General features: G+C 44.9%; 2 protein-coding genes, 1 long non-coding RNA gene and 3 pseudogenes across 4 annotated transcripts; 3 read left to right on the forward strand and 3 right to left on the reverse strand.

Moving 5' to 3' along the window:
- Positions 1-5565: 5565 nt before the first annotated feature.
- LOC136656689 (5S ribosomal RNA) lies at positions 5566-5683 on the reverse strand (annotated as a pseudogene).
- A 26459-nt stretch (positions 5684-32142) lies between these two features.
- On the forward strand, positions 32143-104095 carry ENPEP (glutamyl aminopeptidase). Of its 2 annotated transcripts, XM_066631682.1 has the most exons (20): positions 32143-32803; positions 47295-47436; positions 49146-49277; positions 58814-58934; positions 61409-61563; positions 62467-62580; positions 65636-65770; positions 70115-70180; positions 76744-76809; positions 80367-80518; positions 81690-81769; positions 84999-85132; positions 85245-85300; positions 89854-90004; positions 92767-92840; positions 94683-94784; positions 94928-95098; positions 95933-96073; positions 97583-97664; positions 102603-104095. In XM_066631682.1, exons 1-20 carry the CDS (start codon positions 32163-32165, stop codon positions 102741-102743), a joined length of 2856 nt encoding a protein of 951 aa, XP_066487779.1. In that variant the 5' UTR covers positions 32143-32162; the 3' UTR covers positions 102744-104095. The 2 variants fall into 2 exon arrangements, with proteins under 2 accessions (XP_066487779.1, XP_066487780.1); XM_066631683.1 differs by lacking the exons at positions 89854-90004; positions 92767-92840.
- LOC136655333 (uncharacterized) lies at positions 98484-140245 on the reverse strand. Its single transcript, XR_010794647.1, has 3 exons — positions 140163-140245; positions 118385-118524; positions 98484-98645 (listed from the first exon to the last, which is right to left on the reverse strand). It is a non-coding gene; the product is annotated as an uncharacterized lncRNA (long non-coding RNA).
- On the forward strand, positions 113235-113354 carry LOC136656417 (5S ribosomal RNA; annotated as a pseudogene).
- A 4719-nt stretch (positions 140246-144964) lies between the features above and the next one.
- Positions 144965-153294, reverse strand: PITX2 (paired like homeodomain 2). The gene is made up of 3 exons (XM_066632361.1): positions 153045-153294; positions 150248-150453; positions 144965-145529 (listed from the first exon to the last, which is right to left on the reverse strand). Exons 1-3 carry the CDS (start codon positions 153292-153294, stop codon positions 144966-144968), a joined length of 1020 nt encoding a protein of 339 aa, XP_066488458.1. The 3' UTR covers position 144965.
- A 49143-nt stretch (positions 153295-202437) lies between these two features.
- Positions 202438-202554, forward strand: LOC136656221 (5S ribosomal RNA; annotated as a pseudogene).
- Positions 202555-288358: the final 85804 nt, after the last annotated feature.

Below are 288358 nucleotides of genomic sequence, written 5' to 3' on the forward strand. Positions count from 1 at the left end.
ACAGAGAAGAAGCATGTGGCAGGTGTAATAAGAAATAATAAGAGTAGGTGTAAATGGACAATTTTCACTATGGAGAGAGGTGAAAAGTGGTGTGCCCCAGGGATTGGTCTTGGGATCAGTGCTTTTCTTTATGTTCATAAATGACATGGAGTTGGGAATTACTAGTGAGGCAGCCAAGTTTGCAGATGACTCTGTACTTTTCTAGATGATGAAATACAGAATGGATTGTGAAGAGGTCCAGAAGGATCTCTCCCAACTGAAAGAATACACAGCAAAATGGCAGATCCACTTCAATGAAAATAAGTGTAAAGTGATGCACATCCCTTTACTTGTTAAGGGCAATTTAAAACTTAAATGGCAAGAAATCAACATTTCACATATATGTTCGGAGATGGACATTCTGATATAAAGTTTCTTGAAGAACTGGAGTATCTCTTTCATCCAGTCAGGGAAATGGTAACTTTTATTCAGTTTTGGATTTTTAGATGTAAAGTTTTGTGTTCTTTAAAAAGGGCAAAATAGTAAGTGCATTTTGGAAACAAATAACACTTGAAAATGATAATCTGTGCAGAGAGAGGTATTTGTTAATTTTATTGTATGAGTTACTTATCAATACAAAGCATATTAGCAGCACAATCCTATGCATTTTTACTCAGAAGTAAGTTCCACTGTGTTCAGTAGGGCTTACTCCCAGGAAAATGTGCATAGGATTGCTGCCTAAAATAAATTAAAACTATAAACTATAAAACCACCATGAATGCCAGGGAGTGTGGCTATAATGGTGATTGGGCAGCAGTGCCCCCTCCAAGAAGCGACTTGTTTAACCCCTGATGCACATAGCATATCTACTATGTCAGTTTGTGACCAACCAACAATTGGGTCAAAACCCACTGGTGGGTCCCAGACCCACAGTTTGGGAACAGCAGGATTACCTAATTGGATGAGGGGAACCCACCTGGTCACTTCATCCCACAAATTTACCTAGTCAGGCAGTTTGGCTGCCAAATTGAGGGGCATGTGTCTATAGGAGGCTTGGCTATGCCAGACATTGAGCGACTAACAGCACAATCCTAACTTGCGCTGGAACTGGCAGGCCAGGAGGCCTGCGCTGTATCCAGCACAAGATAGGGGCCCAAAGTGGATCAGTCACAAAGTGGATCAGTAAAGGGAAACTCTTCCCCTTACTCCCAGGTAAGCCACCACAGCCCCAATGGGTCTCCTCGGACATGCACCACCCCAGGAGGTAGCATAAGTCCAAAGAAAGTGGAACAGCTTGGAGCTGCTCTGCGTTGCTCAGGAATGGGGGCTAGGATCTGACATATCTGCCAGGTTGCAGCCCTACCTCCTGCTCCCCACCTGCTCACCCCCGGAATGCCTCCCTCCAACCTCCTCCCGCCTCCTGCCTGCCTCCTCCCTGTCCTCCCCAGACCATTGCGTGGGCCGAGCTTGGCCGATGCAAGTCTCCCCTGTCAGTGGAGGGGCACATGTCCCTGTGCGGGCCCAGCTGACTCTTGAGGAGGTGCAAATGTGCCTTACAGCACATTTGCAACCCTCCTGGGCTGGCTCAAGGGACTTGTGGCGTCCCAAGGCGCAGTTTGGATTGCGCCCTCAGGCTACAATCCTATCCACAGTTACTTGGGAGTAAGCCCCATTGACTACAATGGGATTTGCTTCTGAGTAGATATGGACAGGCTTGTAATATACATCAAGCCACATGGGTGGTTGGGAATAGTGTTTCAAACAAAGACTACTATGGGACCGTGTCCCAGGCACTTGCAGGATGCTGAGTCATCACAGACGCCTTTAAGGGATTAGAAGAGTCCAAAAATAAGGAAACCTAGGAAAAAACAAAGGGAAGAAAACATGGCATCCATCACACATGCTCATTGCGATGGAGTGTAATTACTCAATAGGAAGGGACACCCATTTGCTCTCTCAAAGCTACTCTCTTCTTGTTGTTACTTCACATTGTCCAAAGTCCTGGCACTGAAAACAAGCTTCATGGCTCAGTTCATAAATTCCATGATTCAGCTCTAGTAGATTCTGTTTTGGGCACTGGCATTGACATGTCCCTCCTGAACACATAGAAGAAAGCCCGGCATTTGAACATGATGTTCTGCTCAATACAGGGGGATAGGACCATGCTGACTGTCATTTGTCCTGCACTCTAAGAACATACCCAAATGTACACTGTGAGAACAATGCATGATTGTGTCTTCACCTTTCAAGCTCTGTGAAATGAATGGGAGCTGAATCAGTCTGAATGGAGGCAATTCTTTTCATAGATACACTCTACCACAGATTGTAGCTATTGCAGCTACAGCACGCAGATAAGGCTGGATTCTAAAAAAAGAGAATCCTGTCTTGATATGCGAGTGGTTTCCCATCTGTATCCTTCTAAATTCTGATCATAACATTGTCTTCTAGCACTTACCAATGTTTTACTAATGACAGAGCTCATATTTTTATTGCTCAGATTTCCTTGTCACACAGTTAGTCACAATCCCCCACACCCAAAGAGAATCAGTATGGCAGAAGCATCAACAGGTGGATAAAAACAACAATGTTTACGTTGAATTACTCATGGACATGCGTAGCAATTTCTTACGTGCCAAGAAAATTAAAAACCATTTATTCATTTGATATATTAGAGGGCCTTTGAAAAACTTTTGAGGAATTGAGAATCCTTGGCTGGCATGACAAAGCACATTCACACTATGAGACGTTATCAAGGAAAGGCATATGCTGTGCTTTGGCGTTGGTTCTTGTGCACTGAACTGTGGGGGAGGCAGTGCTGTGCAGGAGAGACAGGCAGAATGGTAGGCTTGTCAATGTGTTGTAGTTCTGCTGCTGCTGTATAGGCTTGTCATAGCACCCTGCTGACTGAAGGTATCCCACAGGTTGGCCATCTGTGGTCTTGGTACTGTTTAAAGTCATTCTGACATTGAAATTGTCAGTAGGAGCCTGTTCACGCTTTAGCTACTAAAGAAAAAACAGTTCCTCCTGATTCAGCTCTCAGCTCAAAAAAAATAAAAAAAGGCTGATGTGCAACTAGTCACATGAGAACATGAATGGATGTATATCTGAATGTCCTACAGAGCGTGCATCTCATTCAAAACAAGATTGTATGGTTAGACTCCTCACTCTCTGGGATGTGGATTCTGAATATTCATCTGACTTAGACAAGCAGTTCCTAATTAGCAAGTGACATGTGCCATTATGTTAGTGCTTCATTTAAATAACACTTGGCAATGCAGCTCACTGTATGGTCTCTTGTGGGCCAGAAACCAAGGACAAGCATTTAGCAGCATATGTAGAGAAACTCCACCCTTCCCCCCCCCCAACATTAGGCAACAGGCCCACAAAGGCCATGAAGTAGGGCTCCAAACCTCATTTCCCCACTGCTACCCAACAGCAGTGGGAAAAGCTGCTTGAAGTCCTCCTTCTTGGCATGCTGCCCAGTATTTGAAATGGAGAGGAGGTGGAGCCTGCCACTCTTTCCACCTCCACACTTCCTCTTCTACTCCAACAGCTCAGAGCACTTCAGGAAAGAGGCAGCAGTTGGCAATGCCACGCACCGGTCCAGTCCCTTAATAACCTACCAACTCAGGTCACCTGGAGTTTAAAATCAGTTTAAAAAACTAACAGTCCTTTAAAAACAGTCCTCTAAAAACAGTCCTGTTTAAAACTGAACAGCCTCCTTAATGAGAGAGGGGGGGGGCAGCTGGCTGACAATCCATCAATCCTTCTCTCTCCAGGTGACCCCCCCCTTCCCCCTGAGCACCTGAAAGAAAGTTGATCCCTTTGCATTGGTGAAGCAAGGGGCTGAGTGAACTGCCTTTGTAAGCTCTTGGAGGAGGACTGATTGATGGATTGTCTTCTTAATGACTCTTATCTTACATCACAAAGGTCAACAAGGCTATTTTTAAATCACCACAGCAAAGAAACTTTGTTTTTTAAATTGATTTGCTATAGTGCATTTTTTGCCATCCAGTGCTTGGAAGGGAACCCACAAGAATAATGAGGCTCAACCTGTACTTGAGAGGGAAGGTGCTCCACCAGCACTAACTCAGCACCGGGCTAGCATCAGCGGAGCACTGGCGCTAGGGCCCGCAGCATACCTTATGGCATGTTTGTGACAGTGCACAACAGCGGTGAGCTGGCATATGAAGACTAGGATTGGGTCCTAAGTCCCACTGAACTAAATAGGGCTTACTCAAGAGTAGATATACCTAGGCTTGTACTATAACAGCCCAATCTTCTCAAACCACACCCCCCAACCAATGCAGCTGTGCCACTGGTCCATGCACTGCATTCTGTAGGGGGAGAGGAGTCCTGGGGGGTCTCCTCTGTGTAAGGGAATTTTCTTCCCTTGCCTGTGGGTAAGCCTGCCCTGCTGTGATGGGTCTACTTGGCAATTTAGCTGGCACAAGTCCAAGTGAACCTGGGAAGGCAGAGCAAGGTCAGAAAGGAGAATAGGATATGGAGGTGCCACTGCCACCAATACTGCCCCCTTTCTGCCCTCAATATACTCTCCTCCTCACCCCAGTCTCCATCCTGCTGCCCCCCTCCCCATCCCACTTCATGCACCTCATCTCCTGTCCACCCCCTACACTGACTGACCAGAACCAGGACTCATGGCAAGCCACTTTTGCCCAGCTGTGCAAAAGTGCATGTTGCCATTTGCAATAACCATAAAGCACACACTACCACAGGCATGATGGTTCCAGCGGTGCAGCAAGGCCATAAGATTGGGCTGTAGTACTGCTCATGCAAAATGAGTGTCCCAACGTTACTACGACTGTCACTACATCATTGGAATTCCCTCAGTCTTGGTGAGAACTTGAGGAGGTTCAACAAATGATTAAATCCCGAAACATCTGGCTATGTGAAGGATGCTACGCTATTCTATTTGTTTTCAATTCTTGAACACTTTCTGTACTTGTAGTTTTGCCAACTGAATAGATCTATGACTGTAGGGACCTTCAGTAGCCTGGGGTGTGCTTTAAAAATTTATCTCAACTGTGCCAACAGTCAAGTCTTTTCTAGATAATGAGATCCTGCAATGGGACAAAATAAGTATGTCTGCTTATTAATGGGATGTGAGAAAGGCCAAATCTGAATACATCTGACAATTTTTTACAAAGCAGAGGGTTTTTTGTTTTGCATAATAGAGTTCAAGCACCTCAGTTTCCCCGTTACCAATGCAAATGTTACATTTGTACATCCCAGTGAATACTTTTCCACTGCAGAGTAAACAGACTTGACAGCTCGCATCTGACAGGCGTTGCAGAGATTATAATTATGCAAATGCCATAAAACACTGAAGAAAGTCAATTTCTTTAGCATTTGTGCAGGGAATACTCATATTTAATTATAACACCAGAAGTGCTAACATGAGAGATAGAAAGACCACAAAATGCTGATGATGACCTTGTTCTGCAAGGGAAAATAATAATGCAACAATTGAGTCAAAACAGCTGTTTTTACCTTTATACCTTCTGAGTTCAGCTCACTGAAGTTCCTGGTGGTTGGCAACCTTCAGTCTCGAAAGACTATGGTATAAGCCTACAGCACCTGGTATTCCCAGGCAGTCTCCCATCCAAGTACTAACCAGGCCTGACCCTGCTTAGCTTCTGAGATCAGACAAGATCAGGCATGTGCAGGGTAACAAGAGGGAGGCAAAACAGTAAGTTTCTTCTGGTGTACCTGGTGTACCTGTACACAGCTGGGCACTTGTGTAAAGCACCCTCTCCCCCATGGCTTCTGAACCAGTTCCCACTGCAAAAGCATCTCCGCTTTGCTCTCGCCTTCCCTAATAGCTTGGAAGCCAAGGTGGAGGGGCCACTTTACACAGGTGCCCCAATACTTGAAGAAACTTAGCATCCCCCCCTTCCAGGAATACAAATAGTCCAGCTTTGTCCCATTCCTGGCTATATAAAGTACCACTAAATTCATATTACAGCACAAAAGATGATCCAAACCTTGACTAGCCCAGTTCTTGTTTATGCATAAATCTTCAACACTTGATTACAGCAGAATCCAAAGACGATTCACAAATGAGCATAGAAAGCATTCCATATCAGCCCTCCAAAACCATGGTTAGAGGTGTTTGCTTCTGGTTAAATAGGATTAGAGCCTAACAGCCCAATCCTATTCATGTCTACTCAGAAATAAGTTCCATTGTGTTCAATGAGATTTACTCCCAAGTAAGTGAGGATAGGGTTGCAGCCTAAGTCTTACTGAATACAATGGGCTTCCTTTTGCGTAAAATAAACATAATTTTCAAACACCTCTAATCATGGTTTTCAGTTAAATAAATTCACACAGTCAGGTCTGTTCATGCATGTGTAATCATCACTTGATGGCTGCTGCAACACAAAATGAGAAGCATGTGTGATTGGGCCATGATGGGTTCATAACAAACACAGCTTTCATATCATCATACATAATCTGAAATATCTTTTTCAGTGGAGTCAGTTCACACTTTCGGCCAGTAATACAAGTAAGATCAGAAGAGCCAAAATATGCACTGTATTGGAATTGCGGAAGATCTGGCAAGGAGGTAGGTGTGGTATCAGCAGTGGCCCCTTTATGGGTAAGGCCTGGGCTTCCAGGGAGTGTGCTGCACAGCTGCAGCCACTTGAAGGCAATAAGGCCCTCAGGCATAAAAGCACCTGATGAAGGGAGCGTTTGGTGTGGGCAGCAGAAGGAGAAAAACTTGAGGAAGGACAGACTGGATTAATGGACTTCAGAAGCTGCTGGAGAAGAAACTACTGGAGACACTAAGACTGGCTGCTGTGCCCAAGACCTGTGAGGACCAAGGGGCTGCTGTAGTGGTGGGAAGCTGCTGGCAGGAAGGAGGACCTCTGTAGGTTAAACAGGTGAGCTACCCTGGTGGTGGGGTCCAGCAGTACTGCAGGGCAGAAACAGGGTCATTCTTAGGTAAAAAAAAAAGGTGCTAATTAGCTAAATGTGGGCATAATTCTCCAGGCAAAGCTTGGATTGGGTTTTGGCAGAATATGCATCCAAAAGTGTAGCTAGCACTCTTGCAGCAGAGATATGTAGATGCTGGTGTGAATTGTCCCAAGGTTTTGTAAAATGTGCTGCCAATCCAACTCAATTTTGTAATTGGTTTTAAAGACTTTTAAAAAAACAAAACAGCTGTTTAAGTACATTAAAAGATGTGTGCATATCATATTGGAAAGGGGGGAAAGTTGACAATTTAAATTGGGAATGAAATTGAGAGACTAGAAGCCACTTGAAACCTGATTTAAGAAGCCTGCAGTTCTAACACATACTGTGCATTTATTATGACTAAACTGCAATTGAAGATACAGAGACACTCAAAAGCACAAAATATCAAAAAAGCCATTAGTGTTTGTGAATGGGCACTGACTAATGATGACTACAATTGATGCATGGAGTGCTATTCATTACCTGCAGCGAAAAGTGAGCTGAAGTCTTAAATATCTTCCAACACTGATGCTTAAAACATTGCTGAAAATAAAAAATTTAAAAATAAAAAAGTTAAAACAGTGCTGATGCCAGGTTGCTGGTTGTAACTATACAGAATGTGGAGCAGAAACATAACAGGTTTACCTCCCAGATGGAGAGAAATCTCTCTCCCCCCCAAAAAAAACTTTTCAGCCAACAATCATAGAGTTCTACAGGCTGGGACCATGATAATGGATCATATTCCTGGTTTGGATGCAACGCCACCTGCAGGACCTTGGAAGGTAGTGTATTGTCCAGACACCTGAGAACTTTTACCTGCCCACTATGATCCTTGCAGGAGGTGTGGTCCTTAATACTATTTCCTACTGTCCTTTCTCCACACACTTCTCTTCCACACCATTGTGGGAGCAGGAGAATGTGATCTGCCTGGGCTTTGTGCCCACCAGGCCACCCCACACACACACATCCATATAAGGAGTTGACTGTTTCAAAGTAGTAGGATCCTCTGATACTTTAGAAGATGTATACACAACTATGAAACTGTGAGTAAAGTATTTCTTTTGAAATCTTAACCAGCCTCTGTTCCAGTGTATGTTTTTTTGATAGCAACAGCCTAGCTGGGTTGAAAAGGGGTCTTTCTTTCTGCTCTCCCCTTTCCCAACAATTAATGTTCCATATTAGAGTCTCTAAGGCAGTGTTTCTCAAACTGTGGGTCAGGACCCAGTAGGTGAATCTCGAGCCAATTTCAGGTGGGTCCCCATTCATTTCAATGTGCATTTTGGTTTTAATGTATTGGACTTGATGCTACCATGGTATGTGATGGCATTTGGTGAAATGCTACAGATCTGTTCTTTTAACAAGCAACTATGTATATGGTTTTAACAATGATAGTCAGTGGGGCTTACTCCGGGTTAAGTGTAGATAGGATTGCAGCCTTTGGGATGTTTGGGGAATTTTTTTTCTAAGCAAATCAGCAACTGCTTGGGAGGGTTAGGAGGTACTTTATTTTAAATAATTTTTAAAACCTATCCTTGTTATACACTTTTAAGTTATCTTGCACTGGCCCAATCCTATTTTGTGCTGGAACAAGCAGGCCTGCGCTGTATCCAGTGCAAGTTTGAGGCTGTCTGAGGCTTGGCCCAAGGCAAGGGGAAACTTTCCCTTACCCCAGAGAGAGCCACAGCAGTCCCAATGGGGCAGCCCCAATGAGGCTAAATTGGTGGCACAAATCTGAGCAGCTCGAGACTGCTTTGGGCCACCTGGGAATGGGGCTAGGATCCGGCATAAGTGCCGGATCATGGCCCTCCCTCCTTCTCCCCACCCACCTGCCCCTGGGAATGCCTGCCACCCACTTCCCCCTGAAACCTTTCTGTCTCCTGCCCCGCCAGTCTCCCATGCCAGCCGAGTTCAGCCAGTGCAAACTCACCCTTCCTGTGGCCCACATCAGTGCAATGAGGCTGGTGCATGTTTGTGCACTAGCCTATCTCCCCTTATGCTGGCATTACGATACTTTCATGATGACAATGGGCTAGCACAAGGGACTTGTGTCAGCCCATCTGCCGATCTAGATTCTGTCCTTACTTACTTAATTTGTTTTGAATTTGTTGCATAGGAGCGTTAAAAATATTTCCTGCTTAATGATGTCACTTCTGACCATGACATCTCTTCCAGGTTAATGACACCACTTCCTGACTGTCATTCTAAAAAGTGAGTCCCAGTGCTGAAAGGTTTGAGAACAGCTGCTCTAATGACTTGAAAGTTTGAACAGTGCAAATGACTTGACTAAATTGAAGAGCTTGACTAAGAGAACTGCTTGACTTAATGGCTTGACTTAACTGGAGAGCATTACTAAAATTAAAAGTCTAGGGGCACAGTGACATTAAGTGATTTGGATAGGGCAGTGGTTTTCAAACCCTCCAGGAAAGTTTGAGCCACTGAAAGTTCTTGGGGGGGGGGGGAGGCAGCAGGTCAAAGGGGGCTGCAGGGGCTTGGGAGCACTTACCCAAGCCTCCTGCAGCCTCCCCAGGGTGCAGGGAGCCCGTTGCAAACCTTTGTTAGAGCTCCCTACAGCAGTGAATGTAAAAGCGGAGCGATCGCGCCCTGCCTCTGCTAAAGCGGAAGTAGAGCACGATTGCTCCACTTTCACTGCTGCGGGGAGCCCTAACAAAGGTTCGCATCGGGCTCCCTGCACCCTGGGGAGGCTTGGGTAAGTGCACCCAAGCCCCTGCACCCCCCTGAGCAGTGCGATCCTGGGGTTTGCCCCTGCCCCTTAAGGGGGCAGAGGCCAGGGCCCACAGGCTGGGGAGTCATGATGCCCCAGTTTGGAAAGCCCTGGGTTAGGGGAATACAGTCAATACTGGTAGAACAGTTATAATCAAGGAGGAAAATAATTCAGCATTCTTATGAAATCCTCATTCATCGCTATAGCAAGCCTGTGTTGATTGAACTTCCCCCGCTCCCTTGTTTTCCCTTAAATGTTTTCCTCAATGAAAGCCTCAGCATAAGATTCAGCTAGGAGGGGGGTTGGGAGACACTTTGAAATCAGCACCACCAGAAAGAAGACCAAGTAAACAGGTGATTTTGTGTCTTCCCTGTCTTCTTTGTCTGGTTTCCTCAAGATCAAGAGGTCCGAGGTAGTCCACCTACTGGGATACTCCAGCTGACTGCCCCCACCGAACCACATCAAAGAGCAGCTTGGGATGCCCAGGTGATTGTAAGGCATCCAATTGGAGGACCAATGACATCAAATGACAGGTTCCTTAGAGTCCCATCCTGTTGTCCCCCTGCCCTGCAATAGTAGGCAGGCATGCCAAAACAGGCAGCGATGGATGCTATGGAGGGGGCAATTGGGAGACGTGGGAGAGGCAAGGGAATTTTCTCTTATTCCTCTATAAACCCTTCAATCCATACAGTTTTCCTCCGACCTGCACCAGCTATATATACTCCCAGGTAAGTGTGGATAGGATTGCGCCCTTAGATGCATTGGGGAATGATTTTGCTTTTAAGTTTGCCTGAAATCATCTGCTTGTATTCTTGCTCAGATCGGCACCTGGGTATTGGCAACATCCCAGCCACTTTCCAATTTGGCTTGTTTTGTTTCCTTCTTTCCTAAAATGCCCTGTTTTGCCCTGATGTGAGAACAATCAAGCAAGATTCCCAACATTCCAAAAGCAGGTAACTCTAGGCCAGGGGTGTCCAAAATTTTTGGCAGGAGGGCCACATCATCTCTCTGACACTGTGTTGGGGGCTGGGGGAAAAATAAATTTACATCTAAAATTTGAATACATTTACATAAGTTTACATAAATGAATATATTAAAGATGAACTTATATGAATGGATGAAGGTCTTGCAATAGCTCAAGGCCTATAAAAGGCCTTGCAAAAAGCAAGGCTGGCCTTTCCTTTGCTGCTCCTACTGCATCACAGATGTGAAACAGCAAGCAGTGGAGGGAGCCTTCATCCCACAGCTCACATGAGAGGTCAAGCAGTCGCTTTCACATTGAGAGCAGTTGAATGAGGCCAGTGTGGGCTCCAACAAATCTCCGGAGGGCCAGAGGCTCATTAGAGACTGGGGGTTCCCTGAGGGCTGCATTGAGAGACTTTGAGGGCCACAAGTGGCCCCAGGGCTGGGGTTTGGGCACCCCTGCTCTAGGCCATTGAGTAAAGGGCAAGAAGAAGGGCAGAGAGAAGAGAGGGTTAAACCTCTTTCTGGGGTGAGTTTTTATAAATCACCTACTTGGCAGATGGATACATGACCACCCCTTTTCTTTTCTCAGACTTACATCAGCAAAATGTTTGGCATAGCCTAGGTCTGACCAATAGGCGATTGGGCAGGCTATTGAGGGGTAAGTAGAAATATTTTGATCTTCTACTGGTTGCCTGATTCCCCCCAGCACCATTGGATGCAGCGCACACTCTGTCACTGAGGCTGCATCAGCACTAATGGCAGGGGATAGAATTGGACAGTTAGCATATTGCACTTTGAGCCTTTCTAGCAGAAAACAGAAACAGCACCAGGAACATATCTAGCATGTAAAACCAATTAGAGAGTGATATACATTCCTTTGTTTCTTTACTATGAATTAAGCTGGCCAGTTATGTTTGTATGTTCACTGCACTAATGTCACTTCACTGTTGCATATGTAACAGCACTCAATAATTTAATGCAAGGATGGGCAGAATGTTGATTGTTTTCAACCAGGACACTGCAGGCTGGATCGCAGTGCACCAGCACACAGTTCTGACTCATCAACCAGCAGCTCTCCTGCCAAATTTTTGTTTATTTTTTCCAGTGTTCATTTTGCCCAGGCATGTACTTCATATACATATGATCTAGGTAGAAGTGGGTCTAAAAGGCATGTGCATGACTCTGTGTGTGCACAAATGCTTATTTATCCAAAGTATCAGGTCTACAAAGTTTTTAAATTGCTCTAACTCTTGTTTATCCCCTAGGTCAGTGATTTTCAACCTTTTTCATCTCGTGGCACACTGACAAGGAAGGCACTAAAATGGCCAAGGCCCACCATCAGCTTTTTGACAATTGACAAGGCACACTGTGCTGTCAATGGGGGCTCACATCCTCCAATGATTCTATTGATAAATGACCCTCTCCCAAAGTCCCACGGCACAGCTGGGGACTATTCATGGCACACCAGTGTGCCACGGCACAGTGGTTGAAAATGGCTGCTCTAGGTCTTCCATTCCCTGCCAAGAAATTCAACCAGAATAGCTTGGAAGGAACACTGTGATGAGCTTGCAGTTAGCAGGAAGGCAGGCAAACAATTGGGGAAGTTGAAAATCACCAGGATGTCCTTAATAAGTTTAGAAACATTCTTTCAGGACAGGAAAATATTCTGACACGTTAAGTGAATTCTTCAGAAACATATTGGCCCACATCCCAGTGAAGCACACGTCCTCTTTTCTGGAATTCTTTTTCTAGACAGCCACATCCTAAGCCACACCTTGATTTGGGAACTAAGGAACTATTGTCTGACCAAAGGAAACAAAAGCCCTGTTGTGAATGCGGAATTCCCAGGGCACACATCAAGCGACTTGCTGAACTGGTATTTCAAGCAGATGGTCCAGTTCTTGCTTTGCTTGCTATTGGTTGGCAGCTGGCTGATGCATTCCTTACTGATCTTCAGAGTCACTAACTATTCAGAGTTTTTGATGACTCGTGGTTTTAACTATCATCATCCTTTAGCGACTCAGCACTTCCTGCTAAATCTCTTCCGTGGCTTTTTTTTTAAAAACTGAAGATCTAGAAATTGATATGGCACCATTACAATCAATTGCTTTATATTTTCTGCCTATTCCAAGCAATCTGCACTTTTGCAAGAAATAAAACTGCCGTTCTGCACCTCTCTGAAAAATTCAGTTTGAAAGGGCAGGCATGTCCATCACTGATTTTTCCATCATTGGTGCTATTTTCAGGCTACATATGGCTCCATTCCCTTTGGGAGATTTGCTTCCCTTCCTGATTGAAGTAGTATACCATTTCTTATTTCAAACTGAAACAAAGAAAATGTAATTAAGGGCCAAGAAACAGAAAAGTAAAACGTTAGGACAGAAGCTTCCCTACTTAAGAGCATTCAATGCACAAATTTGGAAGACACAAGCACATCTGGTTGGGGCTTTCATTACCCCAAGTATCATGAGACTGGACTGGCAGATTGGGGGAGGGGGCTGCCAGGTGTGGGGGAGTGTTAATGGAGGAAAAGTGGGAATGCCTCTGAATGGAGGCAACAGAGTAACAAAGCATGTTGGTAATGGCAGTACCTTCATGGTAATATGGGAGAGAGCTGGAAAAACAATTAAACACATGAGTGCTTTTACATGCATTTGGATGTCCTTTAGCAGGAACAAGAATCCCTTTCTGCAGCTTGCTTCCACAAAACTTTGCAGCCACTAAAATACACACGAGGATACTCTCAAACTTCTAACCATAAAAGCAGAAAAGCACAAGGTGCATTAAATTAGCTGATCTTACAGGGCTACTTCAAGGGTGTCATTCCTAGTAGGAAAAGCAGAGTAGCTTCTCCATTCTCCTCCTCTTTTTTTTTCTCTTCACTATCTTTGTCTGGCCACCCCCAGCAAGCCCTGCTAGCCTGCTTTTCAAGGTAAGCCCACACAATATAGAGTAGTGTACTATTATTGTAAAGACATCTCTTTTTTCATATTTCACAGCATGTTTACTACCAATAATAGTGATGTCTGACTTAAGAACAAACACGTTACAAACAGATCCCCAGAGACTTAAAAGACTCCGTCAGGCTTTTCAGCCCAACACAAAGGATAGACTACTGCGGAGCAGGCATTTCAACCATTCCTGCGGAATTTTCAAAAGAGGTGTCATGCAATTTAACCTATGGACTTCAGTTTGGGGAACTTGACGATTACATATCAGTAATCTTAGCTAATCTGTTAATACACATAATTCAGATTTTATAGACAGTAGTAAAACTTACTATACCCAACTTATCACACTTTATTTCCCTCTTTGGATTCCAGTACTGTACATGTGAAAACTTCAGGAACCTTGATGACATTTATCTATAATCTTTTTTAGCAACACGAAGTACAATTTCAGTATGAGATCCATGTCCATTTAACATCTGCCTGCTAATGTACAATGAAAGCTGTTATTGTTTAAGACTTTAAAATGTCACTGGAAAATGATATGCAATCAGCTGACTAAAAACATGCAAGATGTTCTTTAATTGGACCATAAAAGACTGTTCCCTACTGTGCTTCCCTTCCCCTGCTAGGCCACTGCCCTGAGACAATGGGGTAGGATCTTGATCTTGGACGACTGAAAAGTAAAGTAAGAAAGTGTTTTAGCTTAGCAGTAAGAATAATACTTATATGTACAATCTCAATTAGGAGAAATAGAAGGACATCAGACCAAGGAGTGGAGGTGGATTGAGATCAGGAAGGGTGTAGTGTTGGAGGTGTGCAGCTGATACCTTGTCCCCCTTGCTGGTCTCCATCTGCCTTCCTCGGTCTACTCAGACCTTTACCAGCAGAATCACTGGTGCAGGTCCTAGTAGACTCAACGATGTGGTGTGGGGCTACCCCTGGGTAAGAAAATAAATGTCCCCATACTTGGAAGAGACTTCAAGGACTGCTCTGGTGACATGGCTGCATCGTCGGAGGGGGGGATTTAGGTAGGATTCAGCATTGTCACATCTAGTTTGATCCTAATGCTGATCCTATGATGAAGATGATGATGATATTTATACACCTCTTTTCAACAAAAAGTAATTCTCAAAGTTGTTTACAGAGGAAAATAAAATAAAATGAATGAAGGAATGATAACCTGTCCCCAGTGGACCACAATCTAAAAAAAGACACCAGCAACGGTCACTAGAAAAGATGCCATGCAGAGGAACAGCTGGCCCCCGCTAAATATAAAAGGATACCATGTTATAAGGTGCCCCTTTGCCCAGTTAGCATTATTACTGAAATGAATAATTTTAGTCCTTCCCTGAACACTGTGCATCATTGTAATCTGATAAAATAAGCACTATAGCAGAGGATAACCTATGTGAGATTACCTGTAGGGCAATCCATATATGCCCTTTGGTGTCATTATTTTCCTTAAATGTAAAGTTTTAGCGGCATGTCTCAAAAGCCTGTTTGCTCCTAATGCACCATGTATCATGTTCCTTATTTTAACTGCTGTGCTGTGGAATTAGAGTTGGCATAGTTTAGAGGCAGACACACAGCGGAAGGTGGCAGTGGAAGTGATCCAAATGATTGGTCAGTGTACCAAGAACTCAGCTGTTTGCTAAAATGAGGCTGCATCTCCATCTGCCAATTTTGATCCTGTTTGAGGCACAATATTGAATTTCTGGTGGATTACCAAAGACATACAACAACGCCTTTGGACAACTACTCAGTGGGTAGAGGCTGATATTGCTTCACTAGCATCAATGTGGACAATCAAGTTTCAGTCCTTATAAAGTCATTGTGCGGACTTTCTCAAACTTCTCCAAGAAGGGTCTAGTTGGACATCTATTTAATTGTGCGACTAGCCCTAACCAGGGGTTTGGTTTATTTATAAATAGGAAGTAGGAGGGCCACAGAATTGCAGAGCTATGGGGTTGTTTGTAGTTTGTTCCTGCCACAGTCTTAGGCTGCAATCCTATCCATACTTATTTGGGAATAAGCCCCATTTACTATAATGGGACTTGTGTCTGAGTAGAAATGCATTGGCTTGGGCTCTTACTATTGGTTGCTGTGATAACTAAGGGTGCAAACCTAACCAACTTTCCAGCACTGAAGTAAGGGCAATGCAGCTCTGAGGTAAGGGAACAAATATTCCCTTGAGGAAAGTTGAGGAGGCCTTGAGGAGGATGCAGCACACTGGCACAGCTGTGTCAGTGCTAGAAAGTTGGTTAGGATTTGGGTCTAAAGCTTATACATCAAAATGAAAAAATACAGTACTGGAGGTGTTAAAAATAATTCAACAACTTGGAACCACTTCCAACTACCACTTGAATCAAGTACTGCTTGAATCAGCACATCGGGGCACTCCCATGAAATTCTTGTGCTGTCCTTTAGAGTGTGGGTTGCCATCCTGCAGTAGAGGAGAATGCAACACAGTGTATGGCAAGAAGAGGTTGTCCTGGGACAAAAATGGACTGAACTTAAAAGGACAGAAATGAAAAGAGGAGTTCTGCAGAGCAAGCACACTCCAAGATAGACTGCACACATTTCCTACGTAATTTACTGGTAAATATTTCAATGTCTGCCTTATTTTCCCCCTTGACTTCCAATTCCCCCATTCTCATGCTTAATTTCCCTCTCTCAGAATCCTCTTAAAGTCATACCTTGATCTGCACCTGTGACAACTGATAAAATATTGGCACCCCTGTGAAAGTCAGTGGATTAGCAAGAGTATGAACTGGGCAAACTGTATTAAAAGATTAGAGGTGCTAAAGTTTACTAAAGCACATGGAGTAAGCAACTGGAACTGGTCTTAGCAGTCTGTTTTCACAATCCCCAGCATATAAACACTGTCCCTGTGGACCTCCATTTATTTACTTGGCAACATTATATACAAGATACGTACGTCCTCTGTAAGGACTATGGCACTTTTCTGATTATTTCACATTTTATGCATGATGGACAGGGTTGCCTTCAGGTTTCCTCAGCAAACTGCCCTCTGTGGCCTCCCTCCTATCTGGGTGAGTCCTGAGGGAGTCACTCTACATTATCACACAAAGACAATGGACACAGAGGTGGTCTCAGGGATCAGCAGTTGTCCAATGATGCCAGTTCCTGATGGCATCACTGACAGTGAAAGTATTTGAAGTGCTGAGGCATTGAAACATTCTCTTTTGCTAATTTACCCTAAAATGCAGGTCTAATGTCTGGGGCCAAACTAAATCCATGAAATAACCAGGGCTGGCCCACCCAAAAGACCGAGTGAAACAGCTGCTTTGAGAGGCAGGCTGGGAGACTCGTCAAGCCGGGGGTGGTTTCCCGCACGCCACCCCCGCTCACTTCACTTGGTGGTGAGAGCAAGGGAGAAGAAGATCAGAGCAGTGGCGGCCCACCTCTTCTTCCAAAACCACTGCCACCAGCCAACAATTCTGGTGGCAGGGCTGGAGAACAATGTAGGAAGCTGCTGAGATCTATTCTGATTGCTCCCACTCCAGGGAAGTAATAGAAACAGGATTGCTCCACCACCACCTTCTTGTCCACTCAGTGACCTCTTCAAAATAAGGACTTCTTCTGCTCCCACCACATTTTCAAGAAGCAGCCCCCAAAGTAAGTAGTGGATGAGGTGAGAGGAACATGGTGGTTGTAGATCATTCCAGCACACCTGTCCTTCTTGCCTGCCCAGCCTCTTCTTCAATATGGTATTGACAGCAGAGGTGGGTTGGTACAGGGCAAAAACCAAACTGCTCTTTTGGGCACCACTTCACCAAAGGCCAGGCCTGTAAATAGCCTAGGAGTATCCCAGGAAAGTACAGTTATGAACCAATCTTAACCTTCCCCCCGCTGGTGCAGCCACGCTGAAAATGGGCATGCTGTCTCCAGCATAGGAGCAAATCAGGAGACTTGGGAAGGGAAAGGGATTTAAATCCCCTTATGCCATCTATAAGCTTCCTGCTTTACAATAGGTCTTCTTGAATTTGCACCAGCTCTTTGGCTGTTTAGCTGGTGTAGGTATGAGGGAAGAAAGGAAGTGGGTTGGCTGCCAGAAAGGAAGATAGGATTCAGCATGTTCCATCACCACTTGAGCCACCCCCTCCTGCAGTCTCCCTGCCCCATTACTCCCCCTCCCCACCCAGTTTCACCCCCCTCCTCGCCCCTGTCATTGCATTAGCTGCTCAGGCAGGTCCAGGGAGGTCCGCTGATGGATAGCGAGCACTGCTGTCTCTTGAGGCAGTTTTCCCAAAGTGGCCACTGAAACAGAGCTCTGTGTTTCATCAGCAGCCATTTTACAACAGTGGAACTCTTCCGCTGTCACAAATGGCTGCACATGACAGCCCAATCCTGGATGTCAGTTTACACTGTTTTCAGATTCGCAGCATATTAATCTGCCTTAATGGGGTTACCACTGCTGCAAAGGTGTGGCAATAATTCAGTAAAAGCTATGCTCCGTACATTGCATTATACATAATTTTGTCTGGATCATGTCATATGTATTTTGGAAGCATTCTCTCTCTCTCAGTGGATTCCCACTCTCTTTGGCTCAGCTTCCTAAATGAACAGAAATACCTGTGAAATATAATGAGACCTCAGAAGCAAGCATAAGGGCCCATGCAATACATTTTTATTCACTTGCACTCAGGGAAGATTAGCCATATGAAGTACAACCAGAGAAGCAGTAGCCCTGGCCTGCTACTAAGGTACTGGTGATGCAACCATATCCACTGGTGGACTGGAGCAGTGGCTTCATAGGGTTTGCATCACCCGATGTGGGAGACCAGCATTTCACGCCATGATGGACCTCCTCCCATGCAATGGGTTTGGCAGTGCGTGGTGGGTGTGGGCGATGGTGGGCCTGGTGATGTACCATCACCCTGCCCCACTGGTTTTTTGGCCATGAGCTTTGATGGAATGGAGTTATCTCACTCCGGATTTTTTCATTGCATTCTGCTGTAAAGTACACATTGAATGGTATGTAATATGATGCTATTATTCCTACAAACCATGATTTTGGTCACTAGTGGTGTCACCCCCCCCATGTTGTCACCTGGTGCAGCCCGCATCCCCCTCACCCCCCCTAGTGACACCACTGGGCTGGAGGTATGGCAGGGAGTGCTACTTGTTTGCAACTGTTCAAGGAAGTGAGTGCCTGGTCAGCCAAGTGAGCTTGGCTGCCCCACTTGGCCATTGTGGCACCCTGGCTTTCTCAGCCAGAAAGCTGAGAAATTGAGTGAGGGCCTGGCCCACCTACGTTTTCATTACACATAGTTTAATATACATGCTATCAATTATAGCACAGTCTTATCTCAGTATTTGCTAAAAGAAGCTATAAACCCATCGCCACAACTGCCTTCTCACCCTTGCCCCCTCTCTGTTTGCCTTCTATTGTCAGGCAAAAGCTTTCCGTGTTAAGAAGACTTTTGACCCTTAGAGTTTTATTAGCCTCTCTATCTATTATAAACTGAACTGTGTGTCATCTGTATTTGTCTCCTGCTTTTAAAGCTTTAATAGTTTTCTTTTGTTTAATCTTGCCCAACCAAAAAGTGTACTTTCCTAATCTAGTGCTGGGGTTGTATGTACCCCAAAGTAAGTTCCAGAAACAACAACTTTGGTGGATTGCCTTGAGCATGACACCTGCAAAAACAACAACAAAAAAAAAAACCCCAAAATCTACTCATGGTTATCTCCCTTGTACAGGAATAAAATAACACCACAAATGTGCTAGTAATAGTAATATTTTTTTGTTCATGCCAAAATGAAACAGACAAGTGCACATTAGCTTGTATTTCATATTCAGTGCAGTTAGGGTAAAAATGAAGCCCAAACCTAAAGCATATACAGCAATTTTTAAAAATATTACCAGGGATGAAGATGTGGAGAAGATTGAAAACAAAAATTTATTGATTTTTTTTTCATTTCTCCAGATCAATTTGATGGTCCTATCTGGGCGTGAGTTAATAAAGTTTATAATAGTTTGATGTGTTTATTTAATTGTATTGTTAAAAATTGCTGTGCTTCATCATCAAATAACTCCGTTACTAATTTGCTTTCTCAGCTTTCCAGGTATTTTTCTTAAAAAAAACTTTGGTCAAACACAACAGATAAATGACTTTGGAATACAATAACAAGGATGTCTTTTGTGTTATTTAATATCCAACTGTGCAAAGCACTGCAGTCAATGTGGTTGAAGTGTGGCACATGCCATTCTTCTTGTGTAGCTCCACATGAGTCCTGGAATACCTAAAGCAAAACCTCAATAGACGAACAAGGTTTAGAACAGATCAATGAGCTATATAGCTTAGTTTCCTTTTTCCAGCTAAGACTCTTGGCAGTTGTTTAAGATAAAAAATGAATGCATTTTCCCAAACTGTGAGCTCCACATACTGGTTTTGCACTGCAAGTGCTTTGTGTTCTTTAAGAAAATCATGTGTTTCAAATGTGTGTATATGGCAAAGATCTGCTACCACTATCACAGCCAATCAACCAGTAGTTGAGCTTTCTTATTTCGACCACAGTAAACACTTTAGGAACACCATTCCCTAAATATAACAATATCTTGACTTTCATTCACCTGACTTTTGTTGCTTTGCTCTTTCAGCCATTTTCAAATATAACCACATTTTTGCAAGCTAAATTAAGTCTATGACATTTATCGACTTTTGACTTTTGTCCCTGCTCTGGTCCCTAACCAGACGCAAGCACAAGGTATTGCAATGAAGGTGTGCATTGCATGGCAGCTGCGATTGGGACAATGAGAAGTCGGACCCTACTTGCTGAGCTGGAGTGCAGGCTGCTGGCCCCTTGCTGTACCTGTTGGCAGAGAGGGGCCAATGCTTTAATAAGGAAAACAGGAAAACATACATGGGCAAAGAGAGAGGACCACTGAAACTCAAGGTTTTCCCCATCGGTCTCTCTCCTATCATTTGTTCCTCCTCTCAGTAGATCTTCCTGAAGAGGACTGGGCAGGCTTAGCTGTTGGTTCCTTCCTACATTCTCCTGATGTGTTCTCCTAGCTGTGGAATTCTGAATTTCTTGAGGAAGAGTTTTATGCTGCCCTAAAGGGGAGGAGGAAGGCTGCGTTGATTATGAAGGGGATGGGCCTTGTCTGCTTCAGTTTCCTCCTCCTTCTCTCCATCCTGCTCCAGTCCTTCTGGCATCCTTGTCCAGCTCTGCCAATTATGCTCCTGTCTCACCATGCTTCACTCTTTGTCAGGCACTCCCCTTTACTTACAACAAGGCTTTGTTCCTGAGTTTTAGGGATTGGGCCTCTACCAACATGACCAGGACAATCCTGTCCATATTAGATGGCCTCAACGATCCCCTCCCATTAACATAGCTATAGGGAAGGCAAAAAGGTAAGTACTGCAGGTGGCGCAATGTGCCTTGTAACTCATTAGCGCCTCCCACTCATTATCAGAGCAATTCCGGGTAGTGGCAGTAACACGCAGGAGATGCTGTTTATTTCGATGAACACTTGTTCACTTGCTGGCTCTGATGGCATGGGAGCAGCTGCTTAAACTGCATGTTGAGGTGCCTGCAGTACTGTCGTTTTGCCCCCCCTCTATCTACGCTACTGTCCCCTCCTAGTTTTAGTTTTGAAATTGTTACCTTGATGGCAGGAGGTATGATGCACTTGCTCCTTTCCAGCTGCAAACAACTCCCAACTTTGCCAAAGTATACACAAGAAATCTTTTTTTAATAACACGTGAAGGAACTCAGTGTTCTTAACACCATTTTCAGGAACTTTTCTTGCCTGGGAAAAAGGAACTAACATGACAGATTCATTTCTTAACAGTGTGGTATTTGATATGTGGTAGTGATGTAATTTCATAAAGTTTTACCACATCCCTAGTATAGAAACAAAGACATTGCAGTGATTAACAGTACAACTTTTTTTTGGGGGGGGGGATGCTTTACTACTGCTGCTGCTGCTGCTGCTGCTGCTGCTATAATAATAATAATAATAATAATAATAATAATAATTAAAAAATTAAAATTAAAATTAAAATTTAAAATTATTTTAAAAATTAAATATTTTTAATTAAAATATTAAAAAACAAACAAAAACAGGCACCTGTATGTCACGTCTAGTTGTGTCTTAAATAGGTAGTCAGAAGGAAATAAAGGAAGAATACTCTCCTGGGGTGTGGTGGCTTCCTGGATGATGAGCATTAGACAGAATTAATTGTAGATAAATCTTCCAAGCCTTGTTATATGAAATCACATATCTGGGATGATGCGTAGAAACAGTTAGCGGCCAGCTGACAGCAAGTCTCTTATCAGCACAGAAAAGAAGATAGTATTGCAGAAAATACAGGTTCTATCAAGTCCAGTCTTAGAAGCTGCCAGGTCCAATTGGAAATTGCAAAAATTGGAGCTGCAGGGCTCTCACAGAGCAGACATCAACTACGGGCATAGACATCAGACTAGTTTAAGTAGGTAGATGTGAGGCTGATCTCTCTCTCTCTCTCTCTCTCTCTCTCTCTCTCTCACACACACACACACACACACACACACACACACACACACACACACCCACACCCCTTAGGAGTATTTGAATTAATGAGTTGATGACCAAATTGTGTACGCGGAATAGTTATGGAATCAATCAAACCTTTAAGTGAGTTAGAATGCACCCAATCCAAAGCCATTGAAGGGGGCACAGCACTTTGCCACCCTAGCGAGCAAAGGCATGCGGCTCCTGGTTGTTGAGCCAGTTGTAATTGGCTAAAGGAGGGGCATGGGCAGAGGTTTGTGGGAAATGCTCTGCTTGTGCTAATCCATATGGGAGAAGATAAGGTGCTTAACCACCTACCTGCTTTTTTGCAGTATGGGATGAGCTGATCACTTTGGGGTTGAGTAGGAATTTTTTGGGCTTTCACCAGATTTACCAAGGTAGAGAATTTTTTTTTCCTACTTCATACTGTGATGCCAGTGAGTTTTTGTAAGTCACAGCAGGAAAAGACATGAAGTCATGGAAGATGAGGATAGGGTTGGTGGCCACCCTACCTGTATTAAAGGCGAGAAGAAGGCTAGACTAGCTAGATGGCTGCAGGGCATTTCACATCTTCAAAGGCTGTTTGGCTTGAAGAGTGGGAATTGGAAATGAGGTGGGTTTGTCCCTTGGAGAATAATGGTGTGGGACCATAGAATTGATGGCTTGCTCCTCTTGCCAAGTGATGGGATTGACCTGGTTGGAGAGAAAAATGAATGGGAACATCCAGGAGCCTGGGTAGAAGCAAGCCTGCACTGCGTTTCATAGGGGTTAATAGCCTGGAACCTTGCTGCAATTGTATGTTAATAATATTGTGGCCCATTTTTGCCAAAATTATCGCCTTGCATCTTTATTGGGGCAAAGTGTTTTGCTCTTCTAGCTCTGTTATGTCTTTGATTCAGATACTCCAAATTTTTCTTATCCTTGTTATATGAAAATGCTGGGAATCAAAGCTTGGACTATGTATGCATAGAATGGTTTGCATAACTCCAAAGAGTAAGAATGAATGAGGAGCCCATTCCTTGATCTATGTATCCTTTCATGAGCTTAGATAGATTCCAAAAGATGGAACCAACTGGTCTCTTGTCATAATTCCACTGAGTTTCTTGACATTCTGTTGGGGAAGAAAGTGCTCTAGTTTCAATTGTGTCCACTCTGGTTTGTCCTACTCCTTTTCCCCCCAGTGTTTATTCCTGTATCTCTGAGTCTTTCCAGAGTTGTTTTTGCTGCCTGTCATCATGAATCAGAGGAACCGCTTCAGTTTATTTCTACCTCCTTGCAGCCCGGATGAGTTTTGCATTCCAGCATTACCAGTAAGGATAATAATTGCTCACTGTGGGAAGGGAGGAAGAGAGAAAAATATTATTTTGAAGGTTGTTGTAACTCTGAGTTTAAACCTCGGGAGCATTTATGTTCAAGGGAGCAACATGGTAAATGCAAAGCTGGTACTGTATTATTACACATATACATATAAAGAGCACTTTGTATCTTTCAGTCTGGGCCTTGGTGGTTAATCTGAGGAGATGGCAAGATGCACAGTTTCCATGTCATTGTAACTGGGGCACAAAATCACAGGACTTGCTCTGGGCACAGATATATTCAGGGCTGTTGAGAGTTGACAATGGGCTCAGGGCAAGATGCCTGAATACCCCCCCTGCTAAATTTTACTACAAAATGGGGATCTGTAGTTTGTTTAAAAAAACAAAAACCTGAGAGCTGGTTTTTTCTATACAGGAAACATGGGAGGCAGCCAAAGGAGAAAAGTGGGTAGTTCATATGTATGAACTGGCCAGGCAGCACAATCCTAACTTGTGTTGGAACAGGCAGATTGTCAGGCCTGCGCTGAATCCAGTGCAAGTCTGGGGCTGTCTGAGGTTCAGCCCAAGGTAAGGGGAAACCCTTTCCCTTACCCTGGGGAGAGCTGCAGCAGCCCCAGTGGGTCTACTCAAATCTGTGCCACCTGCTGAGGTGGTGCAAATCCAAGCAGCCTGTTTTTGCTCTGGTCCACCTGGGAATAGGGCTAGGATCTGGCATAACTGCCGCAACCTGGCCTCACCTCCCGGTTCCCGCCTGCCTGCCCCTGAGAACGCCGGCTGCCTGTCCTCCCCCTGCCCCCAAACGCCTCCCTTCTGCCTCCCGCCACCCAGGAATGGGGCTAGAATCTGGCATAACTGCTGGATCCTGGCCCTGCCTCCTGCTGCCCACCTGCCCGCCCCCAGGAACACTGCAGCACGTCTTCCCTCAACCCAAAACACCTCCCTCCTCCCCACGCTCCCCACGCTCCCCCAGATCTCTGTGCCAGCCAAGCTTGGCCAGCGTGAACTCACCTCTTCCCAGTGCCCACATCAGTGCAGGGAGGCCAGTGCACATCTGCCTATCTCCCCTTAGAGTGGTGCGAAAGTGCTTTACAGGGGATTGGGATTGCACACTTAGGGCACAATCCTAACCTGGTCTACTCAGAAGTAAGTCCTATTTTGTTCAATGGGGCTTACTCTCAGGAAAGTGTGGTTAGGATTGCAGCCTTAGTTTATGAAGGGATTGCCCAGATGGCAACAAAATAGTAGAGCTCAAATCATGGGAGGATGTCTGAGGAAAGGCAAGAAGCACCATAGGAAGCTGGCCAAATTGACATTCTACACTACTGAGAGATTCCCTGTCTGTTACGAGAAATGACTGGACCACTGGAAGGGGCCAAGTGAGACAGCAGAGAAGGAATAATATCTTGGGGAGCCAATCAGTTTTGGAACCATGACAGAGAGCAAAGTGCCAAAGTTCCCTTGCTCCCCATGTGGTTTCACCCCATTTTATACCTATCATGCACTATTTAAAACAAAACACTAGGCCAACTAATATGTGCTTTGCAGGGATGGGAACTCGAGTCAGGTGACTCAAGTCCAAGTCGCAAAAATCAGCATTTTCACTGACTCATGTACACTCGAGTCACGTGCGTGGAAGACTCAGAAAAACGCTCAAATCCTCTGACTTGGTGCTCGGTCCTCACACATGCAGACTCAAGTCTGTCTGTGTCTGGGTGTGCTTGTTTACTGTTTTTGTGGCGTGGAAGGCCTCATGGGGCTGTCATTCAGACTGGGTGCGCAGCTGGAAAGTTCCAGCCAGGAGACAGGGAAGGGTTAATGTTTGTTATAGCATCAGGCGGGAGGATGGGAGGTAGAAGCAGGTTCTCTTGCCCATCTCTAAGGGAACCAATGGACATTGGAAGAAGGATGGGTGGTTTTTTTCTTTGGATGAGGGAGGGCAGGAGATGGAGCCCAGCAGGGTTTTTGCCTTAGGATTGTCTGGAGAAGCCCAGGGAAAACGGAGGTAGGGAAGCGGGGGGGGGGGGAGGTTTGTAGAGACCATACTCACATGGCTGCTGTGTGCTCTGTTGTTACTTGGGGAGAAGAAGCCCCATTGAATGACTGACTACAGTGGGACTACTTCTGAGTAAAGCTGAAAAGGATTGGGTCATCCCAGTAAGCCTCACAGCTGCTGCGCATGACCCTCCTCCCTCTTGCCTCTTCTGTCCCTGCTCTCACACAGTCTGTCCCACCCCCTCCCATCTTGTTTACAGATAGGGCAACAGGAGAGTGTTTAAAGAGACCTCTGACACACACACACAATCCGGCAGCAGCCCTATTTTTTTCGGCGTTTTTTAAAACGGCTGGCGTTTTAAAGGGAACGACTTGTGACTCGAGTCTTTTTGAGTCATGAAAATGCTGTGGGTGACTCAGAAAATGCCCCCTTTAGGGCTCATTTTTGACTCAAGCCACTAGTGGTGGAGATTTGTGACTCGACTTGAGTCAAGCTGTGCTGGATTTGGCCATCCCTGGCCCATTATAAAATGTGGTTTTTGCCCTGAATGTTAACATGTGCATACAGTACTTGTAAATCATTTCAATGATTTTCCACTTGCAAATTAGCAATGATCTTTTTTTCAAACAAAATTTGATGAGTGCTAATTAATTACCCACAAAGGAGCCTGTGTAAAACCCACACAGTATGAAATACACAATGATCATCTCACCAAGACCTGCTGTAGTCTAAAGGTTAGAAAGATGAGTTGAAGATGTGAACCAGGAAGTCCCTGATCCAAGTTTCATCTCAACAATAACCTCAATGTAAAGATAATAAAACAGTCTAACAGGGCTAGTGCAATTATTATGGAAGGCCAAAGTACATGATTGCCTTGGGCTGCAATCCTAGATACCAGTAGCGTAGCTAATGATCGTGTAGCCCGGTGCCAAGCTCAAAATGTTGCCCTGGAAGTGATGTTACAACTGGAAGTGATGTCACGTCTGGGCTTTTTCAAAAGTGAAAAGGCATCTATGCTATCTGGGGTAAAAGAAGATTTGTGCCCCCCCCCCAACAAAATCAAATTAATTAAGTAAATAAATAAAAAGTGTGCCCCTGAAAGGTTTGAGACACTGTATTGGGGTGAAGAGGGTTGGTTATTCTGTTGTTAAATATAAGAGGGACACCTCTTAAACAACAATCACTCGTAGGTCAGTTTTGAGTTAAGAAAATCTACTTTTTGTTCCATAAGGCAATTGTGTTTTCATTTTCTGGTTAATTAGTCATAACTTTTGATAGAATACATATATTCCAATGGGGTTTGTTTCATTGCATGCTACTTTAAATTACCTTTCCAATGATATATAACATGATGATATTAATCATATATACCAAGATTTTCACAATTTTGGTCACTAGTGTTAAGCTCAGCTTGTTGCCCCCCTAAAGCTTGATGCCCAGTGCAACTGCTGTCCCCTGCACCCCCTTAGCTAAGCCACTGCTAGATACACTTCCCGTGAAGTAAGCCTCACTGAGTTTAATGAAGCTTAATTCAGAGTAGACATGCCTAGGATTGCACTGCAAATAGGCATGCTAAAAGTATCTCTTTCACACAAAGCAGCCACACTCTGTGTGTGTGTGAGAGAGAGAAAGAGAGAGAGAGTGTGTGCAATCCTGATTCAGATTGTAGAGTGCAGGGAGGGTGAAGTTATCCTGGTGAATATTGCCCTCTGTCCAGACTGAATACAGAAAAAAAAAACAATTTAGAGGCAAATAGTTAGAATGGATTTTGGACAACTAACAGAGCAATCCTAATTATGAGTTAAGCTGGCTCAACTCCCTTGTGCCAGCCTAGGAGAGTTACAAATGTGCCTCTTCTAGAGCAAGCAACGCCAGCACATGGAGTTGCGCTGGAGCACGGAGACTGAATCCAGCCTCTGTGGTGGCTTGCGCACGAGTTTTGCCGCAGCCGAGCTTGGCTGACGCAAGGCTCTGGGGTGGGTGGGGAGGAGGTGGGGAGGAGGTGGGAGGGAGGCATTCTGGGATGGGGGAGGGTGGTCCCATGGGCGGGCAGGTGGGGAGCAGGAGGCAGGGCTGGAATTCAGGCAGGGCTGTTATGCCAGATCCCAACCCCTATTCCCGAGCAGGGAGGAGTGACCTCAAGCTGCTCCTCTCTCCTCAGACTTGTGCCACCTCAGGAGGTGGCGCAGGTCGGAGGAGACCAATAGGGGCTGCAGTGGCTTACCCAGGGGTAAGGGGAAGAGTTTCCCTTACTTTCAGCTGAGCAACTGTGGAACCCTATCTCGTGCTGGATACAACGCAAGCCTCCTGGCTTGCCTGTTCCAGCGCAAGATAGGATTGCGCCCTACGTGGTGCAAAGGGAGAGAGTTAACCTCACTGTGTCCCAATCAGGATTGCCCTGATTGGGACACAGTAAATATTTTTTTTTGTGAAAGAAGATGTTCACCTAAATGTGTCGGCCATACCTGTAGTTTGGCTCTGAGATAATGCACGTGAAACTCTTTGCTCTCTCCTAAGTGCTAATTTATTAGAAATTCAGAGACTTGTCTCTCAGCTCTGGACGAGCAAAGTACAGTCAGTTTCTAACTTCAGAAGAATTCATACCATTTTCTTTCTTCCTACAAGTTCAGACTCCATCTAAATTGCAAATTCTGTGCGATGTGGCTCTTTCATTTGACTAGGGCAGTGTTAATTAGGTCTGCATTGTAAATGTGTGTGTGTGGTTTTTTTCACATCCAAATTTGCCAAGGAGAGTAGATTTTGCATTGAGTCAGTAGACATGTGATGTAAAAATGATGCTGACTTTGATCCTCTGTTGATATACTCAGTCAGCTGGATCACTAATACGATTACGGTTATTAGCAGCATAGGTAGCTATTTCTACTCAGTGGGAAAAGCTTGTCTCAGTCTCTTTTCTTTGTAGTGCATGGAAAACTTGGACAGTGATACATTTCTTTTTCCTCTTGCGTAATCCTAGAAATTGGGACCATCCAGTGAAATCAGTTGGTACTAGATTCAGGGCAGGTAAAAGAAAGTACTTCACACAACACCTAATTTATGGGATTTGCTGCCACAAGATGTGGCAGGGATTTTCAACCAGTGTACCGTAAATGGTCGATAGGTGTGTTGCGGGAGTTTGAAGAAGGGTCATTTAGGGCCATTGGGGATGTGAGCCCCCCACCAGCAGCATGGTGTGCCTTGTCAATTGTTTAAAAAAAGAAAACATGATGGTGTGTCTTGATAAATTTGCTTCCTTGTTGTGAGATGAAAAAGGTTGAAAATCACTGGGACATGGGGATGGCCATGATTCTGGTGATTTTGAAAGGGAATTAGACACATTTCTGAATGGCATCATTTAATGGCTACTAGTCAAGATGGCTATGTGAGTCCTCCTGTTATATACCAGTAAATACAAGCTGCTGGGGGAGCAATGATAAGAGAGATCTCTTGCCTTCAAGCCCTGCTTGTGGAATTTCCAGAGGCATCTGATAGGCTACCACGGAATGCAAGATCTTGGATAAGATGGACTCTTGATCTGATCTGCCTGGGCTTTTCTTATCTCCCAGACAATGATCTAGAGCAGTGTTTTTCAAACTGTGGGTTGGGACCCACTAGGTGGGTCGCGAGCCAATTTCAGGTGAGTCTCCATTCATTTCTATATTTTATTTTTAATATATTAGACTACATGCTACCATGGTATGTGACTGCGATTGGGGAAATTTACAGACCCGTACTTTTAACAAGCTACTATGTATATTCCTTTAACAATGATAGTAAATGGAACTTACTCCTGGGTAAGTGTGGGTAGGATTGCAGCCTAGGATTCCGAAAACTTTTCCTGCTTGTTGATGTCACATCTGGTCATGACATCATTTCTGGTGGGTCCTGACAGATTCTCATTCTACAAAGTAGGCCTGGAGTTAAATGTGTGAGAACCACTGATCTAGAGACATGTATGCAGCTACCCAGAGCCCAATCCTGAGCTTGTTGCGCCAGTGTACAACTGGCATACTGCAGGCACTGGGTGTCGCAAATGTGCCATACTCCGTGCCGCACTCAGCGACACTCTGTGCTGGGTCAGTGCTGGTACCGGCCCAGCACCAATCTGCACTAAGCCCAGCACCAGCTGCGTGCTACCCATAGCAAGGCAAGAGCTCCAGGCAGCAGTAAGGTTTGTTGGGGCAGAGGGAAGGTGTTCTGGGTTGTGGGGAGTGTTGGGTTGGGGGGAGGAAGCCGGGTAGGTAGGGGCAGGACCGGTGTAGCTCTGCTCTGCTGGATCCAGAACTCTATGTTGGACCTTCAGGCCCAAGACAGAATCTCTCAGTTCTTCAGGATTGGGCTGCCCCAGTCCTTTTTCCTCTTCTTTCCACATCTACCCCTGCACTGTTTGCCATGAACAGAGGTGACAATTTTTCATTCCATACACTCAGCAGACTTAAGAGGAAGTTGATGAAAAAAATGTTTTGCGGTTAATTCACAATAGCTTTGTTTAAAAAATACTTAATAAAGAAGTATTTTAATAAAATATTTATTAAGCAAGCAGTCTATAACACAAAAGTAAGAAAAGGAAAGTCAAAAGAGAGCCAGAAATGTACATCCTGGTTCACTTAGTTCAGTGAGATGACAGATACTTACCCTTGAATAGTTTGTTTTTCTCTCATCATTAGATTGCAATAACATCAAGAAGAAAAACCAGATGTTACGAAACTTCTTTGATTCTGTCTTTCATGCATCTAACAAGTGTCTCTGTGCCCGATCAGGACTTCCCACACTTCATCAATTCAATCTCTGTATGTGAGCAGGACATGAACTCTCCATTCAGCAGGCCACTAATAGGCTAAAAAGCAGCTTCTTGAGTGGATGATCATGGTTTTGGACACGAAAAAGGATCTGTTTAGTTCATTTTCTGTGGTCCGCTGCAGGATATCCATATTTTGTTAGCTCCCATACTTTTTGCTTCAGGACATTACCACTATGCAAGAAGGAATGGGTAGCTAACTACCCAAATCAGTGGTTCTTAGATATTAAGTACTGGGACCCAATTTCTCAGTATCAATTTGTGTGAAACCTTCACTCAGATAACATCTGCTGATCTACATGCCCGATCTTGTCTGATCTCGGAAGCTAAGCAGGGTCAGGCCTGGTTAGTACTTGGATGGGAGACCGCCTGGGAATACCGGGTGCTGTAGGCTTATACCATAGTCTTTCGAGACTGAAGGTTGCCAACCATCTACATGTGTGTGTCCATCACTGTGCAGAGTCTTAACATGAGACTATCTACATTTCTGTGGGATTAAGTGCTCCTTTCTGTAGCTCTGGGAATGGTGCAGATTCTTCCATAGAAATAGTCTCCATTTGGTAACGCACAAAGCAGCATTCAGTTACAAATATCCATGTGTTGTAGCCTAAAGCTATAATGCAATCCATGTACCTCTTTGGTGTAAAAGGTTATAAATGCTTTCCAAAGCCAGTGGTTCCCAAGCTTTTTGGCCCTGGGAACCACTTTTTAAAATGTCACTCTTTTGGGATCCACCTAGCCTCTTAGGGCACAATCCTAACCAGGTCTACTCAGAAGTAAGTCCTATTTTTTTCAATGGGGCTTACTCTCAGGAAAGTGTGGTTAGGATTGCAGCCTTAGCCATACAGAAATGACATGCAGTTAAATGCATATGTAAGGGCAGTGGGGGAGAAAGTACATATATATCTCCAGGATTTTCACTGCATGAAATGTGGAACCCGATTACTATGCATGATTATTGGACAAATCTTATTATGTTCTATCCACACTTGTGAGTAGTTTCCACTGAATTCAGTGGGATTCACCCCTGGACAATATAAGACTGTTTTAAAAACATGGGGTATTTTACATAATACTATAGCATACAAGATAAATAGCTTCCACAGATTGCTTTGTACCACCCAGTTCCCTGGGTGTCGGAAATGTTCATCCCTGGCTGTCTGTCTGCTCTGTATGCAAATCAGAATGAAGTCTTAAAGATGTTTGCAGTCTGAAGTTAAAAAAAAAAAGTTTTTTTTTCAGGCCGTTCTTTCTACATATAACCACATGGAATAACAGAGTGTGGCAAAAATAAAAAACTTCAGGCATGACTCAGGCAGGGGAAAGTCTAACAGACTTGTGGTTTTCAGAGGAAAAAAACAAAAAACATACATGGAGGTTTTCTTGAACAAATCTTGCAAAGCTGGAAGTTCAAGGAAATCCTTGAACAGAAGAAACAGGCAGGGAAAGCAAGAGGTAGTGACAAAGGGTGAGGATTTCAAGTAGTTACACCTCTCCGTCTATGTTCTCTCTTTCGGAAAGCTGCTGACTGAGCCTTGGCATGTCATCATCTCCAACTGCTGATTAACACAGTGCTGTTTTATATTTAACTCTGACCAGAGCAGGAGGAGTAGGGTGTGGGAGTGCACTGCTTATAAGGCGAGTGGCAGCAGTTACAATGTTCTTCTGTGTTAATTTTCTCTGCCTCCCTTCCTAGCTACATTCTTTAAAGCCGGTCTCTTTCCTTTGGTTAAATCAAGTGTTATTTTTAATTGAGTGTCTAGTGGTGAAGTGGCTTGGGGGGGGGGGGGAGAGAGAGAGAGAGAGAGAGACTATTAAATATAAACGGAGCTGGCTGAGCTATTACTAAAAAAAAACCCAAAACACAAAACTACTGCATTTTGTTTAATAAGCCTTTGGATGTTTAATGATTAGCTTTGTTCCAGGGGAGCTGTGATGCAAGGAATGGATTTTGAAGACAAGTCTTCCAAAAAGTACTGCATGAAGAGCAAGCATGTGGCCATCATCTGTGGTGTGGTCATTGCTGTAGGTTTAATTTTGGGACTCGGACTGGGACTGGGATTAAGACCGCAGGCCTGCAGCCCTCCAGAAGAACATGAGCCAACTGTCCAGGTGCCAACCATCCAGGTGTCAACCGTCCCCATGCCAGAAGAGAGAAATCCTTGCCCTGCCCAAAATGATGAAAGTGGAAACTGGAAAAATTTCAGATTGCCGACGTACATTAATCCAACTCATTACGACTTGGAGCTAATGCCTGAAATGGAAGAGGATCGTTACACTGGAACAGTGACTATCTCCATCCAGTTGGTCCAGCCAACCAGGCACTTGTGGCTTCACCTCCGAGAGACTGTGATCACAGAGATGCCCCTGCTCAAGAAGTCCTCAGGCCAATCAATTGCTCTGAAGCAGTGCTTTGAGTACAAGCCACAGGAATATGTGGTGGTGGAGGCAGAAGAAGACCTGGGTCCTACTAACACAACCGATTTCTATCTTCTGACCATGAAGTTCCAAGGCCATTTAAATGGTTCCCTTGTTGGATTTTACAGAACAACCTACAAGGAGAACGGAAAGACCAAGTAAATTTCTTTTTTCCCCCCAAAATGTTTGTACTTCTCTGTTACTCTTTTCTCAGAGTTTCTCTCTGCCTCTCCTGTGCTCTCTTCTTCCTTCTCTCTATCATCATAAAACTGTGTGCTTTCAAATGAATTTAGTGAATACTAAGAAATGATGGCACCTGGGTGGTAGGTAGATCATCCATTATTTTCATAATGGATTTTCTGAAACATGCTGACCTCTGCTTACCAATTAACCCCAAAATTACATCATTCAAAGGTCATAAAATCAGCACTGGGGCTGCATTTTTGTGATGCAAAATTAGCCTTATAAATCTGTTCTTTGAACTAATTATATTGTTAGCCGTCAGAAGGTTGAACAGTAAAATATGCCAAAGCAATGAAGAAACTGAATTCCTTCTGAAATGATGGGCTAGCGTCTGATCTTGATCTGAAAGCCTAGATTAAATACATTTATTTGGGAGAAACAAGTGGAATTCACTTTACTGTTGTACCATTTAACTTCCACTTTATCTTTAAAAAACAAACTCAGATGGCCTACAAAATATGTCCTAGTTCTCTTTTCTTTTAGTAGTTTCTTGCAGGATATCTCCATGTGTGATGATTGAACTACCTTTCTTCTGTTCTTTTCCCCCTCTCTATTTCCTTTGATTCTTTGAAATCAGCACCATTGCAGAAAGACTGCATGACCAAGCAGACAGGTCATTTTGTGGATCTGTTGTCTTCTGCATAGCTCCTGAACTTTGGGCATAATAGTGGTGATCTTTGTGATTGTGATTAATTACCAAAGAAACTAATGTGAAGGCAAATTAGGGTTGGGAGCTGGGAGAAATTTGCTTATCAGAGATTGCACCTTTATGCAGAATCATAATCCCCTCCTAATTAATTTTAAGTTCTTTTTTGTGTGCGCGTGCAGCAAATGTATCTAGTTAATTCCAAAGAAGATATTAGCACCTATATTATTTCAGAAGACACTCTTCCACAAAGCTTTTATATTGTCTATGGTGCTTCACAATTGCAGAATAATGCTCTCCTCTCAATAAATCTACCACTCCAGTTCTCTTTGCTTGGAAAGAAGGGCCAGTTTCGCTGCCACTTCTTTCTGGGAAAGTAAACTTAGTAGTGCAGCCTAAATGTTGGTATCAACCTAGACCAGGGGTGTCCAAAGTTTTTGGCAGGAGGGCCACATCATCTCTCTGACACTGTGTCGGGGGGTGGGGAAAAAAGAAGTAATTTACATTTCAAATTTGAATAAATTTACATAAATGATTATATTAGAGATGGAACTTAAATGAATGAATGTAAGTCTTGCAATAGCTCAAGGCCTATAAAAGGCCGTACACAAAGCAAGGCCAGCCTTTCCTTTGCTGCTGCTGCTGCATCACAGATGTGAAACAGCAAGCAGTGGAGGGAGCCCTTGTCCCACAGCTCATGCGAGAGGTAGAACAGTTGGCTGTCACACTGAGAGCAGTTGCGTTGGGTCACCACGGACTCCAGAAAGTCTCCAGAGGGCCAGAGGCTCATTGGAGACTGGGGACTCCCTGAGGGCTGGATTGGGAGTTCTTGAGGGCCGCAAGTGGCCCCAGAGCTGGGGTTTGGACACTCCTGACCTAGACTAAGTTTGCAATTTTATATGCCTGTAAGACCCACTTTATGGGACTTAATTCTGAGTAGATAGGCATAGGATTACACTGCAAGTTAATCAATGATAGCTGTCACAGGCCTAATCATTTGTTGATGTGTCTGGATGGAATCTTGACCTTCTCTTCCTTCTCAGACTTGAATTATATGTAGGCAATCCTAAAGCCTGGAGAATGAGTGTAATTTGATGTAGTTTTGCTCTTTGGTTTTGGTCTATCGAAATTCTGAGAGTATTCACCAAAAACTAACCCAAGGCACTTCCCAAGTCCCTGTTTACGGAGGTATAGGTCTCGTCTTATGCTCTGATTGCATGAGTGAGAGCAGTGAGGCGGGGCTGAAATCTGGTTGTTGTAGCACTTGACAACAACAGTGACAACAGTGACCAGGATGTGACAGGCAGGACACCAACTAGCAACCCTCTCAGTGCAAATGGGTTGAGTAGCTGGTACCAGGCAATAAAGGGAGCATACAGGAAGTGGGGGATGGAAGAAAGGAGAAGGAAGTAAGTGAATGAGGGCAAGCACAGAGTTAGGAAAGAAGAAGAGCAGAGACATAGGAGAACTGGTGAGAGAGGTGAAGATGATAAAGGAAGCAAGGCAAGACACAGAATGGGAGAGGAGGAGAAAGAGATGGAGGAACAAATTGGGAGGCAGCACAAAGAGCAGAGGGAAGGAGGAAGCCAGAGCCATGAGGGAGACCTCTAGAGATGTTGACTATAGTGCTTTCATCCTAGTAGCAGAGAAAGGGGGGAGTCCCCGCCTAGAGAGGCACTGCTGGCCTCTCTAGAGCCAGGGCCGAATACTTGTCTTCTCCCTTCCCCCCAACTGGATGGGTACAGTTGAGGGTGAAGAAACCCATCAGGGTCAGGCAACCATCCTGATTTCTGTTGGGGTGTCCACCCCCCATTTCTATGATTTGACTGCCAGGAAATAATGATCTCAAAGCATCACCTATCAGCTCATTTCTGCCCAGGCTTGACACCATGTCACGTAATGACCCTCTCAAGGCAGAACTACCCCTTTGGGGCAAGAAGAGACTTCAATAGTTACAGGAGGTAAGACATATATATGATAGATGCTTCAAAATAATGATGATTCTCCTTATAACACCTTTAAATATACATTTGGCAGCTCTGTTTTACTGACAGAAAAAGAGAAAAGAGAGTAATACTGACTCATAAGGAGTATGTGCACATATTTAAAATGGCTTAAGTCAGTGTTTCTCAATGTTTGTCCTCCACAGTACCACTTCACATGGTCCACATTGGAAATACCACTGGAAGTAACTAGTGATGACATCATTGATGGTTACTTCTGGTTTGGGAGGCCAGATGTGACATGCCAAAGACCAGTGAGAGGCTCAGGGTGGACGGGAGGGGTTTTTCCAGCATGCAAAAGCATGCTTTGGAGCTGTGCCTGCTGAGCTTCCTACTGCTGTTTGTCATGTGGTGCTGCCGGTCTCACTGCTGGACTGCAGGTGTCCAGGAGTCCTGCAAGTACCATCAGACACCATCTCAAGTAGTGGGTGGTACCTGTACCACTGGTTGAGAAACACTGGTTTAAGTTATTTCTTCCCCTTTTGAAACTAAGGGTTGCTGAAAGAGAATTCTCATTGCCCATACCAAACTACACCTCCCAGAATTCTCTTAAACCATTTTAAATAATAATAGTAATAATAATACAGGTATTTATATACTGCCTTTCTTGTTCTTTATCCAAGACTTTATTCAAGGCGGTTTACATAGGCAGGCTATTAGGGATTTTTACAATTGAAAGACGGTTCTATCTTTCAAGAACCGCAACATTTCAGATGTTTCTTTCTGATCTGGTTTCACATTCTGGCCTCCATCCTCCCACGCTCAGAGCAGATGGAATAACTCGGCTGAGCTTATCAGCTGCTTCAAGGTCGCACGGTGCAGTGGCCTCGAACTGGCGACCTGTGGATGTTTTCTTCAGGCAAATGGAGGCTCTACCCTCTAGACCAGACCTCTTGCCCATAGGACAGGAGTGTACATATCTGTGTACATATCTCCTGCCCATATCTGTGTACATAGGACACAGTAAACTCCCTTTGAGTCTGTAGTACTCTCTTTTTCTGTCAATAAAATGGAAGTAATGGGGAAGTAATAACGGTAAAACTGGCATAAGACTGAAATAAATTGTAATGTAAATGTGATGGATATCCATGACTATTATGGAGATCAGATGATAGTACTTTTGCGCTTGTAAGTTCACTCTTGTGATTTGTATACCCGTTCCTCTACCAGTGTAAGTGGAATGGAACTAAGCAAGGGAAGGAGAAGAGCAGAAAGGAGGAATAATTCAGGGACACAAAGGAAAGACAGATTGGGAGAACAATGATCAGGATGTGACTCAGCAGAACTGCGAAGAGAACAGGATAGACACAGGAGGTTAAGCAGATGGTTAATTTAAAAAGGGGGGGGGGTTGTTTGCCATAACTCGTGACTGAGTCTGAATTAGTAGCAAGTGCCTTTTGAAATGCTCCCCATCTATGCCTTCAATCTAACTGCTGTTTATTGAGTGAAGATCCTATTCAGCAGTACTAAGTGAGCCCAGCAGTGACAGAGACCAAGGGGTAGGTCACTATTTTAATTAGCAGCTGCACTGTTTGTTGCCAGTTTCTTCTTGGACTTATACCAAACCACAATCCTGGTCCACAATCCATGTTCCTGCATGAATTGAGAATTACCAGAGTGTATTACAGACGGTATCCCTGTTCAATAGGAAATCTGTTGAGGAGGTGGCAGCTATGTATACAGAGGATGGGGGTGAAGAACAAGCTAGCCGTTGTTTGATCTATGACTGGAGTGTATATTCAAGATAGTTTAACATAAATAAGTTCCTACCCAGCACTCTTTGGAGTGTTCTACTCCTTGGTAGAACACCCTGTCATACCCACAATCAGGAAGATTCAAGGGCGTGAAAAAGCAGTGTTTTCCAATGTTTTTAGTACATGCTAACCTATTACGTGAAGCATGTAGCAATTTCATATTAATAATAAAGGGGGCTACAAAAGGGTGATCTTAACGTAGAGACCGAGAGAGACATCTTGTCAGAAGAATTGAACAAGAAGCCCAGCAGAAACACATGCAGATTAAAATATTCAATACCTGAAAGATTAACAAAAAATCTGCACAGAAACATTTATCAAATGCCTGTCTGAACAAAACAGTTTTGAACATTCTGAAGCTCTTGGTCAGGTTTCTACCAAGGGCCCAACAAGATGAAATGCTAAACATGTAATTAACTCGCATATGTTTTTTCCCTTTAAAACAGCAGCTGGAGGGGCGCAATCAGGAACTGAACCAGATAGTGTGGGTGGACAGGATTTCTACGCTTTGCCCTTTACTTTTTAGTGTTCCGTGGGAAATATTGCCTCCCTGAAGCACTGTTTGCCTTCCAAGATGCCACTTGCTACAATGACACTTTAGGGGGCAAAGAGCTCCTTTGTGGGAGATTTATGGCAGGAACCTGGCATGGTGGCAAAGGGCCACTTTGAATGACACTTTGCTGACTGAACTGTCCCCATTGATTAGAAGACACGGGTGCTTGTCATGTGCACATCCTGGTTACTTCTGTTGCTTCCAGCGATTGTGTGGATGATTTGCTCAAATTGCCCTCTACACATGCTAAGCAGAGTGGTATTAGCAACACATGTAAATTCAGGTGAATCCTCATCACACTCAATTAGACAAAGTCACCCAAAGGCGAAAGGAGTGGGCAGGATAAGAGCATGCCACAAGCACAAACTTCTTTCATCGCATGGGGCCAGTTCAGATCTCCCCCCCCCCAAAAAAAAAAATCATTTGAACTGGTCTAAAGAGATAAAACCCCCCGCCCCGTCTTCCTCTGGATCACATTTCCTGCAGCTATTATTTTAAATGGGGGGGGGGGGAATTAGAGACAATGACACCTTTAATGTTGTATCTAGTTTGGCCCAGAGAGGAGACGCCAGAACAGCTGAATCTGCTTAGCACATAGTAATCATGTCTTCAGCAAAGAAACCCTAGCTGATCAGAGGCTTGGTCTACACATGTATCAGAATGAGGTGGAAGAATCCTGAGCTTCCACTGCAGGAGTAGAATCAACCTTACAAGTTCCTTGCAAGTTGAATGGTAGCACAATAAGTAATGCAGTGACCTAGAAACTTTCGCACCATTTTGCTACTTTTTAAAAAAAAAATTTGCAGCAGGAAGATTTTTATGAAAAGGAGCATTTATTTATTTATTTATTTATTTATTCATTCATACACACACACACACACACACACACACACACACACACACACACACACACACACACACACACATACATACCCATTGTATGGATCACCTGCAATCTGAACCGGTGTCACCCACTCTACCACCCTGGCATTTTTCCATCTCAGTCTGCTGCATACCTAGAACCAGTCTGATCCTCTGTGGATCCGTGAAGGTGATTACAGGAATTCACTCTATCAGCAGGAAAGCTAACCAATTCAAAGTTTGACAGATTAATACCATCATGCTGATCACTGTGAAAAAGATACTGGAAGCCAGCGCAGACTTTGGAGCGAGTTTGGCTCGGGTACACATCTAGCTGATAAGAAGGTGCTTGAGATTATTGCTTAAATACTTTCATCTCAAGGCTGGTTCAGTCATTACTGTCAAGACAGAGAAATACCTGTAGCTTAAATTGTGCTTCCTTCCAATTCAAATATTGCAATGCTTGTGTAATTATCAACCTTTACGAATGAAGCATGTAGCCAAAAGAAATGGTTGATTGACCCCCATTCTGTCAATGAGTTCTGCTTTCATACACATTGCTAGACATATTTTTTTGACCCAAGGCTAGTGCTCTCCCAAGACCAACCTAATTTCTCTGAAATAATTAAATATGGTTAGAAAAAATTGATGAGCAATCTATTTCATAGCGCTCCACTTCTATGGAGAATTTGAATCCAAAATTAGATTGTGTTCTGTGCTGACAATTTTATTGAAAATATATGTGCTTGGCCAAAAAAAGAGAGAAAAGGTAATTTATCACAGCTTCAGTCATGTTTTATTTTGGGAACAGCAGCTGGATACAGTCATAGGAGCATGCTAATACTCTGAGGGCGCAATCCTAACCCCTTATGTCAGTGCTTTCCAGCACTGGCAGAGTGGTGCCAATGGGGCATGTGCTGCATCCTGCAGTTGGGTGGCACTCATGGAGGCTTCCTCAAAGTAAGGGAATGTTTGTTCCCTTACCTCAGAGCTGCATTGCCCTTATGTCAGTGCTGGAAAGCACTGACATAAGGGGTTAGGATTGTGCCCTGAGTGTATTTACCCACATCTCATTGCTGGTTCTCATTTTTAAGGCCTAGATTTTATAGTGCAAACTACAGGGGCTGGATAGGTCTTGAAGAAAAGAGAGAGCTTTCAGTTAACATCACCTAATATATTTTGAAAGTCATCTAATACAGTTTTGATCATGGTATTTGTGGGGGATCAGTTCCTGGACTCCCATGGATACCAAACTCACAGATACTATCCACTGGGGGGATGGGACACAGAGGACTTCGGGGTGCTACTGGAAGTGCCTTCCATTCACATCTGGAAGTGTTCTGAAGCGCAGGTGTTCCCCACCTGTCAGAAGGCCTCTGAGGTGCACTTCCAATTTATCAACAAAACTGAGAGGCCTTCTGATAAACAAGGAGGTCATGTGCAGTCTGTCATTGTCGGTTTCTTGGCAAACCAAAAGTGCCTCTCTGAGGCCTTCTGAGGCATTGGGAGGCTGCACATGGGCTGCCTGAACCTCAGAGCGCCTCCTGACATGACCAGAAGCCACTTCCAGTTGCGTCCAGAGGTCCTCTGTGGACCCTCCAGATCCATGGGTTCTGAACCTGCTGATAAGGAGAACTCACTGTATTTAATTTTTCTGTCCATGTTCTTCACAAAGAAGGCATACCCTTGCATTATTGTAATCATCCCTTAAGAAATGCAACTTAGAGAACGTACTGTTACCACTGGACACAGTCTATTAGGACATTCTCCTACGTTCACTGAAATGAACAGGGGCTGTGCAAGGATTCTCTGGAGAGTGACAGGGCAACTGTGTCCCGGTCAAATGGGTCCCAGAATTGGACATTGCATCCATTCTTTTTACATCCTGGACATTTGTGTCTCAATATTTATATTACGAGATATACTTTTTTCTTTTTCTTTTTCTTTTTCTTTTACGTAATACTTTTATATTACGAGATATACTATATGAGATATATATACTCGTAGATATACTTTTTTCATTTTTGAAATGCAAAGGTAGAGTTAGGGTTAGGTCAGGATAGAGAAGGATTATTTGAGTAATTGAAAAAGATGAATACTCATGTTGCTTCCTTCATGAACAAAGTAGTATATTAATTGATGTTATTTTTTCACATTACTGTTCCTTAAAGCAGCTCATAAGACAACAAACGCTTCTCCAATACATGGTATAAGCAATGCAACTAACTGATCAGATTAAATTCAGTAAAAGCAGTATTAACTCCATCGTTAAGAATGTGAGGAATTTAAGCTATCCAACATCTTTTTACCATATAACATCTCAATGGGACATGAAATAAGCAAGATACGCAGACAGATTAGTTATAGTACATTTAAAGAATCTTAAACATATGAAATACATCTGTTGTGGATGATATTTCATCCACAAAACTAACAGCCCAATCCTACCTAAATCCCTGCGTGGCGATGCAGCAGTGCCAACGAAGCATCCGCTGTATCCCGAGGGAGATTTTGGCTTCCAGAGGTGTCCTTGGAGCAAAGGAACATTTGTTCCCTTGCCCCGGCAAAGGCCCCTGCCAACCTGGTGGGTCTACTTAGACCTGCACCATATAGATGCACCATATCCCTCAGACATATAGCTGGTGCAAGTCCAAGTAGGTCCATGAAGATGAATTGGGCCTGGGAAGGGAGTTACGATTTGGCAAGTGCCACTGCTGCCAAACCTGCCACTTCCTGGGCCTGATTCATCCTCCTTCTCACCCCGTCGCCTTCCCACTTTGTTGTCGCCTTCTCAGAAATATTTTTGTTGAGTCTTGTTGCTAAAATGTAGATTTTAAAAAATTGTAGCCATTGTACAGAAGCAATGCTGGTTAAGAAGAACACACTGTGACGAGATCTTCATTAGGCTTACTCACTGCTATAAATTTCATTCTGTGATTCTAAGATATTTCACCAGGGTGTAAACATGTATTAAAAACATCTGTCAAAGGCTTTGCTTTTACACCATTAAATAGTTTATAGCATAGTACAAGAAAACTGAAACCATCTGGGTTTGGGATGTCTTTGCTTTTAATTTATTTATTGCATTCAGTATCATTTTATAGTCTTTTTCAAGTGCACTATAGGCCTATGTTCATTTCATACTTTTGGAAAGGGTATTGATCTAAATAAGAACATAAGAACATAAGAACAGCCCCACTGGATCAGGCCATAGGCCCATCTAGTCCAGCTTCCTGTATCTCACAGCGGCCCACCAAATGCCCCAGGGAGCACACCAGATAACAAGAGACCTCATCCTGGTGCTCTCCCCTACATCTGGCATTCTGACTTAACCCATTCCTCAAATCAGGAGGTTGCGCATACACATCATGGCTTGTACCCCATAATGGATTTTTCCTCCAGAAACTCGTCCAATCCCCTTTTAAAGGCGTCTAGGCTAGACGCCAGCACCACATCCTGTGGCAAGGAGTTCCACAGACCGACCACGCGCTGAGTAAAGAAATATTTTCTTTTGTCTGTCCTAACCCGCCCAACAATCAATTTTAGTGGATGTCCCCTGGTTCTGGTATTATGTGAGAGTGTAAAGAGCATCTCCCTATCCACTCTGTCCATTCAAATATTCTTGAATCTTCTCAGCTGTAGGGTTATCATACAGTATAGCAAGTTAGGATAGAGGAGTTAGCTATTTCAATGATAATCCTGTATTTTGTATGTAACATTATTCTAAATATATTTCTTTTGTTGCATATATTATTTATTTAAATTATTTGTATCCTACTTTTTCCCCTCTCTATTTGGAAGTATCCAATGTTGTGTACAGTTTTCCCCCTATATATTAGTAGAATACATCAGTAAAGGCAGGGGGTTATATTTTTCTAGCTTCTCCTCCTAATAGGACAGTTGGTGTATTTCTGAGAGGGGAGGGCACACTTCAGTTTAAGTCACTGGTAGGTGGAGGTGGTGGTGGTCATTAGGGTCAGAGGTAAGCCTCTGTGGCCCTGCCAGGCCTACCTGGATTTGTGCCAATGAAACTGCTGGTACAGATCCTTTGGCCTAGGTCAGGGGTGTCCTGACCTAGGCCAAAGTTTTTGGCAGGAGGGCCACATCATCTCTCAGTCGCCTTCACGCTTAGAGCAGTTGCATCGGGCCAGTGTGAGCTCCAACACATCTCCGGGGGGCCAGAGGCTCATTGGAGACTGGGGGCTCCCTGAGGGCCGCATTGAGAGGCCTCAAGGGCCACAAGTGGCCCCAGGGCCTGGGTTTGGGCACCCCTGGCCTAGGTCATGAGATTGGGTCTGGGAAGGGGGCTTGGATCCAGTGGATGTCACTGCCACCGCACCTGTTCCCAGACCCAATCTGCCCTCCTCCCTGCCACCCAATCCCATTCACCCCTGTCCTGCCCTCCTCCTGCTCCATCCCACCTCCCCTATCATTCTACCTGGGTTGGCGAGTCTTTAGTGGTACCGGTGTGTGGAAGGAGGCTCCGGGCTCTCTGCCAGCTCTCCAGCAGAAACACAAGTCTTTGTGCTGTTAGGTCACCTTTTACGACTGCCGAGAAGCAGTCAATGCTCCCAGAACATTCATTCCACTGACAGGGCAGCCCAATAGGACTGGATTGTTTGGATGAAGCCAAAAGTTATATTAAGATTTTGAGCAAAGGTGGCTGTTTAAATGAGAGGGGGAAAGTGTGCTGTACCCCAGTCACAAACATACTAGCTTGCTTTGTACTGTTCCTTACTACAAACTTTGATTTGTCAGGGAATTGTGGCATTGAAGTTGGTGACATTACTTACCAGTAGTCATGCAGAGTGTACAGACTGCAAAACAGATTGTGATTTGCTTTTTTTTTTACCAGTTGTCATGCAGCATTTGCATTTCTAACAAGCAAAATGATTGTGCAAAAGACTGCTGCCATTTTAAATACTTGCTTCGTTTTTTTAAAAAAATACTTATTTGAAGCTAGAAAGTTGATAAAGTTGAGAATAGTAGCCAGACCTGAGGGGCAGGTCTGCTGGAGATTTCGTTTTGTCCCCTTCTCCCAGAGAAAGCCCCAAGCTCCACAATGGGCCTGCTCAAGCCTGGTGCAGAGTTGAGAGACTCTGTGTTGGGCCTTTTGGCCCGACAAGGAGTAAAGGATCTGGTGGAGCAGAGCTCCACCAGTTCTATCCCCTCCACCCCATTCCTCCCCCTGCCCATTCCTTCTCCTGTTCTATTCAGGCCACTCACAGCCTCTCTCCACCCTGAAAATACTTACCACTGCTACTGGTAAATGTCTCCATACTTGCTGGGGCACTGGGTGGCCCTTCACACAGTGCTGAGGCTCAGTGCCAACTGGTGCTGGCCCAGCATTGGTGGCCCCTCCTCTCTGCAGAAGTGCCTTATGGTACATTTGCGGCACCCAGCACCAGTGCTGGAGGTCAGTGCCATCTCTGAACATCTTTAGGACTGGGCCCCAAGTTTGCTTTTTACTGACAGTTACCAGAGATGCAAAAGTCTATCACCAGAAAGAGTGTGATGAGTGACTTTGTGCAATCCTGGGTGCTATACGTAGGAATTCTTCTGCTTTAGACACCTATCAGTAATATCAGGCATTCCATTCATTGTCATCTCATTTTTATCTGCATGCCTAATAACCAACACACCTCATATGAAAGATCAAGCACTGCCATGTTTAACACACACCTTGCTAGCAGACAGGCTACAGTTGAGGAGAATTGAACAGGGAAAGAACAAATTGATGAGAAAATGGAGGCAATGGGCAGACATGAAGAGATCAAGGACGTAGATAGGGAGGAAAAAGAGACCAAAGTCTAGGAAGGAAGATGAAGCTGGCATTTATCCAATGACTCACCTACAGCCCATTTTTATGACATTTCCATGCTCATTTGCACCATTTGGTGGGCATCTCACTAATAAACAGTAAAAACTCTCAGCATACCCTTTCATCCAGGCTTCAAAATGACACTCTTAAGTTCTTTTATGACCACTTAAGCATTTAATCACTGCAGGGAAAAGCCAAGGACACGAAAAATTGACAGATCATCTATTGAGGTAACTTATGGATCTCTAGGCTCCATAGTTTGAAGCTCATTCTTAATTACTTTTTTTTTTCTTTTAAGAAGAAAAACTGCTTTTATATAGCTCTAAATATTTGCAGGCATGTGGTCTGAAAATTGCCAGCACTGAAAATTAATTGAAGAGACAACTTATATGCATTCTCCCATCAATCAGAAGGCAAGTGTGCTCCATCACTGAATCCTACGTGGATGCGAAGGGCCCAGTTCCATTTAAGAAGCAGATATTTTACATTAAAGCTGACAACAATGTTAATGACCCTTTTTCCCTTAGTCATTTATTTCATGTTCAGGTGATATTCTGGTACCTACTGTTAAGGCAAACATCACCAGTGTGTTCCTTACCAATTTGTTTTGCTGTCGCCTATCAAGATTCGAAACCATTTAAGACGGCTATTTGCTCCTTGTACAGTGAAAGGCAGGTATGCAAGGTTATCACCTGGTGATGAATGTCTCCGCTATGAATGTGCTGTTCCTAGCTAGCTTTTGACAAGCCGTTTAACACGATCCATCTTTCACAACAGACAGATGCTATAAAACTGTAGCCTTCCTAGTGAAATTTGGCTGATCCTGCAAAGAAGGCCTAAATGAGGGATTCTTATTATTATTGAAAAGAGATGACCTACACAACCAAATTAGAATGTTTATTGATTTTATTTATTTAAAAATGTTTCCTATTCACCTTTCCTGTCCCACCTGAAAGCTCAAAGTGGCTTAGAAAATTACTGTAAAAAAAATTTAACAATACAGCATAAAAACAAATCAAATCCAAACAGACTAAACAACCTACTGTAGATTTGTACATGGGCACTATAACTTTAGCATTCTTAGAGCCCAATCCTGAGTTTGGCGTGCCAACGAACCACTAGGGCTGGTAGGAGGTCACTGGACTGCCAGGTGGTGGATAGGTGAGTGGGGGGAGGTGGGGAGGAGGCACTCCAGGGTGGGGGAGGTGGGGGAGGGCAGGGAAGAGTCGTGGCGGGGAAGGGAGCAGGGAGAAAGGGGGCGGGATCAGCTCCACTGAATCCACCGTGTGGCCTGACATGGGATTCTTGATTCTGCGCTGGCTCCAGAGCCACTGCAAAATTCAGTAGTCCCATTGCGGGGCTACTTCCCTTATCTGGGGGAAGGAGACAAAAGTCTCCTTCTCCCTAGGAGCTGACGGCAGCTGCCTTGGGTGTGCTGGATACTGTGGCAGCCATTTTTGGTGCCACGGCAGCCCCGCGCTCCGGGCAGCTGGATTGGGTTGCTATTCTCAGTCCCTTTTCTCATGGCTCCCAGCAGTGATTTTGCTTCTTCTCTACTGCTGTAGAGAAGGTCAATGTTTTCACTGAGCAATCCACTGAGCATGACCCTTAAGATCTCTTTCCTAGTTCATCACCACAGTTGAGATCCCTCTGGGATGTTTTGCTTTCAGTGCTTCACTTTAAACGTAATGACACTGAACCACATTTGCCATTTGATTGCCTTGGAGATAAGCTCCACTCAGATGTGACCAGAGAAGTCAAAAGATGGTTAGTCCTGCTAGGACTAAAAAGCACTCCCTCAGGAAGATGGCAAGTGCTCTCTCTGGGCACTGGTGTTGTGGAGAACATGTTAAGTGGCACTGTGCAGCTTTGTGCATGGCCTGATGTAGTTACTGTATATGATTACTTCAGTCTACAATCAGTGCCTAGTTGAATCCACATTTATTGTGCCACCACAAAGCTGCCAAAAGTGAGATGAGCTGAATGGATGAGGAACACCTTATCACTGAATGGTAAGAGGAAGTAGCAAACTGAGAGCATGCCAAAGTGATCCTGTATCTATTCCAATGAAGACATAGATGGCATTTTGCAAGGAAACCAAAGCCAAAGGTACCCACGGGGATCTCAACATGCTAATTGAGTTGTTCAAACCAGTGCTGCATCCCACTTGTAGTACACCTGGCTCATTTCTGAGCATCATTCTGTCTAGCTGTGCTGGCACTAGCTTGCTGGGTCCTTGGGACAAAGCCCTGCACTGTGTCCCCTGATGACATCCCCCACCCTCCCCCTGATGTCACACTAGGCTCTATCACTGTTACTGATTCTGGGGGTTCTGCAGACCCCCAGCCAGTGCTTTGCTATCTAAGCCAGTACAGGATGTTATGGACCACACCAATGACAACCCAACAATGTTGATAAATTTGGTGAGTCTCCCGGTTTGTGACTGAAAAAACAAGGAGGTTGGAAAGCACTTGGCAGACCAGCACATGGCTGTTTAGATGCACACAACTTGTTGGGTCATTGATCTTGCAGACTAATTTTATCTTAATTTTTTATCTTTTATCTTGAAATTGTTTTTTTTTAAAGGCTTCACGATGCTTACTTTGTATGCCTTTGTCTTCTGATTATTCACATGTGAGCAGGATTCTCTCTCTTCTTTATTTGCAATGAAGAATTTGTTTTATTGCCTTCACTCTTAGAAATATTTGGTCTAATTACTCATTTGTGAGTCATGGTTTGATTCAACAATCTTTCATTTATTTCCAAAGGAGCATAGCTGCTACTGATCATGAGCCAACAGATGCCCGAAAATCATTTCCTTGCTTTGATGAACCTAACAAAAAAGCAACTTATACGATATCTATTATCCATGAAGATTCATATCAAGCTTTATCAAATATGCCAGTAGAGGTATGCATTCTACTGTGTCTGTGTCTCGTGTACATGTTACATGCTACTTAGCTGCAGTGACAACCAACCAACTTGCTGTTTGTTGCTTCCAAAAGCTTCAATGGGACTCCTCTAAATACTCTGGAGTAGGCGGATGATAAACTGCTAGAATAATTCAGATCAAACTTACTAAATTCCTATTTGTATAGTCTTTCGAGACTGAAGGTTGCCAACCATCAGCCAACCATTTGTATACCGTAGATACTAGTGAGATCGGCTACGGTATACAAATAGGTATACAAATGTGAGATCGGCTTATACGTTGATCCTATAAGTCAAGGGCAGGTTTTGAGCCAAAAATCATGGAATTTTCTATGACTCTCAGTAAGTCAGGAGGTGTGTCTGTCTGGTTATAGTTTTGTCTGATTTTACCCAAGGCCAGATCCTGAAAAATAACCTAGTAATAATTGTTACCTAAGAACTGTACAGTCTCTAATTGATTAAAAATATACTAAAAGATTTTAAGATACATTTTTATTCATTAACTTTTTTAATTCTGGTCTTCACAACCTTTTTGTAAACACTACCAGAGTTTTAGAAACCAGACCTCTACCAAACATTTGCAAAATGGAACAAGGGTGCAGAAGGGTTGGGTGTGATCCTGCCAAAGAGAAGGAGGCTTGCTTGATTTAAAAGAAAGTGCTGAGTCCTGACTCACTTTTTTCTCAGGAGGAGTGAAAAGGTTAACTTTGGCTGCAATTTGCAGCCTCATTGCCCTGCAGACTAATTGCTCTTTAATTATCTGTGCATTGTCCTCTTGCTGTCCTGGCTGCCATGATGTGCTTGAACAGCCCTGACATGTGAATGACCCACAAATAAGGCGAGGAGATTATTTATACTTGATTTATTGGCAGAAATTTCTTGCCTTATAGGTAAGTATCTATGTTAATTATAGATATGGATGTTCATCAAAACCCTTTCCTAAACGAAGTTCATAGGTTCACAATTGTCTTTTTTAGCTTCTCTGACCCAATTTTTTTATGGAAGTCAGTGGTATAAACGGTCTGTTTCTAGGATTTGTATCAGAAATAGATTGTATGGAAGTGACATCACTTCCGGGGCATCATTTTATGCTCTGCACCGGGCAACAAGATTGTTAGCTACGCCACTGCTTTGGACTACTAAACCACGCCAGCAGTTCAGAATGGATGCCATGGTTGAAGATACTGAAAGTAGTTGAGAGTGAAGAGAGGTCCACAGCACTCTTCTTGTCACTTTCTCAGAACAGATCCTTGATTGACTGACCAGGGCATTTTCCATCTCAAACCCTCACCAGAAGCCCATTTCATCTGAAAGCACCAAGAGAGGTGCTTGGAGGCAGATTTTAAACAAGGCTGTAGTTCCCCAGTGAGCAAGAGAGGTCCTTTTTTTTTTTTTTTTTTTTTTTAAATCAATGATCTTACAGTTTCTTCCTTGGGAGCAAATAGTATTCTTCCTTTCCTCAAAATATTGATAATGATCAAAATTGAATTTCTTAGCCTCCTTCACGTCAATGTAGTCAAGTAGGGCACATGGTGCCAAAATCTTTGCCTGCATCTATGGGGAGAAACAACTGAATCTCATCCAATACATAAAGGTATTTGACAAGACCATTATTCATCTTATAGCAATGGTTTACTTGTAAACAAAATGTGCACTTCTAATTATTTTCCCTCCTTTTTTTTTTTCAGCGTACAGTTTCATTGGGTAATGGTTGGACTCAGACAACATTCCAAAAATCAGTCCCAATGAGCACTTACTTGGTGTGTTGGGTTGTGCACCAGTTTGAGTATATAGAACATCATTCACTTCAAGGAATTCCTGTAAGTCCCATGTTAATTGTTATGAATTTCTGAAGAGTTTTTCAATGACTTTTGCTTTGCAAAATGAAAACAAAGTGGCTGCTTTCATCAAATGTTCAATAGATTTTCCTCTTATTCTGCAAAAGAAGAGCAATTTAGTTTAGAAAGGCCTCTTCTGTTTCAAAAATGCATGGGGTTGAAGAAGCTGGCCTCCATTCTGCTACAGTTCATTGTGACAAAATGCATTGACTTGCTTTAGACAAGTTAGTCGCGACTTTTTCCATAGGTTCCAGGGTGACTGTATTCATCTATGTTGAACTAGATCTAGGCCAAAGCATATATTATGTTGCATTGGATAGACTGTATCCAAAGATAATAGTTAGGGCTAACAGGGCAATCCTTTTTTCCTATCCCATTTGCTGTGCTGACCTAGGGTGTCACATCTGTGGCACCCGGGGAGTAAGGAACACCAGCAGGAAGGCCTGCTGCCCCACTGACACCAGATCTGGAGCTGTGCCCGATGGAGCAGATAGGAGCTGCTCCAAGTGGCACTGGGGCAAGGGAAGGACAAGGAGGGTGTAACAGGGCAGTGGGAAGGTGAGGAGGGGGCAAATCAGACGCAGGAAGCATGGAATTGGTGGAGGAGACTTCTGCCTTATCTTATTCCCCATCCTGAGCCCTTTCCCCCAATATGGAGCTTCTTGAACTTGTGCCAGTTATTTAGCTGACGCTGATCTGAGTAGCCCCATCGAACAGGCTTGGCCTCTACATGTGATAAAGGAACAAATATATCCTTACCCCAAGGAGACCTCCAGACCGCTCAATCCCAACACTGGATACGTGTGGGCCGTGTGGTCCTGCTAAGCCGGTTGTGGATAGGATTGTGCTGCCCATTTTATTGAAGTAACAAGACAATTTACAGCACAATCCTATGCATATCCAGGGCTTTTTTTTCTAATGGAATGCACTGGAACAGCGTTCCGGCACCTTTTAGATAGGACTACAATCTACTGCCTGCAGCAATCAAGACCAGGCAGGACTATAAGGAGAGAAGAGGCACGTGATCTGCCCTGCAATGCTCTCCCCATGAGGTACTCACAATTCCATGGAGGGCGGTGCTTCTCATGGACACGCCCATTTCCTCTCTCAGCCAATCAGAGCCCTGGAATGTGTGGGCAGCTGGGCGGTTGAGATTCGGGTCTGGGTTGAGGGAGGCAGGGCGGGGTGAGCCAATCACAGCACTTTATGAGTCAGAAACGGTTATGGGGCAATGGGACTTCTTTCAACACAGCTGCTCCTGGGACAGTCCTGCTGTGGGCCAGCGGGACCTCGTAGATCCTGCTCACCCACCCCGTGCCACTTTCACCCCCCCTTTCCATTATACTCAGTGTAGGGACCAGCAGCCGCTGTGCAGCCATGAGCAGCAAGCAGGTGAGAGGAGGGTGGAGGGGGGCAGGCTTCAGAGGGACTCATCCTGCCAGCTCAGCCCCTCCCATCAGTGTCTCTGGCTCCTGCATCAGTTGCCAGCCAAGTCCTAGGCATGTTTACTCAGAAGTAAGTCTCATTAGTCAATGGGGCTTACTCCCAGGAAAGTGTGGGTAGGATTGCAGCCTCAGAGCCCAACCCTATGCATGTCTACTCAGAAATAAGGCCCATTATAGTCAATGGGACTTACTCCCAGGAAAGTGAGAATAGGATTGCAGCCTTAGAGCCCCATCCTAGGCATGTCTACTCAGAAGTAAGTCCCATTAGAGTCAGTGGGGCTTACTCCCAGGAAAGTGTGGCTAGGATTACAGCCTGAAGCCCCAGTGCCCCACACTTACTGGTCAACCAGTTGCCACTGTGAACTATCCAGCAAAACCGACCTGCTCTGGTGTGCAAAGCTTTAGCAGCAGGTTGATATGCAGAAATCCAGCTGCCGAAGCTTACCCTGCTGATAAACACCACTGGAGTAAGAGCTGGTGGGAAAAGTTAGCAGTCTAATCCCAAGGGAACTCAGGCTACAATCCTGTCCACACTTTCCTGCGAGTAAGCCCCATTGGCTATAATGGGATTTACTTCTGAGTATACATGCATGGGATAAATAAATAAAAGATTAACAAGTTGTGAGTTCCTGCACCTTTTTTACAAAAAAGCACTCTGCATATCTATTCAGAAGTAAGTCTCACTCAGTGCATTGGGACATACTCCCAGGTTAGTGGGATTGCTGCTTAAGCCATGACTAACTTAAGTTTGATAAGTTTCCATGGAAATAGTCACATCTATCTTTCTTTGTATCCAACTCAATATATTTTTTGTGGGATTATGTGAGATTATGAAACAGTAAGAATAAAAGAACTATTTTGCTGGAAGAGAATAAAGGTCCCCCTGTTCAATAGGAGTCAGCCTTCAATCTCTACTCTGCTGGATTCTACCCCTTCTTTGACATAGATGGCCACCCCACCCCAGTATACCCTTCCTATAGAGTTTATAGCCTGGAATTGTGGTATTTCACTGGTACTTTGCATTCCTTCACGTTTCCAATAAGCCCACCATCTCAATGTTTTCCCTAGCCACTAAACCAGTGTTTCTCAAGCTGTGGGTCGTGAGCCCATTTCAGGTGGGTCCCCCATTCATTTCAATATTTTATTTTTAATATATTAGACTGCTATATGACTGCATTTAGGGAAATGTTACAGATATGTACTTTTAACAGGTTACTGTGTATATACTCTTAACAATGATAGTCACTCCTGGGTAAGTGTGGGTAGGATTCCAGCCTAGGAGTGTTAAAAATTTACCTGCCTGATGATGTCACTTCTGGTCATGATATCACTTCTGGTGGGTCCTGACAGATTCGCATTCTAAAAAGTGGGTCCCGACACTAAACACTTGAGAACCACTGCACTAAACACTCCAGTTCTCCTATCTTTACTTTGAGACTTCAGGCATTTGCATAAAATTACCTGTATAGGAGTCCCTCCACAAAGGGCTAATTGTTTTCTCCTTTATCCCTGCATCCTCTCATTCTGCTGGACTGACTGTCATGCCAAATCATGCTTCCACTCTTAATTCCTACTCTGTCATTACCTTGCTGTTCTCTAACCTCTCCATCCTCCTTCCATAGGAATGAGGAGTCCCGAACTGGACGCTACTCAGCTCCTGTCAGCTTTCCCCCAGGGGTCAGTTCAAAAGCCGCTGTTCCACCTTTTTAATGTTACGAGCCAGCAGTGTGGTTCCGTTTTGGTTCAAGTGAAGCTTGGCTCTCTTGTATAGGCCCGGCTTGTCCCAAAATGTTCCCCAGTACTTAACAAATCTAAACACCACCTCCCACACCACCATCTCATCCACACATTGAGAGCCCATGAGCTCTACCAGCCTAGCTGGTCCTGCGCATGGAACAGGTAGCACTTCAAAGAACACTACCTTTGGGGTACTGAGTTTAAGCTTCCTACCTAGCAGCCTACATTTGGCTTCCAGGACCACCTGGCTACATTTCCCCATGGTGCCAACGTACACCACAACCTCTACCTTCTTCCCAGCACTAACTGTCAGCCTAAGTAGACTGAAGGTCTAGGACAGGGGGTGGCAACCTTAAACATTCAAAGAGTCATTTGGATCCGTTTTCCTGAGAAAAGAAAACCTCAGGAGCCACAAAACCCTTTTGACATCTAAAATGAAGATAACACTGCATATATAGTTTTTTTTACCTTTATGATCTGCTGCAAGCTCCCCTTCCTGTGTTAACCATACAATATACTTATTGTCAAGATAGATATATCTTGACTGAGGGCCCAATCCTATCTAACTTTCCAGCACTGATGCAGCCCAGATGTAAAGAAACAAATGTTCCCATACCTTGAGGAGGCCTCTGTGACTGACTCCCCACTACAAGATGCAATGCATGCCCCATTAGAATGGCTGCACCGACACTGGAAAACTGGATAGGATTGGGCCCTGAGACGGCACTCTGAGGCACACACAGGGTGACCAGATGTCTTAACAATAAAAGAGGACAAGTCACCCCAGAATGTAGGATATTGAAGAAAAATGTAGGACCACAAAATAAAAGCTAAAAACACTCATCTATATTGATTATATATTGATCAATATATAGATTATATATTTATTATATATTGTATTATTGATCTCATGTGCCTAATTTAAAATTACTTATTATTGAATTTAAAACTGTATTACATATAATTTATTAATTACAAGAGGGGATGCGTTGCCTGCTCACAGGGAAAAGCAGGACATTTAAGTTCTTTTCCAGGACATGGGACTAAAAAATAGGACATGTCCTAGAAAAAGAGGACCTCTGGTCACCCTGGGCACACACTGGGACGGTGCATGCTAAGACGGCACCCTTGAATTTAGCACTCTTCATTTTCCCCAGGTCAACCCCCATCTTTCTTGCTCCTGAAAGAGCACCCCTTTCTAAGGCTCCCACAGCCCCATCTCTGCCCTCCTGCTCCCCATGGCACCCCAGAAAAGCAAGGTAAAGATGGAGTTACACAGGCAGCCCTTCCACAGCCTCCCTCTTCCCCACCCACCCTCCCTTGCAAAGTCAACACTCCCCCCTCTCCCAATGCTCTGCCTCACCTATTGCCCTACAAGACAAAAGTGAGGTCATTCCCATTGCCTCACTGTGCCAAGCCCCACCCCACAGCTGTGTGCACAGGAGATGCCCACAAGGGGACTGCAGGCGCCTTCTGCCCTCTCTTGGAAGCTGCCTCTGCCTCCCCCCACCCAGGCAGCCCTGCCTGGGCTCCCCCTCCTGCCTCTGCGCCCCCCACCGACCCCCCACTGGAAGCCCACCCACCTGGCGCCCCCACCCCTTGCCAGCCACACTCAGGTGGCAGGAAGCCAGGAGGGGAGCCTGGCTGCTATCAGCCACACTCACCATATACACGACACGTAGAGGGCGCACAGCACATTACGGGAGCAGGCGAAGCCCCAGCACACCATCTTCCCAGGCAGGAGAAGCCAAGCCCCCCTTTCCCTCCCCTGCAGCACAAAACAATATCCCGCTCCCCCCAAGGGGAAAGCAGCAGCAGCAGCCTGTCCTGCACAAAACAATCTCCCCCACCGCCCAAGGGGAAAGCAGCAGCCGCCCCTTTAAATCCTGCCCCTTTAAATCCCAGCCTGCAGGAGCCAGAGCAGATGGCTGAAAGAGCCACATGCGGCTCTAAATACACAGGTTGCCGATCCCAGGTCTAGGACCAAGTGAGGAATCAATGGCAGAAGTCAATGGCAAGATTCTCTCTTAGTGTAATGGGTCCATATTTTACTTGACTAGTTTCCCTTTACTCCCAGTCTTATAGTGAGCTTCTTTGATAGATTTCTCAACAAGATTCCAAAATCTTATGCCTCAGTTTCCCTATCTGCCGGTGAGGGCATCTCATCAACACCATATGCTAAGCTGCATACTCCAATATTTCTGTGTGCTTTGCTGTAAAGAACTGGCAAAGATTACTTAGCTCTCAAACTTAATTTTCTTTTAGAGATATTATACTATGCTTTTGAAGATAGATAAAACTAAGCTGCAGTTCCTCCAAGGAAGTGAAGCAAGGAGTGAAACGACCTTGATTTTCCTTCTAATTGTGTGTACATAACTGCTAATTGAAAGATAAAAGCAGTGGGTCATCCAGTCATTAGTGGGAGAAAAAAAAATGGGATTAACAGTAACATGTTCAGATCTGCAGGTCTTCCTGCTTTTAGCATTCAGATTATCTGGCCCGAAAACACACATGTGCTCTCTATAAGCATCTGCAAAATCAGACTGACTTTGGACCTTTGGAAAACATAGTCAGGTAAAAATACAGAAGATAGAAACACTGAAGCCCCAAATCAGGCTCTGTGAATAATGTGCTTGTGGCAGTCTTCACCTGTTATACTATACTTCACACCAGGTCTGCACAGCATGTGATTCCTCCCAACCCAGATGCTGCTCACCAGTCAAGTATTGGACCCTACTGACTGCTTGGCAACTGCCTGATGCTGCAGACATGAGCATCTGACCCAGGAAACCAGACCCTGATAGTCTCCCATACCTGGCCGCTGGGTGGTGTTAGGCTTGGAGGATCAAGCTTGTCGAAACTGTAACTGGGGAAGATTCTGTCATTTAAAGGAAGGGCACCTTAAGCAGTATAGAACTCAGAAGATCAGTTTGCTATTTTAGCGACATATATGAAGCCAGAAAAGGTTCCCTGCAGTCCTCTAAAGCGGGAGTCTCCAAACTTTTTGGCCAAAGGGCTGCATCAAATATCTGGCATGGTGTGGAGGGCCGGGGAAAAATTTAAATATAAAATTTAAATTAATAAATTAGAGATAGAACTTAGATGAGTGAATAAATGAATGAATGGGCTCATTCATTCAACCTCTCTGGCACAATCAGAGCACACAGGTCATGTTCAGCTGTGTGGGCCAGAGGCTTTCAGGAGACAAGAGGCTGGCTGTGGGCAGCATCTGGCCCCCAGGCCGGGGTTTGGAGACCCCTGCTCTAAAGGAATGAAAACACGTCTCGCATAGCTGAAGGGGCTTTGGAATCAGCAGAGCACTTAATACCCCCCCATGGCTGCTTTGATCCAGTTTACACTTAACTAAATGCATCATTCTGAGGGCATCAACAAATGGAAGAATCTTCCAAGTCATCCCTTTATTTGGAGGGGAATTCTAAACTTTAGTTGTCAATGCTTCACAAAGAGCTGAGTGCTTGTGTGATCTGTAGCAGCAGAAACAAAGAGGGGACTTCATCCACAGTGAGCTCCCTGGAGGGGAAGCCCTGCCCCAGGAAAGAATGAGGAGGGAAGGTTGACTTCATAGTATCGTAGAAAAATAGAGTTGGAAGGGACCCACAAGATCCTGTAGTTCAACCTCTTGCCTGTAGTGGGAAATCTTCCTAGAGCAACTCCAGCAGGTGTCTGTTGAGCTTCTACTTGAAGGTCTCCAGTGAATCCACCACCTCCCTCTGTAATCTGTTCCCTTGCTGAACTGACTTCCCAGGGGGACATGCCAATGATGAAACATCACCAAGCAGCACAAAACTGCTCATGGCAGACATACAAGAGACCTGTGGAAGTAGATTCTCCTAGTAAGAGTAGGCATGGAAGCTGAAATAGCCAAATGAAAGTCAAGAGAGCTGTGCATCTGTAGAGTTGTGGTCCCTGTTTTGCCTTTACCAATATAGGCTGATTTTAAACTATACATATATTTTTAAGGTAGTACCTTCCCCCCCTTTAGCTAGTATAGTTCTTTTATTGATCTTGTGGGGATATGTTGGCAAAGCAGGCCTTCACTGGGAAAGAACTAGAGAGTGACTCAATTAGGAGTTCATGAAGGCAAGGGAGATATAGGAAAAGCACTGACAGGGTAGATAAGGGAAAGGAGAGTAAAACCAGAGGCTGATCCCTACTTCCAGTCTTTCCTCCAGCACTAGAAATTCTAGAAGTCAGACTGGCTGTTCACTGAGCCTACAGTTGCTGCCTTGCAATGCTGTATTAGTCATAAATCATCCAGGATGATGATTGTAGCAAACATCCAGAATTTGATCTGGGATAGGGGCACGAAGCTGGTGTGCTTTACTGAAAGCCAGGTGGGTGAGGCAGAGGAACCTGTTCTTTCTTCAGTGTTCCTAGTCAGGTCCTTTTGTCAGCAGCAACCGATGCTACACAACTTTTGCTACAAGGCAAGCATGGGATCTATGCCACATTTCAAATATGTACGATTAATGACTGAAAAGACATGCAATGGGATATTACCACTATTTTCGTTTTCCCTGACCAAGCTTTTGTTGCTTTAAGAATTCCAGAGGGGGGCAACCGTTTAGCAGGTATAGCATTTCTTATTAGTACAATGGAAGAAGTTGGAACTGTTGAACTTTTTGTCATTGTCAGAGATCTTCTGACCACTAACGAATGACGTTTTTCAAAAGAGAATGGAAAGATTCATGGAAGCCAGGTCAGGTCTATCAATGGCTGTGAGTCATGAAGGGTAAATGGAATCTCCATGTTGGTGCTACCCCATCCTCCAGACAGTAGTCCAAGGGCCAGTAGTTATAATAAAATTAGCATCATTTAGCAAGAAAGTCATCACAAAGAGGCAGCATGTGCAATTGAATGGCGTGAAGTCATTTATATATGTGTGGGCCAGGGAACTGAAGGAATGATCTTCTCAAAAGATCAAGCATCTGCATCAAAAGGCAGAATGGCAGTGATATTTGTTCCAGCATATGCATATGATGTACAACATAATAGCATTTATTGAAAATACTGCAACTTTTTTTTACCATGCCGTGATGAAAATTTGGTAAGTCCCAGGAGCCCTTGGAGAGCCAAAGCTAGTTAGAACAGTCATTTCTGAGTTAGACAGGCCAATGATTTGATACTGTATGAAACAAAATCATTTAAGACAGAGGGGCACATGAAATTGTTTTGGTTCCTAGATCCAGCCTATGGGCTACCTGTTGCAGTAGCATTCCTAGAAGCAGGGCACAGTGCTAAATTTTGCAGGTGCCTCAATATGCCTCCCCCTCTGGGAACGCTACTGGCCAGTTGGCCATCTCTTTCTTAAGAAAACAGAAGCAATATTGTTTATTTATTTATTTATGTGCAGAATTTATATCCCACTCACTGTTCTGCATACAATACATTCAATAAGGCAGACCAAATAATAGGAAGCAGGTTATGATCTTGGATTACTTTGTTTCTAATTTAGATGTATTCTTGCTCTGGGGTTCTGATTCTTTTTTCGTAATACATTAGTGCTTTACTGCGATTGCCTATAATCTGTGTTTATTGATTGCTGTAATTGCTTTATCTTTTGAACTTGTGCCTGCTGCATAAACTGCCTAGAGCTTTTCCTGATTAAGAAGGGTATTTATCAATCTAGCAATATTAGTGTCTTATCCCAGTGTCTAATCCCAGACTCCTTAAGCTGCCTGAAGAAAGTAGAAACTAAAGACATTTGGAGGCCAGTAATAGCCCCTTTTGAATAAAAGGCTTTTGAGGATGTTCTTCATGCATAATTTTCTGCATTTCAGGATAAAAGACTCAATCCTATGATCTGAGTTGCCCCACCCCCCAAAGTACCCTGGCACTAAAGAGATAACTGCCTCCACTTGGAAACACCTTGAAACTCTCGCTGCCTTTTTTTCCCCCCATCCAAGTACTAACCAGTACTAATAGTACTGGTATTAGTACTAAGTACTAATGCTTTACCAACTGCACAAATGAAGGGTCGTCGTTTTCAAAGGATCCCTCCTGAGCAGCGTTATTGTGATTGTCCCTTAAGTGAAATAGATACCCCGGTACATATCTTTTTCCGATGCCCAAAATTTACAGCAAAGAGAGATCGATTCTTAATGAAATGGATACATAAATTTTCTATGTTTTCGGACTCTTTAAGATTGACATTATTGTTAAGTAGTCTTTGCAAAGAGTGTGTTGTGGATGTAGCCAAATTCTGTTTCTATGTGGTTTTAAACTCTGGTTTTAAGATTTTAGATAAATGGGTGTATGGCTTATGTGCTGATCAACCTAATAAACTTGAACTTGAACTTGCTTTTTTTTTTCCAGCTCCGAGTTTACGCACAGCCACAGCAGTTACACACTGCGGCATATGCAGCAAATGTAACAAAAGTGGTTTTTGACTTCTTTGAAAAATACTTCAATATGAGCTATTCTCTTCCCAAGCTGGGTAATTATTACCATGTATATACTGGACTTCATTTCTTCATTTACTATCACAATTTTATTTCCAGTCTTTGAGACATCAGAAAATTATAAACAAGTGTGATTTTTGCAATGCTAGTGTTCAGCTGCTTGGATTTCTGTAGCCTACCCTCAAAGTTTCTTAAAGGTCTACTAGCTTGCTTGATGACTTCAGGAAGTTTGCTGTATATTGAGCTAGGGAACCTTGATCTGTCCAACCCACTATTGTCCACTCTGTCTGGCAGTGGTTTTCTAGAGTCTTGGGCAGAGGTTTTCACCAGCGTGATTGACTCAGAGCCCAATCCTATCAACCTTGTTCAGAGCTGTCATGAGGATTCAGTAAGAGTCATGTGTTGTGTTAATATGAATATATTGGGCTGAAACATCTCTCCTGCCTGTTGAGAGACCCATTTTGACCAAAGTTAAGCAGAAAACTGTGGTTTCAGGCCTCTGAACTAATAGGGCAGGCTTTCACTTTACCCATCTTAGAATCAATTGGAATTCTATACCAGGCCAAGTAGATATGCTGTAAGGCCTCTTGGAGGAGCCCAGAGTCCATAATTCTCATTTAAGCTGGTATTGATTGCCAGCCACGAAGACATGACCCTACATGTTGTGGTGAGTAGAAGCAGATGTCGTTCATTACATGGGGATTTAGTTTACTTAATTTGCCAATAAATATTTCTTAGGCCCATTTGCAGAATCCCTTTACAGTCTAATCACAGGAAGACATTGTAGAGATTAGTTTAGCATTACCAATAAGGCTGCAGCAAGTATCCCCAGTGTCTGCGGGGGGAGGAGGGCAGCTACACTATCTACTAGAAGACTGTGTGCATCTCTGTGCAGAAGGATATGCTTCCGCATAGAACCTGGACATCACACTACTCGCTTTCTCTTCTGTGCCCTCTTTTAAAAAAGTGGCAGTGTTTTATGTTAGCTGAACAAGGAATTTCTGATTGTTCCATAGAGAGCAAGTCACTTTGGCAAGACCATTTACGTCCAGCCCCACCACATAGTTTTTAAAATATTAACTCCAAAGCATATGCTGGAGTCAAAACCAAATAGGATTTTTTCACATCTAAAGTGGACAGGTGGTGTCTTTTGAGCATGTTTGCACATACTCCCAGACTGGTTACCAAAAGTTGGCATGGCTGCAAACTGCTGCAGTCCAGTGTTGACCACTGACAAAGCCCGGAATTGCCACCATTTCAAGGAAGAGTAGACATATAAGCGTCAGAACAAGCAGCTGCCAGCACCCTTCTCTTTTTTTTCTTCTAGCCGGTAGATTGGCTGACTGCAAAGAGGAGGAAGAGGAAAAGGAAAAGTGGTTCATGGCCAACTGGGTGACCAGTTGCCCACTTGGGCTCCTGACTGTCATGGAGCCCCCATCAGTACAGGCTCAGTAGTCCGTGTAGGCCTTCCTAGGTCAGGCCCATCTGACTTGTTTCCTCTTTCTCCCCTGAGCCTCAGAGCAAAAGCAGAGGGGGTTGACAGCACCCACCTCCACTTCAGGGCCTTCCCCAGCCTCCCAGGCCTCCCTTTCAGTCAGCCTCCAGTCCTCATCAAACCCTTCTCATTCCTGGCCCACGCCTTATATTTTTCTGACCTTGGCTGGTCCTTCCTCCCCTTCCTTGTTCCACCTTCCCTGCCTGGTTGCCCTTTCTTCAAAGGAAAGGTATTTGCTGTGGAATGGGATGGCTCCTGCAGATGGCTGCAACTTGGGCTGGTCTGCTCTACTCAACTGGTCAATAGCCCATGCCCTGCCCAGCCACGGCCTCCCTGGCCCCTCCTGGCATGTACCTGGCCCTGGGTTCACTGGGCAGGCTGCTCCCAGCCCTGGACGAGAAGTTTTTTTTGTGGAGGGAGGATCAGGATTGGGCTGTAGTGGGCAAGGAGGGGTAACCATTTCCCACACCATGATCCTGATCTGAATTGGCCCTTCCCACAACTACTTTTGCCTGAGAGAGAAGCTCACAGTGGATTCAACTGGAACGTCTCTCTTTGGTGAAACAGCAAGTGCATGAGGTCTCCAATCTGAATCAGACAGTGAGGGAAAGGTAACACACACACACACCCATGTCATCATAGTCTTGATCCCAATTGGACTTCCATAGCCATTCTTTAAGTTATCAAATGCAAGCACGCAATGCCAAAGTATGCAATTTGATTGACATCCCTTGCAGTTTGGTTCATACCCACTGTGTCTCACTGAGAATGTGGGAAAGGAAGGAGTTGTCTCAGTGGGAAATGTGAAATTGGGAGCCAAAAGAATTAGTTCTGCAGCACTGATTTGACATTTCAGCAGTCTAGAATTAGATTTCAGACCTTCAGGGCCACCAAGCAACCGGCTCCCAAACAAGCTCAGTTCTGTCAGAGGCAGCAGTTCTGTGACCAGAGGGTGAGGACAGAGGGATTGTTTCATTGCTTTGATTAAAAAAAAAAATCTCTTTTCCTGTTTAGACAAAATAGCCATTCCAGATTTTGGCACTGGGGCCATGGAAAACTGGGGGCTGATCACATACAGAGAAACAAATCTCCTTTATGATCCACATGAATCGGCTGCTTCTAACAAGCAAAGAGTTGCAGCTGTGGTTGCCCATGAACTTGTGCATCAGGTACAGCTTACCAAGTGTTTCCAACACCCAAAAACAATATTTCATTCATGAAAATAATAATTTGCTTATCTCAGATATCTCTTGAGAGAGTCAATGAATGTTTGCAGTTACTGAATGAGTACATGAGCTTCAAAGTACTGAAATGCATTTGAGATCGTATTTTTTCCTTATTTACATGCTGTACCCATGTTTCTTTTGCTAGATTTTTTTTGCAGGGGATGCAACTCCTGGTCAGTTCTAGAAGATGCTGTGTAGAACAGCTCTTCTCTCTTGACTCTTTTTCTCTCACACAAGAGTGGAAACAAAATCAATATGTGAAACCTCTTGATGTCAGCTGACGTCAAAGTACATCAGCAGACAAAGCCCACGATATCACTCACCAGATGAATAACTCCCAGGGGTTGCACTGAACAGGAAGTAAAGCCAAGAGCTGACTGTTTAAATGTGTCTGAAACTATACAGTACTCCTCTAATTTTAAGCATACATTCTCATGTGAAGATTTGTGTTTTGAGAATGATCCTGGACATTTTTCCTTTTTAATATTTATGTGGCCTGTCTGAATATAAGCATTTTAAGATGATAAGGATGAGTTCTGTAAAGTATAATTTATTACTTTTCAAACAGAAACGATGATTTAGCAAGTGCAATTTTCAGATAAAGAGCCCTTCTTGGTGTTAATTTTGACTCAACAAGAGGTTTAAAAAAATTGTTTCAGCTGCATGGGTGCATTTTATGAAGATTTGCTAGACTAACACCCAATCCTATGCATGTCTACTCAAAAGAAAGTCTCCTTATAGTCAATGGGGCTTACTCCAAGGAAAGTGTGGATAGGATTGTAGTCTGAGTGATATTGCTATAGTCCATATAGATAATATTGCTTGTTTTAATGCTTCTTTTTGTAGTGGTTTGGAAATATTGTGACCATGGATTGGTGGGATGACTTGTGGCTAAATGAAGGATTCGCCAGTTTCTTTGAATTCATAGGCGTAGATGCGGCAGAAGCTGATTGGCAAATGGTAAATAGTTATATGACATATGATTGGTAATGGGGGAAATCAATGAATCTTTGTTATTTATTTATGTAGATTTTTAACCCAAGGATTGGAGTAACAACCACATATTAATGATTACAAATAAAAGGTAGAAGAGAATCTTGTTTTTGAAAAGCTATGATGGGCAGCCAGTTCACCAGAACTACTACTTGTGTTTCACGCATTAAGTGCCAGCATTGTACAAATCCTCACTTAAAGTTGTCGATAGGTTGTCGATAAGTTCTTGGAAATTGCAACTTTAAGCAAAATCACTTACAACAAAACCAATTTTACCACAGGCTGACTGATATACGTAAACTGATATGTTCCTACAGCGTATTTCTGGTCACATGAACATCACCAAACTTCCAAATAAAGACCCAAAACACTTCTAATATTAAACATTGAAATAAATGTGAGCTTTCTGGGGCAGAGAAAACCCACGCAGACATGGGGCCCACATGCAAACTTCACGCACACAGTGACCTCAGCCGGGAATTTTTCCCTCATCAACAAAATGACTTAAAACAAAATGACTTTAAGTGAGGACTTGCTGTACTGTATGCTAAATACTGACAGAACCCACTATTGATTTAGAATAGCATTTATCAGTGTTTGTCCACTGCCATATCACTTCTTATGGTCCACGTATTGGAAGTACCACCAGAAGTAACTGGTGATTATATCATTGCCAGTTATTTCTGAATGAGAAAGCCAGATGTAATGTGTGAGATGCAATGTGTAATGTGTAATTTGCCATATGCTAAATGAATAAATAAAATGTGAGAAACACCAGTAAGAGGCTCAGGGCAGGTGGAAAGCCTTCTTCAAGCACATTGGAGATCTGCCTGCCAAGCCTTCTACCACTGCTTGTTGCATTGCATGGCTGGTCTTTTTGCCAGGTGGTGGGGGTCTTGGGGTCCCACAACTACCACCGGGCACCACCTCAAGTACCACTGGTGGTACAAATACCACTGGTTGAGAAACACTGATTTAGAAGGAATCACCTTCAAGCTAGGATTTTGTGAGGATTTTCAGGAGATGACTGCCTGAATGTAAGCTGGGGAGGTGGCGGGTGGGCCCGTGAGCGGGTGGTGGAAGAGTGGGGGGGGGTGGGGCCAGGACCTGGCAGTTATGCCATATCCTCACCCCATTCCCAGGTTGGTTCCAGGCTACTTGGATCTGTGCCACCTCTTTAGGTGGCCAAGATCCAAAAAGACCAGTGTTTCTCATGGTTTGTCTTCTGCGGTAGCACTTCACATGGTCCATGTATTAAGTACCACTGAAAGTAACTGGCGGTAAAATCATCACCAGTTACTTCTGGGTTGGGAGGCCAGATGTAATGCAACTGTAAGAGGCTCAGGGTGGATGGGAGTCTCAGGGTGGACAGGAGGAGTTTTTGAGCATAGAAAAGCATGCTTTGGAGCTCTGCCCATCGAGCTGAGCCTCCTACTGATGTTTGTTGTGTCAGATTCCTGGTCTCACTCCCAGGGGCAGAGGTCAAGGTGTCCTGTGAGTACCACAAGACACCATTTCAAGTACCACTGGTTGTACTCCTACCACTTGTTGAGAAACACTGGAGTAGACCAATTGGGGCTGCAGCAGCTCTCCCCGGAGTAATGGGAAGCGATTCCCCTTGCCCCGGGCTGAGCTGCTGTCATCCCCAAACTTGCACTGGATATGAGGCCGGCCTGCCGGCCTTCCTGTTCCAGCACAAGTTAGTATTGCACTGTTAGAGTTTTTATATGGAATATTATCTCTAAAATTAGTCATTTTGAATCCTGTAACTAACCAGTCAGATACACGGGTCATATGTTGCTGCCTCACAAAATGCACTTATGCAGAAGACAGGAGGCGCAGCTTTCTATAGCACAGGTGCAATTTTTACCGAGTCCTGACACATGACAGGTTCCTAAGCTAAAATTAGTGACATGATTCCTATGCAGATGTTCAAGCAACTGATTGGTGGTTGATTTAGGATGGGCAAAAGGAGGTACTTCTTCACATAGCATGTAATTAGTCTGTGGAGTCCATTGTCACTAATTTGGTGGATTAGTGAGGGTCACTAATTTGGTGGATATTAAAGGGGCTTGGACAACATTATGGAGGGCAAGTCCATCAGTGGCTACAAGCCATGATGGCTATGGGCTGCCTGCAGGTTCAGGTGCAGAATGCTTCTAAATACCAGTAGTAGAGGAACAATGGTGAGAATTATACCTTTCTCTCCTGCTTGTGGACTTTCCAGAGGCAGTTCGTAGGTCACTATGGGCAAAAAGATGCTGAACTACAAGTGCCTTTGGCCTGATCCAGCAGGGATTTTCTTATGTACTTATGTTCTTACAAGCGTAGGGGGCAGTTGTGTGATTGTAGTGGCAGACCTTGTTTTGACCTGAGTGCATTCAGTGTACTGTTTCATGGAGCCTATGTGCTCTGAACATAGTTCTTACTGTATACAAGTTATATATGCACAGACTTGCCCATGCAGTGAGGAAGCCTGCTTGTTCTCATTGATGCGTACAGTACAAACCTTACATGTGTACTGTTTCTATGGGTTTGTGCAGACATTACAGTGAATGTGGAATGTGTCCTGCGTCCTGCTCCCACAGTTCCCCCTCCACACATTCATTGTACATAGTTTGAACATCTACATAAAACTATGACGTCTTTTTTTATTGCTTGCTAAGCTGTCAGTGTTATATGATACATTTCCAGAAGAAAGCTCTGGTAAAATGTAAATTATCACAACTGAGAAGATAATGTTCCTATCTCAGATTTACTGTACTACAGGCAATCTATTGGAATTCATATTACATCATGCAGCCATATTTGTCCTTTAAATGAAGAGATGTAAGTAGATAAGGTGATATGTAATACTTGGCAGGCTTTTATTTGCAAAAATGTAAAAATAATTCTTAATGCATTTGCCTTAATTTAAGCCAAGACTGTTGAAACTGTTATACAGCTATAAACAAAATCATTATTTCTGGTACAAGTTCCAACTCAAGGTATTTTGCTTTTCGCCCTTCATTTTCCTCCATAGTTGGACCAAATTTTAATTGATGATCTGTTCCCAGTCCTGAAGGAAGATTCTTTGCAGTCATCCCATCCTATTGTACAGAGTGTGGCTTCACCTGCTGAAATAACCTCCGTGTTTGATGGCATATCCTACAGCAAAGTAAGAGAGAGCTGGTGTTGTAAACTCTTCAGTATAATGGGGAGAAGAAAGGAGCAGGAAGATGGACTGCTGAATCCTACTCAACTCCCTTGGTGGCAATGCAGCTGTGCCAATATGGCGCCTGTTTAATACCATGAGGGATTTTCAGCCTCTGGAGGCCTCCTCAGGGCAAGGAAGGCATAAGCCTGCACCATCCAATGGGTCTGGTTGAACCTGACCAGCCTTACGGCTGGTGCAAGTCCACGTGGACCTAGGTTGAGGAATCAAGGCCAAGAAAGGGGTTAGGAAATTGATGTGCACCACTGCCATTGATACCGCCCCCTCCCCACCACCCACCCCCTGTAACATTGAATCAGTATGCAAACCCTCTGAATGTTGGCAGTTTGCTTTTTTTTTTCCATTTGAGGGCCCAATCCTATCCAACTTTCCAGCTCCGGTGTAGCCACAATGCAGCCCTGTGGTAAGGGAACACATGTTCCCATACCTTGAGAAGACCCCAGTGAAGATCCCTCCACCACAGGACGCAGTGCACACCCCACTGACACAACAGCACCGGCACTGGGAAATGGGATAGGACTGGGCCTTAAGTTCCCCAAATTCCACAAATAGTTTGTGACTATTTGTTTGCAGTGTTTGCAATTGCTTTTGCAGATGGTTAATTAAGGTTGCCTGTGATTCTAACTGCACTTGTTTCTCCCCTGACATGTTTTGATACCCTTATCAGGTGGACTGCCTGCACCACCTGCAGCGCATCTGCCAAGTGTGTCGAGCATGCACATAGACTGTGGAAATGCTCTGACTGCCTCCCCTCCCAGTGCTGTCTCTTCTGACAGTTTTTCTTTTTCTAACAATTGTTAAAGTTGTAATTGTTCAGATAGCCGCTCAACCTGTGGCATTCGCGCTGTTCCTTCTATCACCACCTCCACTTTGCCCCATAGTGATTCTGCAGTGGATTATAGTGCTGCCACAAGAGCCACCGTGCTACTGTGGTCAGAGTACCTTTATCAGACAGAAGCAGTGGATGATGTTGTGCTTGTGCTCACCTGGGTGGGAGTCTCTTTCTCTGGACCCACCCCCTTCCAAAATTTATTATTATTATTAAGAATAATTATATACTGCTTTTGAACCCCCCCAAAAAGTTCATAAGGCTATTTACAGAGAAAATCAAATAACTAGGGGTCCAGTCCTATCCAATTCTCCGGCATCGATGCAGCCACAGTGCAGTCTCAACATAAGGGAACAAACGTTACCTTGAGGACGTCTCCCTGACTGCCACTCCACCACAGGGCATGCCCCATTGACACGGCTTCATCAGTGCTGAAAAGTTTGATAGGATCCGGCCCTAAATGGCTTCCTGTCCCAAAGGAGCTCACAGTCCGAAAAGATGCAGAAGAAACACCAGCAAACAGCCATTAGAAAAGACACTATGGTGGAATGAATGGGGACATTTAGTCAACCACTGCTAAATATAAGAGAAGCACCACTTGCAAAAGTTCCCAGTTAGCAGGGCAATTCGTGTTTAAAGTCCCTAGTCCCTCTGTTACACTACAACATGACTGGAACAATACTCTAAACCAGTGATTTTCAACCATTTTCTTCTCACAGCACACTAGGCATTAAACCTATCAAGGCACACTATCCGTTTTTTGACAATTGACATGGCACACCACTGGCAGAAGGCTCACATTCCCTGGTGACCCTATTAATAAATGATCCTTCCCCAAATTCCCACAGCACACCTGCAGATCATCCACAGCACACCACTGTGCCATGGCACAGTGGTTGAAAATCGCTACTCTAAACTTACTCCACAACTGGCCCTTTTCCTACAGCTAGGTGATACATACAAGAAACACCCTGAGGAGGCTGTCCTGTTCTAAAATAGAACTTTGACTGGCCTTGTAGCTTCCAAGAGCTTCTCCTGTTACCGGTTGCGTGTTTCTTGCTAGAAAGTTATATTGTTAACCCATAAATCCCCAGAGCGGTGTTCTAAAACCACTCACTACCAGACCAGGCTATGCCTGGGGCTTACATACACAAACACAAAGTACTTCCAGGACTGAACTTGCATTATAAAGCAGTTGTGACTGCCCTTATGTGTCTTAAGCAGCCATGCTGCTGTCCCTACCCCCTCCTGCTTCCTTGCGTCATAGAGTGAAGCATGTAAGCTAGGGTCTGGCACGGACTTGAATTTGTGAGAATCCTGGCTTTTTGTTAGTGTTTCTCATGTGAAAAGAACATTGTTGGCCTTCTAAAAAAATGGCAAAATATTTTAAAAATCTAACTGCTGGTGGTTTGCATTGAAGCCACAGAAACCAAACTAGGCTTTAGGCAGAACTGTTTGGGGTCATAGGTTTAATTTCTCCATCCTTCCTGAGCAAACCATCTGTCACACTGCAACCAGGATTCAAGACAAGACTCCCACAAACCACAGTGAATTGCTTATGACTGACTCTGTGTGATTTATGCCCACTTCAGCTCTGTGGCTGCTGGCTCACTCTGGGTTGTCTGCATTCACACACTGTGCAGACTTTGACTTGGGGAGAGCTGTTTATCTAAATGTATTCATATATGTATACAAGTTGTTGGCAACCTTCAGTCTCGAAAGACTATGGTATCGCGCTCTGAAAGGTGGTTCTGGAACAGCGTCTAGTGTGGCTGAAAAGGCCAATTCGGGAGTGACAATCCCTTCCACACTGGGAGTAAGTGCAGTCTGTCCCTGGTCTGTCTCCCTGGCTATGGGCCTTCCTTCTTTGCCTCTTAGCCTCAGACTGTTGGCCAAGTGTCTCTTCAAACTGGGAAAGGCCATGCTGCACAGCCTGCCTCCAAGCGGGCCGCTCAGAGGCCAGGGTTTCCCACCTGTTGAGGTCCACTCCTAAGGCCTTCAGATCCCTCTTGCAGATGTCCTTGTATCGCAGCTGTGGTCTACCTGTAGGGCGCTTTCCTTGCACGAGTTCTCCATAGAGGAGATCCTTTGGGATCCGGCCATCATCCATTCTCACGACATGACCGAGCCAACGCAGGCGTCTCTGTTTCAGCAGTGCATACATGCTAGGGATTCCAGCACATTCTAGGACTGTGTTGTTTGGAACTTTGTCCTGCCAGGTGATGCCGAGAATGCGTCGGAGGCAGAGCATGTGGAAAGCATTCAGTTTCCTCTCCTGTTATGAACAAAGAGTCCATGACTCGCTGCAGTACACCTAGTGGCCTTACAGCAGTAAATTTTGATTTGCAAAATGCATTGGCTAGTTTGGTATGAGGCCCCCATAGCCATGCCCCACTAAGGCTATATAATAACAAAATCAACTTTAAATTTCTTCATCAGGGTTTTTTCTTCGTCTGCCACTTATTCCTACTTTGAAATTTACTGTACCATTCAAAAATCTAGCTCATTTCGTCTTAAACTCTTAGAATGAGTTGCAAGTGCTTAAAACAAATGCATAAAAATGGAATTACAAAAAAATTCTAGACACATGTAAAATGGTACATTAGGGAGCTAGTCTATGCATTATTTGCTCAGAAGAAAGTCTTACTGTGTTGAATCGGGAACACTGACCATAGTGCTATTCAGAGCAGTATATATGCAATTGGTAAGCTTCCAAGGAGGTCTTGAACAGAATTTAAGACTTCAAAAAAGGGGATGTCTCAAAAAAATGGGGGGGGGGGGATGGACACTATCAGTAGTTAAAATGAAACTGAAATATAAAGTCAAGAGACATGTGCCCCCAGGCAAAATTCTCAGTTTGCCTCCTGTGAGCAGAAGTGAGCCTCATACTTCTTTTTTTCCTAAGATCCTTTGAAAATAATTTCCTAGGCAGCACTTGAGTGCTCCAGCTGTAGGACAAATCCTGGAGCTTCAGTCCCCTCCCCCTTGACTGCACCTTGTATATAACACCTTCTTGCCTTGGCACTGAAGATGGTTTACTGGAACAAAAAATTGCAAGAGATATAACAAGGGCCATTGATGGCCCCTTCTGGAGCTGATAGTCAGATGTTGCCCTGGCCTGGGTATCTCTTCCTCCCCCTCAGGACATGCAGATCTTAGGTAGCACCTGGAACGGTAGGAGGGACTGCTCCAGCAGGGCAGGACATGTTCTTATAGGAGCTGGTGATATGAACTTCCTGCCCTGGCCAGGCCACCTTCCACCTCAGAATACATTGACCTTTCCTAGGCCTCCAGAAGGTGAGGGAGAGGTACCATGCATGTAGTATTGATATGTTGCTGAGTTGTACAGAAATAAGAAAGCTACACTTAATTAGTGTATTTCACTTGTTCAGGTAACGATTTTTCAAGACCTTGACTTGAAATGAGTACTAAGTGCATCTATTCCCAACTCTGTTTAGGGAGCATCCATTCTCAGAATGCTGGAAGACTGGATTTCGCCAGAAGACTTCAAAACTGGGTGTCAGGTATGATCTTCTCTGTTGGGTGCAAGTCTATCACAAACAACAAGGGAATGTATAATGATTTGAATTATAGCAGGAGACCGTTTTGATCAAAATGTTAGAGAATTAGGGAAACATTTGGGAACTATTTCTAAAGAATGTGATAGGGATGTGTATTTATACGTGAAAACTCCTATAAATTATGACTTTAGAGGTATGCAGGTATTCTCACTCACTCACTCACTCACTCACTCACTCACTCACTGATACCAAGGAACAGTGTACTAAGATTCTGTGTCCATGTGGTTGTACTCACTCACTCACTGATACCAAGGAACAGAGTACTAAGATTCTGTGTCCATGGTTGTACTCACTCACTCACTCACTCACTCACTCACTCACTCACTCACTCACTGATACCAAGGAACAGTGTACTAAGATTCTGTGTCCATGGTTGCCCCCAAAAACAGGTGTCTTCAGGACACCGCATTGCAGCTGTGATGAACAAAAGCTGCACCCATGTAGGTTGCTTGGATTGCCAGGTATGTTCTCGCTCCAGCTTCAACATCACAAGAGAAGTGGCGCTGTCATGGGAACTAGCCATGCAACCCTGGACCTACATGGCTGTTGCTTGCTAACATCTTGGATCGCGTGTGGATCCTGAGTCATGTAGAAGTGTCTTTTAGTGGCAGGCATATCATCATTAGGCCTAAGAAAAAGTGTTCAGTTCTGTCCATGATGAGGCCATAGAAGCACAAATACTGCCTATTGCTTGAAAGAAATATCTTCCCTTACCTACTATCCACCACTGTGTGATGGTTACCCTAATACACAGAGCCAGTATGGAGGTTAAAGTGATAAAGATATCTGAATCCACAGGAATATTTCCACCACTGTACCTATGCCAATATAGAGAAATGTCATAGTAGTTATGGAGGAGGCTGATTGATTGCATTGCCTTTCATTCTTGTTTCTGCACCATCAGCCAAGTCAGCTCGGCATGCAAGAATCGGCAGTGCATGTTAGAGTCCTAGTCTGCTTTAATGAAAACTATCATAATCCTGCAACTTTTCCTTATGAAAGCAAGAAGGAAGCTGTCTGAGAAGGAGACAAACAGCACCACCTGCTGTTCTACTGTAGCTCACTGCAGTTTTGTGAAGGTGCTATTACTTGATGTAGCCTGTCAAGGACAGTAGTACAGTATTGCAAAAAGGATGATGTTTACAGTCCAGTCATCTACATTAACCTAAATGGATGAAGTGGTGGTGGCAGCTGAAAGACAGGCAGCCTGATCCTACAGCTGAGCAGTGTTGGCAGCCCTGGCAATGGCCACCACAAATTTGCTATAAGGCATGTTGCAGTGGGCAGGAAACAAATGGTGCTGTTGAAGAGCCTAGAACCAGTCAGTGCTTGGCAGGATGATCAACGGGAGCCCGCGGTGGTGAGTACACCACTGAGTGGTGGGAAGGCATTCCAGGACAGGGGGAAAGTGGGGGGAACTGGGAGGGGGAAGGTGGGCCAGAGGCAGTTTAGGCCCAGGAGGGGGAAGGGAAGCCTCTGCTTCTGAATCTTATCCCCCCACCCAGGTTCAAACATGTGAGTCAAAGTTTTAACTATTCTTGAAAGTTGTAAGAACCACTAGAGAGGGTGGTGTGTGCTTTAAGGGAGCCTGAGACTATTCATCTATCTAGACACTGTATAGTTTTACCTTTCGGTCACTGAGTGAGTACCTGATGACTGTTTCACAAGTGGTAACTTATGGTCTGTCTGGAACCACTCAGTGTGTTGGTCAACTGTATCATCTGAACAAGAGTTGAAGAGAATTTAACTACTGTACTCATCTCTACTTGATCATTAATCTGGAGGAGCAAAGGACTGATTAAAATCTTTCTCTCCATTTAACCAGACAAATACAGTGGGCCCCCTGTATCTGTAGGGGTTCGGTTCCCAAACCCTGCACGGACACCAAAATCTGCAGATGTTCAAATGCACAGATGTCACATAGATAAAATAGTGTAAATTTGTAAATGGAATAGATCTGTGTAAATTGTGTACATTGCCTGAATTTGTGTACATTCCCTAAAGCATATGCAAATTGCTGAAAACACACATAAATTGCCTAAACTTGTGTAAAAGGGCGGGTGAAAGGCAAACACTGTGAAATGGCAGAGGGTGAGATAAACAAGGCTACAGCAGAGTGTGAGGATTTTTAAAAATACATTTTCTATGATGATTAAATCCATGGATGTGGAACCCTTGGATAACCCACCGTATGGTTATCTGGCTTACAGCCCAATCCTGAGCTGCCTGATGCACTGGGCTGCCGTGGCGCCAAAATGGCTTCCGTGGCATGCCAGGCAGTTGCCAGCAGCTCCTTGGGGTAAGGGAATATTCATAAGGTAAAACTCCCCGCAGTGGGACTACTTGTTTCTACGCCGGCTATTTAGCCAGCACAGAGTAACAGAGTCTCTGTGCTGAGCCCGACATGTGCAGAGTCTCTGTGCCAGGCCCGACATGTGGCTCTGGATCTGGTCCCGCCCTCCTCCTGCCCTGCTCCCTCTCCGCCACGCCTTCTCTCTGCCCTCCCTCTACCCTGGAATGCCTCCCCCAGCCTGACCCCTATGCCCCCACCTACCTCTCCGCCACCTGGCGCTCCCACCGAGCGCCAGGCAATGGTCGCTCGTCCTCTGCCCAGCACTGGCTCAGCATGGATTTGCACTGATCCAGCACCCCTGTTGGCTGAGTGGTACATGTCGCAGGAGTGCCTTATGGCACGGTTGTGACACTGCGTGCCACGCCACTGAGCTGGCGCACACCAGGTCAGGATTGGGCCCTTACTCAGGTATGACTCTGCAGGTAGGGCATTTCCCTGCCCACACAAGAGCCCACACTCATGCCTAGTCAAGTCGAATGCGTCCACTGCTGCCACTGCTTCTCACCACTGCTTGATAAGCCAGGACCCATCAATATGCTTACTAGGTGACTGTGGGGAGCGGGAGCAGCAGCAATGGACCCTCTTCCACTTTTTATAATTTTATCATTCTTGGATGTCCTGACTCCAGCACAGCAGAGGAAGAAAGAACATGGCATACTGATATTGCCTGCTCCCTATCCCCTCCAAGTAAGCCTCTCCATTTAGCTCTGGCTTGCTAAATGGAGCAGTGGGAAGCAGTGGCAGCTACAGACCATCCTCTACTTCCACTGGCTTCTATTGCTACCCACCATCTCCTGCTAAGCCAACTAGGGGCACTGAGCCTAATAGAGAGGCTTACCAGGAGGCCATGAGAAGCAGGTGGCAGCTGTAGATGCTAGTCCACTGCCCGGTTCCTCGGCACCATGGGGAGGAGGGCAGCAGGCATATGCACTTGCTTTCCAAACACTGGAGAATGCACCATTGGTGGTGGGGGTCTCATCAGGGTTTTTGTCCCAGGGCCCCCCTCCCAAAAGTTGGAGCTTGCACTGGAACTTACCAAGCAGTTACATACATACCCGCTGTGATAAGTTCCCACTTGGTACATATCCATCTATATTCAACCCTCCATTTTTCCTAATAAAACAGGCATGAAATCATAGCCATAGAGAACCCATTACCCAGCAAAGTAGCTCACATAACTTTCTCTTTATCAGGCTTATCAAGTTCTTTTTAAAGCTGATCTAAGGTATAAGTCTGGAGGGGGAAAAAAGGAGAGAGGAAAAAAATTTAAGACAATTCAGCAAAAGCACAGCTGTTCCCTGACAATACAGTCCAGAAGGTGAAAAATAAAGTTGACTCTGTGTTCCAGTCTTGCGTGGTCCAAGATCCATTCTTTGATCTTTGTTGAAAGCTTCAACACTTTCTAAAGGACAGATCTATTCTTTATCCAGCAGTGACATTGGAATCAGCAGTTTCCATCCTGACACATTTATTGGGCAGTGCATTAGCACTGGAGAGCTTGGAGAGAGAGCTCTGGCCGTGTTTACTGAAGTCTACATGCTGTACCTACATTATAAATTCCTGTCCTGTTAAATGAATGAGAGTTATTTTAAGATGTGTTCTTGCAGAGTGAGAATATAAGGTGGGCCAGAATATAATGAGAGCAATCTGCACTGTAACATAAATAGCATTTAATTGGGGAAAATAATTAAAGGTCAATGAAAGTTGCATTTGTAACTATGTTTAAACCAAGGGCAGATTTTTTTCTTCTTCAATCCACAACGCGTCCATCTATTTGTCTCGCTGGAGTTCTTTTTTGTAAAGTCATTCTGGGCACAAATCACTGCAATTGCTGGGTGCTCAGCACTTAGCAAAACATGATCTTGGATGTTCAGCATCCTCCACTGAGATCCTGTACATGTCTACGCATAAATACCACTTTGTTCAATGTAATGTCCTTCCTAAATGTGTTTAGGCTAATAACCATTCAGCCAAACATTTCATGGTGTTCAGTGGGGTTTATCCCCAAATAAGTGTGCACAACCCTTAAGCTCACATCTGAATGTTTTTTTTTTTTATAACCTGGCATGATTATTTTATTTGGCTGTCCCTGATGTTTATATACCTGCCTAGTATTTCCTTGCTTACTCTCTGTTACAGCCTAGCTCTAAAATTTGCTGCCTAAGTGCAATATCATCCCAAAATTTGCCTAGCCCTAAAATTTGTGGCATCCGCACATAAGTGTAATATACCAACAGATACACCAGCACACTGAGGATATAACACCACGCTGGCGCTGTGTGCTTCTCTGCATGGATTCAGCTCATCATTAGAATAGTCAAGATGGGAAAATGAAAACCTCTTATAATCATCACAAGCCCAACCTATTTAGAGCTTCATATGTCAGCCCCAACCAGGGCTTAGGAGAGGGGGGTAAAGGGGGTAACTTGTACCCAGGCCCAGGGTCAGAAAGGGGGCCCAGGAGCCAAAGGAAAGGGCCCAGAAAGTTCCTGGGACTTGACATTTTCCTATTTCACCTGAACTAGCTGCCAGCACATAATGCTAGGGCACAACCACGTGCATGCAGTGTTAACTGCTGCTGCAAGCCATGCACACCAGGCCCAGGAATGCATCCATGACCCTCCTTAACACAGTGTCAAATCTGGGAGGAAACTGGCCTGCTACAGTTGCTCTTTGGCTTGTGGATCCCATAACCATGAAAGAGTTTATAGAAGCTCAGGGACCCAGCTGTGGGGCTAAAACTGCTGTGGAAGTTCATATTGATCCATTCTAGTGTGAGCCTAAATACGATTATGCTAATTTTCTGCAATTGATTTTCTATATTTCAAAAATTTTACAGAGACTTAGGAGTGTGTTTAGTTTTCCTTATTACTTTATCTAGCTGCCAGTGCTGCATGGTTGAGTAGACCTGGGCTCTGCATCAAAAAGCCTAGTAGACCTGGGCTCCAAAGACTATTGTGGCTGTCAGCACCCTCCTCTGCCCTATTTTGCCCCCCGTGCTGCCTGCCCCCATTGCCCTCTTCCCCTTTGGGAAGGAGCCCAGAAGAAACTTTGTACCCCCTGCTAAAATTCCTCTCATATGCCCTGGCCCCAATACCAGGCACTTGGAGCAGAAAACAATAAGAAGCCAATATAGAGAATATAAAAATTTTACTGCTAATCCACCCAATCAGGAAGTTACTATTGCATGCTGTAGAACAGGGGTGTCAAACATAAGACCTGTGGGCCAGATGTGGCCTGCTGGAAGCAATTTATCAGGCCCCCATTATATTTGGGTTCTCACAACATAATAAGAGCCTAATCCTGTTCTCGGCGGCACGGCTCCGTGCCTCCGAGCACTGTTGCAAATGTGTCATAAGGCACGTTTGCGAGCCACACCAATGGGCTCCTACCCGTGCTAGCCCAGCGCGGCTGGTGCTGGGCTAGCGCGGGGTGGTCGCCCAGCCTCCGTGGCTCAGTGGTCTCCAGGACCGCCGTGCCGCAGCATGGTAAGCAGGAGCAGGGATGGGGCGGGAAGGAGGCGTTCTGGGGAGGGGGGAGGCCAGTGGGGGTGGAGAGAGGGCGGGGGAGGCATGACACAGAGGCGTGACGCTGGGAGGGGTGCAGGCTGGAGTCGTACCTGGGGGAGGTGGGTCCACGGAGCTCTGCTCTGCAGGATCCAAGGCACTCGTGGAGGGGTCTGCACCCTACACAGGTGCCTTTACCAAGGTCGGTGGTAAAGTGAGTAGCCCCATTGCAGGGTTGCTTACCTTACCTGGGGGAAGGGAATGAAAATCCCCTTCTCCCAAGGCGCCTTCTCTGTGCCACCGAGCCTGGGCGCCCTGGGCAGCTCAGAATTGGGCTACCCGTGGGCTCTCTAATACCTTGAAAATTTGAACAAGATTTGCACATTTTCTCTTCTGTCATTTGCAGCTCATGAGTTTCTATGTGAGCAAGAAGTGCTTATTTGTGGCCATTATCTGCTTAGTGATGTCACTCCCTGCTTAATGACATCACTTCCGGGCCTCAGAAGGCACCATGAATGCTACTCAGTCCTCTACATGAAATGAGTTTGACATCCCTGCTGTAGAACCTCTTATATCAGGCCTTGAGGTTACTGTGATAGGTGAGAGTACAAACATTTTCTAATACTATTATTATATTCCCCCAACAGATTTACTTGAAAAATAATCAGTTCAAAAATGCCAAAACAGATGATTTTTGGGCAGCCCTGGAAGAGGTATGTTCCATAAACATTTAAGTTCTTGTTCTGAAATGTTTGTATTTTTTCTTATGAAGAGCCTCATGACCCCACTATATTTCCACTTGGCAAGGTCTATAATCTTATGAACAAATGCTCCATTTTTTTTTCTGTGTACTATACTGCTGGTGGGCCAAAAATTCCAATAGCAGCTATATACTATTTTTCTATGGGAAATCGCTCCAGGCAGGATGATGAAAGAAAATGATGGTAAATACAAACTGCAAAAGAATAGCAATGTGGTCCCCATATATACAGTGTGTTTCATCCATAATGTACGAAATCTGCTTTTTCAGGCATGACTATTCATTTGCCTTTCCCAAAGGGCACTTCTGACTATATTACATGGCAGGATAGACAACTCTAAGTTGCTGCTGTTTGCATTTCTTCCATGGAAGAAAGGTGGGTACATATATCCTGTACCCTTTCCCTCCAACAGCCTCACCTCCTTAAGTTATATCACCTGATTCAAACACTGCACTAGAGAAGGAACAATCACTTATTTCAGTATAGGTCTTTACAATACCTTTCTCATTCAGAAAGGTGATCTGTCCTCATTGTACAAAGGATATAGTAGAGGAGGAAAGGCACAAGTGAATTGAGACGCTGCATCAGACTACTAGAAATGGATGAGTCTGATCAGTGGTGTAGCTAATGATAGTGTAGCCCGGTGCCGAGCTCAGAGTGATGCCCCGGAAGTGATGTCCCAACTGGTGCTGTCACACCCAACTTTTTAAAAATTGAAAATTGGGGGAAACCCTACCTTCTCCCCCCAGAAGCTCACTACCCACTTGCTCTGCTACCTCCAACCAGCCAGTGGCATAGGTTATCTGTACCTGGGGGGGTCAAAGAAGATTTTGTAGCCCCCCCAACAACAAAATCAAATTTAATTAAGTAAATAAATAAAAAGTGTTCCCCTGTGTTAGAGACACTGCTGGGGTGAAGAGGGACAGTTATTCTCCCCCTGCTAAATATGAGGAGCACCACTTGAAAGTACCTCTTTACCCAGTTAGCAGGGATATTATGATACATGGAAATGAGAGCTGACATATATTAACACCTTATTGGTTCCATCCTGTATCATAATAACATCTCATTGGCTCTCAGAACAATCAGTCTCATAGATCAGTTTTGAGTTATGAAAATCCACTTTTTGTTCCATGAAGCAGTTGTGTTTACATTTTCTGGTTTATTGGCCATAGCTTTTGGTAGAATACAGATATTCCAATAAGGTTTGTTTCATTGCATACTACATTAAATTACCTTTCCAATGATATATAACATGATGGTATTATTCATACCTACCAATTTTTTTCACAATTTTGGCCACTAGTGTCCAGATCAGCTTGTTGTTCCCCAAAAGCTTGTTGCCTGGTGCAACTGTACCCCCTGCACCCCTTAGCTATGCCACTGAGTCTGAGTTTGGTTTGCTAGACTTTCCTGGGTTTTTTGCCCCCCTCGCTCTTCACTGAAGAATAATGGGAATCAAGCCAAAAGAGCAAAGGAAGAAACCAGCAAAGAAAGCAAAGTATTAATCTCTTTTCAGATATAATTTAACGCTCAATTTATTTCAAACCCATTTGCTTTTAGAAACATTCATCATTTTTAATATGTGTTTAGAATGAAGTTGGCAGATACCACCTTGAAGAGTATTCTGGTGGCTTTAAAAGTGCCAATGTATGTTCCGGTCCAGCCAGCACACTTTCACCCAGAACCATGGAACTGAGATGGGAGAAGCTGTTACCTGCCCATCCCCTCTTCCTCAGAGATTATTTAGAAAAAGGGAGGCTAGTTCCAAGCATTTTAAATCTGAAAGTATTAATTTTAAACTCTCCTTGTGTTCTTCCTAACAACCTCTTCATACTGAATTTCCTCAATCAATTTTTCCCCCCAAATAGTTAGGAACAAACTTTTGAGAACAATATCATGATCAAGTGACTTGAGGTGGCTTGCAATATCCAGTGGAGTAACTAGGTCATTTGACACCCGGGGCTCATAAATTTTTGACACCCCCATAGGACAAAATTATTTAATTATTGTCATTGTTGAATTAATAAGTAAAATTAGTAAAATATTAATAATACCTCTAAGAAGGTACGGGTGGTGTGCATAGTTGCTTCCCTCCTTTTGTCTTCACAACAACCCTGTAAGGCTGAGAGATAGTAATAGTCATGACTTGAAATGAATAATAATAATAGCCAGAAAATAAATGCAGTGAATATCTCCTCACATGCAATGGATGAAAGTCAGTACCCTCCCCTACTATCACTCCTGTGCCCATAGTATTCAGTGACATACTGCCCCTGCATGTGGAGCCCAGGTCTACCAGCCTGGAAAAGGTGGCTCCAGAGGACGAAATGGTAGCCCAGGTCTACCTGGCAGGTAGCTCTGGACTTCAAGTCCAGGCAGGAGCCCAGGTCTACTCTCCTGGAAGAGTTGGCTTCAGAGGGCAGTCTTAGAATGGAAGCCCAGGTCTACCAGGCAGGTAGATCTCAGCTTCAAGTTTGGGCAGGAGCCCAGGTCTACCCACATGATTGACCTGGGCTGTGGAGTTAAGTTAGTACTCATGGTGCCCCCTAAACATTGGATCTGCCCCTGGGTCACCCACCCCAGGTGTCACCTTACTGACAATTTATTGATTCCATGCTGTGTCATAATAGCACCTCATTAGCTCTTTGAATAATCAGTCTCATTGGTCCATTTTGAATTAAGGAAATCTTGCATAAGACAGTTGTATTTTGTTTTCTATTTTTTTGGCCATAACTTTTGATAGAATTCACTCCAGTTTTTTCATTGCATTCTGCTGTAAAATATGCACCCAAAGGTATACAGCATGATGGTATTATTCCTAACAGCCACAATTTTAGTGATCTTGGTCACTTGTGGTGTCACCCCCAAGGGTGGAATCTGGTGCAGACTGCCTCCCACCTCCACTAGCTATGCCACTGGCAATATCCACAGCTGCCGCTTTCTCTCCAGGAGATCCAGAATGTAGTTGTCTATGGCAGTGTTTCTCAAACTGTGAGTTGGGACCCACTAGGTGGATCGCAAACAAATTTCAAGTGGGTCCTCATTCATTTCAATATTTTATTTTTAATTTGTTAGACTTGATGTTACCATGATATGTGACTGCATTTGGGGGAATGTTACAGATCTGTAACAGACTGCTATCTATATCTATATCTATATCTATCTATCCTTTAAACAATGCTTAAAAATATATATACTTTAAACAGTGCTTAAATGTTTGATGATATTACTGCTTGATGATATTACTTCCGGTCATGACATCACTTCTGGTGGGTTCTGACAGTTTCTCATTCTAAAAAGTAGGTCTTGGTGTAAAAGTTTGAGAATGGATGGCCTTTGTCTCATTGTTTACAGTCTATAAATGCAGTTATTTGTACCAGCTGGGCCCAAATGGGTTCTGAAGCTAGTATTTATGAGAGAAGACTGTAGGTTCTCAAACTCTTATGCAATGACCTTCTTCAGTTCTCTTTTGCTTTTTCAAATTGACAATGCAGTATTATTTTTAGGCCAGTGGTAAACCCGTCAAAGAAGTGATGGACACTTGGACCAGGCAGATGGGATACCCTGTGCTTCACCTGCATTCCAACTCAACAATCATACAAAAGCGTTTTCTCCTGGATCCCAAAGCAGATCCTTCCCAACCACCTTCTGAATTCAGGTACAGTTTTTCCAGTAGTTGACAATGTTGTTATCAGGGAAGCCAGGGAGGACCATGACATTTGGCTACTGCAAATGATTGCAATGATACTTCTTCCCTTTAGGCCTCACACATCAGAACATTTCTAGATATAGGCCTGGTCAGCCTCCATACATGGCTGGTTGGCTGGTTCCAGTTTAAGTCTCTGTGCCAAGGAGTGGAGTCTGCTATGTGTTGAGCAAGTAATTGAATGAGTCCTTTTGAAACAGAACTAAGAGTGAGGCAGGCATTCATCTCAAAAATGAAGTCATGACATGAGACACCTTTGCCCTTGGTGTCTTCTTGCACACTGGAAGTTTGGGGGGATGATAAGCAATAGAAGCCCTGCATGAAAACCTCAAACTGAACAACTCTTGGTTTGTTTGATTCTATGCAGACATTCTGCCACGTAGGCTGCAATCTTACACACACTTTCCTGGGAATAAGTGTCACTTAACACAATGGGATTTACTTCTGAATAGACAAACTTAGGATTGTGCTGTTAGGGTAGTACTGGAATCAGCATACTAGATGATGTGCCATACCTTTCCTATTAAGACCATGGGCCATTGCTGCTAGGAAGCTGAACCAAACCGGAACCCCAAAACGGGTTCTGAGAGTTTTTTTCAGTGACTCAGGACCCACCCTCAAATCTTTTGGTTGCCTTGAACCTGAACCAGAACGGAATACTTAAATGCAAAACATGGTAACAGGTTCAAAATAAGTAAATAAATAAATGATCACTTCCAGTGGCATATTTAATACTTATTATCCTGTCTTATCTATTTTGTTTGTAAACTCCTTACAAAGAAAAATACCAAAATTACAAAACTGCAGTCTCAAATGAATAAATAAGCTGTTGAAACTTGATAAATATTTTTCACCAGTTTGGTAATGATTGTTGTATTCATTTGACAGAGTCACATTATAAGCAAAAATGTTTGATATTGTTCTGCATAAAATGTACCTGAGCCAGCTCAAGATGCCTGGTTACTGGACCACTTTTGAAAGTTAGTGCCCAGACTGGAACTGCACTGGAAAGTGGGAAAATGGTGATCAACCAGAACCAGAACGGAACCCAAAGTTGTACGGATTTGATTAAGCATGTAATCATCATTGTAAATATATCACTCTCTCTTTTCCAAATTTTCAGTTACACGTGGAATATTCCAGTGAAATGGTATGAGGGAAATGTGACCAATGTTACATTCTACAATAAATCAGAATTGTCAGGTAATATGAATTAATAGTAGCTATATATATATATAGCTTTAGTAAGAAGCAAGGAAATAGTAAACTAGTAGTTAAATATTCTCCTTCCAAAGCTAAGCACACTTTATTACGAAGTAACTCCCACTGACCTCAATGGGATTTACTTGAAGTAGTCATGCATAGGAACAGACAGGTAGACTGTTCAGGGAGACTGTTTTTGCATTTCCTATCACTATAAATCAGAACACGACTACATTTCCTAGAATGTCTACTTGATTGTTTTTAAAGGCTTTCTCATGCTTTCCAGTATTGTAAATATCACTCTAACACAGTGGTTTTCAACCTTTTTCATCTCACGACACACTGACAAGGCACTAAAGTTCTCAAGGCACACCAGCAGGTTTTTTGACAATTGACAAGGCACACTGTGCTGCCAGTGGGGGGGTTCACATCCCCCACTGGCCCTATTAATAAATTACCTTCCCCCAAATTGATAACATCCACACTCCCAACCAATCCTATCCCCTATTCTGGTGGGGAGACAGCAGTTGGACAGTCTATAGGAGGCAAGTAAAAATATTTTACTTACCTCCTGATTGGCTAGCCAATCATCAATGGCAGCACAATCTTAACTTGTGCCAGAACAGGCAGGCTGGCTAGCCTGTGCTGTATCCAGAGCAAATATGCAGCTGACTGAGGCTCGACCCAAGTCAAGGGGAAACTTTCCCCTTACCCCAGGGAGAGTCGCAGTGGCCCCAATGGGTCTACTCAGATCTGCACCACCTGAAGAGGTGGTGCAAATCCGAGCAGATCAGAACAGCCTGAAGCTGCTCTGCACTGCCCAGGAATGGGGCTAGGATCCAGCATAACTTCTGGGTCCTGGCCATGCCTCCCACTCCCTGCCTGCCCGCCCAAAGGTCTGCCCTCCCTGCTCCAAAACGCCTCCTTCCCTCCCCCTCCTTGGACACACTCCCAGACGTCCATGCTGGCTAAGCTCAGCCAGCGTGGATTCACCTGCCACCACCACGGAGGCAGGATCTGGCCTCAGCAGGCTGGTATACCTCCGTGCGCGAATGCGGCTTTCTCCTAAGGAGGCACAAACGTGCTTTACAGCACATTTGCGGCCCTCCCAGACCAGAGCAAGGGACTTGTGCCTGCCCAGGGTGTGCTTAGGATTGTGTCCTGGGTCTCCTCCTTTGACCTATGTCAGCCAATTTTCTGGCACAAGTCTGAGGAGAACCGAGGGTGTGCAAGGTTGCAAACAGGATCTGATGAAATTTGCTGCCACCGGATCCACCCCTCCTGCCCTTAACGCACCCCTTGTTCCTTCCCTTCAACATCCAGATACTCCAGCACCTCAAGGTCTCTCTCCTGATTTGTCACTGACAGCTCAGAACCCATTAGCCTATATGTGTTTGATTTTTTGCCCAATATGCATTACTTTACACTTACTTACTTTCAGGCACCAAATGTAGACAACTATCTTTTTCTGAATTTTACTGGATAATATATTATCCTTCCACTTCTGCTTATCTTATTGTTTCTATTGTTTTTTTTTTATTTTAAATTTCTTAATGTCCAGCTGTTTTACTGCATGCCGTTGCTATTTCATCTTGCTTCATACTGAATGTTTTAACTGAGTTTATGCTGAAATGTGGTATAAGAATATTTCAAATTTTAAAAAAAGAAGTTCATGCTGTCATCAGTTTAGCTTTAAATAATAGAATAGCGGAATTTTGGGTGACATCTGATGTTCCATCAAATCCAGGCTTTGAGCAATGATTTGGGTTATTGCTGTAGTTTCTCAAAATGAAATATCTCTGTGAGAATTGAGACTAGAAAGAAAAAACAGAAAAGTATAAATTGGAAAAGACATACAGAAGATTAAGTGTAGCTGGAAAGAAAAAGAAATATCATCAGGCTAATGAAAGCCATAAAGCTAGATACGGGTTGGTCATTTTAGGAAAAATATGCTATTATAGCCCCCCATAATGGTTAAAATTCAAAGGCATTTTTTTTAATCGATCAGGAACATGCAGCTCAATCCTATGCATGTTAACTGAGAAGTAAATCCCACTGAATTAAATGGGACTGTACATGTGCTTAGATTTTAATTCAAGTTATCACAGTCAACGAAAAGCATATCTGCTTTTAGCAAATATGAAGCATATTTGTGATGTTCAAAGTACTTCACTTATGGTAGCTGATGGTGGGGCCATAGCTGAGTGACTAGTAAGATACGTGCTATGCTTATCAGAAAATCCCAGGTTCAATCCCTGGCATCTTCAGGTAGGGCTGTAAAGTCCTCTGCTTGAAATTGCTGCAACTCTGGGGAGTCGCAGTCCAAACCTAATTCCGGGTGCAGCGGCTCCAAAGCAGCTACAGCTGCATCCTGCAGCCCCGCAGCAGCCACAGGAAGTCTCCTTGGGGGCAGGGGACTTTTGTCTCCTTCCCCCAGGGAAAGCCCCACAATGGGGCTTCTCAAGTCTGTGACGGTTATTTTGCCAGTGCAGACTTGAGAGACTCCATGTTGAGAGTCCTCCAAAATGGAGCTCCACCAGCCCTGCCCTTGTTCCTTCCCCTGCCCTACCTTCCCCCTGCCCTCTCTTGAACCCCGGAATGCCTCCTCCCACCCCTGAACTCCTCCTCCTCCTCCTCCCACCCTCCCACCCCTGCTGCCTGGTGCTCTTACCTAGCTCCGGGCGGCATCCAGCCAGCGCTGAGCTTAGCACCGACTGGCATTGGTCTGGCGCCAGTGCAGAATCAGCACATGGTGTCATGGGCATGCCTTATGACCTGTTTGCGAAACCCAGCTCCAGTGTCAGAGGTCAGCACCAGGGCTGACCCTGCTCAGGATTGGGCCCTCAGTCCTGAAATAGAAGGACCAGTGGTTTAACTCAGTAGAAGGCCATTTTGCAGGCTTGTAACTCAGTAATCATATTTACAGCAGCCCCATATGATGGCCCAGGTTACTGCCCATCTATCAGCCCTGGCAGTCTAAAGCTGAGAAAATAGTGACTGTTCCGATGACAGCAAATGAATTTGCAGTTGATGTGAGTTTAAACCCAAGGACAAGGTTTATATCTCACACTCTTGGCCTCTCTTGCTACATCTTTCAGCAACTCTTAGATGCAGTTTTGGTCCTCCCTAATGTCATTTGAAAACAAAAGTATATGTCTGGGGAGTCTGTATTTATTTCATGTAGCCACATGTTTATAAGATCTTCATTGCTGATTCTTAACTACCACAGGAATCACTATTACACCGCCGAGCAATCCTAATGCTTTCTTGAAAATAAACAAGGATCATGTTGGTTTTTATCGTGTCAACTATGAAACGCAATACTGGGCTGACTTAGCCAATAATATGATGGAGAGCTATGAGGTCAGTCTGCTGCAATTAATTTGGCGGGTGGTTTATGGGATTTATGGTTGATTACCCAGAACATCTTGGTTTTTACCCACCAGACATCAACTGCTTCATCTTTCTCCCACAGAATTTTAGCCTGGCTGATCGTGCTGGCTTTCTAGAAGATGCTTTTTCATTGGCCAGGTAGGTGTTGTAGTGAGTTGAATTCATGTATGTATACCGCATTACCACTTGCACTTTGTGATCTTGAAGTCTAACTTCGTAACAGATAATATTTAAGTCAAGAAAAATAATCAGGACAGTCATATGAAGCATATTGGAACAATACCCTCTGTCTATCCTTTCTTAAGGCTGCAGTTCCATGAACATCACTGAATTCAGTGGGATGTAATTCAAAATAAACATTCATGGGACCCAGCTGCATATCCCATTGAGCCCCTTCACATTCTAGACAAGGGGGTCATATGCTTAAGCTCTTGGCAGTGTTACCTTGAGAACCTCAGGCTGGTTCTGGGACAGAGATGACTCAACTCATAGGTGATACCTAGGAACAAATACATTCTTATGTTCTGGACATTAACCCCTCGGTGATGTCACAAGAGATGCCACATTCTGTAACAGGAAGATGAGGGGGAAAAATTCCATCTACTGGCGTTTTTGCCAGTCCCTTCCTTCACTTTCAGCTCTCTTCCTCTCTTCCTCTCTTCCTCATTGGAGACTCACCTATTATTTTCCCCTGACATGTATGCAAGTCAGTGGCGTCATTTGGGTTTGTGTCACCCATATGGGAGGCCAGCGAGTCATCCCTATGATGAACCTCCTCCCATGCAGTGGGCAGGACAGTGCTTTGGGCAATGAGCATGCTGATGTACCATTGCCCCTTCCCTACTGATGTTTTGGCTATAACTTTTGATAGAATAGAGATATTTTAACGTTGTTTGTTTCACTGCTTTCTGCATGAAATTACGCATCCATTGATATATAACATGGTGGTATTATTCAAAAATACCAAGATTTAAAAAACTTTGGCCAGTAGTGGTGTCACCTCTTGTGTGTGGCCAACACCCCCCACACCATCCTAGCGAAAGCCACTGATCTAAATTCCAGCCTTCTTATGTACTACTCTTGGGTAAGAGTGTGGGGTTTTCCAGTGACATCATTTTGATCCTCCCTTACCCAGAGAAGACCTCTGCATCTGCCCCGCTCCCTGCTCTAACCATTTTGGTGCTGCTGCGTCACTGGAGGGGAGGAAAATAGAACAGGGCTCTTACTGAAGCTTTTCCCCCCTTGGCACATAGCAGCCACAAGGTGTCTGTGTCTATGTGAGAAAAAGCTGGTGCTTAACGCTTGGAAAACAGTCACACTCTTGCAAAGCACATGCTTAAAGTGATATGCAGTTTGACCCTGATAATTGTAACTCCAGATGCTCACCACTACTGCATGTGTTTTTAACAGTTCCTTCCAACTTTAGCAAATGCTAAACCTTTCCCTAGATTTAATAGTCGAACTGCATTCAGGCAGCAGGTTTGCCTCAGGCTGACAAGACACTGTGGCGCTCAGCTTGAAGTTGGGAAAGGTTACCTCCAGGACAAGGTACTAAGGAGCCTGGGGCTTTTTTTGCAACTCTTGGATTGTGGCACCTGCACCAATCTGACAAGATTCCATTCTGCTGTTGGGACTAGCAGCCGCCCACCCAGGGATCATCACCATTCCAGTGTGGATTGTGGACTTCAAGGACATGGAGTCAGCACTCCTGTCATTTGAAACGTCATCCTTCTAAAAGCACCCCAAGATCAAATTGCATGACATGATGATGACAGTTTTAGTAGTTTCCTGTCTGTTATCACCTGGCAGAGGCAAGAGCTTGGAGGAGCAAAACTCAAACGGTATTGTGTACAGAAAAAGATCAGTGCTCAAAATGGAGAAGACTCTTCATAGAAATCCCATAGAAAGCCAAGAGAGCATAAAGGCAACTTGAGACGAGCTGTTCCATCTGTAAGGCATGGAATTGTAGAAACAAAATGAAGTCACAGCCTTGCTAAGAGGTTGACTGGAACAACTCAGTGGAAGTATGGATCAGTTGTGTGCAAAAATAACTGGCCTGGCACCAACTGCCAGATTGTAAGCCTCGTATCTTCAGCAGAGATAGTGCTTCCAGAGGCCAGTGAATGAACAGGAATGAATGCGATCAATCCCATTCAGTGGGGACTGAGGATTTTGCCTTAACCAAAGGCTGCCTTGGGAAAAGTGAAGGAAGTATTTGAAAGAAGGGAAAGCACTGACAGTTAGTAGGTCTGGAGGGAAGGAAGGAAGGAACCATTCAGATGGTAGTAGAGCTGGGGGAGCAAAAGTCTTTGGCAGGGATATAAAGGGAAATCTGGGTCAAAGAATCCTTTTCCATTGATGCAATAGCCAACACCTGAGATCACTCCTACCTCCCCCCTTGACAGGTTGTGCACTTTCCTTCACCTGTGCAAAAGCACACATCCATCATGCTCTTTTTTCCCAATCAGCTGTCACCCAGCTGCAAGGCTCTGATCCATGACCACCTCCCAGCCCTAACTTATCCTCATATAGGATAACACACTACTGATGCTTGTGTGTGTGTGTGTGTGTGTGTGTGTGTGTGTGTGTGTGTGTGTGTGTGTGTGTGTGTGTGTATTTTACAAGGGATCAAGTGCAGGTGGATCAGCTTTTATTATCCCAAATGTCATTCCTTTTTGCACCTTCCTTGACAAAACTGCTATGCTGTCAGCAGCACACACAAAACATGTCCTTTAAGCATTATGGTATCAATGTGGAGTGAACCCAAGGGAAAAAAGTGCCCACATTGCTGTTGCAATGCCATCTAAAGGGTTTCAGATCCCAAAACTATATTGATGCAAGCCTTTATGTTATAATTGCAATGTTAGAGATTTCTAATCACAGAGCTTTTGGAGGGGATAAGAGATTTAGAATACATGTCCTCCTGTCTCTCCCCATACTACACGCTAGGTTCGTTCTGTTTATTTTTCTCTCCTTATGTATGCTGGACTGATCTGTCATGAAACTGGGCATATCTCCAAAACAGGCTTGGAGGGCAATCACTGTATTATTACAACTTCCCCCAACAGGCATAGCGTTGATCGTTGCTTGTTTTTGATGTGCCCCAATTTAATCTTAAAGCCAGACAACAGAAACCGAACGCTTATGAGTACTGCAAAAATTCCCAAGTTGAACACTCCATATGGATGAGAAATTAAGCCAGTTAGAGTCTGCTCTATTTCCTCTTTGCGGTATTGAAGAGACTGGAAAATTACAATATCTTGTCTAAAACACAAGTGCTTTGCTTGCTTCTGGAGCTGATGTAGGCAGAGTTTCAGTAAGCGTGACCACTTGGCAACCCTCCCTTAGCCCAGCCCATTATTGGGAATTTCGAGATGCTCAGGATTTGCTCAAATACATTTCTGTTTGCTTTGCTAAAGCCCTAGATGGTGTTCACACATGGCACCAATAGATACACACAATCCTTTTGTATGCTATTTGCGTCACATTTGTAGTGTATTGCTCCCTAGCGGTGGCATAATTCACGCAAGCCAGGCTTGTGGCTCAGCCTACACCCTGCTATTTTGTTGGCCAACTACATTGCATTGAAATCATTGAGTGCAGTGGTTCTCAAACTTTTTCGCATTGGGACCCACTTTTTGGAATGACAATCTGTTGGGACCCACCAGAAGTGATGTCATGGCAGGAAGTGACATCATTAATTTAGGCTTCAGACCTAAGCCACGATCAGCCAAAGGTCCCATTACAGAGCATGCTCGTGGTGTTATTTTGCTTAGCTCGGAATTAAAACATTCTGCTTTGGAAGTCAAAGCAGAACACAGGCTTGCACCCTTCTCCAACCACACAACCCTCCCCCCTTTCCAGCGACCCATCTTCCCACCTAATCAGGGCAAAGCACCAGGCCACTCTCCCACTGGGAGTCTGCCCTGCCCAGCAGCTCTGTACCCTGCATTTTCAGCTCTGTATTTTCAGTGGTGGCTGAGCTAGGTGCTACATGACCCACCTGAAATCCCGACCCACAGTTTGAGAAGTGGGTCCAGTAAGATTTAGTGCAATATATATGACCGGAATGTCGATCATACATATAAACCTTCTCTATGGTGGCTAAAAGCCTTTAGGATCAATCAAGCCAATTCAAAGCCTCTATAACCAATGAGATGATTATGGAAGCAGGATGCTTTATTCACCTTCAACCCTGTCTCCATGTCGCTCTGCTAATTTAGTTCATGCAGTACAACAGCTTTCTGCACTGCAATTGCATCACATCAATGGGATGTCACAGGTTGTGACCATCTACTGACACATCAGTTATTGTGCCTGATGGTGCAAATTTGTTTTCAGGACAGCAGCTCTGAGGATTTGGGGCCCAATCCTATCCAATTTTCCAGCACCGATGCAGCCACATTGCAGCCCTGAGGTAAGGGAACAAATGTTCCCTTACTTAGAGGAGCCCTCTATGACTACCTCCCCACCACAGGGTGCAGTGCATGCCTTATTGGCATGGTTGCACCTGCACTGGAAAATTGGATAGGATTGGGCCCTTGGCTGTTAAATTTAACATGGAAATACTCATGAGGAAAAGTAAGCAAAATAATACTGTGGCTGAATGCAATGATAAACAGTTTGAAACCAGATGATTCCGTATGCTGTATTTCTAAAGCAGGTTTTGATGTTTCTCTCATCTTTTTCAGGGCTGGACTTCTGGATTATTCTTATGCCTTAAACCTAACAAGTTATTTGCAGAAAGAGGAAGGATACATACCTTGGCAGAGAGCAGTAGCAGCTGTATCCTATATTGGAGACATGCTTAAGGATGATAATATACTTTATCCCAAGTTTCAGGTACTGACAAACGTTATGTAGAAATGTATACAATGATCAAACAGGTGGCTACGGCCTTCAAAGCATATTCTGGCCACAGTTGGGCCAAACTGGACTATGAAGAACAGCCTGAATATTTTGCAAGCTGGTAAATATTATTGCAGTTCTTAAAATTACCTTATGAACTGTATGAACGAAGAGCATGTTTATGCTGTGCACTTATTTTGGCTTTATACAAGTTTTATTTCCAACTCTCCCCCAAACAATCCTGGGTATTGTAGTTTGGTACAGATGCCGAGAGCTCACTAGCCTCCTCCTAGAACTGTAGTTCTGAGGGTTTAGTGCAAAGGAGAATGGGTAAAATGCTTTGGGCAGGATCCATGTGCCCACATAAACATTGGCTGTATCAGTAAGAACATAAGAAGAGCCCCGCTGGATCAGGCCAAAGGCCCATCTAGTCCAGCTTCCTTATCTCACAGTGGCCCACCAAATACCCCAGGGAGCAGGCTGAGAGGCAATCCTATCCCTGTCCAGGAGGAACAACCCGAGAATACATTCACTGTCTAAATGACACAAGAAAGCAGTTCTGAACACTTTGTTTTTAGCACTGACACAGGAGAGAATTATTATAGGTTGCACTGAAGAATAGGACAACATAGGCCATAATTCATTGGAACGAGTTCTGTTATCCCAACAGAAGGCAGACTTTTGTGATAACAAGAGGTGAAGTTAAAATTATGTGGCGGGGAGACTATTTGGCCAGACATGGTGACAGGAGGATGAAAAATAGCTTGCTTATTGTGCCTAAGACCGACCGCTCCCATCCGCATGAAATTCCACACCCTATCAGTTGAATGCAAAGGCTTGAGTTGGATTCACCTACTCAGGCTTGCCAATGAAAAGGTTACACCTTGCCTCCTGTGCTTCTCTTTTCAGTATGAGTCTGTTGATTTGTTTGAAACATTTATATCCCACCTGTAAAAGGTCCACAAAGCAGTTCATAATACATGCGAAATACCTAAGCAAGAAAGGGCTTGAGGCAAGGCCTCTGATGAGAAAGGTGATGGGCAGGCAGGCTCACGTAGGTGAAGGTGGAACTTGGCCCTGGACCATTTCAGGCTTTGGCGGTAAGAATTCCAGTGGCTGAGCTCCACTGGATACCGGTCTGCTTCCAAACCCAGTTCCAAGGCTAGACTTTCGACCCAGCTGACTGTCTGGGACCACATTATCTTCAGAACTGCCTCCTACAATAGGAGTCTGCTGGTCTTTAAGATTGGCACAGGAGCCCTGCGCATGGATCCACAGCCAGCAGTGACCAGGAGCAGGATCTTTTCAACAATGGCCCCATTTCTATGGAATACCCTGCCAAGGGAGATTAGGTTGGCCCTTCCCCTCCCCATCTTGAGGTAATGACAGTCGATCCTTTTATTCTGTAAAGCATAGCATTTGCTTGTTTGACTCCATCAAAGACGATTGACTTTTATTGTTATGCTTTTAGCAGGATTGTTTACGATCTTGCCTTTGTTTTTATGACGTTTGTTTTAATATTGGTAAACTGCCTTGCTCTGTTTTAAAACACAGGAAATCAATAAGCAAACAGCACTTTGACCAGTATTATGTCACTTTCCATAATGACTGTGGGGTTTATGTTTTTTTTTACAAATTGCTAACATTTTCAATATAGGTAGCAGGTTCTGTCTGCTGGGCTGTGCTCCAACACTTCCATTCATTTCAAACAAGTTTAATTGAGAGCTGAGCTCAGTATGACCAGGGCCTGCAAATGCAGTGGCACCAAATTATGAAATGTAGGTTATAACCAACACTATTTTTCATTCTGTCTGATTTTTTAAGTAGCAGTTTGTCGGAAACAGTGATTGTGGTGATTTAGCTCCCCTCGCTTCCTTCTCTTCCCCCCCCCATCCATTTCACTGTGATACTTTGAAATTGTCCCCTTTAAAGAAGGACCAGGCAGACAAGTCATTTTGTGGACTCTTGTCCTCATCATCTGAGTCCAGAAAGAGCAATTGCTTCTTGCCAGAGCCACCTGCTGGGATCTGCATCTGCCCACTGTTTTGGCATCTAAGCTCAAAGAGTAGAGAGGGATGCCCTGGTGGTTGTAAACAGTCAATTGGACAGGACAATAACCTAATCAGACCTAGGTTTCTTAAGGTCAAACCCAAGGATGTTTGTGTATGCACAGCCAGTTCACTCACTCCACTGGGAATCAAAGAAGTATAATGAGCTGAGTGGGTATAGCTAGGGACCAGTTAGGTAAAGGTGTAATCACCTGCCTTTAATTTTGCTAAGGTTCACATGTGGGCAGAGCTAACATTTTCCAAACTTGCTTATGCTTTTCTTTCTTCCTTATTTTAGCCTAACTTCTCTGCTTTTTGCATTCTAATAAACCCTTTTTCTGTTTGAACGTGTCACCTGCTACTGTTGGTTGAACTCAACCAGCTCTTTGCCCTTTTCCTCCTGGACCTTTGCCTTCCAACTACCTAAGAGGCTTTGGAGAATTTTTCGGCAGCTGGCTGAAAGGCTTCCAAACATAATCTCCCTCCCTCCCCCTCCCCCCCCCCGGCTTTTGTCCTTGTTATGGCAATAGAGTCTACCATTTTTTGACCTTGGGCAAAGGGACCAACCTGGGGGAAGGTGGGAGACACAGTCACCCTGCAGGGCTCCCTCACTCTGATCACTACAATAATAGACATTTTCTAGCACGTAATAACTAATATTTTTACTTGAAGCTCCAAAATGGTTATGGTACTATGCCTGTCTTTCAGGAATATTTTCGGAGCCTGGTCAGACCCATTGCAAGACAGCTGGGATGGAGTAATGATGGAGGACATATCATGAGGTGACACATTTATTTCAGGACTATATACACAGGCTTGTTTTAGGTACATAGAAAGCTGCTTTACACTGAGTCGAATCATTGAGGCATCTAGCTAACATTGTCGACACTGACAGGAAGTGGGTCTCCAGGGTTTCAGGCAGGAAGTCTGTCTTTCCAGAACTCATTTGCCAGACCTTTCTATATTCCAGGCATGCCTTATGTCTCCTCAATATTCCCTTCCTTATTTGAAGGGGGGGGGGGATACTGCATTTAAAAGTTACAGTCCTATGCACATTTATGATGCTTAAATCCTTCTGTGTACAACACACAGCAGCCATACTCATTAGCCTATAACAGGGGTGCCCAAACCCCAGCCCTGGGGCCACATGTGGCCCTGAAGGCCTCTCAATGCAGCCCTCAGGGAGCCCCCAGTCTTCAATGAGCCTCTGGCCCTCCAGAGATTTGTTGGAGCCTGCACTGGCCCAACACAACTGCTCTCAGCGTGAGGGAGACTGTTTGACCTCTCGCGTGAGCTGTGGGGTGAGGGCTCCCTCCACTGCTTGCTGTTTCACGTCTGTGATGCAGTAGCAGCAGCAAAGGAAAGGCCAGCCGTGCATTGTGCAAGGCCTTTTATAGACCTTGAGCTATTGCAAGACCTCCATTCATTCATATAAGTTCACTTTATTCATTTATGTATACTTATGTAAATATATTCAAATTTTAAATGTAAATTAATTCTTTCCCCCCCCCGGCCCCCGACACAGTGTTAGAGAGATGATGTGGCCCTCCTGCCAAAAACTTTGGACGCCTATAACAATCAGTGCTAAGCTGATCAGCTCTTTAACACTAATCAGCTAACTCTATAAACCTGAGTGTCCACCCGCTTTCTAATGGCTTCTTTTATGGTATAAGTTACATGTTTCAGAAAGTGTCAGACACATTGTGGGCTATGTATGGATGCATATACTGTACAATCAAAGGCCAGGATCTAAAGAGTTGCTTTAAGCACATACATACAGATTCTTCAGCACCCCCATTTTGTCTATTTCCTCGAAACTGCAGATTCACAAATTGCTTTTTAATGTCAGTTTCAAAAGCAATTTTAAAAGCCGTTGGCCAGGTAGCGTGGAGAGCTCCTGTTTTGCAAACCCAATCCTATGGGCTCGTCGCTCTGGCAGAACTCGCATTCTGCCAGCGCTACCTGCTTTATGGCTGTTTTAAAAGCGCTTCTGACAGAGCAAGAAGTGTGTGGCTGATGCCTGGGAGAAAAGCTGGAGCCTTCCTGCATGTGTTGAGGGATTGCTGACCACCTGCAGAGGCTGGTAGGATGTTGGGGAGGTTGGAAGGGGTGGGGTGTGAGATGGTGAAATGGGATGAAGAGAAGGCAAAACTGGGCAAGGAGGCTGTGGGAGAGGGTGGATCTGGTGGTAATGGCACACACCTGGTCCTATCTTCCCTTTTTGCATCCTCTTCCCCTTTCTCTCCTTGGACCTGCGCCAGCTAAAACAGCTGCCGCAGGTCCAAGAAGATTCATTGCAAAGCAGAAGCCTTATGGAGGTGAAAGGGGATTTAAATCCCCTTTCCCTTCTGAAGACTCCCAACCTGACTCCCATTGCTGGATACAGTGCACTCCTTTTCGGTGAGGCTGCATCAGCTGGGGGGGAGGGTAGGATTAGGCTCTGAGAAACTCAAGTCCAAAGTCCCCTTGGGTGTGAAAAACTGGTTGCCCTGTCCTTTATAGAATCATAGAGTTGGAAGGGGCCTATGAGGTCATCTAGTCCAACCCCCTGCCTTCATCACATTGTTTAGTGTACATTTGAAAGATAGTAAAAAAAATATTTTTTTTTCTCATCTTCTCCTCAGCCTCCTTCGTGTGACCGTTCTAGAGTTTGCCTGCAGTATGGGTGACCCTGAGGCTTTGATCAATGCATCCAATTTATTTAATGACTGGTTAAATGGAACAAGGTGAATATATGCAGCTTTGCGGCATACACTGTAAGGCAATATTTCTGCCGCATCCTAAAGACTGACAGTTTCACTTTATATATTTGTTCAGTGAAGCACATGGCAGGCAGATGCACAACAAATGTTTCTTTTCCTACTTTTAGTCTAGATGTAAATCTCCGTCTCTTAGTGTACCGCTACGGGATGCAGAACTCCAACGATGAGCAAGCCTGGAACTACATGTTTGAGAAATACCTGGATACAACGTTAGCTCAAGAAAAGGAAAAGTTGCTGTATGGCCTGGCATCAGTGAACAGTGTCACCCTTTTGGACAGGTTAGTTTAAAATAAGTCAATGACATTTCTTAGTAGTTGCAACTCCCTTTCTCTGACCTTTCTTTAGCCAACGGCTTGCAGTATCATTTCATATAACTGGATAGCCTCGAACAGACTGTGTTCCACTTGCAGCAAACTGGGGTTTTCTGGAAGCTTCTCAGGGTTCTTCAATTAGAAGATGAGCAGTCTTCTTGAAAAACTTCTACTTAACACTTCTCTGAAACATGCAACTGCAGAGGTGTGTTGGGTGTGTTTTCCAGTACGCACTCAGTACACATGGGGTAACAGACTCTGTCCAGTGGTATCTCTGACACTGACCCTAACCTGGCCTGGGCTGCACCTTCCCATTAAGGGTTTCAGGTGCGATCAGAGCACCATTTTAGTAGGCATGGTTGTTCAAATGTAGGTGCCTATGATCTCATAGAAAGAGGCATGCAGGCGATGTGGGCTAAAGCCAAGGGAAACATCTATTAAATAAAGGAAATAATTAAATATCCATTACCCCACCACCATCACTCTCACAGGAGATACAGAGTGTGTTTCAGTTTAACTTGAGTTGTGAGGCACTTTGTGGCAGAGGCTGAGTACGCATTTTTGAAAAAATAAATTCCACCTGGCAAGAGAAAAGTTAGGCTGCAATCCTAACCACACTTTTCTGAGAATAAGCCCCATTGAACAAAATAGGACCTGGTTAGACCTGAGTAGACCTGGTTAGGACCTGAGTAGACCTGGTTAGGATTGTGCCCTTAGTTAGTTACTTCTAGCTCCTTTTCCATCAGCCCTAATGAGACTCCCTTTATCATATGTAATTGCTTCCTATCTGATTGCTCCTAGATATTTAAAGAGCATCTATAACACAAGCCTCATTAAAAGTCAAGATGTGTTCACTGTCTTGAGGTACATCTCGTACAACAGCTATGGCAAAACAATGGCTTGGGACTGGGTACGGCTCAACTGGGAATATTTAGTCAGCAGGTAAGCTACCATGTTACCAAAAAGGCTGTTTTGTTTAGGGGAATTATTTATATTAGGCTTCTGGAAACTTTTGGGACCATAGGCTGGATACAAGACAGCGTAGAGCAAAGAAATCCCTTGTTTAGCTTAATGAGGAGATTGGGAGAAAGGTAACTTTAAATCAAAGGATTATATTTTTATTGCAAAAATACACAAAGGTAAAACATAATACACATGGAGAATCGATAAGTATAGATTTCTAGTACTGGTCTGGTGTACCTAACTAGTGGTGGATGCGTGTGCTGTGTATTTTGGGTGCATCCGAAAAAGAATCAGAAATGGACAGGAAGTAGGGAGGTATTATAGGGGTTCCTTAATCTGCTAAACCCAGTTGCTGACTAAAGATGGGGGAGCAGGGAGGAATAGGTAGGGAAGAAGGGGGGAGTTTAGACGCAACGATATATTTACCTGTCCGGGGGGGGGGGGAGAGTTGGAGGAAGAGTCTGGCCACTCCGGCCGGTGGGCAGTCAGAGAGAGAGCGCATGTGCTCTGAGTTCTCTCTTATAAGATTTGTCTTGGACCTGGAAGTTTATCTAAACTGACCGGAAGTATCCCAGAGCTGTGGGCATGCTCAGTAACACACAATGGTACATGTGGAGTATGTAAAGAAAAGGTGGAAGAGTCCAGAACTCAGTTATCAGCAAAACTTGGCTCTGGGGGAGGGGGAGTAGCTTACTTCCTGTTGCTACAGGATTTGAGGCTGGAGGTGGCTTAATGGCTGTAATTTAGTTAACAATAGGTGGTAGACTTTGCTGCCAAAGTCCTCCTCCTTTAAGGTGTTTGCATATTCAGTGATTGACTTAAACAATAAAGACATTTCCAGTGTCTCTGGAGAAAATGAGTCTTCCCAGACTGACAATCAACATGAGAGATGAGTGAGCTTAAGATTTGACTCCTTTTGTGGCCTGAAAGAGAAGTTTTAGGCCTGCATTTTAGTCCAAAATACATAACTAGATATAAAAACACAACTTGGAAGGGAAAAAGGGGATTTTCACGTAACAACCAGACTTTCAGCATGGTGGGTCACCTTCCTGATTTTTCTTTTTTTAGAATGTCTATTTTCAGCAGAATACTTTCATTTTACTATACCCACTTACCATCAAAGCTTAAAAGAGAACATTACGTCATTCCCCCCCCCACCTCCTCAAGCACACTCTTCTTGTGAAAACAAACATACCCTAAGAATCACTTTATTTGCATAATAAATCTAGGAATAGTGCCCAAGATATTTTGCCACCTAATCCAAGAGGTGTGTCCCAGAACCTTTATACCTGCCTGTTAGAGCTTTTAAGCAGAGAGTGAGATATACACATGATAGATAAAATAAAAGATTGGATATTCTAAAAATGGAAGCGCTAACATTATTCATCATTCTCTTTGCATTAAATATGTAATTTCAGAAGTTAGTATACTTTATGCATGTTGCGCACATAATTTGTACACTTAATAGCATAATGCTGTTTTTTCCAGATACACTCTCAATGACAGAAACCTGGGTCGCCTTGTAGCAAGAATAACAGATACGTTCAACACAGATCTCCAGCTATGGCAGGTATGGATGTAGTTCAGCCAGTAAAAGATTCTATATTTTAATCATAAGCCATTTGAAAGCCACTAGCCTGAGCAAAAAAAAAGCATCACTCCCTGACTTGAGAAATACGGTGCATCGCTGAATGCAGGATCTACGCTACCCATGTAATGAAACTTGATTTATCTGAATTCATGCCCTACAAGTTAGCAAATCTGCATGCAAAGATCACTTTCTTTTATGCAACATTTCCATTTATTCAAACTTTGAAGGTTCTTCAGGCCATTCCGGTAAATGGAATTATTCTTGTGTTGTGTATATATACAGGTGTGTCCCCATATCCACAGGCAGAACCCCCGTAGTTAAGTGAAACTGCAGGTATGGTTGAAGACCTCCCCCCATCCTCTTTAGCCAAGAGGAATTCTGATCCCCTCGCCTCCAGAGGGTCCTCTGAGCCCAGCAGAAGCCATTCACATTCATTTGCGGTCTCTGCCACACTCAGACTGAACCTTAGAGGTAAAAAAAAAAAAAAAAGTCACTTCTGGTTTTTTTTGTAAAATGGGAAGTGACATTTTTAATGCCTTATAAGGCATTAGAAGGCCCAAGGAAGCCCTCCTTTTACTTCTAAGACTCAGTCTGAGCACGGCAGAGGCTGCAGACGGATGTGCATGGCCTCTGCTAGGCTCAGAGGATCCTCCAGGAGCAAAAGAGGCAGAGTTCCCTTCACCCCCGGAGGGATTGTGTGTATGGGGGAGGGCCCACAGATAAGCGAATCCACAGATACAGGATCCGCGGATACGGGGACCCCCAAACTGCAAAGCTAGGACTAAGGTTGGAGCCTGATTCCAAGTGTTGGTTTATTGATACCCTTCAAGATGTATCTTCAGATGTGAGCTACTTCATGAGAATAAGTTCCCAATTCCCTTAGTGCAGGACTCTGCAGTTATCCTTGAAAGCAGGGGTGTCCAGACATTTTGGCAGGAGGACCACATCATCTCTCTGACACTGTCACGGTCGGGGAACAAAAAGAGAATTAATTTACATTTAAAATTTGAATAAATTTACCTAAATGAATATATTAGAGATGGAATTTACATGAATGAATGAAGGTCTTGCAATAGCTCAAGTCCTATAAAAGGCCTTGCACAAAGCAAGGCCAGCCTTTCCTTCGCTGCCACTGCTGCATCACAGACGTGAAACAGCAAGTAGTGGAGGGAGCCCTCGTCCCACAGCTCAGGTGAGAGGTTGAACAGTCATCCTCATGCTTAGAGCAGTTGCTGGGCTCCAGCAAGTCTCCAGAGAACCAGAGGCTCACTGGAGTCTGAAGGCTCCCTGAAGGCCTGACTGGGAGCCTCTGAGAGCCATAAGTGGCCCTCGGGCCGGGGTTTGGGCACCCCTGCTCTAAAGCTTCAACTGTCTACGGTAATAGGAAAGAAAGGACCAAGCTAGTAATTACGTTAAGCCTGTCATTAGCAGCAATGGACTCAAGTTTTTCTTTCCAAAATAACAGCCATGGTGTGGCCCAATTACCATGGTGGAGGAAGGGGGGCTTTAACACTTTCCCCCATTGTGCAACATTCCTTGTTTGGTCATAACGGTTTGCTCAAACACTACGCAAATGACTCCTCTGGATTCACAAGTCGTTTTGATTTCTTGCATTACTGCAGTTCTGATGGAGCAAGAAGTACAAAGAAGAAAAGTACATTGCCTATTTCCATAAGGACTTGTGTGGCATAGGACAGCTGTGTGACAGCATATAATCATGCTCACCTGCAATGTGGTTCTGTGGTTCAGCTACAGATGAGCACAGAGTCAAGTGTTCTCTTGCAGATTGTTCAGGGTGGTGTGTCTTGGCATGCAACTCATGTGAAACCAACTCATAGATTTCTGCTGTGAGTTGGATGTTCACAACCATCTTGTGCAGCCTGCAAGAGAACCTTGGCTCTGCTGTTCTCTGACACATTAGCGATGTGCCGATCTTATCTGAACCACAGAATGCACACCACACATGAACATGACTACACCTGTGTATCATACATCATAGCTCTGGACATGAATTGCCACAGTGTTGTTCACTGAGCTATCTCAGCTGTCCTCAGAAAATGGCTGGGTGTTGAAGAATACTTCAAACTCAGCAGACAACACATAATGGCAGAATGTAGAAGGCATAAAGAAAAGTCATCTGGACAGTTAGAGCAGAGCAAAGCTGGCAGTTATAAATATCAAATGGCAAAGTCATCAGTAAGTCAGCACACCAGTGTTCAGTAAACACGCAAGAATATGGTCACTTGGACAACTTATGAAGCAATCCTAACCCCTTATGTCGGTGCTTTCCAGCCCTTACTTTGATACAGTTGGGGGCATCCACTATGACTGCTTTTTGACATCTGCCACATGGTATAATTTAAGTATCACACAGAATAGTTTGCAAGACATTGATGCAACTGGCTAATATGTAGAGATGGGTTTTTAAGTGATAATGAAATAAAAACACATAATACCACTTTCTCATTTTTGTTTAAAAAAAATTGTGAAAAATAAAACCATTTTCTAACACCTATTCTCTTCACCTCTACATGCATGTGGTTGCATCTGCTGGCACTATACCACCTATATACCAACTTTTTTCTCTGTAACTTTGTGAACTTTTTGTTGAAAAGTGGTATATAAATATTGTTATTATTGTTAATATTACTATTACTACTACTACTAATAAAAATAATAAAAACAGTTTTATTTTATTTTATAAAATAAAACAGTTTTTATTATTTATATATATAAATAATAATACTAATAATATAAAAACAAATATTGTTGAAGTTTTGGCGCACAATACACCAGACATCACAGTAAAAGAAAAAAAATTAAGTGACCATCATCGCTATAGCAATACCTGGCAATCGTAGAATTGACAAAAAAGAACATGAAAAAATTAGTAAATATCTGGATTTAAAAATTGAAATCCAAAGATTATGGATCAAACCAGCAGTGGTCATCCCAGTGGTGACTGGTAATAATAATAATAATAATAATAATAATAATAATAATAATAATAATAATAATAATAATAACTTTATTTTTACCCCGCCTTTCTCCCCAAAGGGACTCAAGGCGGCTTACAACAGATTAAAAACATAATTTAAAAACAAATAAAAAACATATTAACACATCATAAAAAACAGCAGTCAGAGTAAAAAGAATAGGTAAAAAGAGCATAGAGCAGCAGCAAGTCATAAAAGAATCAGGCCTGTAAAAAAATATTAAAAGATGTTAAAAAGATGTTAAAAGGCCGAGAACTCAGAAGGCCTGTTTAAACAGAAGGGTCTTCAGGCCTCGCCGAAAGGTCTCAAGAGAGAGAGCCATTCTTAAGTCAAGAGGAAGGGAGTTCCATAGCGTTGGTGCCACTACTGAAAAGGCCCTATTTCTTGCAGCCGCCCCACGTACCTCCCTAGGCGGCGGCACTTGTAAAAAGGCCTTCTCTGATGACCTGAGAGGGCGAGCCGGATTGTACGGGAGCAGGCGATCTCTAAGATACCCTGGTCCAGAGCAGTATAGGGCTTTAAAGGTCAATACCAGCACCTTGAATTGGGCCCGGAAACGAATGGGCAGCCAGTGCAGCCGCTGGAGAAGCGGACTGATAGAGTCGAACCACCTACCTCCAGTAACCACACGGGCCGCCGCATTCTGCACTAGTTGCAGTTTCCGAACCGTCTTCAAGGGCAGCCCCACATAGAGCGCGTTACAGTAATCTAATCTCGATGTCACTGAGGCATGGATCACCGTGGCCAAGTCTGCACGATCCAAGTACGGCCGCAGCTGGCGCACCAGCCGAAGCTGAGCGAAGGCCCCCCTTGCCACAGCTGCCACCTGGGAATTCAGGAGCAGCTGCGAGTCCAGGTGGACCCCCAAGCTGCGGACCTGCTCCTTCAGAGAGAGTGCAGCCCCATTCAGCGCAAGCCGATAGTCCAGCACCTGCATCGAGGATTTCCGAACCAGGATGGTACACTGGATGCAGTTCCAAAAACACTTGAACTGCATTTAAAACATGTGCATGTTGACAAAATTACTATTGGTCAAATTCAAAAAGCTACCCTGCTTGGTTCAGCACACATCATTCGCAAATATGCTATCACATCCTAGGCCCCTGGGTGGGGCCCGACTAGTAATTAACACCAAGTCTAGCTAAGAATGGGCAGCTGTGATATGCAAGATGATGATGATGGTGGTGATGATGATGATGATAAATCACCCACCTAGAACACTTTTAAAGTGATTATAATTTATAATTATAATTTAGTAAACTGTACCCTTGGAATAAAAACACATAAGTGCTTTCTGCACTTCTCATTTTGTTAAAAAAAACAAAATCTTTGAAAAAATAAAACCAAGAAAGCGCACCTCTACTACTATTTCATAGCAAAGGTGACTGAGCTAAATGATATGTTGTCTATTTTCAAGACATATAGCATGATTGCATAATCCTGCAATAGGCACATGGTCAGAACATGGGTGCAGTGCCTGCACATGGTGGATTTTCATAAGACTCAGTAGAGCCCCATTTTCTCTCTGCCTTTCTCAGCACGAACCACAACCCTGATGAATTTGCTTTTTCTATTGAGGCAAGCAGAAAGCAATCTAAGAGACAGTTTTCCTTCATATTTGGCTAGATAGACCTGCATCTTGAGCAATGTACTGCAGACAAAGAGGAAACACCGCAAGAGGGGGGGATATATAGAAAGCATGAGCAGACTTCAAATTCCCCATAGCACCCTTTTTGCCTTGTGTCTGTATGTGTGAAACAGCAGGAGGGGAAATACAGAAGTCTGTTGAGTCTTGGGGATCCCTCTGTGCCCTAAAAGGGAAATACTATGTTCCGGAAATCCCTAGCATTAAATAATTTGTGATTAGCTTCTGTAAAACAGGCTCTGTCAAACTCACTAATGCATTTTTTTCTTCCCTAAGTTGAACAATTTCTTTGAGAAATATCCTAATGCCGGGGCTGGAGCAGCATCCAGAGAACAAGCTCTCGAAACCTTGAAGAGCAATATTGAATGGCTAAATGAAAACAAAAATGAGATCACGGAATGGTTTAAAAATTATTGATCGTACCTGGCAAAATGTTATTCAATTTTTGTTTTTTCATATGCTGCTTGGACTTTATTTTCAAATTACAACAAATGGGGATGTGTATCAATTTTAGAACCTGGTAAAGTTGTCACCTCCCTCAGATAAAATAAACACTTGTTTGCAGATGCTAATTTGAAGATAGCAACCATAGGATAAGAAAACATTGAGCCATTAGTATGTTTGCTCTCATTTATTTTTGTGAGATGGGCAGCCCAATCCTGAGCTGCCCAGGGTGCGCGGCTGCAGCAGCGCCGAGAACAGCACCTGCTGCATCCTGTGCGCCTCAGCCTGCCCCAGGCAGCGCCTTGGATGAGGGAAGCAGCCCCGCAATGGGGCTACTCACTTTACCGCCAACCAAAAGGTTGGCAGTAAAGTAAAGGCGTTTGTGTATGGCGTTGAACCCCACACAAGCACCTTGGATCTGGTGGAGTGGAGCTCCATGGGACCCACCTCACTTCCTCCCCCCGGCACGCAGGCCGCCCGCCTTCTCTGCACCCTCTGGCTGCCTCCCCCCTCCCTGGAACACTCCTCCCTGCCTCCTCCCCGCCCCCGCTTACCGTGCCACGGCTCTAGCACCCACCCAGCGCTAGCCCAGTGCTGGCCCGGCGGTAAGCCTCGCAGATGTGCCTTATGGCACATTTCCGACAGTGCACTCCGGCGGAAAGCTGGAGCACCAAGCACAGGATTGGGCTCTAAGGGCACAATCCTAACCAGGTCCACTCAGAAATAAGTCCTATTTTGTTCAATGGGGCTTAATCTCAGGAAAGTGTAGTTATGATTGCAGCCTAAAATGATCATATTGCGGAGCTCACTGTAGGCTCCAGGTTCTGTATGTGATGAGGATCATTCATGTGTGTATTTACCAAACACACAATTTATTTTCAAAGTCCTTTGTTTATACAAAACTCCACAGATTATTTCAAGAACTCAGGATGTCCTTCCAAATGTACCTTCACAGTGATCCATTCCAAAGTAAGAACTTTGCCTTTGATTCCATTCAGGAAAGTTAGACTGGAAACATTTTTTCTGACAGAAAAATTAATTAGGAAATAGAACCAAAGTGCTTAACATGACCTTGTAAAGCAGGAATTCTTAACTGGGGGGGGGGGTATCCATACCCCTTGGACATATGGGAACCAAATGATGGGAGTATGAGACACAGTCTCTGAAGATCATTAGATTAGATAGTTAGATTAGAGATTATCACCATTAGCAATACATATTGAGGTGTTCTGTTTCTAGCTATCCATATGTAAAGTAAAACCAAGCTATTGACATCTTTTAAAGTCATACTGGTACCTAATAGGACTGGTGGTGGTAGTGGTGATGATGATTTTAGCAATCTAGCGAAAGGGGTATGTGGACATACTGGGCAATTCATTGAGGGTCTGTAGTCATGAAAAGATTAAGAACCCCTGTTGTAAAGCATGCCTCAAGCATATCCTTATTCTCTACTGTATATGCAAGCAGAGTGTTATTTCCAATCCTTTGTAGTGGTTCATAAAGAGAGCATCCCTCTGAAAGGACCCACAAAGCATGGTGTGGTCTTTGTGGGTTTCCACAAGTTTTCCTGGAGAAGAAGCCATAGCCTGGTGGAAGAGGTCATGCTTTGGATTGAAAAGGTTCAAACCCCAGATTCCAGAATCTTAGGTAGTGGGAAGATTTCTGCCTGGGACCCTGGAAAGCAACCACCAGTCAGAGATAAATAATACTAAACTCAATAGACCAATGGTCCAACAATCTCAGGCAGCTTTGTATGTTGATATGAGCCCTCTCTCACTTTCATGTGAACAGATCTGTAGTCTTTCAACAGTTAGGTAAATATTTAAATCCATCCTGATTTCAAGTGTAGGGACTTGGGACTTACTCTTTCTACTGTGATTCTAAGCGCTTGTTCTGAGTTGTGCGTGTGCTCCTAGATGTTATGGGGATAACACACGCACATGCACGCACGCGCGCGCGCGTGCACACACACACACACACACACACACACACACACACACACACACACACACACACAAGCTTCTGATTGCAAGTGATTCCCTGTTCTGTCTGTAATGTTAAGAATGTGGATTGCCATCATGTGGAGAGTGTCCATCTTCAGCTGCCAGAACCATCTGGTGGAGACCTAGAGAATTTCGGTTTGATAAGCTGCAGTGTATGGAGCAAGCAGTTCTAGATATGGTTGGGGTCCCGTGATTGTTTTTGGTGGTGTCCCTGTAAAAGTATAACATGCACTGTGGCCCCAAGTGCCATGTGTTTGTAATGTGAGGGCTAAAACTGAGTGCCCTGACTCCGTGCTGTTGTTTTTTTTAATCACTAAATAAAATAAAGTGCTTTCCAATTAAAAAAAACAAAACACTGTCCTGTCCTTCTTTCAAAAGATGCAACTGAAACATTTAATATTTTATTTCTTTAAAAGATTTATACCTTGCCTTTCCACAATTCCAGCAGCTCAATGGCTATATATTGTAACCCAAAAAGAAAAGAAGTATCAATATAGCTTGAATGAGAGGTCTTTCATTTCATTGGTTTGTTACTATCATGAATTAAATTGTTCTGAAGCTAGTGCAGAATTCAGCTGCCTAACTCTTAGGAGATTTTTGGGGGTGGGTGGGCTAGTATACCAATTCTTGCTCAATTGTACTAGCGTTCTTTTTGCCATCTGGCCCAAGTTAAGGAGGTGGTTATTCAGTTGGCATCCTTCAGTCTCAGAAGACTATGGTGTCACGCTCTGAGTGGTGGTTCTGGAACAGAGTGTCCTCTCCAGTGCGCGAAGCCTGGGTAAAGTAGGTATGGAGGATAGGCTGTTACCCATGCAGCAAATCCCCCCTCTCCACGTCGCTGAAATGGTTCAATGGAAAGGCAGAGGCCAATACGGTTGGTTCCAGCGGCGTCGCAGGAGTTGCCAGAATGTGACTGTGTTCAGCCATGAACTGCCTCAGGGACTCCGGCTCCGGATTTTGCCTCGAGGTTGACTCCTGAAGCCTTTTCCACAACTGGATGTAGCCACAAGGCAGTGGAGGTTTGGGATCAGAGTTTTCCTTCTCTCAGATGAGCTGCCTTCCCAGGCTGACGAGTCCCATCTACCCGGTGGCTGTTTAGTCACCTCTTATGACAAGTACAGCCAAACTGAGGGCCTATTCTTAGCCCCCAGCCCCCAAGGGTTATGAGGTGGTTATGCCACTAGAATAAGAGATTGCTATTGACATATCTAGCCTTTTATACCATTAATAACAGGAAGTAATCTGATTATTTTCTTAATATGATTCTAACTAGAAGACAGAATAAACTAAGGGTCCAAACCTGGGAGAAGAGGAATGTTTAAATGTCAACCAATTTCATGTACTTCCTCTCACTAACAATCCCTTTATAGTATGAATGAACTGGTCTACAGATCAGCTTTTGCTGAAATGGAGGCAGACTGTCTTCCAAATTTTAAAAAAAAAAAAATTTGTGTGAAGCAGCTTCCATTCCTTTAGGTTGAGTCTCAATTAGAATAGTAACAGTGCTAGCCTCGGTAGGTCTACTCAGAAGTAAGCCCCATTTAGTTCAATTAAACTTACTCTGAGGAAGGTGTGTATAGGATTGCAGCCTTAGGTTAATTACAGATCCCTTCTATACTCTCTCTCTCTCTCTCTCTCTCTCTCTCTCTCTCTCTCTCTCTCTCTCTCTCTCTCTCACACACACACACACACACACACACACACACACACACACACACACACGGTCATGAAGTTTCTCTATCTGGAGTCAGTACTACTGGATAAACAAACAAGTGAAAGTAACTCCAGACAAAATGTGGGTGCTATTAATTATGAGATCTACTATCCAGGTTATGAATTGTCCATCTTTTTTTGGATGAAGCTGCCCTCCCCTCGAAGGAGCAAGTTTGCATTTTGGGAGTGCCTCTGGACTGTCTTATCATTTGGATGGCCAGTTGCCCGACTTGAACTGGTCCACCAACTGCATCCTTTCTTCAGTCAGTTAGATCTGTTCACCCATAGGTGACATCACATTTGAATGACCACAATGTTCTCTGCCCTGGAAGACCATTCAACTTGTACAGAATGCAGTTGCACAATTCAGTGGCGTCACTAGGGTTTGCATCACCCGGTGCGGGATGCCAGCACGTCACCCCCCATGCAATGGGCATGGCAACACCCCAGGTGGTGAGCGTGGTGATGTACCATCACTCTGCCCCCGCTGGTTTTTTGGCTGTACCTTCTGTTAGAACAAAGAGAGAACACATTCTGCATGATACTATGCATTGATTGATATATAAAATGATTGTATTATTCCTCCAAACTGTGATTTTAGCGATTTTGATCACTAGTGGTGTCACACACACCCCGGGTGTCAACTTACTAACACCTTATTGCAGCAGTTCTCAAACTTTTAGCACTGGGACCCACTTTTTAGAATGACAATCTACCCAAGACACATCATAAAGCAAATTAAATAATTAGGAGTAAAATAAAATTAATTTTATTTTAATTAAATTAAAATAAAACAAGCAATTAAATAAGCAGAAGCCAGCCCTGGTCCACCAAGTGAATTTCCTCTGTAGCCTGCCTGCAATAACACCCCCCGCCCTCCAAAACCAGTAAGGTTTTCAGCCCTACCAAGTGCCCAGTTCAATTTAAGAACTTCTGTTTAAATCAGATCACTGTCAGGATCCACCTGGCTTTTCGAGTCTCGAAAAAGTTCACCTTATTAGCTGAAGCCTCCGTTTTGATCCTTTTTAGTGTGGGGGGAGGCTGCCTTCTGGAGCCCTTGTTTAGCTCCAGTTCCATCAGATCAGGACCATTCTGGTGGCTTCACATTCCCCTTTGCCTGACCTGGCCTGAACATCAGCCAAGACATGTTTGCTTACTCGCAGGTAAATGTGATCGTGAGGCTTAGTTTGCTTTCCATAGGGCTTAATACATTCATCTACTTGGAGGAAGGGACTTCCTTCTCAGGTATTGTTGGGGTCTGCATTAATTGGATCAGGACCATTCTGGTGTCGTTGGATTCCTCTCAGCCTGCCCTTTCTGACGGACTAAGGCATGTTCGCCTACTCATGAGTAAACGTGTGATATGGCTCAGTTTCGCTTTCCATAGGGCTCTATACATTTTTTGTTCTCCGGTATTTTGGTGATAATTTTTGATAGAAAGGAGATATTTCACTCTGGTTTTCTGCATTGCGTTCTGCTGGAAATTCTGCATCCAACAGTATATAACATGATGGTATTGCTCTTAAGTACCATGATTTTACCCCCCAGTGCACATCACCAGTGCGTGTCACCCCCCCAGTGCACGTCACCCTCCCGTGCGCATCACCTGGTGCAGCCTGCACTGCCTGCACCACCCGCACCCTCCTAGCGATGCCATTGGCACAATTGTTGGTCATTACAAGGTGTGCACATCCTACCTTTGCTTTGTCAGGAGCATTGGTTGCCAGTCTGCTTCTGGGTGTAATTCAAGGTATTAGTTTGGACTTTTTAAAAGATGTAAACAGTTTGGAAGAGGAGTACTTGGAAAGACCATCTCCTCCCATATGAAACTGCCCATCCTCTGAGACCAATGGAGAGGGCTTTCTTTCATGGTCCATGAGTGGCAGAGGTGCATTAGTCAATGACACATGGAAAGGCCTTCTCTGCAGTGGCACCCGGGAACTCCTTGCCTCTGATGTAAGGCTAACTCACTCCATCACTTTCCTGTTCTGGAAGCAACTGAAAATATTTCCGTTCCATTTTGTCTTTGGAACCTGTTTTTATGGTGATCTGTTCTGTCTTCTCTTAGTTGTGATATTTTGATGTTTTGTGCTGTTGTTTAATGTTGTCTTTTTGCTGATACTGAATTGATTTCTCTTGTGGTTGTTATTCATTTTATGCAGCAGATTTGCTGCTCTGCCTTTCCAATCCTGACAAAGGAAGCTCAAATCTGCTATATAATATATTACTTAAGGCGTTGTTGGCCATTATGTACTAATAAAACAGAAATGTTTTCTTAACACAATAACAATTTCACTAAGCACGCTCCCACTTTTTGATATTCAGTAGCTATAAGGTATAAAGGTTTGAGGTCTAAGAAATGTAGCAGAATGAAGCAATTTATATGGTTTATACAAGACCAAGAAGGAAAGCCCCAACCCCATTTCCCCCCAAGTCTACTCCTACAATGGCATAGCACAGCCTTTAAAGCTGTGGGTTGGGAATGAGGCTTTGCAGTGACGAGCAAAAGTTGCTTTAGAAGCCTTGATAGTGCCCCTGGAAAGACTCAGTTCTCATCAAACTGTCAAAGATCAGTCTGTGATTTAGGGAGTAACAAGGCTTGATGAACTTGCCTCTACCTTGTGGCAGCTACTTGTGTGCTGCTCTGTCACCTATCTCAGCTTTATTACAGAAACCATGACTTGCCCAAGACAACTCAATGACCCGCTTTAGTAAACAGGTATTTTAATTTGGACGCCTTTTTACGTGACTAGGGCCCTTTCGTCCTGCCAAGGCACTGCTATGTAACGGAGTAGGTCTAACCCTGTGCTACCACACAGTTTCCTACAATATCTCCTCTATGGAGAACTCATGCAAGGAAAGCGCCCTACAGGTAGACCACAGCTGCGATACAAGGACATCTGCAAGAGGGATCTGAAGGCCTTAGGAGTGGACCTCAACAGGTGGGAAACCCTGGCCTCTGAGCAGCCTGCTTGGAGGCAGGCTGTGCAGCATGGCCTTTCCCAGTTTGAAGAGACACTTGGCCAACAGTCTGAGGCAAAGAGGCAAAGAAGGAAGGCCCATAGCCAGGGAGACAGACCAGGGACCGACTGCACCTACTCCCGGTGTGGAAGGGATTGTCACTCCCGAATTGACCTTTTCAGCCACATTAGACGCTGTTCCAGAACGTGATACCATAGTCTTTCTAGACTGAAGGTTGCCAACAGACAGATAGCAGTGATATCCTACATTACAATCCTAAACTGGAATTTACACAACAAAGACAAATTGGATACTCCAGCAGTTAGAACAATTCCTAGCAGGACAGTGTGAACTTATGGGTGTTTTCATTTTATCTTTCATTTCTATCTTGAATGCAAAAATGAAGGAGGGAAGGAAAGAAAGAAAAAGGTAAATATGGGATATTGAAAGGTAATACTGGCGGGGACTGCATAGCACAGCATGTAATGGCAGATGTTCAAGCAGCCAGTGCAGTTTAAAATCCCACCAGTCAGGTTTTTTTAAAATTTAATTTAATTTAATTTTGGTGGAGTAAGGGAAGGTGACATACTAAATCTCATCACTTCCTCTCCCTGAAAGCTGAAGAGTTTAATTTCTTTGAACAGACTTTGGGGGTATAGAACAACCTGGGGTCCAACACCAGTGATGTTCATACAAATGTACTGAATGAGGGAAAAATAGGGATCAGAATAATTGCCCCAACAAAATAAAAAAAAAATACCACCACCGCATAATCAACTAATATGGGAGAAGGCCACAGCAAATTCAAGTCATCTTTCAACATCTGATGTATTAAGAGCAACCTCTAGTGGCAAACAGAAGTCATTACAGCCTATCAAAATGTTTCGATTTGTTGTTTACATGTGGCTTGTCAAACATAAGGCCCCCAGGCTAACAGCGCAAGCCATGCATGTCTACTCAGAAGTAAGTTTCACTGAATTCAATGGGCCTTACTTCCATGTAAGTGTTATAGGACTGCAACCTAAGTTGCATCACTTTCAACGTATTGTACCATTTATGATAAATACACTCCTTATTTCCAGCCAGGATTCCAGAAGACTGTTGTTGCAGGCTCATTCATCTTCAGTTCTTCTAGCTAGATTTAATGCCCTACCCTCAAATAAGATGAAAGCCAGGTTTGATGCTTAAACAATCCAAAGCGTGCCGTTGTGGCACAGGTACCTTGGAGACAGTCCCCCATATCCTATTAAGTTGTATCCGATATTCAGATCTAAGGAGCCGTTATGTACTCCCCTTGATAATTTCGCTTAATGGATTTGAAATGGACGTCGTCAGACAATTACTAACTGGCAGGAATGAGGCAGTATCAATTAATATGGCTAAATTTCTTTACCATGTTTATATAAGAATTGTTTCCGGAAATTGAGCTTAATCAATGTATGATATTGATAATTTTCTTGGACTATTATTTGGGTTTCTTTATACATATGCCAATAAAGGTTTTCAAATTGACTATAAGAAATATATAAATATATATATTTCAGCATTCAACTGCTCTCCCAAAATGGTCTCAAAAAAAATATATATATTTCAGCATTCAACTGCTCTCCCAAAATGGTCCCCAAAAAAAAAAAAAAAAAAAAAAAAAAAAAAAAGGGAAAGAGGGGGGACCCGGGAAACTATAGGCCGGTCAGCCTAACATCCATACCGGGTAAGATGGTGGAATGCCTCATCAAAGATAGGATCTCAAAACACATAGACGAACAGGCCTTGCTGAGGGAGAGTCAGCATGGCTTCTGTAAGGGTAAGTCTTGCCTCACGAACCTTATAGAATTCTTTGAAAAGGTCAACAGGCATGTGGATGCGGGAGAACCCGTGGACATTATATATCTGGACTTTCAGAAGGCATTTGACACGGTCCCTCACCAAAGGCTACTGAAAAAACTCCACAGTCAGGGAATTAGAGGACAGGTCCTCTCGTGGACTGAGAACTGGTTGGAGGCCAGGAAGCAGAGAGTGGGTGTCAATGGGCAATTTTCACAATGGAGAGAGGTGAAAAGCGGTGTGCCCCAAGGATCTGTCCTGGGACCGGTGCTTTTCAACCTCTTCATAAATGACCTGGAGACAGGGTTGAGCAGTGAAGTGGCTAAGTTTGCAGACGACACCAAACTTTTCCGAGTGGTAAAGACCAGAAGTGATTGTGAGGAGCTCCAGAAGGATCTCTCCAGACTGGCAGAATGGGCAGCAAAATGGCAGATGCGCTTCAATGTCAGTAAGTGTAAAGTCATGCACATTGGGGCAAAAAATCAAAACTTTAGATATAGGCTGATGGGTTCTGAGCTGTCTGTGACAGATCAGGAGAGAGATCTTGGGGTGGTGGTGGACAGGTCGATGAAAGTGTCGACCCAATGTGCGGCGGCAGTGAAGAAGGCCAATTCTATGCTTGGGATCATTAGGAAGGGTATTGAGAACAAAACGGCTAATATTATAATGCCATTGTACAAATCGATGGTAAGGCCACACCTGGAGTATTGTGTCCAGTTCTGGTCGCCGCATCTCAAAAAAGACATAGTGGAAATGGAGAAGGTGCAAAAGAGAGCGACTAAGCTGATTACGGGGCTGGGGCACCTTCCTTATGAGGAAAGGCTACGGCGTTTGGGCCTCTTCAGCCTAGAAAAGAGACGCTTGAGGGGGGACATGATTGAGACATACAAAATTATGCAGGGGATGGACAGAGTGGATAGGGAGATGCTCTTTACACTCTCACATAATACCAGAACCAGGGGACATCCACTAAAATTGAGTGTTGGGCGGGTTAGGACAGACAAAAGAAAATATTTCTTTACTCAGCGTGTGGTCAGTCTGTGGAACTCCTTGCCACAGGATGTGGTGCTGGCGTCTAGCCTAGACGCCTTTAAAAGTGGATTGGACGAGTTTCTGGAGGAAAAATCCATTATGGGGTACAAGCCATGATGTGTATGCGCAACCTCCTGATTTTAGGAATGGGTTAAGTCAGAATGCCAGATGTAGGGGAGAGCACCAGGACGAGGTCTCTTGTTATCTGGTGTGCTCCCTGGGGCATTTGGTGGGCCGCTGTGAGATACAGGAAGCTGGACTAGATGGGCCTATGGCCTGATCCAGTGGGGCTGTTCTTATGTTCTTATGTTCTTATGTCTCACATTCTTGCCTCTCCAGATTCTACTATCAGCCATGTCACAAAAACTGAAAATGAGGATTAGGGATGATTTCCCTTGCTTACCCTGAATTGGACTCATAATTATAACATTTGACTTGTTATTCTTACCCAGAGGTGGGTAAGAATTCCTATTGTCGGTGTGTGTGTTTGGGTAAAGTGTTAGACCCTCTATACCACACCATGGTCCTGCTCCAAATCAGCCCTTCTACAGTGGCCTTTGGGTCACAAATAATCAGCCTTGCCTGACTGCTGGATTGCAGACTAGGAGGACAGCTCTGTGGGCAAGCAAGGATGGAGTAAGATGAGCATAAACGGCCAATGGTCATGGGATGCAGCACCCGGCCAGCACACATGCTGATGAATTGGCCTCCATCTGAATTCACAAGGTCACTGTTTACTTGTGGTTAATTTGGGATTATATATGTTACTTAGCCCCAGGTAGCTGCAAATGGCTCCCTCTGACTTCTGATAGCTGGTATTCCATAAGCAGAAATCCTGGTTATTGCAGCATTTTCTGAAGCAGTGGTCACTCGGGTCAGGCAAGAGACTTCATTTTCATAATTGACCTGGTTTAAACACCTCATTGTAAAACCAGACAGCAACGGTTACCCTGCACATGCCTGATCTCGTCTGATCTCGGAAGCTAAGCAGGGTTACGCCTGGTTAGTACTTGGATGGGAGACCACCTGGGAATACCAGGTGCTGTAGGCTTTGCCAACCACCACCATGTTAAAACCATGGGAGCAGAAGAAGGCCAGAAGTCCCAAGAGCACCTGCACCTTTTCCTTTATTCCTGGTGCACTGTGAGATGAAGGGAGGAGGGAAAGTGAAAAACCACCACCACCCTTTCCACTCCCCATTCTGTGTTTCTTTCCTGATATGTTGCTTCACAGGGCACCAAATCAACGGGGATGGGACGGGACGGGATGGGACGGGAGATGACTCAAATTGCTCTCCCATCCTATTCTCACTTCCTAAAGCTGCTGGTCCTACTTTGCCACCCTTGGAGACCAATGCGTAAATGGGGAGTGCATTTTGCCAGGGAAGGGTGTTTTGGGACTGGACGGGTATTTTCTGAGCCTCAAATTGCCTCAGAAAATGATCTGATCTGGTCCCAATTTTTTTTTTTGGGGGGGGGGGGGGAGGGGGAATCAGTTACCCCTTTTCTAACCATAGGGGAATATATGTGATAAACTGTGTCAGAATTTCTGCAGGTTTTGCAAGAAATTCATCTCCAGTGAGATGGATTTGGCAAGCATTTAGGGGGCCTGTGTGCTTAAAATGGCTGTCACGCACCAGATGCTTTCTATTCATTTATTTCACAAACGAGGAGCCACCACCGAAAAAGCCCTATTTCTAGCCACCGTCATCAACAACAATATTTACATACTGCTTTTCAACCAAAAAGTTCACAAAGCGGTTTACAGAGAAAAATCAAATAACCATGGCTCTCTGCTGGTGGCGGCACAATTAGAAGGGTCCATTCTGATCACTTGAGAGGACAGGTAGGATTATACGTATGTATCCCATGATAAACCATTTCATGGTAACCATTAATGCTAAAACCACCTTTTCACCTGACATTCTCTTTCACCCCCCCACATGAAGCAAAAGTCTAAGCCACTGCCCACTTTCTGTCCCCCTCCTCAGATAAATTCAGCCGTCCTCAATGATGCTTCCGATCTGCCTACTTGTAGTAGCCACCTCCCCTCATTCCACAATCACCTTAATAATAAAAATAATAATACAGGTATTTCTATACCGTCTTTCTTGGTCCTCAGATTTCTCCTCCGACTTTATTCAAGGCGGTTTACATAGGCAGGCAATTTTTTAAATCCCCATAGGGATTTTTACAATTTTTGAAAGGTTCTGTCTTTCAAGAAACCACAACATTCAGATGTTTCTTTCATTGATCTGGTCGCACATTCTGGCCTCCATCCTCCCACGCTCAGAGCAGATGGAATAACTCGGCTCAGCTTGTCAGCTGCTTCAAGGTCGCACAGTGCCGGTGGCCTTGAACTGGCGACCTTCAGATGTTATCTTCAGGCAAATAGAGGCTCAACCCTCTAGACCAGACCTCCTGCCCTTGCTTCCTGCCTCCTGACCTTGCTTCCAAAACCACCAGTGACCACATTCAAATAGTAAGCAAACACAGAGAGGCATTCCTATTGGCTTCTCAAGGACTATGCTAGCCCCTTCTTTTGGAAAGTTATCCAAGTGTGACCATTTTCAGAAGGTAATTCCAGAAATTTTAATAAGGGCTGAAATTTGGGACCTTTATAAAGGGTAGATGCCGCACTCATCATTTGCTCTCAGTTTTAGATAGGTTTCCCGTTTTTTAAATCATACACTGGGAGCCAAATTGCTATTTGAACTTATGTAAGGGGAAGGCACAAACCCAGTGAAGTTTCTAACCTTTATCTGTGAACAACTAAGATTCGGGTGCTAGTAGCATCCCCCAAAAGGGTGGGGAATGGTAAATTTTGCAGGTGCCTCAATGCGCAGTGTAACGGACCTTCCCCCTAGCCTCCAAAGCCATTCTGGGTGTCGAGAGCAACACAGAGGAGACAATTCCACATGGCTCTCATCACCCAGAATGGCTCCTAAGGCAATGGGGAGGGGTTGCTAATATGGCGCATTGAAGTCCCCTTCTATTCCCCCCCCCCAGACATGCCACTGCCAGGCCCTATCAAAAGCTGCTTTTGAAAATTCTAACACTTTCAAAAACAGTTTTCCTCGAGGTATGGAGGTGGCAGTGTGGGCCGCTGTGAGATACAGGAAGCTGAACTAGAGGGGCCTATGGCCTGATCCAGCGGGGCTGTTCTTATGTTATTAAGTTCAGTGCTTCTATTTGAAAAAAAGAAGTCTAATTCCATGAATCCAAGAAGACTTTAGTTTCATGGTCTTATGGAGATTGGCCATAGGAGACAAATTTAAATTTAAAAAGATTACAGTGCATTCTGTTAATGTCAGTGGAAATTTTAGACAGCAAAGGAGCACTGCATCCAATTAACACTGGGGGAATTCTAAGTTTCACTAGTTCTTCAAACAAAGAACAAGTCAGTGCTACAGTCACGTCTCCCAGACATCAGTTCTGTTGTGACCTCACTAGAGGGAGCAATTTATTTTGAAATATTCGTCAATATTAGCTCAGTGCTTAGCCAAAGCTCTGGTGAGTCAAAACTCAGAAGACATTTCTGAAGCAAACATGCAGTTTCGGGGGCATGAGGAGAAGGGGAAGAGAGATGAGTGCAACACGACATGAAAATACAATGACATTCGTTTGAAAGCATCTGAAGACTTCCAGGCTCTCCAACAAACTGGAATCATTCTGACTAATATTAACTTTGACTTCACTACTGCTAACATTTTGCTTGCACGTTTCTGTTTGCAAAGATTTCTTCAGCGTTAAGAAAATAATTCCAACTGAAACTACGTGTTAACATTAAGAGAAACCTGCCTTTTCCTTCCAGCTTGGAAAGCAAAATATATTGCAAAACAAGGACTTTTTTCAAAGTGACAATGGGGTTGAGAATGCGTCAACATTTACTTTGTAGCCTCTATTCAAATGTTAGGCATTTATGACAACTGTAAACATTCATTTTGGATGGCCTCTGGAGGGGCAAGGTCACAGATGAGGGAGTATGTTGGTTTTATTGTTCAAAACCCCAAAGGGACTGCTTGTTTTTGAGGTATGTTTTCAAGGCTAATAGTCTGGTTCACAATCAGTTCACGTGAAGTTGTAGAAGTGGTCAGATTGAAGGCAATTGTCCCGACAAAGTCAACGGAGGCTAAGTGGTTTGAATCCAGATTTTTCCATTTAGCTGGATTATAGTTTGGGCTATTACTTGCAGTGAGTTTTCTGCAGGTTTCAGAATGAACCAATCATGTGTTAAATGTAGATGTTAGCCACTGGTCATTCATCACTCTACATTGCCTTGGTCTTGCAATGTACCACCCCTGTACGGTCAAACTGTATGCAAGTGATTCTGTATGTCCACATCTCCTTGTGTGAAGTCAAAAACAAGAAGCCAGGGAATTACCCTCACACGCCATCTTCTCCTAACTGATGGGAGGTATAGATCAGTGGTTCTCAAATGTTTTAGCACTGGGTCCCCTGTTGGAACCCTCAAGAAGAGATGTCATTGATCTGGAACTGATGACATGGCCACAAGTGACATCATCAAGCAGGAAAATTTTTGGTACCCCCATATGACAAAATCAAATCTAATTGATGAAGTTAATTAATTAAAAGTTTATAGTAGGTTTAAAAAAATTAAAGAAGAACCCTTGTAACCCTCCCATGCAGTTGCTGAACTGTTAAAAAAATATTCCTCAAACATCCCAAAGGCTGCAATTCTATCCACACTTATCCAGGAATAAGTCCCATTGACTATCACTGTTAAAAGCATCTACATAGTAGCCCATTAAAGGTACAGATCTACAATCTTTCCCAAAATGGAGCCACGTACCATGATAGCATCAAGTCTAATACATTGAAAATAAAATACACATTGAAACGAATGGGGACCTACCTGCAGTTGGACTCACGACCCACCTAGTGGGTCCCGACCCACAGTTTGAGGAACACTGAACAGATAATAGATATGGGGGGGATTCTTATGGGATAGCTCTTCATGATTCAGAAATGGTAACAACAGCTTCAAAAGAGTAGTGAAATTTAGGCCACAAAATGAAACATGTTTAGGCTGCTGTATGTGGTGAAGCATCAATATGTAACCACATGAATCTGCTGCTTGTCTTGCAGGTTTTATTGTGCCACTTTTTAAACCTACTACTGATGGGAGAGGCTATAGCTCAGGGGCAGAGCACATATTATGCATGTAGATAGTCCCATGGTATGTTCTTGCTCTCATCAGACACCATAGCTGAAGACAAGGAATGAGCAGCAATATTTCATCAGCTGAGAGTTGACTGCAGTGCTGACCTATATACCAGCCATACATTACACAACTTGCTTGGATGTTGATTCTTCATACATACAATGAAGGCAAAGGAGGCTCCAACCAGCCAGGTGTGATATACAATAAGCAACCTGGCAGCAAATAGGTATAAGCAATCTTGATATATTCCCATCAGCCTGAGGAAGTCAGGGAAAAAGAGTGACACAAACAGGCCTCCTCCAATTAGGGTTTTAAGCACCATCGCTTTGAACTGGGCTGAGAAACAAACCGATAACCAGTGCCAGTGCCTCAATACTGGTGAAACTGTGTACAGTACACAGTGTACTATATGCCTAGGCTTTGCCAACCATCTCCTAGTAGCATTTTGTACTATTCCAAGCAGTCTTCAAAGGAAGGCATCTCATAAAACATGTTACAACATTCTAATCTGGGTGTGATATATGCTCATAGGAACATACTGATATTTTTGCTGTTGGTGGAAGTAATCCTAGGAACAGAATTATGAAAAATAATGTATGGCCTCCTTGTAGGTATTACTGGCACAAAGGAATGCTGCACAGCAGGTGGATCAATGGTGTAACAGTGCTGTAGTTACTTCTCCCTGCACATCTCCCAGACAAGAAGGAATGACCTAGAATTCACCATAATGCAGAAGAAAATTCCAGATTTATGCTGTTGGTCAAAAATCAAAGGTGAGGAACTCTCTTTAAAATGTGCTGCTGAAAGCGTCTAAGCATCAAGGAGTTAAATCTGAACCTGAATTTCTCTGCAAACATCTTGGATTACACCTAAAATCTTTTAAACACTTGAGCTTACCCATGAGGCCCAGGGAAGCTCAAGATCCTTGGCCTTTGGGGGATTTCACAATGGGCCACCCACTGAGAAAGTTGAAGTTGGCACCTATGCCCCTGCAGTCCATTCTTCAGAAGCCCTTCCAAATATTGCTGTGAGCTTCCCTGTGGAAACAAAAACATTAATGAAAATGACGGGTCTGATTGATACAATCTGGACAAGGGCTAAGGCCTAAACCACAGGTGACATTACATTCTTTAAAACACTGAAGTTAAGTCTCTTGTTTTGTGTCCGACTGGCCTACTTGATTCAGCTACTTAGAAGTAATAACACAGAATGTTCAGATGAATATTGAGGGGTGTATTAAGTATTAGAACTGAAATCAGTAGATCAAATAAGTAAGGATTAATCAACCGACATAGGCCTGGCAGGCACCCTTGTTCTTAAGACCAAGAACCGAACTTAGGCACTCTCCCTGCTGATATAACCATTAATGAAAATTAGGGAATACATGCTTGTGTGAGTGATTTGTCCACAACTCTTCTGCAGTTGACAGAGTCTTTGAGCAAGGTCCACTCGCATAATTATGTGCATGCGATCTGGTTCTCATTAAGAATAAAAAGTCTCCATTCCATACAGTTTAGTCCCAAGTTACTGTTCATAGGAATGCAGCCTTAGTTCCACTTACGTTTGGTTTCGATATACTATAGCCCAAGAGTAGTACCAGTGCCAGGTTGCTGGGGATCATAGGACAAATCCCTGCTCTGGAACTCCCATGGCACCCCTTTCCTGATCCTGATGGTGTACTGGATGCTACCTCTGCCATCAGCACTGAGGGTTCAGGGGCTGAAGTGTCCTCTAATGAATGTGGGCCCTTGATCAGTGCCCCCTAGTCAACCCCTGATATAACCCTGGCCTGGGAAGACATCATTAGTAACGTTCCCATGGCACCATATTTTAGCCAATGCTTGTTCTACCTTGGACCCATTACATCTACAACCCCAGGGCCTAGGAGAAGGGGGTACTTTGTACCCAGGGCCAACATCAGAAAGGGGGCCCAGGAGCCAAAGGAAAGGGCCCAGAAAGTTCCTGGGATCTGACATTTTCCTATCTCACCTGAACTCGCTGTCTACGCAGGATGCTGGGTCACAACCACGTGCATGCAGTGTTAATTGCTGCTGCAAGCCATGCACACCAGACCCAGGAATGCATCCATGACCCTCCTTAACACAGTGTCAAATCTGGGAGGAAGCTGGCCTGCCACAGTAGTTCTTTGGCTTGTGGATCTCATAACCATGAGGAAGTGTATAGAAGCTCAGGGACCCAGTTGTGGGGCTACAGCTGCTGCAGGAGTTCATTTTGGTTCATTCTAGTGTGAGCCTAAATACAATGATGCTATTTTTCTGCAGTGGATTTTCTACATTTCAAAGATTTTTTGAACATTAACATTGTCATTATCATTAACAGTATTTATTTAGAGAGACTTAGGAATGTGTTTGGTTTTCAGTATTACTTTATCTAGCTGCCAATGCCATGTGGTCAGGTGGACCTGGACTCTGCATCAAGAAGCCTAGAAGACCTGGGCTCCAAAGACTATTGTGGCTGTCAGCACCCTCCCCCTACCCTATTTCCCCCCCCCCATCTGCTTGCTCCCATTGCCCCCTCCCTCTTTGGGAAGGGGCCCAGAAGAAACTTTGTACCCCCTGATAAAATTCCTCTCATAGGCTCTGTACAACCCCCTAAACAAGTTACTTCATTAGGCTGGAAGAACAGTGAGGGATGACTGGCAGTAGCTGGAGAAGCCCCTACAGAAATTGCTATTAGTCTACCAAAGCCTTCAAGTGATGCCCAGATCTTTAAGTACAAGCTGGGTGTGTGCTTCTTTGTGTTCAGTGAATTTTGTGTTTGATTGAAATAAGTTCATTTTCTATGGGGATAATACAAGAAGTAGTTTCATCTTACCATCATTCTTCTAAAACACTTACTGTTTCTAGGTACCTGTTCTACCTTTTGTTCTTATTGGCAGTAGTTCTAAATGGGAAAGGATGAAAGATCTGATCCTTAATAAGTACCACCTGTTATTTTATAAGACTACAGTTCCAATAAGACTATAAACACAAGTGCTAACGAGACTATAAATGCCATGTTTGGTTTCACATTAGAAGTATTTTTGCTATTCAAAAGCAAAGGGTTTGTCCATATGTGGGGCAAAGTAGCTCAAAGCATACGCCATTCATGTGACCACCTAACTAAAAACCAAGGATTCTTTTAGAAGAAAATATTGGAGCATACATTGGATCAGTGAACAGTTCTTTGGAAAAACACTGAAATATGCCACGTTCCATCAAATATTTTGGCAACAAAATCAGTAGACAGCCTTAAAATGCATGAATAGTGAAATATAAGAAACATACACAAAGCCTCATATACTGATGTGTGCAAATCTCTCTCTCTCTCTCTCTCTCTCTCTCTCTCTCTCTCTCTCCAGTTACAGTTCTATCCACACTTACCTGAGAGTAAGGGCTCAATCCTATCTAACTTTCCAGGCTGATGCAGCTGTCCCAATGGGGTGTGTGCAGGATCCTCTGATTTGGAACACTGGTAAAGGAACATAGGGGAACATTTGTTCCCTTACCTTGGGGCTTTCTTGTGGCTGCATTGGTGCCAGAAAGTTGGATAGGTTTGGACCCTATGTCTCATTAAATTCAGTGGAGTTTTCTTCTGAGGAGACTTGCTTAGGCTTGTGCTGTTAGCCAGAAATAAAATAGGTACATTAAGGACCCACTTCACAGGGTTGTTGGAAATGTGAAAGCATGCCAATATTAAAATAGACACAGTTAGTAGAACCAAAAAGGTACAATTACCTGGACAGAGATGGACCAACCAAAATCATGAGCTCACTATTAAACTAGAGATGATTTTCAGTGCAATCCTATGAAACTTCTTTCTTTCTTTCTTTCTTTCTTTCTTTCTTTCTTTCTTTCTTTTGTTGGGGCTTACTCCTACATAAGCATGCCTAGGATTGTACTGTTTTCACCCTTCAAAAACCTCTAGGTATAACTCACAAATGGTTTCTCTCCTGACTCTTAGCCAGAGCTATCAACATATTAAAGGTATTTTAAATTGATTATTTCATTGATCTGAAGGCCTTAGGAGTGGACCTCAACAGGTGGGAAACCCTGGCCTCTGAGTGGCCTGCTTGGAGGCAGGCTGTGCAGCATGGCCTTTCCCAGTTTGAAGAGAAACTTGGCCAACAGTCTGAGGCAAAGAGACAAAGAAGGAAGGCCCATAGCAGGGAGACAGACCAGGGACAGACTGTACTTGCTCCCGGTGTGGAAGGGATTGTCACTGCTGAATTGGCCTTTTCAGCCACACTAGACGCTGTTCCAGAACCACCTATCAGAGCACGATACCATAGTCTTTCGAGATTGAAGGTTGCCAACAACAACAAATTTCATTGAATACATTTACAGAATATGAACCTCAAATGAGGCGTCTTCTGAGAATCTTGGAGAAAGCAAGCGTCTCTCAAATGCAAGACAAGTTATGTTAAAAACGAAAGCTCCCAATAACAACTGGAAATAAAGTTGAATGTTATTTTTTATCAGGGAAGTGAATTATTCTCTGCTACAAAAACTTCAGAAGCCTAAGGGCACAAGCCTAACCAGGTCTACTCAGAAGTAAGCCCTATTGTGTTCAATGGGTCTTACTCCCAGGAAAGTGAGGTTAGGATTGCAGCCTCAGTTGTTTCATACATCCAGGGTCATCTATTCTGCGCAAGACAGGGTCTTCAAAGGTACATTGACATGAGTTTCAGAGCAGGGAGCTTTGGTTGCTGGTGAACAACACTTCAGAGTGACAAATTTCATTCATGGAAACAACACCTACATGGGAAGACACATGTAAACATTGGATACATGTTATATGTGAAGGCTGCTCATTTACTTTTTCTGCTGTGCTTGCAAACTAGCTTCAAATACACATATGATAGCAAGAGAGAGGGAAGATTTTTCTTAACCATGGGCAGACCAATCCTAACCTATGCTGATGCAGTGGGGCTGCATGGCCTGCACTGTATCCAGAGCTGGTTAGGAAGAGGATGGAGATCTACTTGGAGGAAGGGGCTATTTTTCCTCTTACCCCATGTAAAGCTCCAGTCTGCCCAATGGGGCTACTTGGATCTTAAATTGCTAGTGGAAATCTGAGTAGCTCTGTATAAAGCTGCCAGGACTGGGAAGGGGTTAGGATATGACAGAGGCCTCCTCTGCTGATCCTGCCCCCCTCCTGGGCATATCCCAGCTCCCATTCACCCTTCCTTGCCCCCTAACACTCCCTCCATTTTCCTCAAGCCACTGCACCTCTCTATGGAAAACTCACCTTCAGTGGCAGCCAAAGATCCAAATGCAGCACTGGAGGCCATTTCTGCCAGCACTGTGTGCTCTAGAACAGGGGTGCCCAAACCCCAGCCCTGGGGCCACTTGCGGCCCTTGAGGACTCCCAATGCGGCCCTCGGGGAGCTCCCAGTCTCCAATGAGCCTCTGGCCCTCCGGAGACTTGCTGGAGCCTGCACTGGCCTGATGCAACTGTTTGACCTCTTGCGTGAGCTGTGGGATGAGGGCTCCCTCCACTACTTGTTGTTTCACATCTGTGATGCAGTAGCAGCAGCAAAGGAAAGGCCAGCCTTGTTTTGTGCAAGGCTTTTTATAGGCCTTGAGCTATTGCAAGACCTTCATTCATTCATATAAGTTCATCTTTAACATATTCATTCATGTATACTTATGTAAATTTATTCAAATTTTAAATGTAAATTAATTATTTTTTTCCCCAGTCCCCGAAACAGTGTCAGAGAGATGATGTGGCCCTCCTGCCAAAAACTTTGGACACCCCTGCTCTAGAATAGTCACAAATGTGCTTTATGACAAGTTTGCGACATTCTAGGCTGGTGCAGCGGGTGCTGCACTCGCAGATGCCAAGATTAGAATTGTGTGGTGAGTTTCATAATTCCGAAAGCCATTGCACACTATAAAGACTAACAGCACTAACAGGGTGCACTGCCTTGTCCTCTTGTTTTTCCTCCACTTTCAAGAAAATCTCTATCCTTGTAGAAGCTCTGTCTTGTGGTTATTGCTAGCCTACCTGGAGGCATTTTGAGGTTGTTCACACCACTATCCAATCAGCAGCCCCTCAATAGCCATTCAAGAGCCATCCTGGCCTCTCTGGTTACTAAGTACAGTATAAATTCTCCCAGTTTGGTTTTGATTCTGGGCTGGACCAATTGGACCCTCAACTTCTCAGGCCTTCTTCTTGTCTAAACCTTTATAGATGAGACCTTCTTGTCTATACCTCACCTTTACCTCGTCTATAGACAATGTTAGGTACTGTATGTAGCAACTGGAAACAGGGCCTTTTCTGTGATGGCACCCCACAGAATTACCCCCTCATAGACATTTTGCCCAACACCATCACCATTATTTTTTGCTTCCTGGTTAACGTCCATTCCACTTAGTTGAATTTTTAACCGCTGATGTTATTGTTGGACTGTAATTTATACTGCTGTTTAACTTATTGTTGCCAATTACAGTCATTTTTATAGTAGTTAACACTTTAAATGGTCTTGTAAGGGCCCTCATAGCCCAGTCCTATGCATGTGATGAGTAAGGCCCAAATCCTAACCAACTTTCCAGCACTGGCATAGCTGCGCAAATGGAACATGTGCTGCATCCTGCAGTTGGGTGGCACTCATGGAGGCCTCATCAAAGTAAGGGAATACTTGTTCCCTTAATTTGGTGCTGCATTGCCCTTACGTAAGTGCTGGAAAGTGGGTTAGGATTGCACTTGAAGTCACACTGAGTTAATTAGGACCTACTCACAGGTAAGAATGGATAGGATTGCTATGACTAAAAGACATTTTACTTGGAAAGGCAGGCTATGCCTTTTAAAAATCAGTAAATAGTACACTGCACCATTGCCTCTCTAAGTCAGTTGTGCTATTGAGATCAATGGAGTTCAAAAATGCTTCCTTTTAGCTGGAGTGCACTAAGAGTATTCAAAGTTTGGGGAGGAGGACAGTTTCATTCAAGTGGTCATTAGGCAAGAGAACTTATAAAAACAACTTCTCCTTTTTTTCACTGTACTAACTCTATAATTTCTAAAGTTTGTTTGCTCTGCTGAGAGGCTACAGTAGCATTGTTTGTTTAAATCCAAGACCTGTTTTAGGTTTTGTATGTTATAGCAAGGAAGATTAACAATAGTGGAGGGTTTTCTCTGCACTCAGTCAATAAGCCCTGCTATAGTTAACCCAGATTTAGAGAGACTGCGTTAACCTGGGACCTGTAGTTTCTCCTACAGGGTTAAGTGACCCATATTAAGATTCGAAGGATGCAATCCTATCCATACTTACTTGGGAATAAGTCCCATCAACTACAATGCGACTTACTTCTGAGTAGGCAGGCACAGAATTGAGCTGTAACTAAAACATAATTAATATGAATGAAAAAACCCTGATAAGGACTGAGGTAGTCTTAACTCTGAATAGGGGCTAAATGCAAGGTGTTCATGGTTCTTCTAATCAGTATTGAGTTGAAACTGTCTGAATAGTCTTAAAATGGGTTAGCTAAACAATACTGGATTAACTACTATGGATTAATTACCCTGGTGGGGTAAACCCACCTATATAGACAAACCCCTAATTATCCGTATTAAATATGCATTATTTAACCTACTAGAGCCAATTAACCTATTAAACCGTTCTAGTTTAACTCCTAACCTTGTTCAAGACCTAGGAGTAGAATGTCACAGAGTTTCTAACTCATACCAGGCAGCATTAATACTAAATGTAGAAATTATAGTAGTAGTAGTAGTAGTAGTAGTAGTAGTAGTAGTAGGGGTTCTTTGGGGGGGAGAAATCTGCATGTTTGTTTGTGGTGTAAAGAATAGTCTCCTTTCATGGCAAGCTGGGGAATTTGTCTACAAGGAAGAAGACAAACAAAGGGTGTTCTTATTCTTATTTTTGGTCATAAAACAACTCATTTGGGTGCTCACCACCAGGTCCAAACTGGTATGACTGCTGTGCATATTTGAACAAAGGAATGGATACAGGAGCGGGCCAAGATCAGCCCTAGACTTCATGAACACAACAGTTATCTGTTGTTATAGCAAAGCTATTTGATTCCAGGATTGAACAGTTTTACAGATTTCTTCAGTCAGAAAATGTTCTATTCTGCCTTTGACTCATGACAAAGTGATTAACTCATCTCTAGGTGGTGGGGCAGGGAGGGTAAGAGAAAATGCTAAAGGAAAATACGATGAGGCTACGGCTCAGTGGAACAGCATATGCAGAAAGTTTCCTTTCCAAGGCTGCATTCCTATTTTCACTTTTCTGAGAGTAAGCCCCTTTGACTATAATGGGCTTACTTCTGAGTAGACATGGCTAGGATTGGGCTCTGAGCTATGTAGGCCAATGATCAGACTCTGGGAAAGGCATCTTCCTGTGTTAAGCCTCTGCAGGTCTTGTGGTGAACACATGGGAAATAGAGCCCTTTCCAGGAAGTGCGGCTGTGGCTTCTCTTCAAACAGATGGAAAGCGGTTGTGACATCATCACCCCATTGTCCCACCAACCAAAAAATGAGAAATGGCCAAGCACTGTTGTTAGTTTTCCCAGTTCTTCTAGTTCAGTCTTTTTCGACCTGTGGGTTGTGACCCCAATGGAGTAACAAAACCTCATTTGGCAGGGGAAGTGGGGGGGGGGGTCAGGCAGCCTTTCAAAGCCTGTGCAGGAGAGAGCTTGGATTCAATCCAAATGGTACTGCCTTGTCAAAACCATGCTCTTGATAGAATCCTGCCCAGCCTCTTCTTGCAGTCTTGCCCTGCAGCTCCTAAAGCCAGCCCTGCTCAAGCTGCTACCAAACAGGATTGCTGTGAAAACATAAGAGTTAGGGGAAATGGGGCAGGCAGGGGTGGGTAGTGATAGGGGCGGGAGTGAGAGGATGGGGTCCCAGGAGGATGGTGGAATTGACAGTGGGTCTCCAATCTCTTATTTATTTATTTATTTATTTATTTGGGTTGTGGCATGAAAAAAGTTGAAGACCACAGTTCTAGGTCATGCTAGCCCCTTTAAGACCCACTGGTTTCAACAGGAAACCATTGCACATGCTGATGCACTTTGGTTTGTAGTTCTTCAAAATCACTGATGGCAAATACTGTTCATGGTCCTATGGAATGCCACTGGTGCCACCTCTACATCTTGTTTACTGGCAGGGCTGTTGTGCTTCTCATGACTTTTCAGTTAGCAGAACTGCCACATCACTGCTTTTGCAGACTGGAAACTAGTGGACTTGTGGGTTTAGTTGAACCTGTTGCATTTCTGCTTGCCACTCCGAATTATTTATTTATTAGATTTGTATTCCGCCTTTCTCCCCGAAGGGCACCCAAGGTGGCTAACAATCAATTTAAAATACAAACATAGTAAGATACAAATAAACATTAAAAATAAAAATAAAAATTTAAAACAAGATACAATACATAGCAGCAGATTAAAAGCACGCAGTAAAAGACATAATTTATAAAAGCTGCCCTTATAAGGCCTCGAAGGCTTTCCTGAATAAAAATGTCTTCAGACCCTGCCAGAAAGTTAATAATGAGGAAGCTGTCCTCAATTCAAAGGGGAGGGAATTCCATAGTGTAGGTGCCACCTCCGAAAAGGCCCTGTTTCTGGCCACCATCCCCTTCACCACTCTCAATGACGGCACAAGCAACAGGGTCCCTTCTGATGACCTCAGAGAACGGACCGAACTATACGGAAGAAGGCAGTCTCTCAAATATGCTGGTCCCAAGCCGTTTAGGGCTTTAAAGGTTATAACCAGCACCTTGAATTCAGCCTGGAAACGAATGGGCAGCCAGTACAGTTGCCAGAGTAGCGGCGTGACAGAGTCAAACTGCCGACCCTCAGCAACTACCCGAGCTGCCACATTCTGCACCAGCTGTAGCTTCCGGACCATCTTCAGGGGCAGCCCCATGTACAGCGTGTTACAATAATCTAATCTTGATGTCACCATGGCATGGACCACTGTAGCCAGATCCGCCCGAGACAGTTATGGCCACAGCAGGCGTAGCAACCGAAGCTGGGTAAAGGCACTCCTGGCTACAGCCGATATCCAGGAGGAGCTGTGAGTCCAGGAGAACCACCAAGCTGCGAACCTGCTCTTTCAGGGGGAGTGCAACCCCATCCAGAGTAGGGCGATAGTCCATCACCCGCACCGTGGATTTCTGCACTAGGAGGACCTCTGTCTTGGCCAGATTTAATTTCAGCTTGTTCGCCCTCATCCAGATCCTAACTGCCTCCAGGCAACGATCCAGGACAGAGACAGCCACCCTGGAGTCCGGTGGAAAGGAGAGATAGAGGGATGAGGAGGAGGAGCCAACAGTGGATGAACAGACATGTGTCCAGGGGCTCCTGAGAGACAGTCTGTTTTCCCCCAAAAAACTGCAGGTCTGAAGATCTTTATCAGGAGAGATAAGATCTTTCCACAGTGCAGGTACCAGAGATTTTGAAAGCCCGACCGGGGGGGGGGGGGAGGGCTTTCTTCTCTGAAACCTAATCTACAGGGACAGTATTGGGGGAGGTGCAGTGTCTGCAATCAAGCTGCTGGCTCCGTGCTAAGATATCATATGGAAGAAAAAGCATGAAGCGTAAAGTTTAAGTTGGAAATTTAAGATAATTATGTGTTAATATTGTCCCCGGCTTTGATTGACTGATTTGGCTAAAAACCCTGGATGGACTGAAGGCATTAATGAGAAATTTTTTAAGGATGTTGAAAGTGCTCTTTATCTTTGTAGTGGAATAAATCGGTCATGGATTAGAATTATAAATATAATTTGGTGTGTGGACTAGAATCCAGAATTACTTGTGGACATAATTTTTTATTAGACTTGAAGGAGTTTTGTCTCCTTGAGACTGTTTCTTTCGTTTTGCTTTTCTCCATTAATTACACTGTTATCTGTAAGAAAAATTCGAAGAATGCCTGACTGAAAAAACATGTGGTGGAAGTAAGGAGAATAATATGCTTTGGACATCTTGTGGATTAGAGAGAAATTGCAAGATGGAGCCTGTTCCAGATATTTGGACTCAAATGATCCTCAAAAATTTGGAAAAATTGCTCACAATGAGAAGACAGGAGTTGGTCCTTGCAGATTCAAGCCAGTTTAAGGACTCTCTCTCAACAGATAGATGTGTGCAAGGAGCAATTGGAAAATGTGAAGAAAACAGAAGCTAAACAGAAGGAGAAAGCGGAAAAGATGATGGTGATGGATGAAATCATTATCAGAAGAGTGGATACAGAAATTAGAAGAGTGAAAAATCAACAGGATCTAGAGGGGACGCTAATGGATATTGAAATAAGATGGAAAGAGTAACATGGGTGCACAAAATACAAAATTTGTGAACAAGAAGAAGAAAACATATCCCAGTTAATTGGAAGAATGAACATACCTTATACAAGAAAGTGTGGGCTTATTGGATTCTGTTATGGAGATAAATTATTAAAGATATTACAGGAGAAAAAATGGAAAGAAAGAAAAAGAAACCTGAGGGTTAAAGAAAATTGGAGGATTTTATTTAGTTAATAACTGGTTTAAATTTACTTTAAAAATAAATATATATGAAATTGATATATGTAAATTAGAATGAATTAGAAAAAATAGTTGGAAATGTTAGCGTGTGGATGGTTTTATAGATGGTTATTATGTTAAAGAAAAAAGTGTAATCAGATTGGAGAATGGTAAAGAACATATAAGAGATTATTGGTTTTATTATAATTTGGAAATTAGATTATTATTATTTGTTATTAATGAGTAATTGAACTAGTTGAGATGATAAAAAGTGAATATTTAGAAAAGATATTATAGGGAATTAGGAAAAATCTATTATACTTGATATAAGAAATATATAAATGAGTAGAAGAGTTAGAAGTAGATGGAAGAATTGTTTTATATGTTATACTTTGGTAATTAGATTATTTTGTTTTAATATTAATGAGTAATTGAAGTAAATTTATGTTTGATAGAAAGTGAAAATTTAGAAAATATAGTAAAGGGCATTAGGGAAAATTTAGTATATATTATATAAATAAATGGATAAACTAATAAGAGGCAGAAGTAGATGAGTAGTAGATTAGGAGATATAGTATGATTAATGAGTAATGGTATATGGTATTTAGCACTCCTAAATGTATGTTATATGTTTGTATGTCTGTGTGAATTAAAAATAAATAATAAAAAAGAAAGGAGAGATAGAGCTGGGTGTCATCAGTATACCGATGGCACCCAACTCCAAAAGTCCAGATGACCTCTCCCAGTTGTTTCACGTAGATGTTAAACTACATGGGGGACAATATAGAACCCTGCAGCACCCCACACCTCAAGGGCCAGGGTGCCAAACAGGAGTCCCCCAGTACCACCATCTGGGATCTGTCAGCCAAGAAGAACCAGAACCACTGCAAAACAGTGCCCCTGATCCCCACCTCGGCCAACCGTCCCAGAAGGACACCATGGTGGAGAGGTCCAAAAGGACTAGCAAGGATAATTATATTAAAGGCATTGGGAAAACCTTTTATTAGGAAAATTATTAAAGGGGCAGAATGTGGCATCCTTAAAGGGAGAATGTCCACACCCACTGAGTGTTTCTTGCTGTTCTTGCAAGTTTGCTATAGGTTTGATGGGAACAGTAGCACAGAGCATCAGATGGTGTTCATGCGTCCCAGTTCACTCCTCTGAAAGTACACTCAAGCAATTAACTAATCAAATTAATTGATGAAATAACAGTTAATCATTATTTATATTCCTTAGTGTTGTATTGGTTTTTAATTTTTGTAAGCTGCCTTGAACTTCCATTGGATGAAAATGCTGGCTAGTATATATATATATATATATATATATATATTTTTAAATGAATTTAACCCCTGACTGAAGGACACAGAGGGAATGGTGGTGGTGGGGTGTTCTGCCGAATCCTAATCCACTAGGCCTTGTGCCCTTGTGCCTTAAACTAATTAAGGCTAATTAGTTTCCCTTGCTAAACTCACAAGTGCAGCAAGCAAAAGTCAGAGTCCAGTCCCAGTCCACAGATTCCAAGTAATTAATCAAATCAGTCAGAGTATCCAAGTCAAAGTCCAAAATCATTAAGCCAAGTCACAGTCAGATTCCAAATTCACTAAGCCAAGCCAGTCTCCTCTCCAACCTGCACTCCTTCTCCAACCCACAAACCCTTTCTGCCTCAGGTGCTCCTTATATCCCTGAGGGCCCTATTGCATTCCAGTGGCTGTAGCTGTGCAGCACACTCTGCTGGATGCCCAGGCCTTAAAAGGGCCACTGCTGACACCACATATACTTCCTTGCCAGGTCTTCCGTGATTCCCGGGGGGGGGGGGGGCATTCCTGCCATTGACTTGGTTCGACATACAGGTTGCCTGTTACTTTTGCAGAAAGGGGAGAGGATGGACCAGTGTGGGCCTGAAGAGGGAGGGGGCCAGCCAGGGAACCAAGGAAAGCTATGGGAAGCTTGTGTCACTGCTCAGGAAACCAAGGCAAGCCGTGGGTGGTCCTCACCTCGCCCCAGGTTTGGTTCTTAGCGGGAGAAGCGTGTACTAGGAGGGGGAGCCTGTGGGGTTGGGAAAGATCGCCTCTATCCGCCTTGCCCCACAGTGGAGGAGAGCAGCTCCTGGTCAATTTCGCTACAGCTTGGTCTGGCCGGGTGGGCTGCGGATTCCCTTTCCATGAATGAGGTGATCAGAGTGGAGGCCAGTACGTGGGGCAGTAAAACTTGGCCGTGTGAGCGCAAGAAACTTCTAAGGAGCACTGAGTGCCCTTGCACGCTCTGGCCACTGACCTTCCGGGCCGCAGCACCGGCACGATCACCTCGTTCTGTTTCAAGCGTGCAACTGCCCGGCACTGCCAGCCAGGGCGTTGCACGGCGATGGACACGTCCGTGAGGTCTGGGCTCGTCCGGAGGGCGAAGCGTTTCTGCTGCCCCCGAGTTCCCTGCTGACCTCTAGTTGTGTTTGCTGGCAGGCCAAGCGAGGCTGCGATCCTGCAGGCACTCACGCGGAAGCGAAAACCTCTTGGTGGCGCCCCGAGGTCTGAGTAAGTACAGGAGACCTCGCGTTCCATGAGCGGGGTGCAGTGGCGTAGCTAGAGGGGGCGCAAAGCACTAAGTTTTGCAGGGAGCCTCGTCGCGGCGTGCCATAGGCACCACCCCTTCCCCTTAGAAGCCATTCAGGGTCCCTAGAGCACAACGGAGGCGAAGGGGAGGGGAAGGAGCCTCTTGCACGCTGTGATGAGGCTCCCTGCAAAACTTTGTATCCCCTCGAGCTACGCCACTGGCTGGAGGGCAGACACTGCAGGGCTCCTTCCGCCCAAACTTGTAGCAGCCGTAGGCGTGTGTGGCTGAGGTCCCCGCCAGGAATGACTGCCTGTACCCGAGAGGTGCAGCGCAAGCCTACGTGTGTTTACTCGGGAGTAAGTCCCACTATGTTCAAGAGGCCTCCATACAGGTGTGCGCATCCTGCGATCCTTGACTCGGGCTTGAGCAGTCTGACTGAAGTCACTTCGCTCTCACCCGGAGAGCAAACAGTTTTGGTTCTCGCTCCACTTCGCGTCTGAAATAGGAAAGGAGAGGCTCGGGTTCAAATCCTTGCCCAGCCGTGGAGCTCGCTGGGTGACCCCGGGGGCCAGTCATTCTGTCGCCCGGCCTAACCCACCTCACAGGGTTGTTGTGTAAGGGTATCATGGCAGCCACCCCCGAAGGGAAGGTGGGAAATGTCAATCATTGTTCGGGCTTCACACAGGGACATTGGCAAGGGACGACCCCTTCCCTGCCTCTCGGTCAATCGACGTGCGCGGACCGAGCAGAGTCAGGGGTGACTATTCTGAGCGGCGCGCAGAGCTATCCTATACTATACGATATATTAGGAGCGAACCTGCCGTACCCAGTGGCATTTGGTCCTTAGTAGGGCGTGCACAGGGGTGCGTCCGGACTCCCAAAATGTGTCCAAAGCCCTTTCCAAAGGTACTGATGAGCAGACTACGAAAACTTAGAATCAGATCAGTGGGGCAAGTCACTTTATTGTCTCACAGAGTCCAACAGTGCGAGTACTCCAGAAGAGTTGACTGGAGGGTGACACCGGGCACCTGGATTGTTCTTCCAGAGAGATAGAGAGAGAGAGAGATCGCGCAATCCTATGCATGTCTACTCAGACGTAAATCCCATTGTGTTCAATGGGGCTTACTCCCAGGAAAGTGAGCATAGGATTTCAGCCAGAGAGAGAGAGAGAGAGAGAGAGAGAGAGGTCAACCCATAAAAGCCCTGTCTGCCTACTCCCGGATCGCCTCAGATCCTCTATCCCTCAGTAATCCATGGGCAGTAGATCTCCTTCACCATCTGCGCTCTCTCCAGGTCGTTGTCTTCCACAGCAGAGTTTAATTCTACTGTTCAGCCCTGTGGCTATTGAGAGACCTCAAATTTCTGTCCAATTGGTGTGTGTGTGTGTGTGTGTGTGTGTGTGTGTGTGTGTGTGTGTGTGAGAGAGAGAGAGAGAGAGAGAGAGAGAGAGAGAGATCTAACCCACGAGGGAGGCCAAAATCTCCTCCAGACAGTCATTTAATCGCGGCAGCCACAGCAGGTTTCTCGGTTTTAGGGTGCAAATATTTAATGGTAACTTAAGAAGTCAAGTCTCCAGGATTAAGTGCATACCAAGATTTATGGAGCCACTTTTATGGGGCCTTTTACAAGAATCGGAGAGATGATTCATTTTTATATGTTACATTTTACACCGCAGTGCAGCTCCCAGGCTGTTAATGTTCAACAGGGTTGGAGGCTGGAGAAGAAACTTTTGTGTGGGGGATTTTTTGGTTGGGTGACTTTCCACCCCCCCCCCCCCGAAACTCGTTCAAACACAGGACTCCAGAAGGGGCGAAGCTTTGATGGGGCTGGCTTTTCTTACAGGTAGTTTCAAACCAGACTTATTAAGAATATTTTTTTTTTACCACCTCGAAACATGAAGGGCGTTCCGAAGGCCCAGATCAGAAGGTTGCAGTCTTATGCACACAGCGGGAGTCGGGCCCATCGTACTGCGGGTGGAACTTCCTTCCGAGTAACCATGCAAGCATAGGATCGGGGTTGCGCACCTCTGAAATCCAAGGGGGCTCACTTCTTCAGCCCGAGGCTGAGCATGTTAACTCGGAAAGAAGACCCACTGCGTTCAACGGTGCTTACTCCCAGGTAAGTGTACATTGTGCTTCCCCATTCATCATGAATAAGTCCCACCTAAAGCTGTGGAACTCGCTTCCAAGCACGCATAAGATTGCGGTGCAAGAGCCCCATTCTATGCATGTCTACTCAGAAGTAAGTTCCATTATAGTCAAGGGGGCTTACTCCCAGGAATGTGTGGATAGGAGTGTAGCGTTAGGCTACAAAGCCCCACTGAACACAATAGGGCTTACTTCTGAGTAGACATGCATAGGATTGTATTGTGCCCTAAATCAATTGACTCCAATATCTGGGTCTCAGGATCCACGTTTAAAGCCACGTTTAAAGCCCCCCCCCCCTTTATGGGTTTCACCTAAGCCGATCTGTCGCCAACTGGAAGAGATTTGTTCTCACTTCCCTCTCTCAGTGTGCTCTAGTCTCTCGTCGTCTTGCTCTCTGCCGCCCGAGAGCCAGGGGACACTTGCGTAGCCAGAGAGGGGGCGGCGCACTAAGTTTTGCAGGGAGCCTCCCCGCAGCTTGCAAGCGGCCTCTCCCCCTCCCCTTGGGAGCCATTCGCCTCCGTTCCCCCCCCCCCACATGGCTGTAAAGGGGAGGGGAGGAGCCGCTTGCACGCTGCGGGGAGGCTCCCTACAAAACTTAGTACGCCGCCCCCCCCTCTAGCTACGCCAAGCCAGAGTGAAGGTGAGGAGGGTTTCGGAGGCTCTTCTACAGCCTTGTGCCTGCTTACTCAGAAGTTCAGGACAACTTATCTCTGTAGCTTTGCCTTCTATCTTCTGGGAAAAGAACACAGCACTCTGATATAATCGCAGCTATTGGGAGCTTCAGTGAGTACACCGTAAGACTCCTAGTAAAAAAGCAATTCTTTGGCCCCTGTGATCACAATTTAAAAACGTCACAATTTAAAAACTGCGATCCTATTGCTTACTTGTCAGTAAGACCCACTGAACTCAATGTAACTGCATCAACATGTTGTATAGGATTAGCTTGTGGTGATGGATTCCTTAGAGCAGGGGTGCCCAAACCCCCGCCCTGGGGCCACTTGCGGCCCTCGAGGACACCCAATGCGGCCCTCAGGGAGCCCCCAGTCTCCAATGAGCCTCTGGCCCTCCGGAGACTTGCTGGAGCCTGCACTGGCCTGATGCAACTGTTTGACCTCTTGTGTGAGCTGTGGGATGAGGGCTCCTTCCACTGCTGGCTGTTTCACGTCTGTGATGCAGTAGCAGCAGCAAAGGAAAGGCCAGCCTTGCTTTGTACAAGGCCTTTTATAGGCCTTGAGCTATCACAAGACCTTCATTCATTCATATAAGTTCATCTTTAATATATTCATTCATTAAACTTTATGAATTTTATTCATTCATAAAACTTACACATTTTAAATGTAAATTAATTGTTCCCCCCCCCCCGCCCCTGAAACAGTGTCAGAGAGATGATGTGGCCCTCCTGCCAAAAACTTTGGACACCCCTGCCTTAGAGCATTCATTCATTCATTTGTTGTTGTTTGTTACATTTTTATAGCACCCTTCTTCCAAGGAGCTAGGGCAAGGTACAGAGTTTTTGGGAATAAGTAAGGACTGGGCTGCATAGAGGGAACGCTTCCTCAAAAGTAAGAGGCATTAAAATCAATTGGGCTTCCTTCCAAGTAAACGTGGTCAGACTAGAGAGGAGATGCAAGTCTTTGAGTCCAGGCCTATGCATGTCTACTCAGAAGTAAGTGCCATTACAGTCAATGGGGCTTAATCCCAGGTAAATATGGCTAGGATTGCAGCCTTTGTCTCCGTCCTCGTCTGCAGGTTTACTTTGATTGCAGCCCCAACATGTTGCTTCCAAAGTTACTCCCATACGTAAGTTACTCTATAGTTACTCCCAAGTCAGTCCCGCTGACCTGAATGGGAACTCCATATGATTCCGCAGGCAAAAGGACTGCACTATTAAGCAGACTTTCTTGAAAATAACTTTCTTGGAAGACAGTGGGAGATACTGACCAACAAATCACCTGTCCGTAAGTGCTCTGGGTGTGTACTGTACTTCGGAGTAATTTCCATTGAACTCGGAGGGACTTGCATCGGAGTAAACTTGCATACACTTGGTGGTGGGTCCTTCCGAGGACTGCAGTCTTGAACATTCCGGTCTGTGCACATTTTCCAGCTTCCGCTCCCACGAGAAGGGGCACATTCACACCCGCAACAGTGGTGGCAATTCGGAGAAACTTTTTTTCACTCCAGCTGCACTCGTGAAAATGTTCTCAGCCAGTAACCCAAGACGCCAGCCAGCTACTGCCATGCCAGCATCAGGCGGGGATTTGCTGGAATGCAGCTGTGTCCCCAGCCACTCCTACCATTCCGAAGTGATACTATATATCTGGCACCTCTGGGGACTGAAGAACAACAGGCACCCGCCGATTCAATAGTAGAATGGTAATGTGGCTTGATTCTTTAACTCCAAATGTAGTTTTGGACACGTAGAGTCACCTTTGACTCGCCATACAGCCACTCGAATATCAGGAGCGCTAAAGAATGATCTTTCTTATGTTCCCCCTTCCCCCCTCTGGTCCATCTCCCGTTTCACCACCCAGTTAAAACACCTGGGTGGACGCCAGTTGACTCCAGTTCTACTGACATCGCTTCTGAAACTTTTGGGGTCCCTGGGACACTGATCTCGGCCGAATCCAGTAGAGTAGCTAGAGGGGTGCAAAGCTCTAAGTTTTGCAGGGAGCCTCACCGCCGCGTGCAAACGGTCCCTCCCCCCACCCCTTAGGGGCCATTCCAGGCATTCACCTCCACTTTGCTACCCTCCTCTGGAATGGCTCCAAAGGGGAGAGGGAGGGGCTGCTTGCACCCTGCGGTGAGGCTCCCTGCAAACCTTAGTGCTTTGCACCCCCTCCAGCTACGCCACTGGACATAACTGCTGACAAGGCCAGCGCAATATCTGCCAGATAACAGCACACAGCCTTCATATCAAAAAGCACAGCCTTCCCCAATCCCAGTTTGCCTCCTTTCTGATGGAACGCAGATTAAGGCTACAAATCATCTACGCACTTACCTGAGAGTAAGCCCCCCTGAATTGGGGGGGGGCGGGCTTCAGAACTGACCTCCGACTAAACATGCATAGGATTGTGCTGCAAGACCCAGAGGTTCACATACGCAACAGACCTAGGCATGTCTACTCAGACATGTTGGGTTTACTCCCAGGAAAGTGTGTGTGTAGGATTACAGCCTTTGTTTTAAACTGGTGAGTGAGATCTAACAAGTCTCCATCTAACATCCGAACAAGTCAAAAGGGGGAGTAACCTTGCAATGATTTCCACACTCCATCATTGCTACCAGGTGTCAAAGAGTTAGTCCTGTCCCCAAACTGTATGGTCCAAAACCCATCACTACTATGGCTGACAAATGCGTAGAGCAGTGTTTCTCAAACTGTGGGTCGGGACCCACTAGGTGGGTCCCCATTCATTTCAAAATTTTATTTTTAATATATTAGACTTGATGCTACCACAATATGTTACTGCATTTGTGGAAATGTTAAAAGACCTATACTTTTAACAAGCTATTATGTATATTCTTTTAACAATGACAGTAAATGGGACTTAATCCTTGATAGGATTGCAGCCTAGGACTGTTAAAAATTTTTCTGCTTGATGATGTCACTTCCAGTCATGACATCACTTCTAGTGGGTCCTGACAGATTCTTATTCTAAAAAGTGGGTCCCCGTGCTAAATGTGTGAGAACCACTGGCCTAGAGGTTTTTGAAAATCATGTTATTTATTTTACTCGGAAGTAAGCCCTTTGTGTTCAGTAAGACTCAGGCTGGAAACCCATCTTACTCACCAGAAACAAACACCTCTACCAATGAGTAGTTTATTTCTCTCCATCAGGGTGTCAGGAGCTGCGCAGAGCAGAACTGTCACCCTCCCAGCTTAGAGATCCAGGGTTCCCTGCTTCGAGATCCAGGGCTTGAGGTAGAGGAGTGAGTGGTGGAGCTAGAGGAGATTGCTTTCTTCTTGTTAGGCCACCTCCACACTGCATGATTACTTGGCAGTGCTCATTGAGCTTAATAGGATTTACTTCAGACTATATCAGCACAGGACTGTGCTTCTAAACTGGTTGACTATATAGTCCCTCTCTGGAGGGAATCCTGGGTACAGTAGTTTTCTAGGGGACAGAGCCTCACCTAATAGAGGAGTCACAGAACCTTCATCAAACTGCAATTGCCAGGATTCTTTAACCATGACTAAACTGATCTAAACTGATATTTAAACTGGTATAAAGCCCATATAAAGGAATGGTGTGGATGCCCAGGCATGAGAGTAAAAGGACAGGTTTTGTGGATAACATAGTAGTGCAAGGAAGTCACCTGGGAAGCTTCATGGCTGAGCAGGGATTTGAACCTGGATCTTCCAGGTCAAAGTTCAACTTCAGAATCACTACACCATCCTGGATTTCAATTGTCTGTAGCAAACATATTGAGAAATACAAAGAAAAGGAATTTACAGTACACTTATAGTACTGTACTAATATTGTGTGACCATTACTCAATGTGTGACTAATGTTGTGTGACCATTGGTGGTCACACAATTTGTGTATATTAGTAATATTGTGTGACAATATTGCAATTAGTAATATTGTGTGACAATATTGCAGTACTGTACTAATATTGTGTGACCTAAGAGGGCTTGCTGGGGCTAAGCAGAAGAAGACAGGGAATGTTTAATGCTGATGTCATTAATCAGGGAGTGACATCACTAAGCAGATAATGGCCAGAAATAAGCACTTTGTTCTCACATAGAAGCTCATGAGCTGCAAATGACTGAAGAGAAAATGTGCAAATCTTGTTCAAATTTTCAATATGTGAGAGAGTCCATTTATCATGCTGGGAGAACCCAGGTATAACAGGAGCCTGATAAATTGCACAGGCCTTATGTTTGACACCCCTGGTATAGGGCTTTGATGGCATCAGTGAGGCTGCAATAGTGAGGATGCAGTGGCATAGCTAAGGGGGTGCAGGGGGTAGCAGTCGTACTGGGCAACAAGCTTTAGGGGGGCAACAAGCTGAGCTTGACACCAGTGGCCAAAATTGTGGAAAAAGTTGGTATGTACAAATAATAGCATCATGTTATATATTATATATGTTCAAATATATATATTTGAAAGGTAATTTAAAGCTAAATGCAGTGAAACAAACCATATTTGCATATCTGTATTCTATCAAAAGTTATGGCCAATTAACCAGAAAATGAAAACGCAACTGCCTTATGGAACAAAAAGTAGATCTTTTAAACTCAAAACTGACCCATGAGACTGATTGTTCTGAGAGCCAATGAGATGTTGTTATGATACTGCATGGAACTACTAAGGTGTTAATATGAGTCAGCTCTCATTTCCATGTATCATAACACAGCTACACCTGCTAACTGGTAAAGAGGAACTTTTTCAAGTGGTGCACTTCTTATATTTAGCAGGAGGAGAATAACCATCCCTCTTCACCCCAACACCGTGTCTCTAACCAATAAGGGGCACACTTTTTATTTCTTTACTTAATTAAATTTGATTTTGTCATGGGGGGGGGGTTACAAAATCTTCTTTGATCCCAGGTAGCATATAGATAGATATATAGATCCCAGGTAGCATATTGTTTTAGCTATGCCACTGGCTGGGAAGAGGTAGCAGATCAAGTGTGTGGTGAACTGCTAGGGGGAGGAGGCAGGTTTCCAGTTTGCACTTTTTAAAAAGCCAGAGTGTGACATCACTTCCGGTTGTGACATCACTTCTGGAGTATCATTTTAAGCTCTGCACCAGGATACATGTTCATTAGCTAAGCCACTGGGCTGATGTGATCAAAGGATCACCAGGCAATGGCAGACAATGCAATATATATTTTGCAGTGTGTGTGTGTATATACGTGTATATATATACTTTGACTTGCATTGCACAAGAAGGAGACCTTGCATTGAACATGAAGGAGAAGGAAAGTGTGGTTAGGATTGCAGCCTTAGGCAATCTTTTTTCCTGAGCATAAGCCCCATTGAACAAAATAGGACTTACTTCTGAGTAGACCTGGTTAGGATTGTGCCCTTCTTTACTGATTGTAACTGGGCGTGCCAATCCAGAAGCCAGTGAAATTAGAGTATCTGCATTTAAAGCGATTGGTATCTCTTTCACGAGTCTCAGATCAGGGAGGGTGTGTGTGTGTACCTATGTACAATAGGGTCCAATGTATACATAGTTCATGTCAGGATACAGATATAAGAAAGGTACTAGGTAGGGCATGCATAGACCAACAATAAAATAATACACGTGAAAGCAATTTAGAGGTTGAGACACTCTTCCCCCTCACTCGTGTCTAAAGTCTGGAATTCTTGTGCACCGAATTTACTGAACTAAAGCAACAGTTGTGTTACCATCGTAACCCTCCAGCAAGTGTGTGCTGTATTCTGTTTCATGGGTTGGGGGAGTATTTTGCCTGCTTAATCCGTTTAAAAATAACACTAAAGGTCATCTCCCCTCCCCCTCTATTTGTTTGTGGAGTCCCATGTGCCGCAGTCCTACCTGGGAGAAAGTTCCATTACATTCAGTGGGGCTTACTTCTGTGCAGACACGCAGGGTGTGGGAGCAGAGGATGGCGCTGTTGATCACGTTGGTCTTGTTTCTGTCCAAACAAATTCAACCACATTGGCCTGATTTTGCTCCACTTTCTTTTTTCTGCAGCATCAACAAAAAAATGTCATTCTTTTTTTTTTTATCCTTTCAGTTCCCTAAAGTGCACTCTTAAATCACCATACCTTTCATCAGTGGTGTAGCTAGAGGGGGTGCAAAGCACTAAGTTTTGCAGGGAGCCTCACCCCAACGTGTAAGCGCCCCCTCCCGCCATTACTTGGAAGTAAGTCCCCCTGAGCTCGAGGAAACTAAGAGCCCGATCCTATCCAACTTTCCAGTACTCGTGCAGCTATGCCAATGGGGCGTGTGCTGCATCCTGTGGTGCTGGTGGGGAGCTGTCCCAGAGGCCTCCTCAAGGTAGGGGATGCCTTTGTTCCTTTACCAAAGGAAGGTTGCAATCTTGGTTTGCTGCACCAGTGCACCATGCAATTATTGTGGCTGCACCAGTGCTGGAAAGTTGGGCAGGATCGGGCCCCAAGGCTGCACTCCCATGCACATTTTCCTGGGAGTAAGTCCCATAGATCTCCATGGGACTTACTTCTGAGTAGACTGGCAGAAGAGTGTGCTATAGGAGCCTGAGCCTATGCATGACTACTCAGAAGTAAGTCCCTTTATAGTCAATGGGGCTTTACCCCCTGCTAGGATTGTAGCCTTACTCCCTAGCAAGTGTGCCTGGGATTTTAATGCCATGCACGTGACACTCTCCTCCTTTCCTTCTGGAGGTGACGCTCCTCCCCGATCCTCTTTTACTGCCTCCACCGCTGCAGAAACAGCCAGAAGGCAGCCAAACCTCCGCCTGTCCCCTCCCTGGCGTGGTAGTTCAGAGGATCCGCACTCCTGAAGTCCATCAATAGCGAGTCTATATTCATAGGACCTTCCCAACATCAGCAGCTCTCCGGACAGGGCCGCTTTCATTCCCCCCCCCCCTTTCAACGCCTCCTACGCTGAAGGGGAAAGAGAGCCTGGAGGACTGGGGAAGGCGGGGGGCAGGAGCAGGGCCGGGCCTCCTTCCTTGTGGATTGGGATGTGGATTCCCAGCCAGACAGTCCTGTTTGTTCACACGCCTTGGGCCAGCCAGGAGGATCGCGCTGGAGTCTCTTTTTTCCCCAGCCAGCAGCCACAACACAGTGGCGTAGCTAGTGGGGGGGTGCAAGGCAGTAAGTTTTGCAGGGATCCTCACAGCAGCGTGCAAGGGGCCCCTCCCCTTCGGTACCCTTACACGCTGCGGTGTGGCTCCCCGCAAAACTCAGCGCAACGTCGTCTGCTTAATTTACGGCCTCCACTTAAGACCTGCCACTTGGAAACGCGAAGTTGCTTCTTCGGAGCCTGTTCTCTCCTCCCCCCTCGCTGTACTTTCCCTTCCCAAAGTTCTACCGCCTCCCAACTTCCACCGCGACTCCATAGAAGCAGCAGAGAGCAGCCTCCTCCGCCCCCAGACCCCCCAGGTGATTTACCACCGACGGGAGAAGAGACGAAGAGATTCTCCTCTTTAATTTAGGCCCTCTCTGTGGGATGAGGAAGGGGGCTGCTTCTTGTTTTCGTTGTTGCCAAAGCTGTGAGTTTAAGGAGCTCAGAAGGCAGGTGGAGGGGGGAATATCTCTTGGTGGGTCTCTGGAGGGGTGGGAATGGCTCGTTACAGAGAACAGGACATCTTCTGCAGCATACAGAACGAGAGGATCTCCGGGAAAGTCAACCAAAGGATGACTGAGTTCCAGCAGCCACGTATGTCCCTCACTCCGTCCTACGCCATGAGTAAGTCCCCCTGATTTCCACAGACCTTGTCTCCAAGGTCGTCCAACAGAGAGAAGACAAGATTCCGTGCTTATCACCACTCAGCTCCAATGGGCACTGAGACAGGAATGTCCATAATCATGACTGTGAATGAAAATGGGTTACTTAAAAGTGTGTATGGATTGGAAGGGGGAGGGGATTCCGCAGGTGATTTGGCAATACTGGCGGTGTTTGAAAAAACATTGAATCAGCAGTTATTACCATTAATTTAAGAAACATGAAGAAGAGAGAGAGGGAGAGAGATCTCGCCCAGGCTTTTCTCCCTCCAGTCTGGTGGCGGAGACGCCATCGAAAAAACTTAACGCTAAACTTTTTCAACCAACAATGACATCTAAGTGGATCTGAAGCCCCACCCCCCCTTCCTATCAGATTAAGGGAACGGGACTTCTTCTCTAGTCCGTGTAGTAGCAAGCAACCCTCGCTCCCCAACAGACTTGCAAGCAACTCAGAGCCCAATCCTATGCATGTCTACTCAGAAGTAAGTCCCCTTAGAGTCAATGAGGCTTATACCCAGGAAAGTGTGGATAAGGTTGGGCTGTCAGCGTGCCGAAGACAGCAGGGGCCACTGCAGGTCAGTCGCCTCGATCTCAGCAGAATTTATCTTGGGGAGGCTCGCTAGGAGCGACTTCAAGCGGCCATGCCGTCCCCTGGCCTCCTCCCTACCACTTATGCGACTTCAGAATGAAGGCACGGGGCGGGTTTGTGCCCTCACAACGCCCGGCCCGTCCTTGCAGGCTCTAATCTGCCGCCCCTCCGAGAGGAAAGGAAGAGACCAGCTCAGTGAATGTGCAGCGCCTGCCCGGCGACCATAAACAGGGCGCGTTATCTAAGATCTCTTTTTAAGTGGCAGCCGTGCCGGGCAGAACAAAGGCTCGGTTGTCTGCTCTGCTCCGCCGATTGGTAAGGTTGCAGCAGGTATTTTTACACGCGCACACACACACACACACACACACTCTCTCACTCACTCACAGAGGGGACTTTCCAGTTTCAAATCTCCAGCTATTTCCTACGCACGCCTCATCCTCAACCCCCCTAAATTTTTCCTCTCCCCCAACTCCTCTTCTCTTCCTGTCGCCTCCGTTTCTCCCCACCTCGCCCCCCCCCCGGCCGATCCTCTTCGCTCTCCCCACCGGTTCTGCGATGCCCGCTGCTTGGGAGGCCCGGAGCTATTCATCTTGATTTACTCCAGCCTCCCGAGGACGTGCAAAACCCTAATCCGGCCTAGTTTGGGCCACAAGCAGCCTGCGAACGAATGGAGAGGGTCAATACGCCCTACACAGAGGGCGCGACCTTTCGACTGGCTGCAGCCTGCAGGACCGGTCTCCCGGAGCGAGGGGTCCCAGATCCCCTTTCTCCCCACCCCCTGGCGCTTGGTAAGGGCGGCCGCGGTGCTTTGGGGGTGGGCTGAGCTCCGAGACAGGGAGCTGACTCAGTTCTATGGGGAGGACAGAGAGTGAGGGAGGTGACTGGGCTGGGAAAGAGAGAAGCGCTTTGACAGCGTTGCCGTCCACGCCGCCCTTACCAGGTACGATTCTGTCCCCCACGAAGACTGTAAAAGCGAGTGATCCCACTGGAAGAGTTGAGCACACTGGCGAACGGAAATCAAGAGGTCTTCACAGTGCCAAAGGGGGTGGATCGGGTCCACAACGCTGCTGCTAGTTACTACAATGGAGCGACATCAGAAACAGCTGCACCCTCCCCAGCAGGCAAGACCCCCCCCCTTACCTCGCTAACCCTGGAGTCTAACCATAGCTCCTTTTGTTCGTTTCTTCTGCTGGGCCACAGCATATTGAGACCGCAACTACGGAGCAAACGAGTTAATTTTCTCTACTGCAATCCTGTGCCCACTTTCCCGGGAGTAAGCCCCATTGAATGGGGCTTACTTCTGAGCAGCCATGTATCTCGTAGTCGCCAAGGACTTTTGTTTCTGCTAGCGAGAGGGCTTAAGGTGGCAATCCTATACTCTCTTTCCTGGGAGTAAGCCCCATTGGACACAATGGGACTTACTTCTGAGTAGACATGCCTAGGATTGGGCTGCAAGACCAAAAAATAAAATAATCTCCAAAATAAGCCTGGTAAGATTATCCCCTTCTGCACTTAAGCCAATTAAAGAAATTCAGACAAGACTATATGCTGTATATTTTACTCCCATGAAGAAAACACATTTTTTTCCCCAACGTTGGCTGAAAAGGAAAAAAAAAACAAGAATATTATACGAAATGTTATACACAGGGTATGTTTTTTTACATTGCATTTTCAGTCACCATTGCATCCACCAGAGGTACTATTCTAAAACCGATATTCACACAGTGGGGTCCTCTTTTTCTTTAATTAATTAATTAATAATAATAATAATAATATGTTAGAAACATACAATGTCGCATTGAATATATACATTCCCTTGCTCGCAAGCGGAGAAAAAAAAAAAAGAACTCCCTAATCTCTTGTGTAACATGCTTTATTTTAAAGCCTAACTTTTTTTTAATTATTCTTATTTTAAAAACACTGTGGAGAGAGATATTCCTAAGGACTGCTTTTATAAAATTAATTTTGACATCTCGATATATATATACATCTTTTCCTGTCCATTTTTCCCCTTTTAATGGTAACAAGGCTTAACATAAAAAATAACAAGCTTATATGAACATTAAAATGTCATCTCATATCCAGTCAAACGTTTTGTCCGTGTTTTTATTTATATTTATATTTATATATATATATTTTATAATATACGTCCTTGTAGCTGTTGGAATACGGTTCTCTCTTGTTTTGCGTCTTGGTGAGAAGGTAGCAGGAGCTGGAGAAGGGCCTTGAGAAGAAAGGGCCCCCCCCCGCCCCGGCCTTGCGAGTCCATTGCCCGAGTCCCCCGCGGAAGCCCCCCCGGTTGCCCCCAAGGGCGCGTCCTCACACAGGCCGGTCGACGGCGTACTGGCAGGCGCTCAGGTTGGAGGCCGGGTTCTGCACGCTGGCGTAGCCGAAGCTGGAGTGCTGCTTGGCTTTGAGTCTCAGGCTGGCCAGGCTGGAGTTACACGTGTCCCGGTAAACGTAGGGAGGCGTGGGAGGCGCGTAGGGGCAGGCGGGCGTGGGCACGGCCGAGTTGAGCGAGGGGTTGCTCAGGTTGTTCAAGTTGTTGAGGCTGTTCAGGCCCGAGCCCGGCACGCCGGCCACCGCCGAGGGCACCATGCTGGAAGACATGCTCATGGACGAGATGGAGTTGGGCGGCGAGAACATGCTCTGCGAGGACAGCGGGTTGACGTTCATGGAGTTGAAGAAGGGGAAGCTCTTGGTGGACAGCGACGCCGACGTCAGCCCCTTGGCCGCCCAGTTGTTGTACGAGTAGCCCGGGTACATGTCGTCGTAGGGCTGCATCAGCCCGTTGAACTGCGGCCCGAAGCCGTTCTTGCACAGCTCCGCCTGTTGGTTCCTCTCGCGCTTCCGCCACTTGGCGCGCCGGTTCTTGAACCAAACCTTCGCAGGGAGAAGAGGACAAGCAGGTCACCGGGAAGCCAACAGATCTGAGCACACCCCAGCGCCAGCCAGCCCTGGACACAGGAGGCCCCACAGAGGGGTGCGAGGGGGCAAACACCTCCCCCCCACCACCAAACAAACACCCAGACCGCAAAAGAGGACAAGGCACCCCAAAATGTAGGACATCCACGAAAAAATGGAGTAGGCAACAGAGAAGCTTAAAACACTCATGCATATTGATATCATGGGGTCAACTTAAACACTGTCAGCCCAATCCTAGCCACACTTTCCTGGGAGTAAGCACCATTGACTCTAATGGGACTTACTTCTGAGTAGACATGCATAGGATGGGGCTGTGTATGACTTTTTAAATTTAAAACGACATCACTTATAATTTATTGCATATAGTTTATGAACTACAAGCAGGCTCTGCGCTGCCTGCTCCAGGGAAAACGAAGGCATTTAAGTTGTTTTCCTAGACGAAAAGCTAAGGGGGACACGTCCTGGGAAAAGGGGACGTCTGGTCACCATGCGCACACACAGCTCCCCCCACCATCACTGGTCCCTTGAAGGACAGGGACTTGTCCTTAGGGTGCCTTCTTGTTATAACCCATCAACAAGTGTAGAAAGAGCCTTCCTGGCCTGGGCTCACTTCCATTTTGGTGAGGCTGGGGGCGGGGGCACCCAGATCAAAAGACATACGGTGCCTGATTTTCAAAATTCCAACACGAGAGTGCACTTTGCCCCAACTACATACCCCATCTTAAGGGTTCGGTCCCCTGGAGCGCCACCACTCTGACCCTTAAGCTAGCGGCGATCTCCCTTGCCATCGCCCTGAATCGGAGATGACTTGCCATCCCAATATCGTGGAACTCCCAGGCATTTTCTTCCGAGTAAACAAGTCGAGTCTTCAGCTCCGAATTGGTGCCTTTCCTTGAAATCGAGCTGAAATCGAGCCTTCCTTTTGAGTAACCATGTCTATGCTCCTGCTCTGGCTAGCAGCCCAATCTTATGTGTGTCTACTCAGAAGTAAGTCCCACTGAGTTCAATGGGGCTGACTCCCTGGAAAGCATGCATAGGGTTGCAGCCTAGAATCCTAAATGCATAGATACTAAAGAGGACATTCTAGCACCTTCACCGGAGTAAACGTGGACGGGATACATCAATACATCCTTATTCGAGCTCCACTGAAGTCAGCAAACTTCTTTCCAGATAAATCTACACACACATGGTCACCCCCAAAATTCACAGCAGTGCATGACTGCAGTGTTAGGGACACTTTCCTGGGTGGAAGAAGACCCACTGGACACAATGAGCTTTGTGTCCAAGTAAACACGCATAGGATTGCGCTACAAATCGTATATATGCACCGTATTAGTTCCCAATCGTAATTAACATTATTTGCAGCCTGATTAAGAAGCCCATTAAATTTGGATTCACACCCCATTAACAAGCACATTTATTGAGAAGCCGTGAAGTGGCAGGTCTCCTCCACCTAGAAGGGACTCAAAGGTCCTGCCTTCCACTCTCCCAACCCAAATGACTTCTGGATGGGGCCGATTTCATTTTATTTTTAAAATTCACCTATATAATTTCTCTCGTCTTTCAAATACTCCGATAACTCATACCGAACTGTAACACGGAGCCAAGAAAACGTCCTATATATTTCCCACTCGCACCCCATTCATTCTGTTGCGAGCAGGCAAAAGACAGGGAGAGGCTCTTCTTTTTGTCCAAGTAAAATTCTTCATTCCCCCCCTTTACATCTCCCCCCAAACAGAAAAGAAAATTCAGCTTTTGCCCTCCTAGGGCTGCCTCCTCTGAGAGTAAAAATAACTCAATAAGGAGAAATAAAATCTAACTAGGAATAAAACGAATGAATGGAATTAATCCCCAGATTTAAAAAAAAAACAACAACAATAGAAAACAAACCTCTGGAGAGTCGAAGACCTTTCTAAGGGGTGGGGGGCCCTAAGAGATGTTCACCTCCACAGCTTGTGAAAGGGCCCAGGTTCTCTCATGTGCTGATCAGAAGGAAAGGAGAAACAGGTCTGTCGTCCCCCCCTCCAGCTTGCCCTCCTGTTTGGCCAAAAAGTTGGCCCTTGAGCAACGTGCTAAGGACGAGAGCAGACAATGGCGAGGCCAGGCTGCGTCCCACTCCAATCCACATCTCGCCTCATCTGATGTGCCCGCCGGCCGCCTGCGAAGGTCGGATGTGGATTGGAACTAACGCAGGGACTCCGCTTTTGTTTACACAGGCCATGTGATTCTTCCCAAATCTCTCTTTTCACCGGGCCACGCTGAAGGCCCCTATAAAAACCCATGGCGCAGCTCGCATTTGGTGGTGTCCCCAAAGATATACAGTATCTTTGATCATGAGAGGATCAGGAGAGTCAATGGCGGCTCCAGAACTCCACCAGAGACCTCTCAGACTCAGGGCCTGCCACTTATAATCTCAGCATTTTCAAAAGGAGATCTTGTACCTTACAGGTCAGCATATGTCAGGACAATTAAACAAAGATATACTGACTAAACCCCCCCCCCCATTACTACGAATTAGGAATTACTCGGGTTAATCTCCCCCCCCCCTCCTTTTGTTTTTTAAGGACATTGGGTCAGTTTACAAGCAAACTCTACAGTTCCCTGCGTTTTGAGAACTGAATTTAGTCTTCACTCCGGACTTACAACCTGTTTAAATAGTTAAATAGTAATTAAAAGTTAATTTTTAAAAAAAAAATGCTTGTAATTTAGTGAGTCCAGACTGCAGTCCTACATACACTGATAGGGCAGTAGGACGTTTTACTCGGCGTTATTTATTTCTTAATTCAGTAACTTAAACCCTGTTGCCTCCTCAGTCTCATCTATGCTTCCTTAAAAGTAAGCCGGACTGATTTTCATGAAACTTGCAAGAATCTTCAGAACCACCTTTTTTTTGGAAGCAAATTTCGTTGTTTTTGTGGAGTGAGAACCCCTATTTATTGAGCAGGAACCTCAGTCAGCTTAAATCCAAATAGGACGTTGTAATGGATCACAGAACAGGCAGTCCATCTGAATTAAAACAACATTCAACAAGGCCAGAGACATCCTCTGTGTCTCTTCCAAATTTTTCTTTTAATTACTCATTACGTATTTCCACCAAACAGCTGAGCCCAAACTCTACTATTTCTAATTTTTTTCTTAGAAGCTTATTTGTTTTATTCCAGGCAATTCCTCACAACAAAAGCAACCAACTACACAAAAATCACCCCAGCGATTTCTCAACTCAAAAGCAACACGTGCATGCATTATGGTTTTATTCCTATAATGCACGGTATCTGCACAACCATTTTCATTTTTAGGCAAAATAAATCATTCTTTGGGCACAATGTATTTTTGCATTGATACCTCAGCCCTGAATGACTTGGGAGTGAGTGGAATTTACTTCTAGGTACGTTGAGGTCCTGGGGTTAAATTAAGTGGCAATTTCTGCAGGCTGTCTTGGGAGTAAGCCCCACTGAGCTTAGGGGCTTCCTTCCAAATAAACATGCTTGCATTGCCCTGCCCCATGTTTGTTTTGGGATCTTTTCTCATCCTCTTGCAAGGATAAGATCACCCTGGTCTACTCTAAATGGAAAAGGAAGAGCGAACTGATTTGGTTTTCAAAATGTATAAGAAGCAACACTTCAAATCTATTCCCCACTGTCACTAATTCCAACTGGAACATACTTGCAACTACAGCTGTACAAGGAGCGCAGCTCAAGGCCTCAGACTCGAGATAACTGTGAATTTCAGCCACATTCTCATCATACTCGCAGTGCAATCCTAAACCTGTTTACTCGGAAGTAAGCTGCAGAGTTCCCATAATATTGAGATGAATGCAATACAGGATTTAAAAGCCCCAATCTTACACCGGCTTCCTTGGGAATAAGCCCCATTTAGTATGGAGCAAAACTGCACAGGTTTTGGCTGCGCGTGTAAGATCCACCGTAGCCCATTCACTTTACAGGGACTTCCTCCAGGCTGTAGACAGTACTTAGAGGACGGCAACCTCATGGACTGCACAAAGCGAGATTGCAAGATCCACCTCCGGGTTGGCGCTTTGCTAAACCCGGTGGCGTAGCTAGAGGGGATGCAAAGCACTAAGTTTTACAGGGAGCCTCACTGCAGGGTGCAAGGGACCCCTCCCCCACCCTTGGGAGCCATTCCGGATGGGGGGAGTAAAACGGAGGCTGGGAAGGGGAGGGGCCCCTCGCACGCTGCGGTGGGGCTCCCTCCCTGCAAAACTTAGTGCTGTGCACCCCCCTTTAGCTACGCCATTGGCTCTACCCATAAATCGAAGGCGAGAAGGGAAGAACTACCATAGTTGTGTATGAAACCCGAGAGGGGGGAGCAGGAATGCAGGGCAGGGCACGTCCCGGGCCAGGTGAAGAAGCCTCCCGCGTTCCGCAACTGTCGCCCAGCGCACGTCGGAGCCTGCCCCGCGTTGCTTTCTTGGCCCGGGTCCCTCCTCCCTCGCCTCTCGTTCAGAACACGCTGCACGGCCACAGCCATCCATCATATTCCGGGAAGAGGGCAATCTGTCTCCGGGGCCTGACTTGAGAGCCAGGCGCTGCTCTGGGGCGGAAGCCAGCTCTGCCTCGGAGGCAGCTGCTTCGCAGAGGCTCCCCCCACCTCGATCCACCCCCCCCCCCCACGAACACACACACCCAGCTCCCCCTGCCGTCTAACGCGCGCCTTACCCGGACTCTGGCCTCGGTGAGGTTGGTCCAGACGGCGATCTCCTCCCGCGTGGACATGTCCGGGTAGCGGTTCCTCTGGAAAGTGGCCTCCAGCTCCTGCAGCTGCTGGCTGGTGAAGTGCGTCCGCTGCCTCCGCTGCCTCTTCTTCTTGGACGGATCTTCGGGCCCTGCGTCGTCATTCTTGCCTGGCTGGCTTTTGTCCTTCTCTGCAGAGGGAGAGGAGAAGGAGCCTGCGATCAACAGCTGTAGCCCGGGCTGGTGGAGGAAGGGCGGGGGGGGGGATGGGGACGCGGGGAGGGCAGGGCAACCGCGTAGGCTGGGATCGGCCCAAGCCTCCTGCCCCGGCTTGCCGGATCGTCGAAGGCACTCGATTCCTCCCTGCGAAGGGGAAGGCTACCCTCCCAAGCCCCGCGCACTGTGCAGTCAGCCCCTTTCATGGCGATCAACGGCCCTCCCTTCCAAATAAACATGTCAGGAGTACTGGAGATTCAGGCTGCAATCACAGCCACCTGGGAGTAAGTCCTACTGACTTACTCCCGAGTAGTCCTGCATAGGGTTGGGCTCTCAGTCCCAAGTCTGATATCTTAAACGCGTCTGGAAAGAGCTTCTCAAGCCTGGCGTCCATGTCAACGCCTTTAGCATCCCAAATCGATTCTTAGTCTCCAGTGTTGGGGGCTGAGGGGCAAAGGGGGAGCCGTGAAGCGCCCAGGAAATGGGTGATCACTGCGCTCCCTTCCTCGCGTTCGCGTGTAGATGGGCTCGGTGTGGAAATCAAGGGCAGTTCGAGCGCATCGTTTTAACGATGCGTTCAAGAGACGACCCCAGAAAGCCAAAACTTGAGTAATAAACCCTCCTTCCTGGACAGGTCGAAGTTCTCCTGACGGCACTGGAAAGATATCCAGGAGTGTAGCCTTCACAGCGCTGCCCTGAGAGACATGTACTTGCAGCAGGTTCCCAACTCAGGCTTAAGATCTGACTCTTGAAAGTGGGGGGGGGGGGGGGAGATGCAGGTTTTCTCCCAAACGCGGAGGTCTGTACTGACAGTTCTTCTGCAATATGTATAGAATCCATACTGTGATCAGCTGCAGACTTTGCAACTGATCTGATCTGATTCTACCTACTACATCTGTACACACACAGATGTGTACAGATGTCTCTCTCTGTATGTATGTATGTGTGTGTGTGTGTATGTATATATATATATATATATATATATATATATATATATAGAGAGAGAGAGAGAGAGAGAGAGAGAGAGAGAGAGAGAGAGAGAGAGAGAGCTGTATGTACACCTACTACTGTATATATGAAAAATGCACACCTTTTAAACCACACGCGCGCCTATCTCTGCACGCGCTCAGAATATCATCGGAAGCGTGTATATGACGACTGCCACAAGAATGGCGATCACACTACATCATCCTGACATCTCTAAACATTCCCATTATAGTGTACACACTAACGTGGTGTGGTGGGTTGGTCTACCCTCCACTGACACGAATGCTCTCCCATTAAAGTTGACAGGAGTGTGCGGATGGTCCAGAAAAGTAGGTTTAGAAATGGACTTTGGCTAGGTATTAATTAGAAGCAGGCGTTTATGTCATGGTGTTTGACTGGTACACGTTACATCGCAATAGACAGTCGTGCATCCGGAATCAATGGAGATACGCACATGCTGGAACTCTAATAGTCGGTGGGACTGCAATCCCTAAAGATATTTACTCAGAAGCAAACGCCATTTCCATCGCATTTAAATCATTTACGTGTGATTTAAATAAGAATAAAGACAGTAAGGCTGGCTGAAGGAGAACTTGTCATCATGATCCATACCACAATGAAACCAAAACAGGAGTGTAGCCGATCACTTGCATGTTCACAGAGGAAACCCACACCCAGTCCAATGGGATTATGACCCAGGTGGGGCCCCTAACATTGCAGTCTATATTCCAGTGATCTGCGTTCAACCAGGCAAGTGTGCACAGGCATGAAGGGCATCATCCCTTCCCATTCCTCATTAAGGGCCCAATCCTATCCAATCCTAGGTACACTTTCCTTCCCCATTGAAGACAATGGGACTTACTTCTGAGTAGACAAGCATAGGCTTGTGCTCTAAGTGAGCACTGAACTGGGGCGGTTCAGCTCTTGGGAAAGCAATAGATTTCAATCCAAACACACAGTTTTGAAGATGACGATACTACTACTACTACTACTACTACTACTACTACTACTACTACTACTAATAATAATAATAATAATAATAATAATAATAATCCTGGTATTATCTGAGCTTTGCTGTCTCATAGCACCGGTTCTATTTCTGCCAGTGCTGTGGGTTCTGTTTTGCAGAACTCTGAAGCTTAAAACTCTTTTAAAGAGTATATGTGGGGAAAAATGCCTGGCCAGAAGCAAGGGGAGCAGTGGCTCCTCTTTCAGCGAGACGAATTGGATCCGTCCCGTCCCCCCGTCCCCCGGTTGCCTTCGGCAGCAGGCTGCCCTCTCTCCCGGGAAGAGCACCAAGGCATCGGTGGGCTGCTTCTAGAGAGAGGGGGCGAGGATCTGTCGCGCTCCTCTCGATATCAAAGGAGCAGCCAAATGCCTCGCAGAGACTCCCACTGAAAGCGGCGACATCTGGGACCGCTGCGGAGGCGAATGAGACTTTTCTCGTGACCCTCCCCCCCTTTGGACGTAGGCGCCCACCCTGCAAGGAACAGGACCCCGCTCCACTTCCCCGGTCCTCAACCCCGGAAGGATGATGGGGGGGGGAAGGGATCCCCCACCCCAAGTGATCATCCCTTACCTGCGGCCTCCGGGCTGGAGGTGTCGGAGATGGTGTGCACCTCCAGCCGGTGTTTGGCAGAGTCCAAGACAGATCTGGGCTGCCCGGAGGTGAGGGTGGAAGCCATGACCAGGGCCGGGTGGTGGTGGTGGTGGCAGGAGGAAGAAGAGGCGGAGGAGGAGGAGGAAGAGGAGGAGGAAGGGGAGGCAGAACACAGTTTACTCCCGGCTCCCAGGCGCTCCAGGCTCAGCGGCTCTTTCAGGCAGTTCATGGGGCAGCGAGAGCCCAGCGCAGGGGCCAGCCCGCTCCGCCTGGGGCTGCACACAGCGCCTCGGCGGGAGCGCTCTGGGGAGCGAAGGCGACCCGCGGGAGGCTGCCGCGGTCCTCCGGAGAGCAGCAGGAGGAGGAGGAGGCGCCCGGACGAGCCCCCGCTCAGTGTCTCCTCGCCGGTGGCGGCCAGGCCAGCTCAGGTCTCGATCAGGCAGAGTGGGCCCCCGCCGCCCCCCGCCAGCTCCCCCGAGGGGGTCCCCCGCATGAGCCTCTGCGCGGTGAAGGGGACCCTCCGCGGTGTACTCCCAGGGCGCGCCTCGCCCAGCATGAAGAATCAGGACGCCGCTCCCGGCGGGCAGGAGGGCAGGGCAGGTAGAGCAGGTACTAGATCCAAGGCGGCGGCAGCAACAGCAGGGGCCGCCCAGCCTTCCCAGCCGCAGCCCCCCGCAGATCTGCGCCCAGGCGAGCGATGGAGCAGCTCAGCCGCTTCCCGGTTCGCCCAGCATCCTAAACCCAGAGGCGGCCTTCCCGGGGTAATGATATCAGCCGGCCCCCTTCGCCCCCTCCCTCCTTCCTCCCCCGCGCTCCGCACTCGCCACTGAGGCCAAGAGTGGCGCGCCTGGCGGCCAATCAGGAGGCGCGACGCCCCAAAGAAAGCTATAATAAGACCAGCCTATCAGGGAGCCCGGGCAGGGCTGCATTAAAAAAATCCAGTGTCTATTATTTATTTATTTCTGAGCCAGTCAGGGTTTCTGATCCGAAAAGACTGACTTGGGGAAAAAAAAGGGACGGAACGACGATCCAAGAACGAGGCGTTATTGTTTTTGATTGTTATTAATTGATATTAATTATTACTAATTGCTATTATGTTTCGAACGTGAAAAATGCTTCCCTATTCCTATTCCATTTATTAATTTTTATCAATTATTATTCATTATGTTTTGAAAGTGAAAAATGCTTTACTATTCCTATTTCATTTATTATTTGGTATTAATTGTTATTAATTATGACTATTTATTACGTTTTCAACATGAAGAATGTTTTATTCTTCTTCTTTCATTTATTTAAAAGACATCTACGTTTGTCCCCAAGCAGCTGTGACAGTATCCTCATAACCAGCTAGGTAATCCCCAAATCACTCCCCCACCCCAGAAGCTGGTTTGTTGCGGTAGAAAGCAGCAGCTCTGCTGGCAGAGAGAAGGGAGGGATTCTGGTAGTAGAGAATTCTGTGCCGCTACCTTTCTTGAAATGACTCAGAAGAGAAATCGTCCCCTTCTGGAAACCAAACCAAAAGGCGAACAAGCCTTAAAAGGACATTATTGTTTGAAAAAAAAGGGGGGGATCTTACACTAAGTCCACAAGTTTTTTAAATGGTTCTAGATTGAGAAAGGAAGAGCAGCGAAAGAATATCACATTCACTCACACAAAGGGTTTAAAAGCAGTCCTTATAGGAAAACAGGTAAGAAAAAGAAATTTTTATAAATCCAGAATAAGTGAGGTGTGTAGACAGGGATGAACGCACAGAACCTCCTGAAGGCGTTCACTCATAGCCTTTTTATTTATTTATTTATTTATTTATTTATTTATTTATTTGCAGTTTTCAGTTGACACCCCAATCCTGAACTCACTTGTGGGCAAGGCTGCAAATCCCCAAGCCCGGGAAAGTCAGTCCCAATAAACCCTCTTGGAGGGCCCATGTCCAAACACGCATATGCAGGATCAGGTTGTCAGTTCCATAAGTTTTAGTTTTCAATTGCAATTTTAAAAAAAAAGTTTCATTGATCTATGTGAGAGTATTTTCTGTCACATCATCTAAAAATTACCCAAAAGCTTGTAATCCAACTAACTACGATATTAAATAAAATCAGAACAAGATAAATAGAAGATCTATAGAAGTGATCCAGGTGCTGTTTTCCTTGGACACTTGTTTAAAAACTGCAATTATAACCATACTTACCTGGGAGCAAGTCCCACTGAACTCAGTTGGGTAACTTCTGAGTAGGCATGGCTAGGCTTGAGCTATAAATCCAGAAGTCAGTGGCTTTAAATTCACAATTGGGTCAAGGATCAACTGCATTTCCATGGCATTTACCCCAAGGTAATTTAACCTCGTGGGACTTCAGTACAGCTGAAAGCGAGTGACATTCAAATCAGTGGAACTCAGGAAATTGCTTTCCAATGGATTCTAGCCTGAACTGTCAGCAGCAGCGGAATCTTCAGTTCCTTGTGCCTCTCGAAATTGTTCCCCACACTCACAACGTCACCATTTCGATGTGATCAGAATAGGGCAAGAGGTTTGCCCTATTCATATATCTTTTATACAAATTCTTGACATATATACACATATATACATATATATACATACATATATATATACATATATATCTTTTATACATATATCTTTTATACAAATTATACAAATTCTTTTCTATCAATCAAATATATATTCAAATATTGAACATTTAATTCAATATACATTATATATTGTATATACAATATACATTTAATTCAATATATATTCAATATATATATTTGATTGAATATATAGTCAATTAATTATTACTTGAGGTTAACAAATGGATTTCTTGTGAATTTATTTTCCTTTTTAAAAAAATGAATTTGGTTAATATATTTCAGTACAAAGAATGCTGCCATTTCATTTTTTTAATCTCTGCTGGGTAATTTGTGAGGGTTCCTCGGGTTTTCGTTTTTTATGGGTGGTGTTATATTACCATCTTTACGGGAACAAAAATAGAATGGTTGGTAGACTTTTTCCTACCAGACCTGACCCTTTGGGGGGGGGGGGGAATCATTTGCTTGGCCAAAATGTCAGCTGAGAATCTCCAGGGAGAGGCTTCTCTCCAGGCTTCTCTACAGTCAGAGAAGCCACCCAAAATCCTACAAGAATTAGGCCACAATCCTATGGACACTTACCTGGGAATAAGCCCCATTGACTATAATGAGCTTACTTCTGAGTAGATATGCATAGGATTGGGCTCTAAGAGTATCATTCAATGGCTGTCGCCTCCCTTCAATCGAATTAGGAAAGAACACATCGGACACAGTGGGTCCCGAAATGTGTTTACATTGTACAAATTTTCTGGACCAGATTTTATCTGGACACCGCAGCGCACGCGAGATTGTAGTCTTGCATTCCTCACGTTCGTTAATCCAGAATAGCAACCCCTTCTGGATCAATATTTGCCATTCTCAAACTAGACCGCTGCCTCCAGAATCACTTATTTATCATTCCTTAATCAATCTGAGAGGTGCTGAAGCCTTCTTGAGGAATAACTAACCCGGGTTAATTAACTTGAAGTACTGAAGCGATCTGAGTTCCAAACGCCTCCTGCATTGATTACCACTTTGGGGGGGGGGGGGCGCGCGATCATATAGGAGATCTCCGTGGAAGGGGTCGCTTTTCCACCCAGAGTCCAGCCCCCATTGCTCTCTTCCTGGCTGACGATCCCTAGGTTGTTCTCGACCTCTTTCTCATCTCTCCCAATCTCACTTACTTATCGCTAAACTCTACATATTATTTTAGCAGCCTGTTGGTAAAGAAGGTCAAATTAATTTACATTCTGCTCATTATCCGGTGTTTAAATGACGTGGTTTATCCCTGAGATTTGGCCAAGTCCCTCTCGCGCTTTCCCGCCCCTCCCCTCCCCTCCTCAGACCCCACAGCGTTTCGATGGAGACAATACTCTTACATTTGTAGTGGATTTTAATCTGATAAGACTCTAATTTGCTTAAGTCTTTTAAATAGGGGGTTTTAAACGATTCTTGCCGTTTTTCTTATTGAATTTCCTTTAATTCCCCCAAGATCATAAAGTGTAGGTGTAAAGTAAATAGTTTCTCCCTCTGCACGGGCTGCAGATGACCTATAAGTAAGTCAATAAGAATCCCGCGCCTTTCCACCATTTGTTTACTAATCATATCCCAGTTTCTTCTGAAACTCGCGGGGCTATTAGGGGGTTCCTACTCCACGCAAATCCCCCAGGCTCTTATTAATCAATGAGCGCTGTGGCGGGAGACAAGCAACCAGCCGCTCCGACAAAGGTGGGACTTTACACCACCTTCAGCCAAGCAAGTTTGATCTGATCTGCTGAAACTGGAGGGGGGTAAGTGAAAAAAGAGCAGGGGAACAGGGCGGAACTCGGTACACAAAAGATCGGGTCTTAATTGTACTCCACTTTAATGACCCGGAGTAACTACTACCCTTTCTTTTGCCTGCGCCCAGACAGTAAAGTGAACTAGACTCTCTAGTCTCGCTTAGTCTCTTCAACCTCACTTTAATTCGGATTAATATTATAAAGGGTGTTGGGGGAGTATCTAATCCGTGGTTTAATTGCGACTGGATAAAGGCACAGTTTCTTTACTACAGAAAGAATTAGGACTTGCTGTAAGAGCTAGAAGAAAGATTCAGCACAAGTAGTAGACACTACTACTAACATCTCCTTGTGCTGAATCTCTTGTCTAGCTCTTACAGCAAGTCCTAACCTATTCTGTAGTAAAGAAACTGTGCCTTTATCCAGTCGCAATTAAACCACGGATTAGATACTCCCCCAACACCCTTTATACTACTACTAGTAGTAGAAGCTTCAGGTGTGTGCAGAACCGACATTCTTCCGCCTGTTAGTCCCCTTTTCCATCCTAACTACCGTACAAGTGGAATTTACTGCCAGGTAACGGCTTTGGGTTTTGCAAGCTGACTTCCGAAATCAAAAGTAGCTGCGTTTTCGAGAGTGTAATTCGGTGATTCGCCTTCCTTTTTTTAAACCCCTCATCCCTAAACCAAGTTGTTAGGAAGCAGTAGACGTGATTGAAGTGGATGGAACCGCATCAAGGAACCTTCAAGCGAAATCGATGGGAGCTTCCAAGTGAATGTGTTTAAAATGGGTCAAAGCGGGATTAACCAAGATGCTAAGCAAACTAGAGAGTAAGGCCCAGTCAGATTGGAGCCTGTGGGGCGATATGATTGTCTGGGCGTTTCCTTGCATGGAAACTGGAGAGGTTTCCACCTCTGGAGACAACAGCAGATGCGCTACATCTGAGGCTTACTTCAGAGCCCCCCCCTATCTAAAACGTAAATCCTGCTCTGCTCGAAGGGCCAGCAAAGTGGGAGTTGTGAATATCCCAGACAAAATGGACAGGAAACAGGAGCTGGCACAGAATTCTTCTTTTAAAAAATTGAAATTGGAACGCGGACGCCCCTTTCCACGGCCAGAGTCCTCCTCTCTCCCCCAGGAAGTAACCAGCCCCGAGGACGCTGCAGAGTTCTTTTCCCACGTTGTTCTTGTGGGGCCTCAGGCTGTTCCACCTTGAGACTGAGTCTCAGTTCCGTGGCAAGAGGAGCAGAGGGGAGCCTGGACCGAGTCTCCGAGTGGTTTTCATAGTGAGTGGGGGACACACGTGGCTTCTGGGTGAGCATCGTGGGGGCGCGCTCGCAAAGTGCACGTCCTGGTTCTGAAGGGCAAACGGAGATCAAGATCCTCCTTGGTGGGGAGTCCTCAGTTCTGTCCCTGCCTTCTTAACTTGGTTGCCCACCCGCGCTGGTTTCTGCCGTGCTGCTTTCCCTAACCCGGTCTAATGTGTTCCACGCCCTGTCTCTGACACTGTCGAGGAGGAGGGGAGGATGAGACATCTACCAAAGCTTTGCGCAGGCAGGAATGGGGACGTGGGAAGGAATGGGATTTGCGCAAGACTGCCTGTCCCCTTGGTCTCTGCCCATGACTCATTCCCATCCATGGGGCTGACGTCGAAGTTGAGCGCGGACACCGTCGGTGGGGTGGCCCCACACCCCTTGCCTGCCTGCATTGACTGTGGAACGCACACCGCCCAACGCGTCCCTAAAAGCCAGGGCGTCCCCTCTGCATCGCCGAGCCATCGTCTCCCACTCTTCCCGTCCTCCTTCCTTCCTCCTTTACCCGCAACCAGAAGCTGGTCTGGCGGGCAGGCACACTGAGCCAGCGTCTCTCCCCTTAAGGGCCTCCTTAATGCCAGCCTCGTTTGTCCGCACTCCTCTCATCCGCCTTCCCTACTTCGACGGCTTGGCCTGAAACGCTGATGACTGACGGGCGTTACTCCTGGATTGGGCGCTCTTCCGCTGAAAGGGAAGGAATGGAGCGGTGGGCCGCTGCTAACGAGATCGCTGGCAGTTCGAAGGGTCTGGATATAACCAACGCTTTGGTCACCTCCTCTTTCCAAAAGACAGTCAAAATACCGCTAGACACGCCAGTCTACTCAGTGGCGTAGCTAGTGGGGGTGCAAAGCACTAAGTTTTGCGGGGAGCCTCACCCCAGCTGCAGCCCCCTCCCCTTCGAAGCCAGGCGGACGCCTCCGTTTTGCTCCTCCATTGCTTGGAATGGCTCCGAAGGGAAGGGGACCCTTACACGCTGCGAAGAGGCTCCCTGAAAAACGTAGCGCTTTGCATCCCCTCCAGCTACTCCACTGGTCTACTCAGATCTCTCAATTGTAGTGGTCTCCACTTCGGTGGTTCCATTTCCATGTATTGTATTCATTATGCTGAAGACGACACCCCCCCTTCCCTATCCTCCATCCGCGCTCTGCACACAATCAATATTTCTATGGAAGCAAATCCCAGCCCCATTCCCTATTCCACCAATTGCTGATTAACGAATCTCTGCGTTGCACACACCCACATTTGGGCGCCGCACCCCAATTGCCAAGCAAATCGCATTCTTGCAGGATGCAATCCTGAGCACACTTACCCCCTTGAAAGAAATGGGACACAAAAGTAAGCCCCCTTGAAAGAAATGGGACAAACTATTGCGTAGACACCCATGGGGTTGTGCTGTCAGTGAATTTAGAGAGACATTTCTAAGAAAACCGAGCGTGGTATTTCTCAAACACTCTTGATCCCATTTACTCAGAAGTAAGTCTCATTGAGTGCAATGGGATTTACTCCCCAGCAAGTGTTTTGAGGGTAGGTGTTCGGCGATACTTAACACTGCAGCCCTGGGCACGTTTACACAGAAGTAAGTTGCACTAAAGTCAATGGGGCTTACTCCTAGGTCAGTGGGGATAGGATTGCAGCCTTAAGAGTCTCAGAGACTTAGTTCACTGACTGTCTGTGATAACTCATCAGTCATAGGCATTTAAGTGTAGCTAACAGACCTTCAAATTAGCAGATAGATAGATAGATAGATAGATAGATAGATAGATAGATAGATAGATAGATAGATAGATAGATAGATAGATAGATAGATAGATAGCCAGCCAGCCAGCCAGCCAGCCAGCCAGCCGAGCCGATCCGTTTCCAACCCGACCCACGCTGGGGTGAGGCAAATATAGGTTAGAAAGGGACACACACACCGATCTTCACATTTTAGGATTTAAACCGGATTAGTTCCATTGATTCGGCGTAAACCCTGGAACTTATTCTTAACTGGTTTGTGGATTGTGTGATAGACCAAGAACCCTCCAGAGTCCTCAGATAATTCCTATGGGGATTCTGCGGGCGTCCGTTTACTTTACACTAAAACAACCCATTCAGAATAAGCAAAGGCATGCACGCTCACATTTACTAAGGTTGTTTGACCTGGAATGCGAAGATTTTCCAAGAGGGGAGGGGAGAAGAAGCAGTGCCCTATAGGATAATGTCACCTAGAACAAAAACCAGAAACTGTGGGGCTACTATTGTGCCTTCCCCCAAACTCCACTCAAAATTTGCAAAGCCGTAGAGAAAGAAGCATCATCAAATGACAGGTACACACATACACAAACACACACCTATCCCATGTCCACAGGTTCCACATAATATTGACAATAGAATTCACCAAATGTTGAATATCTTACAGAAAGGAAAACACTTCTGATATTATTAGATTTATTTTTGTTATGTAAATCGCTTTGTGCGCTACTCTTGTTGAAAAGCAGCATATAGTAGTAGTAGTAGCAGCAGTAGCAGCAATGTATCATCCTAACCTTCCACCAAGCAGCTCAGAGAGACATACAAAATCCCAGTTGACCCTCACAACAGTCCTGTAAGGTAGGCTAGCTAGGTTAAGTGTGGACTTAAACCCGCAGATGTGGGTCTAACTATGCTGTCATAGAAGGCATGGAATTATCACCTCTTTCCTGATTCCCTGGAGTCACAGGCTCCATGCGCATGTGCGATCCCCTTCCTCTCACATAAAGTTTGCTCATGCCAAGCATCTTGTCTTCCGTTTTCAAGAGAGGCACAACAGAGGTTTGTGATTGTGGACCTCTCTGTCCGCAGGCATCTGAGTCAGATGGCAACTGCAATGGCTTCAGCTCGGAATGTAGGGATCTGAATGCACCAATGCTAGACTCCATGGAGCTGGAGAATTTGCAGACACTGCTAAGATCTGGCCTGGGTCTTCTTCCTCGGGGCCGCAGTGAGACAGCTAGAATTCAGTCCTTGGTCATGCTCTCCATTTCGGTGGGGTTTGTGCAAGATTGCAAAGACTGGGTGCATTGGGCTCATGGATGGTAAAACGAGCTGCCAAAGGGTTTTAACAAAAACAGTAGCACCAGAGAGGTGCAGGGAAATGGACCCCCAAGGCCATCAAGTCAGGCCTGGCCAGCCACTTGCCTCCAGCTTGTGAGCCAGCCCAACGTATAGTATGTACCTTATAGTATAGTATGTATGACTGGATAGTATAGTATGTATGACCATATCGTATGTATGACTGGATGGTCAGACTTAAACTTGCAGAGAGCTTTGAGAACTCCCTATGGAGTTACACTTTGGAGTAACACACTGGAGTTACACTCTGGAATATGGAGTAATTCTGTATGGAGTTACAGCCCAAGCCTATGCATGACTATTCAGAAGTAAGTCCCATTGTGTTCAATGAGACTTACTCCCAGGAAAGTATGGATAGGATTGGAGCCTCAAGGAGCACATGCGCTCAGATGTAGGCTATTACACACGACACCTTGAGGTAGATGTAAGATTCTAAGTGTGGACTGTTTCCATTCCTAACACACACACACACACTTCCTTATGAGTGGCCATACATTTTAGTTTTCAACTGTCCCAAGCGGACAGGGCAGAAAAACTCGCTTACAGTCCAATCCTATGCTTGCTATTCAGAAGTAAGCCCCATTATTTATTTATTTATTTATTTATTTATTTATTTATTTATGCATACCCTGCCTTTCCTCTGCAGGAGCAATTGCCCCGATGGCGGCTTACAATTTCAGACTGAAAAAACCCCCAATATATAAACCAGTAAATAAAAATATAATCAGGGCAATGTACAACATGGCTAAATTAAGGGCAACAATTTGGACCAAACTACTACTACAGAGGCACAGAGGGTAGAAAGAGGTCACATCACCAAGAGGAAACAGAAACGCCATGAGGGGAGGGGGAGGTTTTTAGCTCCCCCTGTTGCAAATTCCATAGTTGTAATGCCACTAGAAGGCTTGTCCCAGTTCCACCATCCTTCTAACTTGGGATAAAGGCGGCACTTCTTGAAGGAAATATAGTAAATGGGGCTTACTCTCAAGTAAATGTGCATAGGATTGCATCCTTTGACAGAAATCCTATCCACATTTACATGGAAGTAAACCCCATTGACTATAATGGGATTTACTTCTGAACAGATAAGCATAGGAGTGGGCTCCTAGTTGCCTATCCAGTCCCTAAAGGATTGATCAATGGGGCCAGTGGAAAGCAAACATGGTAGGATTCTTAGGCTGCATCAGAATCCCTAAACTCTCCAGCCATTTTCACGAATGGGGCTTCAGTGGGGTTCTAACGTTATTTATTTGTTACATTTCAATCCCACCCTTCCTCCAGAGAGTTCAGGAAAGCTTAACTTGTGCTTTCCCAATGTATATCTACAACAACCCTGTGAGGTAGGTGAGACAGAGACAGAGTGGCAGCCTCGCCCACTAAGCTTCATGTCTGAACATGAATCAGTACCCGAATCTTCTCAGTTCTACATTGTTTAGATCAGTGTTTCTCAAACGGCGGGTCCCCATTCATTTCAATATTTTATTTTTTAATATTTCAGACTTGATGCTACCATGGTATGTGACTGCATTGGGGGAAATCTTACAGCCCAGATCTTAGAGTCCAGGTTAGCAGCATTCACACGTTCCAGCCTAGTAGGGTGTTTTTTTTTTTTTTTAGCGACCCCTACTTAGTGGTTGTTTTTTTAAAAACACTTTCCGAATGGACTAATTAATCCGGAATGAATAAAGTGGTAATGAGCTAATCCGGAAGAAATCCGGTCTCTCTTTTCTGTTTTCACAGTTGCTAATAGGGGCTAGAATAAACTCATTTTCTCCTCCAGGCTCTGGGGACAAACGAAAGCCAAACAAACAGGTCCGACCTTTCCACCCGGACCCAGCAGAGGGCTGGTGAAAAAGTGTCCCCTCTTCCGAGCTCCTGCCTGCGCCTCCCCTCCCGCGTGGATCTCCGCCACTCTCCGTGGGCGCTTCTGCCGCTAGACTTGTTGGGTCTTCCTATCTCGGGCTTGTTGTCTCTCGCCTCTCTCGGATTACCGGTTATTCGCCCAGATGAAGAGCCATTAATTACCCATTCAGTCAATATTAGGAAGGCGGCAAAGCTTTTTACATAGGATTAAGGAGACAGCAGGCTCTTCCATTAGTATATGCCTCCTCACGACCAAAGCTTCCTTGATACATCTCTTTCCTTTTTCTCTCTTCCCCTGGAGTCGATCTAGCGACTGCTGCATATATTAAGGTCTGGGGAGGAGAAGGTGTGTGTGTGTGAGAGAGAGAGAGAGAGAGGGGGCGGGGGAGGAGAACATAGCCTGCCATCTTCATTTAGATTATTACTGGAAGGCATCGTAGGATTCTCTGTCCCACGAGCCAGCCCTGAGAGATTGGATCAGCCTTTGACTCCACTGGAGAGGACCCATGTAGTACAGTAGTCAAACCTGCATGCCACTTAGCCCTGCGCACTTGTTTTGAGCTAGACACACAGGGAAACCTTCCACTTCTTCTGCCCTCCTCCTTCACTCATTCTGTCTTCTCTAAATCTCACCTGAGCTCTATTCTCGTGAGATGCAACATCATCAGGCTTTTTTTTTTTTTTAATTTTAACCTAGTCTCTTACATTCAAACCTCCTTAACTTCAAGTCTGTCTTTGTTCATCCTTCAGCTACGAACCTAAGCTTATATCATCATCATCAGTGGCAGTAGCATGCAGGCTGCTTTCAGCGCGTATAGTTCAATTCTCACAACAGCCCTGTAAGGTTAACTGATCACAGCGAGTGAGAGTGAGCCGCAGCAGCTGAAGTGAGCCACAGGTCGGTAGTGGAAACGTCCCGTTGGGAAGCAGCGTACTTCTGATTACCAGCTGCTGGGAGGGAGGGGAGCAGCCACAGCTGACAGGCTTCATGCCCACCTTTGGGCTTTCAAGCTGCATCAGCTGGCCACCGTTGGAAGCAGAATCTGGGACCAGATGGACATTGGTTGGATCCAGCGAGGTGGCTCGTTCTTGGCTTCCCTCCAGAAATCTCTGAGCTTGGGACTCCAGTCCATACCCAGCAACAACACCTGCCACGAGCCACTCACTAAGTATGGTCACTACGAATCCGCCTGCAGCATCTCATTCACAGAGACCGCCTAGATGCTGCTGCTCGCTCGAGCCCATTTCTGTTGATCAGAATCTGCTCATAAAGTGCCCCTGCCCCTCCGGTCCACTCCTAGGGCGACACAGGTCGCTCAAAGGACCTTTAGCATATTCCCTCCCAAGACAGGGCAAGGCAGGAGGAAGGGACGGAATGCCACACGGGGGCTACAATCTGGTTGGTGCCGCACCTTCGCTTTCCGTCCATTCCACCCCAGTTCTGATGGTCTGGGAATCAGGGGCCCAACCTGGTCTGGGGAGAATGGGAAAAGCTGTCCGGCACTTCAGGGTCCCTTTCGAATGTGCTTTTTCGAAGAGGACACGTGGAACTATTGGGCATTTCGTTACATAGGGTTTTACAGCACAGTTCTAGGCACACTTACCTGAGAGTAAGCTTCATGGAACAAAACTGGATTTACTTCTGAGTAAACATGTATAGGATTGCGCTCTATTACACACACACACACACACAAATAACCAAATAAACGTTACGTATAGTTGTGTGCCCACGTGTGAGTTCACAATCATTCCTGAATAACAAAATATAAATATATTAAAACAAAACTTCCCAGAGCTGTGCAAGTCACTTGGGAATGCAATTTTGGGACAGTATGAAGGCACGACCACACCCCGCCCCAGCACATGGACTCTAAATAATGCCAAGCTGTCCCCTCACTCAATCTCCCCTTGCCTTCTTATGAGACACCGTCATATAGCACTGTCTAAACCTTTCTTGGGACATGGTTTTGGGGATGAATCCTATGCATACTTGCCTGAAAGTAAGATTCATTGAACTTACTTCTGCGTAGACAAGCTTAGGACCGGCTGGAAGTCCCACTGGGTTCAATAGGACTCACTTCCTAGAAAGCGTGCTTAGGACTGTGAGTCTTGAACGCTACAGCTCCTTGTGCGAGGGGAGACCACCACTACCAAGGAAGGTACGGCCGCAAGAGGAACATCTTGCCCTTGCTCTCTCCCCATCATACGCACGCCTCCCTCATAGATTTATAGGGTGTTTTGTGATGGATTTGAATTGTAAGGCGCTTTGTCTGAAAAGTGGAGTACAAATATCACCCACGTAGACGCACGCTTCACTTTTCCCCTGAAATCAACCCACAAGTCCTCCACTTTGACCGGGGATCGAGCCCTGTTGAAGCCTTTCTCTCTCAGGGCCTTTGCTAGTCCGTCCGGGTGTGACTTCCCCAGGGCTGATTCAACGGTGCCTTGGAGAGCTTTTCTGAAGAAAAGCATGACAGGGGACCGACGGCCAAACTCCACGTGAGAAGCTGGGACCAGCGTTTAGTGGCAGGTTTCCTACTCGGAAATAGTATTTCCTACTCGGAAATAGTAGGAGCTGCTCCCCCCAGTTTGGATGGCACTGTAGTGCCTTGAACGCTTCACCTCCACAGCTCTTTTCCAGCTGAAGAAGACTGGCCTCTACACATGCCAACCTCACTGAAACTGGGACGCCAAGACCTGAAGTCAGGTGTGCTGCAAGTCTTGCCCCTGGCTACTTTGGGACTCTCTGCCCATGCCTGAAACCATTTGCTTCTGGTTCTTGCTTTGCACAGCATCAGGGCTGAGCAGTGCCTTGAACAATCATCTGTTCCAGGGCTTTCAAATTTACTCCAGCGTAATAAGATGCAGACAATTGAACCTCTTTGGTTGGATTCATGATTGGCCTGCATCCCATTCCCTCTCTGTCCATTAGATCTTCGAAGGACCTACCAACCAGTCAAACTGGTAACTCTTGGATTACAAATCTAGTTGGGGTACATTTAAGAATATAAGAACATGAGAAGAGTCCTGCTGGGCCCATCTAGTCCAGCTTCCTGTATCTCACAGCAGCCCACCAGATGCCTCAAGAAGCACACACAAGACCACAAGATACTTGCATGTTGCTGCCACCTCCCTCCATCAAGCATTCTTTTTATGCTCACACACCCCCCAGCAAAGACACTACACTCTTCTTCATTTCATTGGGGATTTTAAATGCTATTTACAATGGGCACAATCCAGGCAAGCACTTTTAGGGTACACAGTTCTCTGCACACCCCTTGCAGTCAGTCCCAATGAATATACAGGAATAGAACCTGGCAACGAAGCCCACTGGTTTCACAGGGAGACACCCAATAATGTGTTCAACTCTCCTGTTGATGCCAATGGCCTTTCAATGTGCTTCACTTTGACTGTACCTCACCTTAAGCTTTAAAACTTTGTTGCGCTATGTTTGACATCCAGTTAGAGAAATCTCAAGAGATTATGAGTTTTAGTTGATTGAATCAACATAAACTTGCATTCAAATTAATATGTAAGGGGAAAAACACATTTTTACATGACTAAGTATGGCAGGAAGCAGTCCCAATTTTAGAAGAGGCATTCTGCTCCCTTTTACACCATAGTGGAATGCCTCTTTTAAGATGGGAGTTTGCCTCTGCAGGCCATCTGTGACCTAATTCATCAGGAGATGTGTTTAAACATTAGGATACTTTAGTTGATCAAAATGTTTTAGGCCCAAATCCTAACCAACTTTCCAGCACTGACATTGCTGTGCCAATGGGGTGTGTGCTACATCCTGCAGTTGGGGGGTAGTCATGGAGGCCTCCTCAAGGTAAGGGAATGTTTGTTCCCTTACCATGGAGCTGCATTGCCTTTACCTCAGGGCTGGAAAGTTGGTTAGGATTGCGCCCTTAATCGATTAACTGCACCGAGCCATTGTTTGATCATTGTAATCAAGATTTGTATTTTAGTAGTAAACCATACTTGTTTGAAAAGTGGGGAATTTTAGGAGTTTCGTAAAATAAATCACCTTCTTAAACTGGACTGCTTTTGCTGAAACTTTTGTCAGTTTATATATTACATAAATGTTGTGTAGCTCAGCAGTAATTTGGTCTCACTGAGTTACATGGAATTTACATCCAATTGGCATGATGATGATGATGATGATGATATCATATTATTATACTGCTTTTCCAAAGAGTTATCAAAGCAGATTATGGAGCAAACGAGTAACAACAAGATACCTGTTTCCCTGTTCCAAAGAGACTGGGTATATGGGTATATGGTACACTCAGATGGCAAACCCATAGGCAGCCTGATCTTCTGCGTGTTTACTCAGAAGACAATCCCAGTGAAGTTCATGGAGCTGCTGCCCCAAGAAGTGTTCATAGAATTGCAGCCTTGAGGATCAGAACCAGGATGCATTGCGATTCAGCCTAGGTGCTCAGCCAGCACAATGAGGTTGTATTTAGAGTGGAGATACCCAACAAGCTGTTTTCAGTATGCAACGAACGAACGAACGAACGAACGAACGAACGAACGAAATAGATAGATAGATAGATAGATAGATAGATAGATAGATAGATAGATAGATAGATAGATAGATAGATAGATAGATAAGAAAAAATCAGCAACTTCCATTTTTCAACACGCAGAATCCTAATTTAGGAGTTTCACATGTAGGCATCCCTTAAAAATTCATTTCAGATCCATTATTTTGGATACGCGAGTAACGTTCATGAAGGCTGTCATCCTAAGTAAACTTACTAGGCAGGGAGTGAGGCTGCAATCCTATGCACACTTTCCTGGGAGTAAGTCCTACTGAACACAGTGGGATTTACTTCTGGGTAGACAAGCATAGGCTTGTGCTCTACGTTCCATTGAGTTCAGTGGGACTTACGAGGCAGGACTCACCCAGCTTAAGATAGTGCTAGAAGTAATTGTCCTTACCTTGAACGCACCAAACACCTCGTGCTGTCCTACATCAACATGAGGCTATGCAGAGTGTTAAGTACAAATTAATATACGTCTGTTCAGACGCTTTATTCAGAGCCTAGATGGTGTGTGAAGCCAGACTTGGAAGCTGAGATGGAGGTGCTTCAGAAAGTGCTGAATACAGCCAGCTGTAGGCTGGCAAATGAATTCTTGCATTCCAAGGTGAGACTAACATCTTTGCTGCCTTCAACTGCATTTCCTTCCATAGTCCAGCCCACTGGCGACTACTGGAATGAATGGAGCTGCGCGAGAGAACGAAGTGTATCAACCAGGTCAGAGTCTGCTTCTCTCCCGCAGCTCCCATCCATTTCAGTGAGACCATAGCTGTAGGCGAGAATGCAGTCGAAGAGCGCATGCCTCTCAAGTTCAATTCCCAGCGTATTCACTGTCGGGTAACACGAGGACAAAGCCACGTGCCTGAGACCTTGAAGAAGAGAGACCACAAAAGGCTAGACCAATGACTCCACTCTGCAGAAGGCAGTCTCAGATGATGACCTGCGCAGGTGGACTGGCCCCAAACAGTTCAAGACTTGGACTCCAAGGTCCTGTTCCTGGACGGACTGTTGCTGTCCAGCACTACCGTCTGGAGCAGGGGTGTCCAAACCCCGGCCCTGGGGCCACAGATTTGTTGGAGCCCGCACTGGCCTGACGCAACTACTCTCAGAGTGAGGGCAACAGTTTAACCTCTCCTGTGAGCTGTGGGATGAGGGCTTCCTCCACTGCTTGCTTTTTCACGTCTGTGATGCAGTAGCGGCAGCAAAGAAAAGGCCAGCCTTGCTTTGTACAAGGCCTTTTATAGGCCTTGAGCTATTGTAAGACCTTAATTCATTCATAAAAGTTCATCTTTAATATATTCACTTATGTAAACATATGTAAATTTATTCAAATTTTAAATGTAAATTAATTCTTTTCTTCCCTGCCCCCCCCCCCACATAGTGTCAGAGAGCTGATGTGGCCCTCCTGCCAAAAACTTTGGACACCCCTGGTCTGGAGGAAAAGGACCACTAAAGCGGTGGAACTTCCAGGCAAGCATGCTCACGCTTGGAGAGTGTACCGCAACAGCAATCGCGGCATGATGTGCGGAGGGCACGATCCAGCCAAAGTGAAGGGCTGAAAAAATTGCATGGACTTCAGTCATGCTAGTCGGAGTCACACAGACATGTCACTCTTTCCAAAGGACATCAATGGGAACTGGCAAGTGCTGCATCAGGCCCACCCTTAGTTTGCATCTCTGGAGTCAGGAAAAGCCTGCCCTAAAATATTGCCTGACAAAAACACCATCGGAGGTGTGATTAATAGAAAATTAAACATGAATTTAAAAAGGAGTCATTAAGCACCTCTTTTCTCTCTCTCTTGTGGAATTCAGTAGAAGGTTAATGTGCAGCTTGGAGATGAATTGAGCACTCTCTTTAGTGCAGATGGTGACGATCTCTTCATGCCACCATGGACATCCAGCCCCTCATCCTAGAAGGCTGTCACCATTTAGACTCCATTGTACCACAGTGCAATGCTGCAGAAGTAAGCCCTGAGCACCCATATAGTCACTGGTCCCATTCTCTTTACAGGATCTGATTCTCCAAGCAGTTCATATGAACGAACTGGCGTTGGTTTTGTTCAGGGATGCTCAATCAGCTGACAGTCTAAATATTTCGGCTTAGCTGAGGTTGTCTTTGTTGTTCAATAATTGCATTTAAAAATGCTTGCATTGCAATTTCTCTTCTCTTTGAGTAAAAAAAAATAGACCTATGGATACCGTTCAGGGCAGGACACAGAATTTTTAGATAGAGAACCCCCAGCTGCTAATGAGTGGTTAGAAAAAGAGCCATTTATTTCTCTGCACACAAGCAAGTGATACCTGCGAAAAGGCTTCCTCATTCAAAGCCTCGCTTAGAAGCTAGACCCTTGATGATGAGGGAGCGCCAGTGGCCAGGGAAGTACCCTCAAATTACTTAAGACAGATTGTTCCATAGCACATTTTAACTTGGGTAAAGAGAAAAAGGTCTTTCCTCACCCTTTGAATGCTCATTTCTGCATGGAACGGGGATTCTAATGATAAAAGATTCCATCAGGAATCCAACTATAACATCAAGGGTCAGTTATTCCAGATTCATTAATCCACAGAAAAACAGTATCTTGTGTAGGCAGCTCAAAGTCATGTTCTTAGGATCACAGCCGGGAACTTCGCTTCTGTAAACAGAAGCAAGTCTTTTTGTTGTGGTGGCTGTTTCAATGGCATTTCCTTCCATCATGAAACATGCTTCTACCTGGTTACAACACGTCTAAAACTGAACGGCAACTGTTGTCTAGCAAGGAGAGCACAAACTCAAGCACCAGCCCCTTAGAAGATGGGGTTACTGTGATCTCTTAATGAAGATCACCTGTCATTTTGGGAAACCACTTTTTTCTTAATGGTGGACCTTTCACCAGGATCTCAAGCCCACTTCTTTCCAAGTACTGTAAAAATGCCTTCGGATCTCCACTTTTTAGTCATGGTTCAAAAAAACATATTTTCCCATATTGCCTAGATTGCAATAGGAATTACTTCTGAATGCTTGATCTGAAGTAGCCCCACTGGAGTCAATGTGCTCATTTTGCTTTTCTGGCAGGAGCATTGGGATTTAATGCCTTCGGACAGCAGACCTTAATCTGCGCATCGCTTTTCAAAATCATTTCAAAACTGTTCCCTTTAGAAGTCAGATTGTGGCAAACACAATTCCTTTGCAATCTTCCTCGCAGACATCATAACAGTGCTAAGCTTTGAACAATTTTCTCATAGTTATTCCAGAATCTAGCCATAAATATCTCCCTCTCTTTTTCTCTGGTTTTCAAAATTACACGGAATTTAATTTTTCAAATATAAAGTCTATTACACAGAAAAATGGACGAGCATCAAAGCCACAATCCTATAGACATTTTTCTGGGAATAAGCCCCATTGAACACAATGGGAATGACTTCCGAGAATGGGATTGCTCCATAAACAGTTAAAGTGTGCGCATGTCATACTACAGTCTTCCATGTTTTTGTTTAACATGGAATCTGGAAAGTTTCATTATTAATACAGTATACTTTTTTTCTCTTATCAATTTAGGTTAATAGATCTTATTCCAAGATAAGACTGGGATTGACTGAAGGTAAGACTGGGATATGACTGGGATTGGATGCAACAAATTGGGACCATGGTATCTGCCTGATATGCTCATCTGCAGCTCATTTTCTCAAAGGGTGTGAGGGGCTACTTTTGTGTTAAAAGGTTGTGACAGATGGCTTAGTAGTCATTTTCCAAGTGTAGGGCAGTGTATATGTAGGGTATGTTGAGAGGTACTCATAACAAAGGAGTAGATCCCAGTGAACTCAGTGGGTGGGTCTGACTTGCAAGTAAAAATTTATAGGACTGAGCTGTTCCAGTTTCAAAAGAGGTGTGTGTCGTAGTCCCCCACACACACTGCCCTTGAAAAAGGGGCTTTGAATGTTAGAGCTGTCAAAAAAAATGATGTTTCTTTTGGTCTAACAATGCAGGCCTTCCCGTTTAAATAAGAAATGTCAGACCCAGTCCATTACTGAGATATGCAGTTTGTGTGTGTGTGTGTGTGTGTGTGTGTGTGTGGTGTTGCCACTGTCCCAACGAGTGCGACTCAAAGCTCCCCATACATCCTGCTCAGAGAGAGAAGAGATCATTTTGTTGGTCCCACTGATATCAATGGAACTCATTTCCAAGGCATCCAAAGCAAGAGGCCCTACTTGCAAACCTGATTTTGGTTTGAGGTAGACAGAGCATTTCAAAACAACGGCCCAGTTTTTTGAGTGGGAGAAAGAGATGGGATGGGGGGTTCTCAGTGTGGGGCTGAGTTTCTGCGGCTCCTATGCTTCTGATGTGCCCTTCTGTTCCTTTGCAAACACTGGGCCCTTCCATGCCTTCACTGAGAGTAGTGTCTCTCTCTTTTTTTGCTTGAAAACCGCCACCTGCTTTGGAAGGGGTTGCTTACCATTCATATACCTCGGGACCCAGAGACACGTGTTCAATACCACCGTTCCTTCTTCCCCCTCGAAATCCCGAACCCAATTAACTTTCGCAAACAAGCACTATTGTCCAGCGTTTCCCCCGTTCGCATAAGCCTGAGCAGCAGAGGGCGCTGTTGCATTGCGTTTACTAGAGCCGCGCCGCAGGCGAGAAAAAGGATGGAGAGAGGTTGGAGGGCTGCGCAAACAGCTGCTAAAGAAAGCATTGGAAGAAGCTGTGGAAGCTTTCTCTCCCCCCCCCCCCATTGGCCTTCATATAACACACCTTTGGATACACTGTGGATACACTGGATACATTGCTGCGGGAGCTGCGATGGTCAATGTGGAAGGGACCCCCCTGGCTTGATCTCAGTGCCAGGGCTCTCACCTATCGCCTCCCTAGACACCGATGGGAATATCAGAAGCTCAATCCGGGGGGAGGGGGACTGCCCAGAAAAGGGGCGGAGGGACTCACCATTGGCGCTGGGGTGTTGCCTGCCGAACAGTTTGCTGCTAGAAGCTTCTTTCCTGCTCTCTGGAGAATCATTGAATTCTCCTTTTTTAATATCAGAGTCTTTGGAGAAAAGACATTCAACAGTAGAAGGCTGCACCCCTGAGAGAGAAAGAGGGTGAAAGAGAAAGCGTGGGGGGGGGGGGAGTCGTTGTTTGGAAGGAGGAAAGGAGAGAGAGGGAGGGAGGGGGAAAGTAAGTTAAGGGAGAGCGAGTCTCAAAGCAAGCAATATATGTGGGGCTGGAAATCTCCCCCCCCCCCAATCTTGGATCTGAGCAGCCCGCACTAGCCTTCATTAACCAAGTCAATGTTTGCCTTCGGCTTTGCAGATCTTGGTGGCAGAGATAAAAACATGGCAGCCAGCAGACCGTCTAAACTTGAGGTGCCAGTGGTGGTTAAGGGGGGGGGGAGGGATCTCTTGTCATCAATCTGAGCCACAAGGCAGCTAAGCCGAAACTCAGTTTCGTCCGTCCCACTAGTGGCGTAGCTAGAAGGGGTGCAAAGCAGTTAAGTTTTGCAGGGGGCCTCACCGCAGAGTGCCAGGGGTTCCTCCCCACTTCGAAGCCATACCGAGCAAAACGGATGCGTATGCCTGAAGTGGCTCCGAAGGGGGGAGGGGCCTCTTGCACGCTGCGGCGAGGCTCCCTGCGAAACTTACTGCTTTGACCCCCTCTAGCTACGCCACTGCGTCCCACTAACATCCCCGAACCTCGGTTTTGAATCCAAGAGACTTAAAGCCCAATCCTATGCATGTCTACTCAGATGTAAGTCCCATTATAGTCAATGGGGCCTACTCCCAGGAAAGTGTGGATAGGATTGCAGCCTCAATCCTGCCGGAGAGCATTGCAATTAAATGCAGTGCGCTCCAGTGTCAGCATGGGTTGGACCGGCCTGCGGGTCTGTCTCCCTGGGTGCCACGCACTGGCTTCCTTGCAAAGCCCAGCTTTTTTTTGGTGGGGGGTAAGACTGCCCCACCCTGCGTGCGCATTCGTGCCCTCGAATGGTGTGTAGTGGTGTCAACGTCGACGGAACCGTGCAAATCATCCTTGGAAAGTGCAAATCGATGGGAAAACGTCTCTCTCTTACCTAACTGTACGCAAGCCGAGACCAGTTTACGGCAGTTGGGCTCCATAACACGTTATCTGCAAGACAGGAGAGGGAGGGACATTCAGAAAATCACAGTCACCCACATGACACCTTAATTTAGGCAGTAAGTTGGACAAGGAAACCCCCCCTCCCCCGCCGAGGCTGCGATCCTCAACACACTCCCTGGGAGTGGGACTAACTTCGGAGCAAAAACGATGAGGATCGGGCTTCACCCCTCGTTCTTTCAGACCCCTGTGTACACGGAGGAGATTGCTCTTTGCATTTACACTCGGATTCGCAACCCTTGAAAACAGAAGTCGATCCCAATAGCCCAGAAACCGATTTCACTGGGTCAACATGGACCCCTCTCCCAAATAAGGATGAACTGAAATGCAGGCTGCGACCTGAAACTCGCTCCCTACTGCGAAAGTCCCACGAAACTCTGTGAGACTTACTCTGGAGTAAGGAAGCTTCGAATTGCGTTGCAAGACGTTTTACTGTCTCACCTTCAAGCCACTGGACTTATCTGGAGGGTGGCTCGACTCTCTTGTTTTGTTAAGGCTGTAAACCTGAACGCATTTACTTGGGAGCAAGACAAGGGCACGCAGTAGGACTTGCTTTCGAGTAAACACAGATAGGATTGAGTTGCTGGAAAATTAATGTGATTCTCAGTGATCCACCTCTCCCCCCCATCTGAATTCTGATGTTGCATATCACTCAATATGGAAGATGCAATAGAAATGGGAAAAATGCTATTTTTTTTTTTTATAAAATAATCATCAAAATACGATACATAAAATTAAACGTGCAAACCTATTGTACATTCATTTGCAACATTTGACCCTTGGAATCTAAGCTTCATTGCCTCTGGGGATATATTCTCACTTGACATAACCGTCTCAATTCACAAACACTTGAAAGAATTATTATTGGGGGTGGCTGGGGTGGATAAGGCCTTCCTAGGCTTAAAAAAAAAAATCAAGGAGTAGGCAAGAATAAGGAAGACTGAGTTGATTGGGCTCCACTGGCTGAAGGAGAGAACCAAAGAAAATAACTTTGGTCAGATTGTTTAATTAAAAGGCCCTTAGAACGAAGCTTACCCTCTGGGCCACTGCCAATAAATAAATAAATAAATAAATAAATAAATAAATAAATAAAACCAGCCTTTTTTCCGAACTAATTTAACAAACCCACGTTTAAACACGCTGCTTTCAAGGATAGCTCTAAGACTGCTGGGTTATGGGACTCTAAGCGTTTTGGTGTTTTGTTTTGTTTTGTTTTTGCCTAACGAAAAGGCATTTACTCAAAAGTGCACTGAACTCAACAGAACCTGCTTCTGCTGGTCAGATCCCAAATCTTGGTGCTTGAAAATGAATCCTGCGGACGTAAGGACCAGTGATCAACTTCTGAGTAAAAAGGGTGAGGCTCACTCAGGTTGCACAGCCCGACTCACGCAGCGTTAGGCTCGCCTAAATCTCTTGCTACCGGTCGCCTGTTAGGATATATCCAGACCGCTTCCTGGAGTCAAAAGAGCTTAGAAAGCCATTTTTTCCCCTTTGTCTGCCGTCGGTGTTTTAAATGACAAGAGTTGTCAGAATGGGGAAGAGGGGATTGGGGACCCTCCCTTTCTCGCCCAAAGTCTGACTACAGTTCTGATTTGTCTCGCTGCGAACCATCTTGATGTCAACTGAACAGAAGTCCCCTATTTTCAGAGACATTGGTGGGGGGCGTTGTGGGTCGTGGGGCCTGGCAGACAAGTGAATTGGGGGGGGGGGAGCTGTTGCAATGCACTGAAAAACAAAGAGAATATGAGGAACACTTCCCAGCATTGATCCAGTTGCGTTTGAGCACCCTCCGTATAGGCCGGTTGAAACTGACCAGAGAGGCCCCTCTGTTCTTCCAAGGCACACGAAGTCCCTCCTTGTCTATTTCTGTAGGATTAATTTGGAGGGCTGTTTGGGGGGACGTTGCTGATGACCCGTGGGGTGGGTCCTCGAGGAGTGGGGGTGAGAAGGAAGGAACGCTCAGCTAGAACGAGGATCGCCTTCGGACGAGCTCTGGGGTGGGGAGCACTTTCTGAAGTTCCCAGTTTCAGCAATTCAGACGTTAGAGGAGAAAAGAAAAAGGAGGACAAAAAAATTTCCAGGATTAGAGCCTGATTGAGATGTCTGTTCGGGTGATATTACAAAAATCATTATCAGCGCTCTCTACTAACTCGATATGAAGTAACACAGATGGGATTTTATTAGTCCAGGCTTCAAATGTTTACTTATGATAATTTGGGCGGAAAATTTGCATGTCATCATCGTTTGGGTAATTCCCCCCCCCTTGAAATCCCCCTCTTTCAATGTGAGTAGCACAGGCTACTCACGATTCGCCGATGCTTTTAATCTGCATTATGGAGCTGAAAAGTGGCCATCTCAGGGTCTGAAGAGCAGGCGAATATTTTAGGGCAGAAACCATCAAGAAGAAAAGGGACTCAGGAAAGCTCTCGATGGAGATCATCCAGACCTCCTTCACAAGTAATGCTATCCCCCCACCCTGAGCACGATGGGCTTGGAAGGGAGCCCCGCGGGCAGCAATGAAACTGAGGGCAGCACTCCTACTAGTAAGGAGGTTTCATTGAACCCCGTGGGACTTACTTTCGAGGACTTGGGAAAGGGCTGCGCGGGTGTGCTTTAGGATCGCAGTTCCACTTTTGAAATCTCGCCTGATCCTAGACACACACATTCACGTGAAAAGCCAGTCCCACTGAAAAAAAACGAGTCCTGATTCCAGGTGAATGTGTGAACGTGAATGTGAATTCCAGGATGGGGCAGCCGAAAGGTCAGTGGATGTTTATTCCTTGGGACAAGTCTAGAATTCTAATATGACAGGGCAATTTATATTCCAAGCCACAGAGAGCAGGAGGAGGAGGAGGGCGGACGGTGTGGATGAAACGCCTTGCCAACAAGGAGGCCTAGTATATGAGCTGTGGCGAAATTGTTTGGGAAGGCAATTAAGAAACCTCCTAATTCCTTTCGGATGGTCCTTAAACCTGTTCTGTCAAGAGCAGCCTGGCAGAACAAATTCGGTCGCGCCTGCCTTGATGGCTAATTTATCGAACAAATTGAGACGTACAACTTAATTTTTTTTTCCTTGTAGACTTGTCGTCCCGTCCCCCCACTTCCTCCAAAACTCGGACATGAATGTCTCCTGCTAGGCTGTCTGGAGTACCGACATGTAAGGACCCACCCTTCTTCTCAAATCTCCTCTGCCATTCTTCTCTCTTTATTAACATATATTTTATGACAAGCCTAAGAGTAGGCTTGTCCGCAAGAAAAATAGGTTTGTGGCACAATCCTAAACATGTGTTTACGCAGAAGCAAATCCGTGCAAGTCGGTTGGGGCATGCGATTGTGAAACCACTACAATTAGTGCTCTACAATGAAGTGGCAACGCTAAATGGATTTATGAAGACTCTGCTTTCAGCTATGTTTATATATGCACACCCGCACGAACACACAGAAGTCTGTGCCAGGCCCCTCCATGTGCAATATGTAAAGAATATTAATATTAACGAGGAACGACCCGACCTGCCTGCTATATCAACCAAATGGACAAGGGAAGGTATGTCGAAGATTGAGTTTGCCAAAGAGCAGGACTTCACTTCTAATCCCTGTCGCTCCACCCCCAAAAAGACTTGGTAATAAGTCTTGGTTTGATCAATGGCATGACTTCCATATCAATCAGTATCGCAAAGGTGCATATGGAATTATTATTATTTTCCATAAGAACCCGCAGCACTAAACACATGCAAATATTTGACTTGCACATGGACTCACAATTTAATAATAATAATAATAATAATAATAATAATAATAATAATAATAATAATAATAATAATAATAATAATAATAATGTCTGATTGCAGACCAGAAAGCAAAAATTGGAAGTACTGATTTTCCTCCCATTATGTCTCATTTCTCCCAAGTGTCTCATAAACAAAATGCTGCTTAAATAATGAACCAAACCAGCTTATTCAAAGAATGAATCTGAACCACCCTATGTGCTTTGCCATTGATTTTGGAATGCAATCTGAGAACCAAAAAATCGGACCTTACTGTACCAGCTGCAGGGCGAGGCAAAAATGCCCTTGTATAGAGCATAAGCCGATCCGCTACGTTTTGTTCCCCTTACTTGACTGTTTTGAAAGGCTACAAAGGAAGAGCGCCCGTAAGTACTTGCTGCTTCCTTCACCAGTCTCAGACTTCGAGCCCAATCCTAGGCATGTCTATTTAGAATTAAGACCCATTATAGTCAACGGGGCTCACTCCGAGGTAAGTGTGGATAGGCTTGCAGCCTTTGCTCGCGCGTAAAAGAACTTCTGCAAAACCAGATTAATCTCGAAGCAAAGTCCCACTTGCTCACTCACCCTAATCCCTTCGTCGAGTTAGGCCTCTTTTAAGTACCCCTTGAGAAAGAAAGAAAGAAAGAAAGAAAGAAAGAAAGAAAGAAAGAAAGAAAGAAAGAAAGAAAGAAAGAAAGGCCATTCCTCCCTCTGCATTTGGAAAAGAAGTTCGCGTTCCATGTAAGTGGAACCAGAGGCGAACTTCGGGAGAAACGTAGGGAAATGTGTGTGTGTATCAGGGAAAGCACCTGAAACGTTCACAGCCCGGGGATGTCGATAACCAGACACGAGCTTATCTGGGCGAAATGATTTTCGTGGTAGAGCAGGCCAAATGGAAAGAGGTGTTAAAGCAGCGCCCTTAATAGTAGCAGTGATGAAAATTACTTTTAATTTTACTCCGATCACTCCAGTGGTAGATCGGGGTGATTTATCCTATTTCCTCCGCGGTCAGCAACCTTTTCTCAAGCCCTGAAACCCACGGATTAATAGGAAAAAGCGCAACCAGCGGATTTGCAAAGGACTCTTGCAGAGGGGCCTGTAACAGGTCCAGCTTTAAAGACAACCCCCCCCCCCACACACACACACCTTCCTTCCTTCCTTCCTTTCCCCCTAGACTAGAGGCACATCCTCGACGGCAGCACCAGCCCCATCAGAGGCCGGCCAGAGTAAGAAAAGGGGGACCCTGGTTCGAACCGGACCGGGGGAGGGGGGGAGGGGGAAAGGCAGCTGGGTCTCCGAAGGCGAGCCCCTCCCGAGCGGCGCTGCCCCGTTTCTCACGGCCCCGAGCCGAGCAAGAGAGCACGGCTGGCCCCAGCCGGAGCGCCACAAATCACCCACCGCCCCGAGTGGAACCAATCGGCGGTCTGGCCTGATCTCACACCCGACCTGGGCCTCTGGGGGTGGGTGGGTGGGCAGGGGGGCTGCTGCTTACCGGCTCCTCCCGGGCTGCGTCCCTCTCCCAGCCGGCCGAGCGTGCGGAGCAATAAGATCCCGGGGCTGGAGGCTTGGAGACGTCGGGTGGCGCCCCGGACGGCAGCAGCGAGGCCAGCCCGGGGCGGGGAGGCAGGCGCGGAGCGAGGATCCCAGGGAGGAAGGCGGCGGGGAGGCGGAGGGGCCGCGGGGAGGGCTGGCCGGGGACGGAAGGCGGGCGGGCGGGCGGGCGGACTGGCGGAGCTTCCCGGGCGGCCACTGCCTGGTGCGCCTCTGCTCTCCGCCTGGCTGCTGCCTGCCTGCCTGCCTGCCTGGCCGGGGAGCCGCGTGACGTCAGCAGAGATTCCACCAAACTCCGCTCCGCCGCCGAGCCCGGCAGGGCAGGGCAGGGCGGGGGAGGGGAGAGCGGGGGGCGGCCTGCAGGCTGCAGACCCGGCAGGCAGGCAGGAGGGACCACGGGGGGCTGGAGGGAAGGACGGCCCGGCCCGGGACAGCCACAGTCCAGGCAGACTGACAGCCCAAGCCTAGGCGTGTCTACTCAGGAGTAAGTCCCACTGTGTTCAGTGAGATTCACTCCCAGGAAAGTGTGCAGACTGAGAGCCCAATCCTAACCATGTCTACTTAGAAGTAAGTCCCACTATAGTCAATGGGGCTTACTCCCAGGAAAGTGTGCTTAGGTTCACAGCCTGAGCCTGTTGAGAGAGAAAGCGATAGAGGGAGGCTGCTATCGTGGTCACACTTACCCAGGAGTAAGCCCCGCCAACTCTAATGGGACTTACTCCTGAGTAGACATGCCTAGGATGGAGCTGGCCGAGCGGTAACTTGACAGCTAGGCTCACCCCCCCCCCCCCACACACACACACAGACACTCAGTGGGGCTGACTTTCAAGTCAACGCCAGCGGGGAGGTTCTGGGAAGGTCCCCGAGCCTCACTGGGTGCCTTGGAAGTTTGAGTGGGGAAGCTCGCTGGATCTTTCAGACGTGCAGGATACACGGCTTGCGGTGTACAGATGAAAGAGAAAGGGGCGCTGCTGGGGCCTGAGGAGCAGACAGATCCGGGCGAAGGGGAAGGTGGGAGACCCGGAGAATCGGAGGAGAGGAAATGCGCCCGTAGGAGAGCGGAAGAGGGAGGCCGAGAGTGAGGGGGGGGGGCCCCGGGACAACTCTGACCGACTGGCCACCAGACCTGCGTCTCTATTCCCCCCCAGAGCCCCACAGGCTGGCGTGCCAGGAGAGGGGAAAGGGAAAGTGGCGGCCATCCGGAGCCAAGAACAAAGGGCCTAGGAGAAGACCCCCGAGGAAGAGCACCAGCCCCTCCGGCCGGGTCAGGCTGCCAAGGACGCCCCCCAAGTTCAAAGTCAACTCGAGCTCACACCCAAAGGGGGGGGGCGTGCACGCATTTCCACAAGCACCTCTTGCAGTCGCGGGGGGGGGAATCTGGGGGCGCCCCGGCCTCTGGGAAGGCAGGACGGATCGCGCCAGACAAGCGCATCTCAGGGCAGAGCTACCCCGGGGTCTCCGCACCCGTCAGGTTCACGGGAGGTCACCCAGAACTCATTCGCCAACCTGGCGAGGTACAGGGCCTCCGTGCTGGCAGCCGGGCCGCATTTTCCCCGGTGCTTTCGGAGTGCGGATCCTCTACGGCCTAGAGTCACAGCTGCAGGCCCGATGGTCTGCTCCTGAGCACGTTTACTCGGGAGGAAGCCTGTCTGAACGCAGCTTGATTTACACCCAAGTAAATCGGGTCGCCCAGGTTTCTTTTTCCCCCCTTCTTAAGAATAAACCCAACCAGTTCTTGAGAGTTGATCACGACGATCTAGGACCATAATCGCGTTTTGTCTTGAGCCAGGCAGAAACACGAAGCAAAATCCTTGGGACAGATGATAGAGAGATTTACCTCTAAAATCTCTAACACAGATAGGTGGCAGGGTTTTTAAAAATAATTTTTTAATTGAAACAAACACTCCAGAGAATTTTTGTTAAAAACAGCGTTTATATATTAGATAAAATGCTGCCAAAATGGGGAAGAACTTTTAAATTCCCTGTTTGGGATCCTTACACAGAAGAGATCATTGAAGGCAACCCCCACCCAAAAAACAAACAAACAAACAAACTTCGTTTTGTTAAAAACTTTGTTTTAAAAAAAAAGAGAGATGGACTTTAAAATGGGCATCAGTTTAAATTCGATTTTATTGTGTTTTCAAAGGAAGAAAAGAAAAGCAAAGAAAAACTCTCTGAAATCTATATGTTGAAACCAAACTTTACCTGAATTAAAAAGAGTATTTTAGGCTGAATGTTGAAATGGTAGTTAAAGTTTCATTATTGGGACACACACATGCACACATGAATGCATCACATGGACTGATCCGAATTAATGGAAGCCATTTTGAACGCTTCCGGGGCTCAAGTTGCAATCCTAAAGGACACGTGGCTTTCTTCCCAGTAAATACAATTTGGAGCGAGAGGGCTCTAAGAGTTAGATGCGTGTCAGATGAGTTGAGAATGAAGACATCCCTGGAATCCGACGCACATTCACAGGAGAGAAAATCTCAGTGAAATCCGTGGGATTTATAGGGCACAATCCTAGGCATGCCGTATTCAGAAGTAGGTTCCATTGTGTTCAGTGGTTCTTACTCCCAGGAAAGCGTGTATAGGATTGCAGCCTAAGAGCCCAAGCCTATGCTTGTCTACTCAGAACTAAGTCCCATTGTAGTCAATGGTGCTTACTCCCAGGTAAGTATGAATAGTCAATGGTGCTTACTCCCAGGTAAGTATGAATAGTCAATGGTGCTTACTTCCAGGTAAGTGTGGATAGGATTGCAGCCTAATTTCAGAGTATGGTTGGTTTGGAAACCCGGTCAAATTACTTCTAAGGGGAAAAATTTTTTCCTCTTCCATCGAGACTTCAGTTTTCGTATAGCTCAGAATGACAGCGTCAAATATAGTATTATTATTAACAGTATTATTAACAGACCACCCTGAAGTGGCGTTGTGTCCAGGGTTGGAGTGGACCAGATCTCGTTAGTTCGACTGGTCTCCTTGGAGGGGGTGGTGAGTCTGTTTCCACACACAAAGCTTTGATCACAAAAATCTCTCCTAAGGTGTCCTAAGATGTGTGGAAAGCTGTACATGAGCACATTCAAGGGGCGGGGGAGGGGGGAGAGGAGACACACAACAAACAGGGCCAAAGCTCTGACACAAACATTTATGTATGAGCTATGAACATCCAGACGACCAGGATTTTCCATCCCCGTGCAAGGCGAGGCGAGGTCAATTCGATCCAGTTGGTCTGTCTGAAGAAAGAAACCGGGGCAAATAAAATGAAATAAAAGAAAATAAGGTGGCAATCCTATTGTAACCCTGTTGTAATCCACCCTTACTTGGGAGCAAGATCCATTGACTCTGATGGGACTTACTTCTGAGTAGACATGCCTAGGACTGGGCTCTAAAGTATATAAAATCAAACATCTACAGGGGGAAGCCAAAGTGCGTGTGTGTGTGTGTGTGTGTGTGTGTGTGTGAAATCCTTTTGTTGGGCTGTCAGGAACCTCCCAGCCCCACTGGCCTCTGGAAAGAAATCCATGCTTCCGTGTGCCTAATTAATGTGCGGACCAGTGCTGAGGGTGGAAACGAGAAAGGTAAACAGATCCGCCGTGTTATGGCTGCCTCTCTTTGAACCCGCCTGAAGAATGCTGGGGGGGGGGTCAGTCCACCCGGCCCCCGCTCCCACCCCCAGTTCCCCCGCCCCCAAAACTCATGCAGAAAGGGTCGCCTGTCCCGCTTCCCTAGACCTTCAAGGAGGGAGACCTTTCTTTCTCGCTTCCCCCTCCCTGGCCGCCGCCCCCCCGTTTGGATCAGGACAGGCCTGGCCCCTTCGTCTTGCATCCGGAGCCCCTCGAACCGGTGCAGCCGAAGTGAGCAGCTGGTGCGAGACGCAAATGGCAGGGGGAGCGCGCCTCATTCCCTGCTCGAGTGCGGGGAAGGAGCTGGACAGGCGCTTGCAGGCTCCCTAATCCTTCTTTTACATTTTTAGTCATACTCCCATTAAACAGCTAATTAATGCCCGGCCCCACCGGGGAATACATTAGGCGTGCTGAGCGGAACGGGGGTTCGGGGGCGTCTGGAAGCTGATTGAAGGCGCGGATCGCCGTCTCGGAGTCTCTCCTCGCCCCCCCCGCCCCCATGCCTCCAGACATGAAATCGAATCCCGGGCTAGGTGAAGGCCCTCCGCCTGTCCTGATGCCAAGGTGGCCTTCCAGGCGGCAGTGCCCGCCACTTGGAATGGATGGCAGGCGTCAGGCAGAAGACCCCACCCCACCCCCGCACCAGGACAAGCTTTGACTCCTTGGCATCCTGGAAAGTGCTGGCCAAATAAATCAAAATCAAACAACAGCCCTCCTTTCGCTGCGTGGCGAGACTCTTCCCCAGGAAAACACCCATTTCTATTGGATTTTATTTCCGCAGGAAATTCTGACAGCACCAACCGATGCATGGATTCGATCTTCTTCAGACCATGGGCTGCCAGCCTGCCCCCACTTGTGCGTGGGCAAGCCCCACAGGCTGTCGGGGATCTAGAGGAGGGCAGGATGTGGGGCGGGGGGGGGGGATAGACGTGGAGATCTCTCTGCTCACTGCTAGTGATTTCGTTGCAACCACTTTCACCGCATCTCTGGGTCCAGGCAGTGAATTCCCCCAGCGAGGGGGTCCATCTCTGGGTCCAGGCAGTGAATTCCCCCAGCGAGGGGGTCCATCTCTGGGTCCAGGCAGTGAATTCCCCCAGCGAGGGGGTCCATCTCTGGGTCCAGGCAGTGAATTCCCCCAGCGAGGGGGTCGATCTCTGGGTCCAGGCAGTGAATTCCCCCAGCGAGGGGTTCGATCTCTGGGTCCAGGCAGAGATTTCCCCCAGCGGGGGATTCTCAGGCTGTTTTTAGGCAGCCAAGAAACGGACTTGGTTTTCAAGGAGCTTAGAATAAGTGACCAAAGCGCATCTTTAAGGGCTGATTTAAAAAAAGTCGGAGAGAGACAGTCGACTCAGACCTGTAATCGGTTGGCAGCTGCGAACGAGCTCTTTGGGGCTGGCAGTTCTGGCAAGGGTCTCTGGATCTTGCCACGGCCCTTCAGCTGCGCAGCCCAGCGACGGCCTCGACCTTGGCAAGCGGCGGCACTTGCTACCGAGGAAGGGCGCGTTTACTGGGCAAAGGCGGAGGCTGGGCGCTGCTTTCGCAGGAGGCAGGTCAAGGGCAAGGCTCTCCAGGATCGCAGTGGATCCAGGTCGCATTGCAGATCCTAACCAGATTTCCCCCGAAATGGTTCCTATTGATCGCAAGGGAATTGAAGGACGAGCCCAATGTCACCTACCCAGGAGTGAATTCTGCTTTAAGCCAATCTCCCACCCCCCCACCCCCACCCCAGTGAACGCGTACAGAAGGCAGTTGCCAGTTTGCCCACCGAGCTGGGACACGGGTGGTTGTAGGGCGGGCAGACAGAATCGCACTGCGTGGAATCCCTCAAAAGTCAGCCTCGCCTTCGTTCACTTTCTGGGGAGCAAGACCCTCTGGACTCAGTAGGACTTACTGCTGAGTAAACACGGAGTCAGGACTGGGCTACAAGTTTACCACAACTAGTTGAATTATGCCTCCTCCTCTTCATCATCATCATCATCATCATCATCATCATTATTATTATTATTATTATTATTATTAGTAGTAGTAGTAGTAGTAGTATTACAAGTCCAGCTAAAGAACGGGCAGCTGTGCTATGCAAGATACTACTACTACTACTACTACTACTACTACTACTACTACTACTACTACTACTACTACACTTAGCGCTAAATGGATGTGGAATGAAAATCTTCCCATCTAGTCACTGTTCAGGTTTATTTTGGGGGGTCAATCGCTCATCTCCCAGACAGAAACTGCGGTGCCTTAACCATGAGACTTGGAGTAAAGTCACCCTGAATGAAGGGGGAGGGGAGGGATGTCCGGCGTCCATCATCCAGCTTTCCACTGATGAACTTGAACGTAGGTCACAACCCCCTGCTTATTCTTTGGGGAAGGCGTGGCGAGGCAGATTCTCCCCCGGACCTTTTCTCCGCCCCGGATTCTGTTCGGAAGTCCTCGCACCTTTTGGCGCCTGCGATCCGTCGTGGCGGTTGTGGGGCGGTTGGCTCTCCTGGACTTGGGATGTTTCAGTCCTTCCCCCCTCGCACGTCTCCGAGCCTGCCCAGCCAGGCGCCGTGCAAAAAAGTGGGGAGGCAGGAGGGGCGGGAAGCCCCTCTCCCTTCCAGACGGACCCCTTCATTTGCATATAAATTAAAACCACCCTCCCCACCTCCTGTATTCCCGCACTGTTCGCACCCTCTCCAAGCCACCGGCGCTTCACCACTTGAGCGCATGTAAAGTCTCTGCACTGACTGAGAGCCCCATCCTATGCCTGTCTACTCAGAAGTAAGTCCCATCAGAGTCAGTGGGGCTTAGTCCCAGGAGTGCAACCTAACAGCCCCATCTTATGCCTGTCTACTCAGAAGTAAGTCCCATCAGAGTCAACGGGGCTTACTCCCAGGAAATTGTGGATAGGATTGAGCTGCCGGTTATGAAAACGTCCAGGAAATTGTGTGTGTGTGTGGGGGGGGGGGCGATCTTGGGGGGAGATGGGCGCGTGGGAACCATCGCTGAAATCACGACACGTTCGAGGTGAAACCCAGGGAAGGCACCCATGTGTGGACACAAAGGGGGCCGAGGAGAACCGTCCGGGGAAGCTTCTCTCGCTTCAGAGAAGAAGTGCGATGGCCAAGTGGTCTTGCCGGCCCCAGACAGATCTGGGGGGGCTGGCCAGGGGCAAAGGGAGCGGCGGATCTTTCACCCAGATGCCCTCCGTCGAAGCTGCTGCGCTCGCCTGCGACCGTCCACCCCACCTAGGCAGTCAGCCAGCCAGCCCGCCCGCCCCGGCTGGAGCTCCTTCCTCCCCCCGGCCGTGCTGCGAGGCGCTGCTTACCTCTCCGTCCGGAGAAGGGGGATCAAAGGGGAGCTGGTGCAAAGGAATGCCGGATTCCGAGTCTGGGGGTGGGGGGTGGGGAGAGCCCCGGGCTGGCGGCGGGCAAGCTCTCGCCTCGGGGGCCGGCGGCAGCAGCAGCAGCAGCAGCCTCAAGCCCCTTTCATGCCGAGCACTTATTGATCTGCTGTTGTCATCTTTGGCGGCGCAGAAGGACACTTGAAAGGAGCTCTGATCTGAGGAACGAGGTGACCCGGCCGGGGCTGCCCCCCAGTCTTCATTACCACATCGACGGCTGGGGCGAGGAGGGGGGGGGGAAGAGAGAGAGAAAGAACCTCGACAGCAACCCTCTGGGCTTAGTCCCAACTTTTCCTCATTAGTCAGAAACTCTTTGGTGTGGCGTGGTCTCTTGACAGTGAGTCAAAGATGCCACCATTGCTTCGCCACCACCAGGCCTCCAGAAGGATGCATGGTGTGTGTGTGTGTGTGTGTGTGTGTGTGTGTGTGTGTGTGTGAGAGAGAGAGAGAGAGAGAGAGAGAGAGAGAGATGCACACAACCTACAGTGGTTTAACTGGAACAAAGGCGCACCTGAACTGATTCCCAGAACTTGTTCTGGGTGTCTGACTCTTGAAAGAAAAGCATACCCCTGAGCACACGCAAAGTACATTTTTGTAAGCAGGAGCACACATCTAAGGTCTAGGGCAGTGGTTCTCACACACTCAGCACAGGGACCCACTTTTTAGAATGAGAATCTGTCAGGACCCGCCGGAAGTGATGCCATGGCTGGAAGTGACATCATCAAGCAGGAAGGGCTTTAACAACCCTAGGTTGCAATCCTACCCACACTTGCCCAGGAGTAAGTTCAATTGACTAGCACTTTTAGAAGAATATACGTAGTAGCTTGTTAAAAGTACAGGTCTGCAACATTTCCCCAAATGCACATACCATGGTAGCATCATATCTAATATATTAAAAATAAAATATTGAAAGGAATGGGTACCCACCTGAAATTGACTTGCAAGCCACCCAGTGGGTCCCAACCCACAGTTTGAGAAACACTGGTCAAGGGGCAAGAATTCTGAGAAGAGACAGCGACTGTTAGGCAGGGTTCTGTGAACTCTCTCTCTCTCTCTCTCTCTCTCTCTCTCTCTCACACACACACACACACACACACACACACACACACACACACACACACCAATATCTCAATCTCACTCAGTCTCAATCTCTCTCCGGTTACTTCCACATCTTGCTGCCTGTCCCTGTGCGTCTCCAAAGGAGACAACGAACACCTTCTTAAAGTTTTGGCCAAATCAGAGAACGCTCTCCCCTTCCCCCCCTTGCCCTTTTTCTGTGCAATGAATTATTTGGTGACTGCTTCTCGCCTGCTGGCATCACTCTCAAGGAAAGAAGTTCAACGGTACTTTGAAGAAACAGCCTCTATATCAACTTTATGACAGCCTTTTGACAAGAGAGGGACTTGGAGCAAACACAAAGAGATGCGAACTGGCCGCTCTGTGCACAGAGCTCTGAGGACACCATACCCTTGAAACATAGATGGAACATGGACAGTTCATGCATACAGACAGACAGACAGACAGACCTTGGTTGTCTCAATTCACAGTTTCGATTTAAAGAAACCCTCTGAATACAGTCCTGGAGTAAGATCAGATTTATCTGGCGAAGGGAGCTTAAGAGAAGACCCAACCAAGCCCCATCATTCGTTCTCACATTTCATTTTGATGGTTGTGAATCACCTCTAATCTAGCCTGGAACCACAAGGCAGTGGCACCAAGTGCGTTCCATGTCCTGATCCTACCTGCTTCTTTATAAACAAGCCCCACTTGATTCAGGCTTCACAGAGCAAATGTTTCCAAGGGATGCTACAGAAGAATGCCCCACTTCTCCAAGAAAAGACACCCCAAGAGGGTCCTTGGGAGATTTCTCAGCACCCTCCTATCAGAGACCTACCCTCCACAGTCTTCACTGTCAGTCGAGCCACAAGCAGGAACAAACACTAAATAGAGATGGCCCTCTAAAGTCAAAGGGAGAATGTTCACAGCCTTGCTTGCTCTCCAGGAAGATTCACTGTTGCAGGCTTGAGAGTAGAGTATGACAGTCATACTCAAGTTGATGGGACTCTACCTCAAGCCTGCAACAGTGAATGCCACAATGACTCATTGCTTAGGTCTAAACTTATCTGCTAGGGAGCATGTTCCATGCATGTGGTGTAATTTGTTAGGTTATTTTCCTGCTCCTTCTGTAGGAGTAGCTGAAGTGCCTTTCTACACATTAGCTCACCTAGGTTGCCATGTGAAGCCACTGCTCTTGACTGACTTAATGCCCAGATGAGACTGGATCCATTTCAATGGGTTACTGTGGATCTCAAACTTTTCAGTTTCCGGATCCCTTTACACTTCAGAGTCTTGGGGAGCCTTGAACAGAGTCTCAGGGAGACCACCAGTGCATGTGCAGAGTGGCAGTGCCCCAAGCAGATGGCCACCACTTGTGGTCCTCTCATGGAGCCCCTGAAGGGGTCTCAGGGAGCTATAGGGCTCCTAGGAGCTCACTTTGAGAAATGCTGCTATAGGAGATCTGTGGTTTCAAAGCAAGTTCCCAGATGCTTGTCTTGTTTGTTACACCTTGGCAAAGGAGGGGGCTATTGGCCAGCAGATGTTTAGAGGGCAGCACTGCAAGTGTCAGCTCAGTCACAATCAGGTGACACAAGGAGCCAATAGGATTCTATTTAGCCCTATAAAAGTCCTGGGTTTGGGCTGGTTGGTCCTCATTCTGAATATATTTTTGACAGCTCACTCCTTGGTTTGGCTACCAGATGGCTATGGGGTTTGTTTCCAATGACTAAGATCAGTTTCCATTCTAAGTCATACTGAATACAATGGCCCTACTTTTGAGTAAGGGAAAGAACACTTTTCAAAACACCTCTGTGGATGGCACATAAGCCTCCAACCCTGACTAGTAACTGAAAAAGTTCTAAGGAATTACTGTAGATAGAAAGGAGTTAGACAGTTGGCCCACATACTGTACATATGAAGTTGCTTTATACCAAGCCACACCTGCTAACCCAATGGAGCCTACTCTGATTAATAGCCCCACTGCCTGAGTGCCTTTTAACAAGAGAAGCTAGGAATGGCGTCTGTCGCTATATGTGGGCAAGGTAGATGCTGTACCATTGAGCTATGGCATCTCCTTAAAAGTAGCCCCATATATTACCCATCCCTGACACAGCATGCTGAAGCAATTTCCAACAAGTGAGTTGGGAGAATCTAGACATAGACTGCAGACTTTTTCCTGCCAAGTTAAAAAAGGGGGGCTAAATTTGGACCAGACTTTCCACTCCATTATTTACAAACTCCCTCTCTTAAGCTAAGATGGCCCACTTTCACAATGTTGGGTGTGATCCAAAACTATTAAAATCGGTGAGATTTACTGACATCCAAGGAATTTAGCTTTCCTCTACCTTGACATCTTTTTCCAGGAAGCTCACATCAGTTTCTGCGATGCCCACATGCTCCTTTTGTCCTTCGTGGTACCTGGACTGCATTTCCACACTCTTTGTTGATGATGAGATCCACTGTTGAGTCTTCACACTGGCATTCATTGTCCAGAAATAGCAGGATGTGGGATGGCTTCATGCAAATTAGCTATTGCTTAAAATGCCATTGTCACCTTTGAATCTATCTTCTGCTGATTCCTTGTAGCATAGGCCGGTCCACGCTGACTGGCAGCAGTTCTCCAGGATTCCAAACTGCAGTCTTTTTTTCAGCCCAACATGGAGATGTCTGGAATTAAATTTGAGACCTGCAAGCAAAGTATCTGCCCTACTACTGAAACTTGGGCTGTCCTCATTCCCTTTTAGGTTTATTTCTTCTGTAGTGGATTGGGGAGGGGCCCCCCAATCCTATCTAATTTTCGAGCACTGGTGCATCCATGCCAGTGGGGTGTGCACTGCATCTTGCAGTGTGGGGAGGATCAGTCACATAGCCCTCCTCAAGGTAAGGGGATGTTTGTTCCCTTACCTTGGGGCAACATTGCAGCTGCATCGGCACTGGGAAGTTGAATAGGATTGTGTCCTATGATACCACGGATGTTCTTAATTCTTCCAATGCTTATATATGCACAAAGTGGTGATCCTACTCTGTTTAGCAGTCTGGATGTCAAAAATGGGTAGATATTGGAGATGGTAGAGATCCCAATCCTATCCAATTTTCTAGCAACAGAACAGTGCAGTTGCAATGCACCCCAAGGTAAGGGGACAAATATTCCCATACCTTGAGGAGGCCTCAGTGACTGCTGCTCCACTGGAGAATGCAGTGCATGCCCCATTGGCATAGCTGCACCAGCACTGGAAAATTGGATAGGATTGGGCCCAGAGGCTCTAGTCTGATAAAGCTCTAGTTTGATCAATGTGGTGTACAAATTGTAGCTTCTCAGAGGCCTATGACTAGCCTATGCAATTCATTTTTTTCTGACCACCAGCCTTTTTCCCCCCAAGGTCTGAAACTTAGCAGTACTGCCTGGGACCTTTTGATATGGAACTTGTCTGCATGCCAAGCATGTCTTCTCCCAACGAATGGTGGGCTTCTCCCACCATGCAAGATGTAGTATGACAAGATAAGCTGTCGCATGACCAGCAATGTATCAATGGGTTGAACTTGATGAGAGAAGACGACTAACTTTCAAACAGATTGTGTGTTAAAGTCTAGGCAGCAGAATAACATATATGCTAAAGCAACTGTTCACATGAAATGGAAACTGTACGTTTGGTAAGATGCAGAGATGCACCCTCATCCCCAGTGTATACCAATGTGCAGAGCCAGCAACAAATTTTAGGGGGTCTTCAGCAAACTGCCCTGCATGGGCAGCCTTCTACTTGGGTAGAATCACTTCATCATCACCAAACAAAAAGCTATGGACACCAAAGTGGTCTCAGAGATCCACAATAGCCTTTGGCCCTTAACAGCTGCTCCAGTGATGCTGATCTCTGATGCCAACCCTGCCATGATGGCGATATATCCTGTTCAATGTAGCAATGGACAAAATAGCACGTACAGTGTGATCATGTGCACATTTACTTGGGAACCTGTTGCTTTGAACTCAGTTTAGGAGCGTAGGCTGATGACTGTAATGAAACTTATGGTACTTTCCTGGTCAAGGTGAACAAGACTTGAACCAAGTTCAGTGTGCCATTTTAAAGGCTGACACTATTCCATAGAGACCATGGTGGAAGGGAACTGTAATTCTCCCTTTCACTGTACATTGAAAAGGATAAAACATTAAGCATCAATTGGGAAAAGCACTCTTTTAAGGGCAAATTCAGTGGCATGCAGTAGATTGCTTTTTGTCTGGGAGTTTTGCCAAGTTCTTTTATTCCCTATAATATACCATGTCAAAAATCTGGCTCTTTATTATACAGCGGTTTTTTTTTCTTTTTTCTTTTTTGAAAATGTGTTTCATCTGGAAGAAAACGGTACATTTGCTTCTTCTGTGGAATACCCCTTTGCAAATCACACTACATTTCAGTTGGCAACAAAATAGTAAATTTACTTTGCTGGCTGAATATGGCTTCCAAATCTTTTACTTTTCTGTGAATCAGTTCTGGCACCATCTGTCAAAACAATGTGCTTAAATGCTTTTAGAAAACTTTTTTTTAAAAATTAAATTTATCATGTGATGTCTTTGTATTTATGGTAGCCTTAATGTGATAATATAGATAAAACAGCTCTCAATGACATGGTAGTTATCTGATAAGAGTGTGTTTTTTTGGACTGCACCAATGTGCATATTTGAAAATGGATTGTGGTGAAATAATGCATAGCATCAAATTGAAAGATCACCAGATGAAACAGGAGACTTGACTCCCACCCACCTTCCAAACTCTTGCGAGGAATGCCTTCTAAAATAGTTTTCATTTTCTGTAGGCTGAGAAGGTTGCAAACTAGGCCCCTGATTCTGCAAACACCAACATGTATGTGTTTGGCATTCATGTAGCTTATTATGGCCACAATAATATTCTTCTATGGAAGAAAAGAATTAAAGGTCTGTTGTCTTATGTAGGTGATCATGACTTAGCTCTTCATTAGTAGAAAGTGTTGAGGATCAATGGTGCCAAAGTGCCTTTATCAGGAACGTTAGATTGGCCTTGGTGTGGTTCCAAGTAAATGGGTCCTGCATTCTAAAATTATAGATATCTTCCTAGCTGTTGCCGGAACTCCTTTTCTCAATACGTGAATTGTTACAGTGTGTTCTGGGAAATTCCTGTATCCCATCCAGCCTGTCACATACGGCTTATGCTGTATTTAAATTCTTGTTCTTGGCTGCCAGTGTGCAGCTCATCTCTCCCAATCGGAGGCTCGTTTAAATGTTTCAAGGAGACATTCCTATACTGTGACAGTTTAACGTGTGTGTGCTGGACTGCTGGCTGTTACTCAAGTAGACTTCACCTTGCAAGAGAGATGTCTCCTCCCCCAGTTTTCACAGCAATCAAGATGTCATGTGTTCTATGTGCACCACATGGTTAAACAGTCACCAGTCTTCTCTCTATTGGGGCAGAATCACATCTATTTTTGGTATGGTAATTTTTAGTCCACCCATAAGCGCTGCTCAAGCATTCATTCACCTGTCTTTTAACCATCACCTCCACCCTTTGCAACAAACCTCCTTTGTAACAAACTTTTTCATTTTAGAATGATGTAATGGTGCACTTTCTTTGGTTGCTTCGTATTCTCTAGTGGTTTTCTAATATGAAATATCTTCTAGGAATAATTGAACAGCTTCTCTTTTTGATGAGGGATCAACAATGGGCTCTTTCTTAAGGAGGGCATGTCTACCAATTCCTTCCCTATGGTGTCTATGGAGCAGTTCTGTGCATGGAATGTTGAAGAAATCTCCTTTATTCGCAAAGGCAGATAACATCCTCTGACTGAAGGTCATCTAGTCCTTCTCCCTGAAGAAGGATCTTCCACCATATCCTGAACAGATTTGCCTCTCTACCTACTTATAATGACCTAACAGTTGGAGGGATCTACTGTGTGTCAGAGCAGAAATGCTGTAAGGGTAAGGAAAAATGACCTTGAACATATGGTTAGAAAATACATGGATACAGTTAGCCAAGACATTTTGAGCTTGACCAGAAGAAATGAAACCCGCATATAGAATATCATGTGTGATGATCCTACTTTCATGTGTTTTGCCATAGAAAAAGGCAGACTGTAGATCATGTGTGTGATAGAATTGGCACACATGATGATTTCCATATGAATTTCAATTTTTTTTACATGGGCAAGTGTTTTGCATATGAGAAATGCATTCTATGCAAAAGTGCCCTGTCAAATAGAGGCATATATGCATACAGAGATAAGCTCATTCCCTAAAATATGCAAGAGAGCAAAGTCAACCTTCTCTTCAGGTGGCGCCAACTATTGTCGTTTAAAATGACCATGACACCTTTGTAATGAGATGATAATTATCTCCATGTTTTGTACTGTGGGAATTTTTTTTTTTAAAGCAAACAGTGTAGACAACAGAATGACAAACTTACTCTCTGTTCTCAGCCTATGGTAATATGCCATCTTATATTTTTGCAATAGAATTTACTGAGAATTCCAATTTGGTGGGGGTCCTGTGATATTGTGGGATTTGTCTTATGGTTAATCTTGTTATGGACATGTGGGCAGGTTGATTTATTTAGCTGGAATATGTTTAACCCCCTTTCAATGAAATGTCTCAAAGTGCGCAATCCTAACCAACTTTCCAGCACTGGCATAGCTGTGCCAGTAGGGCAAGTGCTGCATCCTGTAGTTGGGGGGTAGTTACAGAGGCCTTCTCAAGGTATGGCAATGTTTGTTCCCTTACCTAGAAGTTGCATTGCCCTTATGTCAGTGTGGAAAAATGGGTTAGGATTGTGCCCTAAGGCAGTTAAGAAGACAAATTAAAAACAAAGGTTGCAATCCTATACATACTTACATGGGTGCAAGCCCTATTGAACATAGTAGGAATTGCTTCTGAACAAACCTGTACAGCAGTGGTTCTCACACATTTAGCTCCGGGGCCCACTTTTTAGATTGAGAATCTGTCAGAACCCAGCAGAAGTGATGTCATGACCGGAAGTGACATCATCAAGCAGGAAAATTTTTTAACAATTCTAGGCTGCAATCCTAACCACACTTACCCAGGAGTAAGTCCCAATTACTATCATTATTAAAAGAATATGTTAAAATGATAAAAGAATATCATTGTTAAAAGAATATGCATAGTAGCCTGTTAAAAGTACAGGTCTGTAACTGCCCAAACTCAGTCACATACCATGGTAGCATCAAGTCTCATATAGTAAAAACTGTCTTGACCCACAGTTTGAGAAACACTGCTCCAGGATTACACTGAAAGTCATATACAAATATACCATTATTTTTTAAAAGTATCTACAAAATCTAACTGCAGCAACACTGATTGGAGCAGTAGAAATGAGGTACAATCAGTTCTCATTATCTACTAGGGTTAGGTCCCTGGAAAACCTAGAGGATATTGAATGTGCAGATACCGAATCATTGAGCCTATGGGAAAAATGGGGTTAGGTTCCAGGGACCCTCTTCACCATATACTCTATGAACTTTATGAATCTGAATCATATCTTGAAATCCATGGGCCTGGGTGATAGCAAGAGGTCATCAACATCTAATTCTTTTTCCTCCATGCTGGTTATCCCTCAACTAGTTGAAGGTTGTTGGCCCAACAATGAAACCTCATAGTTCAGCAGTGGAGAGAGGGTTGCTTCACTCTTCTTCTCTACCTGTCTCTTGCCTCCTTCCCTGGGTTTGCCCCAGCTCCATAACAGCCCTCAGGTAGCTTTCCAGAGACCTCTCATCATTGGCCTCTCATCATCACCAGGGTTGTGAAGGTTCCGCTGGAGTTCCCAAGGTGGTGGGGTAGGTCTGGAAGCTGATACAAATGTGTCTCATTTTCCATGGGCCAATCCCAATGCTCGTTCAATGTTGAAACCTGACCCAATTCAGACAGCTTTCTAAAAGCACTGGCACTGCCTTCTGCCATGAAGGGGCCACTGGTTCTTCTGCTTACCCTCCTGCAACCTCTCTTGCCCTCACCTGCCTGCTTGTAGCTGTGCTGAGCTCCCCCTTTGCCCATGCACCAACACAATACTCGCAGGTAACAAGAACAGGGTTGCACATAACAAGAGGTTGGTGGCAATTCTACACATTGCAGATAAAGAGAGCTGACTGTAACTGGAGTGACCCAAAGCCCCAAAGGAAGATGATCGCCTTGGTCTGGCATGGAAAGGCCTATAAGCTACTCATTCTATCAGTCAATAAGGACATCATTTCTTCCATCTTGAACAGCTGTAAAGCCTGCACAGAGCACAAATCGCACGGAATTGTTGTTAAAAACCAAGAGTAGCAAGGTATGGTGGGGGGCTTGCCTTGAACGTTTACATGGTGGTCATTTATTTTTCCATGGTTGGTAACCTTCAGTCTCGAAAGACTATGGTATAAGCCTACAGCACCTGGTATTCCCAGGCGGTCTCCCATCCAAGTACTAACCAGGCCTGACCCTGCTTAGCTTCCAAGATCAGGCATGTGCAGGGTAACAGTTGCTGTCAGCAAAGAAGAGTGCTGGTGCCCTTCATTCTCCATCTCTTTCAAACAAGAATCTTGCGCTTGTCCCATTATAAGGGGCAGTATTTGCTCCCCAGGGCTACTGGGTAGATAGAATCAGATGGGTCAGCTGGTTTGCAGCTGGGGACCTCTGGTAACTCTAACCTCATCCTCTGCATTCTTACGACAGATTGATATCTCAAACGCCTCGCCCCCCCCTTTGTTTCCTTCTAATGCTTCTATCATCAAGGCTAAACCATTGTCGCTTTGTGGAGCAATGTGAGGAAATACGGCTTCTGTTCAATGTAAATCTCAATTTTAGTCTATCATTGAGTTTTAAGGTAACATAAGACTCGAATAGCATTCAGATTTGAAGAAAGATCTTCCCTTAAGCTTGGAGTTTTAAATCATTGATCTGTTGTATTTATTAGAGGTATTATATAGTCGAATCAATTTTAAGTATTTGACAAATGTTTTTTTGAGACTAAAGCATGTCTGCATATCCTTGCTGGAATAAAAGGAAGGGATTGTGCTAATTCGTCACATACTGTTCGAAAAACCCTTATGGAGGAGGCATGGGTTAGAATATCAATGCTTTGCCTGTAGGATGCCACAGCTTGGACAGAGATTTGTTTAAATTACCTGAGATGGAGATATGAACATTTTTCCTCTATACTCAACATAGAGCATGACTGCCTGCCTTGTCAAAAAGGGTGGGGGCCTCATCTTGCCCCTGAAATTTCTTCTTCCATATGAGACCTTTCCCCTCTATTCATGTATTTAAACATATTTGCACCCCCCGTTTCCTCTCTCCCAACAGAAGAACTCAAGACAACTCACAATTTGTCAATTGTCAATTTGTCAATTGTCAATTATCAATTTGTTTATGGATTTATATCTGATTTTCAAAATAATGGGGAGGATTTACAATAACAACTGAAAATAACCCAGCAGTAACGGATCTGCCCTTTGACACGCCCTGGGGCAAAGGTCCATGATGCCACCCCACCTGCACCATACCTTCCCCTCTTCTTACCTAGTGCAATGGAGCCTTACACAATGGCAAAGACGATTTGAAAAACCTTCTGAGGCTTCCCTGTGGTCTTAAACTGCTTAAGATCACATTGGAAGTCTCAGAAGGCTTTTTGAGAAATCTGGAATACTGTGCAGGTGAGGCATTTGTGGCATTTACCATCTCCCCCAGGTCCGCCACTGCAATCCAGAGGACCCTGGGGAGGGCACCAGGATGAGGTCTCTTGTTATCTGGTGTGCTCCCTGGGGCATTTGGTGGGCCGCTGTGAGATACAGGAAGCTGGACTAGATGGGCCTGTGGCCTGATCCAGTGGGGCTGTTCTTATGTTCTTATGTTCTTATGACCCCTTAGTCCTCTGGCCAGTACCTCCATTCACTTCTCCAGACAGTCTCTGGGCAACTGGCATTTGGAGCAGAGTCCTTTTTCTCTGACCCAGGGTGGGAGCCAGGCTGATCTTCCCCTTGCCATAGTGTTGATCCCTTTATTTTCTCCATTAAAAACAAGCAAATTCTTGCCAGGTTTTTTCAGACAGATACCCAAGGAAAGAAGCACTCTCCAGCACTTCTTGGTAAATGAATGAAATCAAGTGGACCAAGCCAGGAGACGACTACTAGACTACTTCTTTCTGATGTGTGCCAGTCTTCAAATGAATGATCAGCATTCCTCCACCCAACTATCACTTCAAATCACTTTACGGGGACTTCCAGCATCAGCTCGACCCCAAGAAAAATAGGTGACACTTGAATATTTTTCCAGGTAACCCACCATTTTGTCAAAGTTCCTTATTTGGAAGACATCTTAAGACTGGCCATGTTGGCTCTTGCCTTGAGACCCATTTTCTACTCTGCTGCTGCAGTTGATTTGCAGGTAGGTCAGTAAGTTGCTTTATACAGGGCAACTGGTCTGCTCTGAGTGTGGGAGGATGGAGGCCAGAATGTGAAACCATCAAGAAAGTAACACCTGAATGTTGTGGTTCTTGTAAGATAGAACATTCTTTCAAATTGTAAAAATCCCTACGGGGATTCAATCAGCCTGCCTATGTAAACCGCCTTGAATAAAGTCTTGAATAAAGACCAAGAAAGGCGGTATATAAATACCTGTATTATTATTATTATTATTATTATTATTATTATTATTATTATACACACTTGAGTGCTCAGTGCTACTAGTCTACCTTTTCTAGGTTGATCTTGATTTTTCTAGACACGTTGCACCACTTAACCCCAGTCGTGTCACTGAGATGCCTTTTGAAGTCCTTCTCAGTTTGCGTAATCAGCAGATGGAGAACATTATGTCTGAGGAGCAGAGATGCCCTATCATTTTGTGAGGGTGGAGTCACAGGCTCACAGCCAAGCCTGTCTTTTTCCTCTACGCCTGTAGACACGTTTGCAAGGAGGTCACTTCTGGAAACACAATCATAATAATTTTTTGCTTGTGTGGTGCTTTCTGACTGTGTAAAGTGCTGCACATGTATTACCTTGGTGTAATTCTTACGACTCAGTAAGGTAAGTTATTCCCGTCTTGCTGTTGAAGTCAAGAGGGAGTGCCTCGCCTAAGGCCTTGTAGTGAGAAGCTCAGGGCAGAGATGAGATCCAAACCAGGGAAGCCCTGACTTGCAGACTCAGGTGCTTAGCCACCAAGCTATATCAACATGCATAAAGACATCACATATTTCATGCAAAAGATTTTTATCCTGCTATTCTGAAAAAGGTCCAAAATGACTCACAGCATTTACTTAAGACAATGCAACCAACCAAGAAGACTAGCAGCCCAATCTGCCGGTGCATTCTGCCTGTGCAGGCCATCATTAGAACTGTGCCAAAATGAAGTATAGCAGTTAATTAGGCAAAGACTACACTTAAAACTAATCAGTTATAATGAACAAAGAGCTAGCCTGGATGATACTCCAACCAACCTTCTCAATCGGTTGGCTGAAAAACATGACCGTGCACACTCTGTTCTTCCACATATAATTAACTGGAGTGGCCCAAAGGCTAATTGGAAAAGCTGAGTCTTCACTTGGCATCAAAATGCTGACAAGGAGAAACCAAGCTGTGGAAGGGTATCCTGCAGCGTGGATGCCACAATGCGGAAGGCCCTCTCATATGTCATCACCAGGCAAATCTCAGAAGGCAAAAGACAAGTAAAAGAGTCTCCTCAGAAGGTCTTGAGGAAAGGGTAGATTTATATGGGTGAGAGTGGGCCTTTGGGCCAAAAGCATCCCTACCATTGCTATTCGGTGATGAAGGGCATCTGCTAGACAAGCTAGAAATTATTCTTTTCCATGTACCTACCAGGAATAAGGGAGAAATTGCAAAATGTGGATATTCTGATGTACTCACCTTGAGTCTGAAAATAAAGGGAGATTTGGATGTCTTTAGCAAGGAGACACTAATGATTGGTTCATGTAAGTCCTTTGAGGACAGGGAACCACCTTTGAATCCCTTTGTTATGCAAATTATTGTGAACTTTTTGTAGAAAAGTGACATATAAATATTCTTAATAATGAATGGTACCTTTCATCAGGACTAAAATGAGAGGAATTTTATTAGGGAGTACAAAGTTTATTTTGGGCCCATTTTTGGAGGTACAAAGTTTCTGTTAGACCCCACCTCTTCTCCATTGAATCATAATTGCATACGATCATTGGATCATAATTTTGATGAGTTATTATATATTAAACTATGTAGACTTACGCACAATGTAAATGCTAGTCTTTAAACAATATATGCAAACGTTTTCTGAAATGTTTCAGGAAATTTCCCTCTTTTGGCTCCCAGACCTTGTGCCCAGGTATGATGTCCCCTGTGCATTTCCTCTCGTGGGCCCTGGTGATATCAGAAAATTTAAGATCCCAATAAAATTTTGGGCCCCCTCCTTTGGCTCCTGGGCCCCCTGTTTGCCTCAAATCTGGGTGCAATTTACCCCTGTACCCTCCATGGGCCCTGTCTTTCATGCATGAATAAATCTCAGCAGAGATAACACTCATATCACGCACGACATGAATGGAGTCAGTCCATACATTCAGCAGCAAGTCACACGGAGTGATAAGAAATGACCGATGCATGTAAAAACTAGTTCTTTTTTTCTTGGCAAACACAAAACGTTTGCTTTTTTTGCATTAGGAACTTTCTCCTCTCACAGAAGGTAGGCCAGTTTTCATCTGAGATTAATTTTTCCTATGACATTTGGGATGAATGGCTCAGCAGAACAAATTATTCAGTATGCTTTAGTTCTAAGCTTCTAAAGTGGAATTCAGTTTTTAACATCAGGATCCAATTAAATGATAGTTGGATCTGACTGATGAAATTAATGGCCCAGAAGAGAAACTGTGTAGTATTTGTTGTTGGGTTTTTTGTTCATATTTAGAGTCCTCCTGTTTTAAATATAAATTTGGACACTGCCCAGAAAAATACAAAATCATGTAGTCTATTCAGCGGCTGAACTTCACACCCAAGCATGAGTGTCATTTTTGACAATGGGTTGTTTGCTCTGGTCTGCCACTTAGGTGCTGGTCACCTCAATCTGCAATTCATGTGGTGGCATAATGCTGTGGAAGATTTCTCTTGCCATGTACCTGTTGTTAGTTGAAGGAAATATGATTTGTGCCTTTTCTAAATACAGTGACTGTTCTGTAAATATGTCATGCACTATCATTCTTAACTACCATCAACCTCTGTTTACATACCTTTCCGGTAATGTTGAAGGTAACCCCTTCTCCTGTTCATGCTAAACGGATCCACAAATAAGTACTGTGTTTGTTTACTATTGCTTAACATGGCTGACAGAAGTCGTTGAGAGAGCAATACTATGGAAAACTCTTTGAGTACAGGACAAATGGCTGAGAATCCATTTTGCCTAACATAAGAGGCGAACATAAGATTCCCTACTTTTTATCTTATAATCTCAGTACTGGAATGATATGAGCTATGTAAATGGCATACACTCCAATCCTGTCAATCAGCTGTTGTAACAGAGCAAACAGGAGATGAGGTAAGTGTTATGTATGCAAGCTATGCAGGATCGAAATCCTGCATAACTGATTGGCCCAGACTTATGGCTGGCCAATCAGGTGATGGATCGAAATCCTACCATCCGATTGGCCCTCTAGTTAATGTTTCAATTGCACCAATCATGGGGAGCCTGGGCGGAGCTAAAGGGTATAAAAGCCAGAGGTGTTTGCCTTGTGTCAGATTCATTGCCAGGTCCTGTTCTGAAGATGGAATAAACGTATTGAGCTGTTATCTCTTTGCCTTCCTTTATTTCGCATGGACCCACTAGATAACAGTAAGAACCTGGTGTAGCATAATGACTAAGAGACGGGCAGCCCAATCCTGAGCTGCCTGGAGCTGTGGGATCTGGTGGCTCCACAAAGGGCTCCCGCCAGATCCAGAGCCTCCTGCGCTACCGCAGGAGGCTCCTCGGGAGAAGGGGACGTTTGTCCCCTTCCCCCGAGTTAGGGAAGCAGTCCCGCAATGGGACTACTCACTTTAGCGGTGACTGTTTGGTTGCCGCTAAAGTGAAGGCGCTTGTGTAGGGCGAACAGCCCTGCCCGAGCACCCTGGATCCTGTGGAGCTCAGCTCTGCGGACCTGCCTCTCCTCCGCCTCCAGAAATGCCCCCCCATGCCCTCGACGACGCCTCCCCCTTCCCCGGAACGCCTCCCCCATGCCCCCGACCACACCCTCATTTCCCGTTCTGCAGTCACAGAGACCACCAGTTCCTAACGCGGAACACTTAGTGCCGGCTGGAGCTGAGCCAGCTCTGGTGGGAGCCCGGCGATAAGCCCTGCAAAAGTGCCTTATGGCACATTTGCGACTGTGGTCTGCGCCGCGGAGGCACAGCACGGACCACAAGATTGGGCTCGGAGCTGTGAATCCAGACTTCCACAGTTGGAATCTTGCCTCTGTCATGAATTCACTGGGTGGCCTTAGCAAGATGAGCCCTCTCAGCTCCCCAGCAACAATATGGGGACAATACTTACTTAGTAGGGTCATTGCAAGGACTCCATCATGATAATACATGTGAAGTGCTTTGCACACTCAGAAAGTTCTACACAAATGTTAAGCATTATTAATGGCCTAAACCTAATTATGCTTTATGACCACGAAACAGAGGTTCCGTTTTAAATAGCCGTATGATGTTGCATGCAGAGTAACACTGGTGGCCACGTTAGAACTGTTGCTACAAATGGTGGCAGCATTGGTGGCCTGCAACTGTTACCCTGCACATTCCTGATCTTGTCTGATCTCGGAAGCTAAGCAGGGTCAGGCCTGGTTAGTACTTGGATGGGAGACCGCCTGGGAATACCGGGTGCTGTAGGCTTATACCATAGTCTTTCGAGACTGAAGGTTGCCAACCATCAGCTGGCTACCTGCAGGAGCTAAGGTAAGCCATCGCTGGGGGTGGTGGTGTGAGTAACAGAGCAGGGAGGGGGAGGAACAGGGTGGAGATGGGGCGGGAAACCCACTCACAACTGAAACCTAATTTCTACCATGAACTTTCTGGGTAGCCTTATACTGAAGTCTCTACAGATGTAATGTAATGGATGGGAAGCACGGTGAACATTCAAAGTGCTATAAAAATGTGAAAGTTGATTTTGAACATTCTTTACTATCTGTATATAGGGAGAGATAAATTACAAAGCTGGGCTCAATTCACACCAGTTCAATCACACGACGCTGGGGCTTGATGAAGTGGGCCTGGACGCTTTTAACATTAGTGATGATGGGAGTTGACGCTGGGATGATGGGGGCTAACCTGGTGCCAGCAGTGATAGGTGCTCTTATTTTACTTCCCCATCGTACTTCTCCTTTTCTCTTTTGCCACACTTAATTCATTGTTTTATATACATCTTCAGAAGTAGGCAGGAAAGTAGGAAGGAAGTCGGAAGGCCAGGGAAGGCAATGGCACAGAGAGAATTGCGGGACAGCCGAGCCCTGTTAACAAGTAGGAAAAAGCCCTTGGACATCAGAACAGTTTGAAATCACCTGGGGACAGGTGCCTGTGCATTACATTTAGGGCACAAGCCTAACCAGGCCTATTCAGAAGTAAGTCCTCTTTTGTTCAATGGGGCTTGCTCTCAGGAAAGTGTGGTTAGGATTGCAGCCTTAGAAGAGAAAGAAACCCCTCTTTTTTGGTTTTCTGCTCATTTGTAGATGTTATGCACACTACTCAAAATCAGGTGGTGGGAAGCCATGCTGTAGTCAAAAGGGCATACTCTCCTGCAGCACATGATTACTTTCCACCGCTCCTTAGTGACAGGCTTGCCCTTGCCTTGGTGAAACATGAGAACAGGGAAAGGCAAGGGGTTTGGGCCTTACAAGGGCAGACCAAAGATAGCTTTGTTCCATAGCTGGCAGCAGACACAACTGAGGAGGAGGCATCTTCCTCCATCTTCCCCACTGCACACGTGTCTACAGTTCTTCATTTCTTTCATCAGCGCCTTGCTTCCCATAACGAACTCTTAAATTGTTTACTCCCCAGTTCAGAACTCCCAGAGAAAACCCCCTTTTAATTGCCACACTGCAAACGTTCTGCCTTGCTACGACAACAGATGTCAATCAAAATTCTTTCCTCTAATCCACATCACGGCTGCATATTTTATATTTGTTCCATGTGTGGAACATTCACCAACATCCGTAAACCTGAGCGCTCAGAATAAGCACTGAATCAGAACGGAGAATTTAGCTCTATGAGAGAACACTTTAGGCTGCTATGATAAACTGAGTCAGTATACAACTCTTGAGCAGGAGAGCAGGAGCATAGAGGCGTCATGGAATCGGTGACATTTACTTGTTACAGTTTCTTTCCCATGTTTTGCATGACAGCAAGAAATGGCAGAAAACAACACAGATATTTAATAGTAATTTCAGCATGTAATATTTGACTGCTACTTTCTTGACTCACTAAAATTTGTACTCTCTGGAATAATTTCCTTCACCTTTGGGCTTGAAATTTTGTGCATGTTTGTCTGGATCTTAGGTGTTGGGACCAGGGAGAGCGAATTGGTCTGACACTTATGCTGCTTGACGTGTTTTTCTTTCACACTTCCGTCTGCACATGAATGTGGTGCTGGGTGCTTGCCAAGTGAGCATGATCCAGACCAGTCTAGTGGCATTTTGCTCGGGATGATGACAAGGAAGTATAGATCCCACAAGCCTTAGGGAAAAGGCCAAATTTGGTTCTGCAGAGCACCCTCCCTCATCACCACCACTCTAGCAGGATGGCTTAGGAGAAGCCTAGCCTTTCTCTCTGGGAAATTCCATGACTGCCACACCTTGCTTTATCAGCAGATTCGAACCAGTAAACAAGGCACACTCCTGGAGCTTCTTGACTTCCAAGTAAACAAAGTCATTAGGGAACACAGAAGTGGCACCTTCAATCTTGACTTCCCTCACCAATTTCGCTGTAAACTCAGTCAAAAGTGGTGTGATAACACAGGCCAACACACATTTTGCTTCCTTAAATGTTACACCAATTCCTGGGTATAGTTGGGCTGCTGATTCCAAAAATGGCATCCATTTTGCCCTATCAAGTCTAGTTTTGGAGACACGGCATAGCCTCTTTAGTGAATGGTTCAAGCAGCTTCCTCATGAGAAAGCCTACACCATGGCTTCCTCATGAGGAAGCTGCTTGAACCATTCACTAATGAGGCTATACTATATCTCTGAAACTACATCTCAGCCCAATCTTATACTTACTAGCCATTGCCAGTGAGGATCTTCTGCTTGCAAAAGGTGCTCCATCAGCACACTACTTAGCATGCTTCCAGTAAGTTCCACCCAGTGAATTATCTCTGTAGCCTGCCTGCAATAATCTCAATCCCTCCCCCCCTGCAAAAAAAAAAAAAAAAAGATCAGTAAGATTTCCAGCCCGATTCAGTGCCCAGTTCCATTTAAGTTCTTATATTTAAACAAGTTCAGTGTGATTTGGGATGAAATCAATTTTAATTCCAACTTTTTTTTTTTTTTTTGGGAGGGGGAGGGCTAGATTGAGATTCAGAGCTTCCCACTAAACAGAGTGATGAGAATAGGAGAAGACGCTCAACTGGGGTGGGGGGTAGGGGGTGGGGAGAGGAATCTGGAAAAGGCAACAGCCCCTTCCAATAAAGCAATGGTTCTCAAACCTATTAACACCAGAACCCACTGTTCAAAATAAGAAACTCTTCATGTTACCCCCATGGTGGACTTCCTCCCATGCAGTGGGCGGGGCAACATCCCAGGTGTTGGGCATGATGATGGGGTTTTTTTTGCTACCAAGATTTTAAAAATTTTGGCTAGTAGTGGGTTCACCCCCCCCCCCCCCGTGCATGTCACCCAGTTTGGCCTGGACCCCCAATTCCCCCTAGCAATGCCACTGCAGAGAGACCCAATGAATGAATTTAATCATGAATCAAAGATAGCAGTACTGGAAGAATATAGTGTGGTTATTTCCACTTCAGCTCCTACTGAAGAGAGAAGCTAATTTTAAACTGAAAATGGCTTGTCTCTTTAGCGGTGCAAACTGCTACTATAGAAACTAGCATATCATACACTCCAGGTTTTACATTGTGGTTCCACAATTGCTTATTTGCTCAAGTTAAAAGTTAAACCTTATGCTTTATACCAGGAAATAGTTGGGGTCTTCAGCATGGAAACAGCTGCAATGGAATGCCAGAAACCCTTCTGGGCTGTTAATATGGTCTCTGGTGATGTTCATATTCTAAGCAGGCTCCCATGTAGTGGCTGCAGTATAAGGAAGTGTAGACATCTGTAAAGAAGCAATAAGAAGAATAACCAAAGGAAGCATTTGTTTGGATGACTGGTTTCATTTCAGATAAAAGATTCTGTTTTTGAGCAGGCAATTTTGGATGTAGAGAACATATACAGCAGTGTAAGAGCCCATTGAGAAGGCCTGAGAACTACTCTGGTGTAGCATAATCGTCTGTATCATTCTCTCAAATGCTAAGGAAGTATGGGTGCAATCCAAACCTGCAGTTTGGCCGGCCCAAGTCCCTTGGGGTGGCCTGGGAGGGTCGCAAACATGCTGTAAAGCACGTTTGTGCCTCCTCAGGAGGAAGCCAAGCCGGCACTTCCAGAAGCACCAGCCTGCAGAGATCGACGCACTAGCTTCCTCCCGGCTGCTTGTGTCGCCTCGGATGAGCCAATGCAAGGGTGACAGGTAGGCATAGGGGAGGCGGGGAGTGGGAGGGAGGGAGGGAGGCGTTCCTGGGCAGGTGGAGGGAGGGCGATGTGCAGCCCCAGGGGTGGGTGGGCAAGGAGAGGGAAGCAGGGTTGGGATCTGGCCGTTATGCTGGATCCCAACCCCCGTCCCCAGGGAGAACGGAGCGGCTTCAAGCTGCTTCAATCTCCTCTGCCTTGTGCCACCTCAGAAGGTGGCGCACATTCGAGGAGACCCATTGGGGCCAGCAGCCCTTACCCAGAGGTAAGGGGAAGAATTTCCCCTTGCCTCTGGCTAAGCCGCTGCTGGCCACAAACCTGTGCTGGATACTGCGCAAGCCTCCTGGCTTGCCTGTTGCAGTGCAAGTTAGGATTGCGCCCTATGTATGATAAAATGGCCACCTGTACTCACTTTATTATTAACCTTAAACACTGATGCAACCACAGCTTCACAATTTTTTTTTAAACAGTCCTCATGAGTCGTGCAACCAAAATAGAAACTAATCAAAATGGTTCTGTCCTTTGTGATGCTATAAACTAATCAGTAGATTAAATATGAGGTGATAGGATTAGGGATCAAACCACAAACCGGGCAGTATGATATGGATCCTGTTCTCAAGGTTTCCCATTCGACTTCTAGAAAGGGATTACAGTTTCTTGCTAAACAGAAGATGCGTGTCTGATGAAATGCACTTTAACAAGGTGGAGCACCAAATGTCAAATCTGAGTGATAGGAGGGTGGTACATTTTATTAAAATGCCTCTACAAACCACAAATAATAACGAGGCCAGGAGCCAACTGGCAGGTTCCCCAGCACACCCCAGCATATGGAAGGCTCTCAGCAGGACACAGCAGATTATGCAGGGAAATGCTGAAGGCAGGAGACAGTAAAAACAATGGCAAAAGAAATCTGATTTGTATCTTGCATTTGGTTCGCAGATTAGTTAGGGACGTGGACATATACTCTCTCACCTCTCCACAAGTGAAGGCTTAGTTTGTACGGATGCAGAAGGATGAGGTGCAGAGTTCTGTGGTGGTAAAACAGACTGGAGAAGAGACTGCAGATGGAAAAATCACACTGCAAATGCACCCCGACATAAAAAAAAGGCCTCCTGGAAGTAGAAACGTAGCATATCAGGAAGGGAGTTTGGCTAGAACACTGTTTCTCAACATTTCTTCTCAGCTGTACCACTTCACATGGTCCACCTATTCGAAGTACCACTGGGAGTAACTGGTGATGACATCATTGCCAGTTTCTTCTGCATTGGGAGGCCAGATGTGACATGACAAACACCAGTAAGAGGGTGGACGGAAAGGCCTCCTTGAGCATGTAAAATCATGCCTTGGAGCTTCCCACTGCTGTTTGTTGTGTCACATTCCTGATTTTGCGGCAGGTGTCCAGAGGTCTCACAAGTACCACCAATCACCACCTCAAGTACCACTCGTGATATCCATACCACTGGTTGAGAAACACTGGGCTAGAACTTTCCTTGCTCAAGGGTTTGTTTTGTTTTTCATTTGCAGGTGTGTTTTATTAATGTGGGGGAAGCATCATCTCAGAGAAATGTGGGCTCAAAAACCTAGTAAATAAAGTTGGGCAGCCCAATCCCAATCTGTGCTGGTACAGCCAGGCTGCATGGCCTGTACTATATCCGATGCTGGTTGGGAGGCATCTGGAGGTCACCTTGGGGTAAAGAGATATTTTTCTTCTTACCCCATTTCAAGCCCTAGCCTGCCCTATGGGGCTACTCGGATCTGTGCCAGCTATTTAGCTGAATATTTAGCTGCTTAGGCCCAATCTTATCTAATGTTTCAGCACCGATGCAACCTCAACTCAGCCCCGAGATAAGGGATCAAATGTTCTCTTACTTTGAGGAGGCCTCTGTGAATGCCCCCTCCCCCCCATTGGAGGATGCTGTGCATGCCCCATTGGCATGACAGCATCAGTGCTGGAACATTGGATAAGATTGGGCTCTTAGTTGCTGAATCTTATTCACTTGAAGTAATTTAACTAGATGGTAAGTGATCTTCTACATCCATCTACAAATAGGTATGATTGCTTCCACTATCACTGTGATGAAAACATTTTGTTCTATGAACTGACATCCTTATGTGTAGTATTTTGCCTTTAGTATTATTGTTGTCAGTGTGATGGAGATGCTGTAGTTTTCATGACTGGAATAGACTCAATGACTTCAGATTGCTCTGGAGTGGTTTGTTGTGAGGGTAACTTTTGAGTAGGAGCTACAGACACACACTGGCTGTGACTCACAAAGAACCCAAGGTTGGTTCCCCTGAAAATACATCTTTGTTTCCATATCTCTTCTCAATAGTTCATAGGTTCATTTTAGGCTGTTGCCTCCATACATCCCAATTTAATTTTTTATGGCTGAGTTATAAGCTCCTGAAAAACTGTCTTTTAATGGAAATAGGGAAAGACCCTCACATTTAGGACAAGGCAAGGCTATAATTTAACAGGCATTAGGCATCTAAAATAACTTTGTATAAAGATTACACAGGGATTTGTTCTCAGTTTTGCAGAAAATACTTAACGTTGAACTATATTTTATGCACACAAAAAGACTTACTTTATAAGACAAGTTGATCAGGGATTTACTTTCCAATATTCAACAATACTATTAGCAAAGTGCTCTTTTGACTCTTATAATACAGTTGTCCTAAGCTATATATCTTAGAAAACATCTCATAAACTACATTTATGTTAAAAGTGGTATGTGGAATAACAATCTGAAGCAGTCAAAATGGAAAGTATGCAAGTCATATTTTTGGGTACCACTTAAAGCAGAGCCTTTGGGCAAAGTCTGCAAGAATTTTTACTATCCTTTAAACACAGATATATAATTAATAGGCAATCAATTACCTTTATTTTTTCTTCTTCTGCCGGAGTGGTTATGTATACAGTGGCTGGCAGATGTCCAGAGGAACATGGAAAATATGGGTTTTCTTGGGAATTGGAAGACAGAGTACTTCAGTTGAAGTTACTGAAGACCATATTTTGCGGTGAGGCTTCTCGCTTGTAAGTACTAGTTGGCCAGTTGCACAAACAGCAATGAAACTCTGCAATGGGGAAAGAGGCAAAGTGTCAGTCCTGACTGTGGGTCCTCTTGATTTTGCAACACGTGCCCCTTGCCATTTCGTAGCAGGTGCAAAAACTGGTGAACCTGGGTGCTGAAGTTCACAGTCTCTCAACAGCTGCTGCAAATGAAGATTTTGAAATAGCAAGTTCTACATCTAAGAAAAGATATGTATATAAAAGAAAACATGCATATTTCAAACTGTTTCTCCCCCATGCCATCGTTCCAGCCTTGATTCCCTCCCTCCCCCACCCCATGATCAGCAGCATACCTGGAAGGAGTGCCGCCCCAGCGCATATCTTCCAGGGCTGCCCCCCTTGCTCAGACCTATGCCCCCTCCTAACCGTTTGCAGCTTCTCTGGGCCTCAGAAGGCCTTCTCAAAGCATAAAAAAGTCACTTCTGGTTTTCCTTTGAAAATCGAAGTGACATTCTAAGGCCTCCTGAAGGCCTCAGAACACCCTCTAGATCAGGGGTGCTCAATAGGTGGATCGCGATCTACCGGTAGATCGTGAAGCAAAATGAGTAGATCACGGAGTGCCGACCCCCCCCCCTTAGGTGCCTCTGGGAGGAAACGCCAGGAGTAAGGCCCATTGTACTCAATGGGGCTTACTCCCAGGTAAGTGTGGCTAGGATTGCAGCCTCACAGCCTAATCCTAGGCATGTCTACTCAGGAGTAAGTCCTGTTATACTCAGTGGGGCTCAAGGTACACCAACATACATTGTACACATAAATGTTATATGTTATGATGGCGCGAACATTGTAAAAAAAACTCTGATAGATCTCCGGGCCTTGCTGGGTTTCAAAGTAGCTCTCGAGCTAAAAAAGTGTGAGCACCCCTGCTCTAGATGCTACTGGAGCACAGCCCGGTTGCGTTCAGGGGTGAGCATTGTTGCCCCCAGAACAGTGCCACCTGGGGTCCCTCTCAGCTACGTGACTGCCCATGATGACTATTGAAGAAGATAAAACCAAGCATTTAAGGACCAATTATGTGAATATGACTGTAATGTGTACTTGTCACTAGAGTCAGGAAGGCCAACTGGCTAACCAAGAGACAGCCTTGCGATATTGGCACACACAAAATTTCACATTCAGGTTCCTCTGTCTAAAGATAAGGTTAATTGGAAGAAGGGTATCTGTGAAAGAAACAAGTGAAGATAAAACCACATTCAATGGCTGGGGTTAAGGTTTACCTGGAATGGAAACTCCTTTAGAGAAATTTGAATTTCAATTTCAAAATCCTTTGTTAGGCATAAACAAACAAGCCAAATGAAAAGTCAAACACACAAGCATACAAGAGGCTGCAATCCTAACTACACTTTCCTGAGAGTAAGCCCCATTGAACAAAATAGGACTTACTTCTGAGTAGACCTGGTTAGGCTTGTGCCCTCAGAGAGGCAACTTTAGCAGACTTAGAGCCCAATCCTATGGTCCGCGGCTCGGCTCCGTGCCGCGGATCACAGTTGCAAACGTGCTGTAAGGCACGTTTGTGGGGCTCACCACTGGGCTCCCACTGGAGCTAGTCCAGCGCCGGCTGCATCTGGGCTAGCCGTGGTGGTCGCCCGGGTTCTGTGGCTCAGTGGTCTCCCGGACTGTGGGCGTGGGGGAGGCGTTCCGGGGAGGGGCGAAGCATGCCAGGGGGCGGGTGGGAGGTGTGTCAGGGAGGGGGAGAGGCGGATCTGCAGAGCTGAGCTCCGCAGGATCCAAGGCGCTCATGGAGAACTGCGCACCCTACATGAGCGCCTTTACTTTAGTGCCAACCTTTTGGCCAGCGCTAAAGAGAGTAGCCTCATTGCGGGGCTGCTTCCCTTACTCGGGGGAAGGGGATGAATGTCCCCTTCTCCCAAGATGCCTCCTGTGGTAGCGCGGGAGGCGCAGGATCCAGCGCCAGCCCTCCACGGAGCCGCCGAGCCTGGGTACTGCGGGCAGCTTAGGGTTAGGCTGCCCGCCACTAAGAAGTTGAATCGTAAGGGCAAATGGCAGAATTAGTTCTGTGTCTTGTTAGAATATCTTTTAGAGAAATGTTGGTTGATATTTTTGTGTGTGGAGGTGTGAGACGAACTACCTGGGAGAAGGTGAAGCTGTCTCATTAGCTCTCAGGATTTTATGGGAGAAAAAAAGAGTTGTCTGGTAACATGAATGAACTGAGTTGCCAACCATTTTCCCCCCAAAGATTAATAATAGTAATCGCTAATTTGTATATAACTTTTTGATGTGCCTATATATTTGTGCTTAAAATGTTTTAAGTTTAAAATAGGCTCAGCATTTAGGAGAGGTGAGGCAAGACGGCCAGGCTGCTTTCAAATTGGCCAGGTGACAACTGTGTTGGGGTGGGGTTATGTAAGATAGACTGGTTGGCAACCTTCAGTCTCGAAAGACTATGGTACAAGCCTATAGCACCCGGTATTCCCAGGCGGTCTCCCATTCAAGTACTAACCAGGCCTGACCCTGCTTAGCTTCCAAGATCAGACAAGATCAGGCATTGGGGAATCACTCCATGGGCAAAACCCATACCCCTTTGATGTTTTCAGGGGAAGAAAATAATGTCAAAAGCTAGTTGTAGGACTGGTTGGGAACATCTGCCAGTACAGTCAGTGGAGTATTTGGGGAAGAGGAGGAACTCTCATTAGCTGAATACTTAAGTGAGACATCAATTTAGTCATCCATAAATCTGGCAGCAGAGAACGTGTAAAATATTGAAGAGATAACACCGTCCTTTAAAGGGCTGCTTTTGCATCATTCATATACAAGCCATTAATTATTTTTCTGAAGGAAGTAAGGGTGCTTAGATCATTACTTTTAAAGGCAGAAAAACCATCATGTGCAAACAAGTTATCTTTCCTTCTGTAAAAGTTTAGTTAGGGAGTGGAAGGAAGGGAGGGACATGAATTTTAACAGGCTGCACAACATCTTCTCAGTTTGATAGGGATGAAAGAGGCAAGTACACACATCCTTCCTCCAGCATAACTCCTGCTTTCCTTATGTTCTTTTAAAATCTCAACTTTTAAAAAGGTGCTGAATTAAGAATAGCAAAAGTTGTGTTCATTTGGTGACCAAAAACACTACTTAAATCCTTGCTACTGAAACATGTGAAGTAGGTTTGATGTTTCTGTTCTTAAAGTAAAACCATCAACAGATTCTCCAACAAAGACTGGAAGTATATGGGTGAATATAAACATATCCATGGATATGAAAGGGATTTGATTGCTTTGAAATGAAGGTGGGTAGATAGGGCACACCATGACTTTCTCAGATCATCTGAAGTATATATAAACTATATAAGCACCATAACCTGTGCTTATAACCTGTGCTCATAATCTGGGCTATGAATCCTATTTATAGCATCCTATGGACAGTGATCTAGTGGGGAGCTTCCAGCAACCTGTTCGTTCCCAACATTTTCATTGAATGATATATAACATGATGGTATTATTCATGATGATATTACTCAAAAACACCAAGTTTTTTAAAATTTTGGCCAGTAGTGGTCTTACCCCCCCCGTAGGTGTCACCCAGTGCGACCCGCACCCCTGCACACACCTAGCAACACCACTGATCCCTGCTAACTGCGCTGCACTGCACTGCTAAGAGGCACTGTTTCAAATGGTGACTTCTTATATTTACTGTCCATCCTTCATCCATACTGTTGTCTTTTCCAGTGGCTGTTGCTGGAGCCTTTTCTGCATCTTTTTTTAGATTGCACGCCCTTTGGGGACAGAGAAACATCTGTTGAATTATTTTGCTATGTAAGCTACCTTATGAACTACTTTTTTGTTGAGAAGTGGTATACAAATATTCTTAATAATAATAAGAGTAATAGAAATGATAACATATGAATGGCACACCATAAGTCTAACATCACAGATAGAGCTTTCATATATATCAAATACAATGCTTTTCAATGCAGCCAGTTCGTGCATTCAGTGCCAATCACCGGTACAATAATCAATTGGTATGCATGCCTGAATCAGATCTTGATGATTCAAGAGACAGAAACTGTTTCCATTGAAAAGTTTTATGTCTGAGCTGGTAGAAATTTTCTGTCTGTTTTGTTTGATTTGCGGTGACTTTTGTACACATGCAAGCCACCTTTGGATGTGGCAAAAATACATAAATCTGTGCAAAGCTGCTCACTTAGCCTAATTTATTTTGGATGCAGAACTTGAAATGATTCATGCGAAGTTAAGACACTCATGGTATCTAGCCTGATTATTGCATAAGCCTGACTGTGTCAGTAAGACTATTGTCATGTTCATTTTCATACCAGTGGGAATCAATATTATGGCATTTTGAAATATACGTTTACATGTGATTTTTTAAAAAAGAATATTTTATTTTACAAAAGATTTTACTTATTCTAATCTAAAAAATACTGTAAACACTCATTAAATGAGATGCTCTTTTTTCCTGACTATACATTTCAGTAATCTATCAGTGCAGTCATGCTGATATATACATGTATGCACTGATACAAGAATTTTGAAGGTATTGTCCCACACACATATACACACCCTCTTTAAGATTGTTTAAAGTCAGAATCCTTAATGCATGTAAAGATACATACATAAATAGCTAGACTTTGAGCACCTGGTGACTCTCACTGATGTCAAATCTGAGTAACACTCAATAGACTACTATTAAGTCATAAGATTTATCCACTATCCTTGTTCAGCCCAGAAGGATTGCTGAGTACCTAACAAAAAGCAAGCAAATCCCTCCACACCAACAGGGAGGAAAGCGCAATCTGGATTTCTCCTGCATCTGTCAATTGTGTCCAGCTGGTAGAAATTGGAGGAGCATGGATGAACTTGTGGCATACTTATGAGAAGCTTAATCAGATCATCCCTCCTGATGATTTCGATTTCCTATTTACCAACAATACCGGAGTTAAATTTACATGTGTTGCTCATAGCTAGTTTGGCACAGTTAGGTTTACATGGGCTGTTCATTAAAACAAAGCTGGGTAAATTGCATCTGCCAGTTTACAGGTACTGTATACAATATTTCAAGCAGTAGCATAGCAAACAGGGGTGAGGGTGTTCTACGCTATGTGACATGCTTTGGGGGGTTACAGCGCATCACCCGAGCTTCCACCAAGTAGAGGCCCATGCCTCTTTTAGTGTTGGATGGGCCATCCTTCCCCACAGGCTTCAAACAGCCTTAAACAGCAGTCCCCTGGAAGCACTTTGGTGGGTACGTGAAGACGTGATCATGTCACTGCCAAACCACTTCTGGATGCCACAAGTCATTAAGTTCAGGTGACTAAAATGCGAGTTGTATGGTGTGGGGGGTGAGAACCGCCCTAGGCAGCACCTGCGCTAGCGACACCATTGATTTCAAACAGGAATGTTATAAACTGGTACTCAGCACCCATAGCAATTGGGTGACCCTAGTAGCACGTTTGAAATTTTGGTCATGGTCAGTCCAAAGAGAAGCCTGTGAAACAGGTTCAAAGTACCCTTCTTCCCGTTGACTCCAGTGTTCAGCCTCCCCACTTCCCATTATTTTAAGCAAAGTTTGAATGCTCACCTCCTCTAAGTGTCTGTAACTTCCAGCTCACACCCAGAGCACCTGATCAGTTTTTAAGGAACTCTATGCAAAAAGTCCAGAGCATTTGGTGCCATAACAGAGCAATGGACCCAAACCAATGATCTCCCCTACCAAACCCCTGATAACAACCCAGTCCTAAGCTGCCCACACCCAGAAGAGCAGCGGCGCTGAAATGAACACTGCAGCAGCAGCTGGAGTCTCCTTGGAGGACGGGGACATTCATTCCCTTCCCCTTGGTAAGGGTGCAGGCCCCACAATGGGTCTCCTCCAGTCTGAGCCAGCCCCCTTCCCCGTCCTCCCCCTGTCTTCCTCCACCATAGAATGCTTCTTCTCCCACCCAGAAACCCTGCTCTTTTACCAATATCAATGCACAGAGTCCTCCTTGCTACAGAAAGTAGAAAATGAAGGTGAGTGATGGGACTGCATGTCATGTACAGGGGGATCATGTGCTGCAACTTCACATCATCTCCCCTTGCATCAAACCCCCAAGTTGCCAAGCAGTGTCCTTGAGTTTGGACGTCTCCAGCAAATAGCCGGCCCTGTACCTTGAACTGACTGCACTCAATGAAGCTGGCTGGCAAAGAATCTTTTGCCAAAATAAGAGATCACTTATGGTGCTAAGGCGCTGCAGAACTCTTAAATATGTCTAGCGCTGGTAGAAGTGAATTGGTCTGCCATGACACCGTGGAACTGAAGTATTTGGATTGGAGCCAGTGCTGCTGTTGTGTTGAAGTCATTGGAAAGAAAGTGGCTTAAATTCAAGTACTTCAGTTTAACTGGAATTGTGTTCAGGCTGTAAAGCAGCCATCAAGTATTTCTTCTGGGGAAGCCCTTCTTCAGCCTCCCTGGGTTTAATCTTAGTAGAGACTAGTGTCAATCCACCACACACATGAATGGAAGGGAACAGAAGCTGTCATGCAGATCCCCACCAGGAAGGCTAGGCTGCCTCCATTTTGAAGGTGTGTAACAATGTGGCCAGAGATTTCAACCTCAGTAGGGCAGGAACCTTGGCCATAGACTGCTAACCCAGTAAATGGAAATATCCAGCAGACAAAGAGCCTTCCTGGACCTATGCAGATGGGATCAAGTATTTTCTACCTTAAATAACCTATTTTGACCTGTTTAGCTAAAGGGATAACTCTCAGTCATCCATTTTGATTGCCCTGCCCTGCGCTGTGGTTGTCCCTTTAGTTAAACAGATCAAAACAGGTTTCAGGTTATCCACTCTTGGTGCCGCAATGTCTGTGTCTGGCTACCTTTTCCAGAGACCTCTTCTGTGTCCTTCCACCTTTTGCCTGCCCTGCCCTATCAGAATTCTCCTTCTCAATCCTGGAAGGCCTATAATCAAGAGCTCAAGTGTGTGTCTCTCCTGGCTCCCTTGTGAGTTGCCACCTGTTTTGTGTTGCATTAAGGTACTTCTGAGCTGTGCACTCTGAGTTGATTCAGTGCTGAAATCACAAATGTTATACTGAGCCCCACAGGGGAACTTGAATCCTGGAATCTCTGGCAGTCAAACCTAACCTGCTGAGCCAACTCCGACCCCTGCCAGCTCTTGGCTGGTGCAAGTCTGAATGGTCCCAAGATGTCATGGCAAGGCCAAGCTGGGGGCATGCATATTAGCAGCATTTTTGCAGCCAATAACCACCCCCTGCCTGCCCTGACACACCTCCCACCAGCCCCAATCCTCACTCTGTTTCTCCCTCTCCCAACCCACCACCCACCCCCTGTGCCAGCTTGCCTTCACTGGAGAAGGTTGCCAACTGCAGCAGTAAGCCACCAATGCAGCAGCTGCTTTGCAATGGCAGCTCAAAAATGCACCACTCTGTGCATCATCCTCAGCCGATTTATGACAGCAGCACAGTGTCCCACTGGATAGAATTGGGTCATAAGTCTGCTTTCACTATGAACATATGAAGCTGCTATCTATGGAGTCAGTTCATTGGTCCATTTCACTCAGTGTGTTTCTAACGCAGAATGCCTTGGGAGCTGCTGTTCTGTTTCTATGTGATAAGAAGATGGATATTAGCAGCCATGAAAGTGCAACTTTGAGGGCTCAGTGGTTTGGAGAAGCAGGAAAGCATCTACCTGGCCTTCCATATATATAATAGCCACATATTTCCAAATGATCATTTAAATTCAAACATTTGGTTCAGATTACCTTACGCAACTTAAATGTGTTGAAAGAGAATCGCTGTAAGTTGTGCAATCAGCGTGATTATTTCAGGTGTCTAGAATCATATACAGTCTATGCCACACATCTGCTCACAAACACATCATCAGTTGCTTTTGTCAAAGACTGACTACAGTTCCCACTTGAGAAAAGGGTGGCAACCAAATCCCCATTTGCACACACCATTCCAAAACAACAAAGGTTTGGTCAGCCCACCAAAGTCTGCTGATGCCTTTACAGTGAATTGGATTAGGCATTAAATATCCAGTGATGAGCTCCCCATCTCGTGTTGGCAATAAACCTGAAGAGCTACTGAGCTTGGCATCAACCTCCTCTCCAGGAAAATTAAACCAAGCAGCCAAAGGGAAGGATCACCAGCTCGGAAGGCCAGGAGCTGGCAAACAATAGCAGGCCAAACACTTACAAGAATTCTCAGCTGCTAGACATGTTTTTTTTAAGGCCTGAGAACCACTAGTTTCTTATGTTTTGTGATGCTTTGAGAAAAACTACAGGGTTATATATTGCTCCATTAACTTTTACCGAATGTATAAAAAATCAGAGTAGCTTTTATTGAAACGCTCAGATGCAGAGATGGAAATTGGAGCGGTTTTTACCTATGCTAGCCTGACAATCTGTCACTGGAACCCAGTTCAATAGGCAAAAATGAAGGGATGCCAGCTTTTATATGCAAATCTACCAGGGATTTTTCTCCAGAGTTCAAAGCCCTGGCAAACAGCTTTGCACAATAGTAATTAAAATTTACAGTGCACTAAAACAAAAATCCTTTTCAAATGTCCAGCACTTGTTGGATAGAAATGTCAATGTGAGACTACTGTAAATTCAACATTTTCCACCTAGACCATGTTAAACACTAGGAATATGAGTATTTTAATGCTACCAAAGGAGCACACGTTTCAGCACTGGGAATTGCAACCTCACTCCAATATGTTTTACATTTATTTGCTGAAGGGTAAAATGCACTCATGTTATTACATTGGTTTCATTCTTGGATGATTTCCCCTTTGGCAGACCAGTGACACTTTTTTTCATTGGTTATTCATTCACATTATTGATTAACACATACTGGACCAATTTATTAGTCCCTCTGAATCCATTTTGAGTATCCAGGTTTTTAAATAGAGAAATATCTTTCACTGAATGCAAACACCTGATGTACTTGTCAAGCATATTCACCCACTGGTAGTAGATGGTGCAAAAGAAAATGGATTATCCCACAATATAGTACAAGAGGTGATATCACTTCTCACATAAACATTTTTTTTTCTCTTTTGACCTATTTTAAGGGTGTCTCAACACTGCAGAGCAAAGGTCAAAATTGACACTTGCTCAAAATGAGCAAGAACAGTCATTGTTTGCCTTCAGAATTCATACGGGTAGCCCAATCCTAAGCTCCCTGGCACCACCTGGTATAGCAGCGTCTAAATGGCTGCCGTATCCTGTGGGGCCAGGGAACTTGCTGGAAGTCTCAGGGAAAAGGGACATTTGTCCCCTTACCCCAAGGAAAGCCCCAGCCTCTGCAGTGGGTCTTTTCGAGTCTGCACCAGCTACATTGCTGGCGCAGACTCAAGAAGACCCATGTTGCACTTCTTTGCTCAACATCAAGGATAGGATCACGTGGAAGAGGCCACCACCAGTCCCACCCCCCCAGGCCGGTCCTGCCTCTTAATCTGTCCTCCCTGTGCCCTCTCCCCACACAAGAATACCTCCCTCACACCCTCCCCCGCTTTCCCCACTCTTCTGCGTCGCCTGGTATTCACTATCTCACCGCCAGAGGCAGCAGCGTTGATGCAGTGGTGAAAGCCTCCCCACCAGTGCTGCTTCCTCTTTGGGTGGTGTAAACATGCCTCATGGCATATTTGTGACACCAAGCACCAGCACTGGACTGCAGTGCCAGTGCTGATGTCCAATAGGACTGGGCTCTTAGTCTATTAGTAAAAGCTGAATAAATGCCAACCAACAAGGTGCTTCCATTGAATCCTATTGGAGTCAGGTACTGTGTCCTCTCCCTACCCCCATGTTTAGTCCTCTGTTAGTGAGCTATGGATATTATTTATTACAGGGCAGCTCTTTCACTCCTTTGTTATCTCCTAAAAAATGTAGTGAGATACAGTACATTGACTGGACAAAGATAGCTTTATGTGAGGATTAGAAACTGGGTCTCTCTCCTCCCAGTCCAGCATTCTAGCCACCATACTGGATGAGAGGTAGGTAAAGAGGTTTTTACATTATGCCCCATGTTGGACTGATGACCATGTTTGTGATAAGGAAAGGCATTGACAATAGCTGATTGTCACTAATTGCTATTTGTTTCAGATTTTCTTACACTCATATACTCCATAATGGAAACCTGTGGCTTCAGAAGTTTCTGATCACACATGGAATTCCCAGATTATATCGCAGAATGCAAAGATTAGAGGTACAGATTGCATCTGACTTAACTTTCAGCTTTTCCATGATCACATAGAATTTCATGGAAGTAATGAACAGATATTTGTCTGAACCATTCCTTGAATAAACATAGCTGGTCAAAGGAAGAGAGAAGGTGGACGGTTAGTATGCTTCTAAGGCACGATCAGCCCTACCCTGTCGGTAGGTCACTGAATCTTCACAACGCATCATTATCATGTTTGACATGTACTTCTGAACACGAACATCTAGCTAAGGAAGTGAAGTGCTTTCCTATTCTGATGTTAGCACCCTTTAACATTTCCACAGTGCAGTCCCTTCTTTGATTTCAGCGAATGTATTTAATAAAGTGAAAGAGTTGTCAACAGCCTGTGCTGAACATATGTGAACCAGAAATTACTTGCTGCTACTTGCTAAATTATTGAAGGGGTGACGAGATCACAAGACACGTTCAGTGCCCACAAGCGTTTTGGGCTGGGATCTGCAAGAGCCTGGGGTGCTTGCAGATCATAGGATAGAAAACTAAACTAAAACCATGGAACTCTATATACTTGTGTCACTCTTAACTGGGAACCTCAGATGATGTATCCAAGTGATGTCATACATTTTCTAGCATGATACTACTAGTGGGATTACAATAATGAGAAAAGTAAGGCTTGAGAAAGGTACTATAGGAGAATGTCTGAAACAAGAAAGAAAGGAGGGGAGGGAGTAAAAAAAAATCACATTTCTCCTCTCTTCTTCATGTTTCAGGTAATAGTTGAGGGTCCAATCCTATCCAGCTTTCCAGTGCTGATGCAACTGTGCCAATGGAGTGTAAGCTGGTGAGAGAGGCAGTCATGGAGGCCTCCTCCAAGTAAGGGAATGTTTGTTCCCTTACCTTGGGGCTGCATTGTAGTTGGATAGGATTGGGCCCTGAGTCTACAGGCATAGAAGCACCAGTGCAGTTCTTTTTTCATCTTCTACAGGGCAACTTCTGCCTCTCTACATCTTTGCTTGACTAATGACATAGACACCTACTATCAAATGCAGGCTGTCTTTGCATCTTTCTGATGCCTCATGCAAATGTCATACTTATTTTTTTTTTTGCAGGTGCGCTGCATATTTATCTACTTAAACATTTATTTAATGTTTTCCAAAAAAAAAAAAAAAAAGCCAAGGAAGTTTAAAAAAAACAAACTTATTGCTCAGAACAAGGGTGAAGAGGATAGTGACTTTGGGATTGCCACAGAGATCAACCAATCAGCACTATGTACAGCCCGCTAGCGCTGCAAATGGGTGGAGCCAGCTGTTCCTGAGTTTGGTTCTATGAGCAAGTATGTGTTTCTGGTCAAAAAGAGGTGGTTGTGGATCTAGAGCAGGCTCACCAGTCAAATACACAGCTGATGTAGACAGTGGTGTCGCTAGAGTGGTATGGGAGGTGCAGGCCACACTGGGTGACGCACATGGGGGGGGATGTGACACACCACTGGCCAAAATTTTTAAAATCTTGGTGCTTTTGAATACCATCGTGTTATATATCAATCGATGAATAATTTCATGTAGAATGCAATGAAATAAACTGCATTAAAATCTTTATTAGATCTCTATTCTATCAATGGTGCATCACCATGTCCACTACCCATGGTGTTGCCCTTTCCACTGTGTGGGAGAGATCCATCATAGGGCTGATGCGCTGGCCTCCCACAGTGGATGACGAACCCTAGTGATGTCACTGGATGTAGGTTAGAACTATCCAGGTTTAAAGAATGACTTTTCTAAAATCTTGTGCAGAATTGATGCTGGGGGAGAGGAATGTATTTGTCTTGCTCCTGGCTTTCTCCAGCCAGGGAGGGTGCTGTTTGACTAAGCAACCCCAAGGACAGTTCCAAATTTATTCACTTCGGTTTGGTAAATAATACGTGTGAAAAGAGATTAAGCAGATGCCCCGGGATTTGTGCATGCTTTAAGAAGAGGCTTGCTGGATCTGACCAAAGTCTGATAATCAAGTCCAGCCTTCTGTTTCCCACAGGGGTCAACCAGGTGCCTGGGAGAAGCTCACAAACAGGCACGAAGGCAAATAGCCCTCCCCTGCAGTTGCCTTTCCCCCTGCAACTGGGAAACAGGGGTGTACTGCAGCTGAACAGAGAAGTTCCACATACCCTCATGGCTAACAGCTCACCATGAATTTGTCTACTCCCCTTTTAAAGGCATCCCCATATCCCATGGCTGCATATTCTATTTCTTTTCTATGCTGTTGCTTGCTGTATAAAGAGGCAATTGCTTCATTTAACTATAGCAACCATATCCCTATCTTCAAGCAGAGGCTAACGGTCAGTAATGTGTGTGTATTTTTTTTTTAAGAAACCTCTTTCTTGCAAGTTCTGTAGTCTTTACTCTGTAGATTTCTCTCTCTCTAATCTCACTTCTTTAGGATTGCCTCTTCCCATCTCTCCCCAAGGGTTGCGCCCCTTTCTAAAGAAAACAGATATGAATTAATATATAACAAAAGTACCTCTGAGCATGTACAAAGTGTCTTTCCTTCACCACGATGTAACAGCAACATGCTCGTACTCAATTAAGGAGTGACACAGCAGATGGCAGGGTTGCTATGCAGACTTGAAAGAGCTTTATGAAAATTAAGCACTGCCCCACCTAACAGCATTTTGGAAAAGAGTCCTTTTTTAAGTGTTTAAAATGCATGTTTATCATGGAATCCCTGTATAATTGATGCATAATTGATGAAGTTTATGCTGGTACTCTTTACCTGACTGTACCCAATAACCTATACGGCATAGGACTGGGATACCTTAAGGACCACCTTCCCCATATATTCCTGCACTTCCCCTGCAGTCGTCAGAGAGGGCCATTCTTAGGGTACCTCTGCCATCTGAAGCCAGGGGGATGGCAGTGAGGTGTAGGACCTTCTCAGTTGTGGCACCATGCCTCTGGAATTAGCTGCTAAAACATCTGAGGGCAGCCTCTTCAATATATGGTTTCTGGCAGGGTCTGAAGACCAATCTGTTTGGCCTGGCCCTTGGGGAGGGAGGCACTCCTTAGAGATCCCTTGTACACTTTTCTACTGCTAACATTTTAATCTGCTCTTTTATTATCTTTTAAATTGTTTTAATGGTTTTAATGGTTTTAATTTAATACAGCAATTTTCAACCTTTTTCATCTGAGAAGGCACTCAAATTGTCAAGGAACACCATCGGTTTTTGACAATTGACAAGGCCTGACAATTGACCGCACTGACACCAGGGGCTCACATCCTTCCATGGCCCTAATGACCCTTCCCCGAACTCTTGTGACACACCTGCAGAACATCCACAGCACACCAGTGTGCCACGGCACAGTGGTTGAGAATGGTTGTTTTAATAAGTGATTCTAATGTTTTATCTTTATGTGTTTGTTTCTAAAAACCGCTTTGGGTTTTTAGAAAAGCAGTATAGAAATTTAATAAATAAATAAATAAATAAAACTACAGTTAGTAGTAATTCAGTAATAATTGAAACTATATGGGACCAGATTTTGTCCAGGGGAAAACAAACTGGCTCTGTGGTGAATGGTGATTATGATCAAGATCACAAACATGATCCCTACATGGCTGTGACTTGGGGACCAGGTCTTTGAGGAACTGCCTTCTCCGACATGAATCGGGGTCCATTCCTATCATCCCATCCTGTCCCCCCTGCTGGTGCAGCTGTTCCAAAAAGGCATGTGCTGTATTGATGGGGGGGGGGGGGAGAACATATCAGGAAACTTTGGAAAGGGAATTTATCTGCTTACCTCTCCGTAAGCCTCCCACTCTACAAGGGGTGCTGTGTGCTTCATTGGCAGCCATTTTATAACAGCAGAAGCCTCTTCTGCCTCAAGTGCCCTGATTTTTGGAGGAAAGGTAGGATAAAAATTGTTCAAATAAATAAATAAATGAATAAATAAACGTGGCTCCTTTTGCCTCCTATGGCAGATGGAACACTAAAAATGCAGAAGTCTCTTTTCTCTTCTAAAATAACCAGCCTTAACCTGGTCCCATGGCTAATACACACTTCCTCAGGGACATGGTCTTCCCACCTTTCAGAAGGATCTTAACCAACGGATCTTTCCGGAAGATCTTAGGTAGCCTCACAAGATTACCAAAGAGTATCACACAGGTCATTTGCCACGAATCAGCACCTGCTAACATTGAACCTAGGTAATAAACCACTTTAAACTGCAGTCGTCCTGAAGCCAATCCATACTTCACTAGCAAGCAACCCAGGGGCTTCAGTGCTTATTTTTGCTAACTCCTGTTTACATCTTCCTGTTTACTTCAGTAAGCAAACCCTTGTTCCATATTGGCACGAGTTCAGTCCCTCAATCATAGAAGCTGATCCAATGTGACTCCGGGGGTGGGGTGGGGAGTTTAAATAGTAAATAAATATCCAACCATTTTCAGCATGGTCTAAACCAGTGATCAATTGCAAACAATATCATATTTGATCTCTGAAGGGCTTGACTCAAATCCCACTTCAATCTAAGGGACTGGATGGAGTCACCTTAATTGCTTGTGCGACAATAGTGGCTATTTTTTGGGGAAGAGTCCCTCTTTCCAATGGCAGTGTCCGTGTAATATTAAAGGCAAGGCACCTCTGTGGGGAGCTGGGTGCTGGTGTCATTCATCTCTTTGATTTGAATGTGCGGACTGTGTTAATAATACAGAAAGCGTGGCCTGCCTTTGCCTTGTGCTAAAAGCGAACTAATCCCTGTGTAAGAAATCAGTAAGTATGGTCTGCTTAATCTAGTCCCAATGTGAAACTGTTGACATTTGTTCGTGTTTTTTTTTTTTCTCTCTCTCTCCCCCGTATCATTATGTGACTGGGCCTGTTTTGTGCTGGATTAGGCACAAATCTCCTATGCAGAGCATTTGGCATGATACTAGTAGTTTAACTTCATGCATAATGGATGAGGAGAATGTAATCCACAACGAGGGAAGGGAAAGAAAGTATGTGCTTTTTTCCCCTCCCAGACTACCCATTCCTGCAGCATGGGCAATTATTCAACGCAGGATGTTTGATGTTGTCGTTTCGACAACCAAGCTGCTATGGCAGACGCTGTCGCACAGGAGTGCCCGTGCAAAAAATATACATGTCACATTTGCAAGCCCGGGAATAACCCTTTCCATCATCATTTGCGTCGCCCCCATTTGGATTTGAGGTGCCGCATGGCACAGGCAAAATTACTCACCCCCCCTTTCTTGGTTTGCATGTGAACTTTGGGGAACAGATGGCGATAAGTGAAATGATTGGGAGCAACGGAGACGGTTGATTTTGAAAAGTTGATGTGCAGCCTCTCTCCAGCACTATGGGTTTACGAGAGAGTGAACAGCAACACCAGGAACACAAGTGTAAATCAAAAACACACACCAGGAATATAGAATTACATAGTTAAAAGAGTAGCCCCCCACCAAAAAAAACAACAAAAAAACTCCACCCTAAAAGGAGCAAGGAATACTCAAAGTAGTCGGTTTGCAGCATCAGAAACTTCTTGATCCCAATAAATCAAATTCAGTTTTGAATACATTTGTGGCCTGGCTGTCTCCCTTTTCTTAATCCAACCAAATTGGTAAATGTATATGCAGTGGTCCAAATCATATGATACGATGTCAATCCAGTGGGGATATGGAGGCAGAGGACTTTATCTTTCCTGCAGTTGTTGACAGACACTATGGCACATATTTGGGCAAGTTCACTACAATTTCAAAACAGTAGGTTTTCATCTCTGCAGAATATCATGCCATATCTTCAGTTATATTTAATTTTTTTTTTAACCAATGAGACCTAATAAGTTTCTTGCCCCAAAGGGGAAAAAAAATAATATGTGATTCAGGACCTGATCCAAGTGGGGGAAGGCGTTCCGGGCAGGGGGAGGGCGGGGGGAAGGCATGGCTGGAGAGTGTGAAGATGGCGGCAAACCCTGCTGCCATGTCCTAACCTCCCTCCCAGCCTGGGAGACCCGACACAGTTCTCCTCAAATCTGTGCCTGCTCAATAGTGGGCGTAGCTCTAAGGAGATCCATCAGGGCTACCTGGGGATTACACAGGGTAAGGGAGCTCCGAGGAGACCCATCGGAGGAGATCAGAGGAGTAGATACAAGGAGACCCATCGAGGCGGCCTGGGGATTACACAGGGTAAGGGAGCTTATGTTTCCTTACCCTGAGTAGACGCTGTGCTACCTTCCAGCCCCATGGGATGCACCGGTAGCCATTTTGGCGCCACAGCAACCCTGGGCACTGGGAAGCTCATCTCTGGCAATTGGATTGGGCTGCCCATCTCTGGCAATTGTCATTCTGCATTTTTTCCCCCCTCATGTCTCTCATCTTGTAATGTATTACAGGAAACATTTTTTTCTCAGTTCTTCACAATAAATTCAGTCATGGTTGTTCTCCTCTGCCTGCCAATAAAGATTAAAAAGATAAAAATAAAAAAGTGTCATTGAGCAACCTGTTCATTCATCAAAATGAATTCATTGTGATCAGGCTTGTGCAGAACTAGCTGATGCATTATGTCCATGGTTAAGAAATAACATTGGGGAAAGATTTTTGTGAAGTGCAGACATTTCTTGTTGAATGGTTATGTTTGCTTTTTAGCAAGAACAAATTCCCCCCCCCCCCCCCACCAAGGCAATAAAGTATTTGCATGTTCAAGGCAACTAATTGTGATTCATGGGAGAAACAGGGCAATATTCTTCATTTTTCCGACATATCTTGAAGTATTTCAGCATTGATCTTTGCAGTAACTGGAAAGTTGAAAAGCCTCCCCAGGAACAGAACTGAGCCCCCCAAAGATGTGGTCACTTAGAAGCACTTTTGCGCTCCGTACTCCTGTCACATTTGTACTATCAGAGCAACAGCTGGGGAGATTTTTTCAACAAAGATGAGTGTCAGATAATCCTGATGAGATTCCACATCCAGCATCTTTTGTAATTATGTCACATTCAGCTGTAATGGAATAATTCAAGCTGAAAGGACAAGCTTTGATCCTTTCTTAAACCTTTCCCTGTGGACTTGCTATCTGAAAGATTCAAAGATATTTCTGTTACAGGATCTAGTGTTTCCTTGGGGAAGTCATGATTCTGAAGCAGTGGGATCTTGCAAAAAGTTATATCAAGTTTGCAAAAAAAAAAGAAGTGTTTTGGAGAGTATTTAATATCAAATGTAGATGTAAATAAAATGGCATCCTTTCATTTGCTAATGGAAATATTCATGTTAACATTTTTCAATTCAGTCAGCCAGGGAGAAAATAGATACAAACACTGATGAAAGAGGAGTTGAACAAATACTATGGACAGATAATTACAGTTAGGAATATGAGTTCTTTCTAATGCATTGTCTAAAATGCACATCTGATCAAAAATAATTCATGAATGTCCAAAGCCTGGAAATGATTCAAACCTTCAGAAATAGCACATCACGTAGATCTTTTTGGATTGCACTACTTCAAACTGAAGGAAGAGAATTGCTTGGTCAGGTTAGGAGGGAGGGGACCAATGGGTGGGGGAAGAAAAAGGCCTGCTGACCCTGAAACCCTAAGGAGCAGGGCTTGCTGTAGACCGACACCACCGTCATTCTCCATCCCTGACCATGGCCTCAAATAGCTTCCATTGCTGTTGCCATCAGTCTTTGAGAGAACCTTGACTAAACCACAGAGGCAGTAACCAATGTGTACCGCCTGTGTACCACCTCTCTCTGTTGTCCTTCCTGCCACTGCCACTTGGCTTGGAATATTCCAGATGGGTACTACTGGGTTTCTTTCTGTGCCATTTCTTTGAAAATAACATGCAAAGGTACTTGCTGCTGCTTCCTAGGCCACAATACCATGGACTGTGAAGTAGTGGGGAGATGCAAGGAGAAGGGAAGAGCAACTGATGGAAATTATTTTTTCTATCCTTTATTTCGGTCCCCTGCCCTCACTTCCTGGTGGAGGGGTAGGAGGCGTGGTGACTCTTCATCCTTTGACAGTGCCCCGTAGGAATTACTAGGGAAGTAAGGGAAATAGCAAACAGGCATCCTTCTCTCCCCTATGGCCCAGTCCTATGGGGCCTTTCTGACAGCGGATGTCATTCTGCTGTTGTGAAGGCCACAGTGGCACCATAAATGGCATATCATTGCCATGTGCATAGGAGCGGCCAGTGCAAATGTCCAGTAGCTGTACCAGAGCAGGTAAGGTGGAGGCAGGGGTGGAGCCATGGACAAGTCTTGGGAGGTTTGAGAAGGGATGGAAAAGGCTGGAGCTGGAGGGTGTATCTCAGCTGCAACAGTGTGTACCAGGATCCTCTCCCCATTTTTCCAGCTCGATATGCCCTCTGCCTCTCCTCAAATTTACACCAGCAAAATGACTGGTGTATGTCTGAGGACACCCATTGGCAATCAAGTATCCTACAGTAGGTTAAAAATAATTAGGTACCTTTCATTGTTGGCAACCTTCAGTCTCGAAAGACTATGGTATCGCGCTCTGAATGGTGGTTCAGGTACCTTTAGCGGAAAGGTAAACTGCATATAATATAAGCTCCATCAGCCTGGCTGCATGGCAGAAGTTGGGGGCTAGGATTGGGCTGCTAATCATTGAAAGGAATGGACAAAGTTTTGTACTGCCTGCTAGCCACCCATGTCATCATAAATCAGCTGTATGTACTGCGCAGCTAAAAGCAACAGTGAATGAATGTCACAGGGCTGTAATTGTAAACTTTTGTGCTGTTGCATCATCTCTTCACTTTAACTTGGACAAACAGCTGTGTCACTTCTCTGTGCATGCTATGTAGCCCATAAGACCTTCTACCATGAACAATTTGTTCTATGGTACCTTTAATCTTGTACCAATTGTTCTTGTGTCTTTGCCAATTTTGTGCTTCAATTCTCAGATTTGAAACTTAGTAATAAAATATATGATGACAATCCCAAGTACTGTCTCAAATTGTTCTTTCCTAGTTGGCTTTCCAGGCAATCACAGCAATGGAACAGGTGACCATCATATTGTTTTCAGGGTGCTAGACATCCACCAGGCTATTACTGATCTTGGTTGCACCTATGTTGCTTATTTTGATATAACAGGATCATCACAGGGAGAACAACCATTCTCATTCTTCCACAATGACCACCACAAACCCTTTTAATAAAACATATATCTTCAAGTACTTCCAGAAGTAATTTCAAGCCATGTTGTTTGCATCTGATCAAGGAACACAACAAGTGATACCCAGAGATGGGAGAAAATGGCAATAACAAAAAACAAAAACAAAAACACATAACACCACTTTCTGCACTTCTCATTTTTGTAAAAAATTAAAAAGCCTGGAAATCTGAAAAAACCACAACCTATTAGGTTTTTATTTATTACTTAATGGGGGGGTGTATGGGTAATTCCCCTGGGGGCTGGGGATAAGAATAGGCCCTCAGTTTGGCTGTACTTGTCGTAAGAGGCGACTAAACAGCCACCGGGTAGATGGGACTCGTCAGCCTGGGAAGGCAGCTCATCTGAGAGAAGGAAAACTCTGATCCCAAACCTCCACTGCCTTGTGGCTACATCCAGTTATGGAAAAGGCTTCAGGAGTCAACCTCGAGGCAAAATCCGGAGCCGGAGTCCCTGAGGCAGTTCATGGCTGAACACAGTCATGTTCTGGCAACTCCTGCAACACCGCTGGAACCAACCGTATTGGCCTCTGCCTTTCCACTGGACCATTTCAGTGACGTGGAGAGGGGGGATTTGCTGCATGGGTAACTGCCTATCCTCCATACCTACTTTACCCAGGCTTTGCGCACTGGAGAGGACACTCTGTTCCAGAACCACCATTCAGAGCATGACACCATAGTCTTCCGAGACTGAAGGATGCCAACAACAACAACAATGGGTAATGACTGTCAGTCTGATTCTAAGCTGCCCATTATACTGGAACTGTCGCGGGCTGAAATGGCTGCTGTGGCATCCTACACACAACAGGGTAGCTGCTGCTGGCTCCTTGGGAGAAAGGAACTTTTGTCCCCATCCTCTGGGTAAGGAGAGTAGCCCTGCAATGGGGCTATTTGATTCTGCAGCAACCCGTGGGCTGCCGTAGAATCAAGAGACTCCATATCAGGCCTGTGGCCCAATGTTTTGGAAAACATTGAAATCTGCAAAAAAATAAAAGTTTTCTCTCATACCGCATAGAAGCAGTACTTCCTGTTGCAATGGTGTTAAAGTTATTGTCTCAGTTTGGCATGATGATATCTGGCCTTCCTTGCCTAGCCGGTAGCCTGGAATATTTGTGATTGCACGTATGTGCTTGCACACACAGACACAGAACACATTCACTCTGACTTGGGCATGATGGGATCTGTTTCAGAACACTGGTTGCCTGCAGATCAATTTGCTGAGGAACTGCCTTTGTGTGAGATTCTTCCTGGTTTGGGTCTATAGCTGCCTGGGAAGCAGGTACCCATTGGAAGCAAGCAGTTTTGCTTCACACGCCCGACAACACAAAGGCATGGCTCGTTCCTCTTGCTTATAGTACAGAATTAACGTCGCTGTGCTGAATGAGTATCTTGTGCAGAAAAGTGTTTAGAAACTGCATGAAATAAAGACATTCAATGATATGGCTTACGGCTTATGTATTCATAAATGATCTGATCTGAAAAGAACTGGGCCCTATTTATATCTGATGCTCCAAAATTGTGGTGTTTATAGTGGTGCCTCCTCACCGATCCATGAGTGACAGAGATTCTTTTGGCAGGTCACAATGAAAATTAGTTTTCCTTTCCCCCAAAGAGCTTGGTGTTCTTCCAGGACGAAAGATTCGACAAAGAGCCAATTTTTGCAAGAGGGAACAGGGCAACCAAAGGTTGCAGCAAGCACTGTCTGGCAATGCCATGTTGGGGACGGTTTCTTTGCTTGCTTGTTTGATAAATTACTATTTGAGTGGTGCCAAACACCGACATTTGTGATAAATGAGAATAAAATGGAACAGCTGGAGGAAACCAGGATAATACTAAAAATCTGAGACACTTGTAAGGAAATATGAACTCTTAAATAAAAGCAGTGACATGGGAATGTGATGACTGATGCTGTAGCGTTCTCTTGGGTCCTTGAGGAATCTATAGCTGGGGAAGAGCTAGGGTTCTGTTCTTCTGCATTTCCAGATTCTTGTTCTCTAGAATGTGGTGGATGGTAATTTTAACTAGAACTGAAAACAAGCTTTCCTAAAAATCTCATCAAAATTAAAATAATAACTGATGATGATCCTGGAAAACTGCAAAAAGAGAAGAAAAAAATTAAATGTAGCTTGGATAGACTATGAAAAAGCATTTGATTCATTGCTGTGTGATTGGATAGTGGAATGCCTAGAAATAAGTAAAATGGCATCAGTAAAAATGTCAGACAATTTGTGCAAAGATCAATGGCAAAATGGAAGACGGGTTTGATGCTGCTCAGTGGTGATAGGTTGGGTGTTAACATTAGGAGAGGAATTTTTCAAGGTGACTCACTGCCATTGACCATCTCATTAGTTCCTCTAACAACACTACTAAACAAAATAGATTTTAGTTATCAAACATCTAAAACATTTTTCAAGCTTTCCCACCTCCTTTAGATGGATGATCTAAAGCTAAATGGAAAATCACCACCTGAAATAGAATCGCTGTTAAATGTGTCTGAATATATAGTGTCTGAATATATAGCCATGATATAGCAATGGAGTTTGGATTAGACTGGGTTGTCCAAAGTTTTTGGCAGGAGGGCCACATCATCTCTCTGACACTGTGTTGGGGGCCGGAGAAAAAAAGAATTAAGTTACATTTAAAATTTGAATAAATTTACATAAGTTTACATAAATGAATATATTAAAGATGAACTTATATGAATGAATGAAGGTCTTGCAATAGCTCAAGGCCTATAAAAGGCCTGGTACAAAGCAAGGCCAGCCTTTCCTTCGCTGCCACTGTTGCATCACAGACATGAAATAGCAAGCAGTGGAGGGAGCCCTCATCCCACAGCTCACGCAAGAGGTCAAACAGTCGCCCTCACGCTGAGAGCATTTGTGTCGGGCCACTGCAGACTTCAACAAATCTCCGGAGGGCAGAGGCTCATTGGAGACTGGGGGTTCCCTAAGGGCTGCATTGGAAGTCCTCGAAGGCCGCAAGTGGCCCCAGGGCCGGGGTTTGGGCACCTCCGGATTAGACAAATGGGCAACCCTAACTATCAACAGGGGAAAAGTGGTGAAAACCAAAGAAATTGAGATGCCATATGGAAACAACATCAAGAGTCTGGAAGAAGAAGATCACTACAAATATTTAGGCATTCTTCAGGCAAAAACCATTAAACATGTAGAAGTTAAAAGAAAGATTAGTAATGAATGTATTAAGAGGGTGAGGAAGATCTTGACATCCAAACTCAATGCAGGAACCACCATCAGAGCAATCAACACATGGATCAATTCCATGTTCCAATTCCAATTTCCAAGAAAAATGGCAAAGCAAAGCACTTTATGGACAATACACAAAAGGCATTGCAGGAAAGGTTGATAACAACAAAACCTGGCACTGGATAAGAACAGGTAGATTAAAGGAGACAGAGGGATTAATTTTGGCTACCCAAGACCAGGCACTAAGGATGAATGTATACAGAGCCAAAACTGAGAACATCTACAGATAGCAATTGTCGCTTGTGTAAAGATGATGATGAAACTGTGGACCACCTGGACAGCTGCTGCAAGAAGATCGTGTAGACTGACTGCAAAGAAAGGCACAACAAAGTTGCAACAATAATTCACTGGAATTTGTGTAAAAAAATATAAACTGTCTGCAAGTAACAACTAGTGGAGTCACAAAACTGAAAAAGTAGAGCATGAAGAAGTCAAAGTGCTCTGGGATTTTAGAATACAAACCGATAAACATCTGCCACACAACACACCTTGACATAACCATCGTCAACAAGAAGGATAAAAAAGCCTGGATAGTAAACATTGCAATACCTGGTGATAGTAGAACAGCAGATAAAGAACTGGAGAAAATCACCAAGTATAAAGGCCTGCAAATAGAAATTGAAAAACTGTGGCACAAGAAAGCAAGAGTAATACCAATAGTCACAGGGGCCTTGGGTACTATCCCGAAACAGCTGGAAGAGCACTTGAACACCATCAGAATGAGCACAAGCACCATCAGTCAATTACAAAAGGCTGCCTTACCAGGAGCAGCACATATCCTATGGCAGGGGTGTCCAAAGTTTTTGGCAGGAGGGCCACATCAGCTCTCAGACACTGTGTCGGGGGCCAGGGGAAAAAGAATTAATTTACATTTCAAATTTGAATAAATTTGCATAAATGAATATTTTCGAGATGGAACTTATATGAATGAATGAAGGTCTTGCAATAACTCAAGGCCTATAAAAGGCCTTGCACAAAGCAAGGCTGGCCTTTCCTTTGCTGCCACTACTGCATCACAGACATAAAACAGCAAGCAGTAGAGGTAGCCCTTATCCCACAGCTCACGTGAGAGGTCAAACAGTTGCCCTCACACTGAGATCAGTTGTTTCGGGCCAGAGTGGGCTCCAACAAATCAGAGGGCCAGAGGCTCATTGGAGACTGGGGACTCCCTGAGGGCCGCATTGAGAGGCCTTGAGGGCTGCAAGTGGCCCCAGGGCCGGGGTTTGGGCATCCCTGTCCTATGGTGATATAAGAAGGCGAATGCAATTTTAGCCAGCATTAACAGAACCATAATTTCGAAGTCACAAGAGGTTGTGGTTCCTCTTTACTTTGCACTGGTTAGACCTCACCTGGAGTATTGTGTCCAAGCACAATGGATAAAAGATTTTGACCAGAATTTTAGTAAACAACAGATGCAAGAACTAGAAATAACTACTAGAAATAACAGAACATGTAAAGAAAATTAAGTATTAGACATCACCTGGAAATGACCGATTACATGGCTTCTGGCTTAAATGACCTGACCAGTTTGCACTCAATATTAGCTAAACAACTTAGGGTGCAATCCTAACCCCTTATGTTAGTGCTTTCCAGCACTGGCAGAGCGGTGCCAATGGGACATGTGCTGCATCCTGCAGTTGGGTGCCACTCACGGAGGCCTCCTCAAAGTAAGGGAATGTTTGTTCCCTGACCTCAGAGCTGCATTGCCCTTATGTCAGTGCTGGAAAGCACTGACATAAGAGGTTAGGATTGTGCCCTTAATGAAATGTTACAAAAAAGTCAAATTGATGAATGGCTAGCAACTGAAATGACATACTTAATTCAAAAAGATTAGACCAAAGGGACAACACCAGGAAATTATAGACCAACAACATGCTTGCCATCAATGTTTAAACTGCTTACTGGCATAATAGCACATAACATCATGAACTATTTAGAAGAAAATAATATTTTGCCAACAGAGCAGAAAGGAAATAAAAGGAAAAGCAGGCGTACAAAAGATCAACTCCTAATTGATAAAAATGATACTAGAAAACTGTAAAAGCTGAAGAACAAATTTGCACATGGTCTGGATTGATAATAAAAAAGCGTTTGATTCACTCCCTCAAAGCTGGATTACAGAACGCTTGGAAAAAATAAGAGTTAACAAAAACATAAATGCATTTGTACAGAGAGCCATGTAACAGTGGAGAACAGAACTGATTGCTGAAAATGAAAACTATGGTACAGTTAATATAAAGCAAGGTATTTTCCAGGATGAGTCACTTTCACCATTATTGTTTGTCATTGCCATGATTCTGCTGACAGTCGTTTTAAATGAAACAAAGTTGGTTTATCACATGGTCAAAAATTCACAAAAAAAATTAACCATTTGTTTTATATGGATGACTAAGAGCCCAATCCTGTGCTCAGCGGCACAGCTTTGTGCCACTGAGCACTGTCACAATTGTGCCGTAAAGCACGTTTGCAAGCCTCTAGTGCCAGCTGGTGCTGGGCTAGTGTGGGGCAGTTGCCCAGCCTCCGCGGCTCGGCAGTCTCATGGACCGCCAAGCCACAGCACAGTAAGCGGGGGCAGGGATAGGTGCGGGGAGGAGGCGTTCTGGTGAGGGGGGAGGACAGCGGGGGCAGAGAGAGGGCAGGCAAGAGGCGTGGGGGAGAGGTGTGATGCAGGGAGGGGGTGGGCGGGAAGTGTGCCGGAGAGGGAGGGAGGCGGGTCCGCGGAGCTCTGCTCCGCAGGATCCAAGGCGCTTGTCGAAGGCTCGGTGCCCTACACGAGCACCATTGTGGGGCTGCTTACCTTACCCGGGAGAAGGGGATGAAAGTCCCCTTCTCCTGAGGCGCCTCCTGTGGTAACCTGGGGCACGCCGGTTCCGGTGGCAGCCATTCTCAGTGCCGCTGAGGCTGGGTGCTCCGGGCAGCTCAGGATTGGGCTGTAAAAGCTCTATGGAAAGTCAGAAACAGAAATTCAGTCATTGACAAATACTGTTAGAATATTTAGTATAGATATGTACAGAATATTTACATATGTACAGAATATTTAGTACAGAATGGCTTTTGGCCTACAAAAATGTGTCACGCTAGCTATGAAGAGAGGTAAAATCACAGAAAGAGAATTGAAATGCCAAATGACCAAATGATAAAGTCTAACCAGAAAGAAGCCTATAAATATCTTGGCATTCTACCATTGGATAACATCAAGCACGAAGAAGTGAAAACCATTGCAAAAAAAAAAAATATACCCAGAAGGTTAGAAAAATTCTGAAAATTAAGTTAAATGATGGGAATACAGTTAAGGCCATTAACAGTTGGGCCATACCAGTTATAAAATATACTGCTGGAATAATTAATTGGACTCAAGCTGATTTGGATACCTTGGATTGGAAAACTCAAAAACTTATGACAATGCTCTATGCTATACACCCACGGAGTGATACAGACAGATTGTACTTGCCTTGAAAATCTGGCAACAGATGGCTTTTGCAAGTAGAACAAACAGTGAAGGAAGAGAAATATGCATTGGCTGATTATGTAAAAGAGAGACAGTAATAAGCACTTGTTGAAGTAATGAATAGGAACTTTTAAAAAGTTAAGCAAATGAAACAGGAATATAGGAAAAATGCTATAAAAACAAGAACTGAAAACTGGCACAATAAAGCATTCCATGGCCAATATATGGAAAAGATCGAAGACAAAATAGATAATGAAAAAACCTGGCTATGTTTAACATCTGGAACTCTAAAAAAGGAGCAGAATCATTAATATTAGCAGCCCAAGAGCAGGCTATTCGAACAAATGCAATAAAAGCCAGAATTGAAAAATCAAGTGATGCAAAATGCAGATTGTGCAAAGAAGCCAAAGAAATAATAGACCCTATACTTAGTTCCTGCAAGAAGACTGCACAGACTGATTATAAAGCTAGACATAATACACCATAATACACCCATAATACATAATACACAATGGCTCAAATGATCCATTGGAATTTATGCGGAAATTACAACATCAAAACAGTTAATAATTGGTGACAGAAAATGAGAAAGGCAAGATCTAGTGGGATTTTCAGATACAAACTGATAAAGTTTTGGTGCATAATACACCAGATATTACAATAACAGAAAAAAAATAAAGTGACCATTATTGACATAGCAATACCTGGCGATAGTAAAATTGGTGAAAAACAGCATTAAAAAATTAGCAAATATCAGATTTAAAAAACTGAAATCCAAAGATTATGGCACAATCCAGCAGTGGTTATCCCAGTTGTGATTGGTACACTGGGTGAAATCCCCAAAATACTTGAACTGCATTTAAAACATCTGAATATTGACAAAATCACTGTTGGTCAAAATCACTGCTTGGTTCAGCAAACATTATTTGTAAATGTATTGTGATGTCCTACACCCCTGGGTGGGGTCCGACTAGTAATTAACACCAAGTCCAGCTAAAGAACGGGCAGTTTTGATGTACAGGATAATCATAATTCTATGACAACTTGAATATTCCTTCAGAGTTGATGAGTCTTTTGCTGGCATTTTCAGGTGTTTTTGATAGTTAGTTGTGTTATAGATAAGCATTTGTTAACAGCTGATAGCTGACAAGCAGAGATATTTAGTTTCTGACTATAATTGATATTGACATGTAACAGTGTTAGTAACTGACACCATTTGATAGGTGACACAATATTATTTTGTTTTTTTCTAACACAATTTCCATCTCTGTATATGCAGATTTGAAATCAGCAGTTTTAACCCATTTCTGCCCAGCCCACAGGCATACACATTCGATCCCTCTTATATACAACGTTGGGCAGAAATGGCTTAGCTAACTGTAGGTTCTGAGACTGTAGTGGAGGCCAGACCTGAGGTCTGCATCCGGAAGCCTTTCTGAGGCCTTAGAGGCTGAAACATATTGAGTAAGAGTAAAGTATCTTGTACTGCTGTAGCCTGTCACAGTTATTACTTTTTTTTCTTTTTCTGAAGCATGGTTATTATAGGGATATGACATTGCTGGATTGGTTATTGCTATACAGGTACATTTGAATAACCTGAAGCCAGACATTTCTTGATGTGATTCAGTATATTGTATTCATTTTAATGTTCAGTTTTTAGAAATGTTATTAAAGTGCCCCTGAAGAAGAGTATATCAAAACATGTCAAGCAGGGTGTGCATCAATAAATCGTTAATTTTTTAGTACCAGTTTGGGGCTTCATGGTTCTTATTTTGTTGCACTGTAGAGATCACATTAACCCAGAGCGCCTACATTGAGCAGGTACCATGCATAGCATCCAAAGAAGACCTTCTTCCTGTGCAAGCTGATGCAAATTGAGACCCACACAGAACTCCATGACAAGAGATGAGAGGGCTGGGAATTTGCAGGAGGGCTTCGGAAGTCACTGACAGGCAGGCTTGTACTTGTACCCTATACCGATGCTAAATCATATTATAGGACCTTCTGCAGTTCTGCCCAAGAAATTAACAGCCCAATCATATTTCCCACTGGCCCATATGATTTAGGGTTACTGAGAGAGCATCTGCTGGATCTTGTCTGCTAGGAAAGGACTGAGCCGACCGCTTCTCTTTCTCCGGTTGCAGCATAGGTCTCTAGGGAGATACTCAGATCAATGCCAGCTGTTTTATAGGTTTAGGATTCTGCAGGTGCCAGTGCCACTGAGATCAACCCTGTTCTCTTGACCCAGCCCCAAATGTACCTCTCTGCCATCAGAATTAGCAGCCAATCTTCAGGGCACTGTTGCATTGGTGGCAGTGCTTCACAGACCAGTGGAGAGGCTGCCATGACAGGATACCATGCAGATGGGATTGGGCTGTTAAGTGGCTAAGGGCACAATCCCAAATGTGCCTTAGACTGGTGCAAGTTCCTTGCGCCAGCCAAAGAGTGTTGCAAAAGTGCTGTAAGTCACTTCTGCAATGACTCGGAAGGAGAGAGGCCAGCGCACAGATGTGTGCCGACCTCCACAGGCCACCCCAGGCCCTGCAAAGCTGGCGGAGAGGTAGGTTCTTGCCGGCCTTTCCAGAATGGCATAGAGGTCTGGGGAGGGTGGGAGGCAGAACAGAGGCGTTCCAGGGTGGGGGGAGGGCAGGCAGGCGGACCCGTGGGCAAGTTGCAGTTGAGCAGGGGGTGGGGTGAGGATCTGGATCCTAACTCCAATCCTGGGCACCCCAGAGCAGCTCTGGGCTGCTTGGATCTGCACCATCACTTGCATTATCCAGGGTAAGGGAAAGGACTTCTCCTTACCCCAGACTGTGCCGCACCTGGCCGCAGCTCCACGTTGGACATGGGACAGATCAGATGGCCTCCCTGCTACAGTGCAGGTTAGGATTGGGCTGTAAGTCAAAGGCTGCAATCCTACATGCATTTACCTGGGAGTAAGTCCTATTTAATTCAACAGGGCTTACTTTTGAATAGACATTCATGGGATTGTCCTATAAGAATATGAACTAGAAAATTTGTCATTCAAATATTAACTCAGTCATGAACACATGCTACACCGAGAGTGGGGGGAAGGATCAGCTTGGACTCAGCTTGTATCTATTGATGCAAGTCAATGAAAATTCAAGACCCTCTGAAATCAATTGGGTTTAAACTGCCTTCTGTAGTAATACTGATTTCAATAGAAGATATGTCTACCTAACATAGCTTATCTGAGTGGCACCCTAAAACACAGTCAAGAAAATAACCCATAACAGTTTACAAATAAAGACACATTTCTTTGCTATGATGCTAACAGCTCTTCTCACTCCAATCCTTTATCTTTTCCTTCCTACTTGTCAGTGAAACATTTAAAAATGGCAACCAGCTTTCCACTAAGCTGCTTTTTTTTTTTTTTAACGAGTTGTTCTAACCAGGGATAATTTATTACAAGTTATTACATACAATTGTGTGGCTGGCTCTAAGCAGATGGAATCTGCAGTGAAACCTATCAAGCCGTCAAGTGACCTTTCATGATCCATGCAGCATGATACAGATGATATAGAAATGTCCCTCTATTGTTCTAAGGGTGCACATTTGCATAATTACATATTATTCACTGAAAGCCCTATCAGCTTAGGAGGAACAAAACAGCCCTTACTTGGTATCGCTGAAGTATTTCATGGGTATCAAAAATAATGGCGGTAGTCATCACTTTTTTCCTGTGGATCATCTCAGATAAGAAACATAAATTACATTTTAGGTGATAAAAATGATCTCACATCAAAGTTTTAAATGCTGATTATAAAATGTGCACATAAAAAGTGCCATAATACAGTAGGAATTGGCCTATTGGTTTTCAAAAGGTCCTAGGTTCCTTTACATTTTCTACGTTAGAATTTTTAAAAGCCAATGTATAAAGAAATTTGAAAGAGGAAATTATTCTATATCCATTTGGAAAGAGAACATCTTGGATTACTAAGAATTAGCACTTCCAGCTTTAATTGGTAAGGCCGAATTTTAATAAGTTGGGGCACATTCTAGTTGGTGGAGCTTAAAACACAGACATTCCTTTTTCCAGGCTGCTTTATTTTGTAAGCATGTATGTACACACAAATGTATTTACATAGTACCCTCCGTGAACATGATGCTTACCAAGAATTAGAGGACTGGTCCTTGCCCTTGTGATTTACAGTCTTGATATCAACCCAAGGAAGATAGCAGAGAAAGGGGAAGGAACTAGAGGTAAAGGCAAACAGGAAGAATATACAGTTATTTTCAGTGTCCTATTTATAGAAGGTTATTGGGAACAGGTGGTCATGATAAAACTTCACAGAAAAGGTAGATTTTGAGGAAGGATTTGAAGGACAGAAGAGGCATAACACAGGTGTTCTGAGAGGCGGTTCCATGCACAGAGGGCAGCAAGGGAGAAAAGGTGGGACCAGGAGGTGACGGACAACTGAGGAAGGTGGAGATGAAGAAGCAAAGGCCACGGAAAGGGTTGTGTTGACATATAAATGCCAAGAGATAAGGAAGATCAAGGCCATGGAAGCTTTGAAGGTAAGGATCTTGTGTTGGTAAGGGCTTGTGTTGGTTCCAAGAGCAGACAAGAAGCCAGTACAAGGATTTAAGGAGGGCTTGATAGGATTCACTTCACAAGAGAGGGGGATGATTTTGACAACAGAACCCTGGATGATGGCAAGGGGACCAAGGAAGACTAGAGAGAAAGACTACAGTAATCAAATTTCTAGTTTGTTCTACAGCACAGAGAGAATAAAAGCATAACATGGTCTTTTCTACAACAGATGGTAGCTTTTGTTTTCGCACTTTGTTCCATATCACAAAATCCACACAGAATAGGGTTAACATGAACATCTGAATGTAATCAATATGTTACAAAGCAGATTATTTCAGCAAATAAAATTATTTAGCTGACATTAAATAATTTTAGTCCTTCCACTAATGCCAGTGTAGTCTTGTTATACTGTAGTTGTTTGGTTATCATGGGAAAAGCACTCTGTACATGCTTAGAGGTACTGTCTTGATTATTATTTCATTTTTCCTAGCAGTAAGGCTTTGCACTGAAAACAGATTCCAGAATTAATCCCTTGTGAGTTTTGATTCAAATTAAATTCAGTGGGTAGGTCCTCATATATTACTGGAATAGATACAGTACAAAAACCCACAATAGAAGGAGGGAGCAATATTTCATTCCCTCCCCACTCCCATTTTCCTCCTGTAATGGAAAAGCACTGCCTGCTCAAATGAATCACCCTTTTCCAATAAAAACGGAAGCAATTCAAGCTTGAAGAATTTAATTCAAGTTAATTGCTTTTTTATTATATTAAAATAGTCTTGATTTTGGTGTAATGACGTTTGGAGAGGCTCTCACTCTGATGCTACCCTGAAGAAGGTGCTTTTCACAATGATCATGGAAAGTATTTAAAAACATAAAATTGTGCTGTCCTTTTGCCCTCCTTTGTGAAGAAATCCTAGCCAGATGATTACATTGATTTTTAAGGAAAAAAGAGAAAGAAACCAAACTCCGGGCCTTGCTGTTCCAACCATCATGATCCTCTTTTTCAACACAGTTCAGAGAAATATTTTAAAGAAAAAATCCAAAGTGTTTGAGTCATCAAAGCCAGTGGGAAGAAAGATATGGCTACACAGATGACATGATCATCCGTGCATCCTAGTGAACAGAATAATAGCATTCAAAGCATGAAATGTGGGGTTGCAAACAACCTGCTTCTCTCCAATTTCTTATATGTGGTAACTTAAGAAATTACCATTCTTAGGGGTGATCTTTTGAGCACTACAATAATGTGTAATAGAAGAGATGGTTTACTTGTTACTGTGTAAAGTATTGATTAAGCAAAATGAAGAAGCAATAGAAGGGAATAATTGTTGACAGAACCACTGGAGTCACAAAGGAAGAGATGCCACAACAATACAGTTGCTTCTGGGGTCAGGAAGTGACTTACAGTGACCATCTGGTATGCTTAGTTGTGGGGCCCCTTGAAGATGGAAGATAGTCTATGCACCCATGAACTAAACTTTTTCATGGGCAGAAAGTTGGACGGACAAATCCAGAATGAGTACCAGCATAAGAATCAGACTAGCAGCCCAATCCTATGCATTCCTGATGCTGTGACACCAAAATGGCTCCTGCTGCATCTTGCAAGGAGGGAAAGTTACTGCGGTCTCCTCTGGGTAAGGGAACATTCATAAGCGCCTGCAGGGGGTAAGCCTCTGCAGCATGGAGGGAGGGGTCTACTCAGACCTGCGCTAGCCCCTTTGCAGACGTGATCCACCCTTCCCTCACTCCTGTTGCTGCCTCACTCTTCCCTGCCTTGTTTCCACCCTCACCACACCTTGTCCCACCTCCCTGCCATCTTATTTCCATCAGCAGTTTCTTTCTGCTGCCCCACTGCACATGGGAAGGCTCAAGCCTTCCCCACTAGAGTGTGTTTTGAGACTGCCATAAGGCAGTCGATGTTGGTGGAATGCTAGTTCTGGCAACAATAAGAGCCCATATGATTGAGTTGTGGGACTTGGGAGATCCAGGTCTAAATTCATATCCAGCCATGAAACCTTGGTGATCTTGGGCTAGTTGTTAGATTTACAGCCCAATTGTCATGAAATTCAACCCACCCACTCCGCTGATGCAGTTGCTCCTTCAGGAGCACGCGCTGAATCCTCTTGGGTTGCAGTCTTAGAGGTCTCCTCCAGGTAAGGAAATATTTACACCTTTGCCTGAAGGAAAGCTTCCACCTGGGTTCTCCTTGGGTCTACTCAAACATGTGTCTGTCATTTTGCTGGGGTATGTCCAAATAGACCTGGCAATTGAGGCCAGGAAGGTAGATAGGAGATTGGTGGCTCTGTTGCTTCCAGTACTGTCCTTTTGATATGCTTCTCCCTGGTCCCCATGCCATTCCTCCTACCCATACCTCACACCTGCCCTTGCATTGATGTACTGGCGCTAGGGCACCTTGGTTGGGCCACTGTGGTGCAGCTGTGGCCTCTTTCCTCTTATAGAGTTGGCCTGGCCACACTGATGAATGGTGTGTCATCTTTTGCAACAGTCATGAAGCACACTGAGTCTCGGAAACACAAGTTCTGAATGCACAGCGGTCCATAAGTATTAGGCCCTAACCTACCTACCTTGCATAGTTTTGTGAGGAAAACATGGGTGAGGGGAGAAACTGTGCACATTGCCCTGAAATCTTTGGAGAAGGATAAAATAATAATAATAAATATCTCTGTTCTCAGATATTTTTCAGCATCACAGTCTGTCAACCTAATGTCCCGCATGCAAAATGACAAGAATTACTTGTGGTTTGATGAAAAAGGCAGCAATCCTATCCACACTTTCCTGGGAGTAAGCCCAATTGAACACAATACAACTTACTTCTGGGTATACATGCATAGGATTGTGCCCAAACATGGTTAAGACTGTAAAGACTGCAAAAACTATATAGTAATTATGCATTAATAGTGAATACAAGACAAGTACAAGTGCTTCCACAGTACTTCTCTCTGAAGACTGCTGGGAAAAGTGTCTTGGAGCTTTTGCAAATGAGTAAAGTGAACTAGGTGGTTTTCATTAATGGTAAGAGATGTGACAAGAGCTAAGTGAAAGCAAGATTGGAAGGGGCTTAATTAGCAGACATACATTGCGCCAAATAGCTCATGGCAGATCTAAAGAAAGAGATTCATAAATTCCTTAATTACCATAATCAGCACTTGAGTTTATCCTAGATTTTTCTACACAAAGAAAACTTGACCACAAGCATCGAAAGAGTAAATACTCTGAGTAATTCTGGACAGCTTTTACTTTCCTTCAATCCAGTCTGTTCGTTCAATCCATAATTGTTTTTGAAAGAGAAATCATATTCTTTATCCATCAATTAAGTTGAATAAATTGCGTTATATGTATTAAAGTGATCCAATTCTCTTAATTTCATGACAGAAATGCTTCTGAACTACCTAGAAATGGAGGCTTATTAAGATAAACACACTTAACCACATCAGAATGATTCTTGCAAAGGAGGCTCTGTGATCAAATTCACGAAGCATTGCCAATATTTCAGGAAAAAAAATACTTCTAATTTTATCTCAAATCCCACTTTAAAAAAAAAAAATCCAGGTTTGATTTCAGAGGGGAATAATACAGCAGTAAGAAAAGGGAGAGTAGGGGAAGGAGGGGGGAGGCATTTCTGCTCAGGCTGAGGGCGGAACAGGGGGAGGATTGGATGGGGGGGATGGAATCAGCAGCGGCAAGGCATGCTGTATCCTAACCCCCAACTCTAGCCCAGGAAGCTCTACACTGGCTTCTCAGATTTGTACTAGATAAATAGCTCGTGTAGATCTGAGTAGCTCCATAGGACAGGCTTGGATGTTATATGGGACAAGGGGGAAAATACCTCTTTACCCCGAGGTGACATCCAGCGTGCTCCTAACCTGCAATGGATACATCTCAGGTCACAGTGGCCTGGCTGTACCAGTGCAGGTTAGGATTGTGCTAAGTTGCCGTTGGTAATTATACAATTTCTGTATACATTTTTAAGTTTAGAATAAGGAGAACATTTATTTCTGACAGTCATTCCATAAGCCTTGCCTCACACTCCATTTGTGAATTGGTTGGGTCAAGGGCAGCACCTTGTGAAGGCAGAATCAGTTCAGGGCAGGAGTTAGAGTTTGGAAACTAGATAAATCCACAGTGACTTGCAAAAGAGCGAAGCAATTCTCAAGTTCCAGTAATGTTTGGCCAAGCAGAAAGTCAACACACGAAACAGAGAGGCTGATACAGGTAATAAGGATGATGACAAAAGTCCAAGGGATTAGGAAAGGAAAAGAGGAAGTCAGAACAGCCACACAGGAAGTCTCAGGAGATAGGCACAAGAAGTGACACGTAAGTGTACTTCTTGAAAAGGCAAAATCTGGAAGGAAGTTGAAAGTCAGCTAGTCCAGATCTAGAGGTGAAAACAAGAGACAGAAAATCGGGAAGTTTATCAGGCCCAAAAGCTTCCAGAGAAAGTAGAGAAGAGTTTTGCCTCACAGCTAAGAGGTTTAAATTCTGACCTGATACATACCTTAATTCTTACAATTGTCATTGACTCAATCATTAGCTTCCATTCATTCCTACATGGATACATTGGGGCTCCTAATCTTGGTAGAGACTTGCACACATTCTCTGCCTATCAGGTGTTCAGAATGCACATGGCTCACAGCAAGGCTTCATATCTAGATTGTGAAATCCCTGGGACAGGGACCTGTTCTCTCATCCCTTGTAAAGTATCATGTACGAGAACATAAGAACATAAGAACAGCCCCGCTGGATCAGGCCATAGGCCCATCTAGTCCAGTTTCCTGTATCTCACAGCGGTCCACCAAATGGCCCAGGGAGCACACCAGATAACAAAGAGACCTGCATCCTGGTGCCCTCCCTTGCATCTGGCATTCTGACATAGCCCATTTCTAAAATCAGGAGGTTGCACATACACATCTTGGCTTGTAACCCATAATGGATTTTTCCTCCAGAAACTTGTCCAATCCCCTTTTAAAGGCATCCGAGCCAGAAACCGTCACCACCTTCCACAGCAAGGAGTTCCACAGACCAACCACACGCTGAGTAAAGAAATATTTTCTTTTGTCCATCCTCCCAACACTCAATTTTAGTGGATGTCCCCTGGTTCTGGTGTTATGTGAGAGTGTAAAGAGCATCTCTCTATCCACTTTATCCTTCCCATGCATAATTTTGTATGTCACAATCATGTCCCCCTCAGGCGTCTCTTTTCTAGGCTGAAGAGGCCCAAACGCCATAGCCTTTCCTCATAAGGAAGGTATCCCAGCCCAATAATCATCTTAGTCGCTCTCTTTTGCATCTTTTCCATTTGCACTATGTCCTTTTTGAGATGTGGCGACGAGAACTGGATACAATACTCCAGGTGTGGCTTACCATCGATTTGTACAACAGCATCATAATAATAGCTGTTCTGTTCTCAATACCTTTTCTAATGATCCCAAGCATAGAATTGGCCTTCTTTACTGCCGCCGCACATTGGGTCGACACTTTCATCAACCTGTCCACCACCACCCCAAGATCTCTCTCCTGATCTGTCACAGACAGCTCAGAACCCATTAGCCTATATGTGAAGTTTTGATTTTTTGCCCCAATGTGCATTTTACACTTACTGACATTGAAACGCATCTGCCATTTTGCTGCTCATTCTGCCAGTTTGGAGAGATCTTTCTGGAGCTCCTCACAATCACGTCTGGTCTTCACCACTCGGAAACGTTTGATGTCATCTGCAAACTTAGCCACCTCACTGCTCACCCCTGTCTCCAGGTCATTTATGAAGAGGTTGAAGAGCACCAGTCCCAGGACAGATCCTTGGGGCACACCACTTTTCACCTCTCTCCATTGTGAAAATTCCCCATTGACACCCACTCTCTGTTTCCTGGTCTTCAACCAGGTCTCAATGCAATAGAGGACCTGCCCTCTAATTACCTGACTGTGGAGTTTTTTCAGTAGCCTTTTGTGAGGGACCATGTCGAACTCCTTCTGAAAGTCCAGATATATAATGTCCATGGGCTCTCCATCATTCTCATGTCTGTTGACCTTTTCAAAGAATTCTAAAAGGTTTGTGAGGCAAGTCTTACCATTACAGAAGCCATGCTGATTCTCCCTCAGCAAGGCCTGTTCGTCTGTGTCAGGGGTGCCCAAACCCTGGCCCTGGGGCCACTTGCAGCCCTTGAGGCCTCTCAATGCAGCCCTCAGGGAGCCTCCAGTCTCCAATGAGCCTCTGGCCCCCCGGAGATTTGTTGGAGCCCATGCTGGCCCAACGTAACTGCTCTCAGCGTGAGGGTGACTGTTTGACCTCTTGTGTGAGTTGTGGGATGAGGGTTCCCTCCACTGCTTGTTGTTTTCCATCTGTGATGCAGTAGCAGCAGCAAAGGCCAGCCTTGCTTTGTGCAAGGCCTTTTATAGGCCTTGAGTTATTGCAAGACCATTCATTCATATAAGTTCATCTTTAATAAATTCATTTATGTAAACTTGTGTAAATTTATTCAAATTTTAAATGTAAACTAATTCTTCCCCTCCCCCCCTGACCCCAGACACAGTGTCAGTGCCCTCCTGCCAAAAACTTTGGACACCCCTGGTCTATGTGTTTTGAGATTCTATCTTTGATGAGGCATTCTACCACCTTACCTGGTATAGATGTTAGGCTGACCGAACTATAGTTTCCCAGGTCCCCCCTCTTTCCCTTTTTAAAGATCGGTATGACATTTGCTATCCTCCAATCCACTGGCACTGTGGCCGTTTTGAGGGACAAGTTGCATATTTTAGTCAAGAGATCAGCAACTTCATTCTTTAATTCCTTAATAACTCTTGGGTGGATGCCATCAGGGCCCGGTGACTTATTGATCTTTAATTTATCAATGAGGTCTGAAACATCTTCTCTTTCAACCTCTATCTGACTTAATTCCTTGGTCAGGAGGGGCCATTCGGGCAGCGGTATTTTCCCGAGGTCTTCTGCCATGAAGACAGATGCAAAGAACTGATTTAATTTCTCTGCCATCTCTAAGTCTCCTTTTATCTCCCCTTTCCCTCCCTCACCATCCAGAGGGCCAACTGCTTCTCTGGCGGGTTTCCTACTTCTAACATATTTGAAGCAGGTGGTGCTATATAAATAGGAAATTATAATCAGACAGGGTCTCTCAAGACCGCAAATATGGTAGAAGTAGGAGCTGGACCCATAGTAGTAACAGAAAGAAGTTCTGAAGAGGGTACGGTCACGAGACGAAGCACTACCATGTATCAAAATGTGATATGGCAATGGAGCATTCACAAGACTCATGGTATTCTGTTGAAAGTGGAAAAAAAGTACTTCCATGCATATGCTGGCAGAGAGAAAACTGCATACACATGAACTAGAGTTGAGGCTGTGGTGTGCGACTGGGAGCTCACGGCGGTTTGTGCAGCACAGTAGAGAAGTGCCAAGTTTGTTGAAAGCCTGACATAAATGAAAGAAGCCAGAACAAAAGGCCAAAGTGTGAATGCAAATGAACAATTTTTACAGAAGTTAGATTTACAGAACAACAGGACTGTATCCGTTCATAAAAGGTCATTGCGCATGATGCTTCAAGGTGCAAATTATTTTTATGCTATAAAATCAGGGAGACTGAGGATAAGGTGGTGGGATAACAATGTGAATTATTGCAGACTTTGTGCTAAAGAGGTACTGCTACGGCGGCTTTTTAAACAGCGCCCTGAGGACTCTCTTAACTGCAGAGGGCACACCTTGCTTTTGTTGTGCATTCCATAAATTTGACCCCAATGTGAACATTTCCTGTTTGTATTTTGGCATCTGCGTAAACTACTTCATTTTTAAATGTAGCTGTCAATTTGCATCCAAGTTAAGCGAAGCAGTTGACTTTTCCTCAAGCCCAGGAACAAGCTATCCTGCTTTAGAAACCCACAGGTGTCCCCCTACAGTTTCAATCCTAAGCAGTCGAAAGTCCTTTGTGGCAAGGGAACAATAGATGATCTGCATTTATAGCACAGACTCCCCCCTCCCCCCCACTTTGGCGGTGAGAGCTTTAGCAGATTCTGGGAGTAATGACTTTCATATGAAATAACGTTTAAGCAATTATCAAAAGTTATTTGCAGAAACCATGGAGTGCTATAAAGTTAAATCAACAAATATATGCAGACTAAAACCATTTGTATTGTGCCCAGCAAATTCTTCCTTTGCAGTTGACAATGTTTGAATGTGCAAAAATAAACCACGAGCCTTCAAAGAACGGATGGTTTTTGTTTTCGCATGGGCCAAAATAAATCATGGTGTGAGGGCTACAGATTTTTTTTGGTATAGAAGTGGGAAAGAAGTAGGGAGTAGAAGCTGGGGCCGACTGAAGCTGTTGGGTTGCCCGAAGCAGTACGTAGCTCCTCAGCCCTGACCTCACACACCTGGCTCCTTCTTCCACGCGGACTCTTGAATCAAACCAGGAAATGGGAAGCACACTGGCATTGCTCCGAGAGTGTTCTTTAAAGAGATAGTACAGAGGAAAGAACAATCTTTCTCCTTTCCCCATCAGGTTCTGTTAAAGCACCCAGTGGATAAAGATGAGAGAGCCAGATCGCTGCACTCTGGGGATCAAAATGCCGTTAACTCACTCCTTCCTCTGCATGGGGCTCTTTCACAAGCAGGTAAAGCAGCATGGGATGGGAACATGTTCTGCATTCCCTTCATTGATTAGTGAGGCACATGGAGGAAGGGGCTAGCAAGGAGACCGAATCTGTCTGTGGTGGCAAAGTGGAGGAAGGTGGCAGGCCTCTGTTTGCCACTCCTCTCCCCAGGCCCCAATCAATACTCAGGTTCAATGCTAATGGGCTCATTTGCCTTATAGATGGGCTGGCCGTGATGGAAGCATATCAAGATTTTGATCACTCTTGGGAACAGCTGATAGATCTCTCCTGAGCAAGTTTCATTTGCAAAATTATTAAAAGAACTTACAAGTATTCTTCAAATGCACTCTCTGTGCTCACAGCCAACAGTCATTCCTGTGATCAACATCAATAAAAGTCAGAAAATAAAAATGATCTGAATGAGAAGTGCCACAGAAGGCTTATCCATGTGGTTGCAAAACATCTCCCAAGTGAATCTGTTCTTTTGTGCCCTCTTCAAATGAATCCCTAAAATGACGACTGTTGTAAATCTGGTTCTGCTCTTGTCAATGCTTCGTGTATCCAGATTGGGATCATCACAGCCAGTTCACTTTCTGAAGATTTTCCAGAATATGGTAGTTTGTTTTGGGCTCACGCATTGCAGTGCTCACAACACCTGTTCAGCTTGCCAAAATGCTGTGAAAAAGTCAATTCGCTTTAACTCTGCTCCATAAAAAAAGGCCATGTGACTTGCCACCAGCATAAAAGCCATGGCATTAACTACTAGGCTGTATATCTGTCACTCTTAACAGAATAACTCTTAAGTTAGTCACTCTTAATTGAACCAAACTCTTGTGCTATCTAAATAATTTCTCTAAAACTTCATATAGTAGCGTTTTTATTTACTCTGCCCATAAAGCGCCAACCACTTTAAACTCCAGAAAGCCTCATAAATGTAGAAGCTTTTTAAAACAACACTTTACTAAATCCAGCTGAGTGTTATGCATGCCCTGTTCATAAAGTAAAACCTTTAGGTGGTACAATGGACTGTACTGCTTCAGATTGGATCTAGGCAGTGTTTCTCAAACTGTGGATCAGGACCCACTAGGTGGGTTGCGAGCCAATTTCAGGTGGATCCCCATTCATTTTACTATTTCATTTTTAATATATTAGACTTGATGCTACTATGGTATGTGACGGCATTTGGGGAAATGTTACAGATGTGTAGTTTTAACAGGCTACTATGTATATGCTTTTAACAATGACAGTAAATGGGACTTACTCCTGGGTAAGTGTGGGTAGGATCGCGGCTTAAAATGGTTAAAACTCTTCCTGCTTGTTGATGTCACTTCTGTTCATGACATTGCTTCTGGTGAACCTTAACAGATTCTCATTCTAAAAAGTGGGTCCTAGTGCTAAAAGTTTGAGAACCACTGATCTAGGGGGTAACGTTTTTGAATGCAGATAGAAGGCTAATTGGAGCCTTTTCCCATACTATGTTAGTTTTCATATGAGACAGTGTTTAAAAACGGCACCATCCTACCTCTATTTAAAAAGGATGGTCCACTTGACTACCTCAGGGCTGTACTATGTCAATTTGCTGTGTACCTAGGTTAGGCCCCAGATGTCTCTAAAATGTTTTTGTGCTCCTTTCTTCACCTCCCATTAGCTCCATCTAGCTCCTGAGAGTGAGACTTCTGAAAACTGGATTGCCAGCCATCTATCACAGTATCTCCTCCAAGCATTATAAGGACTACAGTAAGTCCTCACTTAAACTTGTTTCAATCAACATTGTTCCATTTTAAGGTTGGTCAGCAGTTCTCAATCTTCTGACCTCCGTGTCCTCCGCAGCCGCACATTATAGGGCCACTAGAAGCCACTTCTGGGTTGTGCTGAGCCCGTGACCCAATTCCTTGGCCTTGTCATGCCTCAGAATGCCTTGCAGGTAGATTCCTCAAGGCATTCTGGGGCACAACAATGGTTTGCAGTGTGATAGAAAAGTGCTCGACAAGTCTGCCACTTGGGAGAGTGCTATTGAGCATGCCTACGGTAAAACTGATTTCATTATAAGTCATTTTGCTAAAACTTGCCATTTCCAAGAACCTATCGACAACTTTAAGCAAGGACTTGCACTAGGTCTCTTTTAAAGTCCTTGGGCACTCCTTTACTTTGTTCAAGATGGGTGAACTGGCAAGCCAAAAACTCTTAATAATGCACAGGCTGCCTCAGAAACAGATTACAAATCTGCGGATGGGATTCCAAAACCAAAGAGATTGACACACCCCTAGTGTTCTGTCTTGATTTTTCCTGTTGCTTGCATCTGTAACACTTTATGCAGACAGTCTTAGCAGGAGCATTAGAACTGGCATTTAGACCACACACAATCATATTTACAGCACAAGCCAAGGCAAGTCTACTCAGAAGTAAGTTCCACTGTGTTCAGTGGGGCTTACTTTGAGGAAAGTATACAAAGGATTGTAGCCATAATCTGTGAGATCTGAAATTCCCATAACCCACATCAGAAGATAGGAACAGACAAATGGATTTTTGGTCAGGATTCTGCAAGTAATAACACGTTCTTAACAGGAGTGTTTAAGGATCAGGACTGGAAAGTACTTCAGGCATGGTTGCTATCATTCATCAACCAATTTCTGGTCTCTGGCCAGAATCCAAAGCACCAGTTAGGAATGTCCAAATGCTTGGGCATGCCAATTGGGATTTCCTGCTTTCCTTCCTTCAATCATATGATCTTCAAGGCAGCTTTCCATGGCTGGTGGGATAGGCCAAAATGCCCTTTCCCACATCCACTGATGAATAGAGCAGAATTCACTCTGATAGGGAAAAGACACAGATCCCCTTATCATATTGTTTTGATTGCTAATTTAGTACCTTAACATATTTGCTAATCACAGGCCAACACACATTTTGCTTCCTTAAACGTTACACCAATTTCTGGATATATTTGGGGGGCTGATTCCAAAAAATTGCATCCGTTTTGCCCTATCACGTCTAGTTTTGGAGATACGGCATAGTTTCATAATGAAACTGTGCCATATCTCCAAAACTAGACGTGATAGGGCAAAACAGATGCCATTTTTGGAATCAGCACCCCAAATTCATATCAAAATTTTGGGAAAAACTTTTCTGACCCTCAGTTTTGTAGGCCTGTGTTATCAGAACCTTCAGTCCATCATTAGGAGCCAGGCACAATTACAAGCTCAGGAGTCCAGTCAGAATCCTATCCCCATCTCTTAGATGAGGATTTGACATATAAGGGTTTCAATTGGAGATTCAATGAACTGAATCTGGGATTTTCTTCACGCAAACCAAGTGCTCTACCTCTAGATTGCATCCCCTTAAAGCAAAGATACAATACAAAACAAAACCCATAGCTAGGAGGTTAGGAATAGTACGTCTACACTGGATCATTAGGAAGGAAAAGTGACCTTCATTTTGTTGTTGTTACATTTTGAGGCTAATTTGGCCATATTTTATTCCAGACATTGGAAATATAAATGATTTTAGCATTGAGAAAGCAGGATTACATTACAATTGTGAATGGATCTAATGAAAAATGAAAAATCTGTACACAGTCACTCATGAATTATCCCTTGTATTGTATGAAATAATTATTGGATTATATGACTGCTTTGAAAATAATCACATTAGTAATCAAAATTGCAAACCTATGACAGACTTAAGCTTTGTTTATATTCTTCTTTAAATTGTGGTTTTGATCAGAGAACAAACTTTTTTAAAAAATGCAATCTTCTTCTTAGTGGATTTTCTCCTGTAATATTTTAAAGAGTTTAAGCAAAGCTAACTATTTTTAACTGCTACCAATTTGGATTCATGGCAGTGTCTGAAACCAAAAGGTTTTGTCCCTTGCGGCTTTATATAGTAAATACATCATAACTAATCATGATCAAGTATAAAAATCATGGTATCTGAAATTATAAAGACACTTTTATCAATGGCTCATGAAACTGTTTAGAACTTGGCATGCTTTGGGTCAACAGTGCTGACATAACTAAAAGGCTGATTTTGTTATTAAAATAAGATGTTTGGAAGAGACGGGCGGTACTCAATTTAGACTGATGGTCAAAGACCCGTTCCAGCTTGAATTATTTTGTACATTCAAATCTAGAGGGAGGTGACCAGGAAATAGGAGATTTGCTTGTGAAATTGCTCTGGAAGCCTGAAAGTGAATGACACTGACTAGCGAAAGAGAAGGAAGACCAGAGAATATATGGCTTACATTAGTGTTTCTCAAACTGTGGCTCGTGAACCAATTTCGGGTGGGTTGCGTAGGACCTAGCTCAGCTGCCATTGAAAATATAGAGCTGAAAATACAGGATAAAGGGCTGCTGGGCAGGACAGGGTCCTGGTGGGAGAAAGGCATGGTGCTTTGTCCTGTATAGGTAAGAAAATGGGATGCTAGAAAAGGGGGGTGTTGTGTGGCTTGAGAAGTTTTCAAGTCTGCGTTCTGCTTCGACTTCCAAGTTGGAATGCCAAGTTATGCAAAATAATACAACAAGCGGGCTGCGTAATGTGACCATGGCTTACGTTTGAAGGCTAAATTGATAATATCACTTCTGGCCATGACATCACGTCCAGGTAAATGACATCAATTCTGGTGGGTCCCAATGGATTATCATTCTAAAAAGTGGGTCCCAGTGCTAAAAGGTTTGAGAACCACTGACTTATGTTACGCATGAGTAAATTCAATCATAAGAACCTATGCAGAGCTCTGCTGGATCAGATCAAAAACTCACCTAGTTCAACAGCCTGCTTCCCACTATGAAATTGCACACAAAAATTGCCCTGGGTTCCCACTGTGGACTTACATGCAGGAAATGAAGGCATGCCGCTTGCCCACTGCTGTTCCCCTGCAACTGATTCCAGATGCCACTATTTCTTGGATGTCACTAGAGATTTCCCCATAATAGTCATAGTTAAAGAGTGTAAGTGGGGACTCAGGTATGAATGTGGCTTGCCCTAGTTTCAGATGCATGCACCTGACTACCACTGCAATTCTCCTCTTCCCCAATCCAAGGCTTCAAATGTGCAGAGGTGGACCTCCCACAATCCAGCATTCTGTATCTTACTTTGTTTTGTGCTGCAGTGCTGGATGCTCGTATGTGGCAAATTTCATAACCATTACAAAGGAAGAGCAATAAAAATATGTCCTTTTAGACTTTTTAGTAATCAAGGTGCACGCCTTTACAGTATATATAGGTTGTGTAAGCACCATGACAACTTTGAAACTTTCCCATCAATAGTAACATCTATTTCTAACCTTCTGAGTTTGTACTTGTTAATTTTTGGTGTTTGAAAATAAAATCATAATGAAAACACTCAAACAATATTTATTTTTTTGAAAAAAGAAAGAGAAAAAAAGAAACTTTCCCATCATAACAGAGTCACAGCTCAATCCTAACTAAATTCCCCCATGCTGATGTAATGGCACCAGTGCCAGCTTTGCTACATCCAATGGGGGGATTTTGGTTGCTGGAGGTCTCCTTGAGGAGTAACCCTAAGCCTCAGCATCTGCTAGGGATGAACATGAACTTGCACCAGCAGTATCACTGGCACAAGACTGAGTTGAGCTGTGTCAGGACTCAGGAAGGGGCATAGGATATGGGTGCACCGGTGCTGCAGATCAGGGCCTACCAGGGATGATCTACCCATCCCTGCCCCCTTTGCCACCTCGCCCACCCTTCTGCCCACTCCTGCCCCCATTGCCACCCGACTCCACCCTTGTGTTCTAAGACTTGTTATGCATGCACATAAATGTGTAGAGACTGCGAACTTTTGTTGAACAGGGGTATATAAATACTAATGCTAGAAGGAAGTGCGCTGGCCACTGCTCCTTCTTAACCAGACAGAATATGACATATTCATATACTAGGCATTAATATGGCAGGCCAAATAACTGGAACTGGGAACCGTATTGTTGGCAACCTTCAGTCTCGAAAGACTCTGGTATCGCACTCTGAATGGTGGTTCTGGAACAGCGTCTAGTGTGGCTGGAAAGGCCGATTCGGGAGTGGCAGTCCCTTCCACACTGGGAGCAAGTGCAGTCTGTCCCTGGTCTGTCTCCCTGGCTATGGGCCTTCCTTCTTTGTCTCAGTCTGTTGGCCAAATGTCTCTTCAAACTGGGAGAGGCCATGCTGCACATCCTGCCTCCAAGCGGGACACTCAGAGGCCAAGGTTTCCCATCTGTTGAGGTCTAGTCCTAACGCCTTCAGATCCCTCTTGCAGATGTCCGTGTATCACAGCTGTGGTCTACCTGTAGGGTGCTTTCCCTGCACGAGTTCTCCATAGAGGAGATCCTTTGGGATCTGGCCATCATCCATTTACATGACATGACCAAGCCAATGCAGGTGTCCATTTCAGCAGTGCATACATGCTAGGGATTCCAGCTCATTCCAGGACTGTGTTACTTGGAACTTTGTCCTGCCAGGTGATACCAAGGATGCGTCAGAGGCAGCGCATGTGGAAAGCGTTCAGTTTCCTCTCCTGTTGTGAGCAAAGAGTCCATGACTCACTGCAGTACAGAAATGTACTCAAGACGCAAGCTCTGTAGACCTGGATCTTGGTATGTTCCGTCAACTTCTTGTTGGATCATACTCTCTTTGTGAGTCTGGAAAACATGGTAGCTGTTTTACCGATGCGTTTGTTTAGCTCAGTATCAAGAGAAAGAGTGTCGGAGATTGTTGAGCCAAGGTACACAAAGTCATTGACAACCGCCAGTTCATGCGCAGAGATTGTAATGCAGGGAAGTGAGTCCACATCCTGAACCATGACCTGTGTTTTCTTCAGGCTGATTGTCAGTACAAAGTCTTGGCAGCCTTGATAAAACAATTCATGAACTGATGAAGAACTTTGGCAGAGTGGGAGGTGACAGCTGCATCGTCGGCAAAGAGGAAGTCACACAGACATTTCAGATGGACTTTGCTCTCAGTCTGGAGAGGTTGAAGAGCTTTCCGTCTGATCTGATCTGGAGATAGATGCCTTCTGTTGCAGTTCCAAAGGCCTGCTTCAGCAGGACAGCGATGAAAATCCCAAACAAGGTCAGCGCAAGAACACAGCCCTGCTTCACTCTGCTTCGGATGTCAAAGGGGTCTGATGTGGAGCCATCAAAGACAACAGAGACCTTCATGTCCTTGTGGAAAGATCTGATGATGCTGAGGAGCCTGGGTGGCCATCCGATCTTGGGGAAATCTTGAAGAGGCCGTCCCTGCTGACCAGGTTGAAAGCCTTCGTTAAATCTATGAAGGCTATAAAGAGTGGCTGTCATTCTCTGCATTTCTCCTGCAGCTGTCTAAGGGAGAATACCATATCAGTGATAGACCTGTTGGCTCGAAATCCGCACTGCAATTCTGGATAAATGCTCTCTGCAAGTACCTGGAGCCTCTTTCGTGCAACTTGGGCAAACGGCTTTCCTACAATGCTAAGGAGAGAGATGCCGTGGTAGTTATTGCAGTCACCACTGCCGCCTTTGTTCTTGTACAGCGTGATGATGTTTGCATCCCTCATGTCCTGTGGTACTCCACCTTCTCTCCAGCAGAGACAGGATTTCATGCAGTTCAGCGGTGATGATCTCTTTGCAGCACTTTAGGACTTCAGCAGGGATGCTGTCTTTCCCAGGTGCCTTGCCAGAGGCAATGGAGTCCAGGGCCACATGAAGTTCTGCTAGGGTTGGTTCACTGTCAAGCTCCTCCAACACAGGCAGGCACTCAATGTTGTTCAGTGCTTCTTCGGTTACTACATTTTCTCTGGAATACAGCTCAGAGTAGTGCTGCACCCAGCATTCCATCTGCTGCACCCGGTCCTGGATGACCTTGCCTGTGGCAGACTTCAGAGTGACAATTTTCTTCTGTGTTTGACCTAGGGCCTGCTTGATACCATCATACATCCCCTTGATGTTGCCTATGTCAGCTGCTATCTGTATCTGGGAACAAAGCTGGAGCCAGTAGTCATTAGCACAACTCCTGGCAATCTGCTGGACTTTGCCGCGAGCAGCTCGGAGGACCTGCAGGTTGAGCTCACTGGGACAGGCTTTGTATGCTGCTAGAGCTCCCCTCTTTTCCTCAATGACTGGTGTCAACTCCTCAGAGTGGGCTTCAAACCAGTCTGCCGTCTTGTTGGTCTTCTTGCCAAATATGGACAAGGCGGTGTTGTGGACAGCATTCTTGAAATGTTCCCGTCTGTTGGATGCATTTGCGTCGGCAGACCCTGGAAGAGATTCCTCAAGCTCTCGTGCAAATTCCTCCACTTTTCTCTGATCCCGGGTCTTGCTGGTGTCAATGTGAGGTCTTCCTTCCTTCCTTCCTTCCTTCTTTATGTGATACAGTCGCTTTGTTCGCAGTTTCACTCTGCTGCACACCAGGGAGCGGTCAGTGTCGCAGGCAGCACCCTGATAACTGCATGTGATCTTGATGCTGGGGAGGCTGGAGCATCTGGTGAGAATTAGGAGCTGGGAACCAAACTAACAGAGTCCAAGCTTTCCAGTGAACTATAGATCTCTGCCTATTCTTTGCCATTTATGATCATTTAGGTCCAAATTTTCTGACCCTATACACAACCTTGGCATATTGACTCAAGGTATTGCGTTCAATGTGTTTCAAGCATTCCACCACCAGTTCTATGAGAGGGATCTTAGAATGTTGAAAGAACTTTAATAACATGGCTATAGATGATCTGTGTTACAGCAACCCAAGACAGAACACCAGGGGTCTCATGTAAATACAATAGTCCTTCACCGCATGAGTTAATTTTAAATGGCTCCTGTTGACTGCAGTTTCCGGTTCAAACTGTGCTACATCTTGCTGACCCTGAAACAACACAAACCAGCAGTAGCCCTTTAAACTTCAATTAGTCAACACACTGGGGGAGCACTGCATTCATTCACCATTTCTGCACTGGCTTCAGATTGTGACTCAGGCTAGTTAGATTCAGGTTCTGTTAGTGCTTTTCTTCCGGGAATATAGCAGATGTGATATTTTGTATTTGTGCTCAAACTGTGCAACAAAAATAATATCAAAGCAATTTCCTATTCTGCTTCAACTCAGACTGATTTTGTTTTTGAAAATAGGTTTTAAGCTGTTAGAACTTTCGTTCCCGACTTGTTCCTTTTCCCCAAGCATGGAAGCTAGTGTAATGAGCAGACAAAGGCATCAATCCAATAGCCCTATAACCCAGGTAAAACAAAGAATTCATGCCACATCATTGAAGGCGTGAAAGAAATGCATCAGAAAAGCAAGGAAACAGAGCTTCAAAGAACTGGCAGTTGAAGCTTATTAATGCCATTAATATAGCCCATGAGGAAAGGGGTTGGCAGGCTGTGTCTAGCAATACAGCAAAGCAGATACTGGATTTCGTAATGGAAAACAAGGAAGGAAGGAAGAAGGGAGGCAAAAAAAGGAGGAGGCTGAGAATAAATGAATGCTGGGGACAAACAACAGAGGAAGCAGCAGCCCCATCATATTTTGCTTGTTAAATTAGTAGAGGCATTCCGCTAGCCCACCCTGCTAGAAATAGATGGTCGGATTGGACCATCTAAAGGTTGATGAAGCCATTGAGCTGCCTTTAGTCTGATACAAGGCGGTTCTTCCATTTTTAGGAAACATGCTAGAAACAGACGGCAATGATTAAGTTAAAGTTGCAAATGCTGCCAATTTTAATTGGTAAAAGCTATGTATGAATGCTGCGAACCGCAAGTCAAGTACTATGAAGTGCTACAAGGACAAATAACAGAATAGGGCAGGGCCAAAGGACTGTTGCAACATGTTGTTGTGTTGCTCGCCGACCATGGATGCTGGGCAGGGGGAGGGTGGGCTGGAAGGCGGTTTAGGCCTGGGAGGGGGGCTGGGAGAGTGGCAGAATCCTACCCCCCCTCCTGAGCCTCAGAGCCTCTCTAACACAGGTCTCCTGTGCCCGCTAAATTGCTGGCGCAGCTCCAAGAAGACCCATAAGGACCACTGGGGCTCCACTCTGGGTAAAGGAAGCAACGTTACCCTATCCAAAAGAGATCTCTGGCTGCTTCTCTGGCCCCATAAGATACAGCAGTGGCATTTTGGTGCCACTGTACTGCGCAGTGTCGGCAGAGCATAGGACTGGGCCCTAATTCTCTATAATTTTAGATGTGAACGTACCATACATGCATGATTTGTACCGTACTCAGGAAAATGATGCTTGGGCACTACTTTGCTGCAGTTCCTCTACTATATAGCTCAGGTTGCAATCCTATACATGCTTTCCTGGGATTAAACTCCACTGAACACAATGGAACTAACTTCTGAACAGTGGCAGACCTCTCTAGCCCTGAGCCCCAGGGCAAAGGTTCACCATGGTGCCCCCCCGCGGGATGTCGCCACTCCCCCACAGGCAAATCTGCCACCCCCACTTACCTGGATCTCACAGAGCCTCACACAACTCCCAGATGTGTTGGGGAAGCCTCTCTGAGATTGTCAGGAGACTCAGAGAGGCTTTCACGGGGTCCTAAAGGTGTGCAAGACTCCACGCCTGGGGCATTTGTCCCATAGAATGAACAGGAGGTCCACTACCGCTTCTGAGTATACATGCATAGGACTGTGCTGTCAGTATCCTTATGTGGGTGAATCTAGTGAGGAAACATGGTGAAGATGAGCCAGTAACCAGCCTTACCTGTAAGCTGCAGAGCAGTGTGGCAGTGCAGCTGGAAAGGAAGTCCCACACAACTAAAAATGTTGCCACACAGCAGCAAGAGAGCAGTGTGGCAAAGCAAGCGCTTTGACTCCATGGCCAGGGGCAGTTGAGCTTGACCAGGCCAAATAATGCAGGCAGTGATGGCAGCACTGTTTGAGGCCCTGCCCCCACTTCTCTTTCAGGTTTCCCTTCCTTTGCTCTCCCTCTGGCACTCTGGAGCTTGACAATGATGATGATGATGTCACTGCTGCTCACTCAGCCACTACATGGCTCTGTACAGCACAGAAGAAAATTAGAAGGAACATTGCCCATGGTAGGACTGTCTCACTTATCTAGTTCCTAATGCTATTTTGGTTCCCCGTGAAGTTAGATAGCCAGCAAAATCTATGAAACAATAAGTTGGTCTAATATAAATGCAGTTGACAGGCAACATCCCAGAATTTTCCTAATACACATGGTTCAATAATTTAAGATGCAGCTATAGATGAATTGATAGTGCCCAAGCCATAGCATTTATAAGAACAGGATGGTCATCTGATATGTATCGGGTGGTGGTGGTAAATCACCTTAAAAGCTAGCCAAACAGATTTGAGTATGGGTTAGTTACAATAAGTATTAGGGATGAGCAAGTATATGCCACGTTTTTTGGTATAGCATGCTAATCGGGAAGCTGATCACTATTATTATATTGTTGTTGTTGGCAACCTTCAGTCTCGAGAGACTATGGTATCGCGCTCTGAAAGGTGGTTTTGGAACAGCATCTAGTGTGGCTGAAAAGGCCAATTCGAGAGTGACAATCCCTTCCACAACGGGAGCAAGTGCAGTCTGTCCCTGGTCTGTCTCCCTGGCTATGGGCCTTCCTTCTTTGCCTCTTAGCCTCAGACTGTTGGCCAAGTGTCTCTTCAAACTGGGAAAGGCCATGCTGCACAGCCTGCCTCCAAGCGGGCCGCTCAGAGGCCAGGGTTTCCCACTTGTTGAGGTCCACTCCTAAGGCCTTCAGATCCCTCTTGCAGATGTCCTTGTATCGCAGCTGTGGTCTACCTGTGGGGCGCTTTCCTTGCACGAGTTCTCCATAGAGGAGATCCTTTGGAATCTGGCCATCATCCATTCTCACGACATGACCGAACCAACGCAGGCGTCTCTGTGTATAATAATTATTATATTATTATTAACAGTATTTATATACCGCTTTTCAACTAAAAGTTCACAAAGCGGTTTACATAGAAAAATCAAATAACTAAATGGCTCCCTGTCCCAAAAGGGCTCACATCTATCACTAATGAATGTGGACTCAGGTATTGAATAGTAGTCCTGCTTTCTTTCTTTGCAAGAAAACCTTTCTATCAACTTGCCTGTAACTTCTCAAGGAAGGGCTATCACAAACCGTGCTGGGAGAAGGAAGAACTATGTTCCTCCTGAAACAGGAGATGAAAATATAGCAGATGAAAATGCCTGGAAGAAACAGAGAGAGGATGCGATATGTTCTAGGAACTCTCCCATTGTGATGTAGCACTGTGATAATCTGTTTTAGAAATTGGGTGAAGAATTTGACCATCCCCTTCCCATTAAAACATTCCTGGGTTTCAGATTTTTCCCCCCATGGCTAACTGTAGCTGAAAAGTGTTTAGACAGTCTCATCTTCCCGACCTGTCTGAAAGACGTCTAGAGTTAAGGTTCGTATTCTCCACTGTAAATACAAAACAGCTAGTCCTGTATGCTGGGGATGGGAATTACTTTAGACACTTCAAGGGATGGTGCATGCACGCCTAGTGGAATTTTTAGCTTTTTGACTTTCAACATCAGACCATACTATAACAAAAACTGCTATATCACAAATCAGTAAATAGCATGAGGAAAATGAGTGGTTTCAACAGTGGTTTCAAATTAGCTGCACAGTGCTTTTCATCCAGGCCTGTATATTTTATTGGGGGGGGGGGGTCCATAGATTTTAGGCTTCTCTGGATCTACATAGAATAGGCAGATATTCAGAGCAACCAGAACTCCTTAGGTCAGCTCACATGATATTTAGTAATTTTCTAGCAGCAGTTAAATGTTAGGGTGAGAAATACACTTGGTAGCTAACTGCAAAGAATGTACTCTTTCATATGTTAGGCTGGTAAACTCTAAGTAGCAATTAAGAATTAACAGTTTGATAGAATAGCAGGGCACTTGGGTGTGATGCCAGATATTCAAAAATGCCTATCAAGCTCTAGGGAGCAAACAATTGTCACAGTGTTGAGATCCCAAACAGATATAAAATCCGTTCTTAGTTAAATGTTTGACAGACACTTCACCGGGTGTTCATCCCTCGCGGCAGAGAAGAGATGACTTCACACAACTAGTTTTTCTTGCACGATGCATCCACTGTCAGAATCCAGCTCCTGGAGTTCATGATCTGAATCCAGCCGGCCTTAGAAGCTGCAGGTCCCAATGCAAAATCTGTTTGTGGGCCCCCACCCCTGCAGGGCCCCCTTACTGACCAGGATGAGTGGTAGTAGCAAGGCACCCAACAGTGGTATCACTGCCAACTGCTGCTTCTGGGGGGAGGGGATTGAAGCCAATCAAACCAGGCTGGGTGGGCAGCAGGTTTGTTCAGCAGCAATGCTCTGCTCATTGCACTTTCCCCGCAGTGCCTCAGTATGGATGATTCTATGCCAGAACGTCAGCTGCAGGATGAGGTACCAGCTGCAGGTGCTCTGCTCATGGCTCCAGTGCAGGGCCCCTCCAGGTATGGGGCCCAATCTTGCCAAATTGGTCAAAGACCCTAAGGCCAACCCTAATTCTGGGAGAATTTTTTTGGGAGCTCATCAGCCATTACTGAGGTGCTGGGCACCCATAAAGGTTGGCAACCTTCAGTCTCGAAAGACTATGGTACAAGCCTACAGCACCTACAGACCAGGTGGTCTCCCATCCAAGTACTAACCAGGCCTGACCCTGCTTAGCTTCCGAGATCGGGCATGTGCAGGGTAACAGTTGCTGTTGGGCACCCATACCTGCATTCCTTTTGGCTGACACCATGGACTACCTGGTTGTAATACTTTGTGTTGGAGAATGATACAAAACTGTGCCCCCCCCCCCACATCAAACATTAGTAGCTACAACTTCAGTGAAGGAAGATATGAAAGTATTTTAGTAGTAGCAGACCCTGATTTTTTTGAATGCCTATCTATTTAAAAAAACCATTTTCCCCCAGGTAGAGTCAATTTTAAACTGTTTTACTACTTTAGACATCGGTGGAATGTCTAAAAGGGAACAATATATATTGGCAACCATCTTGATCCATGCCAGAACACTGAGGACAGAATTGAAACCAGGCAGACATGCATGCACACGGACCTTATTAGTATGCAGTCATACACTGCGGGGGGTGGGGGGGTGAAACCTCCTAAAGAATTTTATCTACTTCCTTCACATGGGGGGAGCTGGATCAAGTCAGATAAATAAAATGGAGCAAAAGGGCCAAAATGTATCTGCTCATGTCAATTCATGCAAGTCCATGGAGATAACACTTTGGACAAGCCTGGCTCCATTTATTCTTCTTGAAGCCCAGCCTGATAAAAAGAGAGTTATGGCCCTATTAATAATAAGCCTAGCAGCAATGGCAGCAGCCCAAAAAGTTGCTGATCCTCTGACAATTCTTCACTGAAACTGAAACTATTAATAAATTCAGTGATTATCATCAGAAAATAAGTGAGCCAATACAAGTAGGAACTGAAACAACGCTGACTTCATTAGAGGAATATTTACGCAATGGGATATCCATAGTGGTGGATGTCAAACTTTGAAATCTGACCCCAACGTCTTTATTTTCAGAGGTTTTCCCCTAGTCTGGCTATTATGTAGGGCTTGCCAGGTTTGAGTGTGAATGCCAAGTGCTTTACAGGATGTCTTCCCATCCTTTATTCAGAATACAGTTATTGTTTTCCAGCCCAGCTATACTCAATGCACATTAAACTGATTGCACATTTTTGATCATGGACACGGTGATTTCCTCCCCTCGTCGAAGATGCTGATATGCGCTCTGGCACTGTTAGCGATGAGTGGGGTGTGATGGCAGTTGAAGTCGAGAGGCTATCACATTATGGAAACAGATTCCTCTGAACGCAAATCCCAAGATACTAGAGCAGCACTTAGTTGCATTGGCTGGAAAAAGAGGTTTCTGAACAAAGAGCCAGACAAAAAAAGGATATCAAATTGGGAAAAGGGCATGGGGGAGTACAGCGTGCCAGAGATTGAATTTCTTTTGTTTCAGTAACTCTTCCTTTAGATCACAATTTGGTAGAGGAAATAAATCATATGGCTTGTGTCGTCCCCCCCACAGACACACACTCAATCTATTATGTATGCAACTCCTAACCTGATTGCCACATCAGTCATTGTGGACTGTAAAAAGGAGCTGCCTGGAGCCCAATCTTATGCATGTCTATTGAAAAGTAAGTCCCATTATAGGTAATGGGATAGTAAGTGTGGGTAGGACTGTAGCCTTTGTATAGTTGAGTGACTGTTTTTTTTTCCAAGCAGGGCAAGGTTTTCTTCATTTGGTCAGTGTCCAAATCTTTCCAGATCATATGATCCTGGTTCTGTAAGATGTCTCCTATGTTCCAGATTTTTATATACTTGGCAACAACTTCTATTGTGTAACATTTTTTGGACTAATCCAGTGGAAACACTAGCCTTGGTGTCACCAGTGTGGCAATTATGTCACCCCGATGGCGCCCCCCCCCCACTTCTGGTCTCGCTCTGGCCCCATCTTGTGAGAATCTATGGGAGGCAAGAATGGAGGGAAAGGGGAGACCTGCCTTTACCCCGCCTCCCTCCCTGGCCACAAGCAGTCTCCTCATTGGCCCCTCCCCCCACTGCATGCTTATTTGCAGGCTCCTCCCAAAGGTTGCCCTGCACTACCTGGGAATGTCCACTGCAGTTGTGAGATGCTCCTCTGGCTTCATGTTCACACAGGCAGGCAGGCAGGCAGGCAGCTGAGCAGGGTCAGCCCAGCAGGGCTGGCAGCTGCCATTGCCGCTGCTTCCATGAGAGCGGTTGCTGGAATTTGGAAGGGGAAAGAGAAGGAAGGAAGTGGCAGGCATGTGTGCAGGGTGTTGGGCAGACAGAGGAGCACAGCTGTAAGTGATGGGAGCCCCGGGGAGGGGGTGTTTCCAAAGCCTTGCACCCCCCACTGCCAACAGAGCGCTTTGCAAATTGGTTAAGGTACTTAGATGCGCAGATGCTGCTGTGTGTGGGGCTCAGAGTGGACAGAATCACAGTGCGGCTGGAAACTTACTTGTCACTGTGCCTGGGAAGCCAAGCCACACAACGGTGGTGGGGTCCTGTAGAAACTCCAGTGGAGATGGCTGGCTTTCCTTGTGTGCTTCTTCATCACCATTAATGTTTCAAAAAATATGACCTGGTGGGGGCAGGAGGAGGGCTTCAAAGGTGGCAATCTTTCCTTTTAAAAATGCCTGACTAAAAATGGCAAAGAATCACAGGGTGTCTTCCCCCTATAGTGTCACCCAGTTCAGTCCACTCCCTGCACCTACCTAGTGATACCATTGAGCTAATGCATGTCTACTGTTCAGTGGGGCTTACCTCCAGAAAGGTGTGTGCAGGATTGCAGCCTAATTCAGTGAGCTCAGGGAACGAACAAGAAAATTCTCAAACATGATAAAAACCTTCCATGAAATCAGGGGAAAACCATTGTTGGTGATTTTCTACCTTCCTATAAAAAGAATGTAAGATTTTCTGTCCATCTGTGACACCACCTAACCATCCAGCCACAGCAAATGCAGAATGTATATATTACCTATCCCTCTTAAAAGGAATTGGCTTAGAGGATCTTAAGAACTACTTCCATATGGTTGTTTTTAATGGCTTTAGTGATTTATGGGAAGAATTGACAAACAGCTTCTTTTGAAGATCATGTGACTGCCGCCAAACTATTCAAGAATATGCACATATCTGTCTTGGAGGCAGAACTGCCCCATCATATTAGACGTGGGAGTGGCCTACTAGAGAACACCAGTACTGTGAAAACACCCAGAAAAGTAATTCATGGTTTCAACTTCTTAGGGCGTAATCCTAACCCACTTTCCAGCACTGACGTAAGGGTAATGCAACTTATGGGTAAGGGAACAAACATCATCATACTTTGAGAAGGCCTCTGTGACTGCCCCCCAACTATAGGATGCAGCACATGCCCCAATGGCACAGCTATGCCAGTGCTGGAAAGTGGGTTAGGATTCCACCCATATATATCTACACTGCAAAATTATACAATTTTAAAGCAATTTATTGGCAATGGCTTTCCCTAAAGTTGTTTGATAAGAGTGCCGAGAATTCTGTATTAGTGATCCCCAAGCCTCATAGAACAACCGCTCCCAGTATTCCTTTGGAACAGTAAATGTCTAACAATCCAATGTAGGTAAACTGTGCATATACTCACACAGTGAGAAGTTCATTTCCCAGGTTGCAAGGCCACATTCACCAAGTCTAGATTTCAACCCAGCACTTTGCCCTATACTTTGTAGAGCATTGTCAAGGGACTAAAAGTAGAATAAGAACTAAGCTAACAACTAAGATATACTAAAACTAACTAGGAGAAGGGATGTTAAAGCTCCACTAAGTGCAGACCAAAAGCTGAAACAAATACCCCTGCCAGAAGTTCAGGAGCGCCTAGCCAGTTGTGATCCAACTTCTGCAAAGCCCACTCCCCTCTGAGTATCAACACAAAACAAGGGCATTTATAGCCAGACTTTTCTGATTCAAGAAATCACAGCTAAATAGCTTCCTAACTGATCTGATTCCGCCCTTAATCACCTCATCACTCATCTGTTCCATCCACTGGGGCATTTGGTGGGCCACTGTGAGATACAGGAAGCTGGACTAGATGGGCCTATGGCCTGATCCAGTGGGGCTGTTCTTATGTTCTTAACTACAATTCCCAGAAAGCCTTGCAGGTCTCTTGTTATCTGGTGTGCTCCCTGGGGCATTTGGTGGGCCACTGTGAGATACAGGAAGCTGGACTAGATGGGCCTATGGCCTGATCCAGTGGGGCTGTTCTTATGTTCACTTGTTCAGTTCCTTTCTTCTTAAAGGTTCCTGCTATTTCACCCTGCTCTCTATTGAATTTTAAAATTCTGGTGTTTCTGAGCACTGGGATCTAAACGTGGCTGAGACTAAGAATCTCCTCTTTTCTATTCATTTTCTTATAATGCTTTTGGATTTCTGTGGCCTCTTTCGATCTGTGTCTGGTAATGCTGCTCTCTAACCAATACCTGAGTCTGGGTAAAGCTAATCTGATTTCCAATACTGAGGGCATGACAGCTACCACTGACCTATCAGCCTGCCCCAGTCAGCAATATCTTTGATGTTCTTTGAGTCTGGTGTTGATAGACCTTTTGGTGGTTCCAATATCTTTGCCACATTCACACAGAATTCTATAGATGCCTGGTGTTTCGCAAAGATGTCTTAGATCCTTCACAGATCAAAAGAACTGTTCTACATTTTTGTTGGCTTAAAGTCTTATTCTATATCTGCCCGTCCCACAATTTTTCCAATATGGTCAGTCACCCCTTAGATTATAAGGTAAAAAGACTGTCATCTTCTGGCCCATTTGTTCTTCTCCCTGGTTAACCATTTTCTTTTAGGGAATCAGGACCCTATTGATCAACCCCTGAGGATACCCATTTTGTTGCAGGGCCATCAAAATAAGAACAGGATGCAGCAAAATGGGTATTCTACAACAAAATGGGTATACTCACGGGTTGATCAAGGGTTGTCCTGAATAATCTTCCATCTCATTTCAAATGGAAAGACATCTTGAAAGGGCCTCTGAAGTAGATACTGATGAATGGGTAGGCTTTTGGGTCCCTAGACCCAGGCCATTTAGTGACTCGGGCAGTCCAATCCTATTGGGCTGCCCCATCAGCAGAATGCATGTTCAGAGCACCAGCAGGAAGACTGGAGCCTTTCTGCATGCACCACTGGATCCTGGAGGACCTGCCAAGGCAAGTACAATGGCATGGGAGGTGTGCAAGGGTGGGAGAGGGCAGGTTTGGCAGCAACAGCTCACCAAATCCTAACCCCTTTACCAGACCTAATCCACCTTCATGGATCAATGTGGATTTGCACCAGTAGTATTGACACATAGTTGACCCGTAGCAGCTGATGAGGCTTACCCTGAGGCAAGGAGACAAATGTCTCCTTAACCAGAGAAGACGTCCAGCAACCAAAAATTCCCTGCAGGATATAGCAGAGGCTTCATTGCCACTGCATCACCACATGGGAAATTAGGATTGGGCTGGAAAGAGTGGAATCAACACAATGGCAGGGGAAGTAGTGAAAAACCAGGTGGTCTTGGTGCTGAGTTCTTCACCAACAAACTCAAGAAGTCTTTGATTTTTGCATTGAGCTGATAGAATGGGGGAGCTGCTTTTGCTCCCTTCCATCCTACAGAATTGCTTCAAGTTTATTCCTGTAATATATAATGGCACATCTACTAGTTTTACTCTATCCCATTGTGCAAGTCGGTTTTGACTGGCATCCATCCATTTTGCCTCTTTTAAGCTTTTTTTCCAATTCAGCATTTTGGCTTTATTGTGGTGCTCTAAAATTTCCATTTTAAGCTCTCTAATGATTTCAGCATACAATAACTGTTGCAATCCAGCCAACCTTTTAAGCACTGAAAACCGACTTGGTTCATCTAGCAGTCTCAGGTACTCACAGTTCTGATGATAATTATGCAGAAGCAATACAGGATCATACAGTCCCATTTCAAAGATGACTGTATTCGTCTGTCTGCATGCACATTGGGTTGCTTTTCACTGAGCTATTCTGAACAAAACGGTTCTAATCAAAACTGTTCAACTGCTGCTTCCATGTAGGATCTTTTGGATAGGAGAAAATGTGTAACTTTTCTGGTCACACTTGCAGGTCTTTTTTTGCATATTTCCAGTAATAAAGAATATTTTTTATACATATACATACATTTACATACATACATACATACATACATACATACATACATACATACATACATACATACATACATAAAACACTAAATTTAATTAAGAAAAGTAATAGTTGGTTGACTGATTTGGAGCTGTGAGGCATTGTTTTGTGGTGGTTCCACTCTTTCTTGGCTGAAAGGTCGCAGGAGGTGGTACGATGTAGAACCCTAGATACAAAGTGGATCTGTATCCACCAGATCTGTATCCACCAGATACAAAGTGGAACAGAGTGCCTATTCCTTTAGCTATTGTGTAGAAGAGAAAATTCAACAGTTGAACATAGAAGGATTTAAAAAGCTGCACATGCCAAAATTTTCTCTTCTATACAATGGTTAAAAGTATATGCACTCTGTCCCACTTTGTCTCTGGTTACTCTAGTATTGGGGGACTCTAGTATTGGGGGACTCTGTTTTCTGATCTTTAGCCAGTTCCTAATCAATTAGAAGGTCTGCCCTCTTACAACTCAGTCCTGAGCTGCCTGGCACATGGGGCTGCCGTGGCACCAAAATGGCTACCCCGGCATCCTGAGTGCACTGGGCAGCTGCCAACAGCTCCTTGGGAGAAGAATACATTTGTCCCCTTCCCCCAAGTAAGGGAAGTAGCCCTGCAATGGCGCTACTCAATTCTGTGGTGGCTCTTCAGCCTACACAGAATCAAAGAGTCCTGTGTTGGGCCATGTGGCCCAACATGGGGCTCCGAATCCAGCAGAGCTGAGCTGCACTGGTCCTGCCCGCTCCCGCCTCACTCCCTCCCCCACCATGCCTTTCCCTGCCCTCCGCCCACCCCAAAAAGCCTCTTCCCCCTCCCCATCTTACCTCTCCACTGCTTGGCGCTTTGCACAGAGTGCTGGAAGTGAACTGCCAGTCCAGTACCAGAGCTGGTCCAGCATTGGCTCGTGCTGGGCTGGGTCCAGCGCTGGGCCCAAAGTATGGCTGCTTTAGGCTGCCCATTTATAAAACATTACAGAGACTACAGAACCACCTACATTAGTGGTTCTCAAACTTTTAGAGAGCGTTCCTCCCTAAGTAAGTTTTTGCAGGGGAGGGGCAAGGACGGCAGCTGCAGACCTGCCATTGGGTTTGATGGGGCACATGCCCCAGGCGTGGGACTCTGGGACCCCACGGAAGTGCCTCTGAGTCTCCTGATGGCGTCGGAAACTGTTCTTCCAGTTTTCCAGAAGCACAGTTTATAGCAGTGAATTTCAACCTTTTCCATCTTATGGCACACTGATAAGGCAATAAAATGGTCAAGGCACACCACCAGGTTTTGACAATTGACAAGGCACACCATGCTGCCAGTGGGGGCTCACATCTCCCATTGGCCCTATTAATAAATGACCTCCCAAATTGCACTCGCGGCACACCAGTGTGCCACGGCACAGTGGTTGAAAACGACCGGTTTATAGCGTCAAGGAACCTCAGAGAGGCTTCCCCAATGTGGGCCCAGGTTATACAAGGCTCTGTGAGCCTTAGGTGAGTAGGGGGGCGAATCTTGACTCAGGGGGTGGCGGTGACAGGAGGCACCATCGTGGAGCTTTGCCCTGGGCTCCGGAGGCCTGCTGCTGGAGGGCGGGGCAGGAGAAGTAGTCTGTAAGTGCTGTTTGTCAACATTCTAACACTCTAACATTCTAACAGAGGACTGCACGGGGCTCCCCACATCTCCTGCTGCTTGCAGAAGCCCACAGTAAGTAAAAGCACCCTCAGTTTCCCTCCCCTTAGAGACACAATCCTGGGGATTATATTGCTCCCTGCCCCCTTCCCCCATCCCTTAAAGGGACAGGGAAGATTTACATCAGGGGTGCTCAATAGGTGGATCGCAATCTACCGGTAGATCGCGAGGCAAAATGAGTAGATCGCGGAGCCCTGTCTCTCCAAACTGTTAATATGTCAGTTTCGTCTAGTGACTAGACGAAACTGACATATTTAGCTGACACTAAACTGACACTGAAACTGACACTTTAGCTGCTCTTCAGGCATGCAGCAACAAAACTGACGAAACTGACTAGACTCAAGCAGGGGCTCCATACATTAAAGGGGGTGTCTGTCAGATGCTTCCTTCCTCCCTGGTAGATCTCCAGGCCTTGCTGGGTTTCAAAGTAGCTCTCGAGCCAAAAAAGTGTGAGCACCCCTGCTTTACATGAACTGGTGGGTCGTGATCCACCAATTTGAGAACCACTGACCTACATCATTACAAAACTAGGTTACTTGACACCACTGTAATCTACCATACAAGAATGGAAACATGGCACTACAGCCAACAAGGCCGTGGTGCATCATGGGGCATGCCTCACTGGTAACACTGGCCATACGAATATGTGGATACTCCTGCCTTTGCGTAGTGCATTTCCAGAGAGCTGTGCCATTGGCCCATTGACAAGTATCAGATTCTCTTGCTCTGATCTGCTCGTAGACACTTAGTGAGATGGGTCTGCTATGAAAGCTAATGGTTATAAACAAAAAACAAAAAGCATCCTCTCTTATTTACATCTGTTCAGCATAGTGATGCAGATTGCAATTAATTAAGAAGTTTCTGGTGTGGTAAGTATAATCATACAGCTGGTATGCAAATAGAGGACTTCCAAAGAGACTTTTTTTTATTCCAGATGGCTCCCCCTCTCCAACAAACAAAGAATTAATTGTAACTTTAAAGGAGACTAGAGTATGTCTGTATAAAAATAGAGAAAGAAGTTTTCACTACCAAAGAATTTGAAATGACTTCAGTTTAACAATTTCTTTCTTTGCATCATTCAAGTCTGAGGGAGTGCTTTGATCAGGCTTTTGCGTTATATAATTTATTAGAGTAAAGGAAAGAGGATAACCATCAGATGTCTTCTGTGGTAAAACACTTTTTGTTAAAAATGTTAAATGTTTGCAGACTAAAGGCATGTTTGGCTGGGAGGGCCTACAATGAATAAACAAAATGGAACATGCTTGATTTTGTTATTTATCCCCTAGTTAAAGGAAACCACAAGAAAAATGAATATAAATCATGCTTTATGATGTCTTATTCAGAATACAGGCATACATTCTCTGTAGCTAACCTCAGTGTGGTGGTATTTTGCCATATCATATATAATGGCAATAGATATTCAGCTGGCTTTAGGGCTGTCAGTACAGCAATTTTGTTAAATCCTTGTAGCTTCTTAATATATACAATGCAAATCCTGTAAAGGACACTTGTATATCCCTAGTGACATATGTCATAGATTTTTCTATTCTGGAACTGATCTGACAGCTACAATGACTGAAGGCTTGCATGTGGATTAAGCATATTCCACAACAATGGATACAATTTTATTTTCAATGTTACATTTCTTTATTTGTGCAGCAATATGCACTCATTTATAAGACCCCCCAAAAAGCAGAGCTCCAAAAAATGTTAACAACCTGACACTTGGAAAAATTAAAAGGAGAAAATGCCAAAACCTTTGTTTGATAAAGTTGTATACATTTGTAATGAAAAATCCCAGATTTTCTCTTCCCCCCCCCCCAATTTTTAGCTATTTTCAATCCTGTTTACTCGGCACCACCATGGTACCACCGCATCTGCCCACTCTCCGGAGCTGTTTCAGGGGCAGGCAAAGCCCCACACTGTGTCCACAAGTGATCCAAAAGTCTTCTGAGGCCTCCAGAGTGCTCTTAAACAGTACTTCTGGTTTTAATCACGATTTCACCAAATTCCTTATCCAAGCATCACATAAAGAACCTATGCCTATATTCAGCTAATTAGCTCCCCTTTGTTCCTCAACAGTGGCCCTAGTTCTGCACTACAACACTGCTGGACCCCACCACCAGGGGTAGCTCACCTGTTCAACCTGCAGAGGTCCTCCTTCCTCACCTCTCCTGTCTGCAGCTTCTCCAGCCACCACAGAAACACCTTGGTCATAAGAACATAAGAACATAAGAACAGCCCCACTGGATCAGGCCATAGGCCCATCTAGTCCAGCTTCCTGTATCTCACAGCGGCCCACCAAATGCCCCAGGGAGCACACCAGATAACAAGAGACCTCATCCTGGTGCTCTCCCCTACATCTGGCATTCTGACTTAACCCATTCCTAAAATCAGGAGGTTGCGCATACACATCATGGCTTGTACCCCATAATGGATTTTCCCTCCAGAAACTCGTCCAATCCCCTTTTAAAGGCGTCTAGGCTAGACGCCAGCACCACATCCTGTGGTAAGGAGTTCCACAGACCGACCACAGTTCCACAGGTCCTCAGTAGGTCTTGAACATAGGAGACACACATCAGTTCCTGTTTCAGAAATTCTCAGAAGTCCATTCACCCTTCTGTCTGTTAGTCAGTCAGCAGGTCCAGTAGTCCATCAGCCAGTCCATTAGTTCCTCAGTCCATTAATCCATCAGTTTATTCTCTCTCCTTCCTTCCTCCAAGCTCTCCTCCATCTACTACCCACACCCTTTCCCTTCCTGCAGGTGCTGCTTTTAACCCTGAGGGCCTTTTTACTTCCAAGGAGCTGCAGCTATGCAGGGCACTCACCGCAATCTAAGGCCCTGGTGTTAACCCCATGCTTGCCTGCCAGAGCAAGGGGCCACTGTTTACACCATACGCTATCTCCTCTAGGGATCTTGTGTATTTCCATTACAGTCAGAAAACCTGAAGTACTGCTTAACAGCACTCCAGAGGCCTCAGAAGGCTTTTAGAACACTCAGGAATGTCACATGAGGCTCCATAGGCTGAGTAAGTATCTCCTGGGGGTGTGTTGTGTTGTGGAAGGGTGCCATGTTGTAGTCCTATGCCCTAGGGTGGCGCAGGGGCCAGGTCTGTAATTGCCCCCCCCTTCTCTGATGCCTAGTGCTATGGCAAAAAACAACATGGCCAAGCAGATAGTGAAGTGACTTTGCAAAGGCCCTGTCTTCTCCTTTGGTTTTCCCATAAATGATAGGTGCTAGCCAGTTTGGATTGGCATGTACCAGCTGATTGGCCACCTAGACAGGTGAAAGGCCAGGTTCAAATATCCAGGTCTTCATCAACCATGTGGTCAGTTAAATCTATGACATCATCAACCCCAGGTTTTTAAAGGTCACACACAAAGATGCGTAGGTGTGTTGCTGGAAACAATTGTTGCTCCTTCTGCTACTTAGCTAGCTGTAAGTGTGAGTGTGCGGATCAGGCACCTGGAGTAGCTTGAGTAATTAGGGTTGAGATCACACCCAGTTAGTTGTATCAAAGTTTGTCTTTATTTTCTGCTTGTCTTTTAACTTCCTTGCTCACTTTGCCAGTAATTGCTCTTTTTCATGCCTGTTTGCAATTTGACTGCTGCTTTGTTTTTAATCCCTTTAAAAATCCATTGCTTGTTTTTCTAGCCCTCTAAGAAATACTGTTCTGATTTACCAGCCTGGACTAAAGTTCATTTAGGAGGGGGCAGGTTGCCATGCCTATCAGATCACTGTGTACCACAGTATTTCCCCCCACCCACTAAGGAGACTGCTTCTATTGGGAGCTCTCTATTAACCTGGAAGAAGGGCTTTCCTAAAGCAGCTTCTTTCTGTCTGGGTTTCCTAGTCTTGGGTAGTTGCAGCAAAGAGACTACCATTTTCCCAGATAAATCATCTCCTAGTGAGAGCAGGACTGGAGAGGGTAGAGTGCCAGATGCTAGCCACTAGGCACTGTATTTGCCTTTGTTTTCTGCCCTCTGTCAGTTTCCATCACAACACTGATGGAGTGAAATAAATAGATCTTTGTCACAAACCATGCAGGCACTAGTGACATTCCACAGCTAGTTAGGACCACTTCCAATTGTACTTGTGTTTTGGAATGTGGGGGAGCTATATATGACTTAAGATGCATGCCCCCAGAACTGGGTATGAGACCTATAGAACGCAGATCCATAAGGGGCTCCCCTTTAGGTTAGGGTTAAGGACCGGAAAGTTTAGATTTATAATGAGACAATGTATAAAGGTGAATTGTCTCCCATAAGAAATAAAGCAAGTAGGGTGAATGAGGACTGTATGGACATCAATGGTGAAGTCTAGAAGGGTTTGTGAAGAGTTTCAGCTGAATCTCTTCAAACTGGAGGTATGGGCAACAAAATGGCAGATTTGTTTCAATGTAAGTAAGCATAAAGTGATGCACGCTGGGCAATAATCAAAATTTCACATATACGCTGATGGAATTTGAGCTGTCTGTGATGGATCAGGAAAGGGATCTTGGGATGGTGGTGGACAACTTGATGAAAGTGTCAACCCATTGTGTGGCAGCAGTGAACAAGGTCAATTTCATACTTGGAAAGGGATTGAAAATAAAATGGGCAATATTATTATGCATTATACATATCAATGGTAAGGCCACATCTGGGCTTTTGTGTCCAGTTCTGGTCACCACATCTCAAAAAAGATGGAAATGGTAAAGGTGCAGGAGACAGTGACCAAAATTAGTGGGCTGGGTCACCTCCATTGTGATGAAAGGTTACAATGTTTGGGCTCTTTAGTCTAGAAAGAAAGCATGTGTAGGGGGACATGACTGAGACAAAGTTAAACATGGGATGGATAGAGTGGATAGTTCTTTTCCCTCTTGCACAATATCAGAACCACTGGTGGGGGAATCAAAACAGACAAATGGAATTACTCAGTGCATAATTAATCTGTGGAACTCCCTGCCATAGGATGTTGTGATGGCAACTAGCTTAGATGCCTTTGATGCCTTTAAAAGGGGATTAGAAAGATGTATGGAGGAAAAGTCGATCACATGTTACAAGTCATGATGGTTGCATAGGTTTGCTATGCAACCAAGTTGAGAACTTTTAACAGGGACACCATGAACTTGACTCATACTCTTACTTACCACATTATTGCCACAATCCAAGTTATTTGGTTACTTTGCATCACTTTTTGACATGTATTTTGAAAACACAAGTAGAGATCTGTGATGTCAGTAGTCAGCTTACTGTGGCATACAATTGTTATGGATTTCCCATTCCCTAAGACCTTGTTACTTTCTCAAGGTGACATTGGCTGACAAGTACTGGTTAAGACAATGTAAATTTTATGATATAATCTCTTGCTTTGAATCTTGCTTTCTTGTTTTTAAAACGCCGGTGCTCCAAAGCAAGTGTAGGGGGTGGGGAAGAGAAAGGAAAGGAAGCATGCAATAGATATGGAAGAAAGCACTGGATTCCATTTTGGGAGCCAAAGAGAGCTGACAGTGCTGCTCACCTGTGGGTTGAAGATTGGGGAGATGCAAGTACGTCTGCAGGTTCACAGCCTCATATTCCACTTGATCATCTTTGTGCCCAAACTAGGAATGTTGAATCTGACCCTGAATATCAAAATGAATGCCATTTTTTTTCAAGACACTTTACAGTGCATAAAGACTGGGTAAGGAAAAAGAGAAAACAAAACATTTTAAGAACAGTAAGCTCTTAAAAAGTCATGAAAAAATCCATTATTTGGGCCATGGGGTAAATATGGAGTATAGTCATCCAAGTAGAACTTTCCAAAAAGAACAGTCTATTGCTGGTGAGCCATTAATGTAGTCAGCAAAATTGTACTATACATGTGGAACTAGCCTGGGAGGTTAAGACTAATTTCTGACCAAGGAATGCCTTGCCCATGATTGCTTACGTCTCCAACAGTCTCTCTGACTAGATTGTGCTATCAGATGTTTGCTCCTTGGAGGAGTATCCTTGAGAATATAGACTCTACAAGGATGTTGCAAGATCCTTCAGCAGGACATCAGATTAGATTTCTGACTGCTACGGATCCTGCCCGGTTCATTTGGAGTTTTGCTGTGCTGGATAATTGTTGTGCTTGTTTTTCCCATGCAAATCCCAGTCATGAGTTCTACTTTTTATATGGCGATAGAATTCCGTATTTCCAAAACTGTGAGCATCAACTGAGGTGGAGGGAAAGGAGGATGACAGGCCTGAGTAGCCAAGCTTATAATTGCTTGTCTATAGGTGATGATTGTGTTATCAGAAGCAAAAAAAGGCATAGCTCTGCACTTGTAATAAGCTTTGGGGCTGAGAAGACAGGCAGCACATCTAGGAGAAAAAGAAACAAGGTCAATTTACAGCCATATATACAGCATAAACCACCAACATCCTGTTCGTGGTGGAACAATTTCTGTTAATAGCAGAAATCACCCATTTTAAGATTCAACTCTAATTTGATAGACATGACATTTCCATTAGATTGCAATGAATTAGACTTGACAATATCTGCCTTGTGTGGGCTCTAATTGAACACCAATCAATCAGTCTTGCTGAAATGTAATGTCATTATGAAATATAATAAAAAGCATTTGCTCTTTCAGAATGGAAAGTAAACAATGAGACCAGGAAACTTGATGTTGTGAAGGGCACATACTAATAAGCAATGTCTGACAACAAAATGCTGTCATTATGTAAATTCCAGTAACATAAGACATGGAGGGTTTCCTATCACTGTGCTTTAAATTCTCTCTGGTGAGTCTTTTAGGGTAGAAGCCTGTGAGTAGAAAAGTAGTCTTTGAGATTGTTATTGATAACATTTTCAGGATAAAGTGGGGCTATTCCTGTTTCAAATGGAGGCTGCTCTGATTTCAAATGATTGCTTTAAATAATTGCCCTATGTCTATAAAACATGTCACCTATTTATTTTCAGTGCATTGGTATCTGATAACAACATGGTGATAGCTATCTACATGGAATTTTTCACAGTAGATTTGGAAACTTCTTGATGGCCCTTAAACATGGATACATTTCAGCTACAGTTACCTAAGCAGGTCTCTGCACTGCTGTTACCAAAAGGGCTGTTTTGTTTAGGGGAATTATTACGCTACCCTTATTGGAACATTAGGATCGTAGGCTGGATAACAAGACGGTGTAATGCAGAGAAATTCCCTTTTGCTTACAGAGGAGACTGAGAGAAAGATAACTTTCAACAAAAGATTATGGTTTATTACAAAAGAACAAAGGTAAAAATAAAGCAAATGGAGAAATGATTTTTCTTGGTCCTAATGCTTGAATCCAATGTACCTAGCTTTCATGGTGGTTGCGTGTGAAGAGTATTTGGTGCATCTGAGGAAATCAGAAAAAGGAAGGGTTGTAGGGAAGGATTTTAGAGGTCCCTGCTCTGCCAACCCCAACTGCTAACTAAAGATGGGGAGAGAAGGGGAGAAAAAGGGGGGGGAGAAGGGAAAGAGTTCCAGGTGCAAGATACTTACCTGTTCTTGTAGAGCCAGTTGGTGGGGCGGGGAGTCCTGTGGAGAGGACCCTCTGACACAACACAAATGTGTTAGGCCTTGGAGAGAGAGAGAGAGCATGTGAGAGGAAGCCCTCTGTTATAAGGGGTTGGAAGACAGTGCTGAGCTGGATGGTAGCTTGATTGCTAATGCAAGGCTGGGTGCTTGGAGTATGTATACATTTGAATGGGGATCAGTTATCAGCAAAATTCAGTGGGGTCAATGGCTGGCTTCCTAGAAGGGGGAATTTAACAAAGACTGAGTGGAAACAATACAGTGAATCAGCAACACAAGGCAGTTCAAGTTTGCATACAGTAATGCAGGAGATGCTTAAACAGTGATTGGATTAAAACACAAGACTTCCTCCCATAATGTGTGACTATGGGGGGGGGGGGTTGTGTCACTATGAGCTTGTAGCTTGACCAGAGTCCTGGAAATGTGGCCTGTATGCTGGGAGAACAGTTTAGCTTGCATGGTATTATAACCAGATATATAGAAAATCACAGCTAAAAGGCAAAAGGGGATTTTCACATAACAGATTTCCCTGCCTTGGGGCCGAGATAACATCAGTGATCTCATGGCCCCACACAAAATAAAACCAAGTAAGCAAAACACATCAAGACTAATAATAATAATAATAATAATAATAATAATAATAATAATAATAATAATAATAATACAGGTATTTCTATACCGCCTTTCTTGATCCTCAGATTTCTCCTCGGACTTTATTCAAGGCGGTTTACATAGGCAGGCAAATTTAAATCCCCGTAGGGATTTTTACAATTTTGAAAGGTTCTATCTTTCAAGAAACCACAACATTCAGATGTTTCTTTCATGATCTGGTCGCACATTCTGGCCTCCATCCTCCCATGCTCAGAGCAGATGGAATAACGGCTCAGCTTGTCAGCTGCTTCAAGGTCGCTGGCGACCTTCGGATGTTATCTTCAGGCAAATGGAGGCTCAACCCTCTAGACCAAACCTCCTGCCCTAAACTATAAACAAATAAGAAAAAAAATCTCTTGTGCTGAGAAATCGTGTATGCTTATAACACAGCTTATTAGTATCATGCATTGTGTCCAGTGGGTAGTTCTGCTTTTCTCTGCTTTTCTCCAGCATCAGTGTGGCGAAGTTGTTGTCTATCTCCAAGGGGTGGCGTCTGGCACAGCTTGAACTTGAGAAGTGTGCGGATCCTGTTCCATACATAGACCTGTCCATACAGAGCATTGCCATGGCTCAGTGATCACCTTACTGTCTCGCTGAGAGAGTCCTCAGGCTGAGTGAGGAGTCAGATTGTTCTGACAGCCACGCTGCTTCCATGATGAAGTACAGTCCAACAGAGCACGGGTCCAGCTTGTCTTGCAGTCCACACCAAGGTTCCAGGGGTATGAGGTCCACATAGCGCTCAACTTGTATCCACCAATTTGATGCTTGAGGTGGCATTTGCACTGTCATTCATTTCCCCGCCTAGATACTAAAGATATCACTGCACGAGATAATGCTGAAACATTACATGGTTTCTGACTGTAAAACAAGAGTAAACACATTTAAAAAAATAACTTTAACTGTCTTGCCTGTAGTTTCGTTTAGTTTCAGCTCTAACGTCCATGGAGAAATGTTTCTTCATGCAAAATCTTTTCATCTGCTCACTGCATCTCAGGATATGCCTTCCTTGGGTCAGAACACATGAGGTACACTTGTTGGGTTTTCATTTAGGTGAATACAAGTTACATGAATAGGGTATAGGGATTGTGAGACATAGACTTTAGAATTTATTATCACCCAATTTGTGCTGCAGTGCCAGTTTAGCATTGGATAGCCAATTGTTAGTTTTCTATCAACTGGACTGAGAGTCGGGAGGGCTGATAAATGTCCTGATTCTCGCACTGTCCATCAGTTAAAAGTGTCTGATGTGGGTAACATACAACAGGTAAATTGGGGTGCTATATCAAACGAAATAAAATTTTCACATAACACTGCCACCAGAGGCATTGCTAGGGGGTGCGGGGGGTGCGAGCTGCAGCAGGTGATGCGCCGGGGGGGTGATGCGCCCTGGGGGGGTGACGCGCTAACATCGCGGCATTAGGAGCTACCCTGTCATGCCAAACACTGTTGGATGCGGAATTCCCAGCAGAGTGCAATGCAAAAAACCAGCATGAAATTGCTCCTTTCTTTCAAAAGTTATGACCAAAAACCCAGAAAGAAAAAATGCATGGAGCCCTACGGAAAGTGAAAGTGAGCCGTATCACGTGTTTACTCGCAAGTAGGCGTACTTGCCATAGTGCATCAGAAAGGGCAGGCTGAGAGGAGTCCAATGACACCAGAATGGTCCCAATCCAATGAATGCAGCCAAAAAAAAAAAAAAACATCTGAGAAGGAGGTCCCATCCCAGTGTACTGAGCCCGAAATGAAGCCGTGTGGCCGCATTTACTCACGAGTAGGCGGACTTGCCTTAGTCAGAAAGAGCAGGCTGAGAGGACTCCAAGGATGTCAGAATGGTCCTCATCCAATGAGTGCAGTCCCCAAAAACTCAGAAGGGAGAAGGGAGAAGGTCCCTCCCTTCCAGACCTATGGAAAGCAAGCAGCCTCACAGTAGTGTTTACTCACGAGTAGGCAGACGTGCCTTGGTCAGGCAAGGCAAAGGGGAATGTGAGGACATCAGAATGGTCCCGATTCAATGGAGCTGGAGTGCAACAAATGCTCCAGAAGGCAGCCTTCCTCCCCGCCCCCCACTAAGAAGGACAAAAAGGTGGCTTGAACTGGTAAGGGGAATGTTTTCTATTTTGCACTTGTGAAGCCAGGTGGGTCTTTATCTTGATATGCCTGAAATAGAAGAACTTTAAACTGGGCACTGGGAGGGCTGAAGATCTCACTGATTCTTTTTGGGGGGTGTTATTGCAGGCAGACTACAGAGTAAGCTCCATTGACTACTATGGGACTTACTTCTGAGTAGACATGCATAAGATTGGGCTCACAGGCTGCAATTCTACCCACAGTTTCCTGAGAGTAAGCCCCGTTGACCACTATGGGACTTACTTCTGAGTAGAGATGCATAGGATTGGGCTCACAGGCTGCAATCCTACCCACTCTTTCCTGAGAGTAAGCCCCATTGACCACTATGGAACTTACTTCTAAGTAGACATGCATAAGATTGGGGTCACAGGCTGCAATCCTACCAACATGTTCCTGAGAGTAAGCCCCATTGACCACAGTAGGACTTACTTCAGAGTAGATTCACTTGGTGGAACAGAACTGGCTCTCCCTTATTTAATTAATTCTTTTATTTTAGTTTAATTATTTATAATTATTTATTTTAATTTGCTTGATGATGTCACTTCTGGCCATGATATCACTTTCAATGGGTCCTGGACAGATTGTCGTTCTAAAAAGTGGGTCCCAGTGCTAAAAGTTTGAGAACTGCTGCAATAAGGTGTTAATAAGTTGACACAGGTGTGTGTGTGTGTGTGTGTGTGTGTGTGTGTGTGTGTGGTGTGACTCTACAAGTTTTCAAAATCACTAAAATCAGAATTTTGAGGAATAATACCATCATGTTATATATCAATCAATGTGTAATTTCATGCAGAATGCAGTGAAACAAACCACATTGAAATATCTGTGTTCTAACAAAAGGTACAGCCAAAAAACCAGTGGGGGTGGGGTGATGGTACATCATGACACCCACCACCTGGGGCGTTGCCCCGCCCACTGCATGGGGTGACGCGCAGGCCTCCCACACTGGGTGACACAAATCCTAGTGATGCCACTGACTGCCACTCCTAATAGTTTGATTGTTGTTAACTACAAGAGATCTTGCTAAGTCCCAGAGAATTCATCTATTTTCAGTGGCAAAAGTAGAGAATGTGCTTTTTGACACTCTCAGAATTTAAATCTAAGCTTAGTAGTGCAGTGGTGGACCTCCCATTGTATTCCATGGGGCAAATGCCTCAGGTGCAAGCCTTTAGAACCCTGCAGAAGCCTCTCTAAGGCTCCTGACGGGGTCGGAAACTGTGCTTCCATTTTTCCTGAAGCACAGTTTATTATGTCAGGGAAGCTTCCAGAAGTTTCCCCGACGCAGCCTGGGGTCGATTGAGGCTCCATGAGCCTCAGTTGAGTGAGGGGTGGATTTGCACTCAGGGGAGTGGCAACAGACTGCGGGGGCACCATCATGGACCTTTGCCCCAGGGCACAGGGCTAGGGAGGTCCGCCACTGCACTGGTGATAAGTTTGTCCTGTGTGCAGCCTGATAGTCCTCCACAAGTAGGAAACAGGGGCAAGTACCATAGTTAGGAGGGCAAAATGGTCAGTACTGCAGGGGACAGATCAGGAGAGAGATCTTGGGGTGGTGGTGGACAGGTCGATGAAAGTGTCGACCCAATGTGCGGCGGCAGTGAAGAAGGCCAATTCTATGCTTGGGATCATTAGGAAGGGTATTGAGAACAAAACGGCTAGTATTATAATGCCGTTGTACAAATCTATGGTAAGGCCACACCTGGAGTATTGTGTCTAGTTCTGGTCGCCGCATCTCAAAAAAGACATAGTGGAAATGGAAAAGGTGCAAAAGAGAGCGACTAAGATGATTACGGGGCTGGGGCACCTTCCTTATGAGGAAAGGCTACGGTGTTTGGGCCTCTTCAGCCTAGAAAAGAGACGCTTGAGGGGGGATATGATTGAGACATACAAAATTATGCAGGGAATGGACAGAGTGGATAGGGAGATGCTCTTTACACTCTCACATAATACCAGAACCAGGGGACATCCACTAAAATTGAGTGTTGGGCGGGTTAGGACAGACAGAAGAAAATATTTCTTTACTCAGCTTGTGGTCAGTCTGTGGAACTCCTTGCCACAGGATGTGGTGCTGGCGTCTAGCCTAGACGCCTTTAAAAAGGGATTGGACAAGTTTCTGGAGGAAAAATCCATTATGGGGTACAAGCCATGATGTGTATGCGGAACCTCCTGATTTTAGAAATGGGTTATGTCAGAATGCCAGATGCAGGGGAGGGCACCAGGATGAGGTCTCTTGTTATCTGGTGTGCTCCCTGGGGCATTTGGTGGGCCGCTCTGAGATACAGGAAGCTGGACTAGATGGGCCTATGGCCTGATCCAGTGGGGCTGTTCTTATGTTCTTATGTTCTTATGCATTGCGCCATGTAAGCAGCTTCTCCCACTCACCACCAGAGCCATTCCAGGTAGTGCTGGCAATGTGCAGGAGATGCTGTTTGGTTTAGCATTTGTTTTGGTTTTTTATTTGGATTGTTTTTAAATTGTTTGATCTTTTTGACTTGATATGATTGTAACCTGCCTTGAAAATATTTGTCGGGGTTCCCCTCCTCCTCCGAGTCCCCAGCTTACCCAGGGAGGAGACTTCTGGACCAGAGCAGAGGCAGCAGCCTTCCCAGCCCTCTCAGGAACAACCCTGGCAACTCCAGGTGAGAGAAGGAGGGAGGGAAACAGAGAGAGGAAGGGGAGGAGTTGTGGTAAGCCCAGGGAAGGGCAGGCCCAGAGACAGGCCCTTTTTATACCATCCCCGTAAGGGAAGGGGAGGGGCCAAAGGGGAGGGGTCTGCCCTACATAAACCTGGAAGCCAGGGATGACAAGGCAGTTGGGAGTTAGAAGAGCAGGCAGGAGGATCTGCTGCTAGCAGCCCCTGCTCCTGACTAACAAATGCTGCCAACCCAAAGAAGGGGAACTGGGTGACACAACCCCCCCTTCTTGTGGGGAATGGGTCTGAGGCCTCCACAAGGGGGTCCCCCTTGGAAAGGCCAGGAAGGCCCTCCCCTCCCCCACAGGGAGGCCTCACAATATTATTATTAATAAGAATATTTATATGCCACTTTTGAATGAAAAATAGTTCACAAAATGGTTTTACATAGCAAAATAGCTCAATAGATGGTTTCCTGTCCCCAGACAGCTCACAGTCTAAAAAAAAGATCTAGAAGAGAGATTAGCAATAACCACGGAAAAGTTGCCATGCTGGGGTGAAAAGGGACTGTTGCTCTTTCCTTACTGAATATAAGAGGACACCACTTTAAAAGGTCTTTCTTTGCCCAGTTAGTTTGGGAAATCCTTTCTGGGTGAAAAGGGAAGATACAAATTTAGTAAATAGTTAAAGTTCAAATCATAGTTTTATGTGATATGTTTTAACGGTGCTTTAATAATGCTTTGAAATTTTTTCAAAAGTGTTTTATAATTTATGGTTCTGTAATTCACTTTGAATGCTTTCTAGGGAGAAAAGCGGGATACAAATTGAATGAACAAATATAAATTGGGGTTTCACTACAGATTTTACGCCATTGAATGGCAAAACTTTGGGTGTAATGTATTTTTGCTTTTATGATTTAAATGCATACATGTACATAGGCTAAAATAAAAGAAGAACAAGAAAACATAGACTAAAAAAAAACAGAAAATGTCCTCTTATATACAATCGTGTTCATACCTTAAATTGTTGACAGGTGAACTAAGATAAAAGGAACATATATTGATAAAGAATCTATGGTCTCCGTTTTGTGCACTTCTTAGGAAAGCTTAACACTTTTATTACCAGTTTTAAATATGGTGTGATTCAAAAATCAGAATAATTTTTTGTGCATTCATAGAGATTCATGTGTGCCGGTATGTGCATGTTTATTTTTAATCACCTGAAAAGATTGACATTAAATCTCATGGCTTAAATTCATGTGTTACAAATTTCCAGGTTGTAGTTTGCTGCAAAGGAAACATTGTGTCCTAGGAGAGGCCACCCCTTTTGCTGAGCTGTCCGTTGCCATCAGAGTGAAAAGCATTTAGTCTGTGAGTGATCTTAACACAAGTATTGCAAGCAAATTGGATTAGTCCTTGCATAGTTGTTCATAAATGGTCCCATAAAGCGGCCGAATACCTGCCCTGTCCTGTGTTTGAGATACAGGAACAGATGTGGAGAAGCACTATGTTCTGAATGCTGCTGTGTCCAATTTGGAGCCAACATCCAAAGTATGTGGCTAAGAACTGGCCTCTGGAAAGGGTTGGCTGATGATCTATTGGTGTGTGTGTTACAAATATGGGAAACAGGAATGCGTTTTCCTGATAACATAAGGTAATGCTCAAATACCCAGGTCAGTTTTCTCTTCTTTCTGTATTTTATCCCAGACTTTTTCCCAGGGCACATAGTCTTTCCCCATCCCATTTTGCTCTTTTACAAACCTGTGATGGGTTAGACTGAGAGCCAGGGACTACCTCAGAGTCATCCAGTGAAAGTCCTAGCCAACTGGGGATTTGAACCCCACTTCTCCAGTTTCATTCTAACCACAACACAATCACTTCTTCATTTCTGCCAGTGGAAATTCTGGATTTCAAAGACATTTCTCACAGGCCCCCAGTCCATCCTTCCTGGTCCACAAAGTCCTGTAGTACTACTGTGTAGTAACTTTCCCATAAGCTGTTTAAATATCTGCGAATCGTGGTTTCATTTAACCTCACCTATGGACAGTCTTCTAAGCCCTGGAGAGGCCGCATGTGTCCGCCTGCAGCCTCTGTGGGTCTCAGAATGGCTGTTTAGGCAAAAAAGAGTCGTTTCTGGATTTTTTTTTTTCATGAAACCAGAAGTGACATTTTTATGCCTTTAAAAGGCATTAGCAGGACTGACTTTTTTGCTTCAACAGCCATTCTAAGGCTGACAAAGACCGCGGGCAGACACGTGTGGCCTCTCTGGGGTTCAGAAGATCCACCGGTGGTGTCTCTGGAGGGTGGGGGTTTCCCTGGCATCAGCAGTTCAGCTATCCATAGGGGTTCAGAAACAGAACCCCCCCTTCCCATGGATACTGGGGCACGCCTGTATACTAGTGGAAGATTTTTCAACCACCAACATGAGCTTGTTGTATTATCTATTAGGGTCGCCCAGAAAGTAATGCACCACATTTTTTTCCTTATTATTGTGTTCAATTATTTATTGAACACAATGAAACTTACACACAAGAAAGAATGATGTTTCTTCTATGGCCTTCCTCCAGCGAGACACAAGGGCATGCATGCCCTGTCGGTACCATTCCTTGTTCTGGTCACAAAGCCATTTCTGCACTGTGCGAATCACCTCTTTGTCATCCTCAAAATGTCTTCTGCAAATGGCATCCTTTAATGGCCCAAACAAGTGGAAGTCTGAGGGAGCTAGGTCAGGGCTGTAGGGTGGATGGGGTAACACAGTCCAACCCTGTTTAGTGATGTGTTCTGAAGTCCTCAAACTTGTGTGAGGCTGAGCGTTATCATGTTGAATCAAACATTCACCTGGGTTGTTATGGCGCCGAAGTCGCTGGAAGCGCTTCTTGAGTTTGGTTAATGTCTTCACATAAGCTTCAGAATTAATGATGCTGCCTCTTGGCATCACATCAATGAGTATGACGCCCTCACAGTCCCAAAACACAGTGATCATGACCTTACCAGTGGAAGCAGTTGCTTTGAATTTTTTCTTCTGTGGAGATTGAGGAGATTGAGCCATTCCATCGACTGTCATTTTGTTTGTCAAAATGGTGAACCCAGGTTTCATCACTTGTCACAATCCTGGACAAGAACGCTTGCCCCTCATCTTCAAAACGTTTCAGCAACTCAGAAGAAATGTTTTTTTCTGAGAGATTTGTGGTCCACCGTAAGACAGCGCGGAACCCATCGTGCACACACTTTTGAGTAATCAAGAGCACGGATGATTGCATCCACACTTCCTTTGCTGATTGACAACTTCAGCGCCAACTGCCTAGTCGTTATGCGTCAGTCCTCGCGAATGAGCACATCAGCAAGCTGCGTCTTGTCAGGTGTGACAGCCGTGGATGGCTGCCCTGAACGCTGCAAATCTTGGAGCTCTGCCGAACCGCCTTCTAATGGCCTCACCCTCTGTGCCCAGCGACTAACCGTACTTCTGTGGACTGCAGATTCTCCATAAACTGTACACAAACGTTTGTGAATGTTCCCAACAGTTTCTTTCTCCGCAGTGAGAAATTCAATGACAACACGCTGCTTGTAACGTACATCACTTACAGACGCCATTTCAAAACACTGCTGCAGCTACGCTACCTGTCTGAAGAAACCAAAAATTTATGTGCGCACTCCTGAAAATTCAAATAATGTATATCTAAAGTTTTGCATTCATACCATTACTGTAGGCTGAGAAAAAAAATGTGGTGCATTACTTTCTGGGTGACCCTAAGTATAGAAAAAGATGTAGTTCATATCTATGCTACATGGCCAACACATGGATTATTGAAAGCATTTGTATCCCACCCTTCAGCTGCCAAGGCTCCCAGAGTGGCTTACATTAAAACCAAACAATGGAAATCATTACAACAGGTAAAGGTGTCTGAATGGGCTGGAGAATGGGCATATGCCTTGCTAGCTTCTTTTCTCCTCCTCTTCACAGGCAGTTGGTTTTCTATGGCCACTGTCATTGGGAAAGGACACAATCCAAGGGCACCAGCAGAGGAGGTAGTGGAGCAGCAATCCCTTGCCTTGCTGGCTTCCTTTTGTTCTTCCTTCTCCAATTTCTCCTCTCAGGGCAGGGTTACCATTTGCTGTGGATAAACGGCTTTATTAGATGTTAATGCAGAGGTGGGATTTCAGTGTTTTCCAAAGTTAGAAATGCTGAAAGCGGTGCAATGTGTTTTTATGCAAAATTGAAACCCTTTTTCTCAGGAATACAGCTTTGCATTATGTTTCTGTGCTAGCTCACATACAGTTCCTAGCTAACTGCAAAAAATATGGCTTCTGCTCAGGATCCGATTGGTGAGATAGAGGCCTAAGAGGTATAGGTCCAGTCTGCATCGAACATGGTGAAACTGTCAGTGAAGATTTCAGGGAGCAAGAGGCAAGATTTTCAGGGAGCAAGATTTCAGGGAGCAAAAGAGCAAGAGGCAAGATTTCAGGAAGCAAGAATTTTCAGGGAGCAAATTCAGTTCAAACTGGGCTGTGGATATCATTAAGGCATAGACTACTATGGTTAGTCTATGTGGTTAGTCTCTTGTGACTCGCATATGGCTTCAGCTGGCACATCAGCCTAAGCAGGGCAAAAGTTCACCTGGCTACTGCTTCCATCTGAAGATCTAGGAGCAGCAGAGATTGTAGAAAAATCCCTGAGCTGCAAATATGCTCCCTCAGATGGAATGCAACCCCAATCAGCACAAGTTGATGATCCAAACCTAAGTCTTAGATCTCTGAACTTGGAGGACCTCTCTCTTTTCTGGATTTAATTTCAACTTGTTAAGCCACATCCAATCCTTCATTGCCTCCATGGAGCGCCCCAGGGTTTTAACAGAATCTTTGCCATTTGATGGTAAAGAGAGGTAGAACTCTGACTGGATGTCAGTCACATATTTGTGATGTCCAACTCCAAATCCTATGCCCAGTTTAGTTTCCTTGTTGTTTCATGTAGATGTTAAACAATATGGGGCACAGAATAGAACCCTTAGGCACCCTGCATGCCAAACAGGTGTTCCCTGGTAATAACTTCTGGAATCTGTCAATCAGGAAGGACCAGAATGACTGCAAAACCATCCTTCCAAGCCCCAATTCAACGAACTGAACCACAAGTATACAATGGTCAATGATGTTGAAAGCTGCCGAGAGGTTCATTATGACCAACAGGGATGCATTTCCCCTGTCTGGCATAAGTCATCCACCAGGCCGCTCAAGACTCATTCCATCCAAAAGCCTCATGTGAAAGTGGATTGAAAGAGCTCCAGATAATCTGCTTCTTCCAGGACCTTCTGGAGCCAAGGAGCAACCATTTGCTTGACTACCTTGTCCAGAAACAGGAGGTTTGAGACTGGTTCACAGTTATCCAATACAATGGGGAGAGATCTAGGGAAGATTTCTTCAAGAAGCAGC

The sequence above is a fragment of the Tiliqua scincoides genome, chromosome 6 (genome assembly GCF_035046505.1).
Source record: "Tiliqua scincoides isolate rTilSci1 chromosome 6, rTilSci1.hap2, whole genome shotgun sequence".
Classification (NCBI taxonomy): domain Eukaryota; kingdom Metazoa; phylum Chordata; class Lepidosauria; order Squamata; family Scincidae; genus Tiliqua; species Tiliqua scincoides.

Bases quoted from the DNA above. Each gene is read 5' to 3' on its own strand.
- PITX2 (XM_066632361.1), bottom strand. From the start codon at position 153,294: ATGAACTGCCTGAAAGAGCCGCTGAGCCTGGAGCGCCTGGGAGCCGGG. The intron at 150,454-153,044 runs GTAAGGGATGAT...CTCCCTCTGCAG, and splicing joins CTCCAGCCCGGAGGCCGCAG to AGAAGGACAAAAGCCAGCCA. The intron at 145,530-150,247 runs GTAAGGCGCGCG...CTCCCTGCGAAG, and splicing joins TCACCGAGGCCAGAGTCCGG to GTTTGGTTCAAGAACCGGCG.
- ENPEP (XM_066631682.1), top strand. From the start codon at position 32,163: ATGCAAGGAATGGATTTTGAAGACAAGTCTTCCAAAAAGTACTGCATG. The intron at 76,810-80,366 runs GTATGTTCCATA...TATTATTTTTAG, and splicing joins TTTGGGCAGCCCTGGAAGAG to GCCAGTGGTAAACCCGTCAA. The intron at 85,133-85,244 runs GTCAGTCTGCTG...TTTCTCCCACAG, and splicing joins ATATGATGGAGAGCTATGAG to AATTTTAGCCTGGCTGATCG.